We start from the raw sequence: 246,505 nt of genomic DNA, 5'->3' as shown, positions 1-246,505 counted from the left end.
GCTTGTAGGATTTTGAGCATAACCTTGCTGGCATGTGAAATGAGTGCAATTGTATGGTAGTCTGAGCACTCTTTGGCATTGCCCTTCTTTGGAATTGCAATGTAAACTGACCTTTTCCAGTCTTGTGGCCACTGCTGAGTGTTCCAAATTTGTTGGCATATTGAGTGCAGCACTTTAACACCATCATCTTTTAGGATTTTAAATGGCTCAACTGGAATACTGTCATCTCTGCTAGCTTTGTTGTTAGTAATGCTTCCTAAGGCCACTTGACTTCACTCTCTAGGATGTCCGGCTCAAGTTCAGTGACCGCACTATCATGGCTATCAGGGACATTAAGATCTTTCCTGTATAGTTCTTCTGTGTGTTCTTTCCACCCCTTCTTAATCTCATCTGCTGCTGTTAGGTCCCTGCCTTCTTTGTCCTTTATCATGCCTGTCTTTGCACAAAACGTTCCCTTGAGATCTCCAATTTTCTTGAAGAGATCTCTAGTCTTTCCCATTCTGTTGTTTTCCTCGATTTCTTTGCATTGTTCATTTAAGAAGGCCTTCTTGTCTCTCCTTGCTATTCTCTGGAAATCTGCATTCAGTTGGATATATCTTCCCCTTTCTCCCTTGTTTTTCGCTTCCCTTCTTTCCTCAGCTACTTGTAAAGCCTCATCAGACAGCCACTTTGCTTTCTTGCCTTTCTTTTTCTTTGGGATGGATTGAGTTGCTGCCTCCTGAACAATGTTACGGACCTCCGTCCATAGTTCCTCAGGCACTCTGTCTATCAGGTCTAATCCCTGAAATCTATTCCTCACCTCCACTGTATATTCATCAGGGATATGATTTAGGTCATACCTGAATGGTTTAGTGGTTTTCCCTACGTTCTTCAATTTCAGCCAAAATTTTGCAAGAAGCAGCTCTTGATCTGAGCCACAGTCAGCACCAGGTCTTGTTTTTACTGACTGTATAGAGCTTCTCCATCTTTGGCTGCAAAGGACATAATCAATCTGATTTCAATATTGACCATGTGGTGATGTCCATGTGTAGAGTTGCCTCTTGTGCTGTTGGAAAAGAGTGTTTGCTATGATCAGCATGTTCTCTTGGCAAAACTCTATTAGCCTTTGTCCTGCTTCATTTTGTACACCAAGGCCATGCTTGCCTGTTATCCCGGTTGGTTCTTGACTTCCTACTTTAGCATTCCAATCCCCTATGATGAAGAGGACATCTTTTTTGGGTGTTAGTTCTAGAAGATGTTATAGGTCTTCATAGAACCGATCAACCTCAGCTTCTTCGGCCTCAGTGGTTGGGGCATAGACTTGAATTACTGTGATGTTGAATGGTTTGCCCTGGATTTGTACTGAGATCATTCTATCATTTTTGAGATTGTACCCCAGTACTGCTTTTCCCACCCTTTTGTTGACTATGAGTGCTACTCCATTTCTTCTAAGGGATTCTTGCCCACAGTAGTAGATATGATGGTCACCTGAATTAAATTCGCCCATGCGTGTCCATTTTAGTTGGCTGATTCCCAAGATGTCAATGTTCAATCTTGCCATCTCATGTTTGACCACCTCCAGCTTACCTTGATTCATTGATCTTACATTCCAGGTTCCTAAATAATATTGTTCTTTACAGCATCGGACTTTCTTTTCACCACCAGACACATCCACAGCTGAGTGTCCTTTTGGCTTTGGCCCAGCCACTTCACTCTTTCTGGCGCTACTTGGAAATTCCCTCTGCTCTTCCCCAGTAGTATATTGGACACTTTCTGACCTGAGGGGCTCATCTTCTGGCGTCATCTCTTTTAGCCTTGTGATAAATTCCATATTTATTTATTTATTATTACATTTATTAATCGCCCATCTGCTGGTCACCCAGCCACTCTGGGCGATGTACAGCATACAACAAAACAGTTTAAAACAATAAAATTCTACAATAAAAACATTTTCTAAAATACCCTAACCCACCCCAAATGCCTGCCTGAACAACCACGTTTTTAATGCACGACGGAAGCTCATTAAAGAGGGGGCATGACGGAGTTCCCTAGGGAGGGAGTTCCACAGAGTGGGGGCCACCACAGAAAAGGTCCTCTCCCTCGTCCCCACCAGTCTAGCTGTCCTGGCTGATGGGACAGAGAGAAGGCCATCCGAGGCTGATCTTGTTAAGCGGCCTGTCTGGTGCTGCTGGAGGCGCTCCTTAAGATGGGCTGGGCCGGAAATATAGGGTTTTAAAGGTCAAAACCAACACCTTGAATTTGGCCTGGAAAACAACTGGTAACCAGTGCAACTCCTTCAGCACTGGAGTGATGTGATCTCGCCGGCAGCTGCCTTTAATCAGGTGAGCTGCCGCGTTCTGTACCAGCTGCAGCTTCCGAACCGTCTTCAAGGGTAACCCCACGTAGAGCGTATTACAGTAGTCTAAACGAGAGGAGACCAGGGCATGTACTACCAATGGGAGCAGATGGTTGGGAAGGAAGGGGCACAGCCGCTGTATCAGATGGAGTTGATACAGTGCTGTCCGGCTCACAGCTGACACCTGAGCCTCCATGGACAGCTGGGAGTCCAAAATGACCCCCAGGCTGCGGACCTGGTCTTTCAAGGGTAGCCGTACCCCATTCAACACCAGGTCAACAGCCTCCTCTTGTCTCCCACCAAAAGTACCTCGGTCTTGTCAGGGTTCAGCTTCAGCTTATTCCTCCCCATCCAGCCACTCACCGTCTCCAGACATTTGGACAGGGATTCTATGGCCAACCTTGGTGAAGATTTGAACGAGAGGTAGAGCTGCATGTCATCCGCATATTGATGACACCGCACCCCAAACCTCCTGATGATAGCCCCCAGCAGCTTCACATAGATATTAAATAGCATCGGGGAGAGGATGGAACCCTGTGGCATGGGGTTTTCTTGCCAGCAATACTGGAGTGGGTTGCCATTTCCTTCTCCAGTGGACCACATTTTGTCAGAACTCTCCGCCATGACCTGTCCGTCTTGGGTGGCCCTGCACAGCATAACTTATGGCTTCACTGAGTTACGCAAGCCCCTTCGCCACAACAAGGCAGTGATCCATGAAGGGGTCAAATCCAATTCACATCCCTAATTTTAAAAGGGGGATATGTACACATTTCATATATATATAGATATATATAGATATAGATATATCATTAATCTGAAATAACATTAAAATCTAAACCTAGATATATGACTAATATGGAAACAGGTGGAAGGGACTTATGAGTGAACACGTGCAACATTGGCACAGACCAAAAATAGACTGATCCATCCATTTCTGCTTTCGTCCACTTGATGCAGATTAGTTACCCCATGATAACTAGGCTGCAGTCCGAAACCCACTGACTAGAGAATGAGTTCCATTAAATTTAGTGAGATGTCTGAGCAAACACACACAGGATGGTGCTGTTAATCACACTGCTGTACTTACACTCAAGAATGATTAATAACTTTGCCAGCTATTCTGGCTTCTGATGGTTGCAAGTATGCTAAAATTCCAGAAGGGTAGCAGTGGTAGCCTGTTACAGTGAACCCAAAGAAAGTGTTCTGTGAACACAAAGAAAGAGGCTAACAGGTGTAGCATAAGCTTCCTTGAGCCACAGGCCACTTCATCAGATGCGTCATGTGTGGGATAACATGGGATCATCTATGAAAGTTTATGCTGCCATGCATCTGTTCATGGTTACGGTGCCACAGGACTTCAAAATGTATGCCACAGGTGTTCCTATTCCATCAACTAGATGATGAAGGCATGCATCAAGCATGCATCAGGTTTTAGTGTATACGGTGAAAAGCATTAAATGAAATGAAACACTTAGCAGAGCCATGCAACACTGTCTTTATTGCTCACTGACAGACAGGAGGTTCGCTTCCTACTTTCCCTTTCAAGTGAATGTTTTTGTGTGTGTTGATATCCGGAAATGAGACCCTCAAAAGATTGTTCTTCGCAGAAAATGAAGCAGGCTTCCTCAGGAAATTAGGAGTTATCTAGCAGCTCCTTATGTGCAAAAGTGGGGAAATTAACCCTGGGCAGAGATGTCTTGGAGTGCATGTGCTCTCTGGCCCTGCTAGTGTATGGCAGCATTCCAGAAAGCAGCTTGATGGAAAATATTGCTGCTGCTGGATGGATGGATGGAGTGCCTGGGTAGTGAGAGCTGCAATTCAGTAGGAGGATCCCAATGCTTAGCCAGTGCCTTGGCACTTCAGTAGATCTAGCCCACATATCTACAAGCTTTGGGTTGGATCCAGATTTATGCTAGATTAACTCACTGGCAGAAGTGGATGTCCCCCTCCTCCTCACAGCAGCCCTTCCAGTTCTCTGAAACTACTACACAGAAACTGAGCTCACACAACATGCTAACCCACACTCAGTGGTTGAGTGTGGGTTGTTGTTTTACCATGGGTTATTGTGTTGTCTGAATGCAGCATGTCCTCCTCAGGATGGCTTGTTAACCATGCTATGTGGCTTTTTTTCCTCAAACAAGCCACCCTGAGAACCCATGGTTTGTTGTTGGGTTGTTCAGGTTGATTAACGCTCATCCCATGGAAAGCACACTGCGTTCAGACAACACGATAACCCATGGTTCAACAACAACCCACGGTTCAACAACCAACATTCAACTATTGAGTGTGGGTCAGTGTGTAGTGTGAAACCAGCCAATGAGTCAGGAGACCCTGCTAAATAGAGTGAGCTCTGGGGGTGGGGGTGGGGGGAGGGGAATCCCCCCAAATCTAGTGGAGGGACCTTCCACAGGTGGAGCCCTTCCTCTTCCAGGAGGCAGGTCCTGGATCCAATCCTCTAGTATAAGGACTGAAAATGTGCCTTAAAAATACTTAAACTGAATGCTGATATATTCTGAGGTTGCATCCCTAAGCATACTGATAGGGAGCAAGCCCCATTGTACTCAACGGGATTTACTTCCACCGAACCACATTCGGGATCATGCTGTCAGCCCACTAACATCTAGGATGGATTCTAGTTACAAACATGAAGAAACACACCCAGCATGAGTGGAGTTATACTAGGGGGGCTTTGTCTCACTTTCTCAACTAAGGGTGCAATCCTATGCATATTTAGACAGAAAAAAAGTCCTAGAATTCCCAGCCAGCATAGCTGGCTGGGGATTGCTGGGAGTTGTAGGAATTTTTTTTCCATCTGAATATGCACAGGATTGTACCCTAAACTGAGTAGCATAATCTAGTCCTGACACCAGAAAAGGACCAAAGCTCAGTTGGCAGAACACGTTTTACATACACAGGGTCCCAGGGTCCAATCCTTATCTCCAGTTAAAAAGGGCCTATAGACATGATGGATAAGATCTCTGCCTGAGACCTTGAAATGTGGTAGCCAGTCAGAGTAGACAGTACTAGATAAATAGTCTAACGTATAATGTAGTTTCCTATGAGTAACCGGAAAGCCATGATATACTTTAAAAATGAAATCCAATGGCAATTGCTGAAGGGATTTCTTGTGTGAACAATCCCGTAGAGAGAAAAGTCTACTGTTCTCAAAAGCAACAGCAAGCACCCCAAAACATCCAAGTCTTGTGGCACCTTAAAGCCTAGCACATTTATTATGGCATAATTTTCCATGGACTTGCTTCTAGCATAAGCCAAGGTTGTCTATTTGGACCCATGGATGGGTAGCTTAAAGCCATCCAACGAAAGGGACATTTTAATAAAGTTGTCCAGCTACTAAAGTGGACACAGTTAAAACTTGGGTAAAAAAAGGAGGATACTGACATGTGCTGCTTGTCATGAGTAAAACTAATTAGAGGCCACTCCTCTTTTGTAGCTGTTTATCCCAATCTTAATTTCCTTCAGAGCAGAAAAATATAAATCCAGGATTATGAATGAGGATTTTAAGTCCCCACCTCTGTTAGGTGTCCCCATGTACCAAAGATAAGTGAAGCCACAGGCAACAAGAATGTTAAATATAAAGATTACTTGTTAGGTACAGCAGTGATTGCAAAATAAGTCTCTTTACCAATGTTTCCGTGAATTGCAGGTCTTCTGTGAAAAAGGGCTAGCAGGCACACAGCTGTGCTACCATCTCCCACACAGATCTGTCTGTGCGTTGCTATTGACCCTTCCTCCCCACCACATTCCTGGCACTCGTATAGGTTGTAAATCCTGCAAAATTACGTTTGCAAAGTTCAGCTGCAAATACTTGTTTAGCAAAGGAAATACCTGACCTTGTTCATATTCAAATAGGTTTGTTTTTGTATTTTTCAAGGAAGAAAGTATAAAAATTATGCAAGCCTCTGTAGAACTCTCATTGTTCAGTGGCCTGCACCACAAGTGTGTGTGCATGTACATGTGAGAGAGAGCTAACACAAAACTCGACATTACTTTAAAAGTCCATCTAGCAACTTTCTTTTCATGTTTACTGTAGGGTAGGTGCAGGGCCCCCAATTACAGATCTTAAAAGCCCCCTACCCTCCATGCCAATCTAGATCAGGGCCCTTATGCCTATGCAAGAGAAAAAACTGGGGGGAAAAGACATAGCTGCTAGACATGCATTCAAAGTCTTAGCCGTGTGTGTGAGCCTGCGTGTGTGTAAGTATATAAGTAAAATAATCCATCATGCCACTGTTGTTATTGCAGGAATCATTCTGAAAATCCAAGAGAGAGGGGGGAAATGCACTTCAGATAAAGAAATGCAGCTAGGAGGGGAAAAAGAAACAGAAAAAAGACTGAAGCAGCAATAGTATGTTAACACTGCTACACAAGAGCTTGGAGTCCAAATTACATGTTACTGATGCAGAGCAGTAGCCACTAAAACAATCTCACTTCTTCATGGTTGGGACCCAGCCATGCCTACCCTTTCTTACTTTTCTATACCAATAGCCAAAGTTCGCTGTATCGTATGAAAGTTCCAATCTCGTCGATTGCCGGACTTCCCATGCCAGCACTGCTGCACACCTCCACTGGGGCTATTGGATGTGGTGCTGGCATGGGAATTAGTCATGTGAGCTGGTTACAGAGTGACGCAGAGCCCAGTTACGAGGTGTTTTTTCAGTGGTCAATATGCTACACTGGAAAATGTGTAGAACACCCTTCCCCAACGTGGTGCTCTCCAGATGGGTTGGATGATGGGAGTTGTAGTCCAACAGATCCGGAGGAAATCAGCATGGGGAAAGCTGCTGTACATTCATAGAACTGGAGATGGCCTTGTACCTAGGTTCAATCCCCTGCTTGATGCAGAAAAGCCAGGGGAAAAATACCCTCAAAATTGGGCCCAGCTTTTTTTTGTCACACATGAGCCTTCTTGCAGCGCAGTGATTGATTGCTGAAAAGGAAACATCTGTTTCAAAGCAACTTGTGTAACTAAATCCTATGAGTTTCAATGGGTTTACAGGAGGGTACCAGGTTGGGAAAGGCTAGTTTCGGCATACATAACTCTGCACTGGATTGGGTTGTATGGCTTCAATCCTATGCGCATTTATGTTAGATAAAAAGTCCTTGCTTTCGGTTTAGAAGAAAAGAATGCCAGGCAGGCAGCAGTGGATCCAACACTATTTTATTGAACGTTTTGCAAAACGGGTGCAGAGCAGTCTGGACCCCGAGACACGTGTGCAAAAGCCTTTTATATCATATCGCTTCTATTGTTCTCACCAGTAACCAATGAAACAGTTAGTACATCGGCTCACTAAGTTAATATCCAATAAACAGTCACTATCAGCTTACCAAGCCGTTAGTCATGAGTGCGTCAGTATGATTCCCTTTTTGCTCCGCCTATATTTTCCCGCCACTCGGGCTCTTACGTAACTTGAGACGCCAATGGTTATGGAGTCTCCTTTTTCTAACAATTCCCTCCTTTAAGTCTTTATTCACGTCTTAAAGCATTTAAAACGGAGTTTCTTTATCAGCACAATAAAGCAAGAGCATCTGTTTTGACAGAGCGGTTTCAATTAACCGCTGGGATAAGCCTCTAGCGCAGGGGATAATGCAACAACCAAATAACACTAAAACTCCTATCATCACTACAAGCGAAATAAGGATTGAGGCTGCTAGGTGTTTCCATTTTCCAAACCATCTCTCCAACCAGTCAGTCACGGGGTTGTTGATCCCTGAATTCTCGGCTAATTCTTCAGACAAGGCGGTGAGACCCTGCAAAGCCCTTGTTACCGTGCCATCTGGGGCAGTGTTGTTAGGGATGAAGGTGCAACACCGTCCACCTAGCATGACACAAACCCCTCCTTTTTCTGCTAACATCATATCAAGAACACGCCGATTTTCCCAAGCCATTTGGCTGGTGGCATCTAGCTGCTCAGCCAATCCTTTTACAGCATCTCGAGTATAGTTTATAAACCTCTGCTGATTATAATAAACGTAATTGATCCAATCTACATTTTTGTTAATGGTCACCCACCAAAACAGGGTAGATTCAAATCCTGCAGAAATTTGATTTCTTCCTTTGAACTCATCTGGCACTCCCCTTGGTACTCCTATGGAGTCAATATATATTTGATCATCAAAAGGGGTTACTGATCGTTTCTGCCGGGGTTGGCCAGTCTTCTCTGCTGGATGGTATGCAATTGAAAAGGGGACTGCCAACTGAACTAACCCACAAGCTCCGGACCAATTGGAGGGCAATACCTCATACAACTCTAGGCCACCACAATACCACCAGAGATCAGCTCGTGGGATTGAAAGGGAATTATTCCTAAAGCGAGTAGAATTAACACATCTTACTTTACTCGTCAGGTTCCCTATACGCCCCTCTGTGTCTGCAAGGTTTCGGTGTATGCATCCGGTATGGTTTCTTCTTTGCAGGAAGACTGTGGAAGGTCTGACACGATCCTTTGATTTGAGTGGGGGGTATAATTTATTGAGGGTTTGGCATTCCTCCTCTCCCCATGCATCAGGGTGTTGGAACAAACGGATCACGCAGGTGAGGAGGGAAGGAGTGTCCCATCCCAGTGGAAAGGGCAGCACCTTTGCCACAGATCTCCCTGTGGCACAAACAAAACAGTCAGACTTATTTAAAGACTTGGCTGTATACTTTATCCACTCTAACCACACATTATCAGTTTCCTCTGTTATTGGGATCCCTAACCTGGTTCTCCAGGGACGCCTCTCTTTCTCAGGGATCTGTACCAGAAGTGGTCTGAGGGGTGTTGGTGTGACATTTCGGGGTTTTATCTTAAAGCTGTCAAGCCCAAGTCCTTGAGGTATCACCATCCACGTTAATATTTCTTTAACCAACATTACCAACACCACCCACAATACTTGCTTCATATTACAAGTTTTTTGTAATTCGAACCCGAGCTTTTCCCAGATGTTGTGACTTGTATATTACAGGCGATTGTGGCTCCTGGATGGCTTCTTCACCTGTGTCCTTGGCAGCTTCCAGAGGGGTGCCAGGGAGCAAAGGACCGTTGCCTGTGTCCTCCTGTTCTTTCCAAGTGACAGAAGGAAGCGAGGGTCGCTTAAATGGCTTTATCCGGCTGCAATGTGTCCATTTACTAGAACCCACAAGCTTTACACACGAGTGGCTGGTTGGTCCCACCAAATAAGGCCCCTCCCACCCTTCCTTTAAAGCTTCTTTATTCCACTTTTTCAGCAACACCTCGTCTCCCGTCTGGAAGAGATGGATAGGTGCATCTAACGGCAGTCTCTGAAACGGAACGGAATAAGCTCGTAGCTGTGAAAGAACAGACTGTAGAGAAGTCAACTGATCCCTTAGCATCTGATCACCCACCTCCCACTTGACTTCCTCCCTCCTTCCGCAGTGTACCCGAGGCGGGAACCCAAACATCAGTTCAAAGGGGGACAATTTTATGTCCTTTCTTGGCATCCTTCGAAGCTTCGTTAAAGCTATTGGCAGAGCCTCAACCCAAGTGAGCTTCACCCCTCGTTGGAGTTTGGTTAAAGTCTCCTTGAGGCTCCGATTGATTCTTTCAACCTGCCCACTTGCCTGGGGCCTCCAGGGGCAATGTAAATGCCACTCTATTCCCAGAGCTTGTGCCAGCCCCCGTGTAATAACTGAGGTGAAATGTGAGCCCTGATCGGACTCTATAACTTCGGGCAGGGAGAACCGGGGCACCACCTCCTGTAACAATTTAGCAACAACAGTTTTAGCTTGGCAGTTCCTACATGGAAACGCCTCTACCCACCCTGTCATTTGACATACTATTACAAGCAAATACCTGTAACCCCTACATGGTGGCATCTCAGCAAAATCAATCTGCACCCTCTGGAAAGGATAGTAGGCCCATGGTCGCCCTCCTTTTGGAGGAGGGGGTGCCCTGGGAGGGTTGGTTTTCTGGCAAACTTCACAGGTTGCGGCTAGTCGGTGGGCGCATACAGTTAAGCCAGGGGAGACAAACAGCCTCTTGCAATAGTCGATCATGGCTGATGCTCCAGGGTGTCCAAGAGAATGGTGAACTTGCTCTAGAACAACCCTCTGCAGGGTCTGTGGAAGAAGCAGTCTTCCATCTGTCATCTGGATCCATCCGTCATCACAGGGACTTATTCCGTGTTCTTGTGCCATTCGTAACTCAGCAGGGGAGTATGTGGGGCGCTCTTTTCTTTTGGGTAAAATGAGGAATGTTCCTTGGATTCCCTCTCTGGCTGCTCTTTTTGCGGCCTCATCTGCCTTCTGATTTCCCTGTCTCCATTTTTCCTCTTTTTCTTTCCCATGGGCTCGGACGTGGACAACAGCTACTTGTGAGGGTAGCTGGAGGGCATCCAGAAGATCCACTATTAGGCCGCCATTAGCCACTGGAGATCCGTTTGCTGTAAGGAATCCCCTCTCTTTCCACAGTTGCCCATGAGCATGCACAACGGCGAAGGCATTTTTGCTATCGGTATAAATATTTACTCGCTTTCCCTTGCTGGCTTGCAGGGCTCTTGTCAGGGCTACCAGTTCAGCGGATTGGGCGGAGAAATGAGGAGGCAGCCTTTCCTCACGCACACTCTCCTCTAGAGTAACGACAGCCGCGCCTGTGTAGCGCCTTCCATCCAGCATATAGCTAGATCCATCTACAAACAGATCTCTGGCTCCCTCTATTGGTTCATCCTCAAGGTCCGGTCGGCCTTTGGTGTCCAGGTCTAATACTTCAAGGCAGTCATGATCTGGGAGTCCTGATCCGTTTGTGCCCAGTAATGTTGGCAGCAGTGTGGCGATATTAAAGCTGGAGCAAGCCTTAAAAGTGAGGTTTTCATTTGTTAGTAAACCTATTTCATATCGGGAATGCCGGGCTGGGTTGAGAAATTTGCTTCCTCCTCCTGATCCCAAAATTTGTGGCACTCCATGCGGCACCCAAATTTCAATGGGTCCTCCCATTGTCAATTTCTCCGCTTCAGCGCAAACCAGAGCCGTTGCCGCTACTGCCCTCAGGCAACTTGGCCATCCTCGCGCTACGACATCTAGGACCTTGGAGTAATATCCCACTGGTCTCCAAGAGGGCCCTTTTCGCTGGCAAAGCACTCCCGAAGCTATGCCCTTATTTTCATGCACATAAAGTCTAAATGGCCGGCTGGGATTTGGTATGGCTAGAGCAGGTGGTGACACAAGAGCAGCTTTAAGGCTGAGAAAAGACTTATTCATTTCCTTAGTCCATTTCCATTTATCCAGTCTATCTTTCTGCAGCGCCTCATACAGCGGCCGCGCTGTCTCCCCATAGTTTGCTATCCATAGTCGGCAGAATCCGGTCAGCCCCAGGTAGGCCCTCAATTCGCGGGGGGACTTAGGGACAGGAGTGTCACGGATGACTTCAACTCTTTCTTGCCCTAGGCTCCGAGTCCCCTTAGTTATGTGGTAGCCTAGGAATTTTACAGTTGGTTGGGCCAACTGTACTTTTTCTTTTGACACTTTATACCCCCCCCCTGCTAGATAGTTGAGGAGGGAAACCGTCCCACTCAGGCACGCATTCTTGGCCTTGGCTGAAATCAAGAGGTCGTCACAGTACTGGAGGAGATGCACCTCTGAGTGCTGCTGGACCCAGGGTTCGAGATCCTTTTGGAGCTGCTGGCCAAAGACCACCGGTGAGAGATTCAGCCCCTGAGGGATGACTGTCCATGCTAATTGAACTTTTGACCCCCCCCCTGGGCTTTCCCATTCAAAGGCGAACAAAGGCCTTGAATCAGGGTGGAGGGGGATGCTGAAAAAGGCGTCTTTTAGGTCTATGACAGTGAACCAGGCGTGCTCTTCCGGAATTCCTACAAGGAGGGTGTGTGGGTTGGGGACCACAGGATGGGGGGCCTCGATCTGCTGATTAATGAGCCGGAGGTCTTGCACTAAGCGGTAGCCCTGGCCCCCCCCTCCCCTTTTTGGCACAGCGATGATGGGCGTGTTATAGGGAGACATTATCTCAATGAGCCGGCCTTCTTCTCGGAGCTTTGTTATTACTGGTTGTAGGCCCTCCTTTCCTTGGCGGGAAAGGGGATACTGTTTCACATGAACAGGCCTCGCTCCCTCCTTGAGGGGAATTTTGTATGGTGCTGCCGACTTGGCACGAGAGGCCCCTCCAATCCCGGCCCAAGCTAGAGGGTTGACTCTGTTTTCTATTAAGCTCCAGTCCTCGGTGGCCTCTGGGATGGATTCTTCTGCAACCTTCAAAAGGGCCATTTGGTAGTTACTACTCTGCTGTTTAGGGAGCCGTATCTCCATCCTTCCGTCAGGAGTAAAAGCAATCTCAATTTGGAGTTTAGTCAATAAGTCCCTCCCTAGCAATGCCACCGGACAGGAGGGGGTACAGACAAATGCATGTTCTAGGTGTGTTTTCCCAACCTTGGTGAACAGGGGACGAGAGAGGGGCACTTGGGTTGCCCTTCCCTCGACCCCCATTATGGTGGTGAACCCCCCACCTCCCGTTGGGGGCTCACTGAGGGGGAGGACGGACAGGGCGGCCCCTGTGTCCACAAGGGCTTTGTAGGAGCGGCCCCCAACCTTTATTTTGACCATGGGGTCCCGTCTTGCCTCAGAGACGGCTAAGAGGGGGCCGGGCCCCGGTCTGTCCTAATCTCTTTCCTGTTCATACAGAACTCTCTGCGCTTCTCCCGTATTTTCCCCTCTCTCTTTCTGCTTCAAAGCCTCACAGTCACGCTTCCAGTGCCCCATTTTCTTACAAAAGGCACATTGATCTTTCCCCAGGGGAGATCCTTTCCTTCCCCCTTTCCTCCCCTTCCTAGCTCCCTCCTTGTCAGGTTTAAGAACCGCAGCAAGGAGCTTGGCCTGCCTTTTGTCTTTTTCTTTTCCTTCTTCTTCTTCTCGCCTCTCATAAACCTTTTGAGCTACTTCAACTAAAACTCCTAAGTCAGCTGCCAACCCTCCTTCAACTTTTTGCAACTTCTTTCTGATGTCCTGGCAGCTATTTCCCACGAACTGAGTCGTGAGGATCCTTAAATTATTTGGATCATTCAAGTCAATGTCTGTATATTTAGCGAAGGCTTCCCTCAGCCTTTGGAGGAACACAGCAGGAGGTTCGTTTTTGTCTTGCTTTAGAGTCAGGACTTTTTGCAAATTGGGGGCCCTTCTCGCGGCTTGCTTCATGCCTGCTAAAATGAGTCGAAAATAGTCAGCATGTAAGCGTCTATGTGCCGCTGTGGCCACCCCCCAATTGGGTCGCCCTGTGGGCAGAACCTCCACCGTCTCCTCCTCAGTTGCTTGGGGATTTTCCTCCCTATACTTGGCTCGTGCCCCTGCAAGGATGGTTGGCTTTTGGCTGAGAAAACAGGTGTTCAATAGCATTTGTGTATCGTCCCATGTGGGGTTGTGAGTAAGCCTCACATTCTCCATCAGAGACAGGAGTGGCCCGGGATCCTCTTCAAAGGAGGGGTTAAATTGTTTCCAATTATACAAATCAGATGTTGTGAATGGGACATAAACAAACATCGTCCCTTGAGGATGTTGGGCGGTAGGGTCGGGGACTTCTCTGATGGGGAAGGTGAACTTCACTGGTGGTTGGGGGTCCTTTCGCAGGTTGTAGTTAGGTCCCCCTTTTGCCTCTCTCTGTAGGACCTCCAATTTTTCCTCTAGGGAATATAGACGATCTTGGAGAGTGTCCTGGCGTTCAACTAGAGGGGTGGGGTCCTCCGGTACTATTTCATGAGAGGGGTCCTTCTCGGGGGCATCTAACCGCTGGGCGGGCCCCTCAGGAGAGGGTGGTGGTTGCAACGAGCGCCCTGCGACGGCTGTCCCGTAGGGAGGAGGAAGCAGTAGGTCCTCCGGTGCCGTGGCCACGACCCTGGGTGGTCCTTCTTTCGGTGGTTTCCTTTTGACCACCATGGGAAGGGCAAGGGACATGCATTTAACAACCCACGGAGCAGGCCTGCCGCCAAGGGGCACACAAGTTGCCCACGAATCAATATAAGGGAACTGGTCCCAACTTCCCCTCTGTGCTACTATTGTTCGCACATCAGATACCAAGGTTGGGTCAAAAGACCCCTCGGGTGGCCATTTGGGTTCTAATATTGGCCATTCCCGGGTGCAAAAAAAGACAAGACGATCCTTTGTCATCTTAGTTCCATAATCCTGCTTAAAATGTGACCAATTGCGCAAACAACACTCCAAGGGCGTATGGGACTTCTTCGCAGACTTAGATTGGGACCCGCCCATGACGGTGGGAATTTCAGTCAGCAATTCTTGCGCTTCGCCCTCCTCTGACCTAGCCCGTCTCCGGGGTAAGGAAATGCAGATCGGGGCTCCCCACTCGCTTCGCCCATAGGCGTCTCACACAATCACAAACACACCACCGTCCCGCGTTTATCCCCTGATGTAAGCTGTTTCACTTACCCCAAAAGCCTCTTCTGTCCCGCCCGCAGCTGCGTCCAGCTGCTTTATTGATCCACTGCCGGTGCCTAAAAGGAGTGATCACGTCTCCCTCTTCCTCTGGCGTTGGTCCCCAGGCACTTCTGCCGCCACCGTCGTGAGGAGAAGGCAGTATAAAACAACCGCCTGTGGCCACTTCTCCTCCGCGGCCCCTCGGCTCAGCGCGAAGGGGACGCGCCCCGAAGCAGGATCCGAGTCACGGCACCAAATTGTTAGATAAAAAGTCCTTGCTTTCGGTTTAGAAGAAAAGAATGCCAGGCAGGCAGCAGTGGATCCAACACTATTTTATTGAACGTTTTGCAAAACGGGTGCAGAGCAGTCTGGACCCCGAGACACGTGTGCAAAAGCCTTTTATATCATATCGCTTCTATTGTTCTCACCAGTAACCAATGAAACAGTTAGTACATCGGCTCACTAAGTTAATATCCAATAAACAGTCACTATCAGCTTACCAAGCCGTTAGTCATGAGTGCGTCAGTATGATTCCCTTTTTGCTCCGCCTATATTTTCCCGCCACTCGGGCTCTTACGTAACTTGAGACGCCAATGGTTATGGAGTCTCCTTTTTCTAACATTTAGGAGTAAGTGCCATCGCAGTCACTGGGGATTATGTCTGAATAAACACACATAAGATTTCCTTGTAAGATAGGATAAAATTGAGTTGACCTGAACGGAAACATTTTTAGTATTGGATTGCAGTTTTTATTTCGGATTCATACATATTGTACATATATTGACATTACATATCGTATTGCTTAATCTACACAATTTAGTCAGCAGAACTGAGCACAATGAATAACACTTTTCCAGATTATAGGGAAAACCACATTATATTATTATTAGTATAATTACCACCAGAACAAATCCAGCACCAGGAGTGAATATCCCCTCCCAACATTATGTGGTGAGGTGGTGGTGGTGGTAGCCTTCCATTGTTCAAGTGGAGGAGTGCCCAGCCTCTAAAAAGGTAAACAGAATTTTACAAATATACAGTATAACGATCTGATTCAACCAAAGTGCGGCACTTTTCAGTCCTATTGATTTTAATATGTGGAGGAGCAATCCCATGCTCCCTGGGAGGGTGGCTGAGGAGATATAAGATGCTTTGGACCTCCCTTTTCACCTGTGATGGAGAGGGAAGTCAGTCACTGGAAGCCTCCCCAATGTGGTGGTGGAAAGCTTTGCCACCGTTGCTGTACCACTGGTGGCGAGGTCAAAAAATTGACCGTTCCAGTGGGGGGAGGAGGGGGAATGCCAGGATCCACAGGACCCTAAGCTCCATAATTCACCTAACACTGCCCCCCCCAAGAGGCCCAGAGCTACACTGGCCTTAGAGCAAGCATAATAAAATAATAAAATCAAAAATAATAAACCAGTCAGCCACTGGGCTTTGAATGTGGTGGAGCAACCACCATGGATTCTCAAACACACACACGCGCGCACACGCGTGTACACACACACACACACAAATAGGATTGCTTAGCCCAACCATATGCTTCAATCACTCCCACTAAAATCAAAGGGTCTTCCAAATCCTTACTTTTGGCTAGAAGTTGCCCCATATCTTTAAATAGTTGCCAAACTGTATGGGCATAATGGGGGGGAGGTTCTGTTGCTCATCATGTGTGATGTCAAGGCCACTATTAGCCCATAGAGTCCATACATGCGATCACAATCCAAACTGCATAAATTTGTAGTTGCCATTGGTGCACAACCTGAGGGAGATACCTTTTCCACAGTAACAAAATGGTGCATTTAACCCACAACAGAAATGATTTATTTATTTATTTATTCTTAGGCAAGACATCTGAATCCTCCACAATGACATTACACTTTTCTCATTAAAAAAAAGACAGCTTTGAAAAGCCCCAATACTTGGTTATGAGCACTTAGATACATGATGTGGGGACGGACTTAACATGGATTGGATCCAGACCTTGCTCCTGCCAGTGGGAACATCTCCTGGGTGGACTTCTGCTCCTGATGGCGAAAGGGTGGAAAGGTCACATTTGCCTGTTCTGCCAACCACCCCTTGCACCCTCTGAAAATCTGCTCTGGAGGGTAGGGTCCACAAGGAGAAGAGGGAACTGGCCAAAATAGTCTTCACACACCCCTTTCACCAGCAGGATCCTTTACTAGATTGGAAGCCTTCTGTGACAGTTGACAGACAGTAAAGTCTGGATCCATCCCTATATGTATAAATGAGCATACAGGTGTAAGTATTCTATTTCTTTTTAAAGAGACAAAACTGAGGATCTTTTTTGCTGAAGATTGCTAGATAGTAATTAGTATACGTAACTTCTATAATTAGACATTAAAAAAAATCTAAAAATATATATTTGTGAGCAAAGCACACTTTTTCCTTTAAGCTCTAGAACATCATCATACTGAAAAGCCTATTTTATTTTAAGAAGGCATTTGTCTTATATACCTTCTTAACCTTCAGTGTTTGAGATTTGAAACATCTAATATTTGATAAAGAAAAAATAGTTTTGCTTTAAATTACATGTACCTGTAACTCAGTTATGACATGTGCAGCCTGATCATATACACAGTTAGGTGTGCTTCAATCCACTGAAAACAATGCGCTTAGATGCACTTAACTCATAGGATTGGATTGAAAGGCTGCAATCTTAAACATGCTTACTGTGGAAGAAGCCCCACTGAATACAGTGGGATTTACCTCTGAGTAAGTATGCATTGGCTCAAGGCATAAGAAAGCCAAAGTCATAAGACTGAAGAACAACTCCCATTTTGGAGAAAAATAGGGTTGACAATGTTTAAGCTGCCACTTGTATCTGTGCCCTTAAGAGCAGTTTGCAGCAGCAGTTTGCAGTTAATAATGTTTATCACTGTGCATTGAAAGCTTCATCTGTTGAATTCTGCAGATGAAGCTGCTAATAAAGGTATAAGAGCAGACCATGCTGTTTTTTCTGGTCAGCTGGCAACCCTATTTGAAAGGTTACCCTCAAGGGCCACAGTCCACTATAGAGTTAGGCACAATTTGTATCACTCAAATCAGTGGAATTGTGCCCAATTCTATGTTAGATTGTTAGCAGATTTTCAAATTTAAACGCCATAAATATACACTATTTAAGTTATCGCATAATATCCCCCCAAATAAAATACTAACGTTTTCAGACTGGAAGCATTCAGTAGATCCTCACAAAGTTGTCAGATCCATTTGCTCAACAGGAGATAGTGTTGTGGCAGACAAAACAATGCAATAGACACTATGCCCCAAAATACAATGTCAGTACAAACAAGCAACCTGTACATATCTACCCCAGTCCAGAGCTCCACGTACACTCCAGTGAACATATCAGGCTCTTGTGACCATTCACTTTAATAGGGAGGAGCACCTCCCAAGTGCACAAAACTTTGTGTGTGCAGTGCTGCTTCCTTCACTAAATGGAATGGGGATGGCTTTGCGAGCAGAGAATCTCCATGTGTTCATTAGCACTCCTGTGGCCACAGGAGATGGCTGAATGTGCTTAGCTACTGTATCTATTAAACAGGCATTGGTGGAGGAAATCCTGCACTGCCACCATCCTCTCCCATGAGGATTCTTAAATAGTTATAGCATCACTAGTTCTGAGTTGAGAACCAATACAAAGTCGATTATGAGCTTCAGGAAACACATATCAAATTCTTTGAATGTTGCAAGTCCTCCTCCGGTTTTCAAAACAGAGTCTAAGTAGGAATCAAGCAGCACTCAAGGGAGGCCTTGGGGCCTAATTCACATTACCTTTTTTTGAGGTAGAAGAATCACCGCAAGGTTTCTTTTACTATTAAAATCCATGTGATAAAAGGATCTTGTGAAAGGACACCTTCATGGCAAAATGGCAAGTAACTGATTGTTCAAAATGGTTGTTTCATAGTACAAACATTTCAGAGATGAGTACACATGAGGAAGTGTACTTGGGATAAGGGCAAAAGACCTGTATCAATGATCCCACTTTTGTTCTGGGTTGCATAGCCTGAATACCTGCCAAAAACATGAGTTCATGGTATTGGGCATATTGAAAAATTCAGACTGAGTATAATCTCAGCATTCTCAAATATCTAAAACGGGCAGGCAGAAGGTAGATCTCCAGATGTTTTGGACTTCAAACCCAGAAGCCCCTGCCAGCCTGGCCCAATGATCAAGAATGCCGGGCGTTGACGTTCAAAACATCTGGAATTTACTTTCTGCCCACCTCTGATCTAAAAGATGGTGTGAAATGTCTGATGATAATTTGGGGTCTACTCTTCTGTAGGAATCAGTGCTCAATACTGCACAGGATTGGCACTAACAAGACATGCACTATTCTCAGAACTTCAAACTTATATTAAGGAAGTATGCCAAGCAGTGCAAATACTGACACATAAAACAAGGAACAAATTAACATGGTGCTACATCAGGATTGGAAGAGAGCACTTACGAGAACCTTTGGCAAATGGCAACATCTGTTCTGAGAAGGGGCCAAAATATTAGATGGCAATTCAGAAATGCTAAAAGAAATATATAGATGCCCAAACTGAACAGGATGACAATCTCAGGAGTTGGTAACACATGATTTTTATCCTTTATATGCTTTACCAAGATATAATCTTTAAGCTGTGTATGGATATGCGTAACTTGAATGATGAACACCCTGGGAAAGCTCTCTGTGTTTTGTAGATATGTACTGCTCTCTCTTTAGGGGTGATCTCAGGGTAATGATTTCCTGTTTGCAGCAGAAATCAGTTATGCAGGACAATGATTGTCTAACCCCCTGTGACATCACTAGAGTGGACACACACACACACACACGCACGCATGCACACGCGCGCGGGGGGGGAGAAAGAGAGAGGCTCTCTTTCTGAAACAGAAAACTTTAAAAAAAAAGTGTAAGCACATGATTTTTAAGCAATACAAATAGATGAATGTTCAAGTTCCTAAATGTTAATGTTGTGCTTTAAAAAGGTGTTTAAAAGACAGATAGCACATTAAAAGCATGGGAGAGGGGCAAAACCGATTACTGAATTAGTGGTTGTTTTGCTCATTTGTATATTTGTCAAATGGGTTGTAAAGATGCCGTTTCAGGCAGGGGCAAACCAGACTAGAGCTGCAAAAGGAAACAAGACCAGCAAACCGCAATTCAAGGTCTGTCTTTAATAAACAGCAAGATGTAATTCACTAGAGGTAGGCAAGTCACTACCAGAGTGTAGTGGCACCATGACCTCATAAGATGTGGCTGATAACAGCTAACTCATATATGCAGCAAAAAACAAAACAAAAAACCTATTTGTGCCCTGACATTTCACTAAAAAGAATGTCCTCCCTTCATTTCTTTCTGTCATGATGAAGCCTGATTCAAATCCTTTTTAAAAATGCAACTGGCTCTTCCATCAGAGGAAGGGAACCTTCTATCTATCTATCTATCTATCTATCTATCATCTATCTATCTATTATCTATCTATCTATCTATCTATCTATCTATCTATCTATCCATCCATCCATCCATCCATCCATCCATCCAGCTAGCTAGCTAGCTGATCCATCCATCCATCCATCCATCCATCCATCCATCCAGGGCAGGGTATGCAGTTGATGGGGTGCAGCTACACAGACATGGGTTGACTCCATCATCAAGGGCACCCATGGGACAAAGTAAATTATCTGCAGTCGAGGACACCACTAGGATGCATGTGTGTAAAATTTTACTCTCACTACACAAACTGGAATTAGCAGTGGCAGGGGCAGATTTAGTACCCTTCAGGGAATTTCTTTACTTTCTTCCACATAAAAAAAAATGGCTGCAACCCTCTCATATGGAGAGAAATAAAGTTCGATTCAGAATAATATTAAAATAGAGGCAAAAACTCCTTTGATCAGCAGTGGTGGCTTGGATGTTGGGATTGCAGAAAGCTCCATCTTTCCCTTTTGTCCCTCCCACCACCCATTCACATGCCCCTTCCTTTATGAGATGAACTATTGTTGAGGGTGAATGTGAATGATATGGCAACCAAAGGACTCTCCACTACCACCTCTGCCTATCATAATGGCTATTGATGGTTAATGATTAAAGATGGTTAGCAACAATGACACCAGATGCCACTGAGTTATATCTATGTCTTCTTCAGGCTGTCTTTCCACAGCAAGATAGTAGTAATGGGCAACTTACCAAGTGTATTATACATTATTATTATTCTTTATGCTATTTAAGTTAGGTCTCTTAGCATTGCAATTTTTGATTAAATAAGATACATATAACTCATAGCAATTTCTATTCTGTAATATGGACTCATTGTCACCACCACTTGAAAAGCTAGTATGTTTCAGAATGTCTTTCTCCTTAATACAGCAATGTTTCTCTGTCACTGTATGGTGCTACAATTAGCAATAGGTGGTACAGAAATCAATTTCAATCAGAACCTTCATTCTCTCTTGTTGTGCTGATGTTTCAGCATACTATTTGGTCATCTCAGTATGTACTTCATCTCTTCACAGCAAGGGTGGGCAATTTGTCTTGGCCTACAACTCCCATCATCCCTCACAATTTGGTTATGCTGGCTTTGGCTGATGGGAGTTATAAGCCAAAATATCTGGAGGGCCACAAGTTGCCCACTCCTATCATACAGAAGCCTTTCAGTCTTGGATCCCATTGCAGGCCATACAGGTTCTCATAAAGGAGTGTTCCCTCCTCCACCCTTTGTGACCACTAGTTTGTCTGTCAGCTTCCTGAAACGTCTGTTTCTTAGTGACATATGCTTCCACACAACTAAGAAAAAATATTTCATTCTTATTCCTGGCTCAGTAATGAGCAAGAGTGGTCCTGCATAGTGCCTATGATTTAGATACAGTGAAAGAAAAAATATACCAAGACATTTTGGGAACAAAAGAGTGGAAGGATAGCTAATGGTGGCAAACCCATATGAAGGCTTTGAAGCACATATGGAGCGCCACGGCAGCTGGGCTCCCCCATCCCCCTTGAGAAATATTCTGTGTTCGGAATTTCTTTGCTCATTCACAGAGCAAAGAAGGGAGCAATCTGAGTCTCTCCTTGTACAGAATTCCGTGTGCATATCAGAGCCCCTTTAATGTGCACTAGAGCCACTGGACTGGGATGCATGTGTGAAAAAAATCAATATTGTTATAGTAGAAGTTAACCTCTCTGGCTTTGGCTAGGCACAGATATGTTGATATGTTGAAGACAAAATGGAACAACAAATCAAACCAGCAAAATCACAGGTGAGGCACACAGATGCCAAAATAATTAGGAATGGAAAAATCCATAATGAAAGAGATTTCCTTATTGCACATAACGCTCCTGAAGATAATAAACACCAAGCCATATTCCACGTGTCACTGCCTATTTGGTGGCAGCAGCAACGCCCTTTTTTTAATCTCAGAAAGCTCTGAGTGATCAGACAACAAAGACTGCAATCTACTAGGAACAATTCTTGCACAGACTTCATGGAAATAAAAAGGGCTTGTTTGTGGGCAAGAAGATCCTGGAAGATTGTGCTCAAATGAGAAGCCAAAACTGTCCCCATCCTCGAGGCCCAGGTACATTGAACAGATGAAAATTCTCTTCTTCGGTTTGCCAAGGAAGTTAGGGTTTTCCTTTCAGCTTCATGTCGATGCTTTAAAGAAAAAAAAAGGTGGAGGGGACATTTAGTTCAGTGTATATTGAATGTAACATGTACATCCATCCAAAACTTCCCCTAAGGGGCAGAAGGCAGCACACATACACAAAGATCTAAAACAGTGCCCCATCTGAGTACTGCCCAGGCCCAGACAGTCTCAGCTAGCTAGCTAGCTAGCTTTTATTTATTTATTTATTTATTTATTTATTTATTTATTTCATTTATATCCCGCCTTTTTTCCTCCAAGGAACTCAAGGCAGCATACATAATTCTCCTGCTCCTCCATTTTATCCTCACAACAACAACCCTGTGAGGTAGGTTGGGCTGAGAGTCTGTGACTGGCCCAAAGTCACCCAATGAGCTTCCATGGCCGAGTGGGGACTAGAACCCAGATCTCCTGACTCCCAGTCCAGCACTCTAGCCACTACACCACACTGGCTCTCTTTAAAAGCAGAACTACTTCAGACACCTTCCAACCACTTTCTGTACACCATAAATATGCTTCCCTGACCTTCACTCCTCCTTAAGTTAAGGTCCAATCATGCCAGGGGTTGAGCATACTGCTGTCTTTTGTGTCAACGGTTTGAGTCAACAAATAGGCAATCAAACAGAAGGAAAAGATGCAGAGGTCCCTAACTTAAGCAATCAGGTAGTATTTTGATGGCTCGTTTCTGAAAATACCAACATCCATGTCAATGTACCTAATGCAATCATAAATACACAACACTTACACACAGCAGCAAGAATGGTCAGGTTCTCTTAAGAGCATGTTTTTTTCAATGTGACTATGCCCATCTGGTGATAATTATTTTGGAATTCATTTATAGTTTATAGCTGCAAAGTTGTAAGCATTTAATTACTACATTTATTCTAATACAGGGCTGCACAACTTGTAACCTACAAAACTGAAAACAGACATGTCTTATGGCCTGACAGGTATTTGACAATGGCTGACTATATCTCTTGCTTAGCATGCCATTTGACCTCACTGCTTACATTTTTTCCTGTATATGTTGAGGATAACACTTCATGCATTGGATGAAGTGGGATCTAGTTAGTCCATGAAAAGTTATGCTTGGATAAATCCATTAATCTTTAAGGTGCTACAAAATTCTTTGTTTTTCCAGGCTAACATGCTCCCTTCCCAAAGGTTTATCTGCAGGACACCTTACATGGCAGGTAAGCTGTGCTCAGCTTGATGATACACTGAAGTTGTGCAGGCCTCCTCTAATAAATACTCTTTTGCTTTGCTTTGTTCTAGTCATCCTCCCCAAATGGACTTAATTAAATTCTACATGCCTTAAGAACATACGAGGCGCTGTACTGGTTCAGATCAAAGGCCTATCTAGCCCAGCATTCTGTTAACACAGTGGCCAACCACATGCCTATGGGAAGCTCACAAGTGGACATGAAAGCAATAGCACCTTCCTGCTTGTGTTCCCAAGCAATTGGTGTTCAGCAGCATACTGCCTCTGCCCATGGAGATAATATAGGAACATAGGAGCTGCCTAATACAGAGTTAGACCCATGGTCCATCTAGCCCAGTACTGTCAACATGGACTGGCAGAAGCTCTCCAGTGTTTCAGGAAGGATTCTTTCCTAACCCTACCTGGAGAGGATGAGGATTGAACCTTGGATCTTCTGCATGCAAAGCACATGCTTTACCACTGAGCTACAGTTCCTCCCCATGATAAATGACCATCATGACTAGTACCCACTGATAACCTTATCCTCCATAAATTTGTCTAAACTACCTTTAAAGCTGTCCTAGTTGGTGGCCTTAACTCCATCTTTCTGTTTTTGCATCCCCCTGTGCAGGTTTCTTATTCCTGTTCCTATTTGCATAGAGATGTGCGTGGCTTGCATGAACACACAAGCAATTGGTCAATTCCAGATTCCATCACCTCTACTACTTATCCAAAGAAGCTGTTGCTGCACACCTATTCAAATATGAGCATGACTCAACAATCTTTCTATTTCTGATAATGGTAACCAGAAAATCAGCCCTGAGTTAATTGCTTATTTGCCTGTAATGATATGTTTGTTGAGCTGTCTTCTTTCTGCTGCTTACCATCTAGCTGTCAGTGCAAACCTGGTCTCTGGTCTCTCTCTGGCTCATTTCCACCTAGGAAGGCAGGGCCCTGTCTGACCCCAACTACAAAGGTTCCTCCTCCTGCTGAAGGTGCCTGGACCATCAGAGATGATGATGATTACTGAGTTTCTTTCAAGATGTATCTACCTTCCCACTCCTCACATTGTTTTGAGCTCTGGTCCTTTTACTTCTGTCCCTTCGGTGCTTTATAATGGAACAGTAGGGGTTTTATTAAAGAAAGACAGTAGTGCTACCTATCCAGGCACATTCTCAGTTGAGTTTAACTTTTTATTTTTACCTATTAATACTTTTGGCTTCCTTTTTCACTTCTCCCTAAGATGGGAGTTCTCTTTTCTCTACTACCTATTATGCTTTTCTCTTTTTAAAAAATATACTCCTTAAGAACTAACCTTTTCTCTCAATTTTCCTCCCCATATATTTTCTGTTATATTTTTATATACTTAAAAAATGGAGAAATGGAAACAATCAGTTTCTCATGCTCTATAAATTGCACATTTCTTTTGTGAGTTCTCTCTCATTTTGACCTTTGGGCCCTCTTTGCTCTTGTGCTTTGTCAGTACTTCGATTGTAAGCCTTTCGGCAGAAATGCATCTTTTTTCATTTCCATAGATAACTTAGTTTATTTTATGCAACAGACAGATCATGATGATGGTGATATACTTTAATCAGTTAGCTAGAAGGACTAATGAGCTGACTCAGTATAAGGTAGCTTCCTATGTTCTTTGTCATCACCATAAAGTAGGACTGGTTTCTTTAAAGTAGGACTGGTCCAATGGTTAAAGTGAGGAAATGGGAGAAACTATGTTCAAGGTCCACAGACGTAGAGCCTACGCATGAAATATCCATCCCCAACATATAGTGGGGGAAAGTCATGAGACGAGGCATTAGAAACTATGGATAAAAAATATAGGGAAGAGTCAGTGCTTTCCTTCTCTAACAGCTGTTAGACACTTTATTTATGAGCTACTACAAGATGTAATGTCATCCAGTATAATCACTGATTAATAAGAATGGTATACCGATTCCTAACAAGCAATGCTTGAGCTACTCCTAAACAGTTACATAGATACACAGAGACAGCTTCCACCCACAGGCTGCATCCTCCTTACAAAAGCCAGCTTTCAACTTAATAAATACAACTTTATATGCATCTGTCAAAAATGAAAGACAAGAAGAATACTTGTTCTATGCATTAGGGCCTCAAATGGGAGAAAGTTAGCTATGTTTAAATCCCATTGGAATTCATGGGTCTTAAGTTAGTCATTACTCATTTGTCCTATTGACTTCAATGGGATTTAAGCATGGCTAACTTACTCTGTGTTTGAGCCATGATACCATTGGCTCTTTTATGACATCATTTCTTTTGTATTCTGTGGAATAAGGAACTACTACCAGATGTACTTCTTTTGTTTGCTTTTCCTAAACACTGGTGGGCATTTCTTCTAGAGAGATGTTTTCTGAACCAGAAAATGAAATTCAAAACATGCGAAATACTTCTGCTTTTTGATCAAACTATTTCCTATTTGCTATTCAGACCACAAATGAAGGCAAATGAAAATACAACTAGATGAAAGAGTTTGGAATAGATATAAAAGCAGGAGGGGACAAACAACAAGAAGGCTGGGTACACTCCAGAAGTATATAATAAAAATGATATTCCTCAGTGCAAAGCTGCAAATCATGTCCACTCTTGTTGAATTGTTACTAAGTTGATTGGACTAAGACACTTATCGTATCAGCCTGACATTAAGGAATCTTCCTCACATGTGGATAGCACACACTACATAAAAATGTGCCACTGCATATTTATAATGATCTAGACAGCCCCAATGAAAAAGCTAGCTTTTCTCTAAACACAGCCTGAACTACAGTCTAAAAGGAAGCATCTAAGAATTTGGATCCGGAAGAGACTACCTGGAGTTTACCCAGTTCTTCAGTGGCTCTTGCACTGCACGATCATGACACAATACTCAAGCATAATGGCATAATTAATAGTAAATTCTTACTCCTGCTGGACCGAGGTTAATTCTGGCTCATTTGAAAGACAGCTCGCTCTGAAGGCAAGGGAAAATGAAAAACGGTAAACATTTTTCTTCCTCTTATGTTCTCTTTAGACATTTTGGGAAGTAGCTAATTAACTTCAAAGACATGCAAATGTATTGTGGGATAATTTCTCGTGGTCCAAGCTCACTTCAGCAGATACATGAAATGTTCATTTAAGTGCAGGGGTGAAGAACCCTTGGTCTGTGGGTCTAATTGGGCCAGCCAAGCTCTCTGATCCAGCCTGCAGGGCCTCCTGGGTTTCCTCCAGTGCTGGTTGAGTCCCTTTCCCCCTGCTGAGAGAAGCACAGAACTCCATGCCTCTCTCAGCACAGAGAAAGGCTGAAGTGGACAGAGGATGGGGTGATGATGTCAATGGCCATAGCCATGTCCACCAATGTCATCTGGCCTGTGGAGGCTTGGTGGGAAACAATCTGCCCCCCACCACAATAAAAGTGTTCTGCAGCCTGCCTGATTGAGTAGGTGATTAGGTCTACATATTATGATTATACAGCCTTCCCCAGCCTGGTACCTTCCAGATGTTTTGGACTACTACTGCCAGCATTCCTGACCATTGGCCATGCTGGGTGGGGCTGATGAGAGTTGAAGTCCAAAACATCTGGAAGGCCTAAGGTTAGGGGAAGAAGTCTGTTACAGAGAGAAGAAGAAATGCCTCCCCAAAGGCCCACAAAAGTATATACCACAATAAACCTGGTAGTCTTTACGGGTGCCACAAGACTCTTTGTTGTTTGCAACAACAGATTAACATGGCTATTTCTCTAGAATCAGTCAATGTAAGAAGTCACAAGGATGGTGCATACACAATTTACTGAGGTGTGACTAATTTGCACTTTTAAATACATTAACAACCCAGTCCTATGGGCAGTTGCCTTGGAGAAAGCCTTTTTTGTGCTCAGAGGGAGTTACTTTTGCATAAGCATACATAGGATCAGGTTGTAAGGTAGGTATCTTTATACAGTTGCATGTTTAAGGCAGTATGGAAAATGTACTACGTACAAAAAGGTTCTGTACACTAAAATGTGATGCCTTCTTGTATACATCTCCAGTGGCCAGTGCTGCTGTACCAATATTGGTCACCATCACCAGATGCAGTATAGCAGCACAGCACAAAGCTAGAGTATCTCGTAATAGGCTGAAAGACAGCATGGGGGGAGCAACATGGGGCCGAGTTGGCAGATGACCATATGCCTCTATAAAGACTTTCAACTATCATGGAACAAGGTTGTTGCTGCAATCTATCAAACCTTGTATGCAGTCATCATCTGTTGTACTGGGATTGCAGTTGATAGGCAACATGGCAGATTGGCTTTCCTCCACATGTCTTGCATAGGATGCCACTGTAGCTAAACTCCTACAAGCCATTCTAAGCACCATTCAAAGTAGGTCTATCTTTAAAACTGAGCACTAGAGTTCAGCATTGTATCATATGGTCATCCTCTGGCAGTATATTTAAGTTTTTTGAAATGGCTGCTTTGAGCTATAGAGCTGTTGTAATAGTATCATTACTTAACCTCAAGGAAACAAAGATTGGATTTTGGGATTGCTAAAGCTCATGCAATTGTATTGTCAGCCAAAGCACAGCCAAACCACTTTTTGCAACATAAAACTACTTATGGCTGTTGTCTTCAATGTCTTCAATATATGGCTTTCTGACAACAAAATACTATGGTACTATGGACCTCTACTCTTGGTATGTTATGGACCTCTACTCTTGGTATGTTATGGACCTCTACTCTTGGTATGTTATGGACCTCTACTCTTGGTATGTTATGGACTTCTATTGTTCTTCACCATAAAATGGCTACTTATGACAAAATCTTTGAAGTCAGTAGGATTATATTTTCTGGATAATTTCTAGTGAACTTCAGTAGTCCCAGTCTGATTTAGAGTATGTCAGCAGGATCATCTGGTTTTCCACTAGCTAAGTAAATCAGTCTAAATATGTTTGTTAGTTTTACAAAGGTCATTTAAAAAGGATAAAGCCTCTTATGTAAAAAAATCAGTGGAGCAGATCATTTAAGGAATATCTCTCAAGTTGTCAACGGAGCACATATGATTAAGAGGTAAGTTTCACTGAAATCAATGGGACCTGTTTTCAAGTAAACATGTTAAGGATATGTGATGTGGTTGTAATGATCAATTACTGAAGAGGCTTCAGTGGAATTGCTTCAGAGTGATGATGTAGGAAATCAATCTGGCACTCCCTGAAATGCTATGACACAGGACAAGGCTTTCAGTAGATGAACAGGTATTATTTTTCTTGGATGTCAAAACTGAGTGTAAACTGACTGACATGTAAACAAACCAAGGCGCTGGTTTACATGACATCTTCATGTAACAGTTATGACTTGACTGATAATTGCATATAGTTCAATTAGGCTGCAACCCTATACATACTTTCCTGAGTAAGTCCCATAGAACTCAGTGGGGCTTACTTCTCAGTAGACATGTTAAGGATATTGCACTGTTCCCTTTAAAGTAAGAAAATATAATGCCAGTGATTACCAGAATGCTGTCTTACTTTGCTGATGCCTCCCTCAGCTCCTCATCCAGTCTGTGAGTAAAAGTTATTGACGTTTCAGGGGGCGGGGAAAAGAAGAAGCAAGCAGAGCATAAGACAGAAGCAGGGCAAAAGCAGAGCAAAGATCAAGCAAGGTACATGCTTTTAAAATTCTGCACCAATAAAAGATCTTCAATTCAACCTTTGTATCAGTTTCATGTTTCCCATGTTTAGCTTATCCGGAGGCAGGCTTGTAAAGCTAGAAGCATGCGTGCTATACCAAGCTGACAAGGGTGCTTGAACTAAAGAGACTAAAGTTAGCTGCAGAACAGGCCAAGTCAAGGATATTTCCAGTTTAGCATACTTCAGCTATAAATGACTAATCTCAATAGCTCATAAGTAAATTTCCATTACACAGAGCTATGAGAGATTTGTGTGTGCGCCAGCTGTTGGAACCCTATAATGGTTGATTCATCATACATCTTTACTCTGTTAGACACATCAGCACAAGCTGCAGCAGAGCAAGAGTGTTACCTTACTCTTCTCTGAAAGGACCTGTCTTCATCATACCTTTCGAGAGAAAAGTGGGTGAAGGACAAAAACAGATCAGGTCAAATTATATGCAGTTGCCACATTGATCTCAAATGAGTTATTAAAATTAGCAAGAAACCTATTCTCATTGTCAAGTAGAGAGTTACATTTTGAGTTATAGCTGATAAGCGGCAGCAGAAAAGAACCTGCTTGGGATGTCTTGTGCGCTCCTTCTCCTATGATAGCTTTACACATCTGAGATTTCTCCGAACAGGCAAAAGATAAGCAAAGTTTTCATATTCTGAGGGTGAGTTTTGTGTACTTGAACAGCTCTACTGAGTTTAAACTTCAGCCACTAGTAGAACAATGCTTCCTGGACCAACAGAGAAGATCTAGATAGAAGCAGACTTTTGCAAGTGCAGCGGATATGAATGCGGATGTGCATTAAAATGTGCATTTGCATTCACACAGTTGTGCTCATTTGGACCTTATTCAATTGGCTGGAGGCTTGTTTTGATACAAATGGGGGTGCCTGTACACATCCAGGGCTATTATGCAAACAGCTAGAATGGCTAAGGGCCATAGGGTATCCTATCAGAAAATATTCCAACAAGTTAAGGTTCTTTCAAACCCTGATTTGGTGGTCCAAGGACTTGTCAAACTGAGGAGATCCCAGACTTTACCCTTTCAGAAATATGCCATCAGTGTATCTGAAAGGATATACTTTCATTAGATGTGGATATTCTGATGGCGGGTCTATAAGCCCTTATAGCATAGTTCTATCTCACTTGCAGTGCCAATGGGATTGCAGCAAACTAGAGCTCAATGGACACTTCTAGGCATTCGCCCAACCCAGCCAGCATTCACTTGGGTTCATGCTGCTCCCATGGATGGTTTTTAGATGGAATGTAAACAAAATATCTGTTGCCTCAGATCACATTTTCTTGGGCTTTTGCCAACATCTTTTATGATGATGCTTTGTACTATGGAAATATCTTTCTTTACTGTTTGTGAGGGGGGTCTAATTCTTTAATTCTCTAAATTGTGTGGTCCCCCTTTTTAGGCTGCCTGTTTAAAAAAGCATTAAGCAAGTCTCATAGGTATCTGGAAGGACGATGGAGGAAGGGGGAGGGAGGCAGATTGCAGCATTCCTAATCTAGGTCTCCCAAATTGTGCAACATAGCTATTAATATGCAATCAAACAGGGGACTTTGCAAAGACATAAATAAGAAGGAGAAGAAACTAAAAAGAGAAGGTGTCTGTTTTTGCAGAACCCTTGAAGTGTTGGGATATTAATTGTTTTAAGTCTTTTCCCTCAGACTAGCAATTTGCTAGGTGATGAAAATTATTCTTCATCCAAACTTAATTTCATTTACCAAGCAATGGGTCATCCTCATTTGTGACATTTACTATGTCTCTGGTCATCATCCCCTTGCACTATATTGTTTGCCCAACAGGAAGGTATTTACAAGAGAACCTAAGTTCAAGCTACTGCTCTATAATTTTAGCTTCCATTGCCTTTCTCTGAGCGTCTGTTTAAAACCTGGCATGTCTGCATACCTCAAATCAATTACTAGTCTTGCATACACTCCTTATTTCTTTTATGGAAAACACTGGTGCAAGGGGAGCAATACCTGTCCTGGTTGAAGGTGTCTGCAACCTTTTTTTTTTTTACTACTACTGCTATTATGTAGCATTAACATAACACTTTAGATCATTCAAAACACTTCAGATACATTATATCTGCAAGGTATATCAGTATTATTAACCCCATATTAAAATAGGAAGCAGAGAATATGAAATAAAGCCACCTACTTAAAACAATGGCAGAGGTGAGATTTGAAACAGGGACTTCCTTGTTCACAGCTCAAGTCTCTTAGCTTCAGTGCTATATCAGTTCTAATTAACAATCTTAAGGGACAAAAGCTCCCTTTTTTTACACAATATTACTCTGCAGCAAAGTGCATTTGCCTTGTTCAAACCCTCATGTGTTAGGATGAACTGCATGTTACATTATACACGCTTAAAAAAAGAAGCATAAACTGCCCACTTTTCTTTTGAAGAACAAACAGCCAAGGGCCCCTGATCCAGAACATGCTCCTCTTTCAGACTGCACCTTTGGAAGCAAACAGCAGCAGGGAGGGAGGGGACTATTTTTGGCAGGGGTCCCAATCAGGATTGAGAGCAAGTTTCAGATCAGGCTCTGCTTTTTCTTCAGAATAAAACTGGCCAGTTTCAGTGTGCTTTTTAAAATGCATAAATTAACAATGTAATTTGGCCCTTAGCAAGGGATTCTGCACACAAAACCCTGTATAATGCTGAGATAAGAAAATGCCAATTGATTTGTAATGGTGTAGCATCTTCACAAATGACTTCAGCGTCTTCATTTTTCAGTGATGAAGGAAATACAGATTTGAAATAGGAATAAACCTTTCTCAATATTGGCAAGTTACCATATGATTTAAAAAATCTACACCACATTCTATAAATAACATGTCTACTATACTTCATACAAAATTTAGTAAGAGCACCATAGTAAGAATGTTCCCCCATTTCTAGTTTTGCTAATGGACTATGCTAATGAAATTACTGCAACAACAAAACAGCCATTGATTCCTGGATACTTTGTACCATGAGAAACCCAACAGAAATTTTAAACTGAGCTCTTGATTCCTGATAAATTACAATAAATACAAATTATTTCTAATGTGCTCAAGATTCTGCACATAAATCTTCCTAATTTCATTTCTGATTAGAATCTTGTTCTGTAAGTATTAGAAATAATTAATCAGTGAAATCTGGTTTGGAAAGACAAACAAATCTGCCTAAAAGTAACAACCCTCACAGAGATAACATAACTCATCATTACTCTCTGAATGTTCTTCACTTACTTGACAATACTTTCTGGGATATTTACATATTCCATTGGAATGAGTTCACTGAGCTCTGCCAAAGTGCTGACATATTGTATTTTACTGCTGAATTTTGAACTGAAACACAAAAGTACCATTCATTCAGTAAGCAATATAAATTTATTGTACAAATGTACAAGATGCTGCATATCATGATAGTTCTTATGATTCATCCCATGTTCAATAACAAGTAGATGACAGAGCAATCCTATACATGTGAACTCAGAAGCAAGCTCCATTCAGTTCAATGGGACTTATTCCTGGGTAGGTGCATCTAGTATTGCAGCTTGAAATAGCCACTTCTAAGTTTCACATATAAGTTTCCTTGTGGACAACCTTAGATATATACATGTAACTACATGGTGCAGGTCAAACTTAGCATAGATCCCTTTAGGAGTTTGGGATATTTAACTAAGTGTGTTTTGCTAATTTTATTTCTCAGGACAGGGGAGCTGGAGCACAAAGCAGGGAAGCATAAATGTCTAGGCCTATCTCCATTGCTAGGGAAGCTAGGAAATGACCTTAGCAACCCTGGGAGATGATGCATGGCGGGGGTATCGCCTGAAAATTCAAACAGTAGACTTTGAAATTCAAACCCATTGTGGCAGTTAATGCTATTGGCATTGCACTAGAGGTCCCTTACCGTAGCCCAACATAATTTACATTAGTACTAATATCCAGTTGGATACTATATATTGCTTCGTGGGTGTCCAGTGTGTTTTGCGTAGACTAACTCAGTAGTCCTCACATGAACCTTGTAATGTACACCGGTATTACTATTCCCATATTGCAGAAGGGCGGGGGGGGGGGGGTGTGAGACTAAAAGTTAATGACGTACCAAAGGCAGCCTGCAAAGCTCATTGCTGAGATGAAATCTGGATAAGCTTGAATGCTATTTTTTGGTAGAAAGGCAGGGTATAAATCAAATAAATAAATAAGCTCACAGCTCACTCTCTACACCAGCACACTACATCAGCTCTCATACTGCAATAACAGTTTAATGTTATTGTTAATTTAACTAGGAGGTCTTCTGAAGAAATGATTTCATGGCTTCCCTCTTGACAGATTTGCCAGTATTGTGTTCATTTTCCTTCTTCCCTCAATAAAAGCGGTTCTATGCAGGTGGAACTCTAACCATGCACAAGCTCGACACTTTTGAGAATTTGGAACTGATACCTTATAAAAGGCCGTGTCACTGCTAGAATTGTTCTGATAAACCAAGAAGGATGAACAATGATGAAGGATTTCAAATTCTTCCTTAACCTATGTTTGAAAAGAAACATATTTTAAGCTGTTAAAATGTAATGGATTGCCTATGAAAAACGTTCCACTGCCAAGCACAAGATTCATACACTTTTGACATGCCACCACAAATGTAGCATTTTCATAGTGTTTGGTGGCATATCAAAAGATGGATCCTGTGTATATTAGCACATCTAGGGAGAAAAGGGGAGATGGGTTTAACATAACAGGTAGGCCAAAACAGATAATAGGTAGAAAACAAGCAGTGGCCCACACACCGCCTGTCAATCATCTGGTAACATCTTTTCATCCACCCCAGGCCTGGCATCCTTCTCCTTGGTGTCGCTCCATTCAAGTAAACAATCATATAGTCTTCAGCAACCATGAGCTCCAAAGTACTTATTACGTATCTGAACAGAAAAAAGAGCATGAGTGAGAAGTGGGGGAAATGAGTAAAGGTGCTTCCAGATGGAGGGCTCCTAGCAGTACCAGTCAAAAGGCATTGTGCAGCTCTTCCATCTTTCCCTTCTTAACAGAATTTTTTCTGGTAAGAAAAAACACACAGAAAAAGTGGTGGGAAATCACGGGAGGGTTACAAATGGAAGAACATGACATCTGGACTCCCTGTACATTTAGCACAATAAAAACCTTGTCTGGAAGCACCCCTTTAAAAACTTGTTTTTGCACTTAACACCAAAGTAATATCCATCTTATAAAGAATATAAGTAGTATATACAGTAGTATAAACAGCGTAAACAATAACTGAAGTTTTCAAAAACATAACCTGTAATCAGTAGGGCTCCACTAGTACAGATGCCATTATAACCACACGCTAAGTAACTCCACACCACAGGCCAAACTTAGCATAGAACCCTTTAGGAGTTTGGGATATTTAACCAAGGGGGTTGTGCTAATCTTATTCCTCAGGAGAGGGGAGCTGGAACACAAAGCGGGGAAGCATAACTGTCTAGGCATACCTCCATTGCCAGGGAAGCTAGGAAATGACTTTAGCAACCCTGGGACATGATGCATGGCAGGGGTGTAGCCTGGAAATTCAAACAGAAGACTTGTCCGCTGCCCTGTGCTTCATCCACCATATGGGCTGCATTTGAGACTGAAGTTTTACTACTGCAGTAAGGTGGTTTATGATTTCAGCACTGGAAAGCTAGAGGCAGCTCAAGGAAGCCATTCCTTCATTCAAAATAGGCCAGGGCTCAATATTTACTTGTCACTGGTGACAAGGGAATCACTTCCCCATTGTTTCTTCCCATATCATAATTTGAATGCAAGAAACTCAAGAGTAGGGCAGAAGCACTGGCGGGGGGATCTCAGGAGCTTCACTTTGAATTCAGTTAGGATGGCTCTTCTCATCCGATGCCACTCCTCCCATACAGTTCCTCCCTTCCTAAATTACCCAAGTGGCTTAGGAAGAGACAACAGAGAAGCGGCTCCCATGCCAATATATTGGATTCCAGGGTTGATTATCTTCAGTTATAGGTATAAGCTACCGAGAATAATAATTAAGCTGGACCTACTTAGACAAAATTGAGTGTGTGCATTGAATCTAGTCATCCCCATAGTAACTGGGGGCCTATTTATGTGACATCTGGGCACACCTGAGAACCTTGTGCATGCTACTTCATAGTTGGTGGTGGGCCAGTCATGTGTATCCACTGACATACAATGGATACAGCTTTGGAGAAGCCACCACAAACAGTTTTCTGATGTTTGATGGTGTGCTAAAAGCTGGATCCTGCATCTAGCGGATGGCCAAGATCTGGAAGATGGTTTCACTGGCTTTATGTCCTTGCTAATATAAGAATAATCCTTTAAATACTAGCAGTTAGGGAAACTCCCCTTCATCATTAGCAGTGAAACAAAACAAAACATACCTAAAGCTAAAGGAAACCAAAAGAGTTATCACTGTTGATTTTGGCCTGTCAGCTTTGGGTAACTTCAGCCTGAAACAGCATAGACTTATGATCAACCTTGGAGAATAGTCACAGTAGGAGGTGAACCTGGCTAGTTGGTTTTCATTTTATTTTTCTTTCCATGTACAAACCAAATACCTGCTTCACTGCAATGTATTAGAAGTCAAAGAAAGATATTCCTGAGGCCCCAGGTCACCTTTAAATCCCCAACTTATCTCTTAATTAAACAGTGGTTAACTACAAAGACTTGACCACATTACTCCCATCACTCACAGGAAAAGGTTTTCCATGACATAGTTGTAATCAGTTCGGCTGCTGTCTGGTAGAAAACATGCAGCAAACACAATGATGGCATTTAGACCATCACCATAGTATCCTGTGGAGCAAACAAAAATGCATTTGTGTCTCACAAAAGATTCTTAACAGGACAAAGTCAAGAACACAATCAGGCAGTCCTCACAGACAGTGCCAGCTCCAGGTTTTTGAGGATCTTTGGGCAAGACACCCTCAGTGGGCCCCTTCCTCAGTGAGCCTACTTCCTCATCTCCATGGTCACCAGGTGCTATTGCTCCTCATCCTCTTTCTCATCACTGCTACCACTTGCTTGCTAGACAGGTTGAGAGTCAGTGAGTGAGTAGGCCGCGGCATCTCCAGCTCCGCCTTCTCACCACCACTGCTGTCTGGGCCAGATTGAGGGGCAGTTGAAAAAGCAGGTCGCTATATTGAAGAGGAGGAGCAACTCCAAGGGGATCTTGTCAGTGGTCCCCTACTAGGGGGTGGATCATCAGCCTGACCATGCCTGTCCTTGACACCAAATTGTAGCTCTGCTGCACGTATCTGCACTACACTGTATTATAGAGATCGATATAGAAATATAATCTTAAGAGACAGCATGAAGTGTGCCAGATTGCCATGGTCAAGTCTCAGATACTCTAATTGTTTCCGCTCACAACAATTTATTTGTAGTGGGCAAGAAAGCCACAAAAACTACAGGTCTTTAAAACAATACAGAGTTGCAAATGAATGGCTGGCTTAAGTCTTTTTTTAGCCTTAAGGCACTGCAGGCTTTTAAGATGGCCTTGAAAACATTACTTTATTGTGGCCATCTCTTGATATGACTGCTGCTGTTGCTCTTACTGCCGTTGTCGTTGTTGCTGGTTTTATTGTTGGTTTTTATTGTTGTTGTTTTTAATGTTTGTATTGCTTTTAATATTTTAACTGTTTTTATGTATTTTATTGCTGTAAGCCGCCTTGGGAGGTCTTCTGCTCTGAAAGGTGGCCAAGAAATGTTTTAAATTAAAAAAAAAAATTAAGCCTTAACTAACTCAAAATTCCATCTCCCTCAGAAGAGTGTGCTGTATCAGGGCCAAAATCAGCCTGTTCTGGGATGGGGCTTACTTGCTTACCCTTCTCTCCTGGTCTGGGCTTACCTAGTGGCAGTGGCAGGCAGCTGTGAGCAGACTGCCATTTAAAACTGCCCACAACATCCCATTGTGAGACACCATCTTGGGGCATTGTTGGTATTTCAGATGGCAGACATATTGGAGCTACTGGCCACAGATCAAAGTGCCGCCGCCACACACCATTACTACTGGCAAGCCAGTCAGGAGTGGCCCACCAGAGAGAACTTTGCTGGGGCAAGGGGGTAGATGGCCTCCCATTTTGAGCTTTCCCTGTACAGCCTTGGCATTCAACCACAGGAAAGATTGCCCCTAAAGAACAAACCCTTATGATTTAACTTGAGGGTCCCATAATATCCTCATATGTGGTGTAAGGCCATTTTACAGCAGAAGCTGCCCAGCTTTGCCACACCGTGTGAACCGTCTCCCTGGGGGAACTGATATTGTGCCTTTTCTAAAAAGCTCCAGCCTAGAAAATTATTTAATTTGCAAAGCCTGATAAGGTTGCATCTTGGAAGTAGATGGATTGAGAGAACAAAAGAAAAGAAAGGTCTGTGCATAAAGAGCTGCTCCCAGATGTGGAAGCCTTGGACTCCTCCCATTCTGCTATGCCCATGTGAGTCCCAGGGCATCATCATGAGACAGTTCACCCATGAGTCAACCCCCAACTATTACCTAGGCCTCTGTGAAACCACTGTCAGGCTCACATGGAGAACCCATTTGTATGAATCAGTGTCTCCACATGGGTGGTATAGTCATAGCAGCTCAATTCCTTTGACAGTGAAGGCATTTTTTGCTCAAGCCACTGCCATTGCATGAATTGTACTGATCACCCACTAGAATACCACCCGCTGGAAGGAGCTGTTTCACAGAAGTGGTACCTCCATGTGAGTATAGTCCAGCTAGGAGCCACCTCACATATGAACCTCAGCTTCAATTCAGTACCTATAAAATGGAAATATTAGTGGCCAACCTCACATGGTTATCATGAGGTCACAGAGACTAATGCTTCTAACACACACTGCAAATTAGCTGGAGCTAGTGCAGAATGCAGCAGCTTGGCTGTTGTCAGGAGCTGCCCCTTTTCAGCATGCAACTCCTTTGCTGACGGAAGTGCACTAGCTGCCTATTCGCTACCGGGCCAGGTTGAAGGTTTTAGTACTCATGTACAAAGCCCTAAACAACTCGGGACCAGGATACCCGAGAGAGTGCCTTCTCTACCAACCTGATCAGTCACTGAGGTCATCGGAGGGCTTGCTCCTGGTGCTTCAACGTGAACCTATGGCCTGGTTGGAGTCCACTAGGAAAAGAGCATTCAGCATGGTGGCCCCCTTCCTGTGGAATTCCCTGGCTTTGGAGGTCAAGCAGCACCAACGTTGTGTTGTTTTTGGTGCCTCCTGAAGACATTGCTACTTTGAGAGGCCTTCCCTGAGTGACCTGCTGCAGTTTATTAAATTCAGAACCTGTTTTTTAAAAAATGTTTTGTTTTAATTATGGGGTTTTATTCTTTTACCTTGTTGTGCACCACTGCGAAATCGTTGATGTGGAGCAGTATATAAATATTGTAAAATAAATAAATAAATAAATAAAATTAGGAATTCTATATAAATGCTAAATTGTAGCAATAAAGAAGATGTGGGAGCAGGATACAGAGAATGATACCATGAATTGAAACTGTCACTTGCCATGGTGTATGCCCAAGCATCCAGAGGGAAGAACTTCCCACATTTGGAAAACGTCTGCTTAGTGCAGGGGTGGGCAACCTTGTGGCCCTCCCAATGTTTTGGCCTACAACTCCCATCAGCCAATATCTGGAGGGCCACAAGCCAGCATAGCCAATGATGAGGAATCATGGGAGTAATAGGCCAAAATATCTGGAGGGCCACAAGCAAGTGCAACGTCCTAGCACATCCAAGTCCCAGGTGGGAGTAGATTGGAGGATGAATCTGAGGCTTCAAACCACTTTGTGCACCATCTTCTCTGCCATCATGCTGGCTCCACAACTAGTTGAAGGACCTTATTTTAAGGGACTGATTACTGATATTTACTGTAATTTTTTGACACATTTGTAGTTTGGGGGTGATCTTGGATCCAGAACTGTCACTTGAGGCACAGGTGAACTCAGTGGCACGGAGCACTTTTTATCAGCTTAGGCTGGTATACCAACTACGCCCTTATCTGGACAGAGATCACCTAGCTACAGTTATCCATGCTCTGATAACTTCTTGCCTGGATTACTGCAATGCGTTATACGTGGGGCTGCCTTTGAAAATGGTCCGGAAACTTCAGCTGGTCCAAAATAGGGCAGCAGGATTGTTAACAGGGACTGGCCAGTGAGCTCATATTACGCCACTACTTTTTCAGCTGCACTGACTGCCAGTCCATTTCCGGGCCCAATTCAAAATGCTGGTATTAACATTCAGAGCCCTTAACGGCTTGGGGCCAGGTTATCTGAAGGATCACCTCCTCCCATATGTGCCTGCCTGGACCTTAAGATCATCCTCAGCGGCCCTTCTCCATGAGCCCCTGCCAAAGGAAGTGAGGCGGGTGGCTACTGGAAAGGAGGGTTTTTTCTGCTGTGGCGCCCCGGCTGTGGAATGAGCCCCCTAGTAAGGTTTGCTTGGCACGTACACTGTATCCTTTCTGGCGCCAGGTGAAGACCTTTTTATTTTCCCTGGCATTTTAGCATTTTAGCTGTCTAGACTTTTAGCTTTGCTGTTTTAAATGTGTATTTTAAATCCCTGCACTGCTGCTAGGTTTTATTCTGGTTGTATTATTATACTGTGGTTTTAATGTTCTATATGTTTTATATTGTTTTATTGTGTGCTGTTTGGTTTTAATTTTTGTGAACCGCCCAGAGAGCTTCGGCTATTGGGTGGTATAGAAATGAAATGAAACAAACAAACAAACACGGAGGCAGGTGCCAGTTTTTTATCAAATCATATAGGTCCACTCCACAGTTGAACAACATTTCTTCCAAACAGAAGTAAGGAGGAAATATTCTAAACTCAGTATTCACTGAGGCTTAAACAGGAATTTCATTAAGAAAACCACAAATAAATATAGACTTAAAATAGATAAAAGTATGAACAGATGGATTACACTAAAGGGTCATACTGAAGGGTTTTTTAACTTCCACTTTGTGTAAAGCTGTGAGGGGTATTTCTTTGCTTATATAAATGAGAAAATCGCCAGGGACTCACAGTGCAATTGCTGTCATAGGTCCTTCCTTCTAATCGGCTCTGAGCCTGGCGTAACCTGTACATTTTGGCAGATGTGTCACTACAGTTACACAGGCCCTCTTTAATGGCCCCAGTTTGTAATCCCAAATAAGGCCAAATAATGATGTGTAATGTGGCATTTCTTTAGTCACATACAACAGAAAGCAATTCTAAAGAGCCACTGGAATATATTGTTTCATGCTGTTATGGTTATTAATTCAGTGCTAAAATTAAAGTTGCCAGGTTTAATCATGGTTGTTTGCCTGGAAGCCGTTCCCTCTTATCCCAGTCAGGTGGGAACTGGTGAGGGCTACTCAGTGGGGCTCCCTGCGCATGCTCAAGAATACTCTGTTATTAGCTCACACGTTCCAGGACTAAATTGTAGCACCAGAAAGAGTTCCCAAGCCTAGGCCTGGTCCACACTGGCTCTTCTGCCCCTTTCCTTGCCCAGACTCTTTGTCCACCCCTCCTCCCCCTACCTACTATATGGCAAAATTGATTCCTGCTTGCTACAGCCAGTGGAAGTGGAAGGTGAGCAAGGAGACCAAAAGGAGAACAGGAGACAAGAAAAGTTGTGGCGCATTGTCTCCTATTTCCCTGGTACTATGAAGAGTGTATGCAGCATCTCCAGGATGTGACCTAGCAATCCCACAGGGAGAAGGAGGACGGCATGCCTGTCATCCTGAATCCATATACCCTGCTCCAGAAAAAGTGAATCGTGTCCAATGAATGAAGGTTACAACTTTGTTTTTAGTCAAGATACAACATAAGATAACTAAAAACAAAAAGGTATGCAGTTTCTTAGAGTAAATTTTGACTACTTTTGCTGGCAGACAGTAAGAAATAATCTCAGTATCAACTCAAGTGAGTCAATTGCTCCTGCAATATTCAAACCCTAGGGATGTACTATGAGCATTGAGTAGTTACTTTTCTCTGTGTTCTCATTTCATTCCTGTGGCATAGGAGTATTTACAAAAAGAGTATCTTCCACATTTTGGGAAATACATTTTTGCTCCATACTTGTCTAACAAGAGATTTGGATTTTTCCTACCTCCATGAGAAATGACCTTTTTATAAGGTTCAATAGCTTTCATATCAATCCTCTGTTCCTGGTCTCCAATGACAACGGTTCTCCATAACCTGTTGTCCTCACGTTCTTCCTCAGCAGTATATTCTGGGATGGATTCAGTTTCTTCCTGAGGAGCTTCTGTAATGGCTGGCTGCTCTTCTGAAAAAAAAAAAAAAGATTAAAGTGGCAGGTATCAATGACACCTGCAGAAACACCACCACTCAAATATGTTCTTAGTTCCAAGACTGTACACTGGGGCTATCACTTTGAAATCAGTTCTGCCATGAACTTAATAATGCTAGTGTCAGACTATGCTCACTGAATTTAGATCAGAATATTGCCATGTAAAATATTATTGACCAGACCGACATCCCCCTCTTTCTATCATTTTACTGTGGTAGTTTACATCTGCAAGATACTTAGAGCTACCACTATTTAATTGCAAGTTATTTAGGCAACCCATCCAAATATAAGGATGCATAGCCAAGTGTCCTTTGGACACTTTCTCCCAAACCCTGTTGTGGCACGCTATTTTTGTTGTTGTTGCACCAGCATGTCCAAATGGTCCAGAAGTACATGTTCTTAATTCTTGGGGTAGATATTTGCACTCTTTAACAGCACTGTGCACATACTCCTGCCAATGCAAGTGAGTGAACAATGCCAGTGGTTTGTTTTTTTAAGGTACTGTTATGGTGCATACTGCAGTGCAAATAGGAGAGGGTTTTGATGGAAAGGAATTGAGATGAACAACAAATCCCTGCAGCACACAATACTACGTTCACACACATGCACAAAAAAGATCCCAAAACAACATTACAGGACAGCGTAATGGCAATTTCAGGAATGTGTACCAGCTTTTCATGGCAACACTTTACAAACAATATTAAAGAGGAAGAAGCAAAGAAAGTGGATTGCTAAAACAAAAGAAAGAGAAAGGGCTATGGGTGCTTCCAGACCGACAGCTCCTAGCATGACAAATTAAAAGACATTGTGCATCTATTCTGTCTTTTCTTCCTAAATGGATTTGTGGAAAGAAAAAAGAGGGAAGAGGGAAAACATGGAAGGGTTACGAGTAGAAGGCATCATCATCTGGACTCCCTCCCCACCCCCCACCCCACTGGCACTGGTAAAATTCTGTGAATAAGGGAGGGCGATTGCACAAGAAAAGCTTCATCTGGAAGCACCCTAGGAGGTAAATTCAGAGAACCAGAGGAAAAGACATCTGAATGCAGCTGAGCAACAAAACATACTGCTTAGGGAGGCTGAAGAATCTTCTTTTCTAGAGGTTTTAATTAGAAAAATAGAGGTTAAAGAGCAAATGTATCATAATGTTTGTGTGAGTGTATTCTGCAATCCCCCTGAACTCTCTCCACTTTTCTCCTTTTACCTTCAACACTTCTTTAAGTTTGGAGAAAACATGGATACTAAATTCATCCCAACAGCAGTTGAGGATCTTTGTTTTGTTTTTTTTAGATACTGCTTTTAGGGATGTACGAAAGTCACTTACCTTTTCGCGGATTCTGTTCATGGCGGGGGGGAGGCGTTCCGTCCCTCCCCCCAGAATATTCGACGGGGGGGAGGCGATCCGGTCCTCCCCCCCCGGAATCCTGAACGGCCAGCTGTGCTCTGCGGCGGCTCCGTGGAGCAGCTGGCCAAGCCCAGGCCAGGGCCGTCCGCAGCCGGATTTCCGGCCGCGGAGGGCTCTGGGTAAAAAAAAAAAAGTGTACGCAAATGGCGGTGGCTACGGCCGCCGCCATTTGCATTCCTTATTTTTCGCCATCTTAGTCTACGTAAATATTTACGTAGACTAAGACAAAGAAAAGAAAGGGGAATGGAAATAGCATACTGGGTGCTATTTGCGTTCCCCTTTCTTGTCTTCGTCTTAGTCTACGTAAATATTTACGTAGACTAAGACGGCGAAAAATAAGGAATGCAAATGGCGGCGGCCGTAGCTGCTGCCATTTGCATATGCGTTTTTTTTTTTTTTACCCAGACGTGATAGGCTACATAAGTCTTTACGCAGCCTATCATGTCTATGGGGGGAAACAAAAGAAAAAAACACAGACTGCAAATGGTGGCGGCGGCAGCCGGTCGGAAGACCAGCTGCCGCCACCGCCGAAGCTGCTGCTGGAGCCGCCGCCATCCGAAACATCCGCCCCAGGTAAGTCTCTTCTTAATCCCAGAACTAATCCCAGATGAGAGACCTGGATATATAATGTTTATTCCTTGAATTACCACTAGATAACTCATAGGACATAACAAAAGATGGACACCAGCAACTTTGAGCCTAAAATAAAGGTTTGCTTGAGTTGTGGCTGAATACGCCACATGTTATTAGACTGACAGTAGCCGCAGGACCATACAGTTATGTAGAGGAACATATGGCACAAAACAAAGCTATCCTTATTTAACCTGCACATCTGGCTATCTAGTAGTACTTACTGTGTCGCTCCCAGAAAATGAGACACACAAAATAGTCTCTATGTATGTCAAAGCCTGGAGAAGAATGGATGAATTTCAAGTTGTGGGGCCTGAGGATGTGGACAAGGTGTTTGATAAGGTTCAGCCAATGACATGTTTCCTCAACCCTTGCACTTTGTGGCTAATTACATCTCACAAGGAGGGGACAGGTGGCTGGGTCAAGGAGTTAGTCAACTCTTCTCTTAGGAAGTGGTCCCAGCTGCCTTAAAGGAGGTGGTGGTGCAACCACTCCTGAAGAAAACATCACTGGACCCAGAAGATGTTAATAATTATAGGCCAATGACAAATGTCATTGAGCAGGGGGTTGGACTCGATGGTCTTGTAGGCCCCTTCCAATCCTACTATTCTATGATTCTATGTTCCCTTCCTCAGCAAGGTTCTTGAACATGTTGCAGCTGACCACATCCAGGCTCTCTTGGATAAGAATGATTTTCTGAGTCCATTTCAATTGGGCCTGGTTACAGCATAGAAACAGCCTTGGTTGCCCTGTGGGATGACCTCTGTCAGGAGCGAGACAGGGGAAATGTAAGCGTGTTGATTCATCTTGATCTCTCAGTGGCTTTTGATACCATTGACCATGGTATCCTTCTGGAGCATCTGTCAGAGTTAGGTGTGGGTGGGACCACTTCGTGGTGGCTCCCTGTTACTTGGATGGATGTTTGTGGAAGGTGGTACTGCAGGATTTCTGCTAGACTCTGTGACATCTTTGTTTCAGGGTCCCACAAGGTTCCATCTTGTCCCCCGTGCTGTCTAATATTACATGAAAGTATTGGCTGAGGTCATTCAGGGATTTGGAATGTGTTATCTTTAGTATGGAGATGACATGAAGCTCTATTTCTTCTTCTCCTCAGAGCCAGGTGAGGCTTGGGGGTGATGGACTGAAGGTTGGATGGATGGCTGACAAACTGAAGCTCAATCCAGCCAGAGCAGATGCACTAGTAGTGGATTGTTCCTCAGACTGGATGAGTGGGAAGTGGGATTCAACCTGTTCTAGATGGGGCTACACTCCACCTGAAAGATTAGGTAGGTAGATTGAGGGTGCTCCCATATCCATCGCTGTCATTAGAGGCTCGAGTGGCCTCTGTGGCTCAGAGCAGCTTTTACCAGGTTCAGCTGGTATCCCAGGTACAAACCTATTTGGAGGTGACAGCCCAGCTGCAGTGATTCATGCCCTGGTAACCTGCCATTTGGACTGTTGTATTGCACTGTATGTGGGGCTGCTTTTGAAGATGGTCCGGAAACTTCAGCTAGTGCAAAATATGGTTGTGACAAGTCTAACCAGGAAAACATGTTATGATCATATTACACCTGTCCTCTCTCACCTGCACTGGCTCACATCACAACACATACACACATGAATTAGCTTGATGTCTACATGAGCCTTCCTCAACCTGGTGCCCTCCCAATTTTGGACTACAACTCCCATCATCCCTGACCATTGGTCATGCTGACTGGGGCTTATGGAAATTGAAGTCCAAAACACCTGGAGGACGCCAGGTTAGGGAAGGCTTGTTGACACTGACTGGAAGCTGCTCTCCAGGGTTTCATTCAGAGAGGAGTCCTTTCTAACCCTGCTTGGAGATGCCAGAGACTGAAATAGGGACCTCCAACGTATTACCCATGTGTTCCATCACTAGGTTATGACCCTTTGATTAGGTGGTATAACAATAGCGATATATTGCTTTGTCAAGTCTACTATATGAAGGGCTTTGTCCTCTATAGACAATTCAGTCGAAGGCTTTGCAGTGCATGTGGAATCCTACAGAATGCCTAAGGCAGCCCCCAGCTGATCCCTTAAAGCAGGGGTGCAGAATCTCAGGCCAGGAGCCCAATCAGGCCTGCCTGAGGTCCCAATCTAGCCCTAGATGCCCCTGCTCCTCCCATTGGCCCCACCCCCTTTCCCCTGTCCACCAATCATTTTGTAATTTCTTGGATTTGTGCAGTTTTTCCCCCAATTCTAAAAGGCTGAAATGTCTCTTTTAAGGCTTAGTTCCTGGCAGTAAGGGCTTTAAGCTAAAATATGCTGGTATTTTTGGCCCTGCCAATTTGCCTTCAACCCAGCCCCCTTTTGCCTTCAACCTCCCCTACCCACCACTGGAATGCAGCCCACCGAGCTCCACTGAAATGGAAAGAGGTTCAACAACCCTGCCTTAAAGCAAGTAGCAGTTTGCAGAATGATCGGGACGGTGGTGGTGATCTGTGAAAATGCACCCAAAAGAATGTCAGCAGGTGCAGCTTTCTTCACCCCTGCCCAAGAAGATTTACCTGCCAAAATGGTTTTTCCTAAGCAGCAATTAAAGGCAGAGGTGTTCTCTCTCTTCTACTGAAAGCAGTCTTGTATTTAAGTGCTAGCCTGCTAGTCATATAGCTGAGCAGGAATGGCATGCAGGCGAGTGACTAGGCTAGCAGAGGAGGGATGGCATGCTCTGTCCTTCTTGTGTGCCCAGCATGAACCAAGTGGGTACTAGGGGAGGGAAGCCCACTCCTCCACACCCTACATAGACATGCAGCTCTCCATCACTCCTTTGCCAGCTGGCAAGTAAAAAACCTTGCAGGCTAGGAAGTTTTGTGGGCTAATTTACAAAGCTGTCACAAAGCTTCACACAGTAGCAGATGCCTTCATTTCAGGCCCATAGGCACAGCCAACCACATGGTAAGAAGCAAAGGCCCTTTCAGCCTGGCTTTGACTGCTCGATAATTCCTGAGGAAACTTTAGAAAACATTTCTGTATTTACCAGAGCAGTGTTTCTCAAACTGTGGGCCAGGCCCCACCAGTGGTTCTCAAACAACCTTCAGGTGGGTCTCAAAATGCTGCAGACTGCCCAGGGCCTCTTTGCTTGACTACCCTGCGCCATGGCCAGATCATGCACACTGCATAGGTAGGTGTGGCAGAGTGACTTGGTTAGAGAACGAGGCCAATAATAATACTTTTTTAAAACTGGGAATAAAGAGGGATGGGACAAGAGAGGGAAGCTGTTATAGGAGGAAGTGAATGTAAAGGGAGCAGGAGGGAAGGACAAAAGATATTGGCAGTTGGGGATAGGGCACAAGTCAAGTATGAAAGGAGAACGGGAGAAGAAATGATAGAAGCTAAGTAAGAATAGTTTGAGTGGCATGTGGGGCAAAAGAGGGAAACAATACAAAATATTATGTATTCTCTACTTAGTGTCTCTGAATCTGCAAAATGTTACTGAAATGCGGAGGCTGAGTAATGATACCTCCAGAGCAATGTTTGTACCTCACGTGAGGAAAGCTGAACTATGGAATTCTTTGCTACAAGGATTCGGTCTGGCAAAGAATGTAGCACTTTTCAAGGCAGGATTAGGTATCAATATAAAATTATATCAGTAATTGCCAGCTGATAATGCCAAACCACTTCTATCTGCCACCATTTTGTGACTAGCTCTGTCCCTGCACTACCACTGTGTGACTGGTGGGCCTCAGTCATTTTTAGCTTTCTCAAGTAGGCCCTGGGGATAGAAAGCCTGAGAACCCTTGTGCCAGAGAGTTGCCACCTTCTGACAGAGCCTATCACCTTAGGACATTCTTTACAGCCTTTCCCAACCTGGTGACCTCTGGATGTGTTGGATTGCAACTCCCATCATTCTCAACCTACATGGAATTTTTATGCTCCTATTAAGTAAACCAAGTAATCTTATGCCCACCTAGCTAGTGAACACTGAGATCTGGCCATGGCCATGCCGGCTGGAAATGTTGGGAGTGGCAGTCCAACACATCCAGACGGAACCAGGTTAGGGAAGGCTGCTTTACGAACTCTCCCTAGAAAGCAAAACTGGCCTGAGCAAGTATTAGGCAGCAAGATCAGTCTCCAAAGGGGAACGGGATGTACATGAACTGGAGACTACTGCTGTCTGATAACTGAAAAGGAAGGTTATGACCATGAAGTACAAGTGTTGCCAAGAAGCCTCTGCTGCCAAGTACACATGAGTGACATCACGACTGTGCCTGCTTAGTGACTCCCCCCAGTTATGAGTGACACACTCAATCTGTGCCCCCCCCCAGTCCATGGACCACAAACAGTTCTGTATCTGTAGCTCTTTTTAAAACAGGCCTTGTAAAGGGTCAGAAGGCGACAAAGTTTGCATAAAGATGCTGATTAATATCTTGTAGTTTGTGTCAATGCCAAGGGGAGGGGTTTTGTTGCTGTTTTTAGCTCTGCTCTCTCCCTAACTGTGCTTATAATATTATTAACATTTAGCATTAGTGAAGTTCCATTTAAATGCAGTTCTAACATACTAAGCATTTTATAAATTTAAGAGTAACCTAGAAAAAAGTAAGTTCAATCAAAAGGCATTGGGAACATTTTAAGCCAGCATATATGCAGCAAATACACATATGAATTAAAAAAACTAGACTGCTTTGCATCATAGTTGTGTGTTTTTTTTAAATCACAGCTGCTTTTATACATACCTTGTGGGCCTCTCTGAGGCATCTGTTTCCTCTCTTTCAATAGACAGGATGCTGAGATACGTGGACCTTTGATCTGAGTCAGCATGGCGTTTTAATTTTCTTATTAACTAGACCAACTAATTCTTATGCCCACCGAGCTAGTGAGCACTGAGATCTGTCTATGTTGTGTTATCAGAAAGATTCTAACACGGAGGGGCTCTTTTCTGCTCTCATATACCCCATATAATAGTTTTTCAATCCAGCTTTTCATTCTATCGTATTAATGGCTTCATTAATTGTATACAGCTTTGTAATATTTCTATTTCAAAATAGGAGCATTTTGTAGTCCAACAATATTAGCTAATATTTTATCTTAAATAAATGGTCCAGCTAGGTGATTTTAGACAATGGTCTTATGGGGCTCCCCCTTTAGATAGCCATGTGTATTACTTCAGTTAGAAAGCTCACATGCAACTTTTCTCTCCCTCCGCCCCTCGTATTTCCATTCCATTCCATTCCATTCCATTCCATTCCATTCCATGCTTTGCAACTGCTTCTACATTCCTGATACGTTAGAGGGGAAAAAATCCCCCAAACCTACCAACCTGAATAAAAGAAAAGAAAAACTCTAAAATGTGCATTTTAAGTTCACTTAAATCATAGCTCCATCATGACTACAGGAATAAAATGAGAGTTTGCTTCTGCCCTGATGCTAAACACACTGACTTAGGAATAAATGCCATGGTGTTGTAGGAAGTGTGATGCATTTTTACAGTAAAAATGAGCATCTGTAACCATGTATATGCCCAGGATGCTGAAGTAAGCAGTGTCAACCCTGGTGGGCCCTGACATGCCCATGCTGGCTCAAGTGCTGATACTGGGCCTGCCTGCAGCTGCTGCCCTCACCTGCCATTCTCTGGGTGGTCATTTGGGGGCCCCTGAGCTGTGAGGCCCTAGACTTGTAAGGTCCTATGGCAAGCAGCTCTAATGGGAAAAGGAGTTCAAGATGGGTGGGAGTTTTTAAAAAAGGAAATTCTTCAAACAATTCCAACAAGAAAAAAAGGCGGAAGACAACAGAAGAAGCCAATGTGGCTTCACAAAAAGCTTATAGTTGACCTGAAAACAAAAAAAGGACACATACAGGAAGTGGAAGGAAGACCAAGATACAAAGGAAGTATAGGCAGGTAGCACAGAATTGCAGGGATGGCATCAGGAAAGCTAAAGCTGAGAAGAAGCTGAGGTTAGCAAGGGATGCTAAAAGCAACAAAAAGGCTTTCTTCAGCTACGTGCATAGTAAAAGACAGAGGAAAGAAATGGTGGTTCAGCTATTAAATAAGGATGGCAAAATGATAACAGATGACAAGGAAAAGGCAGAAGTGTTCAATTCCTACTTCAACTCAGTCTTCTGGACCCCAAAGAGGGTCTATGAGCCCCCTGGCAAAGGTGTAGTACAGGCTGAAGGGACAGGATTGCAGCTTGAGATCGACAGGCATATGGTCAAGGAACAACTAATGACTTTGAATGAGTTCAAATCTCCAGGGCCAGATGAACTGCATCCTGGAGTAATAAAGGAACTGGCAGAAGAACTCTCAGAACCGCTGTCTATTCTCTTTGAGCAATCATGGAGGATGGGTGAAGTGCCAGATGATTGGAAGAGGGCTAATGTTGTCCCTCTCTTCAAAAAGGGTAAAAAGGAAGAACCTGGGAACTACAGACCAGTCAGTCTGACATCAGTCCCTGGGAAAATTCTGGAGCAGATGATAAAGCAATCCATCTGTAAGCACCTTGAAAGCAAATGCAGTGATTACTCAAAGCTAACATGGGTTTATCAAGAACAAATGCTGCCAGGCTAATCTGATCTCATTTTTTGATCAGGTAACCTCCCTTGTGGACTGTTTGAATGCTGTGGACAAAATATACCTCGACTTCAGCAAAGCTTTCGAGAAAGTGCCCCATGATATCCTGATGAGCAAACTAGCTCAAAGTGGGTTAGATGAAACAACTCTCAGGTGGATCCACAGTTGGCTACAGAATTGGACTCAAAGAGTGCTTATCAATGGGATCTTCTCAAACTGGGGAGAGGTAATGCGTGGGGTACCACAGAGCTCAGTCCTGGGCCCAGTGCTCGTCAACATTTTTATTAATGACTTGGATGAGGAGGTGCTTATCAGATTTGCAGATGGCACAAAATTGGGCAGGATAGCCAATACCGTGTAAGACAGAAACAGAATTCGAAGTGATCTTGATAGGCAGGAGTGCTGGGCAGAAAACAACAGAATGACATTTAACAGGGATAAATGCCAAGTTCTGCACCTAGGAAAAAGAAACCAAATGCACAGTTACAAGATGGGCAATACTTGCCTCAACAATACTACAAGTGAGAAGGATCTTGGAATTGTTGTAGATCACAAGCTGAATATGAGCCAACAATGTGATGTGGCTGCAAAAAAGGAAAATGCTATTTTGGGCTGCATTAATAGAAGCATAGCTTCCAAATCCCGGGAAGTACTAGTTCCCCTCTACTCAGCACTGGTTAGGCCTCATCTGGACTACTGTGTCCAGTTCTGGGTGCCTCACTTTAAGAAGGATGCAGACAAACTGGAGAGGGTTCAGAGGAGGGCAATGAAAATGATCAGGGGGCTGGAAACAAAGCCCTATGAGGAGAGATTGAAAGAACTGGGCATGTTTAGCCTTGAGAAGAGAAGACTGAGGGGAGATATGATAGCGCTCTTCAAGTACTTGAAAGGTTGTCACAGAGAGGAAGGCCAGGATCTCTTCTCGATCATCCCAGAGTGCAGGACACAGAATAATGGGTTCAAGTCACAGGACGCCAGATTCCGGCTGAACACGAAAAATGTCTTGACTGTTTGAGCAATACAACAATTGAACCCATTACCTAGGGAGGTGGTGGGCTCTCCCACAATGAAGGCATTCAAGACGAAGCTGGACAGCCATCCGTCATGGATGCTTTGACTTGGATAGGATTGAGCAGGGGGTTGGACTCGATAAGCCCTTTCCAACCCTACTATTCTATGATTCTATGAGTCTATGACTTTGGGCCCAAGGTCTGGCCCTAGCTGCACTATGGCCTTAAACAGCTTTCAGATTCTGGAAAGCCAACTTTTCATGTGCTTGGTACATCAAATTCAATTGACTGTATTATAGTTAGGAAAGAGAGGGTGAATAATTCACTACACCGATATTCTGCCAGACCTTGTTGTACCTATCTGGAGAAATACTGAATGTACCAAATTTTATTTATTTATTTATTTATTGAATTTATTAATCACCCATCTGGCTGGTCACCCAGCCACTCTGGGAGATGTACAAACTGTATAATAAAACAGTTTAAAACAATAAAATTCCACAGTAAAACACCACATTTCTAAAAATACCCTAACCCACCCTAAATGTCTGCCTGAACAACCACATTTTTAATGTGTGGCAGAAGCTCATTAAAGAGGGGGCATGGCGGAGTTCCCTAGGGAGGGAGTTCCACAGAGTGCGGGCCACCACAGAGAAGGCCCTCTCTCTTGTCCCCACCAGTCTAGCTGTCCTGGCTGATGAGACAGAGAGAAGGCCATCCAAGGCTGATCTTGTTAAGCAGTCTGTCTGGTGTTGCTGGAGGCGCTCCTTAAGATAAGCTAGGCCGGAACCATATAGGGTTTTAAAGGTCAAAACCAACACCATGAATTTGGCCCGGAAAACAACTGGTAACCAGTGCAACTCCTTCAGCACTGGAGTGATGTGATCTCGCCGGCAGCTGCCTTTAATCAGGTGAGCTGCCATGTTCTGTACCAGCTGCAGCTTCCAAACCATCTTCAAGAGTAACCCCACGTAGAGTGCATTACAGTAGTCTAAATGAGAGGAGACCAAGGCATGTACTACCGATGGGGGCAGATGGTCGGGAAGGTAGGGGTGCAGCCGCCGTATCAGATGGAGTTGATACAGTGCTGTCCGGCTCACAGCTGACACCTGAGCCTCCCTGGAGAGCTGGGAGTCCAAACTGACCCCCAGGCTGTGGACCTGGTCTTTCAAGGGTAGCTATACCCCATTCAACACCAACATGGGCTATGATCCAAAAAAGCACTTAGGCTCATGCTCAGGTTCAAATGTGTATGCTTTGGTTGTTTGCAGGAATGATGTAAACTACAATAGAGCCTAATTGGGGGCGGGGGGGAGGATGAAGAGCTGAATATTACCAAGCAATAGCATAGAATGATATAAAATTACTCCCCTGTCTTTATCTGGTTCCAATAGCACACAGGAGAAAGAAATAAGAGTGAAATCAACCTGTGAGCAGGCTTGTTCATATTTTCACTATTAACACAAGTGCTTATAACTTGCCCAATGTCAATATCCTTATGGATATTGCAGTTATGAGCAATCCAAAGCATCTTTGGCTGGACAAGAATGGGAAGCAGTCCAGTGTCTTCATTATCAGTTGAGGATCACTCTTATGCATGATTTCCATTCTAGGGGCAGTATCCAAGTCGACACTAGTGCTAACGTAAATTACATTGTGCTAGTGCAAGTGGTGAATGCATCCCAGAAATAAAACGTTGAATTGCACTGGGTCGCACAACAATGATGAGCAGGAACCGAATATGGAAAAACAAGGACACCAGCTTGACAACGAAATGCAGATTAGTTTGTACTACCGTGTTTCCCATAGTTACTTATGGATTTATTTATTTAATTAATTAATTAAATTTATTAATTTCCCATCTGGCCAGTCACCCAGCCACTATGGGTGACGTACAACAATAAAAACAGTTTACACAATAAAATTCAACATTAAAAACATCACATTTCTAAAATTACCCTAGCCCACCCCAAATGCCTGCCTGAACAACCATGTTTTTAATGCATGGCAGAAGCTCATTAAAGAGGGGGCATGGTGGAGTTCCCTAGGGAGGGAGTTCCACAGAGTGGGGACCACCACAGAGAAGGCCCTCCCCTCATCCTCACCAGCCTAGCTGTCCTGGCTGATGGAACAGAAGGCCATCCAAGGCTGATCTCGTTAAGCGGTCTGTCTGGTGTTGCTGGAGGCGCTCCTTAAGATAAGCTGGGCCGGAACCATATAGGGTTTTAAAGGTCAAAACCAACACCTTGAATTTGGCCCGGAAAACAACTGGTAGCCAGTGCAGCTCCTTCAGCACTGGAGTGATGTGATCTAGCCGGCGGCTGCCTTTAATCAGGTGAGCCGCTGCATTCTGTACCAGCTGCAGCTTCCAAACCGTCTTCAAGGGTAACCCCACATAGAGCACATTACAGTAGTCTAAACAAAAGGAGACCAGGGCATGTACTACCGATGGGAGCAGATGGTCGGGAAGGTAGGAGCGCAGCTGCCGTGTCAGATGGAGTTGGTACAGTGCTGTCCGGCTCACAGCTGACACCTGAGCCTCCATGGACAGCTGGGAGCCTAAGATGAGCCCCAAGCTGCGGACCTGGTCTTTCAAGGGTAACCATACCCCATTCAACACCAGGTCAACATCCCCCAAACTCCTCTTGTCTCCCACCAAAAGTACCTCGGTCTTGTCAGGGTTCAGCTTCAGCTTATTCCTCCCCATCCAGCCACTCACCGTCTCCAGATATTTGGACAGGGATTCTATGGCCAACCTTGGTGCAGATTTGAACGAGAGATAGAGCTGCATGTCATCCGCATACTGATGACACCAAACCCCAAACCTCCTGATGATAGCCCCCAGTGGCTTCACATAGATGTTAAATAGCATCGGGGAGAGGATGGAACCTTGCGGCACCCCACAAGTGAGCGGCCACGGGTCCGAAACCTCCTCTCCCAGAGCTACCCTCTGGTACCTGCTGGAGAGGAAGGACCAGAACGACCATAATACGGTGTCTCCAATGCCCAACCTCTCCAGGCGGTCCAGGAGGATACCATGGTCAATAGTATCAAAAGCCACTGAGAGATTGAGGAGAACAAGGAAGGAGCATTCGCCCCTATCCAGAGCCCTCCTCATATCATCCACCAAGGTGACCAAGGCCGTTTCTGTCCCATGCCCAGGCCTGAAGCCTAACTGAAATGAATCTAGATATTCGGCTTCTTCCAAGTGTGCCTTCAACTGCATCGCCACCACCCGCTCAATCACCTTGCCCAAAAAAGGCAGATTCGAGACTGGGCGAAAGTTGTTCAGAACTTGGGGATCCAAGGAGGGCTTTTTTAAAAGCGGTCTTATCACTGCCTCCTTGAGGGCTGATGGCATCACTCTCTCCTCAAGGGAGGCGTTCACCACCGCCTTGATCCCCTCAGCCAGCCTCTCTCTGCAGCTCATAATGAGCCAAGATGGGCAAGGATCAAGTAAGCAGGTGGTTGTAGGGATGTACGAAAGTGACTTACCTTTTCGCGGATTTTATTCATGGTGGAGGGGGAGGCGTTCCGTCCCTCCCCCTGGAATCCTTGACGGCCGGCTGTGCTCCGCGGCAGCTCCACGGAGCAGCCGGCCAGGCCCAGGCCAGGGCCATCCGCAGCCGGATTTCCAGCCACGGAGGACTCTGGGTAACAACAACAACAAAAAACGCGTACGCAAATGGTGGCAGCTATGGCCGCTGCCATTTGCATTCCTTATTTTTCGCCGTCTTAGTCTACATCAATATTTACGTAGACTAAGACAAAGAAAAGAAAGGGGAATGCAAATAGCGTAGTGGGCGCTATTTGTGTTCCCCTTTCTTTTGTTTGTCTTAGTCTACGTAAATATTGACGTAGACTAAGATAGCGAAAAATAAGGAATGCAAATGGCGGCGGCCATAGCCGCCGCCATTTGCGTACGCGTTGTTTTTTTTTAAACCCAGACGTGATAGGCTACGCAAGTCTTCACGTAGCCTATCACGTCTATGGGTGGGGGGAAGACATAGACTGCAAATGGCGGTGGCGGCAGCCGTTCGGAAGACCAGCCACCGCCACCGCTGAAGCCGCCGCCGGAGCCGCTGCCGTCTGGAACATCCGCCCCAGGTAAGTCTCATCCCGGGGGGGATCCATGGGGGGCGGGGGGTGGCAGGCCGTTCCACGATGGATTTCGGGGGGCCAAATGCCAGTGTGGAATTCTCTGACATCCCTAGGTGGTCAGCCTTACAGATGAAAGCACCTTGTCCACTTCATCAGAAGGAGGAAGCCTGAACTGATCCCACAAAACCGGTGTGCCACAGACCACCTCCTGCTCACTAACTGTATCTACAGCGCATGGAATAACACTCCTAATCTGATCAATTTTATCTGCAAAGTGCCTTGCCAAGTCCTCACAGGAGGCCTTACAATGCTCCAGTGGTTGCGGAGCAACTGGACCGACTAGGCTCCAGTTGGAGCCTGGCTCCAGTTTTGGATGCCAGGCTCCAGTTTTGGATGCCAGGCTCCAGTTTTGGATGCAAAAGTTGGACAATGAAGAAATAAGACAGAAAGAAAATTGATGTATTTGAGCTGTGGTGTTGGAGAAGGCTCCTGCGCATTCCTTGGACAGCTAAGATAACAAATAAGCAAGTACTGGAACATATAAACCCAGACATGTCATTGGATGGAAAAATCATGAAACTACAATTGACTTATTTTGGCCATGTTATGCAGAGGAACTCACTAGAAAAAGCAGTTATGCTCAGATTGGTTAGCAGCAAAAGGAAACCTGGCCGCCAAAGAACAAGATGGCTAGATACCATCAAAATTGATACCAACCAGAGCATGGAACAGCTCAAAGAAATAGTACAAGATTGGGATATGTGGAGAGAGATGATCCATAGAATCGCCAAAAGTCAGACACGACTGAATGGATAATATCATCATCAGTGTAAGGGACCTCTAGCACAACGCCAACAGCATTAGCTGGTGTAACAGGTTTCCCCGGAAAACCTGCTGCACCAGCTGACGCTATTGGCATTGCGCTAGAGGTCCCTTATGCTAGCATAAACAAGCAGAATATAATGTACATTAGCGCCCATGTTGCATTGAGTACAGCCCTAGATATGCGCAGAAATTGGTTGTGTGTAGAACTGCCCAGAAAAGTTTTGGCTATTGGGCAGTATAGAAATAAAATGAAGTAAATAGAAATTTGAATGGCTTCACTATTAGCCTGTGCAAACCAACGTCAGTACACCAAAGAAAGACACATTCAGTGCATTTATCAATGTGCTTACAGTTGAAAGCCCATTGTGCAAACTGTTGGCCTATGAGCAGCAAACGGAACTTCTACAAAAACAGGAGGATTGATTTGGCTGCATAAGGCAGCAAAACAGAAGCACAACTTGATCTGATGTGAGCTAGTGATGCTTTTAGTAGGAGGAGTCTGTCATGAGCTTTTCGGGTAACGTATCCATGAAATATCATTTCCCCTATTTCTGATGTTCACAGATGAGTGCTAAAATGAGTGCATACATCGCTAAAATGACACCACTCACACACAAGAGGAAAGTATCATCAGCAAGCTTGGGGGAACCCCAGGGTTTGCAGAAGTATTAAGGGGGAAAAAACCCTAAGGGTGGGGAGTTCCAAAAACAGCCCTAGGAGGATTGAGTGTGTGTAGTGTCCACGGACTGCTGACCAATGGTTGGGGGGTGGGGAATGGAAAACTGGGTGGGAGGAATGGAACAGAATATTGTGGACGAGGGCATGGCTGACTGGCTGGAACAATTAACAGAAGCACTTCACCATGCAACGTATTTTTGAAAGTCCCACTTGTTACTGAGTCTCTTAACTAAAAGTTTTTTTAAACTTGTTGGTGTGTGAAGATGCCTTAGAGTTGTATGCATACAGCTGTGCTGAGTTGATATACAATTTACTTTTGCTAATGCTTGTGGAAAACATAGGGTGGTATCCAACTGTGTCATTCCTTTAGCGCAAATGATGTTGCGCTAGTGGCAACTAGGTTCTGAACTACACACAAGAGAAGAATTCAACTGAAGTTACATTTGTGCAAGCACAGTTGCGCAAGCAGTTAGCTGTGCATTATGCTTGAGCAACCTGTTGTGCAACCTGTTGCACATAACTCTTGTGCACCCCGTTGTGCAACTGCTTGCACAACCAATTGTGCAAGTGTAATGAACAACTGCTTGCACAACAGAAAAATTCAATGGAGCTCTGCTAGCACTATTGGAGTTTGCAGAATGACACCATTTGAAACTGCCCATACACTACTAATGGAAATATTCAAACAGTTACCTCCTAAACTTAACTCCTAGAAACTCCCATATGAGCCTGCCAGAAATATCCACTTGTCATCTGAAGCCCCGTTGTGTGTCCCACCTCCTAGAGAGGTGAGGTTGGTGGGCACTTGTAATAGGGCATTTTGTGTAGCAGCATCCCAGTTGTGTAACACCCTCCCCAGGGAGTCTAGGCAAGCCTCCTCCTCTTTCTAACACTAAGCCTCCCTAAAAATAATTTGGAAAACACACATATTTCATCACTGCAAATCCTCTTTTACCTTCCCAATTTAATTCATTACCATGTCCAGCATATTCAAAAGAATCTGCTTCATCCGGTGTGTCAAGATCATCTACATTGATGTCTATTTCATCTGGAGTATCCAGGTTATCATCGGAGAGGACAGATCCTTCACTCTGGTCCAAAGAGAGGTTGATATTTGGTGCAGCGAGCTTTATTCTTCTGGGATGGGAGCCATTAAGATCTAAAGAATTGGGAGGTTCTAAATAAATGTGAAGATTTAAAAAATATCTGTTTTTAATTTTAAAAAACCTAATACTAAATAGCATTTAAATATTCCTGTACCAGCCAGCCACATCAAGCTATAATATTTAAGTTACCAAATCCATCCAAGGACTTTAGAAAACAATTAATGTATAAATAAGATAGGGTGAAATCCATCATTAAGCAAGTGGTGAATGGATTTTCTCCCTTCCATGCTACAGCCCCCATACCCCCAATCTGCTCCAGTGGGTCACCCAATTTTCCAAAGCAGATTCTGAGGGGTGCAGGAAGCTACAGGGTGGAGGGGGAATCACCCCCTCCTATCAGAAGGAAGACATAACTGGATACAAACCATCATATACAGAGAATGTATGCTGTTACAGTATACAAAAAGTGTTGTATTTCTAATTCATATATGGATGAAGTCTGCAAACTTCAGTTGGTAGCTGCTAGACTGCTGAGAGGAGCCTGTGTCTGTGATATTTTGTGATCCCGACAAGGCATCAACTCCTCTTCCCACAATAAAGTAGGTCAGATGGTAAAGATAAGGATGATTTTACACACAGTTGATCCTCTGATGGCGATGGTATCTGTCTTTTCCTGGGTTATACAGCTATTTTCATGGAGGATAAGGCTATCAGTGGCTACTAGTCATGATGGCTCTATATTACCTCCAGGATCAGAGGCAGCATGCATCTCAATACCAGTTGCTGGGGAACATGAGCAGTAGGTTGCTATTGGCACTAATGTCCTTGTTGTGGGCTTCCCATAGGCATCTGTTTGGGAACAGAACAGTAGACTAGACAGGCCTTTGGTCTAAACCAGCAGGACTCTTCTTCTGTTTTTAACACTTCCAGCTCTATTTAGGATCCTGGGCAACTGCCCTCGAGATCTATCCTAGGTCTATATTACGTGTGTAGTAAATGGACTGAGGAATGGGGCCTAATATGTCAAAGGCTTATTTCCTAACCAAGGTATCTTAAGCAGCAATTTTAACTGCATTGTTTTCACTGATGTATCTTAAACTGGGAGCCAGCCCCATATAGGCTGCAGACAAATTTAGCAAGGAAGTGCAGAGTAGCTAATTATCACATGAGCTCAGTTCATTTGCAGCCCAATGACACCAAAGCACGGGAGAAAGTGGATGGTGTGCAGCAAATGATGATCATTTGTCAAGAGAACCATGGAATTAACTAAATAAAGCAAAGTTAACACCTCTTTCATCCAGCACTGGAATAATATCGTAGCAGCAAAGAAATGTGCTCCTCAGTGAATAATTAAGTGCTTAGGAAAAGAACGAGAATCCAAAAGATAATTAAAAGGTTGTCTTACCAGGTCTCATCTCTGTAGCACTGGAACTCAGCACAGTCTCATCAAAGGGGATATCCATCCCAACATCCTCTGGTACCAATCTGAAGTGCACAAACAAACATCTTAAAACTTTATGCTAGAGCAGTCACAGCGTACTAAGTAATGATCTATTCATTCTGCTTTCATGAGGGAAAGAGAGAAAAATGTTAGGGGAATGTAGAATTCTCTGAGATTTGAAGAGAATTTGGCTGTGTTAGAGAATTAGCACTATAGGCGTGTGTGGGGTCATAAAGCTTCAAGGAGGATTAAGCTCTCTCCCAGAATTTGCATTTAAGTGTGAAATCTGGGTTTAGGTGCGAATGTAATGGTTCTTCAGGCAATGAAGGGAGAATAAAGAATCCTGCACTGGACCTCACCATGTACACTTGAGATCCTAATAGTTGAGCAGGAAAGCAAGCAGGAACCCTCCAAAACACTGCATTGGCTGCACAGAAGATAAGGGAATAACCACTGGAGGGAGACACCTTTCCCCTTCTCTCTGGGGTTCATCACACAAGGCTGAAATCCCACATCTTTACCAGAGCTTTCTGCTTCCAGATTCTTTGTGGGATTAAGGTTGGCTCCTTTACATTGGCGGACATGTGCTATGAATCGAGGACTTCCTTTCTTGGGAAGTTCTATATATTTCCATATGTTTCATTTTACAGCCACTAGATGGCACTGTGATTATAGTGCAATGCTGTCATTACACACAGCAAATACATTGAATTAACGTCCCTTATCGTATTATCTCTGATCTTTTAAAAAGAGGGATGAAGGTCATAAACTGCAGGACGGACCCTGGAGGTTGACAATATTGTGTAAAGGACCCACAAACTTCTGTGGGCAACCAATCTTGATCGCAAGATATAAGCCCCGTGTTGAGAAGCTCTCGGTCTCTCTCTCTCTCTCTCTCTCTCTCTCACACACACACACACACACACACACACAGTTTATTTTTTCTGGATTGGCTGATGTAGCTTAGGAAGGGACTATATCAATTTCAGCTTCACATGTACTGGTAATGAGGAAGCCCTCAACAACCACACTGGAAGCTAATATGTGTTTGTAGTAATTATGCACTGTTTTTCTTTATAAAAAACAAAAACTTCATGATTATGCACTGACAACTCGTTGAAAAATGTAATTTCTTTCTGACCCTACTGTTTACCATTCCTCACTACCATCACCACTACCACCATATATACTGTATAAAAACCTGAAACTCTCCGTAATACTCCATGCATCTGATGAAATGGGCTATAGTCCAGATGCCACAAGAACCCTTGCAGTTATGCTGCAATAAACTAACAGGGCTACCCTCTGGAAGAAAAAGGAGTAACTCAGAGAATTAATAATGTCTTTTCTGCAGATACATAGCCTGGCTGGTGCCTAATAGAAAAGTGTCACAGAAACTTGAATTCCAATTCCAGATCAGCCCTACCAGCTGGAAATATAAATGTTATCTTTAAAACAAAAAAATACAAGATAAAATGTAGACAGATTTGATGTTTCTTTGTAAGCTACTTTTCTTTGTTCTTTACCATATTACTTTCCTGTAGCAATGTGTGGATGGATATTCATAAAAGAGACTATGACAAAATCCTTTAAGAGGTACAGGGGCTAAAATGCTTTGAAAAAACCAAACTGCTTTAGAATTTCTTTTCTAATCATACGTTATCAAATAACCAGATTTCTGGTTGATAGATCAGGCTTACAGAATAACTCAGAAGGTAATAAAAATGTGTGTATTTTTCAAATATAGAGTTGTATCCAATGTTAACCTACTTAGAGTAGACTAATTGAAATGAATGGGACTGAAGTTAGACTAATATTAAATACAAACATTGTTTGTAGCCATTTTACATCAGATTTTGTTTTTAAATCTTTCATTTACAGGCCTCTCGAACTTAACCACAAGCTCATGGATTGTGTTTTAAAAGGTTATTATTTTATGATCTATGTTGTCTTGTTATTTAAATCTTCTTTCTAGCTTTGATTTTCCCACTAACAATGGGTGTTGATTAATGGGCAATAAAAGCAGCAGATGATCTGAGCACAAAATAATGTCAAAACATTCAGTATGGATGGAAATGGAGTATCTGGCGTAAGAAATTATTTAAGAAAATGGGACTTTTAAGCATAGAAGACAGTTAAAGGGCACATGTTGGAGGTTTATATAATCATGACCACTGTGGAAAGTGTGAACTCATAGTGACTGTGAATAAAAATGCATACATTTGTGATTTGAGGATGGAATTAGAGAGCACAGGCATATTCAGGGCCCCCCATATTTTCTAGATATCAGTCAGTAGTGGCATTCGTTACCTCCAGGAATCCTACAGTGCTCTGTCTATTCACTGCTTAACCAGACAAACTGCATATGCATATATTTAAACCATCGTAACTGAGTAATGCTAAAGGTAATGTTTAACAAAGACCATGTTTTTGCTGTTGACAACGGTCATTCTGTTGACTGTTCGACCTTCAACACATTACTAACCCCAAGCATTTAACATTTCATGGGTTTGACTGAACGTTTTTCATTGTAACTTTTTTTTTTAATGGTAATACTTGTAGTTCTGCTGTCTTCGGCACTGTTAAGAGTATGCCTGATTCTTTCTTCTCCCCCGCCACCCCAAATTTCTGGTGTCTTCTTGGACAGAACTCAAATCCTGACCTATAATGCCTGAAATTGGATAGAAACCTACATCCCTTATGTTTCTTCATAATCGTTAAAGTGCATCAAAAGCAGCTGTTTGATAATGTTCTTCATGTGCAAAGTAGAAATGGTTGTTACCCTCTCCTGGAACTCTTTTCCTCCCGTGGTTTGGGGTTTTTTATTAGAAAAATGTGTAAACATTTAGTGACCCCAAACCAAAACCAATCTTGAAGAATGAAATAACCGGAGGAGCATTCAATCACGCCATTTGTATTTTATTTATTTATTTATTTATTGTCTATACTGACCAATAGCTGAAGCTCTCTGGGTGGTCTACAACATTTATTACAAGCCCCTGCTTGCATTCTTGAAATAGTAGAGTCCAGAAGCAGTTTTGCCACATCATCTGTTGTCTGTGAGATCTAGGCCTAAGTAGCTGATAGCCTTCTGGTTCCAACAATGTTGGAGTGGGAGCTGGAATTTTAAAAAAGATTTTCCCATTTTCTTGTCTTCCTTGATGTCTTCCCATCCTTTCCACTTATTTATAGTTAAGGGGTTGTACAAATAATGTTAAGGGATTGTGCAATTTTGCATTAAAGTAGTACTTGAACACTTCAGACATGCACTTACGTTGCTAATTGTATCTAAAAAGATACATTCTTAGGTGGCTGAAGATGGATAAAGATACATGAGGGGAGCGGGAGGGGAGCTGTAGTCATAGATTCTTTAGGCACATCCAGTACATAGTTAACAGCATGAAAGCCAATTTATTTCAATGAGCTTAATGGCCCATTGTCCACTCTATGGGGTTAAGGTTAAGCGGCATCTCTTTTTCCATCTCAGGACCAAACTAAATGTGATATGAAATGCCTCTTTTAAAAAAATGCAAATAGTGCGTTTGTGTGTGATAATTTGTGTGCGTGTGATAATTACTGAGATTCCAGCAGGTGTGGAGGGAACATTTAAGCCTTTCCTCCCCTGAGGCAATCCTGATGAAAGTCCCTCTTCTGAAGCCGCTACTTGCATTGGGAGGAAATCCCCCATTGGCTCCAATGCAAATAGGAGGTTCAAAGGAGGGATTTTCATCAGAACCACAGCAGGGTTAAATTCCCCCTCACCACCTGCTGCAATCCCAATAACTATAAAAAAACAACAACCAGAGGTGGCTATTTGCATTTTTTAAAGACATACATGTTAAATGCAAAGATGCATTTAATGCACATGTCTATTTTGGCTCTATTTTGGCCTTAACCATTTTTCCTATGAGACAAACCTACCCTCTGATAATTCTTCTCAGACCATCCTCTTCACTTTGCTACTGAACTATCAAGCAACTATATCTGATTGTGTTACTAGTTCATTGCTCCAAAACTGCAGCCAAGAGCTGGGCTTGGGTTTCCTGAAAAGAATGGAATGATGACAGGGATCAGAGCATCAGATAGTGTTTAGACCTTTTTGTACAATAGACCATCCACCTTTCGCATTTGGGTTCATTTTTTCCACTTGTCAGAAGAATTTGCTATCTCACCTCTCAGTTATTCTGTCTAGGGCGTTAAGACACATTCATCCTGTGACCTTATAAATCTCCCCGAGACCAGCTCTGGCACTCTGCTCACAGAATGCAGTTTCGAGATAAACATAACACTGTATAAACCCTATAGAATGACTTGGGGTAATATAATCTCTAACAATGAGTGTTGTGTACATCGGGGTGGTCAACTTGTGGTCCTCCAGATGTTTTGGCCGAAAGTTCCCATCATCCCTCAGCACTGGCTTTGCTGGCTAGGGCTGATGGGAGTTATAGGCCAAAACATCTGGAGGGCCAAAAATTGCCCACCCTTGTTTTACATGGATCTTTTGTACTGAAATCTTATACATATCTACTTTAATGGAACTTAATCCCAGGTGAGTGGATATAGGGCTGCAGCCTTAATTTCTTGCTTCTCTACCTGCAGAAGACTAACAGTATACACACTTTCTGTCTCAGGCTGAAATCCTATGCACACTCCATTGAACATAGTGGGATTCATTTCTGAGTGAACATGCACAGAATGTTCTGTCATTCACTTCAGTAGGGCCAAATTTCTCCCTGCAACCACAAAGCTTCAGTGGGAATACCATTAGGAATAAATTAGGTGTTGTTTTAAAATTCACCTATCTCTTTTACACTATCTAGCTGTATAGGTAGGTTTTCATTTCAATGCGTGTGGAATTAAATTATCTCATCTACACATGATAGTCTTCCTATTGGTAGCCCAGTCCCACAGGATGACCTGTTGATAATCCCTTACATTGAATCAGAGAAAATTACAACCTGTGCTTCCATCCTTTTTGGCACCTTTCCCACAGAATTCATCCTTCATTGCCCCTGATAAATATTTACCATTTGATGTTGTTTGGCTATTTCCAAACAACTAGCAGGGAATTATGTCCTTGGCTTTCTCTTTAAATGGTTTAAACTATGGGTGGGCAACTGTGGGGGGCTCAGGGGCCACTTTTGAAAAACAAACAAACAAACCATGGGCCACACTGTTTAAAAAAAAGAAGAATTTTTTAAAAATTGCCAGTTTGCCACCAAAATTCAGCCCCAAACCAATCCTTAATGCTCAGTGGTGCTAAAAAAGATAAATGTTAGTACTCTAGAGTGCCATTTTGTTTCTTTCTCTTTTTTTAATAATTCATGGGTGCAGCAGGGACTGCACACACATGCTGCCCATCCCTGGTTTAAACAGTGCTAGTAATGAGACTGGTTACTTTGAGAAGGATACTCAGCTATAAAAGACTAAAAAGAAACCCCATTAATTATATGTATAAGCTTTAGCCTTTGAGACTGATCAGCTAACTGTGGCATTCAGAAGACATTTTGCAGAGCCAGCCAGAAATATGCTATGCAGACAACTACAGACTGCTGCAACAAAAGAGATGACAAGATACAGTGTCTAATTGCTTGGTTAGAAAAAGGAAAAGTTCTGACAGTAATAGGCCACAAACCTGAAAGAGAATTAGGAAAACATTCCTTTATAATCAGAGGCCATGCATAAAAGTAAAAACTTATCAATCCAAACTGCTAATAGTCAAAACAGGTTGAGTATTACCTGTTTAGGTAATTCCTGGACAATCTCTATTCTTGAACCAGGGAGCTTCCATATATCATTCCCCAAAGATACCCATGGCAGCAAAGTAAATATGTTCAAAATTCTCTAGTGACAGTGTGATTGGCACTCAGTTATTGAAGAAAGACATATTTCCAGCTGACCACTGGAGCAGAACATAGGTCAAAGTGACCTGCTCTGCAACCTGACACCAAAACAGCAGGGGCACGACTTCACATACAGATTTCTAAGCCACAGTTCAGTGGTAGGGCACATAGGGTGTAGAACAGCTATGCTGACAGATGTGGACTTCCCTGCCCCCTCCTTTCCAAGGCAGCCCCTCCAGCCCCTGAAAATGCCATACAGCATCAAGACACCCCGCTGAATGGGGTGAATTGTGGTTTGGGGATCCCCCAAAAATTGAGGAGAGGAACGCTCTACGAGTGGAGTCCTTCCTCTTGCAGAACACAGATCCTGGATCCAACCCCTACTTTGCAGGGAAAAGGTCCCAGGTTCAATCCTTAGCTCCTCCAGGTAGGGCCAGGAAAAGCAGAAGCCCCAGAGAACTGCTGCCCGTTAGTGAGCTAAATGGACCAATAGTCTGACCCAGTGTAAGGCAGCTTCCTACATTCCTATATGACTCCATGTATTTCAATAGGGAGTAGAAAGTGCAAAACATTTGTTATTGAAATATATATCTCCCAGACCTATCATTAATAGGTCAGTAGTCCAACTAACTGAGAAGAGAGGATTCATGTGCTCTTTGCATTAATGGGTCATTTATATCAACCTCTGCACCATTGGTAGTGTACATCAGAAGCCCCTGGCTGAGTCTGGGTTATAGTTACATATCAACTCACTCGTCCCTGGTTTTAAAGAATAGCTACCACTGAAAGGGGGCATATCTAGGCAGTGGCTTCAAAAGGGCTCAGACGTGCATGGGATGCCCTTCCAAACAGATGCCTACAGAAGTACAGGTACTTTTACAGCATGAAGCTGTGGTGAGAAACCTGGCTAAACTACATACTTTAATAAGCTATCAATTGCTCCCCTTTCTGTTTCTGCCAGACCACATCACAGATGGGAACAAGCCAGGCATTCAAAATAGCCGTTATAAGACTGTACATATGTCACATGTGTGGACAGACAATGTGCATAAACACAGAATGCGATTGCCCCTGCTGTCCCCCACACATATTCAACATAACTTGTGAAAGTGTCTACGTGTATGCATATTGTACATTCTACATTAGGGCTGTGCACTGCTTCAGCCCGAAGCCTGAACTCTGAGCCGAAACGGGGCGCTTCAGGCCACTTCCGAGGTGAGGCGGAGGGCACAAAGCAGGTCGGGTTTCTTTGAAGCACTTCAGCAGCACTTTGGAGCAATCCAGAAGCCCAGCCGTGCCACTGCCATCACCCAAACCCCAGTTCCTTACGTGGGCCCTTGGGATGTGCACCAACCACCATCTTCCTGTTCGAGGGAGTCATCATTTTTTAAATGGTGACTCCCTGTATTTTTGGAAATAGATCCTGCGCAAATGGTGCAGGATCTATTTCCAGAAATACATGGAGTTGCCATTTTAAAAATGATGACTCCCTGGAACAGGAAGATGGCGGCTGGCATGCATCCTAAGCGCCCAGGAGCTAGCAGTGGCAATCACTTGCTGGTATAGGAAGACAGCTACCAGCGTGCATCCCAAGGACCCAGGTAAGGAGCTGGGGGTTCATGTGGCATGGCAGGACAGGGGTGGGGGAAGCAGGATGCAGCCATCCAAATCCCGCTTTGGCTCCAGAGGCCGAGGCAGGTCTCAAAGCAAATTGGGCCTGCCTCAGAAGCCCCAAAGCGGCCTCCGAGATCGATCGGGGGGTCCCTGCACAGTCCTATTCTACATGTGAAACTGAAGAGCCTGCTTTTGGGGTTATGCTACACACGTATAGGGGTCAGGGCAGTGGATGGAAGAACCCGCTCCCCACCTCCCCCTTCTAGGCATGTCGACTGTACGCGCTGTCCTACAATCTGCATGAATCCATTTTCAAAGAGTTTATTGAGGGAGCCTTCTATGCTATTTCTGTGACCAACAGAATGTCACCAGGTAACAACACATAAGCAGGCCTTCTCAGTAGTGGCACCGACCCTCTGGAACATGCTCCCATGTGTGGTTCAAGAGGCAGATACTGTGTTAAGCTGCAAATGCTTCTTGAGAACACACTTGTTCATAGAGGTTTTCCTTGTACTGTAATGTTTTATGTCACTGCCCTATTCTATTGTCATTCCTGCTGGAAAATGTTCAATTATTTATTACTTGATATTGTTTTTGTGGGCTTTCTACATAAGGCATTATCCTGCGTTCATCATTACCTACTCCCAGTTGTTTATGAGTTCTTTAGATGATGTCGTGACCCTCCAGTTTTGCTTCTGTGTCTAACCAGCACTATTAGTGATTTTTTTTTTTTTTTTACAGCAGGGAAAATAGTGCTGTTTCTACTTGTGTATTTGTGCTATTCCACTCTACCACAATGCCACCTAGAGGTTATGTATTTAATGTGAACCACTTGGGATTAAAAAAAATCAGTGTTCTAGAAGTGTTATAAATACATACATTCAGATATAAATTTCTATGCTCCCACTTTACAGCCTTGCCCAAAGTGTTACATTAATCAGATTCTTTAGCCCCAAGTCATATGTACTTCTGCAGTGTGTTACCACAAGGTTTGAATTCCATGCCACAGCAGAAAGGAAGGAAGGAAGGAAGGAAGGAAGGAAGGAAGGAAGGAAGGAGAATTGGGCAGATTATGTGGTTATGTGTCAACCCCAGTGTTGCTCTTGCGGGCAATGCTTGGTGGGAAGTAACTAAGTCATCTTCCTCTCCCATATAATTCCTAGGGCGGAATCCAACAGGCTGCTTACCACCACCACCACCACCTGCAGATTCTGTGGCACCCTGCAGATTCTCTTGCGCAAGCAGTGAGTCCCCCCCCCAATTCTGTCGCATGAGCGGGACCCATTGCTTGCACAACTGAGATTTAGCACTTCCCAGAAGAAGCCCTGAAACAAGCGGAAATGCTCATTTCTCAATTGGGACAGGTTGGCAGAGCTCCCTTATGTGAATTCTGCCAACCTGCCACATGCCAGAAATGAGTGTTTTCTCTCATTTCCGGTTGTCCCAGAAACGCTAAATCTTTGTTCCACAAGTGGTGGATGCCACTTGCAGATGAGAATTGGCAGGGCGTAAGAAAATTACCAGAATCCCATTGGATTCTTCCCCTAGTTCCAAGTGTTGGTGCTGTGGCAAGCGATCCTGAACATGTTGAAGCAGCAACCACTTTGAACATGTTGAAGCAGCACAGGCACATAAGAAGCAGGTCTCAGTTGTGGGAAAGCTGCTCCATTGCTATATGCACCAAACTTAAAAATAAGAAAGAGAAATTAATGCCAGTTCATTTGAGGTTAAGGCAAAAGCCATTACTTTTACTTACAGCTGTTCAATAGACGCTGTGTAATCATAATCACATCAGAAGCAGGTGACCTAAGAAAGCTGATTAAATTTACAGCCCCCAGAGAGTTAAATTTCAGTTGACACATTCTGTAGCATTTGATGAACTCACCTTGGATATGCAGCAGCTTAATTAGCGAACCATAATTAAAATGATCGATGTAGAGAATGCCTATTTTCTGCATGTTACTTTTTATTCTTTGTATAGATGTCTTTAATCATGTTTGTGCTTCCACACAGAGAGGCTGTAGTGAGAGAGCTGCCTGGATGATGTATTTTAATAGGTTATCCATAATATGCAGTGCAAAATAATGTGTAAATATTGACTGATAATTTTCACACCACAGCTGAGAGAAAAACGTGAGTCATCATTATGGTTACTTCTGTCTTACTGATAATCTAGAGAAAATGGGTTGTATCCAGTGGTAGTCCATTGAAATGAATGGTACTTAAGTTAGACTAACTTTGGACACAATCCATTCATTGTCCAAGGTGAGAAAGGAAGATACTCTCAGGATGAAGTTGGGTAACCAATCCTTTCATAAATCAAAAAGTCACTTTGGCTACAATCCTAGGAGTGTAGCCTCACTGAGCTCAATGGAGCCTGCTTCTGAGTAGACATCTATGGATCACACTGTTGGCCATTTATTACTGATGGCTGAAATTCAGCACACTGAAATATTTCAAGAAAATCATTTTGTATGCTGGACACTTTTGCTTCCTGTCAAGAGGGGTGAACAAAACAATAGCAAAAGCCTTCCAGAGGAACACATCGCTGGTAATCACCAGGCAAAGCTGAGCCTTAGGCAGCAGATGACAAAGACAAGGATATACAGGGTTGTAAATGTTGATGGCTACCTCGTATTATAACTATGCGTCTGTGTGTGCTATTTTCCTACAACTGGACTGTGCTGAGACACTGGATCATCTGACCCATTACTGGGTTGCCGCTAGACTGCAGCCAGGATATTCCATTTCTGGGCAATTCTGCATGTTCTCCCTCTCTCACACACATATGCATACACGCACACACACACACACACACACACACCCCACATGCATTTCCAGCAATGGAAAGAGAGCTTCAAGCAAAAAGGATGAAACCAATTCCTAATTTTTTAGCCAGATCTCTGAGAGAAAGGGGAAAGATGTCAACTCTATCCAATCTGCCTGCTTACTTCTAACCTAGCTGGTCAACCTCAGGCTTTTTACCTATACATAATCAGTAAGGCTCTCATCCAATTAAAGAAATCTCAGATGATTATTCATGTGGGTTTAAGCTAGAATCCTATATACACTTACCTCAGAGTAAGTCCTATTGAACTCAGTGGGGCTTACCTCAGAGTAAGCATGCATAATAGTGCACTGATAGGTATAAGCAATGAATTATAAATCTTGTATTTGAGGGAAAAAATAATACTTCTTTTAAAGTATATTTCCTTTGTTTTAGGGAGTACATATGTCACAGCAGGCATCATCTTAGAAGAGGAGGCATGACTCCTTCTATCTCACACAGGAGGGAATGCTTCTTTTAAGATGGTGCTTTCCATCTAGTTTTTATATATATTTGTATTACATAATAATTTCAAGCCATTTAAATTCTGGTGACCAGTTAATCAGAGGAATTTTTAGTTGAATAAAATTTTGAATCGGTTAGTATAAGTCACTGTAAGCAATTAACATTACAGCCCTAGCAACTACTACTACTACTACAGCTCTCCATTGGGTAAGGCTTCTCTAACCACTAGGCTTTTCATCTATAAATACATTTGCATATTACCAAAATCTCAACATAGGCTCATTTGGAGAATATATTGAAGGAAATGGGAGATATAATAGCGAGCATGAAGAGAAAGAGAATTGGCAAAAATCACCTCCCCCCCCCCCCGCCTCTTAATTAGTCAGCACCTCCAGTGGATTGGACACTATTCATTTCACAGGAATCCTTCCATTAAGGAGAAGGCAACTCTGGATCCAAATTATTATTATTATTATTATTATTATTATTATTATTATTATTATTATAATATAATGATTATTGATCCAATTGCTAGAAAGTCATCTTTAACGTTTTCTGTTTTATTCCCTATTATAGTAACATGCCAAGGCCAAAAATAATCTAAAATTAAGAAGTTTGCCCCTCCATCTCAACCCCACTTATTAAAATTTGTCCTTGGTGACTGTGGTGTTCCCACCCGAGGTTCCACCTTTCCCCATCCTCTTTCTCAGAAACTGAGAACCAAACCCCTCAAGAATGCCTGCTTTCACTTTGGGACAGCTGTACCCACTGATGCACAAGCTTCAGCCCTTTTACCCCCTCTGGGTTCCAGAGAAACTCAATATGCTCTATTGGTTCTCTCAATCCACTACAGGAGAGGTAACAAGGATATAGATAGAGTAAAGGAAGCATAAAATCAAATAACACATGGGAATTTTTAAAAACAAACAAATCATTGTTTATTTAAAATGTGAAAAGTTATAAGTTATTATTAATTAATCCTTGGTCCTAACTTTCCTACCTCCTCTACCCCTTCTAAAATCCTATACACAAACCCTACTAACTAGATGTTGCTTCCACTATCCCTAAGGCCCTACCTACCTGACTAACTGTCAGCTCATCCTTTATATAACCATAGAATCTTCACACACACTCAGGCCCCTTCCACCTTTCACTCACTCTGGCATACTATTAAGCCTATCTTACCTGGGTTACATTTAACAATGCAAACACAAAATGAATATAATAGGCATATGTTACAGTGACCAATCTTCCAATTCATTCAACCAAAGGTTGCATTTCTACAGTTCAATGCATAAAACACTTCACAATCCATACCTCCATTATTTATACAATAATGCTTGAGATCTATTATTCATTGCATTTTACAAATGAGGAGGTAAGATGAAAGACCTGCCCAAAGCTACTCAGTGCATTCATAGAGATTTGAACCCCAATATCCCAGCAGCTAAGCCACACTGGGCTGGCTACCCATTACTTACAAGGACAAAATTCAGTGCCTTTCAAAAATCAGGCCAGACTATGAATTAAGTTCTATTACATTGTGAGAGTCAGCATGAAAAAGATCTTGATCTTTTCAACATATCGATAACTGAGATGTGACATGTGCTCACACTCTTGTTCTACTGCAGACACCTACTGGCTCTTTTTATATCTTTAAGTGTGAGATAACTCTCTGATACTTTTTTCCAGTGTATTATTCTGCACACTGCTAACCCATCTCAGAAGTAACATGTAATTTTCTACTAATCTCTATCCTCCTACCTCTTTTCACTTGTTCCTTTTGTGTTGGTTTTCCTTTTGTTCCCTTATATCACAATATTTCTATCTTCTGATTGATTTTTTAAAAGTTATTTTGGATGCCCTGTATAATGTTACCTCATTTTTGTGAAACAGATATGATTGCTTTTTCAAAATTTCATAGTCTAGTTTATGATGAATAATTATTTTGGACCAGAAATGTGAGTTTAAAAAGATACTTAAAGTTATCTAATCCAGTAATCATCTAACCCAACAATGAAATAGATTCCTTTACATCCATACATACCTAATAGATTATTTGTAATCACTAGAGTGTACCAAACAGTAAGCAAGACTATAATTACCTGCAGAGTAGCAAAAATAAATGATTCAGGCAATTGAACTCTCCAACATATTAGAAGACAAGATAGGGTAAGAAGGCCCATCAACATCACCAGTCAGATTAACTTCAGCAAAAAATAATAAAATCCAGCCACAAATACAGCAGTCCATTACAGTTCAAGTATAAAAGAACAGCCAGCTTGCTTTGCACAAACATATGGCTACGCTATTTAAGAGGCAATTCATGCATTACTGGAGCAGAATTGTGGGACTCACTTCCATATATCTAGATCCCATGGCAACATATATGAATAATCAAGTGACTTGAGCAAATGATGTGGTTCCTTCTTATGCCAGTGTCACCCATCCTTAGAGGTTCCCTTGACATGGAAAGGAACCATGTCATTTGCCTGAACCATATGGTTCTGTCTTACAGACATTACTAGAGTAGCATGGGATCCAACCATGCAGAAGATGCTGCAATAATATATGAAATGCCAAACTTCCAGTCAGAGCCAATGTCGCCCTGGCAGCATTCCCCAGAGCGTCTGTGGGACACTATCTCAAACAGCTTTTAAAAGGTTGAAAAACCTTTTCATCTTCCCCTGGGATGAAAAGGGGAGGCAAGAGCAGCATCTGGATGAAGTCTTGGAAGAATAGCGCCCTTTGCGAAGAAGCAGGGTGGCTGGGCTCCGGGGCTAGTCTGCCAGAGCTTAATCATCACTCAAAGTTGTTTTGAAACGCCTATCTAATTAGGAGAAATAAGGGCTGACGTGCTCCAATGTTGTTTGTGGATTAAGAAAAACCAACAATATTTGAGGACCCGCAAGATCTGTTTGAAGAGAAGGATGGCTACATCAAGGAGGAGAAAAGGAGCAGGATCTCCATCTCCCCCCCCACCCCATACCTCCTATGGCAAAGGCTCTGAGAAGCAAAAATACAGAGGTGTTACTTGCTCTGATAAAAACTTTGTCCTTGCAATTTGCTGAACAGGCTAAGAGGCTGGATACAATTCAAAATTCCATCACCGCCCTGCAAGGGGCTGTGGATGTAATTAACACTTCCTGGCAAAAAATGGAGGCAGTTAATGAGCTGCAAGATAGGGTGGCAGTGAACAAGACTGCGTCACAAGCTTTTAACAGCAATTTTTTTGCCAGAATCTCCCAACTTGAGGCTCTCACGCACAGGGCAAATGTACGTATTATTGGTATTAAAAATCTACCTACTGATGTAAATTTGTCTACTTTTGCAGATAAGCTTCTGCATGAGATACTCCCTGTGTCATCTTATTATTTACTTGATATTGAGCAGGCATTCCATGTGCCAAATGCCAAAGGGACTGGTTATACGATTATAGTCCAATTTGCAAGAATTGCCACAAAAAGTTATATCCTGCGTCTGGCAAGAGGGGGCGGAAATCTTGTTTGGGGATCAAAATGAGAAAAAGTTATGTTATTTCTGGATTACACCAAAGAAATTGCTGATAAAAGAAGGCAATTTACCAAGGCAAAAACCTGGCAAAACAAATGAACTTACAGTATCATTTAAAATATCCTGCTATATTTTCCATTGTTTCTGAAGGTCAGATGAAGATGTTTCTAAATCACAAAATGGCGGAGGCGTGGCTAATCGGAAAAACACATGAGACTTCTGTTCCAGCCCCATGAACTGGAATTTATAAACATGTTTTGTCAACTGGCTATGTTTAGTCTGTAAGATCCAGGCTAGGCCTGAGATAATTCCTCATATATATTTGTCTTTTCTCTCTCATTTTTCCCCCTTTTTTGTAAAACCTTTTTCTTTAAATGGATATGATATACTGTACTTAAATTTACTGTCTGAGGGTGTATAGAAATGTGCACACTCATTTATATATCTAGTACACAATATATTAGTGATTGTTGTAAGGTTGATTTTAAGCTTTATTATTATACAATATAAAATTTATTAGTGACTTATTATTATTTATCCTTTCTAATTTCCTTCCTTTTTATTATTATTACTATCATTATTATGAGTGGTTAGTAATATTTCAGGCTGGTTAAATTGTTAAGCTCTACTAATATATGTTAATTGAAGGGCAATATATGGTTATTGGAAATGAATTATAGGCCTGCTCCCTTGCTTTAAGACTGATGGTACGATATCGAAATGTAAGGTTCATTATCTATGCTGTACTGAATTGTAATATCGCCAATGTTATAGGTATAACTTTTAAGTAGAATGGTATTTGAACTTTGTGTGTAATGGAGTTTAAATTTAATCCTTTTAAGTAACTTTTTAATATTTTTTTCATTTTTTTCTTGCTTTCTTCTTCCTTCTCTTTCTGTTTTCTTTTTTCTTTTTCGTTTTTTCCCTCTTTTTCGTTATTGCTGTGTCCTCATAAGAATACTGTATTGTTGGGAAACTGTAGATAGTAATTAGGTTGTTGGTACTGTTTATTTCATTTATAAAGATAAAAATAGAATAAGAAGTATTTTCAAAAATAATAATATATGAATTGCCCATAGGATCTCATCTCCTGTTGAATCTTTTTCCCTTTCTGATGCTTCAAAGGAAGCAAATAATATCTAAAATCACAGGAGGGCAAAACCTGAGGGTCAACTTCTGGACCTCCAGATGTTTTTGACTACAACTCCCATCACCCATCACCAATGGCTATGCTGGCTAGGGCTGATGGGAGTTGTAAGCCAAAACATCTGGAGGACCAGAAGTTACCCACCCCTGCTCTAGGCTATTATTTAAGCACCAAATCTGCTCAGAAAGTACTGTCTTTATAAGAAGCTGCCTATTAAGGCTAACGGTCTATCTATCCACTAGCAGCAAGGAAAGAGTGATCTGTATTAGGATCGTTTGGACGTGTGTGTGTATATGTGTGTACTTAGCTCCCGACCCCCAAGCCAGTATGACATGTGGCCCTTGGGGATGAAAAGGTTGTGCATCCCTGATCTAGCCCAATAATATCAACCCTGACTGACAACAGCTCTCCAGCATGTCTGGCAGAGGTCTCAGGTCCCTAACAGGCCATGGACTGGTACCGATCCACGGCCCAGGGGTTGGGGACCCCTGCACTAGGGTATTATTGCCAGAAGAACATTGGTATGAATGGGTGAAACAGGCAGCATCAAACCTAGGAGAGAGCAGCAGCGCTTGGCACACAGCCAATCAGCTGCAGAGAGACTTATGGGAACTCATCCAATGACAAATTTATTCAGGGCCTGCTGAAATACATAAGCAGTCAAAAACATTTGGAGTGAGCCTCAGGAAAGACAGTCAGATTACATTATGTATCATATCCAATTTAAAGGAACCTCAGTTGTAGTTTAAGAGCATACTTGCAAAAAACTGAATGATTACAGGTTAGGGTTGTAAAACCTAAGAATAGCCTAACTGGGGAATCCTGTAACTCTAGAAACAGGAAAGCAAATGATGGATATGAATAAAACGTACATCTTGGTGGGTTTATTCACTCACCTCTAGCCATCTAGCTTTTCCTTTGCCATGCCTCCCATGGCAGCCATTTTGTGGTGGTGCCCAGGACAGTTTCTCAAATTGCCAAATGTGCCTACAGCCTAAAAAGTTTGCCTATCCCTGGCTTATACTGTAAAGAAAACTAAAGAAATCAGAGTGTGGAACAGCCTTCCCCAACCTGGCACCCTCCAGATGTGTTGGACTACAATTCCATCATCCCCAGCCAGCATGGCCAACAATATTGAGAAGGAAGGCTTGTGTAGAATGTCCAGGGCATAACATTTTCACAAGCTGTTGATCTAGTGCAGTAGGAGTAAGTTGTATAGTAGTATGTGAAGCACGATAAGTAGGTTGATATACACTGAAAATCCCTAAAATGGAAAAGAAGGTGTATATGTTAATTTTGTGGGGAGGGGAGAGGGAAGGTTAGCCAATTGAAAAGTAAGGGATGTCAGAATCATGGGCACTAACCAATGAAGTGATCTTAGCAACAGCATTTTGAGTGGCTATAAGTGGGTCAAGTTGGGATTTACCAAAGCTAAAAATGAGGAAGCTGCAGGAGCCTGAATATGAGATGGTAAGGGTTTTGACGAGAGGGAACTGTGTGAATTGAAGGGGCTAAACTTTGGCTATTGGGAGGTATAGAAATGTAATTAATTAATTAATTTCATGCAGAAATCAAACAGCTTTCATCAGGTGAAAAGTATTGGTATAAAAAAAAACTCCACAGAAGGTAAGAAGCAAAGCTGCTTCATTTGGATCAAGAGTATGATTAGCAGCAACTTTATAGGCTTTTTGACCTCCTGTCCCAGACAACAAAGAAGTAGATTATATCAGGAGCAGATTATATCAGTGGCCTGGTCTGGAAAAGAATGCAAAGGTCCTCTTTATACCACCAAAATGTAGGAGACACTTTTCTTTTCTTTACAATTAGAACAAAGGCAGGGTTCTGTTCCATGTGTGATGCCTTGCCCAAACAGATATAACAGAGTTCTCTCAGGCGAGATTGTTATTTATAATTGTATTGAGCACTTTATGGTCTAGCTCATTTTATACCAACTTCATAGTATTACTACTTCCATTTTACAGACTAGGGACTTAAGAATGAATGACAACAAACAAGGGCTGTACAATGAGTTCATGGTTGAAGTGAGACCTGAAAAACAGACTCCTGTATCCAAGCCTAACATTATATCCAAACAATCACATCAGCCTGTCTTGGCTTAAGAAGGCTTAATGCTGATCACCCTACATCTTTACTCTACCACCCCTATTTACAACTCTGCTTTGTAGGAATTCATATTGGCCAGTTCATTACACTTCACAATAACAACACTGTTAGCTGATAATGTAACAACCCTTTACACTTATTCCCACCAATGTTTTAAATACTTAATCTTTTGAAACCCTTTGTATCTGCATGGCTACAACAGCATGATTTCTTTAACTACCCGAAGTGTTTCCTCAAAATACTTTCTCATGGGAATTTTTCAATTTTCTTTTGCAGGCCTATAAATCAGCCACAATTTTAGATTTAGATAGACAGACAGACAGAAGATAGATATATTAAGACATGCTCGTAACTTTCCAAGCCTTGTATTCCTGTTCTTTGTTCACTTGAAACCCAATTCTCTCTTGAATAGCTACAAGATCTTTTCTTACTACAATGATCTAGGAGAATGCTTCGAGAAATAAATGTCATATGCTTCACTAGATAGCGAAGAATCACAACCAGTGCAATTGTCTATTACGCTGCTGCAAAGCTGAAGTGATCTCAAATGGTTTCAGTGCTCTCCTTTATTTAAACAAGGCTTTAGCTCAGTTAGAGACTGGCAGTGCCTTTTTTCCTTTCCCACACCTCTACTGTGAAAGCTATGCACAAGACCAAATGACAATAACGAAGAGCATTATGCAATTAAACAGGCAGTAAAGTTTTGTTCCCTAATTACAAAAAAACATCCACTTCCCGACATGACAAATCTGTTGAATGGATGTACAGTTCCCTTCATAAAATGATGTGACAGAATTAAGACACAGCTGCCTAATTTTCCCATAATGAGGCAGTTGATGCTTTGCATCCTGCTGACAAATATTCTTCTCCCCCCTTCTCTACGCACCCACCCCTCCGTAGAAACTGCAGCAATAGAGCTGTTAAGTAGAAAAGCAAATTCCTCCTCCATCTCCAAGTACAAAGAAAATGCACTTACCTTCTAGAGGCTTAGAAGGCTATTTTCCAATGTGAAAATAATAAAGATGCTTTATTACTTCATGTCAGCATCTCCCTTCTGTAGCAGCTTACTAGGAATACAGATCTCCACCATTTTCCTGGTCACATGACTAGTGGTACTTCTAAATAAGGATGATCACCTGCCTTTGGATACCCTGCTGTATACAACAGAAGCTACAGCAGCTCTAAGTAAAAGGCACTGGAATTTATCTGCAAATTATCATTGTATATAACACACATACACACACTTATTAAGAAAATCAGCTGCTCTTCCTTTCTAAAGATGGAATAAAAATTTACAGTGAGAGAAAGATAAAAATAAGCAAACTGCTAATCAGCCCAACAGACCAAAACCAATTCTTCCAGCTTATATATGGCATAAATATTTTGACATGTTTTACTTTGTTTCAGTTCAACTATTTTAAAAGTCATTTTGTGATGTGGAACTGGGTAACACAGCAACAAACTAGGTGGCATATCAGGTCTCTGTCCATGGAAAATGCAGAGGGGAACAAAACCTGAGTATTTCTATGGGAAACTCTGTGGGCGGCTTTTGGGGGGAAATCCATAAAAACTATCAAGATACTAGATTATATTGGTTTAGAGCTGGGAAGCAAATGTACCCACTATCCAAAAGCCACCTTGCTCTGTGATTACTGAGCTCTCTCATACCACAAAATTGGTACTGTAAGCTCTTACATTGTGCTGATCTGGAATCAAATATGTGATGTGTGGAAATATAATATGCCTTGAGGTAGGCATTTAGCTTCTTGAAAGCTATGCCAAAGAATGGAAGATAACACGAAGAAACATTTCATCATTCGTGTGCAGGGTTATATTTCAACCTTCTACCTAGAGAGCAATCTAGTTTCTATTTATTCATCAATCTCCCAAAATATTGGGAAAATATTATTTTACCGGGATTTATTTGTACTCCTTCAACAGCAGCTAAAGCACACCATTAGAATCTGATCCCAAGACCACGATTAAGAACACTGTACTTGAAAAAAGCCAGTGAAATCAATCCAAATCAATTAGTTCAGAATTGTAATATAAGTTAAGTATGCAACCTTAGCAGAATTCATATACCACTCCCATTTTGGATGGACCTTTAGCACCTAAGTGGATAGCAGCTACTGTACATCCCAAGGAGGAGGGGGGAGAAGCAGCCTCCAAATGTAGGGTAGATGTGAACATCCACTGTAAAATGTGCACCAAAATAAACCCAAACTTGGGTTTTGTCCTGTTGGAGAAGACCAAGGGTGAGGGGCTGGAGACTGAGAAGTGAGACCTCTGTTGAGAGTGAGGGTTTTGTATGTGTTTAGGAGTAATGGGGTGCTAGAAAAAAGATGGAGCCACTGTAAGAGTAGTGCAGGGCAGAGGGTGTTATGGCAGGGGGTGGAGACAATATCAGTTGCAGAGATGGCAGTTTAGATATTTTTGTGCTGTCATTCATTCATTCATTTTTACATTTATATCCAACCACTTGCAAGGAACCCAAGGCAGATTACATCGTCCTCTTCCTCTCCATTTTTATCCTCACAACAACCCTATGAGGTAGTTAGGCTGAGAGTCAAGCATTAGCCCAAAGTCACCCAGTGAGCTTCATGGTCGAGTGGGGACAAGAACCCAGATCTACGAAGTCCCAAGCCAACACTCTAACCACTACAACACACTGACTCTGTTTCCGTTTCACCACATTTATTTATCTTGGTGTATAACTGAGTCAGGACTTCATTGGGTGCCAGTGTGTATATTGGCCTTTAAAGTCCTAAATAACCATAACCAAATCCACTGATGCATAAAAAGCTCATATGCCTTCAAATACATGACAGAGCGCCTTTCCCAGTATGAACCTACCCGCATACTACAATCATCCTCTGAGGGAGGTTCGGTGGACAGCAACAAGGGAGAAAGCCTTTTCAGTGGTGGCCCCATGACTGTGGAACTCTCTCCTCAAATGATAAAACAGTGTCATCTCTTTGGCACCAGATCAAGACTATCCTGTACTCCCAGGCATTTGAAGCCATATGATAGGCTTTTTATGCATCAGTGGTTTTGATTATGGTCTGTATTGATGTTTTAGTTTTATTATGTTTTGGTTTTTTAATGGAAATTGTTGTTAGCTATTTTATATTTTGTTTTAATAATTTTGTTGTAAGTTACCTTGGATCTTTTTAAAGAGAAAGATGACTGAGCAATTCAATTGTCATCATCATTATCATCATCTAGTTTTAATTGTTAATTGTTAATTTTGATTTTATTATTGTTGTATTATTTTTATCATTGTTCTATTGTGTTTTGTGTTTTTAAATTTTATACACTGCATTAAGAACATAAGAAGCCCTGTGCTGGATCACACCAAGGCCTATCTAGTCCAGCATCTTGTTTCCACGCTGGCAAACTAGGCCCCCCAATGGGAAGTCCATTCGCAGGACATGAGTGCAAAAGCACCCTTCCACTCCTGTTCCCTTGCAATTGGTATAAAGAGGTATACCACCTCTGATACTGGAGATGATAATATATATCTATCATTTGTAAATAAGTACATCTTTTTATCTGTCCTGAATCTCCCACTATTCAGCTTCATTGTATGACCCCAGGTTCTAGTATTATCCCTTATCTCCACCACATGCATAATTTTATACATCTCTATCATGTACTTCCTTATTTGCCTTTTTTCTAAACTAAAAATCCCGAAACATTGTAACTTTTCCTCATAGGGCATGTGCTCAGGCCCCTTCATCATTTTGCCCTTTTCTACATTTTGGTTGCTCTTGGGTTTCCCCTAAAAGGCATTTTAGAAATCTTCTAAATAAATAAATAAAAATAATGTACTTTTCTTAAGCATTTGCCTAGATCTATAGAAGACATATCTTAACAGATGATAGGGCTATCAAATAACAGTAGGCAAAGTAAGAGGCAAATAACACAACTACTTAACCCATGGGAACAACTTTTCATGCTCAGGTGATATTATAACCAGTAAACATTTATTTAGGGTGCAATCCTATGCATGTTTAGACAGAAAAAAGTCCTTTTAGCATTCCCCAGCCAGCATGGGTAGATGTACGGTAGATGTAGATGACAATTTTATCACACATTTGTATATGATGGGTAGTAAATTCCTCCTCTAAAGGATGTTACAGATGAGCCAAGTACTCTAGAGTGACAGCTACCTACAGGGTAGTTTGATCATTTATAGAGGTTAAAAGCCTCCATCAGAATCTGTGAGGGTTGAGAAGGGAGGTCAGGAACTGACGATTGATCTATGTATGGGGGAAAAGGGGGTCGAGGAGGATTAAATGAGAGTGGAGCTGGAGCTGAATTAAAACTTGGTTAGTCAGGAGAAGCTGTTCTGTGAAAGTAGATCTGGAGGAGAAGAGGGAAGAGATTCAATTAATGGAGAGGATGAAAGGAACAGCACAATAGAAGGCCCAGAGACAGGAGTGGGAAAGGAAGGTAACTGAGGATGATAGCTGGAATGATCACCAACAGCAGTTTGAATTACACTCCATTTTCTTCATATTCTTTGCTTCCCAATTATCATTGCTTCTATAACCAATCTCTCAATATCCCAATTCACCCTTGCTTTTCCCTTCTCCCACAACCTTTTTGCTTCTTATTTTTCGTTAGAAATTTTCTCCTATTGATCCAACAACCCAGCCATCTTTCTTGGCCCATGAAAGTCCTGACTAGACAACTGTCTAGGCTATTTTGACTATTATAGGTAAATTATATAAAAATCCACATTGAAGCTCAAACTCAACAAGCATCAGCACATGGTTATAAAAAAATGGGGGGGGGGATTCAGCTTTTCAAGTTATGAATGAGAAAAAGACCATAGCATTCATTTGCATTTCAGCAGTTTGCTGACAATACTGAATGTCAAATTTAACAGACCACCACGATAAACATGTCAATCTTTAATGTAATCTTTAGTGCTAAATTCTACTTACACTCAAACTTCTATAAGGTTAGGCATGTAAGAGTCACTCGCAAGCAACCACCTCAGTTTTATGCTGGAACCTAAACCTAGATTACTCCCTACATAGCAGGACAGTAATGCTATTACCTCTTTCTCTTACTGTCCATCAGGAATGGCCCCCAAAGTACTTTGTTCATGTGTCTGGCCTAATCCATCGTCATCATATTCCCTCTTTAAAGCATAACCCAAGCTAGCTGTTTCACATTGCACCAGACTACTGCCAACAGTTCGTCATTCAGGCCTGAATATTTACATTGCTCCAGGTTACCACAACCTCGAACATTTCACAAAGGGAAAAAGGAACACCTGGCAAGTGGATCTTGGCAGGTCTATAGATGGTACTCAGACGCCCAAGTACTTGAATAATAAAGAATGAACTGCATCTGAGCATGTGCAGAGTGCATCTCCTTCAGCAATGAATACATATATTCTATTGTCTCACACATAAAGTTAGGGGTCAGGGTTTACAGGTAAAAGAGTGCAACCCAGCCAGCTGATCAGAGGTACCTGCATTTTGTGTGTGTGTGTGTGCGCGCGTGCGTGCAAGGGAGGAGTTGAATTATGGAAGATTTCTGGGAGAATTACAACTGTGTATTCTGTGCTGCATTTTGAAAATGAACACAATGCCAAATTGCAGACAAGAACTCAAAAGCAATAATAGCAATAATAGTTAACATTTGGATAGTGCTTTTAAAGTAAAAAGGAAACATTTCACTTGCATTATCTCCACTTCCAGTAACAGTATAACTCTATACTGCAGATGTGAGGTTGAGGCTGAGAGGTGGCTCAAGACTAGGTACTTCATAGCAGAGGTAAGCTTTGAATAAGGGACTTCTGGCTTACAGATCAGTCTCTCAGGCACTAAATTGCACGTTGTGCATAGTAAACGACAGAGGAAAGAAATGGCTGTTCAGCTATTAAATAAGGATGGCAAAATGATAACAGATGACAAGGAAAAGGCAGAGGTGCTCAATTCCTCCTTTGGCTCAGTCTTCTCCCAAAAGAGGGTCTATGAGCCCCCTGGCAAAGGCGAAGTACAGGCTGAAGGGGCAGGATTGCAGCTTGAGATCCATAAGCATACAGTCAAAGAACACCTAATGACTTTGAATGAGTTCAAATCTCCAGGGCCAGATGAACTGCACCCTAGAGTAATAAAGGAACTGGCAGAAGAACTCTCAGAACCACTGTCTATTCTCTTTGAGCAATCATGGAGGATGGGTGAAGTGCCAGATGACTGGAAGAGGGCTAATGTTGTCCCTCTCTTCAAAAAGGGGGAACCTAGGAACTACAGACCAGTCAGTCTGACATCGATCCCTGGGAAAATCCTGGAGCAGAGGATAAAGCAATCCATCTGTAAGCACCTTGAAAACAATGGAGTGATTACTCGAAGCCAACATGGATTTGTCAAGAACAAATGCTGCCAGACTAATCTGATCTCATTCTTTGATCAGGTAACCTCCCTTGTGGACTGTGGGAATGCTGTGGACATAATATACCTCAACTTCAACAAAGCTTTCAGCAAAGTACCCCATGATATCCTGATGAGCAAACTAGCTCAAAGTGGGCTAGATGAAACAACCATCAGGTGGATCCACAGTTGGCTACAGAATCGGACTCAAAGAGTGCTTATCAATGAGATCTTCTCAAACTGGGGAGAGATAATGAGTGGGGTACCACAGGGCTGAGTCCTGGGCCCAGTGCTCTTCAACATTTTTATTAATGACTTGGAGGAGGAGGTGCAGGGAATGCTTATCAGATTTGCAGATGACACAAAATTGGGTGGGATTCACAAGCTGAATATGAGCCAACAACGTGATGTGGCTGCAAAAAAGGAAAATGCTATTTTGGGCTGCATTAATAGAAGCATAGCTTCCAAATCCCGGGAAGTACTAGTTCCCCTCTACTCAGCACTGATTAGGCCTCATCTGGAGTATTGTGTCCAGTTCTGGGCGCCACACTTTAAGAAGGATGCAGACAAACTGGAGGGGGTTCAGAGGAGGGCAACGAACATGATCAGGGGACTGGAAACAAAGCCCTATGAGGAGAGACTGAAAGAACTGGGCGTGTTTAGCCTTGAGAAGAGAAGACTGAGGGGAGATATGATAGCGTTCTTCAAGTACATGAAAGGCTGTCACAGAGAGGAAGGCCAGGATCTCTTCTCGATCATCCCAGAGTGCAGGACACGGAATAACAGGCTCAAGTTACAGGAAGCCAGATTCCAGCTGAACATCAGGAAAATCTTCCTGACTGTTAGGGCAATACGACAATGGAACCAATTACCTAGGGAGGTGGTGTGCTCTCCCACGCTGAAGGCATTCAAGATGAAGCTGGACAGCCATCTGTCAGGGATGCTTTGACTTCGATTCCTGCATTGAGCAGGGGGTTGGACTCGATGGTCTTATGGGTCCCTTCCAACCCTACTATTCTATGATTCTATGATCTCTCCAAGTGCAGTTTGCACAAATTCTTTGTTTCACAAATAAATAAATTAATAAAATTTAAGCGGAGAGGAGGAAAGTTGTCCTAACCATTGCTATACAGATAGATCACTTCTTCCCCTGCCCACACACACCTGAAGCTCTGTTTCTGCAAATGGCATTGAGCTACAATTTGCATCCAAAAGCCACAGTAGGTAAATCTCTCTTTCAGTACCAATGAAAATATCACAAAATAGTGGGCAAGCTTTCTGCGGGCTTGCATGTGAACTGTATGATTTTGAAAACTGCAGACAGAAAATCAAAGTCTGTTCTACATAGCTGGTGTTGGGTGCATATCAGGTGTGGGATATTAAAGGACAAATTAAGGCTATAAGAATACAAATAATATTTACCCTGGAAAGCCTTAACACCTCATGCTTACTTATAGGAAGAGAAATACTTGCCCTTTTCTTTTCTTTTTTAGTGAGGACTGAACTATTCCTCTCGAAGACCGTGTGTGTTCCCAGAGCCATTTCCTATACTGTCACCCATACAAATGATAAAGACAGAAACTGTCATGCCAGCTTTGCTGGTGTGCCTCCACCCTGCCCTTTGACTTCTGCGGCAGCCATCAGAGATCTATAAATGTGCTTGAGAAGGGAGCAGCAACAGCTCCTATTCCATGCCTGAAACAAAGCCTCTCTTTTCCTAACATGGATGGGGTGAACAAAGTTGTTCTAGCAGCCAATGTTAGGACTGGGTAGAGAGACAGATCAGTCATACTTCATAGGACCTAAGATAAAGGGCAGTACAAAACCATTTTAATAAATAAGTAAACAAATTAGAATACATTAAGTGGGTACAAATGGGACCTACGACAAAATGTTGCAGCATGAAGTACTCCTGTTCAGTCAGTCATTCCCTCATCCAGGACATTCCATTCCATTCTCCCTCCCGCCCATTCTTCCTTTTTTCTCCCAACAGTCAGTCAGCATTTCATAGCCACTTTGCACACTCAGTCCACAGTGGAGTTCTCCCCGCTGACTTACAATTGTTTTTCTAAAGATATGTTGTAGTTCTTCATATCTTGTGGCAAATCGTTTGTGGATAGCACCATTTTGGCTACCTACATAAGGATCCACAAAAAGAAGGGAATTGATATTCTGCAGATAACAAGTTGAGGAGGAGGTGTGAGCAGGCCCCCTCCCATCAGCTCAGTGAATGAAAAAAAGGGGCTTTGCCAAAAGAATAAAGTTAGGACTTACTCTGAGTCAGTGATTAATCTGGAACACAAGCCAAAAAATCAGGGCTGGCCCAGGTGAATTGTGGCATTTAAAGGTGTTAGCTTTGCTCATCAAGTATCACTTTTTTCTTGCTCATCCAGGGTCACTTTTTTTCTGTAGACTGGCAAAAGCTATCTGCAAACCTGTTTGTTGACTGCCAATTTGGGGGGTCTCTGTTCAACTAGGAGGAAAACATTCTAGGGTGCACTCCAGGTCCTATAGGAACCCACCTGAACTCTACCCATCCCATCCCATGGGTTACTTGTAATCTGTGGCCCTGTTCAGGACTCCTATTGGCAACACTGAATATTCATATTTTGGTTCAGGAGCAGAACATGTTACTCACTGAATCCCTACAGCAGAGGCAGTCAGGAATGGGATGTGGTAAGGCTCTGATAGTCAGGAAAGAAATGTGTCAGTTGGGCAGCGGAGAGTGAAAGGTGTTTGTGATAAGGAGAGTATAAGACCAAATGCACCAAGCACAACATTATATGTAGTTGCACTATGTGTAGGAAAAGCTGTCAAGAGGACCTGGCTTAGTCCTGTGAGAAAAGAGAAATGAATCACAGGAACCCTTTTTCTAACTATCAACATTAGTAATTAATTTGAAAAAAAAATTGTAAAGTACAAAGTCTAAGAATTATATGCAGTGGTGGCCTTCGCTAGTGGAAAACACTTCCTCTTGCACAATATGTGGCACCTGACTTTGGCCAGTGTCCCCTATACACCACAGGGCCCCTTGGCTCCTGCAAAGCTACTCCTGATGGTTGGGGGACCCTCCAGAATAGTGTGGGATATGGCACAAAGAGTTGTAGTAGGTGTTGGGGGAGGGGGGATCCATAACAATTGGGTGCCTCACCTTGCACACTTCCCACTAGTGCAAAGTTGTATCCAACTCTATCTGTGTAATGAAAAATAGCCTCTGTATCTGGGATGATCTGTGGCCATTTGGCCTACATTCATCAAGAATAAAATCAGGAATAAAATGTACAAGCCTGTTCTTACCCTGCTACATGACTGAGTTTTCTTTCACTGCCAACAAATTGCGTCTCCTCTTCCATTTCTTGTTCCGTTACCATGCCATCTCCAGGACATTGTTGTGAATGGACATCCAATTCACCATCACCAGCAACAACTTGCAGTAAAAGACCATCTGTCCCTCTATTGTGTGAAATCTCGTCCTCTTGTTCCAATGATTTGTGAGGCTTTCTCTCTAGTAGAGTTTCAGCTTGCGTCTCAGAGATCATATCCTGGCTTAAAAGATCTTCTGATTCTTTCACAGAATGTCTAGACAGTGACTCTATTGTGTCTGTCCTGCTACAGATTTCTTCAGGTGATATATCATCCACTTCGTTTTGGCCCACCATTGTCCATTGCTGATCTTGCATAGGGCTTCTGGGCAATTTCTTTTCATCTCCCAATTTTTGAGGCACAATAGCAGAACTTTTCTCTGCTAAATAAAAAGAATCCCATTCAGTCTCCAGAGCGGACTGCCCTTCACTTTCATTTATTATGGAGATTGACTGAAATGTATCTGAGGAGTCTGTTGAAAAGTTTTCAAGAGAATCTGTTTGTTCTGCAGCTGCATGAGCTTCCTGTGAAGTGAAATTGCTTTCTCGTGTTACCAAGATATCCTTTCTCAAAGATACATTTTTTTCACCATTAATGAGGACATAACCCATCTCTAGAGAAGATTGATCTTTGGCTTCCTCTAATTTTGTATCTTCTTCCTTGCTTTCTTTTCTATCTGTGGACTTGCACCCTTTATCATCATTACTAAGTGCATCATTACTAAGTGCATCATAGACAGCTTCTGAAATGAAACACAACAATTTTAGAACAGTTCATTGCTCATGCTAATTTTAAAAATAAAAATAATTGTCTATTACACAGCTCCTGTTCTTTCTTTCTTTCTTTCTTTCTTTCTTTCTTTCTTTCTTTCTTACTTTTGCATAGGTTATGTTATTGAATTAGTATCTCACCTGTACACAAGGTATTGTAGATTATTTACAGCAGTAAAAAATACATAAATCTAACATATTGTGATACATACAGCTGAGAACAAAATCTGAGTTTTACTTTGCCACTATGCAGAATGCATCAACACTGCCTGCTTTAGACAGGGATTACAATGGAAATATTCAAATACAGAGTTTTGAATCCCTGCACTACAAGCATAACATGGTCCTGTATATCAGCATCATACTATATCTCCTACATCTGTATTTTTATTGTCTGGCAAACTTGTTTGATTAGTACATGCACTAAGTCTAATAAAACTCTAATTACTCACTATTGGCCATGCTTATGACTCCACCTGCTGGTGAATCAATAGGAATTGATTCTGCTTCATACTCAAATTCTTTCAAAGAATCAGCAGACTTAGGAGTCGTTTCAGATTCGAACAATAAAGATGCCCAGTCTTGATCTTCTTGAGAACACTCCCCAGCCTTGGCACAGACATCACTAGGTTTAGATTCTGAAAGATTCCTTTCACCTCCATCAGCTGATAAAGCAATATTACTTGAATTGATTTCATGTTCAACTTCTTTCAAAACATATGAAGGTTCATATGTCTCATCAGATTCTACCAAAAGTGATCCCCAGCCTAGATCTTCTTGAATACATTCTGCAACCTCAGCTTTGACATCAGTAGGTTTAGATTCTGAAATGTTAATTTCACTGCCACCAGCTGGTGATTCAATATTGCTTGAATCTGTTTCATACTCGAATCCTTTCAAAGTGCATGAAGATCCAGGAGTCCCATCAGATTCTAACAAGAGGGATCCCCAACCTTGATCTGCTTGAGAACATTCTGCAACCTCAGGTTTTATATCAATAGTGTTAGATTCTGAAATGTTCAGGTCACCTTTTTGAAGAGTGTATTCTGTACCAAATGATAAATCAAATGGGGAAGTACATGCAAGTGGAGAAAGCTTATTGGGTGATTCTATAAACCACGGGCTATGATTCTCCTGCATATTTTCAGGTTCCTGTATAATATTAGTAGCATATTGACTTTCTGTACCATATAGGAAATCTTCCTTCTCTTCTTCTAGGGAGGCTTGCAATGAATGTTTCTTTGTGAGTGATGCAGGAATTTCGGTTCTTTCCTCTAATTCATTGTCTAACATTGTCAGAGGATTAGTAACTGATATCTTATTAATGCTATGATCTCTTCCAACTTCAATATTAATATGTGGATGTGATGTTTCCGGCTGATCAACCATCCCTGCTATATGGACAAAGGATGACGTTTGATTATCACATACAGAACCACCTGTGGGCAGAACTGGAGTAACAGCAGGATCCAGAGATTTAGTTTTATTTATGGAAGTGGAGGCTTCCTGTTTTTCAAAGCTTTTATTTTCAAATGCATTGTTTTCCAGATTTAGGGGGACTACTTCCGAACGTCCAGTATAAGGGCTTGGCATATCCACTAGTCTGACTGTTGTTTTACTTGCTATGTCAGATTCCTGCATAATCGTTTCCTTTCCAATTTTGGATGGTTCTTCAGTTCTAGGAGGTGTTAGCTGGTAGGATTCACCAGTACTTATTGCATAATTATTTGAAAGACATTGACTCTTTTCTTCAGGACATAACTCTTCTCTGTCAATTGCCAGCTGCTGATTAAAATCATAGTCTGTGTCTTCATATATATCTGACAGCATGGGAGACATCTGAGTAGCTTCTTCAGGCTCAGCTAGAACAGAAGATTGTGCACATGTTTGCTTGCTTTCATATTCATGGCAAACATCAGGACTGCTTGAGGCCTGTGAACTGCTGTCTTGATCACAGTGACTTAATATATCAGGATTGTCTCTGTTTGTTCTCAAAATGAAAGGCTGTTCAACATCAGTCCACAAATCTGGATCAACCGTGAATGCCTGACAGTCTCCAGGGGTGTTATTTTGTAATATATCTGGTACAAAAGAGTTTTCTTGTGGAACCCTGTCTTCATCACATGTTGGGCTGGAAGTCTTTGTTGTTTTTAAAGGTAATGAAGGATTAGATGAAGATTTTCCACTAGAGCCTAATAGTTTTTGACCAAAAGGATTTACTATGTTTCCCTCATTTGGATTGCTGGAAGTTGCATTCATATGATCTCTTAACAGACCAAGTGTTGGATCTACCTGAGCAAGTACATTCAACAGGCTTGACTTCCCGTCTTCTGGAACAGGTTGTTTCTCTTGATCTCTATCAGCAGTAACAAAGGATTCTTTATTTACATCCCTTTCATCCTTACATAATGGAGACAGTGGATCACACTCTTTGAAGTTTAGAGTACTGTGATCCAATTCTTCATTTTGTTTAGCTAATGAGTGTTCTCCATTTTTACATCCACCTTCACTATTATATTGAGTAGACTCATTTTCATATCTAGCAGCATCAGTGGGTTTTGTTTCATTTAGTTTTTCATTTATTTCTGTGTGTACTCTCCATTCATCATAGGCAGTGGCTACTGTATTGTTAATTTTTAAAACATGCTTAGAATTAAATGGTTGATCTTCCATTAAACTACCATCTTGTTTTTCTACATTCCACCATTCTGAAGAATCATCTGGAAACCCAAGTTCTTCCACTATGGGCCTTTGATTTTTATCTAATGAACTTGCAGAATTACCTTGCAATAGTACATCCCATGCATCTGAAGTCTTTAGAGCATAATTTCCTTCATGATTTAGAGCAGACGTTTGCGCAGTATGATCACGTAATTCACCCTGAATTGTTTCCCATTGCACCAAATATTCAGAAGTTTCATAAACATAATCCTCCCTTGAAGTATGACAAGCATTAACATCTTCAGAACTTTTATTTAATGCAACTTGATGGACATTTTCCTCCAAACTGGGTTGAACACCTGAATTTTCTGAATCAATTGGATGACCTGTTTCATGAGACTGCAAATATTCCTGTTCTCTCATATCATCCTCCAGTTTATCAAGGTGTAAATCTGGCTGTGTTCCTGCCTGATGTACATTTGAGTATTCTGGGTCTTCATCTATTCCAGGACTTGATAAAGAAGACACTGTATCATCATCCACATGGGAATTCCAAAGATCTAAGTTTTTAGGAACTTTGTGATCAGTGCTTGCTTCAGAATCTTCTTGGCTTTTATTCTCCAGTGTTTCCTTACCAGATGCTTCCACTTTGCCATCATTTTTGAGGTCCCTAGCATCTTCATTTTCTTTTTGATTATTAGCTGCTTGCAAGCTGTCCCAAATATGCATATTTGAAGAAGAATCACTTATATCAGGACTTGTTGCCCTTGAGTGTGTAGAATCATGAATAGAACCACTATAGGTGTTCTCTTCCTGGTAGGTGTTGTCGACTGGTATATCTGCTGGAACACTATACATGGCATCTGACACTTCAAGCACTTCATTTATCTCAGGGCTTACTCCAACAGACTGTGCTTGTTCATTCACTGATACATTCCAAGCATCTAGAATTTGGGACAATTCATGATGAGGTTCAATATTAATACATTTCTCATTTGAAATATTACTCTCAGACTCCAGACTTTCTGAAGTTTCATTTCTCTCAGAAGAATCCATTTCACATGACAGTGATTTTTTTATTGTAGAGCTATTTGTTGTATCCAGGGCTTCAGTATGTTCTGCATATGGATTGTGTGGAATTTCAATTGCTCTTTCTTCATTTTCATCCTCCAAAGATGTTTCACAGCTGATGGATATTTCTGAGATGTTTTCATGAGTTTTCAATTCAAATTTACACATTTTCAAGTTAGATATTGACTCTTCAAATAAGTGTTCCTGATATTCTCCTATTGGTACTTGTGTTTCATCAAGTAGCAACAAACTTGATGGGTCTAACTTAGAAACATTCTTCTCCAATTTATTCCATATACCTTGCTTTTCAACCGATATTGGAGAATACTTTTCTTGATTGTTCTCCTCTCTAGAGGAACTTGGAGAGGGGCTTTCTATTTCAGGGTATTGTTGTGCAATTAGATCCTTATCAAAATGTTTAGAAACTGATGTAGATGCAACATTCAAACTATATTTTGGGTGATCAGCTATGTTATAATGTACCAAATATTCATTATCTTCTTTGGGAGACATAGCAAAACATTCTTCATTGCTATCTGGAGATTCTTCCTTCTTTTCCTCATGGACTGGATGAGTCCAGTTGGGAAATGGAATGCTTATTTCTGATGGTTCTTCTGCTGCTGCTGCTTCTAGACTTCTACTAGTACTAGTTTTTTCTGGTGAACTGGAACACTCAGAAATCGTCCCGCTTTCTTCTGAATTATTAACATATGAGAGAGGGAGCAATGGTGTGTTGTCATTTGGCATGCTTTCATCCCTAATATTGTTCAGGGTGACCTGTCCACTTCCGTCATCAGTCTCTTTACATTCTATGACTCCTCGTGTTGAGGGAGAAGAGATGTCATTCTGCTCCAATACAGCCTGTTGATTGTGCTGAAGCTCTTCATCCCATTGGTCCAACTGTTTATCTAGAAGTTTAGTGCCCTGCTGTGACTGTTCATTTCCTTTTACCTGATCACTATCTGAAATGGTGCTCTCCATGTCAGGTATGTTCAAATGGGGAAACCTTCTGTCCTCAAGGATGACTCCACTATTCATTTCAGATTTTTCTTCTGCTGTGTGTATGATACTATTTAGAGGTGAGTGACCATTTCTCTGTGCAGAAATTATTCCACAGTCTTCAGAACTGGTAGGGCTATTTTCATCAGCACAGTAGTCATCTGAACAATATGTGGCACGTTTTTGTTCTGGATCAAATAAAACACTGTCTGTTGCAGTATTAACTTCAGAATGTGCTGTTTCCATTTGGTTCTCATTATTAAGTGGTGATTTCCAAGGGTCTCCATTTCCACGACTGGAATCAGACAAACATATAGGAGATGTTTGGGGTAATGATTTCTCATCTGCTAAATCAAATGTTTCAGGTTCACCTAAGCTCGTATTTATCGTTTGATCAAAGATTGGTTCTCTATCAGAATGTTTGCCCTCAATTTCTCTTTCATCTCCAACCCCTGTTGGTGATATATATGAGTCAGATGTTGAATAATTTGTATCTGGTGGAGAAACAACCAAATCTTCACCTGTATTTGATGCGATAAAGTCTGGATCTCTGTATGACATGAAGGGATCTTCCCAAGAGACAAAGTTTCCAAGTACCTCTTTTCTGATGTTTGAGTCATACACACCCCATCCATCTGTATTGTCAAATTGTTTTGACTTATTTACAGTGTCATTTTGGTGTTCTGTGGCTAACCTAACATTATTCTGCATATTACCAGTATCTGATGTTGTGTTTCTATATGCTCCTTGGTTTTCTATTGAACTATCTTGCCCTTGGTTTTGGGATCCTAGTTCTATTTGATTGTTTTGTTTTTCACATTCATTGTCTGCAGACAGTTCTGACAAACATGTAGACATAGCCCATGTGTCAAGATTCCTTTGGGAAATGTGATCAAACTCCACCTGAGGAACACTCCATGCACCCTCTGCATGTTCAGAGCCATCATGGTCAAACTTTGACCAAACATTAGGTGAATTTGTCTTGATATGTCCACTATTACTGTTGGTATTACCCCATGGACCAGATATTGCAGGACCTGGTTGACTGGAGTTCCACAGGTTAGCAATGTCTTCCATTTGTTGTTCATTATTTTTTGGTTGGTATCCCAAAGTATGCTCATTCTGGGCAAGATTAAACCTCTCCTCCCAAATGCCTATTCTTGAACATTCCATATGCTTTGGTTGTTTTTGCACACATACAGAGTCTGAAGCTCTTCTATCTGTTTGCTGCCTCAATAATAGATTTGCTTTATAATCTTTCCACGAATCAGGACTCTGAAATACAGATTCTGGTTCAGCTGAACTCCATGTATCAGCATTTTTGGAATCTAATTCAAAACCATCCCACCAGCTCCCATATCTAACACGAGGTAGAGAACTGTTGACGTGATCAATTTCATTAATTTTCTTAATGATATCTTGTGGATAAAATAAAGGTGGTCCACTATCTAAAGGTGATGTTTCCACAAGGCTATTCACAGGGGTTGGTGGAGTTCTTCTCTCAACACTTTTCAACATTTCCTGACAAGAGGAAGTATCATTTTCCAAGTCAATCAAACTTGATTTTGTTTCAGAAAAATCTCTAGCATTTTCTTGCCAGTGGCTACATCCATCAAATTCTGCTGTACCTTCTTCATTTCTTGTCACTGGTAAATCAGATGAATAATTTGCAATGACACCTTCTGATACATGTGTCTCATCAGCTACTTTTGAGTCAGCTGGTTGCTGTTCTTCTGACGAACCGCTGTCATGGGAGAAATCGTCAGCAGGGGAACAGTCCACTGAATGAGAAGACTCAGTCTGAACTGTAGCCATCGGAGCTAAATCAAAGTTGAAAAGATCAAAATTGTCACTGCTGTTTCTAGACTGAGGCTTTTCTTCTTCAGCTACTGCTCCTTCAGGAATAGGGCTGTAGGAGTCAAAACCGGAAAGGAAACTGTGATGAGATGCTGCCCCTTCTGCTACAGGGCTATCATCACTAAGAAAAACTGAGCTCTCCTTCGAAGATCTGCTGCTTCTAATAGTAGCAAGTCCACTGTCTGGACTCACAAGATCTATATTAACATCAGCATGGGCTTGGGCAGACCCATTATGATCTTGGGGGTTCTCTATAAAATTGACGACATTTGGCTGCGGTTCAATGTCAGAACCATACAGCTCCATAATACCAGATGACCCTTGGGAAAGTGGAGCACTTCCAGCAACAGCTTCAGTGGAAGATGTTCTACTGTTCGGTGCCATTTCTGGGTGTCTCCTGCTGATAACATCTTTCATGAGCAGGAAAATTTCATCACAATTTGCTATGGAATTTTCTTGCTGATAAATGAGGAGTTGGTCACATCCATATTCCAGAGGATCCAGTTCTAGGCAGGGATTCTGACATTCTTCTAACTCACAACAAATCTGTCAAGAAAGAACAGTGGTGTTATTTTTTTTTTTTAAGTTGTCATGTACACATAATTAAAATGCGTTTAATTGGGGGTGGGAGAAAATATTGTCCTTCTCATTGTCTACTATTTTAAATATAATGCTTTCACTTCCTGATAGTTAAGCAGTTAGAAGCTGAGAACAAACTTTATAGAGTTGGTTTGCTTTTGAGAATAAAGAACTGGAGACTTAAGGTGACCTTGCAGAAATCTGGTTATAGTATATACAGATTAGGCAGGTATTACAAGGCTTTAGAAGCAAACAAACTGAACACACCAGTACCAGATTTAAATAAACCAAGGCCAAATTCCAAAATGCTGCTTCCAGCTTTTCTCACATTCTAGCATACTCTGATTGAGGAAATCAGTTTCAACTTCCCTTAAACATGCCCAGCATCAGTATCTGGAAGGATATGACAAATGCTGGGATCCATGGGCACTTAAGGCCCCGCTATAGCTGATGCCAGTGGCCAACATCCCTTTGACTTTTTTTTTAAATATATAGGGTGGTGTCACCCAGCCCAGTGCTGTTAAGAGAAGTGCCATCTTGATTTCCCCAGAATGCCTCTGGGCCCCACAGCACCAGGGCCCAGAGGCATTCTGGGGAAATCACCATGGTGGCAGTAGCTGCCAATGCTTTTCTTCTCAGTGCCAGGTAAGCTTATTTGGGAAAGTCAAGTAAGCTTATTTGGGCATGGAGCGGGGGCAGTGGACACTTTGCCCAGGACCCCACAAACCTGACAATGGCCTTGCCCCTACCATCACGCAGGTGGGTGCAACTCAGTGTACGTTCCGAGGCAAAGACAGCCAAAATGCTTATAGAGATTTTAAAGAAACTGAAATTTTCTAAAAAAAACACATTAGAACTTGATATAGTCCAGACAGTTACTTAATCTTGTCATAAGCACAGTACAGCATTATGTACCAATAATGCATATACAAAAAATAGTGGTATCCCTTCCATTAACATATATGTCAAAACTGCATCCAGAGTCCCTTCAAATCTGTTGGTTTCAATTCTGGATCACCTAATAATCAGTTAATGGGAGGAACAGGTCATCAGTAGGCAATCATTCTAAAATACAAATGATATCAAAATATAATTGTGATATTAAAAACTATTTCAATGAATTACTTATATTAACAATTAGATGACACCATATTTCCAGTCAAAATCCCATGAACTTTAAGGAAAAAAATGTGTATCTGTCTCAACTATCTGAATCTGTTTGATATTTGTTGCAAAGCAAAACTGACACAAGAAAGCTCTACTTGATCTGAGTGGAGCCAAAAGGTTCTGGCAAGTCTGGTTTCAGAGAACTATAAATCCTATAAGTTAGAGACTAGGGGTGTTTCCAGATGAATTTTTCCCCACTTCTAGCACTAGGAGCCTTCCATCTGAAAGCACAATACGGCAATAAAACTTATATGCTCTGCAGCTAATCCGTCTCTGAGTAGGAAGTCTAAAAAAAGTGGAGAAAACCCTAGAAGTTTATGAAATGGACCACAAAAGTGAGACAAAATAAGGAAGGAACCAAATCAGTCATATTGTCCAAAAAAAAGTTTTGCTTCATAAAATAGTTGCATTTCTTTTCTCTCCTCTGCCCCCAGTCCTTTAGACACCTAACTATGTTTTATTGCATCATTGCTCACAGATAATTGTAGAAATTACTGTTCTGCTGTCAACAAATTCAGTAATGTTTAAGTCTCATACTTAAAATTTTAAGTCTCATACATCATACAATACACATCAAAAATATAATGGCAAAAGATTATGTAATGATTTATCCTATACTACAACAAAAGGCAAAATTACTTCCTTCATTCCTGCAGGGTACATACCTGATTTCCCAGCTCCATGTTTTCGGAATAAACTGCTATTTGCCTTTTTTTTGGTCCTTCTTCTGATAAGTAGCTGGCCAAAATGACAAGGACATCAAAACCATATTTATCTACAAATGTTTTTAGGTCTCCAGTCATGTTTCTGTGAAACAGGCAGTCCTGAAATATGGCAAAGTGATTACTTATTGAAGGAATTAATTGCTTCTACTCATTAACATCCAGAGTTAACTGGAACAGCTAATCACATTAATGAACAGGTGAGTAGGATCTTGTTTATACTCTCCCACTCTAAATAATTATTGCTGTGTCATTGATCAATCTGCTAAAGCATAGTTAAAAGGACATATTCATATATTTATACTTCATAGAAACATATCTTTTCTCAAATACAAGTGTGTTAAAATATAATTATGGTTACTGCAGCATATAATATTGAAACAGCCATTATTGAATTATAGCCAGAAATGTAGCTTGTTAATTAGAATTATCTCATGAGCACATGTTACACAAACACAATAAAACTGATAACATCAATTAAAAACAAAAGAAATAAAAGCAACAGCCACCACCTCCAGAAAACAGATATCAAGGCAGCATGGAGAAGGACAATCTTAAAACATATATTGAAAAATATAAATAGGAGCAATGCAAGTAGCAAGATAAACATTTAAAATGAAAAAGACCTGAGAGAATAAAGAGGTGTTCTTCATGTAATGCTGGAAAGTCAACAAAGTCAGAACCAGGTGGACATCCCTAGGGAGGGTATTCTACAATCTGGGAACCACCACAGAGAAGGCCCACTCAGAAGTAGCTACCTACCAAATCTCAGTATGCAGGGGCACTTGGAACAGGGCCTCAGATGATGGGAAGCAACATATGGGAAGAGACGCTCTTTCAGATGCAGATAAAGCCATGAAGGTCTTTACAGATTATAACCAGCACTCTGAATTGATCCCAGAAATGAACCAGAAGCCAGTGGAGACAATACAACACTGGCACAATAGTTAGTAACCTTGCCACCATCTTCTGTACTAACTGAAGCTTCCATACTGTCTTCAAAGGCAGTTCAACATATAACACATTATAGTAATCTAGACAGGTTATCGGAGCATGGATCACTGACTCCAAGCTATCATCATCCATGTAGGTTCAAAGTTTGCATACCAACCTAACCTGGTAAAAGAAACTCCATGCCACAGAGGTCACTTGTATCTGAAGTAACAAAAATGAATCTACAAGTGCCCTCACTTACAAAAGTAATCCTTTAGGGAGAGCGCAACCCCATCCAGAACTGGATGAATACCACTAACCTGGATAGATGAACCATTCATCAACAATACCTCTATCTTATCTGGATTGAGTCTCAGTTTATTGACCCTTATCCAGTCCATTACTGTGGCCAGGTACTGATTAAGCACTTCTATCGCATCACCTGGGTCCAATGAAAAAGAGACATAGAGTTGCATGTCATCAGCATACTGATGACACCACACTCTAAACTGCCAGAGCAAGTCACACTGTACTACTGAGGGATCTACCAGATCTTCTGATGAGCCAGAATTCAACAGGCCCCAAACCACTCAGAATAGCTGCACTGGATGACACTGAGAGGATACAATAGTGGGGAGAAAAACACTACTTCACCTCCATCACCTCCACAAAGTAGGCTCAATAATGAGCTCTTATTTATGTTCAATCTGATTCAAGATGAGTTTTCCTCCACCTGTGTTCTAATCACATCCCTGCCTGCTTCATTGTCCTCAGCTCAGAGATATACCAAAGATCTGATTAGGTTCTGCAATGCAGAAGAGGTTGCTTATGAGTGATCATGTGACCAGGGCTTCAACAGCAGCACTTACCATAGTAACTTGAAAATTCCCCAGAGCCCTCTGGAATCCGTTGGAATTGATTCACCTTAGAGGGCAGACCATCCTAACAGGTCCCTGTCCCCTGCAAAGGGGAATAGTCACTGCAAGCCTAAATCTCAAGATGAGATGGTCCAACCGTGACAAAGAAGTAGATGTAAAATCCCCCATCTTCTGACCACCATCGTCCTATCCAGTAGAAAACCAAAATCTAGAATGTGACCTGCTACATGTGTCAAGCTGGTGACACGTTGGCATAGCCCCATGGTTGTCATGGTGGCCTTGAAGTCTTGAGCTACTCTAAACAAAGTGGCCCCTGCATGGATGCTGAAGTCCTCTAGAACCACCATTCTGGGTCCTCAACACCAATTTGAGACCATCACAGTCAGCTCAGGTAGGGAGACTAATGGATAGCAGGGTGGGCAGTAATCCACCAGAATCCCCAATCTGTCCTGGGAGTCCAACACCGTGAACCTGTCCACATGTCATGACTGTCTACAATGGCTTAATTTACCCATGGAGGCTGTTGCATTGTGCTGGGTACCCATGGGCACCATTTTTGCATAGTGCTAACAGCTGCCTGGCTTGCCATGTCATGTGAACTCAGGTGGCAGGGGTTGTTTGAGGGTTAGACAACCTCAAATAATCCTAAAACAAACCATGGGTTATTTGAAGGTTGTCTAACCCTCAAACACCCTCTGCCGCCTGGGTTCACATGACATGGCAAGCTGGGCACCCACAGGCAGCATGCAAAAATGGCACCCACAGATGCGACAGACTCCAGAGGTAAATTAAACAATGGTGGGCCATCATGTCATGTGAACCAGATCCACATAAGAGAATCACTTCTCTGCTCTTCCCTGTCAACCTGATCTGACAGGCATTTCTTCAGGCAGGTACATGGAATCTTGCATGTTCTCCCATTCAATCTACCCATGCGCTGTAGAGCTCACTTATTACTTCTGCCTGGTCTGCCCCCTCACTTACACCCAAGGAAGCTTGTATGCTCCTTGAGGGCATGAATTAGGGCACTTCACCCCACTTCACCCCTCTACTTCTACTTCAACCTGATTTATGTCTGGTTTGAACAGTTGTATCATGGAGCCAATAAGAAGCTATTTTATTATCTACAAAATCCTCTGAAAATGGTAACATGATTATCTGGATCTATTTCAGTCTGGGTTCAAGCCCAGTTTTCGAATGGAATTGGCCTTGGTCACCCTGATGAATGACCTTCTTCAGGGAAGGGACAGCGGGAGTGTGACCCTGTTATTTCATCTTGATTTCTCAGTAGCTTTCAATACCATTGACCATAGTATCCTCCTGGAACACCTTCTTGAGTTGGGAGTTAGAGCACAATGCTTCAGTTCTTACTTACAGGGATGGTTCTAGAGAATAATGTTGGGTGGCTGTGCCTCAACCCTTTGGCAGTTCAACTGTGAGGTGCCACAGGGCACTATTTTGTCCCCAGTGTTATTTAATATCTGCATGAAACTGTTGACAGTAGTCATTAGGACATTTGGAACAAGGTGTCACCAGTATACTGATGACACCCAATTCTATTTCTCTGTGACATCTTAATCAGGAGAGGCCGTGCATGTTCTGAACTGGTGCCTAGATGCAGTTACAACTTGAATGAGGGCTAGTAAACTGAAACTGAATTGTGAGAGACCCTATGGTTGGGCAGTTCCCAGGTCTGGGAATCTGGCTGCTTGCCTGATCTGAATGTGGTTGCACTTCCTCTGAAGGAGCAGGTACATAGTTTTGGGGTGCTCCTGGGCTCAGGTGACTTCAGTGGCCTGGAGCACCTATTACCAAGTTTGGTTTGTGCACCAACTACACCCATTCCTGGATAGGGACAGCCTAGCCATGGTGACCCTTGTACTGGTAACCTCATAATTAGACTACTATAATGCTCTCCATGTGGGGCTGCCCTTGTACCTGGTTCAGAAGCTGCAGCTAGTACAGAAAGAAGTAGCTAGGGTACTCAGTGGGACACCCAGCTATGTTCAATAACACCTGTGTGGTAAGTCCTGGACTGGCTGCCTCTTAGCTACTGAGCCATGTTCAAGGTTATGTTGTTGACATACAACACCCTAAACAACTTGGGACCAGGATATCTAGCAGACCGCCTTCCCCTATATATACCCAGCCAACCTAAGATCTTCAGAAGGAGCCTTGCAGATTGTTCTGCAACCAACAGAATTTCACCAAGGTGGGTCTTCTCAATTTCACCAAGGTGGGTCTTCTCAATTTCACCAAGGTGGGTCTTCTCAATGGCAGTGCCCACCCTCTGGAAAACCCTCCCCTGTGCAGTTTGGAAGGTGGAAAACATGGTAGATTTCAAATGCCTCCTGAAAATACACTTGTTCACCCAGGCTTTCTCTGCCTTGTAATTAACTTTAATTAATAATTGGTTGCTTCATCTTACTATTCCTTGTATTGTTTTGAATGGTTATTGTGGTTGGAATCGTTTTTAATAGTGTATTTAAATGTGATTTTTAATATTTATATGTGAACCGCTTAGAGATTTTACTATATTTAGCAGTATATCAGTATTGTTAATAAATAATAAAAATGAATAATAAGGTTGGGAAACCTTGTACAGTCCATGAGAAGGCAGCTGCCTAATGGTACTGGCTATCAAATGTTAAATACTGCAGCCCATTCTCAGCAAATTTGGCTTGACATACTGTATTCTACCTTGTATCAGTTTCAAGAAGAACAGAGATATATTTTAGGATTACTTTGGCAAGTACAAGAGCAGTTTATGAATCAAAGTGATGAATGGATGCATGCGTGTTTATTTGAACATGTTCGGCAACTGTGCCTTCTTGTACAAGAAACTGGAACCAGGCTATATATTTCATGTGAGCTGGGGAGATAGATCACTATGAGTGTCCCATCTCAATTTGGAATGGGCACATGCTTTCCAAGATTTTTCTAAGAATTAATGGCTTTTCCTAAGAGCGCTCTGATTGCAGTTGCCTTCTTCCTTATCCCTACTTTTCCAAACTTAACTTGCAGGTAGGAGGAGAAAGAGAAGGGGAAATCAGCTGCAGGTAAGGTTCTTACTGAGGAGCTACAAAGCCCTAGCAAACTACAGTTTCCAAGGATCACTGAGCTGGGAATTTGCTGTTGGTAAGGCTTTGGGGTCCAAGGAAAGTATAAGGAACAGCCTTTTTCTTCCTTCCCCTTCTGCTCACGTTCACACACACACACACACACACACACACAATCACTGCAGCTGGAAGGTTAGTTTTATGGAAAGGAAATGTGCTGCCCTCATTTATAAGCCAAGCCAAAGTAATAATAATAATAATAATAATAATAATAATAATAAAAATGTATGCATTGGTTCCCAATGCAAAAAACAGACTTGAAGCAACTTACACAGAAATACAGAAATCCATAATTGATATAGCAGAAAAAAACAGAATCAGCATAAACTATAATTTGTAGAATAATACAAATACAAATAAACAACATAAAAACATAATCTAAAAATAATACAATACAAAAAGTGTTCATCCACAATATAAAACCACCACCACGGCCTAGAATGAACACCACAAAAACAGCTCACAACAGTGGGGCCATAGCTAATGTCCAAATGCTTGGGAAAATAAATACATCTTTGCCTGGGACCCAAAAGGTAACAGTGTCAACTTCATCACCATCTATTCTGGCTCAGTTCATAAATAAATCCAATATTTCCAAAGTGTGTGTGCATGTGGATGGGGGTCATTTCCAAACCCTCCGAATGTCAAAATGCATCAACACCACTACTCGTAAGGTGTCACCATGCTAGCTCTTCATGCCCAGCACTAGAATGATGATGCACTATGTGATCTTCCCGACCCTTGTATTTCATACATTACCAAGGTTGTGGGACAGCAACCATGTCATGTGGGGAGAAAAAGAGGCACTGCTAGAAAACATAGGCTCATGAGGAATCTCAACCCAAACAGTTCCACAACTCTGTTTCTCTCAAATAACAATAGTAGTTTTTTATTGTTCTGTAGGTAAATTACATATATCCACTCAATGTGCTCGGCATCTTTATTTTCACCTCTTGCAATAGCTCAGCAAAATAAAGAACAAATTTAACAGTGGGTTTTCCCCCACCCCCCTTTGGCTTGTGCTATTAGTATTGATAAAATGTATTGTTGTCTTCTGGCTAAGCATATTATCATATGACATTATTGGCTTTTATGCTGCTACCAAGCAACACTCTCCCTAAATCAACAGCAATTCATCAACAACACACCACAACTGTATATTCAGGTGAGCACTTTATTCACTTCCTTCATCCCCAACTATACACATCTGTCTTCTATCTGATAAATTACTTTTTAGCTTGCATGTGTGCAAATACCATTTATTAATCTACTCAGACGTGTCCAGAAAATGTGTTTCGTTTCCCCTTAAGTTAAAATTAAAATGAAAAACACTTCATCAAATGTTAGGAAGGAAAAATATTATTTTTTCTATATTAAAGAAAAAGCTGTTTTTCACAGTTCTGTGTGCTTGTCTTGTGTTACCATCCTGGCACAAATGTAAAATAGAAGCCCTATTCAGGCATTATAAATCTGAGTAGAGCACATGCATGAGGAAGGGGAGTGTACTAGCCCCATTTCCTCCTTGCCTGTTTCCACTGCCCACTACTCATGAAGGGCGACTTTCTGAAAAAGAGAAAGCCTCCTATATCTGTGGAAGTTCTCCATGTGATTGAGCACACTGGAAAATCAGAGTTCTGGCTCACATGGAGTGCCTCCACAGATACAGGATACTTTCTCTTTTTCAGAAAGTCCCCTCCACGATTAGAGGGCGATGGAAACGCATATTGCCAGAATGGCATATGGCCAAAATATAATTGGGACCAGAGTGTATGGGGCATAACTTAAAGTGCACACCAGTTATACAAGTGCCACAGGGCAAGGACTTGAAGGGGTTTTTAGTCCAAGGGATTGTACACTTTTTTTAACCTTTCTTCTTTGAAGGGCATACCAACCACACCATATTTCTAGCTGGTTTTGAGGCCTGTCAGTTTCAAAAGAGAGCAGTTTATATTGCAGGATGGGTGTGGGGGCTATATATCTGGAAATATATCTGGAAGGGATACAAACTCCCCTTGGCAACACAGAATGAGTGGCACTGGGGGTGGGGGTTAATCCTAGCCAAGATGCTCCTAAGGTGGCAAAGGAAAGCAGGCAAAGGTAGATCCTAGCAATATTCTCAACTATTGTTAAGAGAAAAAACAATCCACTTCAATCTGTAGTGACTGTATGACCATTCTCTCATAGTTCTACATACATTCTTACAGCTTGCTGGGCTTGAGTACTATTAACAAACTCTAAAAATATTTTTCATACTATGTGTACTGATAGACACACAGTCAGTATCTCAGCAAAATGTTTTTGCGACTAATATTCCTATGTGCAAAACAGAAGAAAAGAATGACTTTTTTCACTTGGGCTTGATAAAATCTCATCTCATCCTTCTGTTGTTGTTCAGTCGTTAAGTCGTGTCCGACTCTTCATGGCCCCATGGACCACCACAGCATGCCAGGCCTTCCTGTCCTCCACTCTCCCAGAGTGTGCTCAAGTTCATATTCATTGCATCCGTCATGATATCTAGCCATCTCATCCTCTGCCGTCCCCTTCTCCTTTTGCCTTCAATCTTTCCCAGCATCAGGGTCTTTTCCAGAGAGTTTTCTCTTCGCATTAGGTGGCCAAAATATTTGAGCTTCAGTGTCTGTCCTTCCAATGAGCACTCAGGGTTGATTTCCTTTAGGATTGACTGACTGGACCTCCTTGCAGTCCAGGGGACTCGTAAGAGTCTTCTCCAGCGCCACAGTTCGAAAGCATAGATTCTTCAGTGCTCAGCCTTCCTTATAGTCCAGCTCTCACAGCCATGTGTTGCTACTGGGAAAACCATAGTGTTGATTATACGAATCGTCGTCGGCAAGGTGATGTCTCTGCTTCTTACTATGCTGTCTAGGTTTGCCACAGCTTTCCTCCCAAGGAAACAAATTTCCTTTCCCAATTTTGAACCAATCGGTTGTTCCATGTCCAGTTCTTACTGTTGCTTCTTGACCCTCATACAGGTTTCTCAGGAGACAGGTAAGGTAGTCTGGTACTCCCATCTCTTTCAGAATTTGCCACAGTTTGTTGTGATCCACACAATCAAAGGCTTTAGCATAGTCAGTGAAGCAGAAATAGACATTTTTCTGGAATTCTCTTGCTTTCTCCATTATCCAGCGAATGTTGGCGATTTGATCTCTAGTTCCTCTGTCTCTTCGAAACCCAGCTTGTACTTCCGGTAGTTCTCGGTTCACATACTGCTGAAGCTTAGCTTGTAGGATTTTGAGCATAACCTTGCTGGCATGTGAAATGAGTGCAATTGTGCGGTAGTTTGAACACTCTTTGGCGTTGCCCTTCTTTGGAATTGGAATGCAAACTGACCTTTTCCAGTCTTGTGGCCACTGCTGAGTGTTCCAAATTTGTTGGCATATTGAGTGCAGCACTTTAACGGCATCATCTTTTAGGATTTTAAATAGCTCAGCTGGAAGACTGTCATCTCCGCTAGCTTTGTTGTTAGTAATGCTTCCTAAGGCCCACTTGACTTCACTCTCTAGGATGTCCGGCTCAAGTTCAGTGACCACACTATCATGGCTATCAGGGACATTAAGATCTTTCCTGTATAGTTCTTCTGTGTATTCTTTCCACCTCTTCTTCATCTCATCTGCTTCTGTTAGGTCCCTGCCTTCTTTGTCCTTTATCATGCCCGTCTTTGCACAAAACGCTCCCTTGAGAGCTCCGATTTTCTTGAAAAGATCTCTAGTCTTTCTCATTCTATTGTTTTCCTCGATTTCTTTGCATTGTTCATTTAAGAAGGCCTTCTTGTCTCTCCTTGCTATTCTCTGGAAATCTGCATTCAGTTGGGTATATCTTCCCCTTTCTCCCTTGCTTTTGGCTTCCCTTCTTTCCTCAGCTACTTGCAAAGCCTCATCAGACAGCCATTTTGCTTTCTTGCATTTCTTTTTCTTTGGGATGGATTGAGTTGCTGCCTCCTGAACAATGTTACGGACCTCTGTCCATAGTTCCTCAGGCACTCTGTCTATCAGGTCTAATCCCTTAAATCTATTCCTCACCTCCACTGTATATTCATAAGGGATATGATTTAGGTCATACCTGAATGGTTTAGTGGTTTTCCCTACGTTCTTCAATTTCAGCCGAAATTTTGCGATAAGAAGCAGCTCATGATCTGAGCCACAGTCAGCTCCAGGTCTTGTTTTGACTGACTGTATAGAGCTTCTCCATCTTTGGCTGCAAAGTACATTCTCAATCTGATTTCGATATTGACCATGTGGTGATGTCCATGTGTAGAGTTGCCTCTTGTGCTGTTGGAAAAGAGTGTTTGCTATGATCAGCGTGTTCTCTTGGCAAAACTCTATTAGCCTTTGTCCTGCTTCATTTTGTACACCAAGGCCATGCTTGCCTGTTATCCCGGTTATTTCTTGACTTCCTACTTTAGCATTCCAATCCCCTATGATGAAGAGGACATTCTACAAACTTTCAAAAGTTTCATAGCATCATCATTATCCCCCCACAACTAGTGAGAATTTATTTCTTGTTGAATTATTAGTAGTTTGGATCCAGAGACATGCCAGTGGAAGGGGGTGGGCAGAAGGTGACTTTTCTGCCCCCTCCTCCCCCTGGTAGCCCCCCCCAACAATGCCTTTCCCAAGCTTAGGATTGCCCCCTAAATAATTTTAAAATAGATCAGTTTATTGAAGTCTCCCAATAATATTAATATCAGAGTGTTCAGGTATCACTGGGAACAATCTACCAAGCACTACTATTGTGCAGCCTCCAATGTGTTTTACTGGGCTTGAGCAAGTCAACTGTGCGCCAGCAGAGGCGCTGCGTAATATGGATCACAAGTCGTTATTGCCCCACCCAGGGTAGTATGTATGGTGATGCAAATAACACAGCAGAAGAGATATATGGTCCACTTGTTACTGATCCAGTTGCCAAAAGGCTCATTCCATAGGTTTTCCTAGCCCTATGAAGAGGAAAGGACTTGCTCTTTGAGCTTTTGGACTACGAACTTCACTCCCATTTTTGCTTAAATTTAAATTCATCCTCCAACTCCTAATAAAATATACCAATAGTTTGGTGTAACTCTTTTCTTTGGGCTGGATCCAGAGAAGCATGAGTGGAACTCTGCTTGTGCAATAGGGCTTTCATGGTCCTTCCTTCCCACCTATGACTCCCAAAAGTAAGGCCTCAAGGCCATGAGACCTTCCAAAACAATGTGAAATGTGAAAAAAGGGTCTGAAGTAGGAAGGGAGGACTGAAGGAAATCAGGGACGGGGCTGTTTTCATGACCCAGAAGGCTTTTTTGGATCTATCATGTATTGATAGAATCTTCCAGATTTTTTTTTTTAAAAACCATGCATTAGTAGTACATATTTTGAAGCCTTTTCCATGTATAGAGCCAACAGATTTAAATCTATTTAAAAGTTAGCAATTATTAATGGATTAGACACCGTTTACATATCTTTGGTTTCAAAATGTGTAATAGTATTAATTAAACCATATTGAAAACCCACTGGGGCATGGGATAACTGCAGTTTTGATGCAAAACCACCAAATACAATCATCCACATCTAGTACTCCAGCAGTTTTCATTTTCTAATAGCCATATTTCAAATATCAATTGCATAATATCTTACAACTGAGCTCGTTTAAAGTTGTAGGAACTTAACTCTTTGAAACATTTCTAAATATGTTGTATTTTGAATCTTCTGACTATAAAGATTGCTCCTATTTTAACTTATTTTTAATACATCCTTCTCTTCAAATTCTAATAAATTGCAGTAATATTTTCATAACTCTTTTTGTTTGTTTGTTTGTTTGTTTGTTTCCTGGGGCAGGGAGTGTATTTAAATTTGTTGAACCATAAGTGGCTTTTATTTACCTTATTCTTCCTTAATTACTTGCATAAGAGAAGCCTAATCTGGTGCTACTGAAAATAAGATAGTTTGTTTTATCTCCCATCCTTGTAAAACTCATTAGCTCTGATCTGGAGTTGCTGTTGTTTTCAAAGGAACTTGCTTCCCTTAAGTTGCACTCAGGATCAGGTGATAATTTGCATTTCCCCTTGAAGTCTGTTTTACGCTTGAAAAAATTAAATATTGTTGTAGCATTAATTCTTGGGCATAATAAATTCAGCCAACACTCATCTATACCACAACATGAAGAAAAAAAAAACTGTTCCATATATGAAAAGATATTGGAAATTATGGTGATATATATTCTCTTGTGGAATGAAGCTATTTTACTTTAGCTACATTTGCAAACAAGCATAGGAATAAATAATACCATTTTAAACACAGCTTTGGGAATAGATCCTTTTTTGTTTTGTTTTGTTTTTGTCCTTCTCAATAGTTACACTTTCTGATTGATGGCATCTGACAGTTGATTACCTAAGTGAGCCCTGTATAAACGTACATTACATATACATCTGACTCTTTGGAGGAGCTAACTGTGTCAATATTAACCTGACCAAATTAAGAATAAGATGCCTCTTTTGTACTTCACGCTTCTCACATGGAGAGCACAATATGGCTTTTGTCAGAGGTGCTCCATCATTTTGGCTCAAGGAAACTGTCAGTACAGTTTGGGATTCGTTATTCCTGATGGGTTTAATGAAGCCTTTCTGCTGACAACTCATTTGCTAAAAATACCCAACCATCACAAAGTACAAATGAGGAATATATTTCTTTCCTCATTACCATGTTTTTTCCTCACAATAGCAATTATGTCATGAACCCCAATGATCCTCAAGCTGGGATATACTGAACTTCACAATGTGGTCTGTATCTCAATAGCCTCTACATAGGTCATGCTCAGTTTTCCCCATGTTTTCTTGTTTCTTTCTATGAACTCACTGAAAAACTTTATGACATCTTTAAATTGCAGTATAATAGGGTAAACACCAGTGTTATTGCACACATGCCGTGCCAACAGCCTGTGTGCCATTTGTTGAAAAATTTGAGCTAATTACTGCAGACCCCCTCCTGAACACAGGCATGGGCCATTTTTTAATAAACATTTTCAGGTAATGTCATCTATATATATGACACATTATCCATTATGCACTCTCTTATATATAGCTTACATTCAGCATCTCATAGACTTACAATAGACAGACATCTTTTGCTGAGAAAATCATGTGAATTTGGCCAAGTAGGTACCAGGTTTCATAGACAATCTCATACTGATTCTACTAGTAGGCTGCTTCACAGCTTACAGTTTAGTGGGCAATGCTGTAAACATGAAATGAAAGAAGAGCATGTATCTCACACATATCCATCTCACATATTATGGGGCATGCCACAGGTTCACATGGTAGTGCTGGAACCTATGAAGCCGTGTTTCTCAAAAAAAGTTTGAACTAATTCGTGCCCCACTTCATCTGCCTCCCAAGCCTCCATAACGCGGCATAAGCCCACTCCCTCCAATCCACCCCAATGTACATCTTCCTCCAGTCCCTCATGTCTACTCTGACCTTCCCCTAAATGGCTGAAAATTCTCCTGCTTACTTATAGCGCCATTCAGTTTCCTTGTGACGCAGAACATAATCGGCACCTTGCCGTATCTGTTTTCAATTAGTGTTTTAAAAAATCTTCTAGATTGATCATTTCTCTTCCCTCTTGGGTTTTTCTTTGCCTTCTGTTTTTAACCTACATTTGGATTTTATATTTCTCTTTCTTCTGGCCTTAATCCCTCCCACTTAGGAAAAAAAGAAGAAGCTAGGGACGCGGGAAGCTGCCTTATACTGAGTCAGACTGTTGGTCTACCTAATTCAATATTCACTGACTGATCGTGGCTCTCAGGTTTCAGGTAGAACTCCCCAGGCCTACCTGAAGATGCCAGGGATTTAATGTGAAACCTTTGGCATGCAAAGCATGTGTTCTACCACTGAGCTATGGCCCTTTCCTAAGAACATAAGAAGAGATTACTGGATCAGACCAAAGTCCAGCATTATGCTCCCACAATGGCCAACCAGATACCTATGGGATGCCCACAAACAGGATGTGAGTGCAATAGCACCCTCCCCCCACGGCTCCCCAGCAACTGTTATGAAGAGGCATATAGCCTCTGTTGCTAGAGGAGAGAGAGAGAGAGAGAGAGAGAGAGAGAGAGAGAGAAAGAGAAAGAGAGAAGTCATTGATAGTTTAAAATTTAATATTGGGAGGGGGGAGTGTTCAAACTCTGTTAACATGGCTTCTGCTCAGAAAACAGTACATTCCTGGACTTTTCTCAAAAAGCAGTAATAAGGTTTATTCTGATATCAGAAATATTCTAATCCAATAACAGGATCAGAATATTTTAGAAGAAGGAATGTGAAAACAAGCCCGTATAAGAACAGCAGCATAAATAAGTCATCAGCTCTCAGATAAATCAAGTCTGTCCCAGTTCTTTAGAATCTCTCATCACTTTCCAACCATCTCCCCTCAACTTCCCACCTTAACTGACCTAACTTCCCATTTCCATTGCATTTTCTCGTGCCTTCCTGGTAACCAGCCACATTTACTACCATTCACCCCCTCCCAACTGGCCACTCCCACCTAAGGTTCACTACAATATCCTTATCCATTAATTTCTTTAATCCCCCTTTTAAACCCATCCAATTTGGTAGCCATCTTATGGGAGCAATTTCCACAGTTTAACTATGGGCAAAAAAAAGCCCAAAACGGTTGCACCTTCCATTCCTCACACCCATTCCAGTGTGCCCTGCTCTACATGAAGGGGTTTTCTGTTTTTGCCCCCCAATCAGCAGCCCTCCCAAGAACAGATAGCTGCAGTCATGGGACAGCTACATATGCATTCTGCCATTTTACTATATTATATAGTTTTATATTACATCACATATTCTGTTGGGACCTATGGCTAATATATAAAACTGAACTGAATTGATGGCATAGAGAAGAAATCAGCTGGCTTGTGCCTGACGTGTTTCACATAAATGCCAATAATGATGATAATAACAATGGGGCAGATATCATTTATCTGCAAGCCAAAGTCCATTAAAATGATGATGACGAGCTTCTTCCATTTGTAGACAGAACTGGGATCCAGTGGAGGCTTTCCATTGGAGCAAAGGGGAAGGGTGGTAATTTTCTTTGATGCTGTCTTGGGGGTGGCCCTAGGGGCTGAAGAGAAGGGGAAATCAGAGAAACTGCTGTCCTGCCCCCTTCCTCCAGTGCTAGCAGAACTCCGCTAAGCGCAAGACTGGATCCAACCCTATCATTATCATCATCATCTGCATCACCATCATCAGAGATTTAACAAATTGCCCTTTGGGGAAAGGTAGTCATGACTGGGGAAGGCAATGGCAAACCACCCCGCTATAGTTTGCAATGAAAACACCAGCGAACTTGGTACTTGCACAGGAGGAACCTTTCCTTTCCTTTTCCTATAGGTGTCTACTCCGAAGAAAGGGCTTACTCCCAGGTAAGTGTGTATAGAACTGCAGCCTTAAGCATTACATGTGATAACAACCTCATCATTACAGTAGAAAAGAGTAACTAATAAAGAATTACCAAGCATTCAATTGTAACATAAGAGATGGACACACATTTTCCTCGTGTCTAGTATACACCTTTCTAGTATACATGTAGTATATCCTGCGGAGTCCCAAAGGGACCTGTATTGGGACCAATGCTTTCCAACTTGTTCATAAATTATCTGGAATTAGGAGTGAGTGAGCAGGGAACCAAACTTGGCAGCGGCCAAGTTTGCTGATGACACCAAATTATTAAGGGTGGTTAAAACAAAAAGGGATTGCGAAGAGCTCCAAAAGGATATCTCCAAACTTGGAGAAGGGGCATGAAAATGACAAATGCAGTTCAATGTAAACAAGTGTAAAGTTGGGGCAAAAAAGATGGGGCAAAAAATCCCAACTTCACATGAAAGCTGATGGGATCTGAACTAGCGGTAACTGACCAAACACTAATTCCATGTTAGGCATAATTAGAAAAGGAAACAAAAATAAAACTGCCAATATCATACTGACCTTTTACAAATATATAGCACCACCATACTTGAAATACTGTGTATACTTCTGGTCACCACACCTAAAGAAGGAAATTGTGGAGTTGGAAAAAGGGCAAAAAAGGGCAACTAAAATGATTAAGGGGCTGGAGTAACTCCCGTATGAGGCAAGATTACAACATCTGGGACTGTTTATCTTAGAGAAAAAGTGAGTGAGCGCAGACATGCTAGAGGTGTACAGAATTATGCATGGGGTAGAGAATGTGGATGGGAGAGATTTTTCTCCCTCTCTCACAATACTTGAACCTGGGATCATCCCATGAAGCTGATTGGTAGGAGATTCCGGACCAATAAAAGGAAGTACCACTTCACACAGTGCATATTTTATTTATTTATTTCATTTCATTTCTATACCACCCAATAGCCGAAGCTCTCTGGGCGGTTCACAAAAACTAAAACCAAACAACACACAATAAAACAATTTAAAATATATAGAACATTAAAACCACAATATAACAATACAACCACAATAAAACCTAGCAGCAGTACAGGAGTTTAAAATACAGATTTAAAACAGCAAAGATAAAAATTTAGAAAGCTAAAATGCCTGGGAAAATAAAAAGGTCTTCACCTGGCGCCGAAAGGAGTACAATGTAGGCGCCAGGTGAACCTCACTAGGGAGCTCATTCCAGAGCCGGGGTGCCACAACAGAAAAAGCCCTCCTCCTAGTAGCCACCCGCCTCACTTCCTTTGGCAGGGGCTCACAGAGAAGGGCAGCTGATGATGATCTTAAGGTCCGGGCAGGCACATATGGGAGGAGGCGATCCTTCAGGTAACCTGGCCCCAAGCCGTTAAGGGCTTTGAATGTTAACACCAGCACTTTGAATCAGGCCCGGAAATGGACTGGCAGCCAGTGCAGCTGGAAAAGTACTGGCGTAATATGAGCTCGCAGGCCAGTCCCTGTTAACAATCTTGCTGCCCTATTTTGGACCAGCTGAAGTTTCCAGACCGTTTTCAAAGGTAGCCCCACGTATAACGCATTGCAGTAATCCAGACGAGAAGTTATCAGAGCATGGATAACTGTAGCTAGGCTATCTCTGTCCAGATAAGGGTGTAGTTGGTATACCAGCCTAAGCTGATAAAAAGTGCTCTGTGCCACTGAGTTCACCTGTGCCTCAAGTGACAGTTCTGGATCCAAGAGCACCCCCAAACTATGAACCTGATCCTTTAGGGGGAGTGCAACCCCCTCCAGAACAGTTTGAATATTTATTTATTTATTTATTTATTGCATTTATACCCCGCCTTTCTCCCTCTCGCAAGGAACTCAAGGCGGCTTACATTATCCTCCTCCTCACCGTTGTATCCTCACAACAACAACCCTGTGAGGTAGGTTGGGCTGAGAGTCTGTGACTGGCCCAAAGTCACCCAGTGAGCTTCCATGGCCAAGTGGGGACTAGAACCCGGATCTCCCGGCTCCCAGTCCGTCACTCTCACCACTACACTACACTGGCTCTCTATCACCTAGCCGGGCAGACGAACCACCCACTAACAGTACCTCCGTCTTGTCTGGATTGAGCTTCAGTTTATTGGCCCTCATCCAGTCCATTACCGTGCCCAGGCACTGGTTCAGAACAGCAACTGCCTCCCCTGGTTTTGATGAGAAAGAGAGGTAGAGCTGGGTGTCATCCGCATATTGATGGCACCTCAGCCCACACCTCCGGATAACCTCCCCCAGCGGTTTCATGTAGATGTTAAACAGCATGGGGGATAAAATAGAGCCCTGTGGAACCCCATGGCACAATTGCCATGGCACAGAGCAATAATCCCCCAGCACCACCTTCTGGAATTGGCCATCCAAGTAGGAGCAGAACCACTGTAGTGCAGTGCCTCCAACTCCCAACCCAGACAACCTATCCAGAAGGATACCATGGTCGATGGTATCGAAAGCCGCTGAGAGGTCCAGGAGAATCAACAGGGTTGCACTCCCCCTGTCCCTCTCCCGGCAGAGGTCATCCCACAGGGCGACCAAGGCAGTTTCCGTTCCAAAACCAGGCCTGAAGCCCGATTGAAATGGATCTAGATAATCCGTTTCATTCAAGAGTGCCTGGAGCTGTCCTACAACCACCCGCTCAAGCACCTTGCCCAGGAAGGGGATGTTGGCCACTGGCCTATAATTGTTAACATCCTCTGGGTCCAGGTTAGGCTTTTTCAGGAGTGGTCTAATTACTGCCTCTTTTAAAGCAGCAGGCACCACTCCCTGCTTACAACCTCCTGGACCCAGCCGGACAACCCCTCCTTGTTTGATTTAATAAGCCATGAAGGGCAAGGGTCAAGCACACAAGTGGTCGATCGGACTTGGCCAAGCACCTTGTCCGCATCCTCAGGCCTCAGTAACTGAAACTCATCCAATAAAACTGGACCAGACGGTGCTCTGAACGCCTCTACCAATGGAACTGCATTAATGGTGGTGTCCAATTCATGATGAATCTGAGCGACTTTATCCTCAAAGTGCCGCGCAAACTTGTCACAGCGTGCTACCGAGGGTTCCACCGTCTCTCTCCCTGGCCCAGAATGTAACAGGCCGCGAACCACTCGGAAAAGCTCCGCTGGACGACACTGAGAAGATGCAATGCTGGTGGAAAAGAACTGCCTCTTTGCTACCCTCACCGCCACAGAGTAGGCTCGATAGTGGGCTCTTACCTGTGTTCGGTCAGACTCAGCACAAGTTTTCCTCCACCTGCGTTCTAGCCATCTCCCCTCTTGCTTCATTGCCCTCAGCTCAGGTGTATACCAAGGAGCTGGCTGGGCTCTGCTCAGAGGGAGAGGGCGCTTGGGCACGATCGTGTCAACCGCCCGAGTCATCTCTGCATTCCACAGAGCGACCTGGGCTTCGACAGGAGCACCAGCCATACCAGCAGGAAAATTCCCCAGAGCCCTCTGGAATCCCTCGGAATCCATTAATCTCCGGGGGTGGACCATTTTAATAGGTCCCCCACCCTTGCAGAGGGGAAAGGCCACCAGAAGTCTAAACCTCAGCAGGAAGTGATCTGACCATGACAAAGGGACAGATGTTAATTCCTCCACTTTCAGATCACCATCCACCTGCCCAGTCGAGAAAACCAGATCAAGCATGTGTCCTTTTATATGTCCTTTTATATGTCCTTTTTATTTTTTATAAAAATATATATATATTTATATTTAACTATGGAATTCACTACAATAGGATGTAGTGATGGCCACCAATTTGGATATCTTCAAAAGGGGATTAGACAAATTAATGGAGGGCTATCGATTGCTAATAGTCCTTATGGCTATAAGCTACCTCTGGTATGCTTATGTACACCAGTTGCTGAGGAACATGAGTGGGAGGGTACTATTGCATTCATGTCCTACTTGTGGATTTCCCACAGGTAGCTGGTTGGCCATGGTGTAAACAAAATGTTGGTCTAGACATTTCGTCTGATACAGCATGGTTTTTCTTATGTTCTTATGTACATCTATCAGAGAGATCCTGAAGAGAAAAACTGTAGTAGTCACATGAGTAATCAAAGCTGCTTTTGAAAACCTGCCATAATAAGAAGTAGTGTCTACTTTTATGTGACTTTTTGATACGGCATAGGCCATGGGTGGGAAGACGGTAGATCTACTGTTAGATTTCTGGATGGTTCACTGCATATCAGTAAAGTTTTCTGACTCCCACTTGTTAAACAATAGCAACAACAGTAAGACTCCTTCCCACCCTAAATTACAGCTGCTAAAATGAAGAAAACCAGGAGTGGATTTTTGTGGAAGAGAACTGTCAACTCAGTTCTGGTACTGGAAAAAAAACAATTCTAAGGATATGATATTCAGTCCTCATTCTGCATCTCATTCCAGTTAGTGTATCTTGGTAATCAAGTAAAAAAACATAGATCCTGCAAGACTGAAGTCTGTGCACCCCTGGCACAGACGTATTTATCTTCTTGTTTGTTTATTATTTGGGTTCTGGCATGTAGAACTTCCATTCTAGTTTTCAGTTGTTTGCTTACAACTTCACTTTTTAAAGTTATTTTAAAAGTTCAGCAGCATCTACTTCACTCACATAAAATGAACACTGAATCATGAAATATTTGATATTAGACCAGAAAGATTGAGAAACCATGACAAAAATCCAATTGGCATTACAACCTTGCATTACAACCGCAGAGTACTAAACTGTGCAGAAAAATGACCAACATAGTTACTGAACAGGAGCTGTCTATGATAATAACATTGTCCCAGGTGTACATTTATATTCAGTAATTTGTACCATGAAGTATAACTCTCATGCAAACATGGTAATACAAAAACACATTTCTTGCTGTCAAGAAAATGTCTAGGAAAATTAATCAACCATTCATCCATTCAGGCTCTTTGCATACCCTTTTGTCAAAGAGGGAACGCTAAGAGATTTCTTTCCTCTTCCATGCACTCATTGCAATAGATTGTAGAATCCATCAAGCCTGTGTTGATTTATTGAACTGTCTCTTAGCACAGCAGTATAACTACAGCAAATGAACTGATAACATCTCCAAAAAAACAGTAATGATTCAACAGTATCTGGTGCATTTAATTCTGTCCAACTTCAGATTACAGATTTCTTAAAGGACCTGAATGCTTCCAGATCCCTCAGCAAGCAGCATTCAGAAATATTTTGAAAACTCTACATTTCCATAAAGCAACCTTACTGATTTATGGGTACCAATGCCCAACTATCCAACATGCCTAGTATCAAGTCTGAAATGGAAGCGTGTGCTGTTAAATGTTCTTCATTGTTCCTACTGTTAGTGTTGTCAATATCTAAATTTATCATTTCAATAACATCTAAGATTGATAGGTAGGCAGGCAGGCAGGCAGGTAGGTAAGTAGGTAGAGATCTTCTGCCTTGGTGAATTTATATCTAAAGAATGATGGGGTTGTCTGAGCATACAGCTTTGCAGTAGGCTAGAGGAATTTTCCTGTGGATTTTGAACACATAATCAGATAAACATAGTTCTTATAAACAGTCTTAATGGTGAAAAGAATGCAGAATGTCAAGCAGTCTCCCAACGCTGTTTAAACGTGGATTTTATCCCTGAGTAGCATCCACTGAAACCCACAGAGCCCATTTATCACTCACCAGCTTTGCATTTTTCTTCATAAAAATATATGACCTTTGCCCATTAGATTTCATTAGCAGGGCACCATACAAGGCTCATTCGCAGATGACAGGCTAGAGAGCTAAACATCCTCGCCTGAAGGATTTGTAGGAACAAGCCTATCTTCAATCCTTGTCCCTGGGAGGCACTTTTAACACCTGCCAACCACAGCACCATCATCAGAAAAACATTTACAGATTTATCTTCAGGCTGGTGATTATAAGACATAATTTGTTTGGAGTATGGATAAAGTTGGTCTAGCATAAACAAACTAGACACTCAAATTACATGACGAACATCATTAACTATTGATTTAACCACTGCCGAACTGAAAGGGAGACATTAGCTCAAAATTATAGGTTGTTTTAACTAAACAATATTAGTCACAAATAGGACAAAATTATAGGTTGAGCATTTTCTGTTTACATATTACTTTACACTATATTCATGGAATATTTATGTATAAAAACTATGAATCTGTATATTCATAAATGTATATATGAATATTCATATAGTTATATTAATTTATATATCCAAACATCTATTCGTCCACCCATGGCTGCTTACCAGTTATAAATATGTAACTCAAATTAATAAATGCTAGCTATTAAATGTTTTCTGTGTCCCCCTCATAAAGCAATACGCTTTATTCTAGAGCCAAAATGATTATTTGCAAATGTTCAAAATTCACCAAATTATCCAATTCCCGCAGAATGGGAATATTTGAAGCATTACTCAAATTGCATTTTGAATGTGAGCATTTTAATTCAAATACTTTAGAACTGTTGGCATCTTTGTTTTGATTTTGACAGGTTTCAAATATTAAATTCTATTTTTGAAAAAGTCTGCTATCAGCTACCAAATATAAATTATCTTTGAATGTTTTCTTTCAGAATCTGTCAGATACTTTCAAATGCTAAATTTATCAACTGAAAAATATGACCAAATACTAAATATGTCAACTGCAAAATGTCACCTGTCAGAAATCAAAGATTAAAATAACATACTATTAGTATCAAATGCAGATATCCAGTATTCAGAGACTATTTTGGGAATATTTGAGTATTCAGAGACTATTTTGCAAATATTTGACATGAGGCAGAATTTTTAGAAGAAAGTTTGGTAGCAAATTAATTTCAGCTCCACACTGTTCTATCTTCTATTGAATTGATTTTGAATTTGCCATGCTCAGTCTATTGTTGTCCATTTTGGCAGAGCAGCATTCAGTCCATGCCAAAGGCTGTCGTATGCATGCGTGTTCATGACTAAAGCATCAAGTGATGACTTGCATGTATCAAGCAGCTACCACAAAATAAAAACTACAAAACACAAAACTTTCCAATGAAAGCACTAACACATGAATCACCAAGTGACGGCATACTTCTGCTGCGCATGTTTGAGCCTAGTCTGCTACTTGTGTAGATAGAGCCTGTATTCCTTGCCTGGCCATGGCAGGCCGGATTCAGAGGCAGTGAAAGAGCTCCAAACCTTCCTTGTTCCTGGGAGCTGGATCAGGGAAAACATACCTTGCTGCCCCCACCTGCTGTGCATGACCATGTAAGACAGCTTGACACTCAGCAGGATCGTCCCTGGGAAGATGGTGGTAGCAACAATATGGTAATGCCCACAGAGCTCTGAGCAGAAAGCATAAGATCACTGTAGCAGCAGACGTTATATGCACAAGGGCTGGGGACTGGAACAAGGAGTAGGGATGCTGGAGAAATCCACCATGGAACCAAATGAGTTTGGATTGTTATGAATCCGACCCACAGATTCTGCAGCTGGCCAGCTTTTCCCCAACAGGTGGATTCAGTGGACTTGCAGACCATTTTTTTTACTTTCCGGAATTTTATGCAAATTTTGTCATAAAAAATACGTGAAAATAATAATAAAAAAAAAACCTGGCCCAAAGTGAGCATTTCCCCCACAGGCTAAAACATGAAAATGTGAATTTGGGGGTAATTTGCAAATTGGGGGAATTTACATATTTTTGCATGTGCAGATTTGCACAAAAACAAAAAAAATCCTCCAATTCAGTCGACGGGCAGATGACAGAATTGAAGGCGCCTGACAATTTGCGAAACATAGATGGAACAGATTTTACACAATCATACATCCCTGACCAGGAGGCAGCAGTGAGTGTGCACAACAGCATTTTTTTCCTATGCAACTCCTGAGCTCAAATCCACCATACCTCCTTTTCAAAAACCATTTTGAAGCTTTTCTGTGTCTGAATCTTTAAAGCCTGAGTTACAAATTCCTGGCTACCAGCTTGGTAAAAGCAGGAAATGCAATGCTTCATGCATATAGTGTAGAAAAGTGGTCTATGCAGGCATTTGCCAGCAACAGGAGGAGACCAGAACTGTGGTGGGGATGTGGGCGTGCGCGTAAGCCATGCCCACAACAGACCTGCACACTTGGCTGCCATATGGATCTTCAGATGGTTAGAGCTTGGCAAGTGGGAACCTTGCCTTGACTTAAGGATTTCTTACAAGACCTTTTGCTACTATCCACTTCTAAATAGTGCCACTGAATTCCCACCCACACCCTTTTCTTGTCCATTGTTCTACACAAGTTGCTGTTAAAAGCACAGACCAAGAGTCAGCAATATGTAGCCCTCCAGATGTTTTGGCCTACAACCCTAGCCAGCATAGGCACTGGTGAGGGATGATGGGAGCTGTAGGCCAAAAAACATCTGGAGGACCACAAGTTGCCACTCCTGGCACAGAGGAACAGGGCCATTTTAAAAGCTAGCTGGGAGATCGAGCCTTCAGCCAGTACAGAGTTCATGTACCTCCCTCCATCTATCCAGTAAGACCAGCTTCATTTCCCTCTTCCTGTCCCACAGCTGTCACTGGGCAACAGGCATTCCACCTGGCTGCGACACAGGGAGAGATGGGAAGCCCGGCCCACTTCATCAGCTGTACTGAGAGACCAACTGTCTTTGACTCCTCCTCTCCCTAAACAGTCCTCATTCAACTTGGCTGTTATAAGAACTACTATGTAACTTGAAGAACTGTTTGCTTTTTTCCTCTTTCCTCACCCTCCCTTTTGGCTTTCGCATTGTCTCTTTTAGGTTGTAAGTCTGCGGGTAAGGACTCTGTTGCTTGTTATTGATCTTATGCAAGTCATTCTCTGGGAGTGCTTTTGGCTGAAAGGCAGGGTGAAAAAACACTTTAAGTAAATAAGTAAATAAGTTTTCTGCGTATACCAGTTGCTAGGGAACACGAGTGAGAGACTGCTATTACATTAATGTCCTGCTTGTAGACTTCCCATAGGCATCTGGTAGTGCACTGTGAAAACAGAATGCTGGACCAGATAGGCCTTTGGTCTGATCCAGCACAGCTCTTCTTATGTTTTTATGTTCTTATGTTTAAGTGTTCTGCAACCCTGATCATGCACACAGAGACAAACATTCTCGGTCTTCTCTGCTTTTTTTTGCAAGCTTTGTTCCCCAGCTACCCTTCAGGATCCTCCATCTCCATCCAGAGAGCCTATTTTGTGCTCTCTCTTTAGCTCTGACTCTGGGTTCCCTGTCCCTTAGTGTTCCAGAGCTTCCCCTATGAAAATTTTAATCCCAGCCAAAGCAACATTTCCCCCTTTCATCATAGAAGCTGGACTGCAAATTGCTTTGTTCTCTGAGCATCAGAAAATTCCAAGCCATTACACCCACTTAGCTAATCAGTGTCAGAGACACAAGCACAATACAATACCGATACAAAACAGAAAGGCTGCCATAAATGTTTGTATTAAAATAATAGCATCTTCTTAATAATGAGGAATAAACAACATTTCAACTCCCTTTCAGAGGCATGGGCTGAACCTCCATGCTTTCTCAGTAAAGTACTGCAATTCCCCCCCACCCTTGAAGGTAAAAAAGGTCATTCTGTCTTCAGCATCCCTCACAAAATAGTTGTGATTCCAAAGAAATACTTGACCATTACCTTCAGTAGGATTAAACATAGCCTTAACACATACCCCTTTTTTGCCCGTTTCAGATTTTCTTATGTCGATACATATATATTAGGGACGGAAATCATACCAACTATTTTATACTGGGAATTAGAAAGCCCATATGTAAACTATAAAATGACTCTTCTAATCATTCTTTGTAATTCTGCTGATGTTTTAGTAAAGATAATAATAAGCACTCATGGTTATGTGAGTTGTGAGTTGCCTTTAGCAACTCATTTGTTAAACAGTCAGTTCCTTCAGAGGAGATGTTAAGAGTCATTATCTTACCAAGTAAGGGGAAAAATGCAGATGCCCATCCTATGCAACATACTCGGTGGCTCTTGCTGGACATTTAGCAATTGTATATACATCTCTGCCTTGCAATAAAATCAGGCAAGACAGAAATATATAACGGCTGAAGCAGTCAACATTTCTATTTTGAAGAGGGGGCGGGAATCCAAAATCACTCCTGTTAATAGTGAACTCACTCAGGTGATGAATGCCGACCGCAGTGGTGTAGTAGAACCAGGGCTCATAGAGACATAGCACCAGCGCTTTTTTATTACCAGGGACACTGTCGTCATCTGCCTCCACACCAGCCCTTCAGGCTTCCTTGTCCCCTCTGAGCTTACCTGCGATCCTCACAGTAGCTGGGTGGAAATGAGTTTTCCCACCAACAATGTATTGTTCCCTGTTGCAATGGAAGGTATTTTGTGGTGGCTTGGTCTTGAATGGGCAATTAAGGCCAATTAGCTTTACCTGATCCAAGCCATCACGGACTTGATCTTAGTGGAGATCAAACTGCTAGAAATGGTTTGTTGATACAGATCAACAAGGCTGCCTCATTTTTTGGACTTTCCTTGGAGGCATGGCTATGAGGACTGCCAGGTTGAGCACCTGCACTTTGACACTTTCCACTATACCACCAGCAGATGGAAATGGAGCCAAACTGGGAAACAAGGGGGAGCTATCAACATGCTCAGGGGAACATCAAGGTTTGAGAAAGTACAATTTTGAAAAATGATAAGAAGATAAGTCTTTTTCTCAAGGCACTCCCTACATAGTCACTTCTCACACATGCACAGCCCTTGCCTGCGGAAGGGATGGTTAATACTGAGATGAGAAATGCCTGTATGAACAGAGAGATTTATCTAAGCAGCACTTGTGCATGGTTACTGTTGACACAGAAGAAGTTTTTCAATGACAGCAATATTGCAGCAATATTTGGCAGCAATGGCAGCAATAATGGCAGCAATGGCAGCAATATCGCAGCAATATTTTCAATGGCAGCAATATTGCAGCAGATAACATATAAATTATGCCTTGGAGATTATTTCAGAAAAATATTTATGAGTCTGTCCTCATACGAAAGGTGCTTTAATGACGCGATCGTTTGGATTGCCTTTTTTCTGCAGTTTTTTAGCTCCATTACATCCTTTTTGAGATAGGGTCACTGAACTGCCTCCAGTATTTCAAATAATGCTGCATCATAAAGGTAGAATGATAACAGCAATTTTACCTTCAATACAATTCCATACTCATAATCCATAGTATGGAATTTGTTTCTCTCTCTCTTTTTACTACCTCTGCACACTGAGTTGATCTATACATTGCATAATCTACTATTTATCTATATCTATCATTTATTGCATTTCTCTTGCAAGGAAACCAAGGCAGCTTACATTCTCCTCCTCCTCCTCCTCCATTTTATCCTCACAACAACAGCCCTGTGTGGTAGGTTGGGCTGAGAGTCTGTGACTGGCCCAAAGTCACCCAGTGAGCTTCCATGGCCGAGTGGGGACTAGAACCCGGTTCTCCCGGCTCCCAATCCAACACTCTCGCCACTACACCACACTGGCTCTCACTATGAACCCAAGATCTCTTACCTGGTTTGTCACTGACAGTTCAGATCCCATAAGTGTATATATAAAGCTGGGGAAGGGAAGTGCTGCCCCAGTGTGCATCCCTTTACACGTATTTACATTTGCCATTCACCAAGTTTGGACAGATCATTTTGGAGCTCTTTGTAGTCTGCTTGAATTTTCAGTATCCTGAACAAGTTGGTGCCATCTGCAAACCTGACTACCTCCCTGCTCATTCCGACTCCAGATCAATTATGAATGAAACATACACTAAATAGAACTGGTCATAATACAGATCCTCAGGACCCTTGATGATTCCCTTCATTGTGAAGACCTGTCAATTAACATTTGCCCTCTGATTCCTCTTCTTTAACCGGTTACTGTATCTATAACATGATCTCTCCTCTTAGTCCATGACTGATAGGCTTTACTCAAGGACTTTGGTGAGAGATTTTTCAAAAAGCTTTTTGGCCACCTGATCAACATGTGTTTAGAGTGTAGAACTAGAACTGGGGAGATCCAGGTTCAAATCTCCCCTTAGCCATGAAGGTTCCTGGATGATCTTAGCCCTCTCTCTCTCTCTCTCCCTCTCTCAGTGTCAACAGGGTTGTTGTGAGGATACAGTGGTGGGTGGGGAACGTACCATGCCTTGAGCTCCTTGGCATGATATAAAGCTAAAAATAAATAAAAGAACTACAAAAGATTTATGAGGCAAGATTTGGCTTAACAGAAGCTATAAAGAATGTGAATAATGTATACTATCCATGTTACATGGAAGCAGAATTCAGAAATCTATATGAAGAATTCAGAAACCTTTATGCTTTTCTTTTTGCTTTAATACCAATACCTTTGAACATGTATTTCCAGAGCCTGAGCCTCTAAAAACATTATTCAGTTTTAGATATTCTCATTCACAGACTACACAAGATAGAAAATATGGATAAAGCAGTCTTTTGCATTCTTTTTGTTTGTTTGTTTTTTGAGGGGGCCTTCTTTTTTGTCCTTATTTCTTGTGTGTGGCTCCATATTCTCTACTGCTCACTATGCAAATGTTTCACCTCACTTAAAAAAAATAATTTTAACTTTTTCTGATTAGTCAAATATAACAAGCAAAAATAAAATATCCTACATATCACTTAGTAAAAACTCCCCCCCGCCTTCCCCAAATCCAGGATACATTTACTTGGAAGTACATTCCGCTGAAACCAATGACATACTCTGGATTGGAGTTGTTGTTCAGTCGTTAAGTTGTGTCGGACTCTTCGTGACCCCATGGACCATAACACGCCAGGCCTTCCTGTCCTCCGTTCTCTCCCGGAGCGTGCTCAAGTTCATATTCATTGCATTGGTGATACTATCTAGCCATCTCATCCTCTGCCGTCCCCTTCTCCTTTTGCCTTCAGTCTTTCCCAGCATCAGGGTCTTTTCCAGGGAGTTTTCTCTTCGCATTAGGTGGCCAAAATATTTGAGCTTCAGCTTCAGTATCTGTCCTTCCAATGAACACTCAGGGTTGATTTCCCTTAGGATTGACTGATATGACCTCCTTGCAGTCCAGGGGACTTGTAAGAGTCTTCTCCAGCACCACAGTTCGAAAGCATCAATTCTTCGGCGCTCAGCCTTCCTTATAGTCCAGCTCTCACAGCCATACAATACTACTGGGAAAACCATAGCTTTGATTATATGAACCTTTGTCAGCAAGGTGATGTCTCTGCTTCTTACTATGCTGTCTAGGTTTGCCATAGCTTTCCTCCCAAGGAGCAAGCGACTTTTAATTTCATGGCTACAGTCACCGTCTGCAGTGATCTTGGAGCCCAAGAAAGTAAAATCCGTCACTGCTTCCATTTCTTCCTCATCTATATGCCAGGAAGTGATGGGGCCAGATGCCATGATCTTATTTTTTTTAATGCCGAGTTTCAAACCAGCTTTTGCACTCTCCACTTTCACCCTCAACAAGAGGCTCTTTAGATCCTCTTTGCTTTCTGCCATTAGGGTGGTATCGTCTGCGTATCTGAGGTTGTTGATAATTCTCCCGGCAATCTTAATTCCGACCTGTGATTCATCCAACCCGGCGTTTCTCATGATGTACTCTGCATATAAATTAAATGAGCAGGGTGACAATATACAGCCTTGTCGTACTCCTTTCCCAATTTTGAACCAATCGGTTGTTCCACGTCCGGATCTTACTGTTGCTTCTTGACCCTCGTACAGGTTTCTCAGGAGACAGGTAAGGTAGTCTGGTACTCCCATCTCTTTCAGAATTTGCCACAGTTTGTTGTGATCCACACAATCAAAGGCTTTAGCATATTCAATGAAGAAGAAATACACGTTTTTCTGGGATTCTCTTGCTTTCTCCATGATCCAGCGAATGTTGGCGATTTGATCTCTAGTTCCTCTGCCTCTTCGAAACCCCGCTTGTACTTCTGGTAGTTCTCGGTTCACATGCTGCTGAAGCCTAGCTTGTAGGATTTTGAGCATAACCTTGCTGGCATGTGAAATGAGCACAATTGTGCAGTAGTTTGAACACTCTTTGGCATTGCCCTTCTTTGGAATTGGAATGTAAACTGACCTTTTCCAGTCTTGTGGCCACTGTTGAGTGTTCCAAATTTGTTGGCATATTGAGTGCAGCACTTTAACAGCATCATCTTTTAGGATTTTAAATAGCTCAGCTGGAATGCTGTCATCTCCGCTAGCTTTGTTGTTAGTAATGCTTCCTAAGGCCTGCTTGACTTCACTCTCTAGGATGTCCGGCTCAAGTTCAGTGACCACACTATCATGGCTATCAGGGACATTAAGATCTTTCTTGTATAGTTCTTCTGTGTATTCTTTCCACCTCTTCTTCATCTCATCTGCTTCTGTTAGGTCCCTGCCTTCTTTGTCCTTTATCATGCCCGTCTTTGCACAAAACGTTCCCTTGAGATCTCCGATTTTCTTGAAAAGATCTCTAGTCTTTCCCATTCTATTGTTTTCCTCGATTTCTTTGCATTGTTCATTTAAGAAGGCCTTCTTGTCTCTGGAACTCTGCATTCAGTTGGATATATCTTCCCCTTTCTCCCTTGCTTTTCACTTCCATTCTTTCCTCAGCTACTTGTAAAGCCTCATCAGACAGCCACTTGGCTTTCTTGCATTTCTTTTTCTTTGGGATGGATTTAGTTGCTGCTTCCTGAACAGTGTTACGGACCTCTGTCCATAGTTCCTCAGGCACTCTGTCTATCAGGTCTAATCCCTGAAATCTATTCCTCACCTCCACTGTATATTCATCAGGGATATGATTTAGGTCATACCTGAATGGTTTAGTGGTTTTCCCTACGTTCTTCAATTTAAGCCGAAAGTTTGCAACAAGAAGCTCATGATCTGAGCCACAGTCAGCTCCAGGTCTTGTTCTGACTGACGGTATAGAGCTTCTCCATCTTTGGCTGCAAAGGACATAATCAATCTGATTTCAATATTGACCATGTGGTGATGTCCATGTGTAGAGTCGGCGCTTGTGCTGTTGGAAAAGAGTGTTTGCTATGATCAGTGTGTTCTTTTGGCAAAACTCTATTAGCCTTTGTCCTGCTTCATTTTGTACACCAAGGCCATGCTTGCCTGTTATCCCAGTTGTTTCTTGACTTCCTACTTTAGCATTCCAATCCCCTACGATGAAGAGGACATCTTTTTTGGGTGTTAGTTCTAGAAGATGTTATAGGTCTTCATAGAACCGATCAACCTCAGCTTCTTCAGCCTCAGTGGTTGGGGCATAGACTTGAATTACTGTGATGTTGAATGGTTTGCCTTGGATTCGTACCGAGATCATTCTATCGTTTTTGAGATTGTACCCCAGTACTGCTTTTCCCACCCTTTTGTTGACTATGAGTGCTACTCCATTTCTTCTAAGGGATTCTTGCCCACAGTAGTAGATACAATGGTCACCTGAATTAAATTCGCCCATGCTTGTCCATTTGCGTTCGCTGATTCCCAAGATGTCGATGTTCGATCTTACCATCTCATGTTTGATCACCTCCAGCTTACCTTGATTCATTGATCTGACATTCCAGGTTCCTAAACAATATTGTTCTTTACAGCATCGGATTTTCTTTTCACCACCAGACACATCCACAGCTGAGTGTCCTTTCGGCTTTGGCCCAGCCGCTTCACTCTTTCTGGCGCTACTTGGACATACCCTCTGCTCTTCCCCAGTAGTATATTGGACACCTTCCGACCTGAGGGGCTCATCTTCCAGCATCATATCTTTTAGCTTTGTGATACGTTCCATGGGTTTTCTTGGCAGGAATACTGGAGTGGGTTGCCATTTCCTTCACTGGAGTCAAAACTTAAGGGAAAAAATATATCCTAAGACAATCCTATCCACCAGATGGCGATCTTGGCGCATCAGTAACTGAAGAAAGCCTTTGTTTTTTCTTATGGGAATACATTTTGCACACAGAAAGTCCCAGCCAGATTCAATCCATGGCACCTCCAGTTAAAAGGCTCAGGTAGCAGGTGATGTGAGAGACTTCTGCCTGAGACTCTGGAGGGTCAAATTGCCCGGCCTGATATAAAACAGCTTCCTCTGTTCTAGTGCTTAGTTGTTGCTGCTCTTGCATTATGTTGATGTGAGGAAAGCGTCAGAATGTGATTTAGTTACTTCCCTCCACCTCGCAACATGTTTTACTTTCTTTTCTTTCTCTCCATTTCTCTCATCTTGAAAGGATTGTAATAGAACAACTAATACACTACAGACAGAGAATGTGAACCTTACCCAAGCATAATGAAGTGGGGGGGGGGGTGTTTTAAAGAGACAGCAACGTGTAGTCAGAATAGAAGTAGATACTAATGAGGCAATCCAAGAACAGAAAGATACCCAAAGTGCATCAGATACAATCCATTAAGTGTCATTGGTTGGCCCATGAAAAATACACGAGTACTAATCTCAAAATATATAATGAGTATTAGCCTATTACTAACATCTTCTGTAAACTAAATAACATTTTGCTAAAATCTTTAGGAAGAAAAGCCTTTCAGAGCAAATGATGCATCAAATTCCAACAGGCCATCAAGATTGCTAATGGATTTTAATAGCAGCTATTACAGCATAATGGTGCTTTCCCAACAGCTATTTGTTTATAAAATTTTCAGTTTACAAGACCTTTAAGTCCAATCCCAGGAGACAACCCTCAATCATTTATAATCATTTGGTTCAACCTACAAATAAATGCTGTATCATTCGTGTACGTTTGCCAGGCTGGCAACCCAGAGAAATGTTTCATCTTTCAGTCTCATGAAGCAGTGGTAGACATGGGTGGTGTAGTGGGATGGGAGGTAGCACTTGCCTGCTGGTGATGGTAACCAAGGGGAAAGGGGAGTCCATGTCCTCACCAGCAGGCTTTGATAGGTTGCATCAGAGACAGGAGACAGCTGAATCAGCACTGTGCAGGTGCCCAAGGACTGACTGGCTAGTAGAGTCCTTGTCAACATGGACATTGATATCAATGGGCTATATATGGGCTCCCGGCCACTCAGCAGTCCTGCACCTGCATGGTACAGGTTAAGCTGTCTGCTGCCTCCAAGCACCTCTCACCACCATTGGGTAAGGATGTGACCCCCTCCCTCAGCCTCTGGCACAACTAAGCGGCTGTGGCCAAGTACTACCTCCCTCCCCACTAACTAGCCACGTCTCACTTTGTGTCAGAACACTGAAAGGAAAAACAGTTCTCCAGCTTGCCAGTCCTCCATTCACATTATATGCATAAGCAAACAGTCTTGAGGAACTTTCACTCACCCCACTGACACTCATCATGAAAACAGGAGCCAATATACTAAGTAGTATTCCATGCAACCTACATTCATCGCAATGGATTTTCAGTCACTATGACATTAGGCAAGCCTTCCCTGCCCTGTTCCCCACTAGTCCAGTCTAATGCAGAGTTCCCCACCCTGCTGTCCTCTGGCCGTGCTGGCTGGGGGATAATGGGAATTGTAGTCCAACACATCTAGAGGGCAACAACAGCCTGGGGAACGCTGCATTAGACTGATCACTAGCTTGTATAAATTTATATTGGGTTTTTATTCACAATGCAACCAAGAAGCAGAAATATGCTTTTGCTTTCTTAATCATTCATTCAAAGTTTTAAAACTTTTACAAATGGTCATAACTTTCCACAGCGGTGTTACTAGAGCATAATCCCAAGTGGAATTCCACATTGTCTGTGGAATTACTTTGAGATGATGATAAATCTGACATAACATGAAAAATATCCTCATTAACCTTTAAAGACATGGAATGCAATACCAAGAATGTACACTGGAGAGCCAGTGTAGTGTAGTAGTGAGAGTGACGGACTGGGAGCCGGGAGATCCGGGTTCTAGTCCCCACTTGGCCATGGAAGCTCACTGGGTGACTTTGGGCCAGTCACAGACTCTCAGCCCAACCTACCTCACAGGGTTGTTGTTGTGAGGATACAACGGTGAGGAGGAGGAGAATGTAAGCCGCCTTGAGTTCCTTGCGAGAGGGAGAAAGGCGGGGTATAAATGCAATAAATAAATAAATAAATAAATAAATGTTAGTTGCAATGAAGTCCAATTAAAATCCATGAAACTAAAACGCCCATTTAACATCCTATTGATTTCAGTCCAGTTTTTTTTCACTGGATGGTGTCTCAGGCAACTTGTGAACCATGAACATTTATTATGTACCATATGAAAACAACTCGCAATGATTTCTTATTTCCAAGAAAAGTGGCATTTGCATTTGATAGATGATTGGTAGGTAACTGGCATACAATTTTAATGGGAGAGCGAATTTTAATTAAAATGGCTTTTGTGGATAGCAGAATCTTCCATAAATATACAGTTCAAAGGTATATGATACAAAATACCTATTTCATAATAACTGATCCATTTGGGGGCACTTTAGTTAGCCCCAATAAAGGTATTGCTCTACTGTGGCTTTTGGATTTCATTAGCTTTGAGTATCTTTGGACAATGAGAATTTGCTTGAAGCCACATCTCCTGACCACTAGGTGGCTGTAAATTTCCAGACAAACACCAAATATTTTAAGGCAATATGTTTCTCAGGGTTTTAAAGTAGCACAGCAGTGATTTTGTGGTTGTTATTTTATTTGTGTCTATTAAAAAAACAACAACCCTGAAATACTTTTTTATGTTCAAATTCCTTAGCCTAGTGAAAATGTTGAAAGGTTACAAAATGTTACAATTTCTGGCAATGTACTGGTGCAGCATACATGAGGAAAATGAGGTCAGAGGCAGGCATGGTTGTAGTATGAGAGGGGAGTGGTGATGCTATTCCCTTTGATAAGTTGTGTTGTCAACAAAGAGCCAGTGTGACACAGTGGTTAGATTAAAACAGGCTTCCCCAACCTGGTGCCCCACAAATGTGTTGGATTCCAACATATCTTGCCATGCTGGCTGGGAATTATGGCAGTTGCAGTCCAACACATCTGGAGGGCACCAGGTTAGAATGTCAGACTTGTCTGAGGGAAGACATGTTCAAAGCCTCACTCAGCTATGAAGTTTACTGGATTACCTTAGGCCAGTCATTACTTCTCAGCATAACCTACCTCACAGGTCTGTTGTGAGGATAAAGGGAGAAACCATGTGCATTATTCTGTGTTCCTGGGAGGAAGGGTGGGATAAAAATGGTGTGAATGAATGGAAATGAACTTTCATAGAATAGTCATAGAATCGTAGGGTTGGAAGGGGCCTATAAGACCATCAAGTACAACTTTAACTGGATAAAACAATTACATGAACCATTTCCAAATAAGTGTCCAAATTTACACATGCTATTAAAAATAAACAAACCAGCATTTCCTATTGCAGATCATATGTCAAACACTTCTGCTCAATTTACACTTTCTATCACCTCCCCTTACAGGCTCAAGATTGGTGATGCTGATCTTATCCATATAGACGGTGTGGCGAAATGGGGAAACTGTTGTTTTTATTAAACTTCAGATGATATTTATTGCTGGGGTTAGCTGTAGTGATGGTGGAACTTTATGGGATTTGAACTTTATTCCTGGGCTGGGATTGGTCCATGGGATTCTGAGAGGGTTTCGACAGTTGAAGGGGAGACAGTTATGACAGTTGGAAGTTGAAGCGGGGAGTTGGGCTGGAAGCTGAGGGGAAAAGAGGTTAGATATCTTGGTCTGTGCTGGGTTTTTATTATTGTACTTGGCTCTGGAAAAACCTGAACTATTACTTTATAAGAAAATAAAAACACTGTTATTTATCCAGTATGTCTTGGTAGAGGTCAATACCCATGTGAACCCACGCTGGTAGTTTATACAGCAGCAACATATTGCCCTGGTATTCTTGGGGGTACAAGGTAATGGAAGAAAAATACCTCAAGTGGTGGCAGGGGCTGGTAATTCCAGTGTTAGACCTCTCACTGACACAAGGTGAGGCATATGTGGTGGCACTATGGGTGGGATCAAACTCGTCATAGACAGAACCAGCCACCAGCACCACTCCTTATGCCATCAGAGCACTGCACAAAAATTAATGCTATGAAAGTACATTAGCACTGAGTGTCAATGGCATTGAAAAGAGAATGGATGGATACACAAATTCCATTGCTATGCTATGGCATCCCCATGCAATATACTGACAATACTGGACACCAATCCCAATACTGGACGCATACTAATGCCCATATTGAACACCTGTGCAACTGGCTTAATATGCCAGTACAATGTTTTCCACCATGGTTTGTGACAATGCAGTGATGCAACAGTCATTAGATTCAACATTACTTCCTTGTTTCTTCTTAAAGTCGACCACAAAATAGGGCTACAATTCTTCACACCTTCCATTAAGCCATCCTAGATTTTAGCAGACCATATTGAAGAACTGCAGCACAATTCTACCAGGGGAGGGGTGTGTCTGTGTATGTGTGTGTGTGTGTGTGTGTGTGTGTGGATGGATGGATGGATGGATATGCATGTGGAAATCTGTGGCAGAGCTACAGCCGTTTCCTAAACTCTCTCAGCTCACACTGGCCAGGGTAGGAAATGGGGGAATGGCCATTGCTCCCTCCCACTGCCTACAGTTGGAGGGCATTAAGTATACCTGCTCTTGGCTTGCAGTAGTTTCTGGCTGTGTTCAGGATGGGGTAATGAGGGACCCTAGGATCCTGCAGATCCTCAGCCACCACCTCTAGATGCCCCTAACATATGCCCAAACTGCCCTGTTTTGGGCCCCACAACCAGTGGAGCACCACCAACGGGGCAACCACAATGGCAGAATGATCCACTATCATCCAGAGAGGACCTGTGGCAACAGATTTCCCTCTCCATAGGCAAACCTCCTTTACTGGCAAAGAGGGAGGTCTATAACATCTGACAGCCCATTGGCCATCCTCACAGGGAGCACAGGACTGCTCCCTTAATCTTCTTTAAAGACAACATATGTTCTTTTCTCAAACATCTGAGCACACAAGTAATTTATCTGATTTTGGCTTTGGTTATTTTTTCCAATGATAATGGAGATGAATTCAATCATGAAAGACTATTTACACTGGCATGATAAGGACTAAAGCTGATTCTATAACCTTACCCAACTGGGTGTACATTAGAACTTTTCTCACTGCTTAAATATTTTATGTGCTACATTAACATTTAACTTTGGATTTCAAGATTTCTTCATTATTTGTTATAAAATAATGGAGACACAATCAAATATTTCATCAGGGAATTCAAAGCACTGTCCCCGATCCTCATAAATACTGTATTGTCTAAAATGACTTATCTCAGTAGCAACTTGGGCTCAGATTTATTGTACAGTTCATCAACTTCTCAGCATGCTGGATAATGAATGTTTCATTTACATTGCTAATTGACAAGCCATGGTTCCTTCAACCTTTAACCCTTAAGATTTATCACAGTATCACCATATGTCAATATAATTGCGTTTAACTTTCCAGATTAAAAAAGAAAAAACAAACAAAAGCAAAAGCAAAAGCAAAAGATTTGCTAGTTGCAGAGGAACATACTTACATAAAAGACCAAAGTGGTAATAAATGTAGGTTTATTACCTACATGCTCACAAGTTGGCAAAACTCACGAGTTGGCAAAATACTCAACTAAAAAATAGTACTCAACTATGTGTTTGTGTGTGTGTGTGTGTGTGTGCGTGCATGCGTGTATACACACACACACACACACACACACACACACACTGGTTTTCTTTTGCTCACATTCATTCTTGCATGCAGATAACATTTTAAAGACAAAATCTTGAAGTATGGTCGTCTCATGGTAATAGTGTTCTGTGGAATAAGAGAACTGCTCCAAATCTCAGTGGGAATAAAGATTTGATCAAAGATGAAAGTATGTACTTTATATGTAAATTGCTGAATACCTAAAATGTATGTCCTCAGTGAGAGTAAGAGGTGCACATAGGGCAGTTTCAATGCCAAGGAATCCTTTGCCACTAATGTAGTGTGCAGCTTTGGCAGATCTGAACATCCAAAATTGAGAACGTGATCTCAGCCACTATTGTGCTTGCTGATATACGGCAGTATCCGGTGGTGCCATTCTGCAAATTCAAATACCGCTAGCAGAGCTCTGCCAAATCTTTCTGTTCTGCAAGCAGTTGCACATTACTCTTGTGCATTATGCTTGCACAACCACTTGCACAATCGGTTAGGTAACTGCACAATTGTAACTGTAGTTGGATTCTCCTCTTGCACATAGTTTGGAACCTAGTTTCCTATACTGCAATGTCATTTGTGCTAGCAGAATGACACAGCCGGATATTACTCAATGATGTAAAGTGTACAATGTATGATAGGACCTGGACAAAAGCATTCCAAGATGTTTTGAGAAGTTGTACCTCAACTGATACCTTTCAAAGCAGAAACTTTTAAGGTAGGAGCGCCTTAAGGTAGGAGCGCCTTAATGACAGGTTTTCTGGTGTCCCAGGCAGGATATATACATCAGCGAGGAAGTCCAACTCAGTTGCAGAACTGTTGGTTACTTAAAGCAATAGTAATGAGAATGGCAGTGTGTGCATGTCATTTGCTGACAATACATAATATGTAGCTGCTATCAATACTACTGAGGTTCAGGAAACGGGTAGAGAATGAAATGCATGACCTTACAGACTGGTGAAATAACAAAAAATGAAGGCTGGTAACTGTAAATTCATGAACATACTTGGACTACTAAAAAAAATGCCAAAAATGTAATTTCTACTTGTCAATGTCTCAAGCAGAAATGACACAAACCTGGATATGTCGATTCATTGGAAGATGACAATGAGCTACCTATGTGGCCAATAAAATAGGATAAACTTGACAACACTCCTAGGAGAGACTCCAATATTAAGAACTGATTAGTAAGAATTCAGTTTGGAATATTACGTTTCTTTGTAATTAATGTCATCCACTGAGGATTAATCAACTGTAAGAAGGGAAAGAAGAGCTCCACAGATTGCTTGAAAAAGTGACTTGATGGCCTAAGGATAAAATGATGGCAAATTAAGTTTAGCAAAAGGTCTGAGTGCTTTTTTAAAACATGATGGGCTTCATGCAGTGGAAGAATACAGTTATTTAAATGGAAGGAAAACAAAGGTAGGAAATCAACTAAAACTAAACTGTTCAGTGAGAAACATAGATTTGAATTTAAATTTTTTTGAAATAATTCCCCAAATGAAATGTGAAGAGCCAGTTTAAAGCTGAGGAAATAACAATTTAGGAGACTGAGCCCGGCGGGATCTATTTATGCAATGCTTCAATAAACATCAATTCAAATCAGGATGACTTTTTTCTGCCTAGTATTTCCTTCCTTCAAAGCATCAGAACTGGGTCCCCACTTGAAGAGAAACCTCAGAGACAGTGGTCTGCTGGCAATGACACAAGACCTATGGGACACAAGTGCTAGTTCTTGTTTCCATGGAAGTAGGTAGTCAAGATGAGCTAGTGCAGCCTTCCCCAATGTGGTGCCTTCCAGATGTGTTGGACTGCAACTCCCATCATTCCCAGCCAGCAGGGCCCAACACATCTGGAGGGTGTCAGGTTGGAGAAGGCTGAGCTAATTATTTGTTCTATTTTCTGTCGTATATATATTATTGCTTGAATCACATGGTTTATCTCACAAAATGTCTGCTTTGTCCTACAGGCATAACCAGCACAGTTTGTCTTGTCCTGAATTGATGATGGTCCATGTAATAATTATGTCTGGTGGTCACCACTAGTTATGGATGCTCAGAGGCCCTGTTCACTTGTGTATGTTGCTTAACTGGCAACTGCAGCAAAATGCCAGTGATGATTTCTATGTGTTAAAGAGCCATGACAGACATCGCTTTCATATCCATGTCAAACATAATAATTTTCAATAGAGAGAGTTCACACTTTCAGCTGTAAGTAATGAGATGGAGAGAGTAAAAGTAATTAACATGCATGAACCTAGTGCTAGTTCCATGGTGTATGAGGGGACCTTTAGCCAATCAATTCAATATGGCAGCCAGCACATTATTGTCTCCAGAGGGTGGTGACAATTCACTGTTGAGGGATAACCTTGATACCAGATATTGGAAGGGGGAGGGGTGCTTCTGGTACTGTTAGTACTTTTAAAAGAGTGAATTAGTGTAAACTTTTAAAAATTTTCATCAGAATTTGTATTAGGTAGCGCTACTGATTTCCCCTCTGTGGACAAGCATAAGAATGGCTCCTCTAAGTATATTTTCAGCTGCATTTGAGCAAGTTGGTTCTTCCTGCTGACAAACAGAAATTTGTGCTGTTGCTACAGCTAAAACAATGTCCAATGACAGGAAAGTTGGGCAAGAGCCATTGGGCCTCAGCAAAAAAAAACCCCTCTCCATACTACAGGAAATCAGGCAAGTGTTCTGTGAGACCTTGCCCCAGGGGAGAGCTATAGGCTGTGACACTAATTCTGGGTCAGAGGGGGAAGCTGTAGAGCCAGGCCAAGATGCCTAAGAATTCAGTTCTACCAGGCCTCCCACCTGGTTACAAGCCGGGAGGGGATGAGAGTCAGGATGCTGATAGGGGGTTGGACTCGATGGTCTTACAGGCCCCTTCCAACCCTACTATTCTATGATACAGCCTACCTTCCACAGCTGGGAGACCTGATCTTGATGGAGGCCCCTGCTTCTTGACCAGGGACATCTTCCATGGGAACAGGGCAGCAGCAGGAGGACTCTACAGGAGAGGGGTTGGGGGGGGTGTCTTAAGGTGCATCATCAACTAAAGAGGTCAGTACAGAGGCATGAGATGCAGCAACCCCCTGCAGGCTACGTTTTCCCGCCAGGATTCGATGTCCAGTAGTGATCTTTTGTGGCTACTCGCTTGTATCTAAACCATAGCAATGGGCAGTAGACATTGCTGGAAGCAGCATCCTTGTAACCTGGAAAGCTTCCTGGTTTTACCGGAACTATAAACTTGTTTGGATTTATTCAGTATGCTGGACCCAGGGCTGATTAGGTCTTTTGTTGTGATGCTCATGAACTAATTCTGGTCAAGGAACTATGTTTTAATCTGTTAACTCCAGATTTTTATTGGGACTGTAAAGTGTTGTACCTAATTACTGGAATTACTGCAATAAAAGGTTTTACTGAGATTTGTGTCTCTGCATCAGGAAGTCAGGTTCTGACATTTTCCACATGTGCAGTGGAATAAGGATTACTCTGTTACACAAGAGGCACCAGCAGTCGCATCTCTCAGGTCCACCGCTGCCATGGCCCCCACCCCAGAAAAGGCAGTCCGCCAGAGCAACATCAGAATGAATGCTTAGGGAGCAGTGCTAATGAGTGCTATTATAGGAGTGCTGGGCACAGGGCTAGATCCCTGAGGCAGCGCCAAGGAAACAGGATGCTATGTGGATGAGGCTGTAAAAGTTTTATGCTCACTTCTCCCTCACTCCCCCCCCCCCAGTCCACACAAAAGAATCACAAACCTTAAACTCAGGGCCAAGAGCAACGCACAGCAGCAAGAGGCTACAGGGAACAATTTAAACTGTCTTCCCCACAACGGCTATTTCTGCGTATCAGCCCTAATATTCTGAAATTTCCAGTCTAAAAGCACCTCAAGTGAACCAATATTGTTTTCCCTGCCCACCCAATAGGTATTTGGAACCAGTAAAACCAAAATCCATTACTAAGAAATGAGTGCTCCAAAACTTCTCAATTTACATTCAAAAGCAGCTATTTTTGCTTGAGAGGAACAGAAAGATATGAAAAGCTTTTAACAACATACATCAAACTGTGCATTTGATGATACGAGTTAGATATATGCATATTTCAGTTGTCCATTTCCAGCTGCTTTGTGGCATCAAACTTTTTTTATGTTAACAGATCACATTATTATCACATTTAGAGAAGAGTAATGGCATAGGGTGTTGATACATCATTGGCAGCACAGAGTGCTATTTGAAAACATGCTTATTCTTTGCATTTCTAATAGTGGGCCAGAGATACACTTGGGTTTTAGCATTAAACCCTTGCTTGATAATATAAAATGATTTAGCACAACAAATGAGTACAAGTTCCATAGAAAATGCCTCATACCTTGAATACTTCTTAAGAAAACAGTCCTCTCTCAATGGCTAAAATGAACCGAGTTTTATTTTTGCACTACTGATTTTATCTATAGTTTGCTAAAACAGCAGTGTGGGGCCAGGAATAGAGGTGGGAATAATGTATTTGTGATCTTTTAAAAAAAAAATTATATATGAAAAGCAAACTCGATTCTCCCAGTGCCTCATGTGATCAAAATGGTACTATCCATACACAACAGGTACCAGGAGCTTTGGGGGACTCCAAGTTTTGCAGAAGTACAAACAAATCTTTAAGAAAAGAATTCCAAGGGAGGGGTAAAACCTCAAAAGAGCCCAGTGAGGACTGAGCATGCTTGTTGGGTGGGGGAGGGGATAGAAGACCAGGGAAGGGGAAATGGAATGGTGTATCCTGGGAGTGGGTTAGCTGGCTGGCTGGCTGGCTGGCTGGCTGGCTGGCTGGCTGGCTGGCTGGCTGGCTGAAACCCTGGACAGGAGCACTTCACACTGCAACTTTTTATTGCAGGTCCCATTTGTATACCTGCTATTTTAAAATGGTAAAATGACAGAGGTATACAAATATTGAAAGTTATACAGCATGTGGGGTCAGAAGCAAAAAACTCCAGAACCACACAGAACTGGGGTTGAAAGCAGGCCACAACATTATTATTTATGCAGCTTCCATGAATGTGGCTAGGAGGATAAATGGATTCACAGCAGCTGACTAAAGAACCCCAGACTTTCTCTTAGGAAACCTGGGAAAGTGAAATTGTGTACGATGGCAGATGAAATGGGCTATCTGAGACCACCTGCAATCACACACCTGGGGTTGTAGGCATCACACCAATCCCTGGAAGTGAACTAGCATTTGAGGCCCAGGCCCCAAAGCTGCTTAAGTAGGTTCTCCCCGCCCCTTGTTTATAGTCCATGCCACTGCCCAAGTGCCAAAGCTAGTTGTAACATATAAGTGCAAAGAACAAAATGAGACCATGCCACTGTTTGCTATGGAGAAGACTCCCAGCAGCCAAAGGGGGAAATACATAAAACCTTTTCCTGCTTCTGCCAACAAGCAGCCAGCAAAGATCCGCTGCTAAGCGAGAAACATTATATGTCCAGACCAGATTACTATAGCACAGTGTTGGTGAAAGGAAAGGCAGTAAGACCACTGAGCTCTGCCTCTGGCCAGTCCCACCCCCAAACCAGCCATTCCAATCAGACTGAAGAAGGGTTGTCAGCACAGCAAAGGCCATGGACATGGGAAGCCAAGTGGTCAAGCTTCAAAGCATATCTTTATACACAGATTATCTTTGTGCATAGAATATCATGGTCATAATGCCAATGCTTAGAGCAGGTCTAAACATGACCCCGAACACAGGTCTGCCCCAAACATGACAGACTTGAATCATGTTCTCTTCCCTCATCCTATGTCATTTAGTTAGACTTGTCAATGGGTAGGTCTAACTAAAGATTATAGGTTCCACAAATATTACAGGTTCCATAATCTAGTAATTCCAAACACACACACAAGGACCCACCAAGGTAACACTGTCTGCAATTCTGTATACAAGTATGCATGAGTAAATTACACTTATTTCAGTGGGACTTCCCCACATTAACTGTGTGATGGATTAATCATTTTCTCAACATATTTACCATTGAGAAACTCACACAACTATCCCTTTGACTGTATTGTCCACTTGCTGTCTATTAAGTCAATACATTATCTTCTTCAGTCAGTGTGGTGCAATAGTTAGAGCTGGGGTGGGCAACTTGTGGCCCTCCAGATGTTTTCACCTACAACTCCCACCAGCCCTAGGCAGCATAGTCAATGCTGAGGGATCATGGGAGTTGTAGGCAAAAACATCTGGAGGGCCACAAGTTGCCCACCCATAAACTAGAGTATTTGACATAAACTGGGGACATCTGAATTCAAATCCCTAATTAGAAATGAAGCTCATTGAGTAACTTTGGCCTGTTGTACTCTGGGAGCCTAGCCTACCTAATAGCAACCTTGGTCTTAATCTGATAGCAACCTTAGTGTTGATGCAGCTTTGCACTGCATTGCATTGTCACCTTAAGAACAAACCAAAGGCCTATCTAGTCCAGCATTCTGTCCCCACAGTGGCCAATCAGATGCCCATGAGATGCCCTCGAGCAAGACATGATAGCATAAGTAGCTGACATAGCCTTAGAGAGCAATTGACACAATATGTTACTCACTGGTTAAAGTGGCTTCAGAATCTTTATAATACGAACTACTATTTTATGCTATGCACGTTTTATGCCAAGACTTCCATAAAATTTACTGACACCCCAGTTATTGACTGATGGTCCAGCCAAATCATAAGCAATGCTGAGTCTGATTAATACATGTGAACATGGTAACAATGGACCATCTTGGAGCTGAAAAAAATATTGTCAAATATGCAACATTTGGCAACATTGCAAATGTGAAAATTTGAAATTTGAATTTTGAATGTAAAAAATTTCCTTCAGATTTGAGTGCTTTGGGCTGGTTGGCATATCTTAATAATTTTGTTTTTGCCAGGCAAAAAATAAGAATAATCTGCTAACTGACTTATACTAAATAATACTACATAAGAACATAAGCAAGAAGAGCCATGCTGGATTAGACCAAGGACCCATCTAGTCCAGCATTCTTTTCACACAGTGGCCAACCAGCTGTTGACTGGGAACCCACAAGCAGAACATGAATGCAACAGCACCCTCCCACCCATATTCCCCAGCAACTGGTGTACGTAGGCATACTGCCTCTGATACTGGAGGTAGCATATTAACGTCAGGACTAGTAGCCATTGATAGCCTTCTCCTCCAGAGATTTGTCTAACCCCCCTTTAAAGCCATCCAAATTGGTGGCCATCACTATATCTTGTGGTAGAAAACTCCATAGTTTAACTATGCACTGTGTGAAGAAGTACTTCCATTTATCTGTCCTGAATCTTCTACCAATCAGCTTCACGGGATGACCCCAGGTTCTAGTAATAGGAGACAGGGATAAAAATGCCTCCCTATCCACATTCTCCACACCATGGATTTTGTACATCTCTATCATGTCTCTCCTTACCCTCCATTTTTCCAAGCTAAACAATCCCATCTCTCATAGGGGAGATGCTCCAGCCCCTTGACCACTTTAGTTTCCTTTTCTGCACTTTTTCCAGCTCTACAATATCCTTTTTTAGGTGTGGTGACAAGAAGTGGACACAGTATTCCAAGTGTGGTCGCTCTATGGTTTTGTATAAAAGCAGTATGATATTGGCAGTTTCATTTTTTACAGCAGCCGCACACTGGGTTGACATTTTCATTGAGCTGTCCACCACAACCCTAAGATCTCTTTCTTGCTCTGTCACTGCTAGCTCAGATCCCATCAGCTTATACTTGAAGTTTTTTGCCCCAATGTGCATCACTTTACACTTGCTTACATTGAACCTCATTTGCCATTTGGATGCCCATTCTCCTAGTTTAGAGAGATCCTTTTGGAGCTCTTCACAATCCCTTTTTGTTTTAACCACCCTAAATAATTTGGTGTCATTGGCAAACCTGGCCACTTCCCTGCTCACTCCTAATTCCAGATAATTTATAAACAAGTTGAAAAGCATTGGTCCCAATACAGATCCCTGTGGGACCCCACTATTTCCATCCCTCCATTGGGAGACTTTACCATTTATTCCTACTCTCTGCTTTCTGTTCTTTAACCAGTTACTGATCCATAAGAGGGCCTCTCCCCTTATTCCATGACTGCTAAGTTTGCTCAGGAGTCTTTGGTGAGGGACTTTGTCAAATGCCTTTTGGAAGTCCAAATAGACAATGTCTACCAGATCACCCCATCTACATCTCTATTAACAGTTTTTAACACACTTATGTCAACTATCATATACTGAAATAAAATATTAAATAATGATATCATTTATCACTGGATGTCAAATCTAGTCTTAGATATTAAATATTCAGTGGATATTCAACAAATGTTCAAATATTAAGAGAATATCCATGGAAAATTCACAGAGGACAATTGTGAGAATTATGGGGAGCAAATTCATTTCAGCCCTGTTTTTGTCAAGAAAGGTACTACATTCTAATGCTTAATTTTCACTTACATATGTGTGCATGATCATGATGAAGCATGACGCTATATTAAAGACTGACTGCTTCAAATTGAGCCCATCTTTTAGTAGTTACCTGAACTGGTGGAAGATGATAAAGAAACATTCAGGGAAGCCCCAGAAACCACCTCAGAAAGAAGAGTCACAAAACTTGTTGCATCTACATAGATGTGCTAATGTTTATCATTACAGATATGAGTTTTAATCTGACCAAGGGCATCAACAATATCACGGCTACCAATCCTCCAGAGCAGTGCACTTTATCACTTAAACTTGTGAGCAGAGGGTATTCAGTCATGGATCTTTGACTGCCCCATTTCTTCTTAGAAGGTGATTGCTTAACTAGGAATATATCTGAGAAGAAAAAAACAAGTATACTTCCTGCTGTACAACAGATACATCACAAAATCACCTACAGGCAAAGATTATCTGGTGCTTAAAAAATAAGTTTGATTTGTTTACGAGTGCAATGATTTCAACATCCAAAAATATGATATATCTTCTTTTATAAAGAATGCAATTAAAATAATATATAAATATATACACACTGCAAATGTAGTACAGATAACAAATTCATTTAAGCCCATTTATGCACATTAGTAACACACCATGTGGCAGAAAGACTAGGACTACAAGAAGACCCCTTGGCGATTTATTTTATATTAAATCCCTAATGGCCTCTGCTTATCTTTGCAAAAATATGCACAAAAGTCCAGACTATGCAACCATTGAAGTGAATGGTTATTTATTTGCTAAACGAGAGCCCTATGTTTAATGTTCCTTAGACATAAGGTAGTCTGCAAAAGTCACATTCTTACAGCTCCATACATCATTTATTTTACATACCCTAACTCCTTGTGAGATGCATCAGAAAAAAGATCTCACAAGTTAGTCAGAATTTTGCTTCATATTTCATTACTAAAAGATTAAACAGCAGCATATTTACTTGGTTTGCTAGCGACAAATTCAAATTTCTATAATCAGCCTGAACACCATCTGTAGAATGTCATCTGTAAGTTTGTACGATAGTACTAACATTTGAAGTAGTAGGCCTATCATATCATAAAAAAAATTACACAAGGCCAATTCTGGGCAGAAAACAACAGAATGAAATTTAATAGGGATAAATGCCAAGCTCTGCACCTAGGAAAAAGAAACCAAAAGCACAGTTACAAGATGGGGGATACTTGGCTCAACAATACTACAAGCGAGAAGGATCTTGAAACTGTTGTAGATCACAAGCTGAATATGAGCCAACAATCTGATGTGGCTGCAAAAAAGGAAAATGCTATTTTGGGCTGCATTAATAGAAGTATAGCGTCCAACTCCTGTGAAGTACTAGTTCCCTTCTACTCAGCACTGGTTAAGACTCATCTGGAGTACTGTGTCCAGTTCTGGGCACCGTGCTTTAAGAAGGATGCAGACAAGCTGGAGAGGGTTCAGAGGAGGGCAACAAAGACGATCAGGGGACTGGAAACAAAGCTCTATCAGGAGAGCCTGAAAGAACTGGGCATGTTTAGCCTTGAGAAGAGAAAACTGAGGGGAGATATGATAGTGCTGTTCAAGTACATGAAAGGCTGTCACAGAGAGGAAGGCCAGGATCTCTTCTTGATCATCCCAGAGTGCAGAACACGGAATAATGGGTTCAAGTTACAGGAAGCCAGATTTCGGCTGAACATCAGGAAAAATCTCCTGACTGTTAGAGCAATACGACAATGGAACCAATTACCTAGGGAGTAGTGGGCTCTCCCACACTGGAGGCGTTCCAGATGAAGCTGGAGCTGGACAGCCATCTGTCACGGATGCTTTGACTTAGATTCCTGCATCAAGCAGGGGGTTGTACCTGATGGTCTTATAGGCCCGTTCCAACCCTACTATTCTATGATTCTATGATTCTAATCCTTTAGAAAAAAAATTGTTTTAGAATAACTTAGCAGGTTTAGGGCGCAATTCTATGGGGATAGGCGGCCGCCTCCAAATTCAGAGGTGACTGCCTATCCAATGCAGGGCAGGAATAGCATGGAGGGGATCATCCCCTCTGCACTTCAGCTGCCCTGCATTTGTGGCTGGACAGCTGATTTCAGCTGTCTAGCTGCAGGAAGTCAGAATAGGGGACGCAGCTGCCGGATGAGGTGTAACCTCACAAAGGATGGTTGCACCTCACAAAGGATGGGAAGAATGTGTTTGGCCACAGCAAGAAGAACTTCATCAGGAGGGCTTTAAACTGAATCCTATGGAGAAGGGAGATGTAAAGTTGGGGGTAACAATGGACGTAGGCTCATGCACTGCAACGGAGAGAACAGCTCTAATATTGCCCAATAATAGTCTTCAGACACATGTAGGAAGAAAGCCAGACTATGAAGCACATGGTCTTCGATGTCTATATACTAATGCCCAGCATATGGGAAACAAACAGAACGAACTTGAACTCTTAATACAAGAGGGAAATTATGACTTGATAGGTGTAACTGAAACTTGGTGGAATGACTCTCATGATTGGAATACAGCAATTGAAGGATATAACTTGTTCAAAAAGAACAGGAGGAACAGAAAAGGAGGTGGGGTTGCACTGTATGTAAAAAATACATATCTCTGTACAGAAATACAGGAGGATAAGCTTGGTAGCCCCATCGAGAGCATCTGGATCAAAATAAATGAAGCAAAGAATAAAAGGAACCTGGTGGTCGGATTCTACTACCGGCCACCCAATCAAGGAGAAGATGAGGATGAAACTTTTGAAAAGCCAATAGCCAATGTTTTAAGGAAGCATGATGTAGTAGTAATGGGGGACTTCAATTTCCCCGAGATTTGTTGGGAGACAAATTCTGCAAAACATGGCCCCTCCAGGAAATTCCTGACTTGTGTGGCAGATAACTTCCTCCTACAGAAAGTAGAGGAAGGAACTAGAGGATCGGCTAACCTTGACTTGATCCTAACCACCAGAGATGACTTAGTGGATAAAGTAGCAGTTACAGGAACTCTGGGGGAAAGAGACCATGTTGTACTTGAGTTCTTGGTTCTAAGGGAAGCAAAAGCCGAGTGTAGTCAAACGCGTACCCTGGATTTTAGGAAAGCTGATTTTAATAAACTCAGAACAATGATCAGGAAGGTCCCATGGCAAGCGACTCTAACAAGAAAAGGAGTCCAAGATGGGTGGGAGCTTTTAAAAAAGGAAATTCTCAAGGCACAATTACAGACCATTCCAACAAGAAGAAAAGGTGGAAGACAACAAAAGAAGCCAATGTGGCTTCACAAAAAGCTTAGCGATGACCTGAAAACAAAAAAGGACACATATGGGAAGTGGAAAGAAGGCCAAGTAACAAAGGAAGAGTACAGGCAGGTAGCACAGAATTGCAGGGATGGTGTCAGGAAGGCTAACGCTGAGAATGAGTTGAAGTTAGTGAGGGATGCTAAAAACAACAAAAAGGCTTTCTTCAGCTACGTGTATAGTAAAAGACAGAAGAAAGAAATGGTGGTTCAGCTATTAAATAAGGATGGCAGAACGATAACAGATGACAAAGAAAAGGCAGAGGTGCTCAATTCCTACTTTGGCTCAGTCTTCTCCCAAAAGAGGGTCTATGAGCCCCCTGGCAAAGGCAAAGTACAGGCTGAAGGGGCAGGATTACAGCTTGAGATCGATAGGTGTATGGTCAAGGAACACCTAATTACTTTGAATGAGTTCAAATCTCCAGGGCCAGATGAGCTGCATCCTAGAGTCATAAAGGAACTGGCAGAAGAACTCTCAGAACCACTGTCTATTCTCTTTGAGAAATCATGGAGGATGGGTGAAATGCCAGATGACTGGATGAGGGCTAATGTTGTCCCTCTCTTCAAAAAGGGTAAAAAGGAGGAACCTGAAAACTACAGACCAGTCAGTCTGACATCAATCCCTGGGAAAATTCTGGAACAGATGATAAAGCAATCCATCTGTAAGCACCTTGAAAACAATGCAGTGATTACTTGAAACCAACATGGATTTGTCAAGAACACGTCCTGCCAGATGAATCTGATCTCATTTTTTGATCAAGTAACCTCCCTTGTGGACCGTGGGAATGCTGTAGATATCATATACCTTGACTTCAACAAAGCTTTCGACAAAGTGCCCCATGATATTCTGATGAGCATACTAGCTCAAAGTGGGATAGATGAAACAACGATCCGGTGGATCCACAGTTGGCTACCGAATCGGATTCAAAGAGTGCTTATCAATGGGACCTTCTCAAACTGGGAAGAGGTAATGAGTAGGGTACCGCAAGGCTCAGTCCTGGGCCCAGTGCTCTTCAACATTTTTATTAATGACTTGGAGGAGGAGGTGCAGGGAATGCTGATAAAATTTGCAGATGACACCAAATTGGGCGGGATAGCTAATACTTTGGAAGACAGAAACAAAATTCAAAGTGATCTGGATAGACTGGAGCGCTGGGCAGAAAACAACAGAATGACATTTAATAGGGATAAATGCCAAGTTCTGCACCTAGGAAAAAGAAACCAAATGCACAGTTACAATTTGGGGCATATGTGGCTTAACAACACTACAAGCGAGAAGGATCTTGGAATTGTTGTCGATCACAAGCGGAATATGAGCCAACAATGTGATGTGGCTGCAAAAAAGGCAAATGCTATTGTGGGCTGCATTAATATAAGCATAGGTTCCAAATCCCAGGAAGTTCCCCTGTACTCAGCACTAGTTAGGCCTCATCTGGAGTACTGTGTCCAGTTCTGGGCACCACACTTTTAAGAAGGATGCAGACAAACTGGAGAGGGTTCAGAGGTGGGCAACAAAGACAATCAGGGGACTGGAAACAAAGCCCTATGAAGAGAGACTGAAAGAACTAGGCATGTTTAGCATTGAGAAGAGAAGACTGAGGGGAGATATGATAGCGCTCTTCAAGTACTTGAAAGGTTGTCACAGAGAGGAAGGCCAGGATCTCTTCTTGATCATCCCAGAGTGCAGGACACGGAATAATGGGCTCAAGTTACAGGAAGCCAGATTCCGGCTGAACATCAGGAGAAACTTCCTGACTGTTAGAGCAATACGACAATGGAACCAATTACCTAGGGAAGTGGTGGGCTCTTCCACACTGGAGGCATTCAAGACAAGGCTGGACAGCCATCTGTCAGGGATGCTCTGACTTGGATTCCTGCATTGAGCAGGGGGTTGGACTCAATGGCCTTGTAGGCCCCTTCCAACCCTACTATTCTATGATTCTATGACGACACATAGGATGCGTCATATCAGCATTTCCACCTTCCCTGCCCCAAAATGCCCCGTTTTTGCTGCTCTGCGCTCATCTTCTGAGCACGGAGCACGGGGTCATTCGGAGCTGCCTTTGAGGCAGCGTGGGAAGGGGGGAAGGTCAGTTCTCCGGGAACCGACCTCAGAGTATGAGCTCCTCCGAGGTCAGTTCCCAGAAACCGATGTATCCTACGGCCATCTAGCCGCTGACTAGCAGCCACAGGGTTGTTCCCTCCTAAATTGTTTGAAAATAAAAAGCAAACAACTGACAAGAAAAAGCATTCTTGATCCTTACATTATTACATTATTAAGGATATAATCTTAATATAATACATTTCTAATTGTAAAGAAATAAAAAGTGCACTGTTAAAATAGTAAAAATATTACTACTAGTAAAAATGGCAGTACTGTGAGTGGTAGGATTCTTCTCTGGGAAGTACAGATGAGTTTCCCATTTATAGGTAAAAGCTGAGTGCAGTGTAGCAAACCTAGCACTACATACGCCTGGCTGACAACAGAATAAGGAGGGGGGAAAAGAGCTCAACATAACCCCTTAGGGAAGCTTTCCTGTAGATGCAAGTCTCTGAATAGTAGATTTGGGAGATGCCCACTGTATCAACCTAAAAAGCAACTACTATGTTTACAACATTTACGTCTAATCACTTCTTATTAGTAAAGTGAGTTCCCAAGCAAAGGCCAAGACAGGAGGGGCGCTCTTCAAAGACTGGGGTCTCAGTTCAGAGAAGTTAGTCATTTTCACTCCTATTGAAATCAGATTCAAAAACAAAACAAAGCTGGTATAAGGTCCTGTCTTAGAAAACAGGGGTAACAGTGGGTCAGTACACATCCTTACATTTGATGTGTCTCTTAATGTTAGGTGGGTAGAAGCTGGGAGTAAATAAAAGGAACGATAGTACTTAGGCATAACCCATTCATTACTGCCTCAGTTTCAATGGGTCTTGCATAGGAAACAGATTCATATTGATGAATTGTATATAAGAGCGCTACTCAGTGAGTTGTTCTCGATGGTGTCAGGAGCGCCCTAGTTGCCTCTTGCAGTCCCTTCCAATAGCCAACTCAGGACACAGACGACGAGGATTCTTTCCAAGACTTTATTCCTTTATTACTTTATGACTCTTTCAGATACTAATCACCAGCGACTAAGCAAGGAACAGCACTGGGGAAAGATAGCAGAGTAGCCTAAGCTCCAAGTAAGGCAGTTGGTCCCTGTTTGAAGGGAAACCACGGGAAGACCCTGAACTTATGGGCTATGGAGAGATCCTCCCTCTTTTCCTTGGGTCCTCGAGACGTGACTGTTGTTTGAGCACCAAACGAGCGGAACGCCTCCTTTCGGCGCCCTCCATCTGTCGCCGCTCCTTGCATCTGCGCTGAGCATCCAGCAAGCCTCCCTCCAGTGCTCTCTCACTGCCAGGGTCACTATCTATCCCAGGAATGCTGGCAGGAGGAATCTTTGCCAGCTCCTGTGCTTGTGAGAGATGAGCGAGCTCCTCTCCCACGCCACGGACTGCTGTTCCTCCTCAGAATCAGAACTGCTCTGGGGCTCTATGGGCTCAGTTTCCACCCTGACAGATGGGTACATTCCAGATCCATTTTGATTAATGAAACTTCAGTATGGTTTGTATATCTAGGCCTCAGTCCAGAGAATGTTAATAGTGGAATGTTACATGAAAATTGTAACTTGCTGGTTGCACTAAGACATGACTAAGGCATGACTGACTTTCTCTGGATTGAGTCATTGTCAACTTGAGCCACTTTGTAGGAAAAATGGCATATACTGGGTTGGATCCAGATTTAATCATACTTAAAGGAGATCTATTGAAATAAATGGGACTTAAGTTAGTCATGACTAACTCAACTCCCTTTAATTTCAATGGATCTACTCTAAGTATGACTAATTCTGGATCCAACCACTGTCATGTGTGGAAGGTAGTGAGCATATAGACCAGAATGCTACCACTGACATCATATGCTCCCTGCAAAATAAACCAGACATACCACATGTCACAAGGTATAGTGTTCATAGTTTTTCCTACACAGAAGTCATCTCCATGTCAGAAAAATGTCATGTGTCAAGCCTTTGCTTTGAAGTAACCAGAATACACTACAATAACAGACAGAATAACAAGATACTGGATCACTAGTGTGAGCACATAAAGCTATCTTTATATTCACCAACACATACAAACCAGATATGCACACACAAAATCCCAGTAAACAGGATTTCATTAAAGCCTGGATGTATGCATGTATCATGCGTGCACATACGCATGCGTGTGTGTGTTTTTAAAATATGGAAATAGAAAGTTAAATCCACTGAGTAAATATTATTTATCTCTTTAAGGGAAAACCAACTCTCCTCTAAAGTCACTTTGATTTTTTTAAAAAGCTGTGATTTATAAGGAAATCCCAGTAGAGCACAAGAAAAAGATATTCTCAAGGTGTAGCATAATTCAGGGCAAAAAAGTTAAAATGCATGAGAGGAATTTGACTATGTGAGCGATGTTTTCCTATTACTTAGAGAAATCTCCCCAAAAAGACAATGAAAACATCACCACCACATTGTTCATCTCATTTCTCAGCTGCCACTTTTTAAATCATTAACGCTGCCAATTATATTGGCATTAGGCAGACACATTTGACAAGCGTATATTTTGTCACATTTATACTTGTCAAAAAGATGATAACAGACCCAAGCAGAATGTCAGATCCAAATTCTGCAGTTGCATCCAGAATGCTTAGCAAGATGTCCAATAACAAACAATGTTATTTGTTGGGAAATAAATATGACAGTCACAATATGTGGAACATATCTAATATGATGTAGAAAATGTCACAATATTAAATATGCATGCAAAAATAAACAATCATTCAGATCACAAACTTATTTTCCTGGGAAAATCTGAATAGATGAAAACAACATATTACCTGGGGGAACACTCAATCCATTTTCCAATTTTATTTTTAAACAACATTTTATTCATACTTTTAAATACTGTAATTTCTATACAGGCCCTCTCACATTTTATCCTTCTCGATCACTCCCCACATAACCCTACTAAGATTTAAAAGATACCGTACTGAATAATAATTGCAAGACTGAACACTCACCATAAAGCAATCAACATGGACAAGAAATAAAGCTAACTATAGCTCTCCCTGCCTGTAAATCATATACAGATAAACCAAAAGCACAAATTAAACTGATAAAGGTTGTGTGCATGGTGCACTATGACCAAGCTTCCCTTGCCTCATAAAATCCTTAAACTACAGGTACTTAATGTTTACGCTTAACATCCATAATTCAGCTTGCTTCCAAAAACGCTGGCTTGAACCAGAAGTAGCCTGTTGACATCACAGTTTGTGCCAGTATGAGAGGCTTCTATGAAAGCACATCATGGCTGCATCTGTACTCAATAAACTAGGCCCACTGACCCTCATGCCTCTCCTTGGTTGCCTTATGGAATTGGCTTCCAGATTAGTGAAAGGATAATCTCCCTCTCCTCAGTCAACTTCTGTAGTGGTAGCCAAGAAGAGCCAACATAGAGCCACTGCTGACTTGAAGACGGACTTTGTTTCAACAGTGCTGCTGTTAGGATTTACAGACCCCAAATATATGTGAGTAAATGTCTAGTTCACACACATGCAATCACATGTGCACATGCACATGCATGTATGCATACACACACACACACACACACACAACTGCCATGTTTGGAACATGCTAGAAAAGGCCGTGTGAGCCATGGTGTAAATTCAAAAATGTGGAAAGCATAATTTCAGAATTAAAATAGAAATTATTTCATGACTCATGGGATTTTATGTATGGGATGGAATTGTGCTATGTTGTGTGGGAGGGAGCCCATGTTACAAGTTTGTACCGGGGCCCCCCAAAATGATGCTTGGATCCCTCACCCACCTAGCAGTGAACGTGGCTCATATGCCTGCTTATCTTCTGTCACCCTGACAGCATGGGCCACTGCTCCATTTGAGTATAGCTTTACAAGTTTTGAAGACCATAGTTAAGGATGGGCAGGCTACATGAGTAGGAGCAAAAGCCTGTTGTGGTGTTAAGCTCTTGCTTGTGCCGCAGCAGCAGAAACCCTGGGAGAACATACCGAAAGTTGCTTTATAGTCAGACCATTTGACACCAACCTCCACAATGTCAGGCAAAGGATTTCCCCAGTCTCTCCTAATTGAAAGGCTTCCGTTAGAGATGTCAGGGATTTAATTTGCATGAAAAGCATGTGCTCTGCCACTGAACTATAGCCCCTCTCATAAGATTAGTACCAATTTCATGCCCATTCCTCATTACTCTCTCCATATATAGAGGCAGAGAGAAAAGTTTCAGAAAATAAAAATAAAGAGCTTGAAATGCTAGCCGACCTCTACTGATTGGATCTGGAATTGCAACTGCAAGGCCCAAGAGGAGGTTGTTCTAGAATATAAGCTACACAAAGTAAACCACATGTACTTTGTCAATAGTAAAAAACTATGCTCATGCAGCAATGAGAAAAACATGAGAAAAGGCTAACTTTAAAATAGCATCCCAGTTTGCTATCTCCTTACCTCTAGATTCATATACACGGTACTAACTGCTACTTTTATTTCTCCATCTGACACCTCTTTGAGATCCTTGAGCATAGCCTCCTCAATCCTTAGCTCTGTGGGACAGACAGGGAAATTATTGGTACATGCTTAAGATCAGCAGGCTGCAATATATAACAAATAATATTGGCTCTGAGAAGAACATTGGATGTTAATGTATTTGTCTTTTTGTTTGTTATGTTATATGGCCCAAATAAATACAACCTGTCTCCACTTTGTCCAGAACTTTGACTAGGGACTAAACCAAGGGTGGGCAATTTTGGAAGGTCTGGGAACTATTTTTATCCCACCCCCCACCCCACCCCAGCCCTGATAGCCCCGCAGGCCGCACTCCTGCTGCCACCGCCGTTTGAAATTTGACAGCAGTGTCAAAAACTGCTACGAAATATGACAATGACAAAAATTAGCTTCAATGCATTTTTTTTTTGCCATTGCTGCGAATTTTGGTGGTGTCACAGCGGTTGCAGGGGCCACAACAAGGGTGGCAGGAGATGCATATTGCCCACCCCTGAACTTAAGCAACACTCACCATACTTGTAAACTTGTAACAGGCCCAGCAGATATGTCATGATAAAATATTAGACTGAACAGTGTTTCATGGTCATTTTGTTTCCAGAAAGTATCACAATCTTTTGCGGGGGGCAGGGGGAGAAAGGGACTCTATGTGCGCTAGTCATATACTCTATAAATAACCACCATACACTGTGGTGGTGAAAGGTCTAGAGTTTGTTTGTTTTATATTTTACAGGTCTCCCGATTCTCTATCATTCCACTCAGTCTAAAATTAGTTACCTGAGAAACATAAACGTATGTGCTAGTGGATCAAAAAACAGAAAGAGAGAGAGAGAGAGAGGAAGTCAAGAAATTCTGTACCATCTGCATGAAACTGAGCCTCCTGCAAGGCAGCGATAATATCCTCTCGGGGTAGCAGCTCTGGGAACTTCTCCTCCAAACTGGAAAGCACATCCTCCTGCTCTTGGGTCATTTTTTCAGAATCCGTGGCCATGGCTTTAGAGAGGAGGCTCCCTGAAGTTTTTAAAGGGGATATTAGTTCACAAGAAAAAAGGTGGAAACGATAATGACCTAATTGATCATTCACGCGTATCTAAAGAAATAGCCATCATTTTATTTCTTAATAAAATTTATTAATTCTTAATAATTAAGAATTTATTAATTCTTTCTTATTCATAGTAGGCTACTTAAATGCCAAATTTCTATAAATTGCATGTTTTCCTTTTTAATGCATGCTTGCATTCCTCCCCCACCAAGGAAGGGCTAGTTGTTTGCTTTTAAAGCGGAAAACCACATCTCCAAGGCCATAAGGCAGAGAATTGTGCAGTTAGCATTATTTGCTGCAAAATACTTCAGGGTTTTCCTCTGAACAGAAGCTCATCCATGCCACTTGCTTCAAAAGGATTTGTGCACAGGCCTATTGTTGGACAAAAAAAGTTGAAATCCCTCCTAGGAATATGCAAACCTTTGTACATACCTAAAGGGGCTTGTTGGACAGCAGCAACAGTGCCTAGCCACATACAACTATCTGGAAGTATTTCCTTTGAAATCTTCCTAATAATTATCTTTGAGTCTGATTAAATTGAAATTTAACCCATATGGTGATTTCCCACACCCACCAAGGCTGGCACCAAAGGTAGTGCCAGCCATGGCACCTGCTGAGGGCCCGCACCCCAGCAAAGGCCCACTGATACAAGCCCCCTGGAGTTGCTCCTCCTATTCATCATTGCAACCTGCTTATTCACCTACCACTCCGGCTCAGACAAGCAAGCGGCGGCAATGGTGAGAAAGAGGAGGAGGAGCAATAGCAGCTGGTGACAGTGGCAGTGAGAAAACAGATTCACTGAGGGAGGGGGGCCATTGAGGGTGTCTTGCCCAAGGGCCCTCAAAAATCTGGAGTCGGCACTGCCACCAACAGCGTGATTGTATTAAATTAGTTTCTGCAAATAAAAATATATTCAGTAATCTAAATGAACGGGTGACTTAACAACAACACACAGTCAAGGACTGTTTCTAAAAGTCAGCTAGAGAGAGATACATTTATGAGGAATGCTACAGATGGGCTTGGCATTTTAGGTTTTCAACAATACTACCACAAAAGGGCTGTACTTTCAGCCGAAGAGGAGGCGCATAGGAATCTGCCTATAGCAGGTCAGTTTGTCCATCTAAGGTAGCCGCCAGCAAGATCACATCACTCCAGGGCTGAAGGAGGTGCACCGGTTACCAGTTGTTTTCCGGGCCAAATTCAAGGTGTTGGTTTTGACCTTTAAAACCCTATATGGTTCCCGCCCAGCCTATCTTAAGGAGCGCCTCTAGCAACACCAGACAGGCCGCTTAACAAGATCAGCCTCGGATGGCCTTCCCTCTGTCCCGTCAGCCAGGACAGCTAAGCTGGTGGGGACGAGAGAGAGGGCCTTTTCTGTGGTGGCCCCCACTGTGTGGAACCCCCTCCCTAGGGAACTCCGCCATGCCCCCTCTTTAATGAGCTTCTGCTGTGCATTAAAAACGTGGTTGTTCAGGCAGGCATTTGGGGTGGGTTAGGGTATTTTTAGAAATATGATGTTTTTACTGTAGAATTTTATTGTTTTAAACTGTTCTATTATACACTCTGTACATTGCCCAGAGTGGCTGGGTGACCAGCCAGATGGACGATTAATAAATTTAATAAATAAATAAATAAACCCAGGATAGTCTGTTCTGACAGGTGGCAGCAGCAGCTCCTCAGCAGAGATGGTTTCCATCACTCATTACCTGATCCCTTTCACTGAAGCTGGGATGCAAAGCATGTGCTCTGCCACTGATCTATGGCTTTTACTCCACCCCAAGTTGCTCAAAAGCTAAGTTAGTCCAAATCTCTACTCATATTTGGAAAGCTGGCACATGTTCTTAATTGTCTCAGAAGGTGAGCCATGAAAAATCTGCAATGAGGATCTCCTGCCTTTAAAAAAAAGAAAAAAAGGAGAAAAAAGGTTAATAGCAGCTGTCTGTGTGCGTAAATCAAATCAGGACTGTGGTAATCAAGGAGGCACTTTTGACCTCCCTCACCAGCACCCGTGTTATATTGCTTATTGAAATAGCTGCTATGCGCCTGACAAGAGAACGCTTACAATACTCATATGATAGTTGTACGTTTTCCCCTACAGAGCCAAAAACAGGTTAGCCTGTGAGAGGAAGGGACCTCCCATAAGTGGAAGGGCTCTGCTCATGTAAGGTCTCTCCACCAGATTTTTTTTGGGGGGGATTCCCCGTCCCCCAAGCTTACTCCATTCAGCAAGGCCTTGTGACTCTCTGTGTAGTATTTTCAGGGGGATGGAGGGGGCAACTGTGGGAAGGAGGAGGCGGGTAAGTCCTTTTCCACCAACACAGTTGATACAGCGTAAATCTGGATCCAAGACCTTGGTTCTAACCCATTTAAGGTTTTATAAGTCATAACTAGCACTCTGAATTTTGACCATAAATGAACTGGTAGCAAGTACAGATTTGACAAAACTGGAGTATATGCTCCTAAAGGCAAACTCTAGACAATATTCTGTCACATTTTGCACCAGCTAAGTCTCCAAAACCTTTTCAAAGGCAGGTATAAATGTGACCAACACATGTCTGACAGTGACCAGAGTGTTTTTTCTAAGATTCATAAAGTGATCTCACATAAGGATGATTCACACTAGCAGGACATGGTGGCATATATACCCAAACTCCGTACCACAAAAAGGCCATCGGCAAAGTGCAAACCAAAGACTACTTTGCCAATAACATCCTAATTCAGATGTAATAATCACAGGATGATAAAACACCCTCTGACCCCACGCATTCCCTCCTCACCCTTTCTCTACTAGGGGTCCACTTGTAAAACACCAAAAAACAGAACGAAGGAGGACAGTATTTGCATAATATTTGCATATGCAAATTTATATGTGCAGATGCACGTTTAGAAATAATAATTACAATTTAAATAGAAATACAGTACATCTCACCCTAGTGGGGAAGACTGTGACCAGATAACCTGTGTGCCTTGCTCAGTCTGCTCTCCAGGTGCTGTTGATGGGCAACTTCAAGGCCCAGCTCATTCTTTATCTTTATGCTGAATAAAGCTGGGCAGCCTTTCAAGGAGAGGACTGGAAAGCCCTTCAAATAGAGGACTGTCCTCTTTAAAAGAGGACACATAACCAACCACCCTATGCCATTGCACCCTTGGCTTTGGTTCTTGGATTAGATCCTGGGTTCATATGATTTGTAAGCAAATATTAAATAATAGTTTCATAGTTTTAGGCATCATAGGAAACTGGTTTAATCAAGCTCTGGTATAAATGACAAAAAGGTACCTTAAATCCCCTCCAAATACCTTAGTATCTGAACCAGTCGGCCAGCCTGCAAAACAGACATGACTCTAGCCTTCTTCAGGCATTCCCCCTCATTGCATGAGGGTGCTCCCTGGCCATGCCTCTTCCTTTGCATCGCCATTGGGACTCCCATAGCCCTACACACATTGGAAGCTGAACATTTACTGCTCCACTCATGTAGGCTCCCCATGAAAAGCCTCCCCACTGCAAATGTTCAGCCCCCAATGCATGAAGGGGTACAGTAGCAGCAATGGTGATGTGAGGGAATGGTTGGGGCCATGGAATGCACCCCTGCTGTGCCCCCTCATGCGATGAGAGGGAACACCTGAAGAGTTCTAGAGTTATGCTAGTATTGCAGGCTGACACCTTGGTTCACATATTTAGGTATTTGGGAGTGTTTATTGGACAGAGTTTAGAGGTGTGCAGAATTAATAAAAGAAGCCACTCCCTTATATGTGTGTCCATATGCTGGGCCAATGCTGACAAATTCTCAAAATGTGAGAGCTACTTTAAATCCCACTGTTCAGTGGCTCCCAAGTTCTGGTGATGTGCTTGTGCATAGCAGTCATCACATACACAATCAGCGTGGGACACAAGGAATTGGGAAGTGCCACATAGTGGTTATAAAGTGGTTATATTACAAATATAAAGTGGCTACTACCTCTTAAAAGCTCACCTGTACCGGGCCACCAAGTTCTAAAAAATATATGTTAAGAAAAGGGGGGGGGGCGGAATTACATGATAAAATATTCTAAAGCACTTGGCTGAAATTGCAAAGTGATAGGTAGCAGCAGCCAAGTTGTAAAGCAACACAGGCTCATTAATTTAGAATTAAAGCTGACTAGAAGATCAGCACTGATTTGTGAGCCTAATTGTACAGAAAAAATATCAAGAAGGCTATGCTTCAATACAACTACAGTAACATTATTTGATTAATTTTATTTTAATTTATCACTTGTCAACATAGTGTAATTAAACCATTGATAACAAATTGAGTAATAATTGCACAACAGTCTTTGCCAAATCAATTCAGGATCTCAGCTAAGATGAGAGATAAATACTAGGACAATGTGACTGTATATGTTGCTGATACATAAAGTGATACATAAAAAGTAAACTGAAATGGATTTTTATTTTACAAAATCAGTATTCCTAATCTCTCTGAGGACAGGAACCAGGTATACCTTTTTAAAAAACAACAACAGTCTACTACTGTGCTATAAGCATATATCAAATATTCAGTAAAATTGTGGAGGTTTTTACAGTTCATGATGAAAACCACATCAAAACCAGCTTCTTCAAGAATTTGGTAGCCAATATGAATTAAATATAGCAGCCATTCAGCACCACAGTTTTACTACCTCTTTATCTCCTGATACACCAGCCTTCCCCAATCCGGTGCCCTCCAGATATTTTGGATTTCCACCAACCCCAGCCAGCATGGACAGTGGTCAGGGATGATGGGAGATGTAGTCCAAACATCTGGAGGGGCACCAAGTTGGAAGCTGTGATGTACCCACAGATGGCTCCAGTTGTACTACTGAAATAATACAGTATAAACATGCAAATTTACCCAGGAATTAGAGGTTACAAATCGGAGGAAGTATGACTGTGAGTAACCATTGCCTTTGGGAATCTCAAAGAAAGATTGTGTCAGCAGCTAAGTGACTCTCAAGAGCTAGCACATGCTATATCATGGCTGCAGGCAAAACTGTTTGATGGAGAAAGTATAACAATATCCTTGCATGAAGGACAAAAGTGCTTAAACACTTGGATTTGTTTTGAGGGTTTTGAAAAATCTACTTCTCTTGCCTTTCTTACATTGACATCTATAAAAGGTCAGTGATGTAATCCACTTAGCCTTTATGACCATATAACAAAAGGTTGAACCATCTATCCTGTGAATCATCCATCTTGCAAACAAGATTTGGGGGGAGGGGGAGGGTAAATGTTGGTTTTCATCCCAATCCCCTTAAAGAGAACTTTATACAATTACACAGTTGACGTGAGCTGCTAAAATAACAATTGAATCCCTGTCGCTGGATCATCCATTGGACAGGATGGCACTTTGGGGTCTGGACTGGATCTAATTTAGACCTTGAATCACACTGATATTTTCCTTGCTGAAATCTGCCTGTGTTTATGTGTTATACGATCTCTGCACCTTGTGGTATCCTTCATGGTCTTACACAAATAAACAGAAGGAAGGGTTTTTGAGAGTGCATTGACCCAAGATACCTGACTGAATTACATCCTTGCCAGCTGGCTCCAACCAAAAAAGTAATGATTCAGCAATTTAATGGATCCTGAGTTTGGCAACAGTCCCCTGGTAAATATCTCTCGGGAAATAAAATGATACAGGCTCAAGTTCCTGGCAGGTTTTCAAATTGTTTGCTTCTGGCATAAACCCAGAAATGGAGCAGGCCTTGACTAACAGCAGTGCCTGTCTTGGGGTACCGAAATTCTTGAAGCAGGTTTTGATAAAGTCTACTGGGAAGAATTAATTTATTGTGTACATGTAGAAGTGGCAAAGACATATCAGGGAAAAGTGCGTTTTAAAAAACAACCTTAAATATGGAAACTAGCTTACACAATAATTATAATCTTTGCACAAATATGTTTATTTTCCTGTTTTGCCACACTGCTGTTACTGATTCGCCTGTACGCCCCATCTCTGCAGCCACCTTTCTGACGGACAGCAAATTTGCATATTCTTTTTACTTTTACAAAGCCTAATGGCTGACACAGATTACAGTGATCTGTTTTTAAGGCTGCAGCAAATGTTTGCCCATTTTGATATTTGAATCAAAAGTAGTGCTTCCAGTAGGCCACAAATATTTACAGAGGGGAGAGTGCAAATGTTCATCTTTATTTATTTATTTATTTATTTATTACATTTATATCCCGCCTTTTTTCCTCCTCAAGGAACCCAAGGCGGCTTACACAATCCTCCAGTTTATCCTCACAACAACAACCCTGTGAGGTGGGTTGGGCTGAGAGTCTGTGACTGGCCCAAAGTCACCCAGTGAGCTTCCATGTCTGAGTGGGGACTAGAACCCGGATCTCCCAACTCCTAGTCCAACACTCTAGCCACTACAACACGCTGGCTCTTATTTAATTATTATTATTATTATTTTATTATTATTATTATTATTATTATTATTATTTAAATAAGTTCAGAAAGTTCATCATTATTTAAATAAGAAAATACTGTTTCTTCTATCTATGGCTGTTTCGGTAGCGTTTTTTTCCTACTTAGACCTTCTTTCATATTCCTAAAATGATCAAATGATCATATAGCCCAGCTTTTCCTAACCTGGTGTTCTCCAGATGTTTTGGACTATAAGTCCAATCAGCCCCAGAGAGTATGACCAGTGGTTGGGGTGATGGGAGTTGTAGTCTAAAGCATCTGGAAGGTACCAGGTTAGGGAAGGCTGATACAGCCAAACAGGGATCAATATGTCATGCCACTATGCAGCTAATCTGATTTAGCTACACGCTGGTATCACTGAGGGCAAACAAAGCCGTTTGAAAGGAAAGGCAATGCTTCCTGAATAGGTGAACACTTTCTTGCCCATTTTCAGTAATCCCTGAGAAATCACCAGAAAGGGAACGCCTTTCAGTGCTGATAAAAATGTCAACAAAAATCACACACACGCACGCATGCACACTTTTTGGCTCAGCCCTAAACTGTCTGCATTTAAATAATGCCTTAATGGCTAAGCTTTTTACTTAGTCTTATTTATGCACAGTCCGTTTGATTTTAATGCTACTTTACAATGTACTTGCCTCTCTCTGTCCCAGTCTCTCTCTTCCTAGCATCCAGATTTACCCCTCTCAATTCCACATAAAGATGACGATGATGATGATTCCAAAGTTGAGTATGTACTGAACTTGTACGCGATGTGAAGGCAGCAACACTTGCCAGTGCTGCAGATACCACCTACCTTTGCAAAGTCTTCTGGCCAGTAATCACTGGCCTCTTTCCCTGCGTAGTGATATTGGTTGTCTGTGGAAACTAGGTCTGCCCTTAGACATCTCACTGTTCAAGGAGTGTTTAACAAAGACGTAACACGTTATGGGTGGTGTAGAATGAATGAATAGAAAGAAATGGCTCTCTCCCTAAACAGCAGAATGCAGCATCACACCATCAAATAGATGGAAGCAGATTTAGGACAAGGTTGTGACTGCCACTAGCATGGACCACTTCTTAAAAGGATGTGCGGGGTGGGTATATTGATGTCCTGTATATAGAATGGTAGCTAGACAGGAAGCCTTCCCATTACATGTATACACAGTATAGACCACTATGTGCAGTAGGAACATCCAGAATACAGGGGAAGAGACTAAACATCACCCCCTTGTCGCTAAAATCCTTAAGAATGCATCAGAATGAGAGAATAGGGCATGGGGGAGATCAGTGGCTGCAGGCTGTAAGACACCCGGTTGCTATTTCCTGCATTTGGCACTTTGGGGGGAAGTGGTTATCGGTGGTGTGCTAATGTCTCAATGCAATTGGAAGAACTGGTGTATTTGTCTTTGGCTTATGCATTACTGATCCATATAAACTGATACTGTGTCTAAATGGTTAATCTTGCCAATTTTGTAATTAATTTGAAATGTTATGTTAGTGAAATGAATTGTTTGGATTCTTATGGCAATGATGTATTGCTGCAGCTGATATATCAATATGCATCCTTGTTTTCGTATTCCTGTACTTGTGTTGTGAGCCACTTTGGGCACATTGTGTGGCAAAGTGGCATACAAATTAAAAGTGACGATGACGATAGTTATAGGGAGAAATATTTATGCCCTCTTCATCATCCTGTCTGTGACCCTTCCATGGGAAATGTGGCTCATCACTATCTGTCACAAAAGCTGGGCTAAATTGTTTTTGGGGGTTGGGGGCATAATTCTGCTCAAATACTTTTATGCATGGGAGAACCACCAACCTAGTATGCACTGGATGCAGGTGGAATGGAGGACAGAATTAGTTCATTCTATGTTTGATCATATTCACTGTCTGCTAGGGCAATTTTTTCCAAACCTGACATGTCCCAGAAACAAAGCTACAACAACATAGGAGATATTCTGCTACCCAACTGATGTGCAGATATCGTCACTCAACATTTCTGTCTAATGATATGGCAAACGCCCCAGTCATGCCTATATTTAAATGCATATTTTAATATTCCACATAATGTTACTCTTTAACAAACTCTTTACACCCTGCTTCTTTCATGCAGCTTCCTATGGTCTTTAAAAGGATTGTTAACCAAAGAATGGATCACGGTCTCTCCACATGAGTGGATTCAGAAACACTCCATTAAACCTTTCAGTATTTAATATGAAGAGCAATCTCTCACCTCTGAGGAGATGAGCCAGTTGCTGAGTGATTAACTCCGGTGCCTTTTGGAGAAGCTCTTTTGCTACTAGAGAGGAAGCCGATTCTAATAACTCCAGGTTGCCATCACATTGTTCTTCAGGGTTGATGACTCTGACAACAGCTGATTCCAAACTTTTATCTTCACTATAAAGCAAAGTTTCCAAAGCTTGTTTTTTTTCTTATTCATTTCATTTGTACAAACTCTCTAATGCAACACTGCAGTCATCTAAATGCAGTTAAGCAATACTATTTTTAAGTGAGCTTGGTAACAGAAATTATTATGCGACAGCATTTTAATTATTATTATTTCAGATAATTAAAATAATAGCCCTATTCAAGCATTCAGTACCAGTGGATACCAAATGTGTGAAGGGCCCAGCAGAAGTCTGTCTCCTCCTTTTCTCTCCTTTTGACAAGAGGCTGCAAGATCCTGCCTGCACCAATCCTTTGAAGTATTTGTTCCTCTTTAAAGACCAAGAAGCTTTTGTGTGAAAACCCAGTTGGCACCAAAGGGGAACTTCCCCCCAAAGAAATTAAGAAAATACCAGCTTCAGGGAAGAGACTTTTCTGAGGACCACATCAGAGGAGGAAAGGGTTAAATTTCACCTCCACACCTTCTGTGAACTCAGTAATGCCACCCCACCCACCTCCAGTTTGGCTGATGCTATTTGGATTTATTAAAAACCTGCAAATGCAATGCAAAGACACATTTAACATCACCTCTAGTTTGGCATTTCACATTTGCTGATGGTGCTGTTTCTCAACACTTTGCCATTCTAATGGCTTTATGAGTGCATAAAACATAGGGCCCTCCTGCACACCTAAACCTAAACTTAATTTTGTGTTCTATTCAGAGTCCAAGTAAAGGGGAAAGATACCCCAAAGAACCTGGGCTTTCATGTACAATTCAGAGCATGTGTGTGTGTGTGTGCGTGTGTGTGTGTGTGGGGGGGGAGAGAGTGTTCATGCATTTGAGCTGTGTATATATGCCTTGATGAACATGGCTTGAGTGAATGATCTCTAATCACATAAATATGAACTGGATAAATACGGGCCAAAACACACGTTAGCTTACTAGCATTTTTTGTGTTCTTTTTGTTTTTACTCTACAGAGGGCTCAATACAGATCTTAAAAGCCCCCCCCCCAAAAAAATACTAGGGGCCTGATCCTTATATTTTGTAATGATAAGAAGATTGTCACCCTAACGTCGCACCGTCCTTGTAATACATTATATAGCTTTATGACTAATGGTTGCATGGTGCAATGTAAATTGTCCCTCCTGATCATAGTCAGCAGTTAAGGCAAACAATACATGTGGTGGAGTCCCCCTTCACACACTTGAACCAACCTTGGATCAGGGAAGAGGGGATTTTCAGGGGCAACTAAGGACAAATCCTTGCTTTAGACAGTATGATACCTTGTCAGTGTGCTGCTGTTCACAAGCGTAAGAGACAATTTGCCTTCATTGTTCAGCTGATACAAATTTATTTCATCACGGAAGACGTGGAGAGACTCTGGGATATTCAGCTCTTCAAAAATAAACCGAGTTTCTGTGTGGTAGCAGAACTCTCTTCTTGGTATGTTCAGTACAGGCAAGCACAGAATGTTAGGTGGACTGACCTATAACAGGAGAATTCCTGAGCATTAGAAAGCATGTGAAAAACCATTAGTGTACATAGTTTTTCATTCTGAACTGGCACAACAGTGATTTAGTGCTTCATAAATTAAGTCCTAAAATGAGTGAAAACATTTGTTTGTGGATCAGGAGAAGTCAGCGGAGCTCCCTTTTGTGAGTTCTGCTGACCAGCCTCATCCTGGAAACAAGAGTTCCCACTCATTTTGGCTTGCTTTATGAAATGCCCAATCCCTGTTGCACTGGTGGTTGCTCCCATTAGTGCATGGACACAACAGGATACTGCCCATCTTGTTCACTTCTGGTGGTGTTTGTAGATGAACACTTTTTCCTTTATATAATAATATATACATTAAATATACATGCTTTTTTCTAGAACTGAACACATTATAATTTGTTCAGCACTTAAAGAAAGACTAGCTGCCTCACAGAAATGGATTAAGAGCTTTTCTACACAAGCCATTTATTGTGCAATCGTCATTCCTTACTCACAGTTGTTTATGGGTTCCTTAGATGACGTCGTGACCCTGCAGTTTTCCTTCTGTTTTTAAACAGCAAGTTCTTTTAGAGCAAGGAAAATGTGATATTATTTGTGGTTTAATTTATTATTAAAAATAATATTATTATTATTAAATGCTTTTTCCACTTGTCTATTTGCACTATTCTGCTATACCACAGAGCCACCTAGAGGTTATGTAGCAGAAAACCAGGAAAGAAACACTCTTCATGCAGTGCTTGGATCTCAATTCTGTGACAAAATCAAAAGTATATTCAGGGGATTAACAGCTTCATGGAGAAAAGCTTTTAAAATCTAAGAAGAGACATGATATACAAAGAAAGGGGCAAGGAAATGCAAGGTATAGAGGACATAAACCATATGGGGAAAGCCAGAGTAATGATATAATTTTTAAAATGCTTCTTAATGGTGATGATAGACTAAGGGTGCAATATTATTGCTGGTGGAAGGTCAGATGAAAGATCATAATATGTGGTGCACATGCTGCTCTACCAGTAGAGAGGGAAGCACACTGACAGAGCAAAACTCGCATTACCAGAGGGCCTGCAGTATACTTGTCAAAAGCTCCACTGGTCCAAAGGTCCCTCATTCCGCTTAACATGCTCCCCCCAAAGGGCCCAACATTATGCCAGTCCTGGGGTAAGTCAGTTCGGTTGTAATACATTGTCCCCATTGCAGTTAAAGGACGGGGGGAGGGGCGGGAATTGCCCATACCTCTTATTCTAGCTGTAGTAAAATGGCAGGACAAGATGTGGCAGTTGCTCCAACATGGAATCTCTCCCATGATAAGCTAGGATTACTCTCACCAGCTGCAATCCTATACACTTACCTGTGAATAAGCTTGACTTGAGTGAGATTTATATCTGCGCAAATATGTATAAGATTGCACTGTGAACAAAGCAGATGTCAGTGGAGAGGGCATTCTAATTATAAGGAGCAGTTAAGGTAAATGGGTACAGGTGTAGATAGAGGTGGAAATCCTAGTCTAAGGTTAAATTACATCAGTGAAATGGCTCTTGGATAGCTCAGGTAAATCTATTAAAGAAAGTGTAGGGATTAAAGCAGTGATCCAGCAATAAGTTCCCAGCAATAAAATCAGAATATTGTTATTATTGACTTCTCTTGCAGTTTTTCTATCAAATGAATAAGTTCAATATGCTATAATAGAATTATAATTATTAAAAACAAAACATAGAATCAATATTTACCTTTTCAAGATAGTAGGCATAAGTTAAAGCTGAAATAAGAGAATCCAAATCACAAGTTTTTTTCCCAAGGACTACGTGTACTTTATCCAGGTACTTATTTCGACTCTAGAAGACAGTGTTTAAATAGTTAGAATCGAGGAATGCTGGCATATGTTATCTTTTAGAAACAACTAAATATCTGGCAAAATTCATCTGTCCCAAGATAACCTTCATGGCAAAGAACCAGACCAGTCTTGTCATTTGGCACATATGGGACTTGAAGTGGAATAGTAAAGACAGAGGCCCAGTTCAGATGTGGGAAGGAACTATAGTTCCTGCTATATGAACAGGCTACAGCAAGCCTCTGGCACATGTCCTTCCCCCCACTCCTCTTTTTCATGCCAGAGGAGGAGATCTGATGCTTCTGCTTCTGATTTTAAACAATCCAAAGTTCTGAACTTGGGAAACTATGGTGTGTTTAAACTCTAGCTAGTGAACAAACAAGGATCAGAAACCACTGTTTGATCCTGGCTTATTCTCACTAACTAGAATTTAAGCAAATATAGTTCCTTACGTTTGGAAATAACAGTGAACTGTGGTTGGCTTAAAATCAAAAGTGAAAGCTTCTGATCTCCTTCTCTGGTGTGTGAAAGCGGAGAGGGGAGGGGGACTAGCTCATGAGCCATGGCTTGTTCATGTAACACGAAACCATGGTTTCCATTATGTCTGAACTAGAACAGAAAAAGTAATAGTCTTGTTCGAATTACCTTCAGCTGGAGTTCTGCTTTCAATTTCATTCTCACATGTTGAGAAGGTTTAGGGTCTGCCTAGACCAACTCATTTTCATGTGTTTTGCACCTGGAAATATTGTATTTATGCAGTATTACCTTCATAATGTGAGTTATCCTGATTAGAGCTCCACTTCTTGGTAGTGTTTTTTTTAGCACCAAATATCATATCATATATATACTCATACAGAGAGAGAGAGAGGAATGCTGAGTGTCTGTTGTGGGGACAGGGGCACGATGGAAAACTGGGAAGAGAAATGGAATGAAGTATCCCAAGAGAAGGGGTCGCTGACTGGCTAGAACAACAGCACTCCACACTGCAACACTTTGTTGTAGGTCCCACTTGTTTCTGACTTTCTCACAATACTCCTTACTTATATTTGGAAAAGTACTTTTCCATATCCCCCAACCTGATTTTTGCCCAAACCTCTCATTCTTCATTGTCAAAGCCCTTTTTTCTTTCTTAATGTATTTAAATTGTTTGCACACATATACTTATTCACCAATAGATGCTCCAGTATTTTCTTGTGAGTTGGGATGAGAAAAAGATAGGGTTGTTTTTGACCTTGCATAATTCTGGATATTTCACAGCCCCATAGAGACAGCTCAGAGTTCACTCCCACAAATACACACACGCATGCGAGCACACTTTTTTGCATATCACAACAAAGTTACCTGAACAGGAGACCCACAACTTTCTGAATTCATATTCACTGTTTTAAATAACCTAAGTCCACAATGCCAAGAAGAGGAAGTATATATGGACAAACCAAAACATAAAGTACTGCATTAGAGGGACAGAGAGCAAACGTATCCTTAAGCAAACTGAAAAGATTCAGAAGAAAACATTAAGTAGAATGATTAATGGTGCAAAATATATGAGGAGATGTTGAAGGAACTAGCTGTGATCAGCCTAGAGAAAAGAAGCTTATCTATCTGAATATCTGAAAAACTCTGTAAAGAAGATGGAGAGGAACAGTTCCTGTACTCATTCTACTCCATTCCATAGTTGCATGTGTGCCTTTTACTATTCATGAAGACTTCAGAAGTCAGAGGTTGACTATGAATCTGAAATTCTTTGAAATCAGTATAAAAAAACACATGGAAATCAGGATCTCCAAGTACATAAGAAATGTTTGATATTCAGACAGCTGCCAAAATTATAGTATAATATAATATTTAGGGAAACGTAGTAACTTATCAGTTTTAAAATGTATTGTTTTATTGAATTACTCTTAATCAGCTGTATCTTCCATTTGCATAAAAACTTGTATTGGTCTGTGACTGCAATAAACAATTCATTCGCGGGGGGAAAGTGAGCAAGAACAAGTACAGAATACTGGCAACACATCATGGAGTGCCAATTAAAAAATTAACTATATTCATCATTGGATTGTGTGTACCATCATAAAATGTTGTGGGAATTATAGGAAAACTCCCATAACTAATTAACTATCATTAGTTAATCACTGATGAATATTAACTAATCAGCAACACATTGTACAGGTCTTATGTATATGCCAATGCCTACTATTCTTCACAATATTTCTAAGCAAATTATATTAAACATTGAAGCGAGGGAATTGGGCATCTGTACACTTGCATGAGGTGAGGACCACTTCTTACATTATGGACTCTACAAAGAGGCTACCAAAAGTCACATTGGCATGGCAGAGTCAGGGCTGTTGTCAAGGATAGGCATGGGCAGGTATCTGCTAAGCTCCTAGACTGAAAAGAGCTCCCTGGACTTGCTCCTTCTCCTCATCATTGCAACCTGCTTGTTAACCAGACAATCGTGCTGATGAGAAGAGCAGTAGATACCTGCTCGCTCACTGGCTCTTTGCCTGTCAAGCAAGCAGCAGCAATGATGAGAAAGAGAATGAAGAGTAATAGCAGTTGGTGACAATGGCCGTGAGGGAGGGGGCCCACTAAGGTGTCTTACCCAAGAGCCCTCAGAAACCTGAAGCTGACACTGGGCAGAGCTCCACTCATCTGTTCAACACTGGGACTCTTTTTATGACATCTACAGCTACCCAATGATTAGGTCCGCACAATTAGTTCAAGCAGATAAAAGTAGCTCTCCAAAATTATAACCCCTGAGGAGAAATTATTTTCAGCAGCTTTCACATAAGGGCCATAACAACTGAATTAGCCTTCAGACTACTCCCATTGCTCAAACCCAGCAAAACTTTGAAATGTGTTTCTATCATCAGAAGAAGGAAGAAAGTGGAAGATGCACACAAATGATTCCAAAGTAAATGTTTACCCATACAGATGTACTTGGTGTTTTTCATAATCTAATGAAATACTATACCATACATATACTGTACTTGATATAGTAATGTTGATTACTTAACTCTAAACAAATAAATTTAAACTGAATTTTTCATGGCAGAACTTCAAGGGTATTTCCAGCTTTTATCAAGCTTTTTAATCAAATTTGATTACCCAGAAATGTCATATATTTCCCAATAATTGTTAGTTGAAAAAAAACTAAAGTTTCTCTTCTCCTGGATAGAGAACACACAACCATATTTATTTTATAATTTTTCAGAATACAAGCAGTCCAAATATGTTTCTGTGATACAGCCAGTATATGTTCCCTCTCTCTCTCTCTCTCTCCCTCCCTCCTTCCCTCCCTCTCCAAATGTCTCTTCAGAGGCTAGTAGTGTTCTCTTTCAAGGCGCCATCCTTAATTTCCAGCACTGAATATTCCATGTTGGTAACAAACAAAATGCAAATAACTCATGTCATATTGCCCTGATGGCCTTTCTGTTATCAAAATTCTTACCCCTTAGCAAAAAATAATGCATAAATCATTATGCTCCTAGAATAGTTATGCTTGGAAATCCCCCCTCTATTACTTCCTTTAGTACATACGATCCTTCACTTTCCTCTGTTTATAATTAATGCTACCAGTTTCTGCTAAAGCACTGCAGTTTAAGTTGTTTCACATGTATATATTTTCTTTTGTAGGTGCAGCAGATGCTCTGGAAAAGTATTTCCTCTCCCTTGTGTGCCTGCAGAATTCTCATGATTCTGTCAGTGAAAACACCTCTTGCTCATGCCTTCCAGTATCCTCAGAACTATTTCTTTCTTTGGGAGAACAATGGTTGTAATTCAGCTTCTGTTTGTCTTCTCCCCACCAATACACATGTATATATTTAGCCTGCAGATATTCAGTTAGCTATAAGAAATATTGCAAGGTCAAACTTGAAATTTCCTCTTCAAGTTTGGAGAAGACTTCCTAAGGAATTTATTCTACCTAGCAGGAATCCATCAGCAGTCACAATTTCCCAGATTAATAAAAACTGATGTAGAAATTCCCAATTTAGTGAGGACTAGGAATGAGTTGGAACTCAGATGAATGATCTGGAATTTGGACTCATAATTAAAATTGTGTCTCCCTGACCAAGTATTTTCTTCTTTTGCAAGAAATTAGCAAGCATGATTCACAGTAACAGTACAGCCGTGATTGGCTATGTAACTATTCTGATTACACAAAAAATCAGATTGAATGATGGTACGTTCCACTAAAATAATCAAAATTAATACTGTTGATTTCATCAGCACATATAGATGTAGCTCAACTTGTTCAAAAAACAAGTTTCTGACTACTTCTATATTTCTGACTACTTCTATATATTTCTTTTTCTCCAAACCAAGATGTCATATGCTTCAGCCTACCACAGCAACCACCAGAAGCAGTTCTAAGAAGCTTACAATGTTTCAAAAATGTCTCAAAAATAAAACCATCGTTCACATCCAATAAAGCCACACACACACTTTTAAGACAAAGGATAAAGGACATTAAAACCAGAAACACATTAAAATGGCTTGGGCCTAGGACACCTGAGGGATTGCCTCCTCCTATACCAACCTGCCATAAGATCAGAAGGAGAGGACCTCGAGTGGAGGCATGATGGATGGTGATGAGAGACAGAGGCCGGGTTCAAAAGATCAGCAGGGAAAAGAAGCCGTGATGGACTTGCTCCTTCTCTTCATTATTGCAACCTGTTTGTTCACCAGACAATGGTGCTGATGAGAAGAGTAGTAGATACGTGCTGAATCCAGTCAGAGCCTTGTTACTGGATGCTCCAATACTATGAAATACTACAACCTGTGAAGTGCAGGTAGTCTGCGTTCTGAATGTCTTTTGCTAGCTAGTGAAGTCATTTTTATTCCAGCAGACATTTGCCTGCTAAGGACTGGTGTTTTATTTAAAGCTATGTTTCATCTGTGATTTTTGCCTTCATATTTTACTCTATTTTACTCTATTTTTGTATTTTTATTTAATGTATTGTTTTATATTATATTATGATTTTAAATTGTTGTAACTGCTCTGAATGCAGCATGGGCACTAGATGGGAAAGATAGAAAGCTATGAATGAATGAATGAATGAATGAATGAATGAATGGGGTTTATGTGTTTATGGAGAACCATTCCTTGAGGACTTGGCTCATTATGTACTTGAGTGTCAATTATCATACAACTCTACAAGTGAGAAGGATGAGAAGGATTTTGGAACTGTTGTAGATCACAAGCTGAATATGAGCCAACAACGTGATGTGGCTGCAAAAAAGGAAAATGCTATTCTGGGCTGCATTAACAGAAGTATAGCTTCCAAATCACGTGAAGTACTAGTTCCCCTCTACTCAGCACTGGTTAGGCCTCATCTGGAGTACTATGTCCAGTTCTGGGCACCACACTTTAAGAAGGATGCAGACAAGCTGGAGAGGGTTCAGAGGAGGGCAACAAAGATGATCAGGGGACTGGAAACAAAGCCCTATGAGGAGAGACTGAAAGAACTGGGCACATTTAGCCTTAAGAAGAGAAGACTAAGGGGAGATATGATAGCGCTCTTCAGGTACTTGAAAGGTTGTCACAGAGAGGAAGGACAGGATCTCTTCTCGATCATCCCAGAGTGCAGGACATGGAATAGTGGGCTCAAGTTATAGGAAGCCAGATTCCAGCTGACCAGCAGCCATAGGATTGCTCCCGGATCCGAATAGTTTTACTATTTACAAATAGAGGATTTTACTACCCAAATACCTGCATGATTTATCTGTAAGTCAACCACTGAGTGTGGGTTAATGTGTTGTGTGAACCCAGTCACTAACTCAAGCAGAGGGGAAATTGTTTACAACGTTCACTGACTTGAAAGGGGCCTTTGGTTCTATTTTGAGGAAGCTATTATGAGATAAATATGGGGAGGGAGTCTATGGATACAAGACTGTTATTTCCTATTGTTTGTTTCTTATTCATAACTTATTTACTCAAACAAATTTTCAAATCTGCTGTGGCCAACAGAGCCAATAGTCAAATGAGATAATAACAAATAGGGATAAAGAACAGTGCCTACCAAATCCAAACCCCTCCTCCCAACACCATCTTATCCATGCATTGAGACCCCTCAACTCCACCTGTCTAAATGGCCCTGTACATGAAACATGTAGCATTTCACAGGGCAGTATCCAACGGGGCGCTCACGCCCCTGCTGATTCTGTTGCACCCCACTGATTCCCTTCCACAAATGGCACCCATACTGAAAACATATTATTTTACCGTGGCCTTTTCTTGAAATGACTGCTATTGTTGCTGTCACTGCCGTTATTGTTGTTGCTGGTTTTATTGCTGGCTTTTATTGTTTTTGTTTTTATAGCTTTTAATATTTTAACCGTGTTATGTATTTTATTGCTGTAAGCCGTCTTGGGAGGGCTTTTGCCCTGAAAGGCAGCCAAGAAATGTTTTAAATAAAAATAATAAATAAATAAAAATGGTGAAACATTGATTTAGTGCTTCCAGGGGCAATCAGAAATGAGTGAAAACACTTGTTTCTGGAACGGGAGGGGGGGCAGGTCAGCTTGCATAATGGAGCTCCACCAACCTGTCCCAATCCAGAAATGAGCATTTCTACTTGTTTCGGGGCTTCCTCTAGGAAGCATTAAATCTCCATTCTGCAAGTGGTGGATGCTGCTTGTGCAACAGATTCGGCAAGGCACAACAGAATTGCAGATGCATAAGTGCCCCACTGGATATTGCCCAGATAAATCTACTGTGGAGGTCCTGGAGTTCAACTCCCCTACCCAACAACCTAAATTTTGCTTCCAGGACCATAAGGCTACATTTCCTATGTCACTGATGCCGACATGCACCAGGACCATTGAATCTTCCTCAGCACTATCTACCAGCTTATCTAGACAAAGCATGACATTCACAACCTTCACACCAGGCAGGCAAGTCACCAAGCTCTATTTGCGTCAGAAATGTGTGGGCTTTCATAACATATTTCTCTTTAAGATTAGAACCCAATGAGTTTTAATTTTGCTCTCGTTTCAATATTCAGCAAAAGGGACCCACTACAGAAATCCCCTTGCCCAAGCTGGTATTGTGCCTTGATACAAAAGGCATACCTACATTCATGTGTGTAAATAGCCTTCCTCCCTCAGGGGTAGGCAATTTTTTGAGGCCTTTGGGCATATTTAGCAATGTGAGAAACTGTTGTGAGCTCCCGCAGAAAATGACTGCCATGGGGTGTGTGGCTAGTCACAAAGGATAAGTAACCTGTCGAGACTTCCGGTTGAAACCAATGTCACTCTGGTAGCATCCCACGGGCTCTCCGTGGGAGCCTTCTCAAACAGCTTTTTAAAGGTTGAAAAACCTTTTCATTCCTCCCTGGAATTAAAAGGGGGGCAAGGCAACATCTGGATACCATCTTGTTAAAAGTACCCCCCTCGAGATAGTGGGGGGGCTGGATTCCAGGATTATCTCTCCAGAGCTTTACCAACGCAAAAAGCTGTACTGAGGCTCCTATTTCATAGGAGAAAACAGGGCTGACATGTTCCATAATAATATACGCTTTAAGAAATATCAACAACTTCTGAGGGATGATTTAAGAAATATTAACAATATTTGAGAACATCTGAGGATCTGCACTCCAGCAAAGGACATCATTACCTTTGTCATGGTGCTGGAGCTTGAGCACCTCAATGACGCCATGAGCTAAACCGTGAAGGGACACCCCAGATGGGAAGGTCATGGCAGAGAGGTCAGACTAAATATGATCCCTGGGGAAGGTAACAGCAACCCACCCCAGTATTCTTGCCGTGAAAACCAAATGGATCAGTACAACCAGAGATATGTTGGCATACCATCGGAAGATGGGACTCCCGGGTCAGAAGATGGTCAAAATGCTACTGGGGAGGAACAGAGGCTAAGTTCAGCTAGCCCCAGATGTGATGACGCAGCTAGCTCAAAGCCAAAAGGACGGCTAGTGGCCGACGGTGCTGGTGGTGAACGACGAATCCGATGTTCTAAAGATCAACACACCATAGGAACCTGGAATATAAGATCTATGAGCCAGAGTAAATTGGATGTGGTTACTGGGGAGATGTCAAGATTAAATATAGACATTTTGAGTGTCAGTGTACTGAAATGGACTGGAATGGGCCACTTCACATAAAATGACCACCAGATCTACTACTGTGGACAAGAGGACCACAGAAGAAATCGAGTAGCCTTCATGATTAATAATAAAGTGGCTAAAGCAGTGCTTGGATACAATATAAAAAATGATAGAATGATCTCAATTCGAATTCAGGATAAGCCATTTAACATCACAGTGATCCAAATATATGCCCCAACCACAGATGCTGAAGAAGCAGAAGTAGATCAGTTCTATGAGGATCTGCAGCACCTACTGGATAGTACGCCAAAAAGAGATGTTATTTTCATTACAGGAGACTGAAATTGTAAGGTGGGTAGTCAAATGACACCTGGAATTACAGGCAAGCATGGTCTGGGAGAACAAAATGAAGCAGGACATAGGCTGATAGAATTTTGCCAAGACAACTCACAGTGCATAACAAACACTCTCTTCCAACAACCTAAGAGACGACTTTATACATGGACTTCACCAGATGGTCAACACCGAAATCAGACTGACTACATCCTTTATAGCCAAAGGTGATGAACATCTATATAGTCAGTAAAATCAAGACCTGGAGCTGACTGTAGTTCAGATCACAAACTTCTTATTGCACAATTTAGAATCAGACTAAAGAGAATAGGGAAGACTCACAGATCAGTTAGATATGAGCTCACGAATATTCCTAGTGAATATGCAGTGGAGGTGAAGAATAGATTTAAGGGACTAGATTTAGTAGATAGGGTCCCGGAAGAACTATGGACAGAAGTTCGCAACATTGTTCAGGAGGCGGCAACAAAAAACGTCCCAAAGAAAAAGAAAACCAAGAAGGCAAGATGGCTGTCTGCTGAAACACTGGAAGTAGCCCAAGAAAGAAGGAAAGCAAAAGGCAACAGTGATAGGGGGAGATATGCCCAATTAAATGCAAAATTCCAGAGGTTAGCCAGAAGAGATAAGGAATTATTTTTAAACATGCAATGCATGGAAGTGGAAGAAGATAATAGATTAAGAAGGACAAGACACCTCTTCCAGAAAATTAGAAACGTTGGAGGTAAATTCCAGGCAAAAATGGATATGATCCAAAGCCAAAGATGGCAAGGACCTGACAGAAGCAGAAGAGATCAAGAAAAAGTGGCAAGAATATATGGAAGATCTGTATAGGAAGGATAATAATATCGGGGATAGATTTGACAGTGTGGTCAGTGAGTTAGAGCCAGACATCCTGAAGAGTGAGGTTGAATGGGCCTTAAGAAGCATTGCTAATAACAAGGCAGCAGGAGACGACGGTATCCCAGCTGAACTGTTTAAAATCTTGCAAGATGATTCTGTCAACATGATGCATGCCATATGCCAGCAAATTTGGAAAACACAAGAATGGCCAACAGATTGGAAAAAATCAACTTATATCCCCATACCAAAAAAGGGAAGCACCAAAGAATGTTCAAACTATTGAACAGTGGCACTTATTTCACATGCCAGTAAGGTAATGCTCAAGATCTTGCAAGGTAGATTCCAGCAATTTGTGGAACGAGAATTGCCAGATGTACAAGCTGGGTTTAGAAAAGGCAGAGGAACTAGTAGGGATGTACGAATTGTGTACCTTCAGTGCCGCTTGAGTTCTGCAGTTTGCAGCCAGTGCTCCATTCCGTCCTTAACAAGCCCCCGGAATTCTCCTCCATTTTTTCTGCTCTAAAAATTACGAAGATAAATCTGTACCGACAACTGTAATTCCAGTGCCCAGCCATCTCCATGAGTCTGCATAACTTCCATAAGAAAGGCTATTTTTCGTAGATATTTACATATTTTTTCCCCTGCCCTGAGACGTGCAATAATTACTTTCTGCCAGAACACTTCCTCCTTCTAGGGGCTTCCCAAAACAAGGCTGTCCTAGGTGTGCCTGAGCAATGCACTCTTTGTTTAAAGCAATGCTGTTTTAAATAGGGATGTACGAAAATTCCGCCACAGATCTCGGGGAGGCCGAATGCCAGCGCATTCGGCCCCCCGAAATTGGTGGTGGAACGGCCCGCCACCCCCCGCCACCCCCGGGACGAAACTTACCTTGGGCGGATCTTCCTGGCGGCGGCGGCTCCGGTGGTGGCGGCGGCGGGGCGGCAGCGACGGCTGCCAGTCTTCCGACCGGCTGCCGCCACCACCATTTCCAGTTTTAAAAAAAAAAGTGATAGGCTACGTAAAGATTTACGTAGCCTATCACGGCTAGGTTTTTTTAAAAAAAACGTGATAGGCTATGTAAATGTGTATGTAGCCTATCACGGCTGACTTTTTAAAAAAAAACACGCACGTACGCAAATGGCGGCGGCCATGGCCACCGCCATTTGCGTTCCTTATTTTGGCACATCTTAGTCTACGTAAACATTTACGTAGACTAAGACGGCAAAAATAAGGAACACAAATGGTGGCGGCTGTGGCCGCCGCCATTTGCGTACGCGCGTTGTTGTTTTTTAAGACAGCCGTAATAGGCTACGTAAACATTTACGTAGCCTATCACGGCTGACTGCAGGGACGCAAATGGCACCAGCTACGGCCGCCGCCATTTGCGTCCCTGTTAGCCAATGGCCGGATGTCCGGCTGCTGGCGGAGCCGGCCGGCGGCTCCGCAGAATCGCTGCGGAGCACAGCCGGCCGGCCAGGATTCCGGGGGGGGGGGAGGAACGGAGCACCTCCTCCCCCGGCAAGGATTCCGGGGGGAGGGACGGAACGCCTCCCCCCCAACCATAAACATAATCCACAAAAGGCAAGTACCTTTCGTACATCCCTAGTTTTAAAGAAAGAAAAAACCTTTTAAAATGACCATGCCAGTCCTGGAGCCCTGCACGAGGTATTATTCTCCCTGCTAAGCTTTATATTTCCACATCCAGCGTTGTTGTTGCCATTGTGAGGCTATAATGGAGAGGAGAACCACTTCTGTGCATGTCTACTCAGAAGTAAGTCTTATTGAGTTCAATGTGACTTACTCCTACACATGTCAGCACCCCACTTGCCCCCAGCTCAGCTTTGTATTTCCACATCCAGCTCATGACCAAACCTCCTGTTAGTTATCTCACTGGGTGACTTTGGGCTGGCCTCTCACCACTACACCACACTAGTGTTATGAAACTCATGAAAAAGAGACAGTATAATGGAAAGTTCTTTCTGAAGCAGTCACACTTGTACAAATGCAGCATGACGGGAAAGATTAGCAAGCTTCTCTGTGTTTGAATAAAAAGCACACTCTGCACATGCTCAGGGAATGACAAAATGAGGAATAAACATACCAGGGAATCTGAAGAACTGTATTCTTCCATTATGTGTGTGTATGTGTGAGGGGAGATTCTCTCTCAATCCAGCTGTTTCCCTGGTAAGTTTATTTACCTTTACTTTTACTTCTTGGGAGGAGAGCAATGACAAATCTTGATAAAACAGTTAAGAGCAGAGACATCACACTGACAACAAAGGTCTGCATAGTGAAAGCAATGGTATTCCCCGTAGTAACCTATGGCTGCCAGAGCTGGACCATAAGGAAGGCTGAGCGAAGTGGTATTGGAGGAAAATTCTGAGAGTGCCTTGGACTGCAAGAAGATCAAACCAGTCCATACTCCAGGAAAGAAAGCCAGACTGCTCACCTGAGGGAAGGATATTAAAGGCAAAACTGAAGTACTTTGGCCACATAATGAGAAGACAGGATACCCTGGAGAAGATGCTGATGCTAGGGAAAGTGGAAGGCAAAAGGAAGAGGGGCCAGCCAAGGGCAAGATGGATGGATGATATTCTAGAGGTGATGGACTCGACCTCGGGGCAGCTGGGGGTGGCGACGGCCGACAGGAATCTCTGGCATGAGCTGGTCCATGAAGTCATGAAGAATTGGAAGTGACTGAATGAATAAACAACAACGAGGACCTGCAAGATCTGTTTGAGAGAAAGATGACTGCACCGAGGACAAGAAAAGGAGCTGGCAACAACTCCCCCCACAACCCCTGTGTCAAAAGTTTCAAAAACAGAAGATATAGGGGAATTATTTATTCTGATAAAGACTTTATCTTTGCAATTTATGGAGCAAGCCAAAAGGCTGGATTTAATACAAAATTCCATCACCGCCTTGCAAGGAGCTGTGGATTTAATTAATGCGACATGGCAAAAAATGGAGACAAAAATTACTGAGCTAGAAGACCGAGTGGCAGGAAATGAAACTACGACACAAATTTGTTTTAAAAATGCCTCTGATAGAATTTCTTAGCTGGAGGCCTTCACAAGAAGATCCAATGTACATATTATTGGGATTAAAAATCTGTCTAATGATGTAAAATTGCCTATTTTTGTGGATAAAATTTTGCATGAGATACTCCCTGTCCCATCTGATTATTTACTTGATATTGAGCAGGCATTTTGTGTGCCAAATGCTAAAGGGACTGACTATATGATCATAATCCAATAATCTAAGAATTATATCCTGCGTTTGGCAAGAGAGGGTGGAAGCCTTTCCTGTAAACAAGATGAAGTTATGTTATTTCCAGACTACATCAAAGAGGTGGTGAATAAAAGAAGGCAATTTATCAAAGCAAAAAATATGGTAAAACAAATGAACTTACAATATTGCTTAAAATATCCTGCTATACTTTGTATTATGTCTGAAAGTCAGATGAAGAAGTTTCTAAATCATGAAATGGCGGAGGCATGGCTGAATGTAAAAATGCATTTCTGTTACAACCCCATGAACTGGAATCCTTAAACAAGCTTTGTTAACTGTTTGTGTTTAGTCCACATGATCCAGGCTAGGTCAGAAGATAAATGATTATACATATATTCATTTATTCTCTTTCATCTTTTGTTTTTCTGGCTTTTCTTTATATTTTTTATTTCAAAATAGATATGGTATGCTGTATTTAAATTTATTGTTTTACATTTATTGTTTGAGGGTATATTGTGTACTTGGAAGTACAAGCTGGGTTCTGAAGAGGCAGAGGAACTAGAGATCAAATCGCCAGCATTCGCTGGATCATGGAGAAAGCAAGAGAATCCCAGAAAAACGTGTATTTCTGCTTCACTGACTACGCTAAAGCCTTTGATTGTGTGGATCACAACAAACTGTGGCAAATTCTGAAAGAGATGGGAGTACCAGACCACCTTACCTGTCTCCTGCGAAACCTGTACGAGGGTCAAGAAGCAACAGTAAGAACCAGACATGGAACAACTGATTGGTTCAAAATTGGGAAAGGAGTACGACAAGGCTGCATATTGTCGCCCTGCTTATTTATCTTATATGCAGAGTACATCACAGGTCGGAATTAAGATTGCTGGGAGAATCAGATACCACCCTAATGGCAGAAAGCGAAGAGGATCTAAAGAGCCTCTTGTTGAGGGTGAAAGTGAAGAGTGCAAAAGCTGGTTTGAAACTCAACATTAAAAAAATGAAGACCATGGCATCTGGCCCCATCACTTCCTGGCATATAGAAGGGGAAGAAATGGAAGCAGTGACAGATGTTATTTTCTTGGGCTCCAAGATCACCGCAGATGGTGACTGTAGCCATGAAATTAAAAGACGCTTGACCTTTGGGAGGAAAGCTATGGCAAACCTAGACAGCATAGTAAGAAGCAGAGACATCACCTTGCGACAAAGATTCGTATAATCAAAGCTATGGTTTTCCCAGTAGTAATGTATGGCTGTGAGAGCTGGACTATAAGGAAGGCTGAGTGCTGAAGAATTGATGCTTTCAAACTGTGGTGCTGGAGAAGACTCTTACGAGTCCCCTGGACTGCAAGGAGGTCAAATCAGTCCATCCTAAAGGAAATCAACCCTAAGTGCTCATTGGAAGGACAGATTCTGAAGCTGAAGCTCAAATATTTTGGCCACCTAATGCGAAGAGAAAACTCACTGGAAAAGACCCTGATGCTGGGAAAGATTGAAGGCAAAAGGAGAAGAGGACGGCAGAGGATGAGATGGTTAGATAGCATCACCGATGCAATGAATATGAACTTGAGCACGCTCCAGGAGAGAGCGCAGGACAGGAAGGCCTGGCGTGCTATGGTCCATGGGGTCACGAAGAGTCGGACACGACTTAACGACTGAACTACAACATATTGTGTACTTATATATCTATATAAAATATATTACTGACTGTTGAAGGTTTATATTGTTTTATTATTATATAACACTATATATATATATTTATTATTATTGTTAATAATAATAATAATAATATAGGCTTCTGGGAATGAATTGTTGACTTGTTTCTTTGATATAAGATTGATGATATATTGAAATGTAAGGTTGTTTATTAAACTGTAAGATTGTAAAGGTTATAGATATAGTTTTTAAAATAGAATGGCATCGGAGGCTGGGGAGTATTGGAGTTTAAACTTAATTCTTTAAAGGGGAGGGAGAGGGAGAGGGGGAGGGAAGGGGAAAGAATCTCCTTTTTTCTTCACTTCCTTTCCTCCTCCCTTTTCCTTTTTTTTTTCTTTCTTTCTTTCTCCTTCTCTTTTTGTTATTGTGGTGTCCTCATCAGAATTGTATTGTTCGGAAATTGTAGTATTGATCAGGTTGTTGGTAATTTTGGTATCGTTTATTTAATTTATAAAGATAAAATAAATAAAAATATATTTTAAAAAAAGGATAAGTAACCTGCCCAAATGACTGTGTAAAAGCCAGACATGGAATCTAAGCCAAAACACATTAAGCAACACCTTTGAGCCCACCATTTTCAACACCTTTTAATTTTTAGCCTTATTTTTCTTGGTGGCTGGATGCAAAGGAAAGCATCATTCTGCAGCTGTCCACGGTCTTACTTTCCTAAGAATGTCTCTGAGCCCCATCATGCAGGCCAGAGGCATTCATAGGAAATGAAGATGGCAGCAACTGGAGGCCCTCACTTTGCTTAGAAGTGATCTCAACTGCCAATAAGAAAATGTGTCCTTAAAAGGGGGGGGGAAGGGGTAATACACTTTAGCGGGTGCCACAAAAGGTGTCCAGGGGCACATTGTCAGTGGGCTGGGCAGTGGGCTGGACAGAGCCTATAGACCAGAAGTGTCTAACCTCTTTCAATCCAAGGGCTGGGTTCAATTTTGAAGATGCTCTCAGTGGTGGGAGAGGGTAAAGGCAAATGCAGGCAAGGCCAAAAATACCAGAAGTACAAAAATTGCCAGTATATTTCATTTTAAAGCTCTTCTTGCCCAACTAGGCCTTAGGAGAGGCATTTCAATCCTTTAGAATGGGGATAAACTGTGCAAGATCTGGGAAACAAGCAATGATTGGCAGTTGGAGGAAAGGGATAGGAACAGGGGAAAGGGGCGTAGCCATCTGGGGAATCTCGGAGGGCCACATTTGGCCCATGGCCCTGAAGTTCAACACCCCTGCTATAGACTCTACATTTCTTTACCCTGGAATACAGGTTTCCGATGACTGCCAAGCACTGAAATCTGGTGTTAGGACATAGGAAACATTGCTGGAATTTAGAATCCCAGTTCTTTGCTTAAGCTGCATCTAGATTACAGCTTCCCCCAGGAATTGTACCAGTAAACTGGAATTGCTGGGGATGATACGTCTATGAACAGGCGTTATTTAGGATGCGGGTTCATCTCCCCAGTTAATGGTAGAAGCTGCGTCACGACCACTGCACTGTTCCTGTCTGTTTGTCACATGGCTTGGAGGTGTCAGGCATCCTCATTCATTCACAAAGCCTTCCATCTGGCTGGTCTTATAAATGTGTAGTGTAATTATAACGTGTACAAAGAAAGATTACCATAAGTTATCTCATGTTCTCACTGAAATTCCACTTAAAACACTGCTAAATGCCTGTTTCCCATAGGTCTTCCTTTCTAAAAATAGATGACTTTCTGTCTATATTAAGTAAAAAAAAATGTCCAGTCTTTTCCTACTAAATTGATGTACAGTCAGGGCCAGAAATATTGGAACTAGGGATGGACGAAAGGGACTTACCTCGTCCCACAGCTTGCTTCGCGGTGGGGGGGAGGCACTTTGCTTCTCCCCCCCAAAGTTCAGGCAAGGGGGGGGAGGCGCCCCGCCTTGCCCGGCCAAAATTCAGGCCGGGGGGGAGGCGCCCCATCCCTCGCCAGCGAAATTCAGGCCGGGTAGGAGCGCCCTGTCTACCCGGCCGCGAAAAAAAAAGTTTAAAAACACACACACACACACACACACACCCGTGATAGGCTACGTAACAATTTACATAGCCTATCACGGCTAGATTTCCAAAGTCAGCCATGATAGGCTATGTAAATCGTCACGTAGCCTATCATGGGTGACTTTGAAAAATAAAAGTGCGTACGCAAATGGCGGCTCCCATGGGGACCGCCATTTGTGTTGCTTATTTTGGCACGTCTAGTCTACGTAAAGATTTACGTAGACTACGGCGAAAATAAGGGCAACGCAAACAGCGTGTCCTTATTTTCGCCGTAGTCTACGTAAATCTTTACGTAGACTAGACGTGCCAAAATAAGGAATGCAAATGGTGGCGCCCCATGGGCGCCGCCATTTGCGTATGAGCTTTTTTTTTTCCCCCAAAGTCAGCCGTGATAGGCTACGTGACGATTTACGTAGCCTATCACAGCTGACTTTGGAAATCTAGCCGTGATAGGCTACGTAAATCGTTATGTAGCCTATCACGGGTGTGTGTGTTTTTGTTTGTTTTTTTACTTTTTTTTTTTGCAATGGCCCGCCCCCGCCGAAACGCCGCCGAAACGCCGCCGGGACCCGCCACCAAGAGGGACATTCGCCGAAGGTAAGTCCCATCCTGGGGGGGGCGGGGGGCCGGCATAGAATTTTCCCAACACTTTCGGGGGACCGAATGCGTCAGCACTCGGCCTCCCGAAGATTCGTGGAGAAATTCTCCGCCAACCCTAAGGAACACGGATAATTGTTTAGGCAGTTGGCCTCTGTACACCACCACATTGAAGCTGAAAGGAAACACACCCAGATGGGAGCGAAGTCAGGACTTTCAGCTGTAATTCAAGGGGTTGGACAAAAGTGGGGCAGTAACCATTCAAGAAGGACAGCCAGTGGCATACACACACACCCATCATTGGTGGCTCATAAGTAATGGAACAAACCAACATCATTTCAAACTTATGGATTGCCTTTAATACCTGGATGAAAATCCTTTGCAGTCAATGACTGCCTGAAGTCTGGAACCCATGGACATAACCAAATGCTGAGTTTCCTCCCTTGAGATGCTTTGCCAGGCCTTTACTACAGCTGCCTTCAGCTGTTGCTTGTTTGTGGGTCTTTCTGCCTTCAGTCTTGTCTTCAGTAAGTGAAAAGCATGCTCTATTGGGTTGAGATCAGGTGACTGACTTGGCCACTGAAGAACATCCCACTTCTTTGCCTTCAGAAACTCTTGGATAGCTTTTGTTGTATGTTTTGGGTCATTATCCATCTGCAATATGAAGTGGCGTCCTATCAGTTTGGCAGCATTCGGCTGAATCTGAGCAGAAAGTATAGCCCTATACACTTCAGAATTCATGCTGCTGCTTTGATCAGCAGTCTGGTCATCAATAAACACCAGTGACCCGGTTCCATTGGCAGCCATACATGCCCATGCCATAACACTGCCTCCACCATGTTTGACAGATGATGTGGTATGCTTTGGATCATGAGCTGTTCCTTTCCTTCTCCGTACTTTTCTCTTCCCATCATTCTAGTACCAGTTAATCTTGGTTTCATCAGTCCAAAGAATCTTATTCCAGAACTGGGCAGGCTTTTTTAGGTGTTTGCTGGCAAAGGCTAATCTGGCCTTTCAGTTCTTGAGCATTACCAGTGGTTTGCACCTTGTTGTGAAGCCTCTCTATTTACATTCATAAAGCCATCTCTTGACTGTAGATGTTGACAATGACATGCCTACCTCCTCAAGAGCATTCTTGACCTGGCTAGATGTTGTGAAAGGGTTCTTCTTCACCATGAGCAGAATTCTGCGGTCATCCACTTTAGTTATCTTCCGTGGTCTTCCACGCTTCTGCTGTTGCTGAGCTTGCCAGTTAATTCCTTCTTTTTCAGGATGTTCCAGACTGTTGTATTGGCCACTCCCACTGTTTTTGCTATCTCTCTGATGGGTCTATTTTGCTTCCTCAGCCTAATGATGGCCTCCTTCACTCGCATGGACACCTCTTTGGACCTCATGTTGGGGGTTCCAGTGAACAGCTACCAAATGCAAATGTAACACTCAGAACCACCTCCAGGCCTTTCATCTGCTTGATTGGTCATGGGGTACCCAGGAAACAGGCCACACCTGGCCATGCAGCTGCTTGTCAGCCATTCGTTCCATTACTTATGAGCCACCAACGATGGGTGTGTGTGTATGCCACTGGCTATACTTCCTGAATGGTTAGTGCTCCACTTTTGTCAAGCCCCTTGAATTACAGCTGAAAGTCCTGACTTCGCTCCCATCTGGGTGTGTTTCCTTTCAGCTTCAATGTGGTGGTGTACAGAGGCCAACTGCCAAAACAGTTATCCTTGTTCCAATATTTCTGGCCCTGACCGTATATACTTCATTTACATGCACTTCAGCATGACTTTCTGTTTTTTAAAAAAAAAATCTCCACAGCCACCTTCAAATGAACAGTTTGACAGAAATTAGATAGCATGGGAAGCTTTTCAACTATCAAGATGGCAGCTACTAAGGAATTAAAAACATTAACTGGAAGGCTTTCCTAAATTAGATGATTTCTGCCAATGGCTTATTTGTTTCCTGATTCAGATCTCTAAATGTTCTCCATTCTCACCAATTCCACTAATATGATTCAGAGCCAGAAGTTCAGATTCTGGTGCCTTCTCTGTAATTGGTCTGTATCTTCCATTTACACAAATGTAGGGGTTCTTGTTCAACCAATGCAGATAATATTGTAAACCACACAGACATATGCACAGATCACAGAGAAGTATACTTTGTTCAGACACATCTGTACCTCTCCTTTGTTTAATCCTGAGCTCCCAGCTCACAATTTATGGGACCACAGAATCTAATTCTTCAGTTGGGATGCCTGTCCATTTTAGTGACTGCTTGTTCTCTGTGGGCTGTAAGCGCAGAGCTGTATCTGATATGATTGTCCTACATGTATCTCAACTGAGAGGATCAGGAATGAAGACATCCAACCCAGCCATTCCAAATCACCCATATGGGTAGGGTTGGCGGAGAATTTCTCCCCGAAACTTCGGGGGGCCGAGCACCAACGTGTTCGGCCCGCCGAACAAGTTTCGGGGAGAAATCCTCCGAACCCCCCCCGCCCCCCCCGGGATGGGACTTACCTTCGCCGAATGTCCCTCCCGGCAGCGGGTCTGGCCGGCGGTTCGGCAGGTGTTCGAGCGGGGCAGGAGCGGCAGCCGGTCTTTCGACCGGCTGCCGCCGCCGCCATTGCAATAAAAGAAAAAAAAAAAACGCCCCCTGATAGGCTACGTAACGATTAACGTAGCCTATCACGGCTAGATTCGCAAAGTCAGCCGTGATAGGCTACGTCAATCGTCACGTAGCCTATCACGGGTGACTTTAAAAAAAAAAGTGTGTACGGATAATGGCAGCCCCCATAGGGAGCCGCCATTCCCGTTCCTTATTTGGTCGCTGTAGTCTACGTAAAGATTTACGTAGACTACGGCGAAAATAAGGGCAACGCTATTTGCGTTGCCCTTATTTTCGCCGTAGTCTACGTAAACATTTACGTAGACTATAGCGACTAAATAAGGAATGCGAATGGCGGCTCCCTATTGGGGCCGCCATTAGCGTACGCGCTTTTTTTTTTTAAGTCACCCATGATAGGCTACGTGACGATTGACGTAGCCTATCACGGCTGACTTTGCAGATCTAGCCGTGATAGGCTACGTTAATCGTCACGTAGCCTATCAGGGGGCGTTTTTGTTTTGTAAACTTTCGCGTTCGCGGCCGGGCGAGGCGGGAAGCCTTCCCCCCGGCCTGAATTTCGGCCGAGGCGAGGCGGGAAGCCTCCCCCCCCAGCCTGAACTTCGCGGGGGGAGCAGCGAAGTGCCTCCCCCCCACCGCGAACGTCCTTCGAGGACAGGTAAGGGACTTTCGTCCACCCCTACATATGGGGTCCATAGCATACACTTTCAGATGCTGGGTCAGACTTGTCTATCTCCTCAAGCCCAGCCTGGGACTTCATTCCCTTTGATTCTCATTCTTCAACTATGGAAAGCAAGGCCTCAATAATAGAAAAAGCAACTTAGTTGAGAGGAGGTGTGGTGTAGCCGTTAGAATGTTGGATTAGGACTGGGGAGACCCAGGTTCTCATCCCCCATTCTGCCATGAAGCTCACTGGGTGACTATGGGCCAATCACCGACTCTCATCCTAACCTTCCTCACAGAGTTCTTATGAGGATAAAATGGAGAGGAGAAGGAGCATATACACTGCTTTGGACTCCTTGGAGGAAAGGTGGGTGGTGTAGTGGCAAGAGTGTTGGACTGGGAGCTGGGAGATCCGGGTTCTAGTCCCCACTCGGCCATGGAAGCTCACTGGGTGACTTTGGGCCAGTCACAGACTCTTAGCCCAACCTATCTCACAGGGCTGTTGTTGTGAGGATGAAATGGAGAGGAGGAGGAGGACGAGAATGTAAGCGGCCTTGCGTTCCTTGCAAGAGGAAAAAAGGCAGGATATAAATGCAATAAAATAAATAAATAAATGTAAATGTAACAAACAAACAAATAAATAAATTGTATGTCTGAGCTCTCAGTCTCTGGGGGCTTGCTATGGCATGCAGTCTCAGCAAATACCCTCACGATCTTGGGACAGACAGAGTGAGTCAGTGATCACCTGACCAGCTATGGGGTTTTAGGATGCGCTCACTCTACAGCACACAGACAAGATAGTCCCAACATAGCTGTCTACTACCCCCACCCAGGCCCTATCACAACTCTTAGGCAGGACCACCCCAACGATTAGGCAGAGGAAGTCAGCTGTCTCAGGCAGCAGATTTGAGGTGCAGCAAATTGTTCGTTATTTAATTTGTTATTATTGTATTTTTACTGCCAGGAGTGAGGAGAGGTGCTTGTAGAATTTTCTGCCTCATTTGCCAGATATATGGATTGCTATATTAGGATGGCTTTAGGTACTATACACCTTGACTTGGATGAATGAGTAGGCACCATTTACTGCTCTGCCTCAGATAGCAAAATTCCTTGGTCCAGCCCTGCTCTTGGGACTAGTGTTGTCCTACTTCCCAAAACAGTAGGCCCCATACTTTTTGCATCCGACACACACACAAAAGGAAGACACATTTCACCAATGTGAAATGTGGCCAGGATAAATCACATTATTACTTGAACAATGAGCAATCTGTTTTAGAGGCCATTGCTCCTTCCCACTGGTTCCCCCCTTGCACTCTTCCTTCCACCTTCACTCTCAGAACATAGTCATTAAAGAGCCACGATTTATGATAAAAAAGCTTTTGAAATAAAACATAAGTGCAAGAGGAGAAGAAAAATCCATTGAAATGACCTCCAGCCAAATAAAGACTATCCACCCTGCCAAGACGAAAATGAAATTTGATACAACTGAGCAAGGAAAGATTTTTCAGCAAAATGATTATCTAAGCCTGAATAAGCAGCACCATCACCATCAAGCTGTTCAGAACTCTCACTGGCAAAGAAGAAACTGGCAAAGAAGAAACTGAACTATAAGGATGAAACTGTTGCAGAACCCAGAGTCAGAGAGACCACGGAGTGAAGGAAAAAGAGATTCTTTATTTAACGCGCGGGCTTAAGGCTGGAATCATTTCCAAAGAGCCAGAAGCCCCGAAATAACATCAGCACATTGTTTTTATAGACATTGTGACACATATGAAACGGCTCCTCCTCCCCCTCCCGCGTGGGGTTGCAGTCCTCAACATTTCTTTTCCCAGCACCATTGTTTATAATACAAGAACTGGGTTATAGGGTAGCCATGATAAGGAGAGAACAGAAGAGAACAGCAGAGAACAAGATATACAATTGTATGACCTTTGACAAGATAAGGAATTCCTGTGTCTCGTCAGCTTACAACAATATATTCAAGGGAGAAAGAGCTCAGCAAGAACATGAAGCATGAGACTGCATGAGGCTACTTAGTCTGACCCCCGATATGGCTGCTACAAAACTACCCTTTGTGTGCTGTCTTCACTTTGGCACAAGAAAATGTCACTTTGTACATGGCAGATAATCTGGAATATAGGAAACACACACGAATGTGTATACATGTCCCCAGTTTCAACAACTGGAATACATTATGTTGAGCAGTGCCCACCTCTCTCTTACTCTCTGCTTCTATGGATGCCCCATCAATCCTTCACTTTGGTGTAAATATTTACACCAGCACAGCAGGGTGGACAACAAATCTGCATTGGTGTCCATGGTCAAGGTCCTCTAGATCAGGGGCAATCTAGCCCTCCAGATGTTTTGGCCTACAACTCCCACCAGACCTAGCCAACGTAGCCAGTGGTGAGGGATTATGGGAGATGTAAGCCAAAACATCTAGAGAGCCACAACTTGCCCACCCCTGCTCTAGATCCCAGGAACTGCTATGCATAAGCACTATCCCAGTCTAAATTCATATTCTATGCCTCTACCTTCAGAATAAAAGAATGCAGAAAAGAGAAAGGACTATTCTACACAATGTAACTGCAACTGTATGGGGCTCTGGGGGAAGACTTCGATGCACTCACGTGGAGCATACCAGTCATGCAAGAAGCACATTAGTCTGAACTCAACCCTGTGTTGCAGAATGGGACAAGAGCAGGGCCAGCGTGGGAAGAAGTGCTTCACCCCATGCAGTTAGCACACATGAGAGTCTCTGCATAGTGGCAGACACGCATTATTATTATTATTATTAAATTCATTAATCGCCCATCTGGCTGGTCACCCAGCCACTCTGGGCGATGTACAACATACAATAAAACAGTTTAAAACAATAAAATTCTACAATAAAAACATTTTCTAAAATACCCTAACCCACCCCAAATGCCTGCCTGAACAACCACGTTTTTAATGCACGACGGAAGCTCATTAAAGAGGGGGCATGACGGAGTTCCCTCGGGAGGGAGTTCCACAGAGTGGGGGCCACCACAGAAAAGGCCCTCTCCCCTCGTCCCCACCAGTCTAGCTGTCCTGGCTGATGGGACAGAGAGAAGGCCATCCGAGGCTGATCTTGTTAAGCGGCCTGTCTGGTGCTGCTGGAGGTGCTCCTTAAGATAGGCTGGGCCGCAACCATATAGGGTTTTAAAGGTCAAAACCAACACCTTGAATTTGGCCAGGAAAACAACTGGTAACCAGTGCAACTCCTTCAGCACTGGAGTGATGTGATCTCGTCGGCGGCTGCCTTTAATCAGGCGAGCCGCCGCGTTCTGTACCAGCTGCAGTTTCCGAACCGTCTTCAAGGGTAACCCCACGTACAGCGCATTACAGTAGTCTAAACGAGAGGAGACCAGGGCACGTGCTACCGATGGGAGCAGATGGTCAGGAAGGAAGGGGCGCAGCCGCCATATCAGATGGAGTTGATACAGCGCTGTCCGGCTCACAGCTGACACCTGAGCCTCCATGGACAGCTGGGAGCCCAAAATGACCCCCAGGCTGCGGACCTGGTCTTTCAAGGGTAGCCGTACCCTATTCAACACCAGGTCAACATCCCCCAACCTCCTCTTGTCTCCCACCAAAAGTACCTCGGTCTTGTCAGGCTTCAGCTTCAGCTTATTCCTCCCCATCCAGCCACTCATCGTCTCCAGACATTTGGACAAGGATTCTACAGCCAACCTTGGTGAAGATTTGAATGAGAGGTAGAGCTGCGTGTCATCCGCATATTGATGACACTGCACCCCAAACCTCCTGATGATAGCCCCCAGAAGCTTCACATAGATGTTAAATAGCATCGGGGAGAGGATGGAACCCTGTGGCACCCCACAAGTAAGTGGCCACAGGTCCGAAACCTCCTCTCCCAGTGCTACCCTCTGGTACCTGCCGGAGAGGAAGGACCGGAACCACCGCAATACGGTGTCTCCAATGCCCGACCCCTCCAGGCGGTCCAGGAAGATACCGTGGTCAACGTAGGAATGGGGGAGAATTTCTCCCCGAAACTTCGGGGGGCCGAGTGCCAACGTATTCGGCCCCCTGAAGTAGTTTCGGGGAGAAATTCTCCGCCCCCCCGCCCCCCACCCCCCCCCCGGGATGGGACTTACCTTTCACGAATGTCCCTCCCGGCGGCGGGTCCCGGCGGCGGTTCAGCAGGTCTTCGACAGGGGCAGGGGCAGCAGCCGGTCTTTCGACCGACTGCCGCCGCCGCCATTCCAAGAAAAGTTAAAAAAAAAAACGCCCCCGTGATAGGCTACGTGACGATTAACGTAGCCTATCACGGCTAGATTTGCAAAGTCAGCCGTGATAGACTACGTAAATCGTCACATAGCCTATCACGGGTGACTTTAAAAAAAAAAAAAAGCGCGTACGGCTAATGGCGGCCCCCATAGCGTTCCTTATTTGGTCGCTGTAGTCTACGTAAAGATTACGTAGACTACGGCGAAAATAAGGGCAACGCTATTTGCATTGCCCTTATTTTTGCTGTAGTCTACGTAAAGATTTTTTAGTCTACGTAAAGACTTTTTTTTAAAAAAGTTTTTTTTTTACTTTTTATTTTGCGGCTGGGCGAGGCGAGGCGCCTCCTCCCCGGCCTGAATTTCGGCCGGGTGAGGCGGAAAGCCTCCCCCCCGGCCTGAATTTCAGCCGGGCAAGGAGGGAAGCCTCCCCCTACCAGCCTGAACTTCGGGGGGAGCAGCGAAGCGCCTCCCCCCCACTGCAAAGCAAGCTGTGAGACCAGGTAAGTGACTTTCGTGCACCCCTAGGTCAACGGTATCAAAAGCCACTGAGAGGTCGAGGAGAACAAGGAAGGAGCATTCACCCCTATCCAGAGCCTTCCTCATATCATCTACCAAGGCGACCAAGGCCGTTTCTGTCCCATGCCCAAGCCTGAAGCCCGACTGAAATGGATCTAGATAATCAGTTTCTTCCAAGTATGCCTTCAATTGCACCGCCACCACCCGCTCAATCACCTTGCCCAAAAATGGCAGATTTGAGACTGGGCGAAAGTTGTTCAAAACTTGAGGGTCCAAGGAGGGCTTCTTTAAGAGCGGTCTTATCACTGTCTCCTTGAGGGCTGAGGGCATCACTCCCTCCTCAAGGGAGGCGTTCACCACCGCCCTGATCCCCTCATCCCGCACAACCTCTAAATTCCGTCCTGCACAGGGATGTTAGGCAATTCCGCCACGGATCCCAGGGAGGCCGAATTCCAGTGAATTCGGCCCCCCGGAATCTGTGGTGGAATGGAGCAACCTACCCCACCACCCCTCGAAAGCCCCACAAAACGGAGTCTACCTGGCTGCTGCTCTGGCGGCGGTTCCGGCGGTGGCTTTGGCAGCAATGGTGGTGGCTCTGGCCGTTGCCAGGCTGCTGCAGCTGCAAATGGCAGCCATCGTAGTGGCTGCCATTTGCATCCCTACGCCGGCCCGTGATAGGCTACGTATATATTTACATAGCCTATCACGGATAAAGCAGGGATGCAAATGGCACAGGGGACGCCATTTGTGTTCCCGGTTTAGCCGTGATAGGCTACGTAAATATATACATAGCCTATTATGGGCTGGCCTAGGGACGCAAATAGTGTCCCCTACGCAGGACACCATTTGCGTCCGCAGCAGCCCAGCAGTGGCTGGAGGCCCTGCTGCGGGTTGGCCCAGCCAGCAGCTCCGCGGACTGGCCACAGAGCGGAGCCGGCTGGGCAGGATTCCGGGGGGGAGGAACGAATCACCTCCCCCCCAGTCGAGGATGCCGGGGGGAGGAACAGATCACCTCTCCCCACCTGCGGACCCCAGCAGAGCCAAGTAAGCGGAGTTTCGTACACCCCTAGTCCTGCAGCCCACTTTGCATAAGAGATCTCTGGATCCACTAACATGTTAAACAGTCCCATGTGCAAAAGGTAAAATTCACATTGTGATCAATTTGCTGCTTCAAAATGTTCAGTTCACTCTTTTGCATTTGTATCCATTCTCTACACCTATTTCTTATCTGTAGAATGCCTGGTCGCCAGATATTTGAAAACCCATAAATTTCAGTCTTTAAATACCTGGTTCCCAAGCTTTTCGCTCCCAAGCTCTTGGTGACTAGTACACCCTCTGCTATCTCCTTCCATGCTATCCTTTCCCCTCCCTATTTTTCTTGTATATTATAAACTTGCAGGCAAGGCCAGTCATTATTTGTATTAACTGTGCAACACTCAAGTTGAAAATATTTTAGAAACAATTGTAGTAATAATCAGAATATTTCAAAATGGATGTTGGAATGCCATGTATCTAGCATGCTTTATCCTACCTTTCAAGCAGTGGGAATGCTCCATGAGTTTTGTTTGTTAGTCTCTGCAATTCCATTTCTAGTGAACTGGTGTATTTCTAAATAAAAGATGCCAAAAGTGGACTCCAAATATTTTAGCAGGGAAAACCAAGCACTTGCATTAAAAAAAAAAATCTAGTACCACCACTTCACCTCCCTGCCTGATCTTAAAACTTCTTTCATTTCTTCTATTTTCCATACATCATTTTCTGTGAGAATTACGAGGGAGGTTCCAATAACACCAGTGTATGTCCCTTCTGTTCATTTTAGGACAAGGATACAAAAGAGCCTCCCAGGCCCTGTCTGGTGGCCCCCAGCATCTGCTGAAAAAACAGGGGAACAGTCTAGGAAAAGGCTCTGGTATCTGCCATTGAGCAGGAACCTCACCCCTAGAGCATCCAAGGAAGCAGTGGTTGAAGGTTCCTGCCTACTTCCTGGGATTCTATAGGGGTCTGTTTCCACACTATCAGCTTCACTTTGTTTGCTATGTTTCCCCAAACACATCTTCTCCTTTTCCTATTTCCACAGCCCTTAAAGATCAGATTATCATCGCTGTAGCCTAGGGCTCTGTGCTGTTCCCACTGAGCTCTAATTGAATTATTTTCTTGATAGCTGGATGGAGTCTGGGTTGGGTCTGATTACCTCATCAGTGTTTCCACCTCCTCGGCCATGTTTCCAGGACAACGGAAGGAGAAGGTAATGGAGGAGTACCGGATTTTTAAAAAGGAATCAGCTTTGCTGTGAAGAGAGGCTTCCCCCTTCTCCCCCCTTTCTCCTTTCCCCTGAAAGTCCAGATGCACCTGCATTTCAGAAGCAAGCATGATTGAACACAATGGGAGTTACTTCCAAGTAGACACACAAATGCTTGTGGCTGGAAAGGGGGGGAAGAACACAAAGAGGGAAACCAGCCCCCATTTTAACCCAGAGGACCTCATTGACCACAGTGGGAGTTACTTCTGATGAGACAGTAATGGGTTTGTTGGGGGAAAGAGAGCAGTAAACACAAAGACAGAAACCAGCCCCCATTGTAACCCACAGGACATTTATAACAAAGCTGTGAAGTACTTTCTTCCTAAGGCAATTCATCAGAGCCTCATAATCCCACTTGGTCACTTAATCGCACTTACAGAATTGGGCTTTAACATGTGCCATTTCAATTGAGGGGGAATCTCCACAAGTTCTGATGTGGGCATTCAAAGGCAAGCCGCATCAACTGCAACGGGAGTTACTTCTGAGAAGACACTAATGGGTTTGTTGTGGGAACGAGAGGGAAACCAGCCCCCGTTTTCATGCACAGCATCTCTATATGGAAGCTGTGAAGGAGTTACGTCCTAAGGTAATGGACCGGAGCCTCGAGATTGTGCTTAATCGCATTTAAGGAATTGGGCTTTGATACAGGAAGCCAGATTCCAGCTGAACATCAGGAAAAACTTCCTGACTGTTAGAGCAATACGACAATGAAACCAATTACCTAGGGAGGTGGTGGGCTCTCCCACACTGGAGGCATTCAAGATGAGGCTGGACAGCCATTTTGCAGGAATGCTCTGACTTGGATTCCTGCATTGAGCAGGGGGTTGGACTCGATGGCCTTGTAGTCCCCTTCCAACCCTACTATTCTATGATTCTATGATTCTATGTGCTGTGTCAATTGAGTCGTGTCAATTGAGTCAATTCTCTGTTATTTCTGTGGTCATTGAGAGGGCAAGACTCATTCAGAACAATGGGAGAAAACACCCCTTGACTGGGGTCACGGGCCATGTTCTGGTGCTTATTTTCAATGATGTTTTATAAGCTGGTCCCTCGGCATCCTGCTCCAAAACAGCAATGAAACAGGGAGGGAAAGGGTTGGGTCACTGAGGTCAGAGTGACACACCACAAAGGCTGGGCCACACGCCCCATGGGCAGGACTATGATACCGAACCCAGTGCAATTGTGGAAACAGGTCAGCAATGGAGCCATGGTAAGCTGGAAAAGTCAGACTATAACCAGTCTCAGAAGAAGCAGTTTTTCCACGTTAAAATGCGGGGCTGGTACTGAATGGCCATGACGTCATGGAAACACAGAGACCTCACTGTGCAGCCAGGTTGGGGTAAATTGCTGGTGGAAACACAGCCTAGGAATGAGATTTCTCCTCTATGGCATGAGCCATGAAGACTTTTCCTAGAACACTTTTTCCTCTTTTTCCCATGATTGTGGCTGGGGCAAGGTGGAGGCTTTAGTACTTTGATGTTGTTCAAGCAAAACCAAGATGTTTTGCTGCTTGGATGAGTGTGAGAATGGTGTGTGTATTCTATGTGAATGCATGTGTATGTGCACATGTATGTGCGGCCCCCCGCCACCCCAGCAGACACCTGATGCAGCCCTCAGGACTGAAAAGGTTGTGCTCTCCTGCTTTAGGAGAATAAGCTGCAAGACACCTGATCATTTCTTGGGACTTTAAGCATGATTAAATGTGTACTCCTAACAGTAGTGTAGTGGCAAATTCAGAAGTGCAGGGTCCCTTCATGAGAGCCACAGCCATGCCCCCTCACAGCCACACCCCCTTCTAACAACCTTGTAAGATATACAGCCTTCAACTGGGATCCAAAAACAGTGCAGCTGAGAGTAAGGCAGTGGTATTTCAATTGGATGTCTGAGAAAAAATGCAGGGGTGTTAAAATCTTTTTCATCCACACACTCACTCACTCACAAACATTTTAGGTTTTCAAAATATGATACTCTATGGAACCTTCACCCTCTCAACTCAGCCCCCATGGACAGATCCCTTCTCATTTAAACAACCCCCTTGCACACTCCCTTAGTGCCCCAACATTACCCATTAGCCTTCCCTAAGCTCCTTCATTATATCTCCCCCCTCCCCCTCCCACAGAAACGTCCACACACCCAGCTGGATTGAACTACACACACACAGTGGTGTAGTGGTAAATTTGAAAACGCAGGAGCTCATTGTGGCAGTCTCCAAGGGCAGTCCAAAAATGTCAGGCAGCTGTGTTGATCCATATCAACAAATCAGTTCTAGGAGTTTTCATCTCCACCAGTTTTCATCTCCACCAGTTCTGATCAACAAATCAGTTCTAGGAGTTTTCATCTCCACCAGGAGCACGTCTTTGGTAAAGCGAATAGGTCTTCATTGCCCATTCCAGACCAAGCCATCCCAAATACTTTGCATTCCAACATGGAACAATATATTGTTGCTTAGAAAATTCATTCCCCCACTGCTACAGTGAGGATCGCACCTAAACTCAGAGGGAACAGGGAATTCTGAGAGGGTGGCAGATGGCATCAGAGTCCCTGATAATAAAGAAGTGCCGGGGCTGCATCCCTGAGAGCCCTGCCTCCACTACACCACTGACTCCTAATATGGAAAAAAGCAAATACCAAAATTAAACTATTTATCAATATGTTCATAATAAATCTAGTTCCAGAACATGTAAACCAACTTGTGCACAAGGATCTGCAGAAGAGCTGAAATTAGTTTGCCCTACCAAATTCTCAGCAATTTGGAACAGAAAATGTTCTGTCATTCTCTGGAGTTATACACTTTTGAAGAATATTTTATACTGTACACCTACACCCACTGATTTCACAGTAGCAGGCAGCTTTTTAACACTACCATTTAGCATTTAATACTTCTTATATTCTGATTTACTTCTCTGAGTTGTATCTAATGTTAGTCCTACTTAGAGTAGACCCATTGAAATGAATGGGACTTAAACTAATATTGGATACAACCCCCTGAACGTTATTGCTTATATAGTCACAATGGCAACAGTTATACACAAGAGGGAGGTATCAGCAGACTCAGGGTAACAGCTGACGGTTGAGAGAGAGAAAACTGAAAACCTGGTGAAAGGTAGAATGGAATGGGGTGACTGGAAAAGGAAGACAGAGGAAGGGACACGCTGATCTCACAGCTCCATCACACAGGCGGAGAATTCCACATGGATGCCGGTTCTTTCCCCATCCAGTATCATTGCAGGACTGGGTCGTTCTCTTTAGATGGTTCCCCCCCCCCGTCTTCTTTCCCCATCCAGTATCATTGCAGGACTGGGTCGTTCTCTTTAGATGGTTCCCCCCCCCCGTCTTCTTTCCCCATCCAGTATCATTGCAGGACTGGGTCGTTCTCTTTAGATGGTTCCCCCCCCCCGTCTTCTTTCCCCATCCAGTATCATTGCAGGACTGGGTCGTTCTCTTTAGATGGTTCCCCCCCCCCGTCTTCTTTCCCCATCCAGTATCATTGCAGGACTGGGTCGTTCTCTTTAGATGGTTCCCCCCCCCGTCTTCTTTCCCCATCCAGTATCATTGCAGGACTGGGTCGTTCTCTTTAGATGGTTCCCCCCCCCCGTCTTCTTTCCCCATCCAGTATCATTGCAGGACTGGGTCGTTCTCTTTAGATGGTTCCCCCCCCCCGTCTTCTTTCCCCATCCAGTATCATTGCAGGACTGGGTCGTTCTCTTTAGATGGTTCCCCCCCCCCGTCTTCTTTCCCCATCCAGTATCATTGCAGGACTGGGTCGTTCTCTTTAGATGGTTCCCCCCCCCCGTCTTCTTTCCCCATCCAGTATCATTGCAGGACTGGGTCGTTCTCTTTAGATGGTTCCCCCCCCCCGTCTTCTTTCCCCATCCAGTATCATTGCAGGACTGGGTCGTTCTCTTTAGATGGTTCCCCCCCCCCGTCTTCTTTCCCCATCCAGTATCATTGCAGGACTGGGTCGTTCTCTTTAGATGGTTCCCCCCCCCCCGTCTTCTTTCCCCATCCAGTATCATTGCAGGACTGGGTCGTTCTCTTTAGATGGTTCCCCCCCCCCCGGTCTTCTTTCCCCATCCAGTATCATTGCAGGACTGGGTCGTTCTCTTTAGATGGTTCCCCCCCCCCGTCTTCTTTCCCCATCCAGTATCATTGCAGGACTGGGTCGTTCTCTTTAGATGGTTCCCCCCCCCGTCTTCTTTCCCCATCCAGTATCATTGCAGGACTGGGTCGTTCTCTTTAGATGGTTCCCCCCCCCCGTCTTCTTTCCCCATCCAGTATCATTGCAGGACTGGGTCGTTCTCTTTAGATGGTTCCCCCCCCCCGTCTTCTTTCCCCATCCAGTATCATTGCAGGACTGGGTCGTTCTCTTTAGATGGTTCCCCCCCCCCGTCTTCTTTCCCCATCCAGTATCATTGCAGGACTGGGTCGTTCTCTTTAGATGGTTCCCCCCCCCCCGTCTTCTTATTTTTTATTTCTTTCCTTCTCATGGGGGTGGTGATGCTGCTTTGGATGTTGCAATAGGTTCCTGCCCCTTTCACTCACCTTGCGTGTTACTAATGGATGGGGACTGACAGGCTGTAAGCCTGCAACCCTCAGCATGGGGTGCTCTGAATCAACAGAGGACGTTGATTCTGAGCTTGGTGCAGTGGGGGATCAGATCTGTCTCCCTTCGTTGCAGGGAGGCATTTGACCCCCGTCTCCCTCCAATCCAGAAATGTGCTCAAGCATTTAGATGGCAGACACGTGGTTTGAAAGCAATGCACTTCTTTGGCGGCATCTGGTGCTGCTGTTGCTGAGCGGGCAGCATGCTGCACTGCGGCCAGAATTTGGGTGGTTTGGCAGGGGAGTCTGCTTGAAGCAAAGGGGAAAATTGCCGGCGGGGGGGAGGGTTGGGCGCAGATCTTTCCATCTATAGCAAGACTTAAGTGGAGGCAGGAGTCACCCTGCGCCCTCCCCTCCTTGCAAGGAAGGGAGAGAGCACAATCCCTCACACCTGTCAAATCTGCTTGGTCTCCTTCCGTGCAACCCCGCTCAGGATCTCCAGAGTGCGACACGCCCTGCAGCCCATTCTAAATGCCTTCCGTCATCCTGACTGTGCCCCAACAACTGAAAACAAATGCCCATAGCCGGTTTCTTGCACTACTGGAGAATTTCATGGGGAGGTCATGGCGTTCCTGTTGCATGGGCTGGAAAAAATACCACATTTTTTGTGTTTGGGGAAAACACAAGATAGGCTGGCAGAAATGGCGGGAGACAGCCTGGAAGGTAACGGCGTCATCTAAAGAGCCTGCAAATTTCCATGACAGAGCCATCTCAATAGCAGGATAAAAGCCCGGTGTGAAGAAGCCCTACAGATGCCCACCAGTTCACTTGCTTTCTCACCCGCCAGCACCTGCCCATTGCCTCTCTCTGGGAGGCTCCTGCCTCAAGGAAGAGCTTTGAAGGCTCCCTTCCCCAGATACACACATGCAGTATTTCACTGTGGGACCCCATTTGTTTTGTACTACTTTCATTCATTTATTTACCCAATTAAGAAACATGCTAGTAAAACAGTCACACAAAAACAGGAAAAAAAATCATTTAAAAATATGCCAAACTTTTGATTCTGGAGTTTTATGGCTGAATTTTGAGGTCAGATTTCATTAGCAGAATCTGAATGGCAAAATTTTAAAATTCAACTTTTTAATTAATTTCACTTTGGCTCTAATCTGTGGCGTGGTTTAAGCCCTCTGCAGCACAATATACAACCATTAAAGCAGGCTAGAATGAAGTACATCTGTAGCATGAGGTAAAATCCTCCCCCTTCCGGGCCAGCAAAATATTTAAGATGTCCTTCTTCCTTCCCAGGTGTAGACCCACATAAAATCCCACATAAAATCTTCACAGGAGAAATAAAAATCAATGCATGCCCTTTGCTGAAGCGGCAGGCCTGCATCTACCATTAATCGAGTTGAGACTTTTGCCTTGGGTGGCTGGGGGTGCCCCCTGCCCTGCAAGGCTGCCTCCTGCCACCACCTAGCCATCATTCTTCTCCCCACTTCTGTCATGGTGGATGCCCACCCAAGAAAGAAAGTCAGGTGTGCCTGCAGCACCGAATATAGAGCAGCCACCAGGCAGTAGGTAGGGTTCTCTTCAGAATCAAAGCATGGTGGTCGCTTGGCTGGGTCAGTAGATGGTGTGTGTGTGTGTGTGTCCCGGATTGGTGCGGTGCCTGCTTCAATGTAAGAGGGGGAAAGCCCCTTGCCATTATAGCTGGGTACCAGTGTATCCACACAAGTCTTGTGCCTCCATGTGGAGGAGGAAGAAGCAGAGAAGGGGGTGGAGGTGGAGGAGGAAGAGGAAGAGGCAGAACCCTGGAGATGGAGCAACACTACAAGCGGGGGGCAGCGGGGTTCTTTGCCTATGCAAGTAATGCAGCATTTCCTCCCCGTATGCCTTGCGACATGCCTTTTTAAACATTGCCGCCTTTTAAAACATTCTATCTAGCTCTGAAATCTCTTGCTGTGAAAAGGCTGCATTCACCAAGCCATCTGTTTTAATTAACTGCTTTGTTGTCCTTCTCTGAACCCTCTTCGGTGTCTCAGCAAAGGTGTTTCCCAACCAGTATAGTGACAAGCTAAACTTGGTATTGTTTTATTAACACTAACCAGTCTGTCCTTTCGTAAAGGTTTGTTTCGGGGAAGAATCCAACGGCGCACTTGCACCTCCGCCAATTCTCCCATGCCCTGCAGATTCCCTTCCACAAACGGCATCCACCGTTTATGCAAGGCAGATCTAGCACTTCTGGGGATAACCCAGAATGGTTTCTGGAAGGAAGCAGGCTGGTGGAGCTCACATAAGGGAGCTCTGCCAACTTGCCTCCCTCCGGAAATGAGCCTTCCAGCTTGTTTTAGGGCATGCCCTAGGAAGCGCTAAATCTCCCTTGCCTGAGTGGTGAGCCCCGCTTGCGCAAGGGAGCTGGCGGGACCCATTGCTTGCGGAAGGGAATCAGCGGAGTGGAGAGGAATCAGTGGGGGTGTGAGCACCCCACTGGATTCTTCCCCCAGTTTCCAGAGACAGGGAAAGAGCTTATTGGGGACAGAGTTATTCATCTGCCCTGTACTGACACACATCCTGACCTACGGCATAATTATCGCCCAAAGTGGAAGACTGTTTGCTGAAAAAATAGTACTGCCAAAGCTATCAACGTCGGATACGATTAGACAGCAGCAGATTTTTTAAAGCAACAACAGCAACAACCACCCTAAGTCTGCTCTTGTGCCATATTATGAAAAAGAAAGAAAAAAGAACACCTATGTCCAACCCATTGGAGTTTGGAGGACTATCAGATGTGTGAACTCTGCAATTCATCCAAACAGAGATTGGATTTATTATAGAAGAATGTGGGTTGAATCCAATGATGTCATTCCGCAAACTCAAATAGCGCTAGCAGAGCTCTGCTGAATCTTTCAGTTGCACAAGCACTTGCACATTGCACCAGCAGAGCATGTGCCAGCAAAGCACATAGCCCACTCCTGAAAGTAGTTGTGCAACTGCTTTACAACCACTTGTGCAAGTAGGACTTTAGTTGGATTCCCCTCTTATGCATAGTTCAGAACCTAGTTTCTACTAGCACATCATTTGCACTAGTGAAATGACACAGTTGGATACTGCCCTTTGTTTTAATCAAAGTAAGTCATGGTCAGATTATGAATGTTCAGTAGCCCCATTCGGTTGTTCAAAAAGGGGTTGAAACCAACATGCAAAGGGAAGGAGCACTTCAGCCCCGCCTCTCTCTCCTTCTCATGACGCTCATTGCTCTCTACTCATGGAAGGCCACTGTCTGAAGAGCAGGGTCTCCTCTAGAAAATCAGGGTTCTCAATCATGTGGAGCACCCCCACAGATACAGGAGGCTCTCTTCTTCAGACAGTTGACCTCCAGGAGGGTGACAAACACCACGAGCACTTTTACAGGAGGCATTTATCGTGGGCTCGTGACTGTTCACTCACGGAAGTTCACGGGTCATTTTCATGATGTCGTCAACCTTCAGTACCTCTCTCATCATTTTCTAGGTTTATTCCACCATTTTAAAAAACGACAAAATGCAGTAACAAAGCCCCCCCGTTGCCAAAAACTGCATCAAGGAGATGGTGTACTTCAAGAATCGTGCAGAATTTTAGAAATCTTGCAGCCCCAGTAAGATTATGGGATTTTTCCTTAATGTAGAGAGGCTCCATGAGGTAGAGGGGTGGAGCTGGAGCACTCCGTTCCCTTGCATGTTGATTTTAGCCCCTTTTTGAACGACTGACTAGGACTAGTAACATATGATAATGTGGATCATTTGAATTTGTGTAAGTAAATCATGAGTATCAAAACAGTAGGAAGAAAAACCCAAAGGACATAGCAAAGGATGTTACAGCTGTAATGGGAGCTAACTAAGCAGTTTTTAGCATCTCAGTTCAAGGGTTTGGAACAAAAGATCTGCAATAAATTTGACAAAACCAAGAAAGATTTAGAAAGTAGATTCAAACAATATTGGAAAATGTAAATTAGGCTTTGGGGAGACTGAAGAAAAATTGTCCCAAAGCTTTAAAACAGTTAGCATCTCATAAGAAAATCATGAAGTACTGAATAAAAAATGGAATAAGTAAAATCTTCTTTAAGGTAATGAGAAGCCTCTGATGTAAGAAGTCAAATTAAAGCTCAGATTCGTGAAGATAAGGTGGGAAAATCATGGCTACCTTTACCATTCGGCAGGATGGGGTGGCTTATTTTGGTCAGCAGCTTGTTGTTTATAGAGCAACCCTCTGACCCCTAGAAAGCGTCTAGGGGACACAGGACTGTTCAGTTTACTGGCTATGAGGTCGGAAACAGGACTCTGACCTCAGAGCTAGGAAACTGCACTCCCCACCCCCGCCCCCTTATAGCCGAGGTGGAGACAATTGTGCCAGCCTCCTCTCTGAGCTCGGAAAACAGAGTGCGGAGATGGGGAACAGAGGGTGTTCCCGGGGGTGGGGAGGGGAGGAGACCAGGGTGGCAGGCATATGAGAAATCCTATGGCTGCCCCAACTTCCTTCCCTCCCTTCCCTCCTTGAGCGAAAATGCCCGTCTAACTGAAACTGCCATCTAGCGAGCACCTCCCACTCTGTATAGGGTACTCGCAAGCGTCCAAGTTCAGAGGCTTATGAGTACTCAGGGTGTATCCCATAGGACTGCACCCTTAATTTATTATTGGATTTTTACTCCCAGGGAGAGGTGCTTGTTGGATTGTCTGTCTGAGATGTCAAAACAACTTAGCCAGCCTGAGGTACTCTATTTCTATGCACCCTGACCTGGGGGGTGGTATCCTGGGGTATCCCTGTAAGGTCAGGATTTTATTCTGTAAAAGTGATAGTATATATGGAACAAGGTGGTACAGGAACACAAGCAGCAGGAAATAATACACAGCACTTTATAACTGGAAGGACAAGCTGTGATCTGGTTGATTTTACTGTACATTACATTAGGGGGCTAGCCAATAAAACATTTCACTTCAAGAAAAGTAAAGGTCAGACTTTTCTCTGTGCAGAGAAGTCCCAAGCACAGTCATTTTTGCTGGGACTCTTCTGGTGTTGCTGACTGATAATCCTGTGAACCAACATTGAAGGCTCCTGAGCAGTGCATGTTGTGGTAAATTTTGAATTGTAGGTGCTCATCATGACAGCCTCCATAGCCATGTCCCCAAGAGAGTCCAAAATTGCAGATAGATGATGATCCATATCAACAAACCAGTTCTAGGAATTTTCATTTGCTAGAAGAAGGTCTTTTGTGACTTAATTACCCATTCAAGACCAAGCCATGCCAAAATACTTTGCATTACAATGAGGAACAATATATTGTTGCTGGGGGAATTCATCCCTCACCCCCCTCCACCAACTACTGTGAGGATTGCAGCTAAGTTCAGAGGGAGCAGGGGATTCTGATGGGGGAGGGTGGCGGATGACATCAGCATCCCTGCATCTCTGCCAGCCCCAGCTCCGCTACACCACTTCTTCTCAGGACCACAGATGTGGACATTTGAGAACTGCAATGCTGAGAGTTTAATGCCAAATCTTCCATTCTTTGCCATCATTTTTTTACATTCTGTTATTCTGATTAGACTAATGAGCAGGCTCTCAGGCACTGCATATATTCCCAGTAGTTTACTCTCTCTCTATTCCAGTTGTGACCAGCCCTGGATGTGCTTTTCGGACTGTTCTGAGCAGACAACATAAGTTTCAGCAAAGCTCTTTTATGTCAAGGTTCTTCAGATTCTGGCCACTCTGCTTTCCCTTTCAATGCTGAAAGAGGACTGGAGTGCATTTTTGTTGAGAGCATTTGGCACATTGCAGACTGTTGTCATTTTTTAAGTGCACTGTAGTCTACTCTAAGTAAATTCATAATCACATTTAAAAGCTAAGTGATCTTTGCCACCAATGTATTAAAATATATGGTAACAAATGCAGTCAGCATTTTCCATACCATATGCTTCTAAATGTTATTCTACAGGGAACCAATTAAAACTACAGAAAACTTGGAACACAAACATATGGACCAAGACAGAGCAACTTATCTTGTCACTGTGGTGCTTGCTCAGTACATTGATAAGGGAACTGATAACACTGTATCAGGACAATTAATTGCTAGTTTAATTAAAGCTCGTTTAAAATCAGTGTGCAACCACAATCTAGAACTGTGGTTCTCAGCTCACCGTTCCATGGACGGATCCTGGCACGTGACCAACAGTTTACTAAGCTGCTTCAAACCAGGACTAGAACAGCCCTTCTAGCAATGGTATCATATGTGCTTTCTCTCATACCGCTTCTTTGGGTTCTTTCTCCAGCAGATAATCTCACCTTGGAATAGAATACGATGGGGATTCTTTCCAGTCCATTAGACAAGGGGTGGGCAGAAAGCAGATCTCCAGATGTTTGGGTCTTCACCTCCCAGCGTTCCTGACCACTGGCCATGCTGGCAGAGACTTCTGGGAGTTGAACTGTCAAGGGCTCCTTGGAGAGCTCTCTCAGTCTAATCCAGTAACCAAGTCCAGACGCAAACAAAGGGATTCTTTTCAAAGCTTTATTCTTCTTTTACAACTTACAACTCTACAGGTAGCAACTAGATCTGAGCAGCAGCATCCCTATGCCCTAAGTTGGAACAGTTGGTCCCCGTTTGAAAGGCAATTACTGGCAGAGCCCTGAATATAAGGACTAGGGAGAATCCCTCCCCTTTTCCCTTGAATCCTCTGGACGCAACCGTTCTTTGAGCGCCAACCGGGCGCTACGCCTCCTTTCCGCGCTCTCCATTTGGCGCCGCTCTCTGCGCCGCGCATCCACCCAGTCTGCTATTGGTGCTGGGTCACTCCCTGGACTGCTTTCTAATCTAGGAATGTTGGTGGGAGGAATCTCTGTCAGCTGTGGGCCCTGGGAAAAAAGGGGCACGCTCCTCTCCCAGGAGCGACTGCTCTTCCTCCGAATCAGAACTACTCTGGGATTCTATGGGCTCAGTGTCCACCCTGACATGAACTCCCAAACATCTGGAGATCTACCTTCTGCTCACCCCTGTATTAGACACACAAGAGACCTGAAACTAGAGTACCAGATTAAAATGTAAAATATAAGGAAATGTTGAAATGGCCTTGCCTCAAGTAAGAGAAATTATTCATATTTTATGGAAGTGTGAAGACTGTAACTTGTGGGAGGCACTTATTGTGCTCTATGATAGAATGGACCATGATGCTCTTAAATAAGGGCTCCTACAGAAATATGAAGAATAGATCTAGTGGAAGGGTTCCACTGTGCACTGGAAAGCTGGCATTTTTAGCCCTGCCTTCTGTTCTGTTCTGTCCTATTTTGTTAGTTAGCTACTTAGTTGTTTCTTTTTCTGTCCTGTCTTTCTATAAAAAAATAATCGGGTCAGCTGTTTTCATTATGCAAGGAGTTTCTGACCCCGCCCTCAACACATAGGACTCAACATGAAGTAGCTCCTGTTTCAGAGGCATCTCCATGCCAAGTGCTGTACTTAGTTCTACCCTTAGAATTGCCACTTTTTGGCACCATGCCTTTAATAACATCCAGAAATAAAAAGTGTAATGCCTGCACATGCTGTGACTACCTTTGCTTTTTGTGTGAATGGAGAGTCAGAGAGCCACACTGGAGAGCCAATGTGGTGTAGTGGTTGGAGTGTTGGACTGGGCCTGGGAAGACCCAGGTTCAAGTCTCCACTTGCCATGAAGCTGGATGACTTTGGGCCACACACTGGCTCTCAGCGTAACCTACCTCACAGGGTTGTTATGAAGATAAAATGGAGAAGAGGAGGATCGTGTATATCACCTTGGGCTCCTTGGAGGAAAAGGTGAGACATAAATGTAACAAATAAATACTGAATGCAGCCATTCAACAGCAGGACCCTACACTGGAGGAAGAGGATTTTATACCACCTGAAGCTGGGATTTTATTCTCTGAGGATTCATCCACTCCATCTACTAGGTAAAGCTACTCAATTTGGCTTCTATTTACTTTTTTACCTAGTACAGCATCTAACATGATTCCCAGTTTTGTTAATATAAACACTGCCTGGTTTCTCTGTTTTCCACCAATAAAGGAGACTGTCTGCTTTGCCCAAGATGGAGACATTTCTGAGTAACAGCTGGATTTTATATTTTCAAAAATGCAGGATCAAACCTTTCTGCCTTTCTTGCTGCCAGCAGCCCTAGGGTCAGCTATGGGCAGAAACCTGAAACCAACTTATCACCTGCTACAGTCTTATTTGAATGTCTGCAGCCCCCCCCCCTTCCATCTTAAGAATGCAGACACCATGACTTCGACATCAATTCAGCTCTTTCTCTCTCCTGCCCCCCCGCACCTGCTTTTTGTAATGTCTTGCTTGATAAAGAGATCTTCAGATCCTGAAAGTCTGCACAGTTGGTTGGCCTAATAAAGGCATTACACTAATATGGATTTTGGCATTTTTCTTATGGCCAACACAGATGACTTTGTTTTTAGAAATAAATAGGGAACGCTTTTCCTGGCAGAGACCCAGATCTGTTGGTTTCAGCTTGGTATGTACCTGTTAAAGCATCTCAGCCCATAGAAAGGCAGCAACTGGACTGGTGGAAGCAGACTTCCCCATCTGCTCCTCCTCATGACAGCCCTTCTCCTCTAGGCCCCTGAAAATGTTACACAATGGGTCTGAATGTCCCCACAATTTGTGGTTTAATTAGATCATGAACTGCCACCTAATACTGCCATTACGTGCCAACAAGGTCAAAGTGAAGAACAGGCCAAGTCACATTTCACAAGCTTAGACAGTTATGTCAGCTACTCTAAAATTGTTAGTACTAATGCCTAGAACCAGAAGCAGCCTATCCAAAGACAGATACAAACCTGATCGATAAGAAAAAGAAGATTTTAAAAAGATGGTGTGAAGAAGTGTAAATGAGTTAGAATTTCTGACTAAACCAGATTTTTAAAAAGAGAGAGCCAGTATCCCATAATACAGTCACACACACAAATGTATGGTTAGCTTTCCAATGAATTTCATATTATGAACTTGAACTTTGATTATGTGACATTCTTCGGAACTTCATAACATAATGTCTTCAAGCAAAGCCATATTCACACAGAATGTCCATCACAGGGTTGCTAAGAAAGAGAAAGGGAAGAGGTTCATCACATCTAGTAAGCATTAGGCCTGTCTTCCTTTCCATGGTAATTAAGGCTGCAATCCTACAGCCAGTTACCTGGGAGTAAGCCCAATTTAAATAGGTGGGTCTTACTCTTGAGTAGATATTAATAGAGTTGCTGTGTGCACTTTGTTGTTGTTGTTGTTCAGTCATTAAGTCGTGTCCGACTCTTCGTGACCCCACGGACCATAGCACGCCAGGCCCTCCTGTCCTCCGCTCTCTCCCGGAGCGTGCTCAAGTTCATATTCATTGCATCGGTGATGCTATCTAGCCATCTCATCCTCTGCCGTCCCCTTCTCCTTCTGCCTTCAATCTTTCCCAGCATCAGGGTCTGTTCCAGTGAGTTGTGTGCACTTACTTTTGATTAAATCCCACTGAAGTCAACGGAACTCACTTTTCAGTAAAGATACAGAGGATCAGGCTGCATAACCTGTTCATATGATGGCTACAGACAGATTCTATTTCAGTTTTCAATTCAGTTGCAACCATGGTTAATCTGATCTAATGGGGTAAATTTAGAGGCAACCTAAATGGGATCCCACACGTCCCAGCACAACATCCAGATAAAAATGGGAAAGAACAATTTCATGAATATGGAAGAGAAACTGAAAGGCCCAGTAGGAAGAACCAGAATAGCATATTTGACATTGTCCTTGCCCATCTCCTCTTCATTTCTCATTCTAACTATTATTATATCTTGCTGGTTTCTTATCATATTACAACACTACTTCCTAGCTCTATATCAGTCACATCATTAAGTCACAACTCCCACCACTCATTACTGTGCACTGGTACTGGTATTTATGTTATCACTTGTGGACATAAGAATAGCCCTGCTGGATCTAATCAAAGAAGTTTCTAGTCCAGCACTTTATTTCCAGCCAGATTTCTCTGGGAAATTTACAGGAACAACATTAAAGCAAGCAAGAGCCATCCTCTGTGTTCTGTCTCTAAGAAATGTTCTATGAATCTCTCAGAACAAAGCAAGATAATATGATGTGCTTCAAACACATTTTACCAGCCAGCCAACTAACTAGGTATTTGAGATTATGATGTCTAAATGGCTTGTTCTGAAGGTTAGGGCTTTTTATGTTTCAAGATAAATGATCTTTCACTTGCAAATGTAAAGTAAAGGTAACATCCACTCACTTCTAACAGTAATTACAGATGTGAAAAAGGAACATCCCTTAGACATTATTTCCGGTTAAAAGTGGCAGTCAGCTGACCTTAAAAATGTTATCAGGAGCCTCTGATTCACTTGTTAATAACATCCTCATTAATCTCAAAGTCTGGAAATACACATAAGAATATGTCAGAAAATGATAGTTTGGGCCAATTACCTCCCTCTGTTGTGGAAAATATTGTCTAATGAACATTAATTCCTTAATTCCAGACTACATCCTATGGGGGTGGGGGTTGTTGAGACAAGCACCCTACTATGGAAACTGTCACAGGAAGTGGTCTTATTTCTTTAGATCTACATTTTTCTAATGCTGGTTTGATGCTAGAAGATCCAGTGATGGTTTCAAGAATTCGGATTGTGGGGAGGTATGACAAAGAACTATGTGTTTGCACATGAACATGACCAAGGGGAGACATGCTAGACATTTACAAAATTATTAAGGCTGTGGAGGAAATAAACAGAAATAGATCTTTTTTCTCCTTCTCTCCTAATACTAGAACCAAGTTGCACCCAATGTAACTGGTTATCCATAGATTCAAGATAAATAAAATCAATAGATTCAAGACAAATTTGCCACACAACACATAGTTTTCTTCTTAATCTCAGTACAGAAAATATGGCAGAGCTCCTGGTTTAAATGGCTTTAAAGGGAAATTAAACTCCAGTCCCTCTAGAGAGGGGACTCATTTTGTCTTTTCTCTTTAGGTGCAAAAGTGTCAAAATTCATCGCTAAACCAACATGGACAGTCAAGATAGATTTGCTCTGCACCTGATTATAAGTAGAGGAGTAGAATGCTCTTTTCAAAGGCAGTATCTTCCTTTCTCAAAACAAGGGAATATTGGTTAGCCTCTGCATAGTTCTCAACAACACGGAGGCAAAGCAAAGAAGAAAAGCATTCATTTTCATTCCCAGTAAACTTCTAACAAAAATAAAGAGAATTCTGTAGAATGCTGCCTTTGAACTTTTCTACCCAGCAGTTTGGGCCCAAGGGGACAAATGTAAATTATGCTGTACTTCAGAAACATCTGTGCCTCCTCTTTAGGACATCCCAGGGAAAAAGCAATAAACTACCACTAGGGCAAAGGGCCATAGCTCAGTGGTGGAGGACACGCTTTGCCTGCAGAAGGTCCCAGGTTCGATCCCTGGCATCGCCAGGTAGGAGAAGAAAGACTCCTGCCTGAAACCTTGGAGAGCTGCTGCCAGTCAGTGTCGACAGTTCTGGGCTAGATGGACCAATGGTCTGGCTCAGGCAGCTACCTATGTTTCTAGGAACATCCAGCAATAATTTAAGACCAAACTATCACAGGTCCGATTGAAACCCTGCAATGGTAGTGCATTTTCAGTGGTAAGTTGCCACTGCAGAAGTAAGCTAGTGTTGTTTTGGGGGGTAATGTCAGAACATCCAGATATTCTTGCATTCAATTGTTTGCATTTTGCAAAATCCCATGGATTGCAAAAAGGCAGCAAAGACCAAGCCCACTCTGACCAGTGTTCCACATATGACATATAGTGTATCCCATATTAAATAAATAAAGAGCCAGCAGATATGAGGATGGAAATTTCTCCATTTGACTATTAATAGTTCAAGTATACAGGCTCTTATTGGCTTTGCAGCATTATTCTGTTGGCAAAGCCAAGGCACAATAAGAATACACATCACTGGCTATTATAGCACACTCTGGAGCCATTAGGCCTAGTACTAGGTCAATAATCGGCATTTTAAAAAGAGCCCAGAGCTCTTACGGTAAAGTAAATCGATAACATACTTTGTGAAATCTCAGTGAAGGATATTTTCAGTGCTATCCTTTAAAGTTACCAGCCAAGCTGGAAGAACTGGAAGGCTGAAGTTCATTTTCTGCATTTAACTACTGCATCAAACTCAGAACTGCTCCACGCATTATGGTTTCACATCTCTTGCTGGTTAGCATATCTGTGATTGCCACCTACTATTCACTTTTTGGGGAACTGTATTCAGTCCCAACACTGACTACCCAACACAGTATCTCTAAAATATACACATTTGTAAGTAAATATATATTTGTCACATTCATGCTTTCTATCTTTTAAATGTACATATAAACCATTTTACATCTAAGATATAACATTTGAAATTTCCCTTATATTCTTCATCTGCAGAAGGGTGTTTTCTGTTTTTTGATATAACTAAATCATCAGGCTAAACATACTTGGCTGGATTTCAGCCACGTTGCTGACATTACTAGAGTTGTTTATACATTACAGTTCACCTGAGCATATATTTTGGTTTATGACTAATCTGGAACAAAGTGCATCGAGGCAGATTCTGTCCTTGCACTTCCATCTAGATAATTATTAACTGAATTACATCTGAAGTGCTACGGCACAAACCACGGGTAAGATCTCCTGAACAAACCTACTCAAATGAATAAGAGGTCTCATTCTTTTCCAGTAGATATTCCCATTAAATCGTGCCCCTAATATTGCTATTTTACATTTGATTATTTGTTTTATTTTAAAGCATTGTGTCACCCATCCTGAGCTACTGGAATAGTGCAGATAGGTTATAATTTTGGAGGTTTAATTGTGTTTTAGGATATATAGGTTGTTGACCGGGACTAGGTGATGCAAACATATAAGCCCAGTCCTGGCTTGCCTGTACTGGTTGCCAATTTGTTTCTGGGCTAGATTCAAAGTGCTGGTTTTACCTATAAAGACCTACATGGCTCAGGATCCCAATACCTGAAGGACCACCCCTCCCTGTATGAAACTATCTAGTCCATAAGGTTAGCTTCAGAGGCCCTTCTCTCTGTGCCCCCTCCAAGATAAAATCGGAGGGGGCGTCAATTCAGGAATGGGCCTTTTCTGTGATAGCCCCATGTATATGGCATGCTCTCCCCAAGGAAGCTCGTCTGACACTGACACTGCCATTTTTTCAGTGACAGGCAAAGGCGTACTTATTTTCCCAGGCAGCTGGACATGAATTATGACCCAGTTGTTGTGGACTGCTTTTGTGATGTCCATTCTGGACTCTGAGTGGAGGGAGATTTTGTGCATTTGTGGGAGAACATTTTTCATATTGTATTGTTTTTAGATTAGGTTTTATGGCTATTTATTTTTATCTATATTATTGCGCTGATTATGGTTTATATTGATTGGGGGGGTGCTTTCCCTATTATATTAATCATGGATTTCTGTATTGTGTGTGTAAGGGCACAATCCTATGCATGTTTAGACAAAACAAAAGTTCTACAATTCCCAGCATTCCCCAGCTGGCCATGCTGATTGGGGAATGCTGGGGGTTGTAGGACTTTTTTCTGTCTAAACATGCTTGTGCCCTAAGTCACTTTGAAGCTGCTTTTTGAGATGGAAAGTGATGCACATTTAATTATAATTAATGTATTATTATTGTTGTTGTTGTTGTTGTTGTATGGTTTTAAATATTGTTCTGAACTGCTCTTCTCTGATTAGGGGGAAGGTGGGTTACAAGAACAACAAATGAATGAATGAATTAATGAATGAATACACATTGGCCTGGTTCACATGTAACACTACGCCATGGTGTGGTTTATTGAAATCTGGCTTGTTGTTGTGTCCAAACCTATCACTACAAACAAACCATAATTTGTTAACCATAATTTGTTAACCAGTATTTTTGTTGGCATACAAAGTTTGATGTCTAAACACAGAACTGTGGATTCTCCTTGGCTTGTTTGTGTTGCTGTCCGCCCTAAAACAGGCACCCAGCAAGAGCAGCCTCATAAAGAAATCACTCTGGAGGCTGGAAAAATGGGTGGGACTGGAACAAACCAGAAACAGGGATAACAAGCTGCAGTTTGCTTGTCCATCTGCAAGACAATTCATGGCTAAAACAAAACCATGGGTAATATAAACCACACCTTAGAGTTACTGCACTGGCTGCCAGTCCATTTCCGGGCCCGATTCAAAGTGCTGGTGTTAACATTCAAAGCCCTTAACGGCTTGGGGCCAGGTTACCTGAAGGATTGCCTCCTCCCATATGTGCCTGCCCGGACCTTAAGATCATCATCAGCGGCCCTTCTCCGTGAGCCCCTGCCAAAGGAAGTGAGGCGGGTGGCTACTAGGAGGAGGGCTTTTTCTGCTGTGGCACCCCGGCTCTGGAATGAGCTCCCTAGTGAGGTTCGCCTGGCGCCTACATTGTATTCCTTTGAAGACCTTTTTATTTTCCCAGGCATTTTAGCATTTTAGCTTTCTAAATTTTTATCTTTGCTATTTTAAATCTGTATTTTAAACTCCTGCACTGCTGCTAGGTTTTATTGTGGTTGTATTGTTATATTGTGGTTTTAATGTTCTGTATATTTTAAATTGTTTTATTGTGTGTTGCTTGGATTTAATTTTTGTGAACCGCCCAGAGAGCTTCGGCTATTGGGCGGTATAGAAAAGAAATGAAATGAAATGAAATGAAAAAATAAATAAATAAATAAATAAATACGTGTGAACTCAGATTGACTTGATCCAGAGAAACTCAAGTGTAGTTCTGCTAATGCAATAGGGCTTTCCTGCCTCCTTTTCCACTGCACTCCCCTCCCCTGAAAATTCACTGTTGACAGATGATGTAGGATAATATGCAGGGGCTACAGCAGGAGGAGGGAACTGGTGGAAATCTGAGGGAATCACCTTGCATGAACAGAAGTGCCTTTCCATTGCACAAAGCACTTTTGGCTCCAACCCACTAAAATAAATAAATCCTTCAAAGGAACACTTTACTACATTATTGCTTTCTACAAACTGTTAAATGTGAAGGGAACCATTATGACTAATTGGTTTCTATTTGTACCACATATTAGAAGCCATTGTGATTAAACTGGCATAAAAAATTCTACAATGCCACTGTGAGACAAACAAATCCCTTTGTCTTCTAGTTTCCAGCCACAGAATGCTGTGGAGAAAGAAAGCTTTCTGAGAAAGTGAGTGGACTGGTTTTGTTGATAAGTGTTCCACCTTGTAATGCTGTAGAAATTAATGATAGCTGTCTATCAATACCGTACTCTGTTTAGAACTGCACTGATGGTTCATATTACAAGACACTGGTGACTGTATTTAGTCTTTCCACATGTAAACTGAATTTATAATGTAGAGAGGAGAAGCTGAAAAATATTTGATGCTAAACTTTTGATTTAGCATAAGCTCACATGGTTCAAAATTCAGATACGAGTGTCTGTCAAAAAGAGAAGGATGTGAATTTGAAACATGGAGTAAAGGGATGGAATTTATGTGTTTGGGGTCTTTCTGGGGCCACCTATTAGCACAAGCTGTTGTTAAAATGGAAAAGATCTGTCAACAAGTAGCTTGCCACACCATGAATATCCTGCTCTTGAGAACTATATAATTCCTATCCCCTTAAAATCCACAGAAAGAGGATGGGTGGTTTGAATGAAAGAAAAGAGAAGCCAGAATGCCATTTGAATGGGCACAGAGGGTCATATCTGATGGGTTATATCCAGTGTTAGTCTAACTTAAGTTCCATTCATTTTACTCTAAGTAGGTCTAACATTGGATATAACCCGGATGCCTCACCTTGAAAAGCTGCATCATTCTTTTGTCCAATTCTGCAGAATTCTGAGTTTTAGCACACAAAACTATGACAAAACAGAACTGTTGTGCAACGTACTGACATTCAGTTGTTGGATGTATTAATTACACATCATATTGTCATATATTTTATCCAGGATGGGAACACAAAGCAATGTCATGCCATGATTTATAGGTTTTTAACATCATAGCACATTGTTTTTAGCTTCTCTTCCTTCTAGTTCAATCTGTCTCTTTATCTAACAGAGCAGGCTGAAGGTGAGGTGAAGTGAAGTGAAGTAAAGGGGAAACCCACAACTTTCCTGTCCCCAAAAGAAAACATTTAAGACCTATTCCTCCCCTTACCTGAGTCTATTCTCAGGCCTTTGTGACTGCAAAATGATACGATTTGTCTATATCATGAGACTATAATCTAAAGTTCTATCTCCCTGTTTTCATGCTGAATGGTTTTATCCTGCATTTTGTTTTATTGTGTGGAATTGATTTTAATCATTTGGACTGTTTTTACTGTGCTTTGGGGTATTTTATTAATTTTTTGTAAGCCACTTTGAGTTCAGTCTATAAAGAAAAGCAGCGTCTACATGTATAAATAAATCTAAGGGTTGCCTCTGTCAATGTAAATTTGGTTAATTTGGACTGAGTAAGGGGGGACATGACAGAAGTATATAGAATTATGACTGGTGTGGAAAAAGTAGACAGGGAGAGGTTTTTCTCCTCTCATAAGACAAGAACCTGGAATCATCCAATGAGGCTGAATGGTGGGAGATTTAGAACAGATAAAAGGAAGCACATCTTCACACTAAACTATGGAATTCAGTACCACAGGATGTAGAGATAGCCACAAATTTGGACTTCATTAAAAAGAGACAAATTCATGGAGGAAAAGGCTATCTGTGGCTACTAGTCATGATGGCTATATATTACCTCTACTACCAGAGGCAGTATGCCTCTGTATACTAGTTGCTGGAAAGGGTTCCATTCCATTCCATTCATGCCCATTTGTGGGCTTCCCAGAGGCATCTGGTTGGCCACTGTGGAACAGAATGCTGAACTAGATAGGCATTTGTTCTGATTCAGCAGGGCTTTTCTTATCTTATCTAAACCTTTGATAAAAAAAAAAATTCTTTGACCCCCAAAAGGCCTGTTGTTTTAGTTATTTTGCCATTAAATTAAATATGATGCCTCGGATCCAGAGGAACTTTCTCTAACCAAAGAGCTTTGCCAGCCCTTCTATTAGGCAGAGTGAGGCAGCACCTCACTCAGGCAGCAGATGATGGAGGGAGGCAGTGAGTGAGCAGCAGCACTGAGGACTGGGCTCTGTGTGTCAGATGGCCTGCCCCGTAGGGATGGCGAACAATTCCGCCACGGATATCAGTGAGGCCGAATGCCCCCCGAAATCCGTGGCGGAATGAAGCCCCCCTGCCCCACCACCCCACGAAAGTCACGCAAAACAGAGCACCTACCTGGTGCCGTTCGTCCTGCTTTGCAAATGGCGGCTGTGTCTGTGGCCGCCATTCACTTCACCATTTTTTAATTGATACGCTACGTAAATACTTACGTAGCCTATCATGGCTAATGCAGGGACGCCATTAAATATTTATGTAGCCTATCACGGGGAAAAAAAGGGAACGCAAATGGTGGCCGCCGTAGCCACCGCCATTTGCGTTCCATTTTTTCTCCGTGATAGTAAATTTTTACTATCACGGTGAAAAAAAGGGATGCAAATGGCGGCAGGTACGGCGGCCGCCATTTGTGTCCCTGCGCAGCCCAGCAGCGGCCAGATGTCGCTGCGGGCAGCCCCAGCTGGCTGGCGGCTCTGCAGAGTCATTGCAGAGCAGAGCCAGCCGGCAAGGATTTCGGGGGGAGGGACGGAGTGCCTCCCCCCCACCGCAGATGTCACAAAACAGGCGAGTCATGTCATACATCCCTACTGCCCCGTGATCCCCAAACATGCCTGCTGCCCTCAGCCAGCTTTTGTACTTGGAATTGGGGCAGGCACCATCCTGTTCTTCACCTGAGTCAACAAAATGTTAATGGTCCAGCCTATTGGAGGAAAGCATGTCCTACACCAGAGGAAACACCTTCCTCAAATGAAGCAGGCTCCTCCATTGGAAGAAGCTTCTCTGGATGCAATCCACTTATTTTAGGCTTATTTCAGTTAGGTTCCTCTTTCTATGTATTTGTTGTTGTTGTTCAGTCATTCAGTCGTGTCCGACTCTTCACAACCCCACGGACCATAGCACGCCAGGCCTTCCTATCCTCCGCTCTTTCCCGGAGTGTGCTCAAGTCCATATTCATTGCATCGGTGATGCTATCTAGCTATCTCATCCTCTGCCGTCCCCTTCTCCTTTTGCCTTCAGTCTTTCCCAGCATCAGGGTCTTTTCCAGGGAGTTTTCTCTTCGCATTAGGTGGCCAAAATATTTGAGCTTCAACTTCAGTGTCTGTCCTTCCAATGAGCACTCAGGGTTGATTTCCTTTAGGATGGACTGATTTGACCTCCTTGCAATAGTTCTAACTGCAGCTGTTTCTGTTGCGATGCAAGCGTCTTCTGTTGTTGCAACAGCTAAAGTGACGTCCTGTGCAGGGCAAGGGCTTCCCCTCAGTGCAACACCTTTCTGCCAAGGCAACCAGCATTGGTGCTAGATGCATGGGATGCTCTGATACCACTTGGGGTGTTTCTACATTAAGCAAAACCCCGCAAAAACCTGCATCCTTTCCAGAGCTTCCTGCTTTCGGTTTCTTTGTGGGATTAGGAAAGGCTTCCTTACAGGCAGCCATGGTTTGAACTGAGGGAGTGCCTTCCTCCCTCCCTGGCATGTGTGCAAAGGAGGGGGGAGGCTTGTTTTTGTAGCTTAACTTCTGCTGTACTGTTTTCTCGCAGCCCCCAGAAAACCTCTGACTTACTTCTGAGTAGACATAGAATGTAAGATTGTGCTGTAAGTCTGCAACCCTTGGCACACTTATGTGGGAGTAAGCCACATTGAACTCAATGGGACTTACTTCTTAGTAGACATAAGATCACCCAGTAAGTCTGCAACCCTCAGCACACTTACTTGGGAGTAAGCCCCACTGAACTTAATAGGGTGCTCTGAAACAACAGAGGACGTTGCTTCTGAGCTTGGTGGGGTGGGGGATCAGATGTGTCTCCTTTCGTTGCAGGGAGGCATTTTACCCTCTTCTCCAGGAGACACAATCAGCCGGCAATTCTTGCCCTCGCTCCTGTCAAAGCTTATCCTGACCAAGCCCCCAACAACTGAAAACAAACGCCCTCAGCAGGCAGACTCAGTGGTTTCTTCTGCTATTGGAGAATTTCACGGGGAGGTCAAGGCACTCCTGTTCTGTGGGCTTGAAAAAGATACCACATTTTTTGCATTTGGGGAAGACACAAAATAGGCTGGAGGAATGACATCATCTAAAGAGCCCACAAACTTCCGAGAGACAGCCATCTCAATAGCAGGATAAAAGCCCCGTGTGATTAACCCCTTAGAATGTTACTTGAAGGACCAACTTCACCTATATCAGCCTGCCTCCACTTTAAGATCAGAAAGAGAGGCCCTTCTCATTTTCCCACCCATGAAAGCAGATAGGTGGGTGATCACCCAGGAGAGGGCCTTCTCTGCAGCAGCCCCACACCTTTCAGAGGTCCTCCATGCTCCATCATTGCAGGCTTTTAAGAAGGCCTTGAAAACATATTATTTTACTGTGGCCTTCTCTTGGTATGACTGCTATTGTTGCTGTTACTGCTGTTAACACTGTTCCTGGTTTTATTGTTGGATTTTATTGTTGTTTTTATTGTTTTTTATCACTTTTAATATTTTAACTCTTTTTATATATTTTATTGCTGTAAGCTGCCTTGAGGGGGCTTCTGCCCTGAAAGGTGGCCAAGAAATGTTATAAATAAATAAATAAATAAATGTATGTTGTGCTAAGATCTGTGGGCTGGCCTGCCTTCTCTAAGAAAGTATCTTGTAATGTGCTTATGCACATTATAGAGGACTTTCCCCTCTGTACAAGTGCTTCATCTTCTTGGGGTGGGGATACTAATTTGCTGCTGGAACAGGAGAAGTCAAAAGTGAAGAAAAGATCTTTCTCCCAAGAAAGTTGAAATTCCTTTCAAATGAAATGGACTTGTACCAGTGTTCCATTGTACATGTTTGTAAATCTTTAACATCCATGTGGTTGTGAGTGCAATATAAGTTCTATTTATTATCAACTGTGTCTTGTGTTTATACTTGTGATTTCTGTGTAGAGACCCTTAGAGACTCAATCCACTGGTTATCACCTTTTCTACCTGGATGTTTTTATGCTGGTTTCCTTAGATGGGACTGCCTGTTAAGCAGGTTAATTTCTTTGGATTATTTACAGCTAGGCAGGTTGATTGGTTCAACTGGTAACATTGGTGAGAATGTGTGGGATCCATCAGGGAGGCAGACAATCTGCTGAGCACCCTGAAGCAACTTCATGGTGATTGGTCAGTCCTCAGACTTGTTGCTCAGAGCTGTGGAGCCCATGGTACGGCTCTGCGGCCAACCTGGCTCATCCACCCAAAGTTGTGTGGCACCGGGAGGAGGTGGGCCAGGAAGGCCACCTCATGCATCTAGGACAGTGTGGCCTGAGGAAGGAAGGGGGAAATAGTACTTCCATTCTCAAGCAGGGTAGAATTTGCTAGAGTTGCTAGCAGGATGATTAACCTACTTATCATGAGCAGGACAGTCTCCTGCACAGTCATTCCCCTCTAAAGATCTCATCGTTATGAAGTTAATAAATGTGCCCCAAATTCTATCCAACCTCTTTTCTCTCACCTCTTTATTTCAGTTCTATTCACAAATGTTTACACACCTTTTCCAATTATCTGATTGTGAGTGCAATATAAGTACCATTTGTATATCAATTGGGTCTTGTGTTTGTGCTTGTAATTTTTGTGTAGAGACCCTTAGTGTGTGTTTTTCTACCGAAGTCTTTCCCCCAAAGTGGTAGTGGAGATTATGAATCAGGGATAAAAACCAGGAATTAGGGGTCTCTGGTGTGTGTGTGTGTGTGCGTGTGTGTGTGTGAGGGGGGGGGGGAATCCTCCTCCTTACTTTCTTTTCTGCTTCTGTATATACATTAAGTAGGCCCTATCCATTTGCCCAGCGTAAGCATAACAAAGCTCAGCAATCAATGTTGGGTTTGGATTGGATTGGGACACTTTCTAGGTGTGGCCATAGGTATGTGAGGAGAATAGACCAGGACAGCCGCTTGAAGCAATTCTCATCATTCTCTCAGTTACAGAAGAGGGAAGCCCCAGTTCCTCAACTCCCTGCTGCTGATACCCTATTAGGAAACATATTACAGCATTTTACATAATGAATTAACTGTCAGTCATGGCTATCGTGCCAAATGTAATTAAAACAAAATCAGGTCAACAACTGCATATGCCAACTGTGTATATTTAGGAGGTACTCTCCTTGGACTTTTTTTTGACAGAGCTTGTCATAGACATATAAGGTCCAAAATCCCATTCTTTAAAAAAAAAAACTGTTTTTTAAAAAGCATTGATACCCCAATAATTTTCTGCCATTGGCTTCAAACCGGACAGAATTTCTGCTTTTGCTATAAAGAATGCAGACCTCAAAACAACAGTTTAAACAGAACTTATTATTATCATACCTTTCACCTGCTAGCTACTTCATATACTATGTTCACAGAGCAGGCACCCATTCTCTACATTTCTTTTAATTACTTCCTGTATGACCTCAGTAGAAATAATGTAAGATAATGGAGAACAGTTCTAGAAAAGAAAACTCCTTAATCCAAATATACTTTTCAGTCACAACTAGGAAAACAACAGGGGCATATTAAATGGCTATTTTTTGGACATTCAGTAATAAATCATTGCACAATAAAACTGGCTATTAAAATGGAAGATGCTGTGACTTCAGAATGATGGTTAGCTGCCTAATTAAAATCTGCTCATCAATCACAGTACAAATAAACACACACCTTCCCTCCAATGCATCAGAACTATGCAAGTGGCAGCAGTGTTTAAACACAGCTGTTACTTATAGGATCAATTCTGGATGGAGAGATTTATCTGAGGACTGTCATGAAAATGTTTTCACACAGCATATCTTCAGTCTGGTATTTCTTGGAATAATAAAAATGTCATATTTAAAACTCTATTTTTACAAACATTCTGGGTGTCACTACTGCCACTTGCCAGCCAACGAAACTTCATAAATATTCATTCTTGAGAAAAATGTTTTCCAGGTATTCAGGGTTCTCAGGTGGTGCTGATCACTTAAAATTAGTTCTTATTTCTAATGCACTGATAGTACCTAGAGTTGTTCAGTTGTTGATTTGAACTCGCTCCATTGTTTATTATATTGACGAATCATTCCAAAGAGTTTTTCATTGTTTGAGTGTAATCTGATTCAACACTATATCGCAATCCAACTCAAATTAAAGGACACCAAATTTTTTACTGAAGAAAGTTGAAAACTACAATACATTTTAGATTATTTAATAGTTTCATCAAACCCTTGCCTACTCCAGTGAAAAAGTGCAAGGGATTACTTAAAGTACCTACATCCTTTGCAAGTTTCTGTAAAACAGCTCTAAACATGTCCTCACACACATCCCTTAGTTTGGATATATATCTGTCACCTTGAAGTAACTGAACTGAAATACAGCTAGGTATTTGCTCACTGAAGTTTTGTATTTGAACATTTTATCTTCTCTCACTCCCATCCCCCAGACACACACACACACACACACACACACTTTCCACCAACTCTTCTGTTTTAAACAGAGGGTAAAAAAAACAGTCAATAGTTTGGGGCATTTTGTTAAATATTTAGGACCTAAATCAGCGGGCCCTAAATGGACTTTTTAAATGGGTTCAATTTCTGTTGTACATCTGCCACAGGGAAAACATGACAGAGATGCTTCAATGAAATCCAGGCTCTTATGGGTCCCACAGTAGCCTTCAACATACCAAGAATCCAGCACTTGCCTTTTGACTCAACAGCTGGGATAGAAACAAAAATACAAAAGAATATATTGTTTGCTGCTAGTGACAACTTTCGGAATATGAGTTCCTAACCTTTTACACAGGAGTAATATTTCACAAAATGCACTCTAGCTGCTCCTTTTCCTGATCAACCCACAACATATTTTATTTTATTTGCATTAAAAATAAAATAACTTTGGGACCAGGCTGCCCAAAGTTAAGTAGTTCTTTTTCTTGTACTGTAGCAGACCCTGGGATGGTTTTCAAAAAACCAAACGTGAACTGAACTCAACTCCCATCAACCCCAGCCAGTATGGCCAATGGTCAGGCAGGATGGAAATTTTAGTCCAAGGCATCTGGAGGGCACCACAGTGGAGAAAGTTGAAATAGAGTGTCAGACATGTGTCTAAGACTGCAACCCTACACATACTTACCCATACAAAGTTTGCATTTTAAAAAAATAAATATTTGGAACTTTTATTGGGAGCTGTTAATTGCATAATACACATTATGCAAATGCTAATATTGTAGAGTCCTAAGGGCTGTCAAAATCAACAGCCTTACTAAGACAGGATCTTACTTAACTCAGTTCTCCTAACAGATTAGACCCTATAAGAGAATACACACACACACACACACACACACACAAATACCATAAGAACTTGCTCATCAATTAATAGGGCAAATAGGAAAATAGGGCCTCCTCCTTATGTCCTCACCTTCTGAGGAAAGGTGGGTGGCCACCAGAGAGAGAGCTTTTTCTGTGGTGGCACCCCTTCTGTGGAATTCCCACCCCAAGCCAATTCCTTTGGTCCTGTCAAACCCTCTTCATCTGTGCTTTTGACTGTGCATGGTATTACTCCTGCTTTAACTGTTTCCCTGATCTGTGGCTGCTATTTTTATAGGTGTTTATTGTATTAGCATTGCGGATTTTAATGTTTGTAAGCAGCCGAAGTGCTATTTCAGGGTAAAGGCAGGGAAATTTATAAATAAATAGTATTGTACAATCGGAGAAGATTGTGTCATCCCTCCAATCCTTTAGAGAATACCACTTTTCTAGTTTTCCTAAATTTTCATGCAATTTATTTTTATAGAATAATTGGTAATTCATCAACAGTTTAAAGGAAAGGACACTGAAGTTGAACATGGCCTTTGCTTTTTTTATCACAAAAGTTTTTCCACACACACACAGTCTATCCTCTAGTATTTGATGAAGGGAGCCATGAGCTATTAAACTTCATGCCACAATCAATCAGAACAGTTCTAAGGTTCCACTGCACTTTTTAATTTTCTGCTGATGACACAGAGTAATACAGCAACTCTTCTGGGATTTGCCCTTTAATGCAATTTGCCTAGTTAAGAGAGTCTACAATGACTGTGCTTTAATTCCCTGGGGTAGAACAAATGCAAGAGTCCTTCCAAAGTATAAAAACAGAAGTGGATGATATATTTTAAAACAATGCTTGAAAACTATAATTCTATTAAAGTTGTTTTAGCTATTCATTTGTCTGATCTATTGAAAAGAGCTGTGCTGACGGATGTGCATGCAGCAGCCCTAGATATTGCTGAAGAACCCACAAGATCTCCTCTTCATGATCTTTTTGCTAATGTAACTGGCTAAAGTAATCACAGGACCTGGGGCATTTTGCCCCTGTCTGTCTCTCATCCAAAGCTGGCATGGTGAGATCTAGTGTTAAGCAGCACAGAGAAAAAACAAGCTATTCGCATCTTTAAAAGATAGCAACATAAGATCTTACAAGCAGAACTTTAGAAGGCAAAATTCAACACTCTCATTGCTCATTTCCTGCCATGTGACCATGACATCACATTTAATGTAACTTCAGTGTGTTCTTCTACTTGGGGTTTAGAGATAAGAGGGTCATCAATTATGTATTTCCTCCTGTGCTTTGTCATCACAGATTTTAAAAATCAGCAACCATGTTCCTGTATATTTTGTTTTGAAAAAGAATCTGAACCCAAACATAAAAGCTATAGTATTAATTACTGAGTGTATGGTGAAATGAGAACCTAAGAGGAGGTGTTCAGTGGGATTTTTAAAAAAAAATCACTGCATATCTCTTTAGAGATTAAAAAGAGGTGCCAAAATAAGGATGTTTGGTGCAAAAGAAAAGTCGATTCTTTTTGGCCAAAAGTTAGGGAGGAAGGGTGGATATGGTACATTATACCCTCATGGGGCTATATATCACACTGAGGCAAAATGTACCAAGCATCGCCTCTCTTATTTATACATACAATAACTGTACGTACCAAACATGATTAAGTGGGGTGGAAGACTAACACTATTAAACATGGGATGAATTTTGACCAGCACTTAAATGCTAAAACGTTCAGAAAAATAGTTTTAAACCTTTTTCTAAAATGTTTCACCAGCTTCTGTTTTAGTTGAAACAGCTAAAACTAGCATTGTGCTTTTTCACTGATGTATTGTTGACTAAGCTTTCATCGCAATTAAAAACATTACATGACCACCCTATAGGTAAAGAGATGCTTACGCTGCTAGGCTGGGCCAAACCTCCATTTGGTCCAAATCAACAAACCATTTTGAGTTGAAATACTTTATGACAGCACAGAGTTGCAGCAGAATGTACACACACATGTGGAAATATATATTATTCATATTTTGTATTATCAAAAATTAGTAAAACCTCTTTCCTTACAGTTTTCTTGCAGGATTTGAACTAAAAAAAAAAAACTTGTCCAGAACCCCATGCACAGTTGCATAATATTGAGTATTATGCTTCAATCCTAGGCACATTTATCTGGGATTAAGCCCCACTGGACACCGTAGGGCATATTTGTGAGTAAACATGCATAGGATTGGGCTGCACATCACAACTCTGGGTGACACTTCTGTGGGTTCCTTGGTACAGAAACTTGCCAGCCGTATGGGCTGCTTTACACCCAAGTACGCAGCAACATGTTTGGAGGGAAGGGGAGGGGTTCACTGTTATTTCCTATGTGGCCATTTTTATTTTTTATGTTTTTGTGCTAAGCACTTGAGAAGTATTAGATCCCAGTCATAATACTGGAGTTGTAACTTGAAACAAAAGAAACTTACAACAAAGGTAATCATTGGTCACTATCAAATTATCATCATCATCATCATCAATAATAATAATAATAAATATTAAAATGCTGATTCACATAGGGTCGTTTGGATGCCTTCCAAAAGTTAAAAATGTACCAGAAATGTACAGAGACAAGCTCGCAGAGTAACACAACTCTCTTCTTCCTGCAGAACTTACCAGCTTTGTTTTGGTGCGCTGCAAGAATTCTTCCATGTTGTTGGTGCTGTTTGGCCTGCGGGTGTTCTGATCAGCCGGGGCAAAGTCCCATGCCAGAGCCCAGGGCTGCTTCTGTAGGGCGGTTCCTGCCTCTTGCAGCGAGTGCCGCCGCCGCTGCTTCGCCTCCCCACAGACCAGCGCCGCCGCTGACTGCTCCCTATTTAGGCAAAGCGGGATTCGGGCGCCCGAGGCGTGAGGGGGGAAGAGTTTACGTGATTCCACAGGCCGGCCGAGCACCTCCGCCAATCGCAGAGGCGCTCCGGCGGGCTGACGTCACGCAGGCAATTGCTGCAACCATGGACAGCGCCCGAAAGTGAGGGCAAAGTCAGAATGCGGAGATCTGCAGCAGAGGGAGGGGAGAGGAAGAAGCGTCTCCCCCCCCCCCCCCCGCGCGCCGCCGCCGAGACTTGAAGCACTGCAGATAGCTCCTGTGCCTAGTAAACAGGAGTGGTCCCTGAACACGGAGGGGGGCTTTCTGACATATTGCTTGATGCTTGCGTTCTGGAGGGAGGGGGTGGCTTGATTTACGAATGAGAACTCCGCAGAAGTTTTTTGTTTTGTTTTGTTTTTAATGCCTTCTGATACACGTGTTGCTTCTGTGTAATCGTTCTTTCCGGGATTAGAAAGTGCCAAATCCTCTCTCACGGCCCAAACTTTGCAATGTTTACTCAGAAATAAATGCTGCTGATTTCAATGGGGCTTCTCAGTGAGTATGCAGAAGATCGCAGCCTTCAAATGACAAAGTATACTTTGTAGATGTTGTAGTGGTGGGTTTTCTTTTGCTTTTCTCACAGTGCCCTGACCAAACAGTAAAGCACTTCACACATTACAACATTTCTACACAGAAGGCACTACTGTCTGGGAAATTGTGCAAATCCTTCTTCTATATAATTGCATGTGATGGGCCAGTGCATATCTGTGGACATACATACAGCAATGTACACATATAGGATCATCACAAGCGATGATGCAGACATGAGATTAATATAAATCCATACATGGAAGTAATTGTGTAATTTTGTCCTTTATCTTCACAGTACTACACAAACAGCCAAGTATTCAGATCTATTCCCATTTTACTAACTGGGGAAGTAAAGTGTATGGTTATAAATAGTTCAACATCTATACCAAGATACTGAGCTTTTCATTGCCAAGTGAAGAAAGTAGGCAGGACATCCTGATTTTCCATATTTTAAAACTGCTTTGGCATGGTAATATGCATTTGTTGTGGTCCTGGTATAAGTACTGCAATTCTCTAATCTGAGAGGTAAGTATTTTTGCCAATTCCCCCTCTACCTGCAAATCCCATCCCCAGTTCCGGAGCAGATTTTCAGGGGGCACACAGGGCTGCAGAGGGAAGGGGAAATTGGTGAAAGTCACAATCCACCCACTGGCAGGAAAGTGAGCAGAATTTAGCTTATCCATTGCTCCCACCAGTGGGAGCATCAGGATCCAGCCATAGTCCACTGTAAAATGAAAGTCAGTTTACATTCTGTAATTAAAAAGAAACACTAAAAATCTTGAATTAAGCCCCTCAAATGCTATCAGATATGATTGCAGTTGTTCAGTCGTGTCTGACTTTTTGTGACCCCATGGACCATAGCACGCCAGGCCTTCCTGTCCTGCGCTCTCTCCCGGAACGTGCTCAAGTCCATATTCATTGCATCAGTGATGCTATCTATCCATCTCATCCTCTGCCGTCCCCTTCTCCTTTTGCCTTCAGTCTTTCCCAGCATCAGGGTCTTTTCCAGAGACTTTTCTCTTCGCATTAGGTGGCCAAAATATTTGAGCTTCAGCTTCAGTATCTGTCCTTCCGATGAGCACTCAGGGTTGATTTCCTTTAGGATTGACTAATTTGACCTCCTTGCAGTCCAGGGGACTCGTAAGAGTCTTCTCCAGCACCTCAGTTTGAAAGCATCAATTCTTTGGCGCTCAGCCTTCCTTATAGTCCAGCTCTCACAGCCAGACGTTACTACTGGGAAAACCATAGCTTTGATTAGATGGACCTTTGTCAGCAAGGTGATGTCTCTGCTTCTTACTATGCTGTCTAGGTTTGCCATAGCTTTCCACCCAAGGAGCAAGCGTCTTTTCATTTCATGGCTACAGTCACCGTCTGCGGTGATCTTGGAGCCCAAGAAAATAACATCTGTCACTGCTTCCATTTCTTCCCCTTCCATATGCCAGGAAGTGATGGGGCCAGATGCCATGATCTTAGTTTTTTAATGTTGAGTTTCAAACCAGCTTTTGCACTCTCCACTTTCACCCTCAACAAGAGGCTCTTTAGATCCTCTTTGCTTTCTGCCATTAGGGTGGTATCGTCTGCGTATCTGAGGTTGTTGATAATTCTTCCGGCAATCTTAATTCCGACCTGTGATTCATCCAAGCCGGCATTTCTCCTGATGTACTCTGCATATAAGTTAAATAAGCAGGGTGACAATATGCAGCCTTGTCGTACTCCTTTCCCAATTTTGAACCAATCGGTTGTTCCATGTCCAGTTCTTACTGTTGCATCTTGACCCTCGTACAGGTTTCTCAGGAGACAGGTAAGGTGGTCTGGTACCCCCATCTCTTTCAGAATTTGCCTGTTGTGATCCACACAATCAAAGGCTTTAGCATAGTCAATGAAGCAGAAATAGATGTTTTTCTGGAATTCTCTTGCTTTCTCCATGATCCAGCGAATGTTGGCGATTTGATCTCTAGTTCCTCTGCCTCTTTTAAACCCAGCTTGTACTTCTGGTAGTTCTCAGTTTGCATACTGCTGAAGCCTAGCTTGTAGGATTTTGAGCATAACCTTGCTGGCATGTGAAATGAGTGCAATTGTACGGTAGTTTGAACACTCTTTGGCATTGCCCTTCTTGGGAATTGGAATGTAAACTGACCTTTTCCAGTCTTGTGGCCACTGTTGAGTGTTCCAAATTTGTTGGTATATTGAGTGCAGCACTTTAACAGCATCATCTTTTAGGATTTTAAATAGCTCAGCTGGAAGACTGTCATCTCCACTAGCTTTGTTGTTAGTAATGCTTCCTAAGGCCCACTTGACTTCACTCTCTAGGATGTCCAGCTCAAGTTCAGTGACCACACTATCGTGGCTATCAGGGACATTAAGATCTTTCCTGTATAGTTCTTCTGTGTATTCTTGCCACCTCTTCTTCATCTCATCTGCTTCTGTTAGGTCCCGGCCTTCTTTGTCCTTTATCATGCCTGTCTTTGCACAAAATGTTCCCTTGAGATCTCCGATTTTGTTGAAGAGATCTCTAGTCTTTCCCATTCTGTTGTTTTCCTCGATTTCTTTGCATTGTTCATTTAAGAAGGCCTTCTTGCCTCTCCTTGCTATTCTCTGGAACTCTGCTTTCAGTTGGGTATATCTTCCCCTTTCTCCCTTGCTTTTCACTTCCCTTCTTTCCTCAGCTACTTGTAAAGCCTCATAAGACAGCCACTTTGCTTTCTTGCATTTCTTTTTCTTTGGGATGAATTTAGTTGCTGCCTCCTGAACAATGTTACGGACCTCTGTCCATAGTTCCTCGGGCACTCTGTCTATCAGGTCTAATCCCTGAAATCTATTCCTCACCTCCACTGTATATTCATAAGGGATATGATTTAGGTCATACCTGAATGGTTTAGTGGTTTTCCCCACGTGCTTCAATTTAAGCTGAAATTTTGCAACAAGAAGCTCATGATCTGAGCCACAGTCAGCTCCAGGTCTTGTTTTTACTGACTGTATGGAGCTTCTCCATCGTGGCTGCAAAGTACATTCTCAATCTGATTTCGATATTGACCATCTGGTGATGTCCATGTGTAGAGTCGCCTCTTGTGCTGTTGGAAAAGAGTGTTTGCTATGATCAGCGTGTTCTCTTGGCAAAACTCGATTAGCCTTTGTCCAGCTTCATTTTGTACACCAAGGCCATGCTTGCCTGTTATCCCAGTGATTTCTTGACTTCCTACTTTAGCGTTCCAATCCCCTATGATGAAGAGGACATCTTTTTTTGGTGTTAGTTCTAGAAGGTGTTGTAGGTCTTCATAGAACCGATCAACCTCAGCTTCTTCAGCCTCAGTGGTTGGGGCATAGACTTGAATTACTGTGATGTTGAATGGTTTGCCTTGGATTTGTACTGAGATCATTCTATTGTTTTTGAGATTGTACCCCAGTACTGCTTTTCCTACTCTTTTGTTGACTATGAGTGCTACTCCATTTCTTCTAAGGGATTCTTGCCCACAGTAGTAGATATAATGGTCACCTGAATTAAATTCGCCCATGCTTGTCCATTTGAGTTGGCTGATTCCCAAGATGTCGATGTTCAATCTTGCCATCTCATGTTTGACCACCTCCAGCTTACCTTGATTCATTGATCTGACATTCCAGGTTCCTAAACAATATTGTTCTTTACAGTATCGGATTTTCTTTTCACCACCAGTCACATCCACAGCTGAGTGTCCTTTCGGCTTTGGCCCAGCCGCTTCACTCTTTCTGGCCCTGCTTGGAAATTCCCTCTGCTCTTCCCCAGTAGTATATTGGACACTTTCCGACCTGAGGGGCTCATCTTCCGGCGTCATATCTTTTAGCCTTGTGATACATTCCATGGGGTTTTCTTGGCAAGGATACTGGAGTGGGTTGCCATTTCCTTCTCCAGTGGACCACATTTTGTCAGAACTCTCTGCCATGACCTGTCTGTCTTGGGTGGCCCTGCATGGCATAGCTTATGGCTTCACTGAGTTGCGCAAGCCCCTTTGCCACAACAAGGCAGTGATCCATGAAGGGGATGATTGCAATAGCAGCATTCAAATCCCTGTTGAGTCTTGGATTACAAGGTTGCTGAGAAAATGAAGGAGATAAAGGATTGAAAAGCATATTCCACATTAAATGAGTGTTTAATACAAAGTTATCAGTGCTGGCATCAAAACTAGGCATAGCTGGGCACCTGCCAAGAGCCCCCTTGACTTGCTCCTTCTCTTTACCATTGCAACCTTCTTGCTCACCTGCCTCTTGCTCTGGCCCAGACAATCATGGTGGTGAGAAAGAAGAACAGTAGATGCCCCTGCCTACTTGCTCACTGGCTCTCTGCCTGTCAAGAAGGCTCACAGTAGTAATTATGGGAAAGAGGAAGAGGAGGAAGAGCAATAACAGCTACTGACAATGGTGGTGAGAAGGTAGACTCACTAAGGGAGACAGCCCATTGAGGGTGCCTTGCCCAAGGGCCCTCAAAAACCTGGAGCCTGCACTGTATGTATACCAGTTCCTGAGTTCTGTTGCACTCATGTGAACAAAAAAAAATGTCATCATGATGGCTGTTTCACTAGTGAAATACACAGATTAGCATGTCCTTTTTACAGATGTTTGACCAGAAGAGCAAAAGCTGGAGGGAGCAATCCCATGGCTGTAGCAGCCATATCGGGGGTCAGACTAAGTAGCCTCATGCAGTCTCATGCTTCATGTTCTTGCTGAGCTCTTTCTCCCTTGAATATATTGTTGTAAGCTGACGAGACACAGGAATTCCTTATCTTGTCAAAGGTCATACAACTGTATATCTTGTTCTCTGCTATTCTCTCCTTATCATGGCTACCCTATAACCCAGTTCTTGTATTATAAACAATAGTGCTAGGAGAAGAAATGTTGAGGACTGCAACCCCACGTGGGAGAGGAAGGAGGAGCCGTTTCATATGTGTCACAATGTCTATAAAAACAATGTGCTAATGTATTTCGGGGCTTCTGGCTCTTTGGAAATGATTCCAGCCTTAAGCCCGTGTGTTAAATAAAGAATCTCTTTTTCCTTCACTCCGTGGGCTCTCTGACTCTGGGTTCTGCAACATAAATGGTGCCATGACTCGGATGTGGCAGGCTCTGAGCCAGACAGGTGGCAGTTGCCTGCTATTGATCGCCATACTGGGAAGACAAGCTCAGTGCACGCCTCCCTTTCTTGGCACCACCGACCTTTTTGTCGAGTGAATGGGAGAAAGCCTGCACTGGGATCGCCCAAACGGTAGCGAGCAGCAAGAGAACCTTGGGAAGAGGAGGAAGGAACTTGAGCCCTGCCTGTATCACAGCTGCAATTGAGTTGAAACCCACATTGGAAGCCTTCAGGAGAAAGGCAAGTATATGGGAAAAAGAGGGCCCCGCCTTTAGGGAGAAAGGCCACTGGGCAGAAAAAAAGAGGGCCCCGCCTTATGAAGAAGGTCAGTGTTGGTGGTATACGTATACAAAAGAACCTACTCCTTGCGGGTAGAAGGGGGGCCTGATCACACCCCCGAGTGGGCGCCAGTACCCAGCATGCCAGTACTCAGTAGGAAGCTGAGGAAGCTGGGGAAGCTGCTTTCCGCTCTGGTAAAAAGTGGGAAAAGTGGGTGGCAGGGACATATGGATGCAGTGGAGAGATTGATGATTGTGTGAGTGGCTACTGCGGTTTCTGACGCATACTGTTGACCGTCCGGGTGCCCAGGCCAGTAGCAAAGTGCGTGGTGTGTAAAATCCTCTTGTGTCGGCCAGTGAGACCCCTTACTCACTGACCAATTCCCATTCCCTAATTGTGTCTGTCTTCAATTTAGGAAGGAGGCTATGGGTGGTGGGGGAAGCAAACCTTGCACCCCCTTGAGATATATGTCAAACAAAGAAGGAAAAAGGTTTTTTTTTAAAAGATTCAGAATAGAGAGAGAAAACAGCAAAAAGCTCAAGGTCGAGCTGAGAGGTAAAAAAGAACAAGATCTGAGGCTGTTAATTAAAAAATTGTTGCAGGACAGTCTGGCTTTTAACAAAGCGTGGGAGCGTGAGAGTGTAAGGCCGAAGAAGTAGCTGTTAGCCTAGCGCGCCGAGAGAGGGGGGGCAGGAAAATTGCCCACAGCGTTCTGAGTTGTGCAACATCATCACCTCGCCTAATTGAGATGAAATCCCTAAGAAATGGAAACTGAAAATGAAGACCCAGAAGATGAAGGCAAAATAGAAAATAAAGGTGAAGAATCAGCCCCCAGAGCACAGGCTAGACCCCTCTTTGAATGAAAAGTGTGCCATAAGACTGTCCCAAAGCAGAATGAAGCGGAAAGACCATGTTGAAGATCTCTGTCAAGGTAACCATGTTTAGCTTTGAACTGTGTTAAAAAATTGCATAGAGCCTGTAGCTACTGACCATCGGCTATATGATTTCTGAAGAGCGTAACCATTAAGCTTTTGCCGTGGGATTCCCTGCAATGAAGAAATCTCACTGATTTGAGTGTCCAGTGTTACACTGCCTAAGTGTGTGTGCTGAAGAGACCGAGAAACCAGACAGCATGTTCCTGGCCAAGCCAAAATCACGCTACTACCATGCTCCTAAAAGCTGCAATAAACTGTGTAAGCTGGGAGACCCAACCTGATTGAGAAGAAAAGAAGATACTGGAGCAACTGTCTTAAAAAACAATGAGATCTGTGTAGCTGGCTGGCTAACGCTGTCAGTGATGTTACAACTTTAAATTAAGACTGTTTTCCTGTTTGAGACCCCAGCGAAGAAAGCTGACCCGAGTTATTTGTTGCCCGTGCCAAAGCAAGAATTTGGCTGCCCTGTACCTCATCATGTCCTGTTTTGAGCTTGGGATTTACAAATACAAACAAACTGAGAAGCTTGCCTTTGAAGTCCTGCAAATCACCCCACCGCCTCCCCGAAGATTAATGGCTGCCTGAAAAATGCAAGTATAAGGCGATGCCCATCACCCCCCAGCGTCCTGAGTTTCGGCACTCAGTGTTTCAGTGCTTTCATGTACCAGGTTAGAAGAGAAAAAAGGGGAAAAAAGAGTAAGTTTTTAAAATGTCTGTGAGAGAACCTGACAGAAGTAAAATAAAATTTACAGAGGAGTTGCCCAAGTTAAAGCGTCACTCACGGCTAGAGAGCTGAGCTGTGCCGCTCTGTTTAGACAGAGGCCTTGCTAAAAAGTTAAAGGCCCTTGTCTGTCAAAAGGGGTGTAGGGCCACATTTCCCCTTTTTAAACTGATGCAAAAGTGGAGAGCCTTTGCTAGAAACATCTCATCTTCATTGCCCAGAGCCTTCTCTGTTTGCCTCCATCATCATCTGGGCTTTTTAGAGACACTCTGCACATGAACTAAAATTTTAAATTGTCAAAGACTTGCCATGGACAGTGCTGTGAAGCTTTTGATAAACTTGAACTCTCATCGCTGTGGACCGTGTGTCTGTGTTTGTAGTCAGCTCAGTGTACAGCAGGCTGAGTTTGATCTATGACTTTTAGATTTCCTTCTGCCAGAACTCATGCAGCATAGAGTTGCCGATGCAAAAATGGTGACCTAGAACTCTTTGTGTGTGTGGGTATGCCCGTCCCTTGATTTTAATGGGCCCTGAGCTTTCAGCCAGAAGAGCAGTATAATTGCTGGATCTGCTCCATCATGCCTTACCATGCAAAAAGTGCTTTCCATTCATTGTGTTAAATTGCAGAAAAAGTTTGTTGTATATATTTTATGATTTCTTAGATATCATAAAATATATGTGATATTTGCAGATTAGTGTTAGTTGCAACTCCAAATAATACTAAGTGTGGTTCCCAAGAGATGACAAGGAGAAAAGACAAAGGCAAGTAGAAAAAAAAGAATAGAGAAAGTAGAAGACAGATAGAGAAGAGAGAAAAAAAGAAGAAAGAAAAGGCAAGAGGCAAAGAAAAAACATTTGTAGAAAAGAAGTATGGCCATAGTTGCCCCCAGGGTAAATTAAAAGCAGCTGATTGTGCCTGGAGCTTATTACCTGGGGTAAAGTAGCCACAATAATGTAATAGTTCTTTAAAATGAAAAAAAATGCAACTAGAAGGAGAAGAAGAGCCTATCCCAAATGTGTGTCATTGGGACTAGTGTAAGGCAGAAAGGTTTAAGTAAGTGAGTTTAACTTGAAAAAGACAAATAAAGAGACAAGGCTGGTGCATGGATCAGAAAGTTTTATGTAAAAAGTTTGAAACATGATCTGCAATACAGACAGATCAGCAAAGAAAAAGAAAGAAAAAGAAAGAAAAAAAATTGTCTTCCCATACTAATAAATAAAAGTGTTATCAAGCACTTTGGGAAGCGAAGTTGTTTACAGGAAGCTGTGCCTGAGAACCAAACACTTCTAGCCTATGCTGAAAATGCTTGCTAGTGTTGTGCTGCCCCATGGGTAACATGTATGGTATAAAGTCTCCTTGTAAGTAAACCCCCCCTGCTGGAATCCCAAAACACAAGTTGGGCTAGAGCGCCTCACCCAGTATCAAACCCTGCTGTTAGAAGCCATGAAAGCAGGTATAAAGAAGTCAGTTAATATGACCAAAGTGTCTAAAGTGCTGCAAGGTGCCACCGAGGCCCCAGAGCGTGCTTGGAGCATCTTTCAAATGCCTATCGCCCGTATACCCCCCTCCCTCAACCCAGAGGCCCAAGAAGACGTGGACGGAAGAAAAGAAGAAGACCCGGCAGAGGCAGAAGATTCTTAAAAAAGAACCAGTGTGCCCAGTGTGGACAAGATGGACATTAGTGGCATGAATGCCCAAATAAAATAAATCAAATACACAAAGGAGAAAACCAAAGGGGCCAGAATGGGCGAAGAGGGAGACAGCTTGAGAGGGGCCGTGACATTGACTTCATGATTCACACTGGAGTGGCATCAAGAGCAAGCAAACGTTAGCCTTAAACAAGAAGTCCAAACACTGAGCAAAGTTCTTCAAGCCCAGCGTCACTTTGTCTTAGAAAATAAGCCATTCCCATCACAGAAGTTCATCCTTTCCAACCAAGAGTTAAAGTATGAGTTAAAGAAGGAAAAATAACCCTTTGACTCCCAGATGGAGAGGACTGAAAACTGTCATACTTTCCACCCCCGCAGCTATGAAAGCAGCTGGAGTTAAACCCTGGATACACTGGACACGAGTCAAGAGAGCAAGAGGGGGAGAGTAGACTGTAAACAGAAATCTTGAAAATCCTTTAAAAATCATTCTAAAAAAGCAGTAAGAAGACTCAGGCTAGACCTTACTGTGGACACACCGGGAGACTGTCCCCCTGCGTACGGTCAGACCTGCAACTGGAGAATTGAAGAAGGGGACTAGACCCTACTGCAGCTTGCCAGGTGAATAGCTGCCCAGCGTACGGTCAGATCCCAAAGAAGATCAAACATGCGTGTTGTAGTGTTAGTAGTGTTGCATTGTGTTTCCTTAATAAGGTGCAAAAAGGGGGGTCTGCCCCTGGAAAGAAAAGTTTGTCCCAGTGATTTGCTGATAATTACTGGCTTCACCTGGCTAACATCACGAAAGTAAAACATTTTTGTTTGCCAAGAGATATACCTGCAAACAGGCTTATTAGCTCTTGCCTAATACCTGTCTGTAGACATCCTGGGAAAATTCAAAAAGATACCATGTTAAGAGTTTATGGTGTAAGTTTAACTTATTCCCAAAATGCTAATTGGGGCGTGGTTGCAAAGATCCTACCCCCTACAGAGTTCACTCTACGCACCCCCATCGTTGCTACGTGTGCACGAATGCTTAATTGTCAAAAATTTTCCAGAAAATATAAAGCTATCCCTGCCCCCCTTCCGCTGTAATAAAATTCAAAACATATCTTTTAATGATGCCCACATACTTTTGCCTCATGGATGGTTTTAGACATGTACTTCCCACACTTGGTCATTCATTCCTGCCAACTTGTCTAATAACCACCCATGTTGCCTCAGCCGCCAATTGAACTGGTGCCAATTCTTCCCCTGTAGCCCGAGAAAATCTGTCGACAGCAGCCTCGAGCACTCCAACTAACTAAAAATTGTAATAGTCATGTGCAGTTATATTCTGACTCAGAAAAATTGGCCTTAGCAATGTCACTGGTTAGGGTTCCAGGTTTAGCCTTGGCTAATAGTCTAAAGATCAACCAGTTAGCTTGCAGCTTAGCCAAAAGCATAAATGCCACCTCACGAGCATTGTCATTGTTAAATAAAGAGTTGCGTGATCTAAGAGGTGCAGTTCTAGAAAATAGAGCTGGTATAAATTACCTCTTCCTTCTTCATCATTTAAGTTGTGAAACACACCAAAAGCTCTGTTGTTTTAACTTAACTGATAATGGCAATGCTGTAGATAAACAGATCAACAAGCTGCACAATATAGTAGCTAACAAAACAATAAGACAAAACAATTAGCTCAATTAGTTAACCCCTTGGCTTCCAGATCTTAGCTGGTTTAAAGCATTGTTCATCCTAATTCTACCAGTGTTGTTCATAAAAGTTCTGTTATGTCTCTGCGTTCCTTGTCTTATGCGCTGTTTAACCAATCTGTTTTATGTCTCAGCTAGTAAAACTGCTGCCCTCTACGCTCTAATAGCCCAACAAGAGGCTAAGTAATATGTATGTCACAAAAAGCTTTGTATAGTTATCAGAAATGCTAAAATTGTAATAAAATTATGCATTTAAGGGGGGAATGTAGCAGCCATATCGGGGGTCAGACTAAGTAGCCTCATGCAGTCTCATGCTTCATGTTCTTGCTGAGCTCTTTCTCCCTTGAATATATTGTTGTAAGCTGACGAGACACAGGAATTCCTTATCTTGTCAAAGGTCATACAACTGTATATCTTGTTCTCTGCTATTCTCTCCTTATCATGGCTACCCTATAACCCAGTTCTTGTATTATAAACAATAGTGCTAGGAGAAGAAATGTTGAGGACTGCAACCCCACGCGGGAGAGGAAGGAGGAGCCGTTTCATATGTGTCACAATGTCTATAAAAACAATGTGCTAATGTATTTCGGGGCTTCTGGCTCTTTGGAAATGATTCCAGCCTTAAGCCTGCGCGTTAAATAAAGAATCTCTTTTTCCTTCACTCCGTGGTCTCTCTGACTCTGGGTTCTGCACCATGGCTGCTAGACAGCAGCTAGACAGCCATAGGATATGTTGCTTTCCGGTAGCCCGCGCTCTGAGGTGGGTTCCTGGAGAACCGACCTCCTCTGACTTCCGAACTGCCTTGGAGGCAGCGCGGAACAGCCCTGTGCTCCACGCTCACAAGAGGAGTGCGGAGCAGCCAAAAAGGGACGTGGCCGGGGGCGTTCTTGGGTGGGGAGGGTGGAAATGCCTGTATGACACATTCTATGTGTTGTACAGCAGCCTCCTCCCCCGCTCTGTCCTCCCACGGCTAGACAGTTGCAAATGGCTGTTTATCCAAAAAGGCAGAGCAGGAGAAGCATGGAGGGAACGATCCCCTCCATGCTTCTCGTGCTTCTCCTGCCCTGCTTTGGATAGGCGGTCGCCTCCGAGTTCGGAGGCAGCCACCTATCTGGATAGGATTGCTCCCTAAAGGTCTGAAACAATGCCAGGTAAAAAGACTTTTCTTCAATAAAGTCAAATCAATACATGTGGTATAAAGAACAACAAAAAAGATCTGGCTCTGATCACTGCTTTCCCATTAGCATTCACTCCCTTTTTTATTTTTCTTCCTATGTACTGGTCAAAGTATGAAATCAACAAACGTCATCCTCCCCTACCCCAAAACTACACATCATTGTGGTATTTGGCCCGGATATACATACAAACAAAGGACTGGATCAATTGCACTGGTGGGAATGAACTTCCCTGCCCCCTCCTTCTCACGGCAGCCCCTGCACCCCCCTGCTACACAGAGACTCAGGAGCCCCTGTGAATGAGGTGAGCTATGATGTGGGGAAATGGAGGAACCCTAAAATCAGGCAGAAGGATTTTCTGCTAGAGGAGCCCTTCTTCTCATGGAAAGCAGCTCCTGCATCCAACTCAAAGAGTGGTGACCACTTGAAATTAAATTTCAAGGCAGATGATTCCCGACATCAAGCATTTGTGACAGGGTTGGCACAAGACATTTTGTTGCTTGAGGAGAAGCTTCACTCTGCCTATAATAGTAGAACCGGCCCTGGGCCAGCCCTATTTGTAAACAAAGACTTTCTTTTTGGATCTTGTGATTTGTGCCATTCCATCACAAAACAGCAGAAAAGAAAATGGTTGTGTACTCCATATAAATTCTGTATAAATGAAGTGGCATGTAAATGAATTGTGTATAAATTAGGACCTTATAATCACGTATAAACTTGGTGTGTTTCAAGGTCTTGGGAATTTTTTTCTCACTTGCATTATTTTACAGTTCATTGAAGATATTACAGCAACACTCCAGAGCATTTGTTTCCTTATTAACAAACCTGTTCAGGAGGATCTGCATCATTCCCACTTGGATTAGCAGCTCTTGATATTCTGCAGATCATGTTATTGAGCTGCCTATCAGTAACAATTTGCTCTACCAGGCAATATGCTTATGTCTGGAAGAACTCTGTGAAAAAGGAAATGTGAACTGCAGTTCAGCACAGCCCCATCAAAGCATAAAGTCAAATTTTAATTATTTACCTGGATTTTGTTATTCTCTCAAAAAAACAAATTTCAGAACCATCTTTGGAAAAAAAACACAATTCTTGCTAGAAGATTACAATGAGGCAGAGTGAATCTTAGAGGCCCCTGACTTCGTTGGCCATGATCCACAGACCCATACATGCACATGGCTTAAGCATTTCCTCTATGAAAAGGGAAATGTTGCACATGCAGGGGTATTTTCTACTTCATGCATTAAAATTCTCTGTGCTGTGGAAGAAAACAGAAAGCTTCTGCCTACAGCTATCATATGGACTGTGGCCACCATTTGGAAGTCCTATTAATTATACTGGAATGTCCATGTCAATGCAATGAGAATCACAGCCTTAGGGAGCTGCGAGAAAGACCGATTGAATTCAGTGGGACTTACTTCTGAGTTGACCTGCATAGGACAGCACTGCAAATCTGCTGGAACTGTATAACTAGTTATATACAGCCTTACTATATTTTATGGTGCAATGCTATGCATGTCTACTCAGAAGAACATCCTACTTTTAAAGCCCTAAAGAGCTTGGTGCCAGGTTTCTCGAAGAACCACCTGTTCCTACATCTACTTACCCAGACACTTACGTCATCTTCTGAGGTATTCTCTGGATGGCCCCACCAAGCAAGGTGTGGTGGGTGGCTACCAGAGAGAAGGCCTTCTCAGTGGTAGCACTCCAGTTATGGAATGCCCTCCCCAGAGAGGCTTGCCTGGCACCTGGTCTGTATTCTTTTTGGTGCCAGGTAAAGACTTTTTCCTCTCTCAGGCTTTTGACATGGCTTTTATGGGCTTTTAAAGTTATTAAGATCTGCTGCATGTGAATCTCTCCTGTTGTTGATTTTATTGATTTGTTCTCTTCACTTTATGCTGTATTTGTATTTTCATGCTTGGATTGTATTTTAACATTTTTTGTTGTAAGCCGCCCAGAGAACTCAGGTTATGGAGTGGCATCTAAATGTAATGAATAAATATATCCTAATTTTTTATTTATTATATCAGTAGCAATGCACAAAATGCTGAATAATTCTTTATTATCACCCCAACCCTAAACAGGTTAGGCTGAGAGATAGTGAGCTGCCTGAGTAGTAATTTGGACTATCCTTTGTATTGAGTACCTTGAGCACAAACTATATCTCATTGAAGTCAGTGGGCAGACTCGATTGACTCTGATGCAGATTCACTGCCCCTCGAGTAAGGAGCTCCTGTACTTTTCATAATTGTATAGAATTTTGGCAAGTTCAGTTTTTCTCACTGCCTGCACAGGAAGTTGCACCTGCCAAAATACCCTCTTCTAGAAAACTATTAAAAATATATGAGCTCTGCCCAGCTTTGAATCTGGTCACCAAAAATATTTCATAATGAGGAAGTGCAGGCCTCTTGAGTGATGCTTTATTCTACTTTCAAGAAACCTCAGCTCCTCTCTATATTTTTAATTGCATTTCGATCTTCCTTTCTTCTAATGGTGTTTCCCATGTTCTATACTCCCGCCTCCCAAATGAACCTTGTGCAATAGCAACTAACCTAATATCATGTGGTAAGCTTCACAGCTGAGCAGGCATTTGAACCCAAAATGTCCAGGTTCAAGTTTAACACTCTGCCCTCGGTACCGCGTCAGCAATCCTGGTGCAGCTTTGTGTGTTGAAGGACATCTTTAATGCTCTGCAAAGAAATAGGTGAGGGCCAAGCCCCATCCAGCCTTTAATGGCACACTATATCAGGTGCAGAAGAGGCTGGTGGCTCCGATTTTGCTGGGGCTATAAATCAATTTTGGGTTTCAGTCAGAACCAGCAGGAATTCTAAAGCAGCTATCCAAGGTGCCAAACCTATCCCCAAAATAGGTTATAGCTTAACAGGTTAATAACATATAATAGGGTTAATAGGTTAATAACCTATCCCCAAAATAGATTCAGCACCTTGGATCGCTTGTTCTGACTGAAACCCAGAATGGATTCACAGCCCCACTAAAATCAGAGCCACCCACCTCCACCAATCAGGTGTGCAGCCATGTTGCTTGTTGAGAAGCTTCTGGTGCCACAATTGTGCTCTAGAACAGGCCTGAGGAACCTCCCATCTAGCCAGCCAGCCTCTCCCCAGGCCCCACCCCTCTCCCCAGGCAGGAAAAGCTATACTTTCCATTCTGCCCCTTTCTCACATCACTCTTTCCCTCTTTCCTTTCTCACATCACTGCTGTTTGATCTTCCATTGTGAGAAAGAGAGCCTTAGTCACTGTGCAGCAAGGAAAGCTGTTATTTCCAATCAGCAGCTGATTGGGAGATAACAGCTTTTCCTCGCTGCGCAGAGACCAAGGGAGCCCCATTCCCACTGTGCAGCAGCAGGGGGCAGGATTTCTCAGTCTCTCCTTCCTCAGCTGACCCATGCAGACCAGGGAAGCAGCAGCCTTTTCATCCCCATCATGAGTGAATCCCTCACTCAGCTGGTGGATTTGGAAGGATGGTGGATTGCATGGTTCAGCCATTGAGCACTATAGAAGTGTAATGAATAAATATATACATACATAAATCATCATGGCAGACTGGTCAGGGATGTTTCAGCCTCCCTATCCAGTATCCCATGGTGGGGATGGATGATTAGCCGACTTGCCATGGGCTAAGAACTCCACTCTTCAGGTGATCAGCATGTACATGTGTGTGTGTGAATGGTATGTGTGAGGAAGAGGGGGATGGCCAGGCCCAGTTTGGGCTCTGACCATGCCCACTGCTAGCATGTGGCTCCCAGGAGGTTTCCCAAAGGGCAATTAGGCCTCAAGCCAAAAATGGTTCCCACCCCTGCCACAGAATCAGCAACAGCTCCTAACACTAGAACAGTATGTGGCTGTAGACAAACACTGCTTTTTCAGAGACTTAAAGCTATAAAGCCATCACTGCCTACTTCATATACACTCAGTCCTTTTGTTCTGTTACAATTATTGGTCAAATGAGAAGCACTCTGGAAACCCAGGGCCAGCCTTCCCACAAGGCAGGGTGAATCCCTCACTCAGCCGGTGGATTGAGAAGGGTGGCAGATTGTGCGCCCCTTCCCTACAAGGTGAGCCATCTGCCAGGCTGGCCATCGGTATCCAGGCTGATGCCTCTCAGGGTGAGCAATTGCTGCTGCAGGTAAGTGGCTGGGATGGCTCTGGAGAGAGCCTGACTGATGCCTCATGCTGAGGGATCCTCAGCGTGAGGCATTGGCCTGGCTGGAGTTCAGCGAGTCATGCTGGCTGCGATCCTGGAGGGGCAAATGCTGCTGCAGGTGAGTGGCCAGCATAGTTCTCCAAAGCAGCTGTGCTAGTGATGCCTCACTCTGAGGATACCTCAAAGCAAGGCACTGGTTGGGCAGTCTCTGTGGAGAGCCTGCCAGGGTCAAATGCCTTGCTCTGAGGCGCTCCTTCCTCAGAGTGAGGCATTGTGAGTGAGATGGCCCTGGAGAGCACCTTTGCTATTCATTTCTTTTCATTCATTTATTATATTTCTATACCTCTCTATAGCTGAAGCTTTCTGGGCAGTTCACAAAATTAAAAACCATTAAAACACATTATATGAAGTTAGGGATGTATGAAAGTCACTTACCTTTTCGAAGGGTGACATTCGCGGTGAGGGGGAGGCACTTCATCCCTCCCCCCAAAATTCTCTCTGGCCGGCTCCACTCCATGGAGATTCCAGAGAGCCGCCGGCCAGGGCCACCCGCAGCCAGACATCTGGCCACTGGGCAGCCTGCAGGGACGCAAATGGCGGCCGCCATAGCCGCCGCCATTTGCGTCCCTGTATTTTGCCATGATAGGCTAGGTAAGTATTTATGTAGTCTATCACGGCAAAAAAAAAGCGAATGCAAATGGCAGCGGCTACAGCGGCCGCCATTTGCGTTCCCTTTTTTTTTGCCGTTTTAGCCTACGTAAATATTTACATATTAAATATACGTATTAAGTACTAACCCTAACTTCTGTTTATATGGTTTTTATGTACATTTTTTTTGTACTTCATACAGGGATGTCAGAGAATTCCGCCACGGATCTTGGTGAGGCCAAATGCCAGTGCATTCAGTCCCCTGAAATCCATGGTGGAACGAAGCCCCCCACCCCCACACGCCACAAAAGGCGTGCAAAATGGAGCACTTACTTGCTGCCGCCCACGCTGACTTGCGAATGGCGGCCGCATCTGCAGCCACCATTTGCTTCTTCATTATAGCCGTGATAGGCTACGTAAATAATTACGTAGCCTATCACGGCTAACGCAGGGACGCCATTTGTGTCCCTGCGGGGGCCGATATAGGCTATGTAAGTTTTTATGTAGCCTATCACAGCAAAAAAAAACCAAACAGCGAACGCAAATGGCGGTGGCTACGGCAGCTGCCATTTGTGTTCCCCCCTTTTTTTTTTTTTTGCCGTTTTAGCCTATGTAAATATTTACCTGAGAGGGGGTAACCTGAGAGGAATAGTTTAATTTTTCTGGTTAAGTGTCAATTTTATTTCTGCACGTAAGTTTTATTTCTTCAGATTTAAAGCAGTACTTTCAGTTTTGAGGGAGGAGGATATATAAAGAGAGTGAGAGAGCCAGTAAGAGCAGAGACAGCCAGAGCCTGAAGTGAGAGCAGAGTCTGGAAGGTGAGCAGGAAGAAGCAGCCTAGAAAAGTCTAAAGCTAGGGTAAAGGAAGTTGCGTTTTTCAACGTTTATTTTCTTGTAATGCCTGTTGTATCACTCAGCTCTATTGTGTAAATACCTTTAGTTGTAATTTGTTTGCTTTAAATCTAGTAGTAAACTGTTGTGGTTAAACCCTGTGTCTCGAGTGTCAGTCACCCCACATCTACAGCCTAAACCCCACATTACTGAAAAGGGGAAGTTTAAAAGAAGAAAAGTGGGACTTGTAAGGAGGCAAGAGATTCTTATAGAGTTGCTCAAGGGGTCCAGGTCATAAGTGGAACCTTGACAGTAATATTTGGGTTGAGGATAGGTGGAGGAACATAGTTCAAACACTCCAATAGACAGCTGAATCCACTGTCCCATTTCAGACCTCCAGAGAGAGGCACCCCCGCATCCCCTCATGCTGTTAACTTACAGAGCTCCCCCACACACACACACACACACTATATGTCTAATCCTCTGTGTCACACTCAAAAATTGCAATTTCTGCCCTTTGTTCCCTTTCACACACACACACCCCTAGCTTGTCCCCTCACTTTGGCTGGAGGGGCGGTGGTAAGCATGTCATCTCATCCAACTGTCTCCTAGCCTTCCTGGGCCATTTACCTGCAATTTCCCTAAAAGAAGATGTACCTAGAAACTTTGCCAGGATGACTATTAACAGAGTCTCCAGCAGTACTTCTGGCTCCATTAATCCCCTCCTGTCCAAACCCTCAATCTTACAGCACTATAAATAATTGGGTGTGAACGCAATTATTACACTGAGGTTCCTCCTGCTTTAAACTGATGTGATAGAGAAAGAGCAGATCTATAGCATTTTTAGTTATAATTTTTAATTATAATTTATTCACCTTTCTGGTGAATAACAGCAAATTAGCAGTCCTTCCAAAGGCCACCCTTAAGGGAAGCATCTTGCCTTGATGTTTTGCATAACTTCCCTTAACATCAATGGAAATTATGCGCCTGAATCAATGGAGAATAACCACTGAACCTCATTCATTTACATTATTATAAATCAGGCATATTTGCCTTTCTGGATTTCTACTCGAACTGTGGATGATTTGATATACGAAGGGTAATCCAGCAGAGATTTGAGGAGATGGATAATTTTGTATGTTTTATGCAACTAAAATGTTAATATGAAGAATGTCAGGCTTCCAATAATTAAAAAAAAAACATTAAAAGGGGGTAGGATGATTAGTCAGTTGTGCTTTAGGAAAGCATTTTAAAACTGATTCCAATTATTTATAATTTTATTTATTATATTTATATCCCACCCTTACTCCAAGGAGCAACAGCAGCACACACTGTCCATCTGCCCCACCCCCTTGCTTTAACCTCACAATCATGTGATGTTGATTAGGATGAGAGGTTGGTTAGGTCTCCTGGCTTCATGGCTGAGCAAGGATTTGGACCCAGGTCAAAACAAAGACAGCTGCACTAATGTTTATGGTTCCCAACACATTTCAAGAATGGCTCTTTATCAAGGACAACTGGAAAACATACAATACAAAAGAATGTTAAAAAACAAATATACACGTCTTTAAAAATGCACTGTTTAAATACAAATTACAACTTTAAAACATACTAACAGTTATAAAGCATTACTTTCAGTTCCCCCAATAAAGAGACATTCTCAGAATTCATCAGCAACCATAAGCCTTGGTGCAGCTGTCTCCTTTGGTCTTTGTTTTAGCTCTTACAACTTTTAAAAAATTCCTTTGGTTGTTGTATTTTAATCCAGGTCTCCTTTTTGGCCAAAGTCCACCAGTTTAGTCACTGTGCCACAGTGGCTTTGGTATCTATTTTTACTATCTGTTTTCAAAGATAATTATAGCAATGTTGATTAAGAGGAGTATTTCAATGTCTTGTAAAAAAAAAAAACCTTCATGCATTATATCTGTGTGCTTTTCCCCACTGGGGAAAAAGCAACTGAATTACAGATCAACTGTCTCATATATGACTACTAGCTCTTAGCAACCATCTTGCTGTTGGTCATACTGGTTTTCAAATGCAATTAGCCTTCCTATTCTCTAAGGGGTGCATGAATACTGGAGAAGCCAGTAGGACCACTGGAAGGTAGAAACAATGTGTCCTGCACTCTTTGCATGCACAGGGTCACTTTATCTCCATCCAAACAGGGTCCTGACCTCCCTCTGCAGCCATTTTGCTAAGCCACAAACCTGTACATGAAAATGTCTGTCATAAAGGAAAATCCTTGGTTGTCCTTTTTGTACCTTCTGCAGCTGAACTATATGTCTTTTAAGGTGAACCAGAACTTTACATAATACATGGAGGGAGCAATCCTATGGCTGCTAGACAGCGGCTAGATGGCCATAGGGCATCTGGTTTTCCAGGAACTGACCTCAGAGCCCGTGCTCAGTTCCTGGAGAACAGACCTCCCCCCACTTCGTGCAGAACACCCCCTCCTCTGTGCTTGCAGGAGGAGTGTAGAGTGGCCAAAAGGGGGAATTGCGGGGGGGCATTCCAGGGTGGGGAGGGCAGAAATGCCAGTACGACACATGCAATGTGTTGTACAGCAGCCTCCTCCCCCACTCAGCCCTCCCGTGATCCCCTCCATACTTCTCCTGCCCTGCTTGGATAGGTAGTCACCTCCAAGTTCAGAGGAGGCCACCTATCTGAATAGGATTGTGCCCTAAATGTGTGTACTACCTAGAATTATACAATGCTGTTCTGAAACCTACTGTTTAATATTCAATCCCTTTACCAATAATTTAATATTTATTTATTTATTTATTTATTTACTTTATGACTCCAGCAAGCCTTCTCCTATGACTCCAAGAGTGCTTAGTATTGGCAGGAGTTTGTTATTTATAATCTGAGCTGACAACATGTGATATTTACAAATCATCTTTCTGTCTTTTACACAAAACTAAATGTTTACACTACAGGAGATTAGTATTGTTCCACTATTTTGTCACATTTATGGGTCACATGATAATTATTTAATGACAATGAGGCTGCAATCCTTAATGCATTTACTAGGCGAATTAAGCCCCACCGCCCAGAGAGCTTCAGCTATTGGGCGGTATAGAAATGAAATAAAAACAAACAAACAAATAAATAAATTGAACAGTGTGACGTACTTCTGAGTAAATATGCATGGAATGTTAAGATTAACACACTGAGGACTTTGTTATAATGGTGAACTGACAGTTTCTGTCACCCTCACATTGCTTATGCAGAGCTTAATCAACTGAGTCCTGCTATTATTACACAACTGTCATTCATCTAAAAGCAGTATAAATATGGCTTGAGGCTTTTCTACACCAGCAATTTATTGCGCACTCATGATTCACCACTCATGGAAGTTTGTGGGACCATTACACGACGTTGTTGACATCCAGGGCCCCTCCCGTGCTTTTTCAGGCTTTTTCCACTGTAAAAAATACTGGACTAAATCAGGTCTTTAAAAAAAATGTGCAGAAACAGTAGCGTGTCAAAAAGTGCCAAAACAGAACATTTCAATTCAAACTACATGGTTGCCCGTATCCACCCATGTAATGGAGCTGATTGTGATCTCTCAAATAATGCAGGAGCAGATAACCCTGGTAAGACAGCAGAATTTTCAATTAATGTGGGGAAGCCCTTGGACACACAAGAAATCTTCCTTTAAAATGTGTATCAGTTATCCCAGGATAAACATCACAGTAAGGGGGAAACCAACCTGGCCCCATACATTGGCCAGAGAAGGAGCAGCTGCAGGGAGCTTGTTTCACCCTTCCCTGCCAGAAAGAACATATATAAGAACCTTGAAACTAAGAACTGGTGCCTGCGTTTTGCTTTTTTTTTTCTCCCCTCCCCCCAATCTCTTTTCCTTTTGTGTCCTGTTTTTTAGATTGTAAACATGAAGGCAGAGATTGTCTTATTATTAATATTGTAAGGTGTTCTGGAAGCCTTTTTTTTGGCTGAAGAGCAGGGTAAAAATGCTGTAAATAAATAAATGTTATTTGGTGACTTAACTACTTGCATTCATTATTGTGCTTATGTATTAATTTGAATTATTATTAATTGGACATATTTCCTCATCTGTGTGCATGGCAAACCCTTTAATGATGTTTGCACATAAAAAGGTGGATTTTGTCAAATATTTTCAGAAGACAATGGAGCAGTTAAAGCAAAAGGATCTTCAATTACCTACACATTCTTGGCTATAGTTGCCCCATATTTATGACATCATATTAAAACATTCATGCTTCCTTTTGAGAGATAGGGGGAATGTGATTTTTCATCCAATGCATATCCAAAAATACTTTGGTCCATTTGACATAAGTGATACCTAACAGGTCAACCAGATGCAAAATGACTAATGGATGGCAATCCTATACCCACTCGCTTCTGAGTAGACATGTATAGGATTGCACTGTAAATTTATTACTCGTTGATGTGATATGTCCTGTGGCAACCAACAGGGAAGTTAAAAAATCAGAACTCAAAAATTTAAACAGTTTAACAGCCACAAATGTAATTTAAAACAGATTGATTGATTTAGGTTAATTCCCTCTTCTCATTTCAAAAAAGTTAACCTCCCAAGTTTAAGCAAATTGGACTTTTATCTGTGGTTTAAAAGAGAGAGAGAAATCTGATCCTGCATGCTCACTAGTAGTACACATACTACAAAGCTCTACTGAATTATGAAATTCAAAAAGTTCAACATATGGTTATTCATCTTTCCTTCCAATTTAGGATCAGAATTCTTTCTGGGAAGAACAGGAATATTTGCCATTTGAACAACTGAAGAAATGTAGAGAACCATTGGGGAGGGTGAAGAAACTGAGGTAAAATAAAACAGAGGTAAAAGTTTAACTGCAATGCTTTATTTCAACCACTGAAGGTCTGAAGAGGTTAACAGTAATAGAAAAATGCATGGGTTTTACTGGTGGCTTGTGTCTGAGGGGACTTATCTTGTAAATATGGTGTGCTAGCAAATTGACAGGTACTGTTATCACTAGGAGGTGAAAATGAAGCCAAGTTCTCTCTATTTATACAGAAAGGTAGGATTGAAATTGGTACCATCTGGCTGGGGAATAACTGAACATTCTAAAGATGCCCATTGGTCAGAAGTTTATGCAGAGATGAGGTAACAGAACATTGGCCACTTCAAAGCTGATTGGCTGGAAGATTCTGACTGGAACAAATATAAGGAGCTGTGGAGAGCCAAATGGGGGAGTTAAAGGGCTTCTCTACATGAGGCTTTTATCATGCACTCGTGATTGGTCACAGAAGTTTGCTGGCCCTTTACATGATGTCATCAACTTCAGGGCCCCTCCCATCCTTTGTGACCAATATTGTGGCTTTTCCTTAACAGGGAGAATGTGGGATTAAATCTGGGAAGCGCAATATTGCTTTGTGTAAGTGTGCAATTGCGCTATACCACAGTGCTTTCCAACGGCTGTTTAATGAAATGTATAGAACTTGCAGACAAAAGAAATCCCTGAAAAAAGCAAGGGGAAGCACATGTAAAAAAGACGAACTTGATCCCGCAAAGAATCCAGAAGCAGAAGCCCCAGTAAAGCTGTGGAATAAAAGCATGGTGTAGAGAAACTCGGAGTCTGATGGGAGTCTGTCAGGAGGAGTTTGACTGGAGAGTTGCTTGAGGAGGTGTCTTCGTGAGAGGCTGGGGAGCCTGAAGAAGACATCAGCCAAAAGGAGAAGCAGCTACTACACCTGGAGGCCGAGGTGAGAGCAAGTGAGGCAGAAGCTAAAGAAGGTCTGCAAGTGGGGAGAGGAAGATTCCTGGACTAGCCATCAGAGGAAAGAGATGAAGCCTGAGTGTCAGCTGGTGGCAGTACTTCGGAGACTGAGTAGCTGCTGGACCAGACTGAAAACTTCAGGAGAAGCCTGGGGAAGAGCATTTAAGGTTCCAAGTGGGAGTCAACCTTGACCAGAAAGAAGAAAGCCATTCAAGCCCTCCTGCTAGGCCTGTGAGTTAACTGGCTGGAGCTTGATAGGGGAATTGGCTGAAGGTTGATTAGGGATAGGAACTGGGGCTTCTAGCACCTGATTGGTAATAAAAGTAACTGTGTAGAAACCCTGTTTTAAAAGTAGCAACAACATTCTTAAAATAATAAGCTTTCTAATTAATAAAATACTATATATTTTTGTTTACTTTTCTGGCACTTTCAATCTGTGTTGTCTCACACCTAATGGCCACTTAACTTTAAAGGAAAAGGTGTATGTTAAATAAAAGGGGTGCACTTTAATGGTGGCAGCAGATGGGAAGGGAGAGATTACCAGAGAAAGGTAGTGATCCTCCACATTTGGAGATAGGGGTGGGTTTGCTCTAGTGAAGAGCGCCCCCCCCAAGACCCAGGTTCTCCACAGGGAACAAACACAAATGAAAGCTTTATGAAACATATAGGGGTTGAGTTAATTAATTTTATATTGCTACTGCAGTAAAATTTGATTTCTTTAAAACATGAAACACTGTTTTTGTGGCATGTTTTTTAGACCCCAAAATGATTTATTAGTTTATCCAACCTTTTTCTCCTGTAGGTGGAATAGATGGTCCAAAATAGTGGTGGAGGACACCATGTGTTAAGTCCTCTGTTTCTATCAATTAAGAATTCCCCCTTCAACAGAAATCTTTGTTTAAATTTCTGTTACAAAATGCTGTTCCAAAGCATGAATTTTACATAAAGGAATGTACTACTTTCTTTTGTATCAAAGTTACATGTCAATTAGCCAAATATCTTA

At 42.7% G+C, this 246,505-nt stretch overlaps 2 protein-coding genes across 2 annotated transcripts; both read right to left on the bottom strand.

The window, feature by feature from the left end:
* Positions 1 to 7,497: 7,497 nt before the first annotated feature.
* On the bottom strand, positions 7,498 to 15,098 carry LOC146352525 (uncharacterized). The gene is made up of 2 exons (XM_084834253.1): positions 14,736 to 15,098; positions 7,498 to 9,614 (listed from the first exon to the last, which is right to left on the bottom strand). Exon 2 carries the CDS (start codon positions 9,233 to 9,235, stop codon positions 7,841 to 7,843), a length of 1,395 nt encoding a protein of 464 aa, XP_084690379.1. The 5' UTR covers positions 9,236 to 9,614; positions 14,736 to 15,098; the 3' UTR covers positions 7,498 to 7,840.
* A 14,490-nt stretch (positions 15,099 to 29,588) lies between these two features.
* PRUNE2 (prune homolog 2 with BCH domain) lies at positions 29,589 to 222,079 on the bottom strand. Its single transcript, XM_084834268.1, has 17 exons — positions 221,791 to 222,079; positions 163,827 to 163,931; positions 161,886 to 162,088; positions 160,448 to 160,611; positions 151,603 to 151,755; positions 150,691 to 150,785; positions 96,330 to 96,488; positions 87,783 to 94,464; positions 86,495 to 87,302; positions 59,237 to 59,316; positions 57,702 to 57,884; positions 41,347 to 41,523; positions 35,948 to 36,050; positions 34,022 to 34,153; positions 33,678 to 33,764; positions 32,481 to 32,579; positions 29,589 to 29,628 (listed from the first exon to the last, which is right to left on the bottom strand). The coding sequence occupies exons 1-17, from the start codon at positions 221,824 to 221,826 to the stop codon at positions 29,589 to 29,591; spliced, it is 9,306 nt and encodes a 3,101-aa protein (XP_084690394.1). The 5' UTR covers positions 221,827 to 222,079.
* Between the last annotated feature and the right edge of the window lie 24,426 nt (positions 222,080 to 246,505).

This window comes from Heloderma suspectum, chromosome 2 (genome assembly GCF_057233095.1).
Source record: "Heloderma suspectum isolate Gila_16-S chromosome 2, 16-S_ref, whole genome shotgun sequence".
Lineage (NCBI taxonomy): Eukaryota > Metazoa > Chordata > Lepidosauria > Squamata > Helodermatidae > Heloderma > Heloderma suspectum.
This window is presented reverse-complemented; position numbering and strand designations above follow the sequence as displayed.

Bases quoted from the DNA above. Each gene is read 5' to 3' on its own strand.
- PRUNE2 (XM_084834268.1), bottom strand. From the start codon at position 221,826: ATGGAAGAATTCTTGCAGCGCACCAAAACAAAGCTG. The intron at 59,317-86,494 runs GTAAGAACAGGC...TGTGCACTTCAG, and splicing joins AAACTCAGTCATGTAGCAGG to ATTGGTACCAGAGGATGTTG. The intron at 32,580-33,677 runs GTATCAGTTCCA...TTTGTGTTTCAG, and splicing joins GTGACACGGCCTTTTATAAG to TTCAAAATTCAGCAGTAAAA.
- LOC146352525 (XM_084834253.1), bottom strand. From the start codon at position 9,235: ATGAAGCAAGTATTGTGGGTGGTGTTGGTAATGTTGGTTAAAGAAATA.